Source organism: Theobroma cacao, chromosome 10 (genome assembly GCF_053813885.1).
Source record: "Theobroma cacao isolate CCN51 chromosome 10, ASM5381388v1, whole genome shotgun sequence".
NCBI lineage: Eukaryota > Viridiplantae > Streptophyta > Magnoliopsida > Malvales > Malvaceae > Theobroma > Theobroma cacao.
In genome coordinates this window covers 627,333-897,804 of record NC_142648.1, presented here as the reverse complement: position 1 = coordinate 897,804, position 270,472 = coordinate 627,333, and the positions used below count along the sequence as shown (strand labels likewise).

The 270,472-nt window shown below is 35.6% G+C and overlaps 47 protein-coding genes, 1 long non-coding RNA gene, 2 other non-coding genes and 1 pseudogene across 74 annotated transcripts; 25 read left to right on the top strand and 26 right to left on the bottom strand.

Moving 5' to 3' along the window:
- Positions 1-10,162: 10,162 nt before the first annotated feature.
- On the top strand, positions 10,163-10,570 carry LOC148760214 (B3 domain-containing transcription factor NGA4-like). Its single transcript, XM_088802492.1, has one exon. It carries the CDS (start codon positions 10,163-10,165, stop codon positions 10,568-10,570), a length of 408 nt encoding a protein of 135 aa, XP_088658618.1.
- A 2,261-nt stretch (positions 10,571-12,831) lies between these two features.
- Positions 12,832-14,181, top strand: LOC148760213 (uncharacterized). Of its 2 annotated transcripts, none has more exons than XM_088802686.1 (3): positions 12,832-12,873; positions 12,958-13,407; positions 13,552-14,181. In XM_088802686.1, the coding sequence occupies exons 1-3, from the start codon at positions 12,845-12,847 to the stop codon at positions 13,994-13,996; spliced, it is 924 nt and encodes a 307-aa protein (XP_088658812.1). In that variant the 5' UTR covers positions 12,832-12,844; the 3' UTR covers positions 13,997-14,181. The 2 variants fall into 2 exon arrangements, with proteins under 2 accessions (XP_088658812.1, XP_088658811.1); XM_088802685.1 differs by having other exon boundaries at positions 13,549-14,181.
- An 8,181-nt stretch (positions 14,182-22,362) lies between these two features.
- Positions 22,363-24,365, bottom strand: LOC148760212 (RPB1a). The gene is made up of 3 exons (XM_088810586.1): positions 24,328-24,365; positions 24,045-24,242; positions 22,363-22,981 (listed from the first exon to the last, which is right to left on the bottom strand). Exons 1-3 carry the CDS (start codon positions 24,354-24,356, stop codon positions 22,495-22,497), a joined length of 714 nt encoding a protein of 237 aa, XP_088666712.1. The 5' UTR covers positions 24,357-24,365; the 3' UTR covers positions 22,363-22,494.
- A 2,987-nt stretch (positions 24,366-27,352) lies between these two features.
- On the bottom strand, positions 27,353-29,992 carry LOC18585860 (DNA replication complex GINS protein PSF3-like). Its single transcript, XM_007008915.3, has 6 exons — positions 29,877-29,992; positions 29,722-29,790; positions 29,506-29,606; positions 28,855-28,947; positions 27,893-28,032; positions 27,353-27,811 (listed from the first exon to the last, which is right to left on the bottom strand). The coding sequence occupies exons 1-6, from the start codon at positions 29,919-29,921 to the stop codon at positions 27,702-27,704; spliced, it is 558 nt and encodes a 185-aa protein (XP_007008977.3). The 5' UTR covers positions 29,922-29,992; the 3' UTR covers positions 27,353-27,701.
- Positions 29,993-32,778: 2,786 nt separating this feature from the next.
- ELF4 (EARLY FLOWERING-like protein (DUF1313)) lies at positions 32,779-33,596 on the top strand. Its single transcript, XM_007008914.3, has one exon. It carries the CDS (start codon positions 32,978-32,980, stop codon positions 33,320-33,322), a length of 345 nt encoding a protein of 114 aa, XP_007008976.2. The 5' UTR covers positions 32,779-32,977; the 3' UTR covers positions 33,323-33,596.
- Positions 33,597-34,270: 674 nt separating this feature from the next.
- Positions 34,271-37,190, bottom strand: LOC18585858 (peptidyl-prolyl cis-trans isomerase CYP20-1). The gene is made up of 8 exons (XM_007008913.3): positions 36,915-37,190; positions 36,783-36,827; positions 36,609-36,681; positions 35,957-36,004; positions 35,831-35,854; positions 35,132-35,314; positions 34,895-34,970; positions 34,271-34,585 (listed from the first exon to the last, which is right to left on the bottom strand). The coding sequence occupies exons 1-8, from the start codon at positions 36,990-36,992 to the stop codon at positions 34,447-34,449; spliced, it is 666 nt and encodes a 221-aa protein (XP_007008975.3). The 5' UTR covers positions 36,993-37,190; the 3' UTR covers positions 34,271-34,446.
- A 672-nt stretch (positions 37,191-37,862) lies between these two features.
- Positions 37,863-39,227, bottom strand: LOC18585857 (calcium-dependent protein kinase 5-like). Its single transcript, XM_088802491.1, has 5 exons — positions 39,183-39,227; positions 38,636-39,149; positions 38,390-38,533; positions 38,079-38,231; positions 37,863-37,897 (listed from the first exon to the last, which is right to left on the bottom strand). The coding sequence occupies exons 1-5, from the start codon at positions 39,225-39,227 to the stop codon at positions 37,863-37,865; spliced, it is 891 nt and encodes a 296-aa protein (XP_088658617.1).
- An 846-nt stretch (positions 39,228-40,073) lies between these two features.
- LOC18585856 (calcium-dependent protein kinase 6-like) lies at positions 40,074-41,882 on the bottom strand. The gene is made up of 4 exons (XM_018128744.2): positions 41,222-41,882; positions 40,622-40,771; positions 40,329-40,484; positions 40,074-40,177 (listed from the first exon to the last, which is right to left on the bottom strand). The coding sequence occupies exons 1-4, from the start codon at positions 41,880-41,882 to the stop codon at positions 40,074-40,076; spliced, it is 1,071 nt and encodes a 356-aa protein (XP_017984233.2).
- An 811-nt stretch (positions 41,883-42,693) lies between these two features.
- Positions 42,694-47,285, bottom strand: LOC148760211 (protein MID1-COMPLEMENTING ACTIVITY 2-like; annotated as a pseudogene).
- A 1,233-nt stretch (positions 47,286-48,518) lies between these two features.
- LOC18585852 (phosphoinositide phospholipase C 6) lies at positions 48,519-52,369 on the top strand. Of its 3 annotated transcripts, none has more exons than XM_088802582.1 (9): positions 48,519-49,081; positions 49,310-49,506; positions 49,981-50,116; positions 50,202-50,438; positions 50,513-50,736; positions 50,827-50,944; positions 51,088-51,240; positions 51,318-51,404; positions 51,818-52,369. In XM_088802582.1, the coding sequence occupies exons 1-9, from the start codon at positions 48,731-48,733 to the stop codon at positions 52,109-52,111; spliced, it is 1,797 nt and encodes a 598-aa protein (XP_088658708.1). In that variant the 5' UTR covers positions 48,519-48,730; the 3' UTR covers positions 52,112-52,369. The 3 variants fall into 3 exon arrangements, with proteins under 3 accessions (XP_088658708.1, XP_007008969.3, XP_088658709.1); XM_007008907.3 differs by having other exon boundaries at positions 48,520-49,081; positions 50,516-50,736; XM_088802583.1 differs by having other exon boundaries at positions 48,941-49,081; positions 49,396-49,506.
- A 1,145-nt stretch (positions 52,370-53,514) lies between these two features.
- LOC18585851 (phosphoinositide phospholipase C 2) lies at positions 53,515-58,029 on the top strand. The gene is made up of 9 exons (XM_007008906.3): positions 53,515-53,935; positions 54,645-54,841; positions 55,355-55,490; positions 55,567-55,812; positions 55,913-56,133; positions 56,483-56,600; positions 57,011-57,163; positions 57,294-57,380; positions 57,486-58,029. The coding sequence occupies exons 1-9, from the start codon at positions 53,639-53,641 to the stop codon at positions 57,789-57,791; spliced, it is 1,761 nt and encodes a 586-aa protein (XP_007008968.3). The 5' UTR covers positions 53,515-53,638; the 3' UTR covers positions 57,792-58,029.
- A 1,065-nt stretch (positions 58,030-59,094) lies between these two features.
- TRNAF-GAA (transfer RNA phenylalanine (anticodon GAA)) lies at positions 59,095-59,167 on the bottom strand. Its single transcript has one exon. It is a non-coding gene; the product is annotated as a tRNA-Phe (tRNA).
- An 84-nt stretch (positions 59,168-59,251) lies between these two features.
- NFXL2 (NF-X1-type zinc finger protein NFXL2) lies at positions 59,252-64,012 on the top strand. The gene is made up of 13 exons (XM_007008903.3): positions 59,252-60,431; positions 60,508-60,621; positions 60,705-60,760; positions 61,057-61,123; positions 61,348-61,440; positions 61,727-61,812; positions 61,918-62,080; positions 62,170-62,343; positions 62,539-62,729; positions 62,898-62,979; positions 63,131-63,337; positions 63,421-63,510; positions 63,596-64,012. Exons 1-13 carry the CDS (start codon positions 59,274-59,276, stop codon positions 63,752-63,754), a joined length of 2,640 nt encoding a protein of 879 aa, XP_007008965.3. The 5' UTR covers positions 59,252-59,273; the 3' UTR covers positions 63,755-64,012.
- Positions 64,013-65,638: 1,626 nt separating this feature from the next.
- CCR3 (CRINKLY4 related 3) lies at positions 65,639-68,365 on the bottom strand. The gene has a single exon (XM_018129639.2). The coding sequence runs from the start codon at positions 68,239-68,241 to the stop codon at positions 65,821-65,823; it is 2,421 nt and encodes an 806-aa protein (XP_017985128.2). The 5' UTR covers positions 68,242-68,365; the 3' UTR covers positions 65,639-65,820.
- A 5,942-nt stretch (positions 68,366-74,307) lies between these two features.
- On the bottom strand, positions 74,308-77,711 carry LOC18585848 (Haloacid dehalogenase-like hydrolase (HAD) superfamily protein). Its single transcript, XM_007008900.3, has 6 exons — positions 77,111-77,711; positions 76,184-76,312; positions 75,974-76,094; positions 75,765-75,846; positions 74,874-75,027; positions 74,308-74,774 (listed from the first exon to the last, which is right to left on the bottom strand). The coding sequence occupies exons 1-6, from the start codon at positions 77,423-77,425 to the stop codon at positions 74,640-74,642; spliced, it is 936 nt and encodes a 311-aa protein (XP_007008962.2). The 5' UTR covers positions 77,426-77,711; the 3' UTR covers positions 74,308-74,639.
- Positions 77,712-79,693: 1,982 nt separating this feature from the next.
- Positions 79,694-84,639, bottom strand: LOC18585847 (Protein kinase superfamily protein). 4 transcript variants are annotated; one of them, XM_018129595.2, is made up of 7 exons: positions 84,129-84,639; positions 81,994-82,873; positions 81,443-81,770; positions 81,103-81,210; positions 80,657-80,935; positions 80,304-80,447; positions 79,694-80,154 (listed from the first exon to the last, which is right to left on the bottom strand). In XM_018129595.2, the coding sequence occupies exons 1-7, from the start codon at positions 84,415-84,417 to the stop codon at positions 79,981-79,983; spliced, it is 2,202 nt and encodes a 733-aa protein (XP_017985084.2). In that variant the 5' UTR covers positions 84,418-84,639; the 3' UTR covers positions 79,694-79,980. The 4 variants fall into 4 exon arrangements, with proteins under 4 accessions (XP_017985084.2, XP_017985086.2, XP_007008956.3 ...); XM_018129597.2 differs by having other exon boundaries at positions 79,694-80,062; XM_007008894.3 differs by having other exon boundaries at positions 81,443-81,767.
- Positions 84,640-95,146: 10,507 nt separating this feature from the next.
- Positions 95,147-100,798, top strand: LOC18585846 (protein SMAX1-LIKE 8-like). Its single transcript, XM_007008893.3, has 3 exons — positions 95,147-96,531; positions 97,665-97,908; positions 98,492-100,798. Exons 1-3 carry the CDS (start codon positions 95,288-95,290, stop codon positions 100,409-100,411), a joined length of 3,408 nt encoding a protein of 1,135 aa, XP_007008955.3. The 5' UTR covers positions 95,147-95,287; the 3' UTR covers positions 100,412-100,798.
- An 825-nt stretch (positions 100,799-101,623) lies between these two features.
- On the top strand, positions 101,624-106,102 carry LOC18585845 (PHD finger protein ALFIN-LIKE 2-like). Of its 2 annotated transcripts, XR_016023085.1 has the most exons (6): positions 101,624-101,972; positions 102,063-102,095; positions 102,784-103,006; positions 105,154-105,274; positions 105,404-105,734; positions 105,880-106,102. XR_016023085.1 is itself a non-coding variant. In XM_007008892.3 (5 exons), exons 1-5 carry the CDS (start codon positions 101,885-101,887, stop codon positions 105,650-105,652), a joined length of 714 nt encoding a protein of 237 aa, XP_007008954.3. In that variant the 5' UTR covers positions 101,624-101,884; the 3' UTR covers positions 105,653-106,102. The 2 variants fall into 2 exon arrangements, 1 of the variants encoding a protein (XP_007008954.3); XM_007008892.3 differs by having other exon boundaries at positions 105,404-106,102.
- A 2,778-nt stretch (positions 106,103-108,880) lies between these two features.
- On the bottom strand, positions 108,881-111,731 carry LOC18585844 (jasmonate-induced oxygenase 2-like). Its single transcript, XM_018128646.2, has 3 exons — positions 110,967-111,731; positions 110,337-110,667; positions 108,881-109,401 (listed from the first exon to the last, which is right to left on the bottom strand). Exons 1-3 carry the CDS (start codon positions 111,464-111,466, stop codon positions 109,153-109,155), a joined length of 1,080 nt encoding a protein of 359 aa, XP_017984135.2. The 5' UTR covers positions 111,467-111,731; the 3' UTR covers positions 108,881-109,152.
- Positions 111,732-121,071: 9,340 nt separating this feature from the next.
- On the top strand, positions 121,072-124,225 carry LOC18585843 (zinc finger CCCH domain-containing protein 29). Its single transcript, XM_018129311.2, has 2 exons — positions 121,072-121,268; positions 121,710-124,225. Exon 2 carries the CDS (start codon positions 121,723-121,725, stop codon positions 123,790-123,792), a length of 2,070 nt encoding a protein of 689 aa, XP_017984800.2. The 5' UTR covers positions 121,072-121,268; positions 121,710-121,722; the 3' UTR covers positions 123,793-124,225.
- A 1,470-nt stretch (positions 124,226-125,695) lies between these two features.
- On the top strand, positions 125,696-128,428 carry LOC18585842 (N-(5'-phosphoribosyl)anthranilate isomerase 1, chloroplastic). 2 transcript variants are annotated; one of them, XM_007008888.3, is made up of 5 exons: positions 125,696-126,076; positions 126,583-126,645; positions 126,719-127,083; positions 127,164-127,327; positions 127,942-128,428. In XM_007008888.3, the coding sequence occupies exons 1-5, from the start codon at positions 126,067-126,069 to the stop codon at positions 128,165-128,167; spliced, it is 828 nt and encodes a 275-aa protein (XP_007008950.3). In that variant the 5' UTR covers positions 125,696-126,066; the 3' UTR covers positions 128,168-128,428. The 2 variants fall into 2 exon arrangements, with proteins under 2 accessions (XP_007008950.3, XP_007008949.3); XM_007008887.3 differs by having other exon boundaries at positions 126,716-127,083.
- Positions 128,429-128,872: 444 nt separating this feature from the next.
- Positions 128,873-131,709, bottom strand: LOC18585841 (omega-3 fatty acid desaturase, chloroplastic-like). 3 transcript variants are annotated; one of them, XM_007008884.3, is made up of 9 exons: positions 130,881-131,701; positions 130,568-130,657; positions 130,331-130,397; positions 130,140-130,232; positions 129,858-130,043; positions 129,679-129,759; positions 129,420-129,557; positions 129,100-129,314; positions 128,873-128,948 (listed from the first exon to the last, which is right to left on the bottom strand). In XM_007008884.3, exons 1-8 carry the CDS (start codon positions 131,408-131,410, stop codon positions 129,129-129,131), a joined length of 1,371 nt encoding a protein of 456 aa, XP_007008946.3. In that variant the 5' UTR covers positions 131,411-131,701; the 3' UTR covers positions 128,873-128,948; positions 129,100-129,128. The 3 variants fall into 3 exon arrangements, with proteins under 3 accessions (XP_007008946.3, XP_017984872.2, XP_007008947.3); XM_018129383.2 differs by having other exon boundaries at positions 128,873-129,314; positions 129,471-129,557; positions 130,881-131,709; XM_007008885.3 differs by having other exon boundaries at positions 128,873-129,314; positions 130,881-131,702.
- A 1,422-nt stretch (positions 131,710-133,131) lies between these two features.
- On the bottom strand, positions 133,132-142,028 carry LOC18585840 (transducin family protein / WD-40 repeat family protein). Of its 3 annotated transcripts, none has more exons than XM_018129434.2 (24): positions 141,733-142,007; positions 141,466-141,596; positions 141,152-141,236; positions 140,821-140,874; positions 140,564-140,655; positions 140,346-140,449; positions 139,951-140,026; positions 139,054-139,510; positions 138,073-138,408; positions 137,744-137,953; positions 137,526-137,636; positions 137,354-137,426; positions 136,321-136,448; positions 135,919-136,213; positions 135,624-135,838; positions 135,416-135,540; positions 135,149-135,266; positions 134,550-134,605; positions 134,326-134,419; positions 134,053-134,242; positions 133,904-133,972; positions 133,721-133,824; positions 133,578-133,640; positions 133,132-133,427 (listed from the first exon to the last, which is right to left on the bottom strand). In XM_018129434.2, exons 1-24 carry the CDS (start codon positions 141,781-141,783, stop codon positions 133,320-133,322), a joined length of 3,345 nt encoding a protein of 1,114 aa, XP_017984923.2. In that variant the 5' UTR covers positions 141,784-142,007; the 3' UTR covers positions 133,132-133,319. The 3 variants fall into 3 exon arrangements, 2 of the variants coding, with proteins under 2 accessions (XP_017984923.2, XP_007008941.3); XM_007008879.3 differs by having other exon boundaries at positions 137,526-137,624; positions 141,733-142,006; XR_016023159.1 differs by lacking the exons at positions 133,132-133,427; positions 133,578-133,640; positions 133,721-133,824; positions 133,904-133,972; positions 134,550-134,605 and having other exon boundaries at positions 141,733-142,028.
- Positions 142,029-144,419: 2,391 nt separating this feature from the next.
- On the top strand, positions 144,420-146,014 carry LOC18585839 (2-oxoglutarate (2OG) and Fe(II)-dependent oxygenase superfamily protein). The gene is made up of 2 exons (XM_007008878.3): positions 144,420-145,245; positions 145,613-146,014. The coding sequence occupies exons 1-2, from the start codon at positions 144,448-144,450 to the stop codon at positions 145,928-145,930; spliced, it is 1,116 nt and encodes a 371-aa protein (XP_007008940.3). The 5' UTR covers positions 144,420-144,447; the 3' UTR covers positions 145,931-146,014.
- A 2,713-nt stretch (positions 146,015-148,727) lies between these two features.
- LOC18585838 (xylan O-acetyltransferase 1-like) lies at positions 148,728-152,149 on the top strand. The gene is made up of 5 exons (XM_007008876.3): positions 148,728-149,651; positions 149,739-149,910; positions 150,310-150,509; positions 150,623-150,781; positions 151,421-152,149. Exons 1-5 carry the CDS (start codon positions 148,984-148,986, stop codon positions 151,767-151,769), a joined length of 1,548 nt encoding a protein of 515 aa, XP_007008938.1. The 5' UTR covers positions 148,728-148,983; the 3' UTR covers positions 151,770-152,149.
- Positions 152,150-152,834: 685 nt separating this feature from the next.
- TRNAA-AGC (transfer RNA alanine (anticodon AGC)) lies at positions 152,835-152,907 on the top strand. The gene has a single exon. It is a non-coding gene; the product is annotated as a tRNA-Ala (tRNA).
- Positions 152,908-153,364: 457 nt separating this feature from the next.
- LOC18585837 (xylan O-acetyltransferase 1-like) lies at positions 153,365-155,987 on the top strand. 4 transcript variants are annotated; one of them, XM_018129246.2, is made up of 7 exons: positions 153,365-153,515; positions 153,676-153,782; positions 153,878-154,253; positions 154,358-154,529; positions 154,899-155,098; positions 155,216-155,374; positions 155,456-155,987. In XM_018129246.2, exons 3-7 carry the CDS (start codon positions 153,880-153,882, stop codon positions 155,802-155,804), a joined length of 1,254 nt encoding a protein of 417 aa, XP_017984735.2. In that variant the 5' UTR covers positions 153,365-153,515; positions 153,676-153,782; positions 153,878-153,879; the 3' UTR covers positions 155,805-155,987. The 4 variants fall into 4 exon arrangements, with proteins under 4 accessions (XP_017984735.2, XP_007008937.3, XP_088658584.1 ...); XM_007008875.3 differs by having other exon boundaries at positions 153,870-154,253; XM_088802458.1 differs by having other exon boundaries at positions 153,406-153,536; positions 153,870-154,253.
- A 127-nt stretch (positions 155,988-156,114) lies between these two features.
- On the top strand, positions 156,115-158,647 carry LOC18585836 (protein trichome birefringence-like 30). Its single transcript, XM_007008874.3, has 5 exons — positions 156,115-157,252; positions 157,335-157,506; positions 157,677-157,876; positions 157,993-158,151; positions 158,256-158,647. The coding sequence occupies exons 1-5, from the start codon at positions 156,747-156,749 to the stop codon at positions 158,602-158,604; spliced, it is 1,386 nt and encodes a 461-aa protein (XP_007008936.3). The 5' UTR covers positions 156,115-156,746; the 3' UTR covers positions 158,605-158,647.
- An 831-nt stretch (positions 158,648-159,478) lies between these two features.
- EMB2771 (E3 ubiquitin ligase) lies at positions 159,479-175,575 on the bottom strand. Of its 2 annotated transcripts, XR_001929869.2 has the most exons (38): positions 175,250-175,575; positions 175,064-175,127; positions 174,848-174,932; positions 173,921-174,207; positions 173,690-173,795; positions 173,398-173,558; positions 172,962-173,149; positions 172,808-172,877; positions 172,411-172,584; positions 171,618-172,096; positions 170,650-171,109; positions 169,717-170,055; positions 169,344-169,427; positions 168,826-168,918; positions 168,662-168,721; positions 168,186-168,284; positions 167,733-167,873; positions 167,271-167,351; positions 167,026-167,097; positions 166,710-166,781; positions 165,998-166,091; positions 165,838-165,920; positions 165,314-165,370; positions 165,116-165,193; positions 164,864-164,985; positions 164,602-164,762; positions 164,384-164,460; positions 164,192-164,305; positions 163,998-164,099; positions 163,288-163,428; positions 162,893-163,066; positions 162,518-162,581; positions 162,293-162,432; positions 162,048-162,205; positions 161,545-161,623; positions 161,168-161,266; positions 160,028-160,528; positions 159,479-159,904 (listed from the first exon to the last, which is right to left on the bottom strand). XR_001929869.2 is itself a non-coding variant. In XM_018129241.2 (37 exons), the coding sequence occupies exons 1-37, from the start codon at positions 175,474-175,476 to the stop codon at positions 160,142-160,144; spliced, it is 5,472 nt and encodes a 1,823-aa protein (XP_017984730.2). In that variant the 5' UTR covers positions 175,477-175,575; the 3' UTR covers positions 159,479-160,141. The 2 variants fall into 2 exon arrangements, 1 of the variants encoding a protein (XP_017984730.2); XM_018129241.2 differs by having other exon boundaries at positions 159,479-160,528.
- A 1,183-nt stretch (positions 175,576-176,758) lies between these two features.
- Positions 176,759-177,498, bottom strand: LOC18585834 (em-like protein). Its single transcript, XM_007008870.3, has 2 exons — positions 177,282-177,498; positions 176,759-177,192 (listed from the first exon to the last, which is right to left on the bottom strand). Exons 1-2 carry the CDS (start codon positions 177,415-177,417, stop codon positions 177,029-177,031), a joined length of 300 nt encoding a protein of 99 aa, XP_007008932.1. The 5' UTR covers positions 177,418-177,498; the 3' UTR covers positions 176,759-177,028.
- A 1,339-nt stretch (positions 177,499-178,837) lies between these two features.
- On the bottom strand, positions 178,838-179,683 carry LOC18585833 (em-like protein GEA6). The gene is made up of 3 exons (XM_007008869.3): positions 179,522-179,683; positions 179,278-179,416; positions 178,838-179,180 (listed from the first exon to the last, which is right to left on the bottom strand). The coding sequence occupies exons 1-3, from the start codon at positions 179,681-179,683 to the stop codon at positions 179,011-179,013; spliced, it is 471 nt and encodes a 156-aa protein (XP_007008931.3). The 3' UTR covers positions 178,838-179,010.
- A 2,789-nt stretch (positions 179,684-182,472) lies between these two features.
- On the top strand, positions 182,473-185,194 carry PP2C5 (phosphatase 2C5). Its single transcript, XM_007008868.3, has 4 exons — positions 182,473-183,008; positions 183,220-183,561; positions 183,684-183,863; positions 183,971-185,194. The coding sequence occupies exons 1-4, from the start codon at positions 182,526-182,528 to the stop codon at positions 184,142-184,144; spliced, it is 1,179 nt and encodes a 392-aa protein (XP_007008930.3). The 5' UTR covers positions 182,473-182,525; the 3' UTR covers positions 184,145-185,194.
- A 1,068-nt stretch (positions 185,195-186,262) lies between these two features.
- LOC18585831 (Clathrin, heavy chain) lies at positions 186,263-197,640 on the top strand. Its single transcript, XM_018129240.2, has 30 exons — positions 186,263-186,633; positions 186,868-187,072; positions 187,829-187,917; positions 188,011-188,089; positions 188,233-188,360; positions 188,857-188,955; positions 189,051-189,159; positions 189,786-189,865; positions 189,947-190,174; positions 190,266-190,331; positions 190,800-190,916; positions 191,006-191,203; positions 191,311-191,427; positions 191,586-191,645; positions 191,937-192,023; positions 192,123-192,206; positions 192,302-192,436; positions 192,536-192,598; positions 192,687-192,791; positions 192,864-192,976; positions 193,080-193,332; positions 193,428-193,564; positions 193,646-193,924; positions 194,008-195,010; positions 195,172-195,657; positions 195,766-195,936; positions 196,012-196,197; positions 196,533-196,655; positions 196,835-196,945; positions 197,050-197,640. Exons 1-30 carry the CDS (start codon positions 186,589-186,591, stop codon positions 197,209-197,211), a joined length of 5,118 nt encoding a protein of 1,705 aa, XP_017984729.2. The 5' UTR covers positions 186,263-186,588; the 3' UTR covers positions 197,212-197,640.
- Positions 197,641-198,374: 734 nt separating this feature from the next.
- LEW3 (UDP-Glycosyltransferase superfamily protein) lies at positions 198,375-201,381 on the top strand. Its single transcript, XM_007008860.3, has 7 exons — positions 198,375-198,761; positions 198,836-199,122; positions 199,777-199,963; positions 200,064-200,132; positions 200,244-200,437; positions 200,701-200,810; positions 200,906-201,381. The coding sequence occupies exons 1-7, from the start codon at positions 198,462-198,464 to the stop codon at positions 201,145-201,147; spliced, it is 1,389 nt and encodes a 462-aa protein (XP_007008922.3). The 5' UTR covers positions 198,375-198,461; the 3' UTR covers positions 201,148-201,381.
- Positions 201,382-201,665: 284 nt separating this feature from the next.
- On the top strand, positions 201,666-203,608 carry LOC18585829 (uncharacterized). Of its 2 annotated transcripts, none has more exons than XM_007008858.3 (2): positions 201,666-201,826; positions 202,597-203,608. In XM_007008858.3, the coding sequence occupies exons 1-2, from the start codon at positions 201,785-201,787 to the stop codon at positions 203,323-203,325; spliced, it is 771 nt and encodes a 256-aa protein (XP_007008920.2). In that variant the 5' UTR covers positions 201,666-201,784; the 3' UTR covers positions 203,326-203,608. The 2 variants fall into 2 exon arrangements, with proteins under 2 accessions (XP_007008920.2, XP_007008921.2); XM_007008859.3 differs by having other exon boundaries at positions 201,690-201,826; positions 202,603-203,608.
- Positions 203,609-204,560: 952 nt separating this feature from the next.
- Positions 204,561-207,109, top strand: LOC18585828 (basic helix-loop-helix (bHLH) DNA-binding superfamily protein). Its single transcript, XM_007008857.3, has 2 exons — positions 204,561-206,408; positions 206,591-207,109. Exons 1-2 carry the CDS (start codon positions 206,115-206,117, stop codon positions 207,071-207,073), a joined length of 777 nt encoding a protein of 258 aa, XP_007008919.2. The 5' UTR covers positions 204,561-206,114; the 3' UTR covers positions 207,074-207,109.
- Positions 207,110-208,464: 1,355 nt separating this feature from the next.
- Positions 208,465-209,693, top strand: LOC18585827 (uncharacterized). Of its 2 annotated transcripts, XM_007008856.3 has the most exons (2): positions 208,465-209,308; positions 209,429-209,693. In XM_007008856.3, exons 1-2 carry the CDS (start codon positions 208,619-208,621, stop codon positions 209,447-209,449), a joined length of 711 nt encoding a protein of 236 aa, XP_007008918.2. In that variant the 5' UTR covers positions 208,465-208,618; the 3' UTR covers positions 209,450-209,693. The 2 variants fall into 2 exon arrangements, with proteins under 2 accessions (XP_007008918.2, XP_017984093.2); XM_018128604.2 differs by having other exon boundaries at positions 208,465-209,693.
- A 502-nt stretch (positions 209,694-210,195) lies between these two features.
- Positions 210,196-211,172, bottom strand: LOC148760210 (uncharacterized). Of its 2 annotated transcripts, XR_016023234.1 has the most exons (3): positions 211,010-211,158; positions 210,625-210,910; positions 210,196-210,537 (listed from the first exon to the last, which is right to left on the bottom strand). It is a non-coding gene; the product is annotated as an uncharacterized LOC148760210 (long non-coding RNA). The 2 variants fall into 2 exon arrangements; XR_016023233.1 differs by having other exon boundaries at positions 210,196-210,910; positions 211,010-211,172.
- Positions 211,173-213,177: 2,005 nt separating this feature from the next.
- LOC18585825 (RING/U-box superfamily protein) lies at positions 213,178-213,891 on the bottom strand. Its single transcript, XM_018128991.2, has one exon. The coding sequence runs from the start codon at positions 213,804-213,806 to the stop codon at positions 213,291-213,293; it is 516 nt and encodes a 171-aa protein (XP_017984480.2). The 5' UTR covers positions 213,807-213,891; the 3' UTR covers positions 213,178-213,290.
- A 2,830-nt stretch (positions 213,892-216,721) lies between these two features.
- On the bottom strand, positions 216,722-218,345 carry ABI4 (Integrase-type DNA-binding superfamily protein). The gene has a single exon (XM_007008853.3). The coding sequence runs from the start codon at positions 218,232-218,234 to the stop codon at positions 217,248-217,250; it is 987 nt and encodes a 328-aa protein (XP_007008915.1). The 5' UTR covers positions 218,235-218,345; the 3' UTR covers positions 216,722-217,247.
- A 3,902-nt stretch (positions 218,346-222,247) lies between these two features.
- On the bottom strand, positions 222,248-224,019 carry LOC18585823 (HXXXD-type acyl-transferase family protein). The gene has a single exon (XM_007008852.3). It carries the CDS (start codon positions 223,933-223,935, stop codon positions 222,355-222,357), a length of 1,581 nt encoding a protein of 526 aa, XP_007008914.3. The 5' UTR covers positions 223,936-224,019; the 3' UTR covers positions 222,248-222,354.
- A 7,096-nt stretch (positions 224,020-231,115) lies between these two features.
- On the top strand, positions 231,116-232,204 carry LOC18585821 (Tetratricopeptide repeat (TPR)-like superfamily protein). The gene has a single exon (XM_018129204.2). The coding sequence runs from the start codon at positions 231,139-231,141 to the stop codon at positions 232,174-232,176; it is 1,038 nt and encodes a 345-aa protein (XP_017984693.2). The 5' UTR covers positions 231,116-231,138; the 3' UTR covers positions 232,177-232,204.
- Positions 232,205-232,560: 356 nt separating this feature from the next.
- Positions 232,561-234,960, top strand: LOC18585820 (sequence-specific DNA binding transcription factor). The gene is made up of 2 exons (XM_007008849.3): positions 232,561-233,496; positions 234,573-234,960. Exons 1-2 carry the CDS (start codon positions 232,785-232,787, stop codon positions 234,584-234,586), a joined length of 726 nt encoding a protein of 241 aa, XP_007008911.2. The 5' UTR covers positions 232,561-232,784; the 3' UTR covers positions 234,587-234,960.
- Positions 234,961-235,840: 880 nt separating this feature from the next.
- On the bottom strand, positions 235,841-236,546 carry LBD21 (LOB domain-containing protein 21). Its single transcript, XM_007008848.3, has one exon. The coding sequence runs from the start codon at positions 236,480-236,482 to the stop codon at positions 235,964-235,966; it is 519 nt and encodes a 172-aa protein (XP_007008910.1). The 5' UTR covers positions 236,483-236,546; the 3' UTR covers positions 235,841-235,963.
- Positions 236,547-240,985: 4,439 nt separating this feature from the next.
- LOC18585818 (U-box domain-containing protein 1-like) lies at positions 240,986-243,216 on the top strand. Its single transcript, XM_018129203.2, has one exon. The coding sequence runs from the start codon at positions 241,043-241,045 to the stop codon at positions 243,110-243,112; it is 2,070 nt and encodes a 689-aa protein (XP_017984692.2). The 5' UTR covers positions 240,986-241,042; the 3' UTR covers positions 243,113-243,216.
- A 111-nt stretch (positions 243,217-243,327) lies between these two features.
- UGP3 (UDP-glucose pyrophosphorylase 3) lies at positions 243,328-249,901 on the bottom strand. Of its 2 annotated transcripts, XM_018129202.2 has the most exons (17): positions 249,039-249,897; positions 247,971-248,151; positions 247,737-247,886; positions 247,428-247,589; positions 247,157-247,329; positions 246,999-247,065; positions 246,556-246,722; positions 246,207-246,365; positions 245,900-245,991; positions 245,718-245,812; positions 245,369-245,446; positions 245,035-245,130; positions 244,737-244,811; positions 244,570-244,661; positions 244,323-244,485; positions 244,076-244,136; positions 243,328-243,727 (listed from the first exon to the last, which is right to left on the bottom strand). In XM_018129202.2, the coding sequence occupies exons 1-17, from the start codon at positions 249,749-249,751 to the stop codon at positions 243,615-243,617; spliced, it is 2,637 nt and encodes an 878-aa protein (XP_017984691.2). In that variant the 5' UTR covers positions 249,752-249,897; the 3' UTR covers positions 243,328-243,614. The 2 variants fall into 2 exon arrangements, 1 of the variants encoding a protein (XP_017984691.2); XR_016028839.1 differs by lacking the exons at positions 243,328-243,727; positions 244,076-244,136 and having other exon boundaries at positions 244,440-244,485; positions 244,737-244,806; positions 249,039-249,901.
- Positions 249,902-250,943: 1,042 nt separating this feature from the next.
- On the bottom strand, positions 250,944-253,909 carry LOC18585816 (Homeodomain-like superfamily protein). Of its 4 annotated transcripts, none has more exons than XR_001929673.2 (6): positions 253,124-253,906; positions 252,877-252,953; positions 252,727-252,763; positions 252,492-252,603; positions 251,615-252,346; positions 250,944-251,243 (listed from the first exon to the last, which is right to left on the bottom strand). XR_001929673.2 is itself a non-coding variant. In XM_088810614.1 (6 exons), the coding sequence occupies exons 2-6, from the start codon at positions 253,398-253,400 to the stop codon at positions 251,701-251,703; spliced, it is 1,149 nt and encodes a 382-aa protein (XP_088666740.1). In that variant the 5' UTR covers positions 253,401-253,426; positions 253,540-253,909; the 3' UTR covers positions 251,475-251,700. The 4 variants fall into 4 exon arrangements, 1 of the variants encoding a protein (XP_088666740.1); XR_001929674.2 differs by having other exon boundaries at positions 250,944-251,226; XR_016028826.1 differs by having other exon boundaries at positions 250,944-251,211.
- A 2,856-nt stretch (positions 253,910-256,765) lies between these two features.
- On the bottom strand, positions 256,766-260,189 carry LOC18585815 (Outer membrane OMP85 family protein). Its single transcript, XM_007008839.3, has 4 exons — positions 259,578-260,189; positions 258,419-258,904; positions 257,721-258,221; positions 256,766-257,233 (listed from the first exon to the last, which is right to left on the bottom strand). The coding sequence occupies exons 1-4, from the start codon at positions 260,121-260,123 to the stop codon at positions 257,150-257,152; spliced, it is 1,617 nt and encodes a 538-aa protein (XP_007008901.3). The 5' UTR covers positions 260,124-260,189; the 3' UTR covers positions 256,766-257,149.
- A 1,315-nt stretch (positions 260,190-261,504) lies between these two features.
- Positions 261,505-263,902, top strand: LOC18585814 (Mad3/BUB1 homology region 1). Of its 2 annotated transcripts, none has more exons than XM_007008836.3 (5): positions 261,505-261,637; positions 261,720-261,864; positions 261,959-262,116; positions 262,490-262,574; positions 262,653-263,902. In XM_007008836.3, exons 1-5 carry the CDS (start codon positions 261,537-261,539, stop codon positions 263,736-263,738), a joined length of 1,575 nt encoding a protein of 524 aa, XP_007008898.3. In that variant the 5' UTR covers positions 261,505-261,536; the 3' UTR covers positions 263,739-263,902. The 2 variants fall into 2 exon arrangements, with proteins under 2 accessions (XP_007008898.3, XP_007008897.3); XM_007008835.3 differs by having other exon boundaries at positions 262,647-263,902.
- Positions 263,903-263,976: 74 nt separating this feature from the next.
- Positions 263,977-264,740, bottom strand: MOP10 (Pollen Ole e 1 allergen and extensin family protein). The gene has a single exon (XM_007008834.3). It carries the CDS (start codon positions 264,655-264,657, stop codon positions 264,127-264,129), a length of 531 nt encoding a protein of 176 aa, XP_007008896.3. The 5' UTR covers positions 264,658-264,740; the 3' UTR covers positions 263,977-264,126.
- Positions 264,741-265,245: 505 nt separating this feature from the next.
- On the bottom strand, positions 265,246-269,424 carry LOC18585812 (putative inactive receptor-like protein kinase At3g56050). The gene is made up of 9 exons (XM_007008833.3): positions 269,102-269,424; positions 268,869-269,007; positions 268,522-268,593; positions 268,231-268,374; positions 267,990-268,130; positions 267,290-267,750; positions 266,944-267,134; positions 266,725-266,857; positions 265,246-266,106 (listed from the first exon to the last, which is right to left on the bottom strand). Exons 1-9 carry the CDS (start codon positions 269,208-269,210, stop codon positions 265,508-265,510), a joined length of 1,989 nt encoding a protein of 662 aa, XP_007008895.2. The 5' UTR covers positions 269,211-269,424; the 3' UTR covers positions 265,246-265,507.
- Positions 269,425-270,472: the final 1,048 nt, after the last annotated feature.

Here is a 270,472-nt window from a genome sequence, read left to right as displayed (position 1 = left end):
ACAGCCAGCAACCATAAGCATGTCATTTTGGGCTTCGTAATAGCTGCATTTCTCGCTCCCTCGTCACTGAAGTTTCAATCCATGAATATTGCAGCTCCATTTGAGACCCACAGTGCGATCCTGACGATGTTTGTCATCACTACGCTTGTGTACGCCGTAGCTTGGGCAATCGAAACTAAACTTGAAACCAGCAGCAACTCATATCACCATGTTATCCTAAGCAATATCAGTCTCCTACTCGGAAGTCTTGCCACGGTTTTACTAGTACTGATCCTTGTCCCTGGTCTTGGCTACTTGATTCTTCTCATTTGGGCCATTTACTTTGTCGGGGTAACATATCGTGCATGGCGAAAGCTTCATCAGCTTTACAGCACAATTTCATCTGTCTCTGATTTCTTGAACAAGCTGCTTGGTCTGCATAATGAAGAAAGCATTCGATGTTCTACTTCAAGGTTGCTAGCACTGTGACCTCTTCTTCTTCTTCTTTTTCTATAGATTTATAAAATTTATACTTTTTAGCTCTTTCATTAACCTATGAAAGAAAAGATGCTAAGGTAAGAATTTGACCTTAACTTCAGGCGCCAGGCTTCCCCCAGCATACATTCATTAGTGAATTTACAACATGAAACAATGGACACACACTTAAAAGCCCGTAGAACTGTCCCCACCCTGTTCCAGCAAAACTCGCTAAATCAACAAGGCAATAAAATGTCTCCTTCCGGGAATCTTTCCTTAAGGCACTTGGCATCTCTCAATGTTTGTATCCTTTAATGCATGTTTCTTAGACCTAAAAAATAATGCCTTTTTTTTTTCCCTTTGCAGCAGCAGCAGCTCAGCCAAGTATACGCTTGCTATTTGCATCTTTCTGGTAACTGTATTCCTCACTCTCATGAACCTGAAATTCCTTCCCGTTGACATTCCCTCTCCATTTGAGACCCACTGTGATATCATGACCATGTTTATCATCACCATACTTGTATACGCCAGCACTTCATATTGCCATGAAATCATCAGTAAATATATCACTCTCCTATCCGGAAGTCTAGCTCCGGTTTTACTTGCGTTGATCCTTTTCCCCGGTTATCTGGGGCGGCTCATGCTTCTCGTTTGGACCATTTACTTTGTTAAGCTAACATATGACGCATGGCGAAAGCTCTATCAGCTGTTCAACACAATTTCATCTGTGTCCGACTTCTTGAACCAACTCCTTGGTCGCCGTGGTCTCCATAATGAAGAAACCATTCCATATATTACTTCAAGGTTAGCACTGTGTGACCTCTTCTCCTTCTTCTTTTGCTGTAGATTTATAAAACTTAGACTTATCCAGTGAGATTTGATCTTTTAATGGATGTTTTGTGGACTCAAATAATGCCTTTTTCGCCTTATTGCAGCAACATTAGCACAGCCACCCACCAAAAGCATGTTATTTTGGGCTTCCCAATAGCTGTTTTCCTCGCTCTCCTGCCACTCAGATTTCCTTCCATGAATACTACTGCGGCTCCATTCGAGACCCACTGTGCGATCCTGTCGAAATTTGTCATCACCACGCTTTTGTACGCCGTAGCTTGGGCAATGGAAACTAAACTTGAAACCTGCGCCCACTCATATCACCATGTTATCATAAGCAATATCAGTCTCCTACTCGGGAGTCTTGCTACGATTTTACTCACACTGATACTTGTCCCTGGTCTTGGGTACTTCACTCTTCTCATTTGGACCCTCTTCCTTGTGAAGCTCATATATGAGGCATGCCAAAAGCTCCATCAGCTCTACAGGGCAATTTCATTTGCTTCCCATTTATTCAATGAACTGCTTGGTCGTGGTTGTAGTGTGTGATAATCCCAGAGAGGAGTCATATATCTTATATCAGCTACGCAGTAAAGTGAGACTAAATATTTGAAGATTCACATTATCTTCGACCTATGAAGTCTTTGTATCTAAATTTAGAAAGAAGAAGGAAGAATTAAATTATAAGTTTAGAGTAAGGGGTGCTTATATAGACCCTTATTAAGCTTAAATGACTTTTTATTATCAAAAACATTATTATTTTAATAAATACATTATTCTTAAAATTTGTTATTAGGATCGTTATTGTTAGCGGTGAGTAGAAATGGATTGAACTGAGCTAAATATTGTTTAGTGTTCACAAAAACACTAAATATTGTTTTATTTGCGGGAAAGAGAAGAAGAAATGTAGGAGCTAAACTAAGCCACTACCTCCAAAATGTTCTGGTTGTCCTTCCTCTCACTCTTTCTTTGTTTGTCAGTAGCAGGAATGCAATTTTGGCACTTGAAAACCTTCTTTGAGAAAAAGAAGCTCATTTAAGATTGTAGGACAACAATTTCATTTTTTCCTCTGTACTCTAGTAAAATATTGTGGCAAAAATGTACTTTGACAAAAATAATTTCTCAGATTAATTGGAATTTTCAAAAAAAAAAAAAAAGAATGGATCAAATCGAATGATCCGAACCGACCAAATGACTCAACCAATTAAATGAAATTTGGATAAAACGGTTGAGTTTCCTATCTAGTTTCATTATGATGGTGCTTTTTACTACCAAAACAAGGCTGGAAATCCAAGCTGATGCAGCATGTGTGGATCTTAAATCTTAGTCTCCATTTTTCTATGAATTTGGATGCAAGATAGCGCTACTGTAAGTCAGTTTCCTATCTAGTTTCTTGAGTTTTCAGATCTCTAATTGAAGTTATTTTTAATAGGTTACTTTGGAATAGTGATAGTAAATTTATTTTCCATTTGAATGGTGATAGGAAGGCTGGCTACTCTTTTTGACTTCACAAGTTCGTATTTTGTGGCTTTTCTCTAAATTATGAACCTTAAGATGCTAGTTGTTGTTGATTGTGATTGAGAACCTGTAAGCATAAACTTTACTAAATTTGAGAGTAGATAGCCCGGTGGTCAGTTGCTTCTTGAAAGTTTTGTTAATTATCTTTGTGCTAGAATTTAGCATGTTAATAACCATGTATTGTCAATATTAGATGCATAACCAGTCTTCACGCAAAAATGGAAACTCACTAACGTTTTCTTCAATGGGACAGGTACAAGAAGATTTTGTCCAAGACATACGCTGCTGCTCACACTTCAACTTCAAAGTTCTTGACATTGACCAAGACATACACCGCAAAGTTAATAAAAGAAGAAACCAATTGTGAGTCGTTTGCTTGTTTGACCTTACTTCGTCTACTTGTATCCTTTTTACGTGTATAAAGATTGGAATTATATTTACTGTATACTGTAGTTTAAAAAAAATTATATTTTGGATAGATGTCAGTTAAAATTCTACTACACAAGTATACATATCGAATAGATAGTATATTAATAAGCAGACTATCGAACTCATAGAAAATTGATTTAAAATTTTACTATGTACTAAAATTAGAACAATTTAATATTATCTAAACACTCAAAATTAATTGATCAACTAAACTAATTAATTAAAATTTAAACCAACAAGAAAAATAAAAAATAATAATAACTAAAGAAAATGTCAAATCAAACAAGCCTAGGATTATAGTATTCCTCACACTTCATCTAAATCTTGCCTCTCTTCCTTAACTTATCTCAATGGGGTAAATTGCTAACCTAGAGTCTTAAATTATTTATAAGGGTCTCTCGACTCATCTTATAAAAATATCTATTTTAACTAAAACACTATATCCCTATGTGAATTGAAATTAAAACACACTCCTTAAGTTCGAGCGATAATCTGGCTACATATGACCTATAGGTATATCCCTATCCTATACGCAAATTAATTAATATGGTCATATGCTATCCCAATTTTAGTCTATTCTAAACTCTTTTTCCCAAGTTTATTTAGGTTCCTAGATCAATTTAATTGATGGCCAAGCAATTAAAAACATTAAGAACAAATTGAAATAAACAATTTAAATCTCACTAAAAATAAGTAAGAAAGAGATTAAAAACTTAGATTACATGTGAGTTCAATTGCAATCTTAAAAAAAGAAAATTAGCTACTCATAATTGCAAAACAAAATAACATTGTATGAAATTCAATCATTGAAAGTAACAATAAAATTAAAAGCCAAGAAAGAAAACAAAACAATAATTGTCGTCTTGATCTCTAAGTTTCAGCCTCAACTTCTAACTTCTTGAATATCTCAAAAGTTGTTCCCTAATGCCGTTAAATATATCCTATTTATACTAATAGACTTAACCTAAAGTTCCTTAAGTTGACCTAGGATTTAATTGGGCTTAAAAGTGTAATAAGAGGCCCCAAAAATCAATTATCAATTTTTACAAATTTTCATTCCCGGCACAGTACGTTCAACAATTTTCAACACGATTTTTTCTATTTTCGAGGTAGAACTGGGTAAAGTGATCTCCATAAAAATTGTAGCTCTGTCTCTCAGCTTTCCAATGGTCTAAGAATTGTATCATTTTGAGTTCTGTATCTCAAGATATAGCCAAAATACTGAAGTATATGTAAACAGATTCTAAGACTTTCAACACCTTACTTTCCAAAATTAAGCCTAATCACTTTTAATCCTATAAAAATATAAAAACTAATAAATAATAACCCAATTGAAAGGAATAACATAAAATTAAAATAACTCACTAAAAAAAACTAATTATAAAAACAACTAAAAATAATTAAATTATAATTAAAAATTAAGAACTTAGTTAATATTTATATCTTAATATATGCGAATGTTGATATAATCATATTTTGTTAATTGCATGATTCTAATAGCGAAATAAAATTTATATTGAGAAGATATAATATTTTAAAAGTAATTATTAATAAATTACATAATTTATATTGTAAAATTATTAAAACAAAATGAATATTTTTTGAAAGTCCAAATAAAATAAATATTAATTACACTTGGAATAATACATATATATATGGCGGGGCTTTCATTAACCCTCCGCGTTAAAAGATGTCTCCAAGTCAAGAAATCAAAAGAATGTCTCCTCCCGGTAATCTTTTCTCAAGGTTGGCATCTCACCCTTGTTTTCTTTGAAAAGGGCATCTCTCCTTTGTTTTTACATATGAAAGTCTCTCCTTTCCTTTTTTACATTGTTGATATTTTTATGGTATCATGATAGACAGTTGTTGAAGATGTAAAGATTTTTAAAGATGGGTTAGATATGGGAAAAATATTTTCTACCCTAAACCCATTCTGCTCTGTCTTTCTAGTTGTAAGCTTTTTAACTGTTTCTTGAAACAAAATAATTCCTTTTTCGCCTTATTGCAGCAACAATGGCACAGCCAGCAACCCTTAGCATGCCATTGCGGGCTTCCTAATAGCTGCATTGCTCGCTCTCTTGCCACCGAAGTTTCAATCCACGAACACTGCAGCTCCATTTGAGACCGACAGTGCGATCCTGACGATGTTTGTCATCACTACGCTTGTGTACGCCGTAGCTTGGGCAATCGAAGCTAAGCTTGAAGCCCGCAGCAATTCATATCACCATGTTATCCTAAGCAATATCAGTCTCCTACTCGAAAGTCTTGCCACGGTTTTTCTTGTACTGATCCTTGTCCCTGGTCTTGGCTACTTCATTCTTCTCATTTGGGCCATTTACTTTGTCGGGCTAACATATGGTGCATGGCGAAAACTTTATCTGCTGTACAACGCAATTTCATCTGTCTCTGATCTCTTGAACGAGCTGCTTGGTCGTCGTGGTCTGCATAATGAAGAAATCATTCAATGTTCGACTTCAAGGTTGTTAGCACTGTGACCTCTTCTTCTTCTTCTTTTGCTATAGATTTATAAAATTTATACTTTTTAGCTCTTTCACTAAAATATGAAAGAAAAGATGCTAAGGTAAGAAATTGGCCTCAACTTCAGACGTCGGGCTTCCCCCAACATACATTCATCAGTGAATTCACATCCTGAAACAACAGACACATACTTGGGATCGCTCCTACATCTACAGAGAAGCCCAGCAATGAGAAGAATCGCCTGCCTCATCCCCTTGTATTGTATAGGCATCCAAAATCAACTTTTGGGTCCTTCATGGTAACAAAAACTAACAGTAGGGCCTTCAGTGCAAAAACATCCTGCAATACTGTAGCTGCAGTGCAATAACAGACAGAGCCATATATCCGTCCCAGCACAGCCAACACTTGCACAAACAGATAAGAACTTTGAAAGAATAGCATATCCATCATAGGCACAATCTTCAGTCACCAGACACCATCAAGATTTGTAAATAGGCAAACAGCAGCAAGAAACCCAGCAGAACTTACCATAGGAATAAACCACAATCTTCATTGTTTTTGATATCTCTCCCTTGTTCGCATTTGTATTCTTTAATGAATGTTTCTTAGACCAAAATAATGCCTTTTTTTTCCCTTGTTGCAGCGGCAGTTCAGCCAACTATACGCATGCTTTTTGCATCTTTCTGGTAGCTGTATTTCTGGCTCTCATGAACCTGAAATTCCTTTCCGTGGATATCCCCTCTCCATTTGAGACCCATAGTCTGATCATGCCCATGTTTGTCATCACCATACTTGTACACGCCACAAATTTTCACCCTTCATTTTTCCATGAAGTTATCCGTACATATATCAGTCTCCTAACCGGAAGTCTCACCCCGGTTTTAATTGCATTGATCCTTTTCCCGAGTGACCTGGGATGTAGGGAGAATTTGAAATTTCTCAAAGTCTGACCCAATTTTGTGTGCACGTGAACCTACTTCGTTTTCCTTACTTGCAATAAGCTCATAGTGAGTTTTTATACATAAAACATTCATTTTTTTGTATCTTGGCAATGTGGGATGTTTGAACCTTATGAAATACACTATTTTTCAACAATTCGAACCCTAATCTTTAAACAAGGAGATTATGCACTAACTAATAAATCAAATAGTCAAGTGCGTATATGTTTTTTGGTTTATTTCGAAGAAAAGAAATTATAAGTTCACATCAGAAGAGTCACTTAACTTTTTTCTTCTATGCTTATGTGCGTTTGAAAGCAATGGTGTGGGTTTTTTTTTTGGCACAAATATGGCATTATCATGATCTTGCCTTCTGCAAATTTGGAAGTGCAAAAAATATGTGGCTTGGGGATATCAAGGTTGTGCGAGATTGAATGCAAACTCAATCATTTGGTTTTAGTGCCACATTTCATCATATTCTCCAACCAAAGTGGATCTGGACCATAGTTGAACAGCTGTAATCTTTGTACTCATGCTATCATTTTGGTTCCATAGTTTCTACATGTTTTTCTGACCCTAATAGTTGTTTCATATTCCTATCAAGTTTCTTGAGTTTTCAGATCTCTAATTGAAGCTACTTAATAGACTGCTTTGGAATAGTGATAGGAAATTGGCTACTCGTTCTGAATTCAGAAGTTTGTATTTTGTGGCTTTCCTCTATGTTTTGAAACAACTTGATGGTTACTGTGAGTCACTGCTTCAAATGGGTTCAAAAACAAAATTGCGAACATTAGATGGTCGTTGTTGGTTTTGATTAAGAAATTGTAAGCATAAACCTTACTGAATTTGAGATAGTTAGCCTGGTAGTTGCTTCTTGAAAGTTTTGTTAATTATCTTTGTGGTAAAATTTAGCATGTTATAACCTTGTATTGTCCTTGGATGCATAACCTGCATTCACATGGAAAGTAAAATAGATTCTCACAAACGTTTACTTGAACAGGACAGGGTTGGCGATAAAACCGTTGAAGTCTTGCTCTTATCTGCATTTAAGATCACGTACAAGGGGATCTTGACCAAGGCATACACAGCAACGTCCAAGTTCTTGACACTTTTAACAAAAGAAGAAACCAATTGTGAGTCCTTTTCTTGTTTGAACTTACTTCTTCTAGTTGTATCCCTTTACCTGTATAAATATTAGTATTATTTTCTTGTATCTTGTAGTGTATGAGGCAGCTCAGTCTTCAATGGCGGCCTTTAACAAGTGCCGGATGGGTGGCCTCTGGCATAAAAGAGCTTCGGTTCTTGGAAAGAAGAGGAAGCCAATTGAGTAGAAGCTATTCTAACCTGAAGATGCCCTCTCATAGTCAACTTGCACAATAGTACGTAAGTGTTCTTTGTCAGTTAACTATGAGTCTCATAATGTGTTACCATAAACAAAGATCTGGAATATTTCTCTTCCATCAGGTTCTGCTGTTAAGTATTCCTTAGATTCAGTCCTGGGATTTGCCTTGTCCAAGCTAGGCCCAATTTAAAACAAATATGTCTTTATATACATTTGGACGACTCTATGGATTCAATCCATTGAATTTTTAAATTTCATAATGATTAAAGTTTTAATAATGCAATGTTAGTATTAATTTAATTGATAAATTTGTTAATCTTGACGATGAATAATGTTAGATACTTCATGAATGTTAATTTAGCCTTAGAGATCCAAAATTGACATATATTTATTAAATTAAAACTCTTACACTCGAGAATTTATTTCAAATTTTTAAATTTCATAACGATTAAAGTTTAATAACTTAATATCAAGATTGGTTTAATCGAGTTAATTATATGGATATCTCATGAATATTATATGGAATATATAATTTTTATAAACCAAGTCAACAAGAGGATCAAATTAATTTCATAAAAGAACCAAAGAAGCTACATATATTTGACATGACTATATGCAGGAATTAAGGTGCTTTTTATTTCTAACAAAACCCTTTTTGTTCCAAAGACTTTTGCAGCAAACAATGAAGCAACTGTTCTCCAAGGTTCTGTCTCCGACAGACATCGAACACAGGCTGGCGGTTCCTTCTGAGATTTTGTGGGCGTTCGAGTTCGATGACAAAGCTCGTGCTGCTGATTTCCATGTCGAGGACGTAGCTGGGCAGAAGTGGCACTTCCGTTGCTCCACCAGGAAGAAAGATTTCCACCCGAAGCCTGTCGTTTCCAAAGGGTGGCGTCGGTTCGTTAAGGACAAGAGACTTCGAGTCGGAGATAAGGTTGTTTTGTACAAGGATGGTGAAGGCGGTTCCTCGCACAAAATCAAAACCATGAAGAGAGTCTTCAAGTTGTTTGGTGAAGAAGTCTGGCTTGAGTCTTAGCCAAAGAATTAATTTGCAATTCCCATTGTTCTTTCTTCCTCTTCTTGTAGTAAAGATGAATAAACAACTAGTTTCTTGTATGTTAATACAATTAATTGAGTGGGAATTTTGTTATAATTTTCCCTTTATTAACTGATGATTCTTTTGTTTTTTTCTTTATCTTTCTGTTTTCTTTAGTTCTTCAACTGGAAAAGAAGCAGGTGGCCCATGTCCTTAGACTACTCATAGTAACACTTTTTTTTGTCTAATTTTCAGGTTTCTTTCACTTCTTTGGATAAGATTTTGTGGTAACAATGGATTAATTTCAATCTAGAAAATGCATGCAAGAGATTAACATATCCGTGTGGAAATAACTATACTTACTATTTCGAAAGTGATTCAAAATGTACTAAATTTCGAAATAGTATATATCAAGAATAACGTTCCTAAAAGGAAAGTTATTTTAATGAACTAAATATGATAAAGGAGAAATGATAGTTATTATCTATACAAACTAAAACTCGAGTGATAAGGATGTAATGCAAGATTGGAAAAGCAGAAATTAATTATAATTTTTTTCAATAAAATTATTAATTTAACATCCTGATTATGAAATTTGAAAACATATATAGGAAGCTGCCTAAATATCCAAGTCCATATGCCATAAATTCAAACATAAAGAAAGAACATTTCATAAACATGTTAATATCACATTATAATTATAAGATAATTGTATTTAAATAATTTAAATATTTCATTTATGCATCTATGTACGTGTAAATACTAAATAAATATATGGTTTATAAATAGAAATATAATTTTATTGATCAAGGTACAGCAATGTGTAATTTGCTTTTATATTGGGCTAGGTTGGGCTTTTCCACTTAATTAGCAGATGGGCTTCTGAACTTGGGGAGAGCTCGAGTTCAAACGGACGTGGGTGGCTGGTTTTCAACTCTGCAAGTGTTTTATTAACCCGTCAAAGTTTGTTGTATTGGAAATATTTTATCCAATAAAATATTTTTTATTAGAATATAGCGGCAGTCGTAATACATTGAAAAAGTCTTCTCTGAAACAGCAGTACGACCAAATATCATTTTCCAAAAGAAGAAAAGAAAATTGCATTCGTCTTCTTAATCCTCGAGCTACGAAGATATGGAGACGATGTTCTCAAAACAGCTCACGGACACTGACTTGAAGAAGAGGTTGTCGATTCCAACTCAATGTTTGAACCATTTCAGGTTCGATAAAGGTCATTCTACGTCTGTTCAAGTTGAGGATGAAAATGGAAAAGCATGGCAATTTAAATGCCGCGTTCGCAGGGAGGGCTACCAGAAACCAGTTTTCTGTGAAGGTTGGCTTAAATTTGTTCGGTATACAAATCTTCGCCCAGGTGATAGAGTCGAGTTCTATAAGGATACTGAAGCGGAAGGTTTGTATAGAATCCAAGTGCAGAGACGCGTCAAGCTATTGGGCAAGGAATTCTGGGCAAATCTGCGGCCAGATGAACAACGGATTAATTTCGAGGAAAGAACAGAAGCAGCAGCAAAAGAAGAAAAGTAGAAAAAGAATACTTAGTATTTAAAGTGTATGTGTGTATGTATGCATATATGTATTTGCAGCGCATCATCTGTTCTTCGTTCTTTCGAATGTATTACTTCAATAGTACCTTTTAGCTATCTCAGATGTATGATAGTCACATTTCCTGCAAGGAAGTGTCTTCAACGAAATTGACTACCTCTCCCGTTCTTTGGTAATGTTTCGTATGTCCATGTCTTAAGAGACGGTAAATTCCTAAGCTGACTCCCTAGCCAAACTTGGGGCTGACCCAAGCTCTATGTTCACTGCGCTGTGGTAACGATTGGTCTTTGAGGATTCATGCTTGCTTTTACCTTTACAGTGATCTCTGAAATGCCTATGCTCTCATCCCCTTCGTGGTTCTTTACGGTGACTGATGATTGTGAGATCCCTTCATATATGCTGCCCCTGCTTTTATGATTCCCTGTTTTGGTTTCCATCGCATTTATGGTGCCATCTATGCAGCAAGTCCTGTCCGGTTTTGGCAGCCAACTCCTTTTCTTTTGCTTCAGCAGTAATCCGTTATCCCAGCCTTCTGTGCTTATGTGTTTGTGCTGTTCTTTTTTCCGCCCAGCTTTTGGCAGCTTTGTTATTTATCAGTTTTTCAGTTGTAAGCTCTGAGAGTTTTGCTCAACCATCTACTCCTAACTTTTATTAATATATTTTCCATTTTCTTGGTTGAACCAAAAACAAAAATGCCCGTTTGCTAAAATTGAGTGCTAGTTTTGGCCAAAAAGATTAGTGGAAATTGCTTTTCAAAAAAAAAAAAAAGATTAGTGGAAATTTGATTTGAAAAACCTACGGGAGATAACAGATATGTTAAGAATATTAACAGCAGACACAACTTATTCCTTCCTTATTATGCATATGGCTAACCTACAGCTGAAGCTTTGTTTTCGTATAGTGGCAGTATATGGACATAAAAGTAATTTTGTACTATAATAAATATATGATTAAACAATATTGTCCGCGTGGAAAACAAATGACATTAGTCCTACATTTCTTTCGATAATTTCAAGGAAGCTTCCATTTGATTAAAATATATTTCATCCGTAGAAAAAAGTCACTTTAAATCTTGTCTTCATATCCATCTACATTTTTCTTACACCTTTTGATTATAAAATTATTTCCTCCCTTAGAAAAAAGTCGGTCCAAATTTGCGTCAGTCTATCTTACATTTTTTCTTGGTCATTTGATTATAAAAATATTTACTCCTTTGGAAAATTAAGCCAGTTGTTTTTGTCTCTATCCACATTTTTCTTTGTCCACTTGATTAAAAAAAATATTTCCTCCCTTAGGAAGGATCCCTCTAAATTTCGTGTCCAGCTACATACATTTCCCGTAGGCCATCTGGTTAAAAAAATATTTCCTTCTGTAGAAAAAGCATCAAGCCACGACATTTACTTTTAGACTTCAAACCCAAACCAGATAACTTTTGACTTTTTTGTTGCTTATTTTGTGCTGAGCCCATGATTTCATTAAAGAGCTCTGATTTAAAACAAGTCATACATATATTATGCTTTCTTTGTTCCCTTCCTGACTTCCTTTACTTTCTTTCTTAATTATTATTGAGATATACATATATAATTAATGCTTGTCCCTTATTCAGATTTATCTTAGGTAATTGATGAAACAACATATTTCCTCCGTCTCCAGCCATTGAATTATAACATATATATAGCTCCTCCATGTTTTAATTAATCAAAGACAATTTTACCGTTTCATTTTTTGGCTATAACCCATTTTTATGCTTTTGGTACAATGTGAAACGAGAGAAGTAGGAGTCTCCTTCATTTGGTTAGCTCACCTACCTTACCTTAGCAGTCAATTTTCACTGGCCCCAGTAATGCAGAATGGTGGGCTTGATTACTTTGACATTCTGCGGGAGGAAATTTTTTTTAACGCAACGATGGTTGAGAAGAAGGTGCCAAGAACCGTATGTTTACAATCGTTGTAGGGTTGCATTCTTCAGAAGCAAATATTTTAATGCAATGTTTGAAAGATGGTATGGATAGGCACCCCTATGTTTCAAGAATGAAAAGAATTGAATTCATTAGAATCTAATACATTGGGGTGGGTATGACTAGTAGTGTTTTGGTTGACTAGGTACATACTACACAAAACTTGAATACAATATTTCAATTATTTGCTTGTAGGGTAAGAAAATGTAAGCTGGGTGAAAATTTACCTTTAAAAGAGGCCCGTAGAACGCCCCCCACTTTGTTCCAGCAAAACTCGCTAAATAAACAAGGCAAAAGAATGTCTCCTCCCGGTAATCTTTCCTTAAGGTTGGCATCTCTCCATGTTTGTATCCTTTAATGCATGTTTCTTAGACCCAAAAAATAATGCCTTTTTTTTTTCCTTTGCAACAGCAACAGCAGCAGCTCAGCCAACTATACGCTTGCTATTTGCATCTTTCTGATAACTACATTCCTCGCTCTCATGAACCTGAAATTCCTTCCCGTTAACATTCCCTCTCCATTTGAGACCCACTGTGATATCATGACCATGTTTATCATCACCATACTTGTATACGGCACAAATTTCCACACTTCATTTTCCCATGAAATCATCAGTAAATATATCAGTCTCCTATCTGGAAGCCTAGCCCCGGCTTTACTTGCATTGATCCTTTTCCCCGGTTATCTGGGGCGGCTCATTCTTCTCGTTTGGACTATTTACTTTGTTAAGCTAACATATGACGCATGGCGAAAGCTCTATCAGTTGTACAACACAATTTCATCTGTCTCTGACTTCTTGAACCAACTGCTTGGTCGCCGTGGTCTCCATAATGAAGAAAGCATTCCATATATTACTTCAAGGTTAGCACTGTGACCTCTTCTTCTTCTTCTTCTGCTTCTTCTTCTTTTGCTGTAGGTTTATAAAACTTAAACTTATCCAGTGGGATTTGATCTTTTAATGGATGTTTTGTGGACTAAAATAAGGCCTTTTTCTCCCTATAGCAGCAGCATTAGCACCGCCACCCACCAAAAGCATGCTATTTTGGGCTTACTAATAGCTGTATTCCTCGCTCTCTTGCCACTCAAATTTGCTTCCATGAATACTACAGCGGCTCCATTCGAGACCCACAGTGCGATCCTGTCGAAGTTTGTCATCACCACGCTTGTGTACGCCGTAGCTTGGGCAATCGAAACTAAACTTGAAACCCGCGCTAACTCATATCACCATGCTATCATAAGCAATATCAGTCTCCTAGTCGGGAGTCTTGCTACGGTTTTACTCGTACTGATACTTGTCCCTGGTCTTGGGTACTTCACTCTTCTCATTTGGACCCTCTTCCTTGTCAAGCTCGTATATGACGCATGCCAAAGGCTCCATCAGCTGTACAGGGCAATTTCATTTGCTTCCCATTTATTCAATGAACTGCTTGGTCGTGGTTGTAGTATGTGATAATCCCAGAGAGGAGTCATATATCTTGTATCAGCTATGTAGTAAAGTGAGACTAAATATTTAAAGATTCAAATTATCTTTAACTTATGAAGTCCTTGTATCTAAATAAAGAAGAAGGAAGAAATAGGCTACAAGTTTAGAGTAAGGGGTGCTTGTATAGACACTTATAATTAAGCTTAATTGAATTTTTACTGTCAAAAACATTATTATTTTAATTAATTCATTTTTCTTTAAAATTGTAATTAGGATTGTTATTGCTAGTGGTGAGTAAAAATGGATTGAATCGAATGACCCGACCAACTGAATAAACTCAACCAACAAAATGAAATTGGATAAAACAGTTGAGTTTTCTATCTAGTTTCATTATGATGATGCTTTTTAATACCAGAAGAAGGCTGGAAATCCAAGCTGATGCAGCATGTGTGGATCTTAAATCTCAGTCTCCATTTTTATATGAATTTGGAGGTAAGATAGCACAATTTTAAGTTCAGTTTCCCATCTAATTTCTTGAGTTTTTCGATCTCTAATTGAAGCTATTTTTAATAGATTACTATTGAATAGTGATAGGAATTTTTTTTTCTTTGAATGGCAATATAGTGATTGGAAAGTTGGCTACTCATTTGAGTTCACAAGTTTGTATTTTGTGGCTTTCCTCTATCTTTAGGAACAACTTGATGTTGTTGTGATCTTCTCATTACTTGAATTTACCTAATTAATCACACAGTTATTCAAATTTTACATTTAAAATAATTTCAAATGAACCGTCTATGTAATCTTCAAAAGTTTAAGTTGGAATTATTAATAGTGATAAACTTAAATAATTATATTCATTGTGATTACGTGTGATAAGAGCTTATGACGTAGGAAATATTTTATTATTAAAAAGAAAAAAAGTTGAAGTTGATTTGTCTCGGTATTGAAAAAATATTTTTATTAAAATAGGGGGCACAGTAATATATTGAAAAAGTCTTCTTTGGAGCAGTAGTGGGACCCAGTATTATTTTTCTCGTATATTATTAAAAAGATTAAAAAAAACTCTTCAAGTCGGAGCTCTCACTGGAGTTTTGAGAAGCGATATGGAGTTGTTGTTCTCAAAAACTCTAACGGCGACTGACGTCCAGAAAAGGCTGTCGATTCCTTTTACGTGCTTGAAGGATTTCGAATTTCATGGTAGCAATAGTGCGCATCTTCGGGTTGAGGATCAAAATGGAAGCATATGGCCCTTTGCTTTATCCACTCGCAAGAAGGGCTACCCGAAACCAATCTTCAGCAAAGGTTGGCTTCAATTTGTTAGGTGTAGCCACCTTTGCGAAGGTGATAGAGTCGAGTTCTACAAGGATACTAAAGCAAATGGTTTGTATAGAATCCAAGTGCAGAGATGCATCAAGTTATTTGGCAAGAAGTGCTGGGTCACTCCGCCGTTAGATCAACGACGGGTTAATTTCGAGGAAGGAACAGAAGCAGCAGCAGAAGCAGAAGCAAAAGAAGAAGAGTCGAAAAAGAATATTTAGTATTTAAAGTGTGTATGTATGTATACTAGCAACCCATCATCTGTTCTTTGTTCTGTCCAATGAATTACTTGAATAGTAATCTCAGATGTACGATAATCACATTTCCTGGTATGGAAGTGCCCGTTTGTTAAAATTTAGTGCTAATTTCGACCCAAAAGATTAGTGCAAATTTGATTTGACAAACCTACGGGAAATAACAGAGATGTTAAGAATATTAACAGCAGACTCAACTTATGCCTTCGTTATTTATTTATTTTGATAAGTATTCCATCTTTATTGCGAATCTTAATTTCTCCTCCCAGTCCTTCAATGGAGGAGGGCGTTGTCTAATCAGAATAACGAGACTTCTTCCCACCAGTTACATCGACTTCCAGCTTTCTAATTATCTCTACATCTTAATTTCCTCTTTAACATATTTAAGCAAGGTTATTGGTCGAGACCCTGACACTTTCAGGCTAAGTTTCCACTGTGTGTTCGGTGGGAGAAAAAGAGGAAGAAAGGCAAGAAAGTAGACGGAAAATAGTTGTTTGTTTATCTATCTTTCATACAATTTTTACCAAGTCAATCCAAATCTTCTTCCCTTCATTTATGTGTCTTGTTCTCGAAACATACATATATAAAATTGGTGCCTACCTGCCTCTTCAGACTTGAATTGCCCATTCTATTAAAAAATATTGGCGTATGAACCTGTGTTAATAATATTTTAAATGAATATTATCGTTATCTATGTTGTTTATTCATTCTTATTGAATAAGATTTCCTTTCAATAATAAGAAAAAAGAGGTTAGTGGAAACAGGGAGAGGCATTTAGACTGACTTTTTGTACCGGAGGAATATTATTTTAATCAATGGCCTAAGAAAACCGTTGATAGACATAGAAACAAGATTAATTGGACTGACTTTTCTAGGGAGGAATACTTTATTAATCAATTCGAAGCTTCCCTTACGAATTAAATAGAGAATATAGGATTTGCCTTCCATATTCTTTAATCAGATAATTATATATTATTATTATTATTATATAGTATGAAAGTTACATGAGGCGGTGAAATCTTTGACATATAGGGATAAGAAGTTGATTATATGAGTTTAAATCTTATGTTTATCTCTATACGCGTTTATCTTTGACAATTTGATTAAAAAAATATTACAATTCTTTATATATATATATATTTTTAATTGAGAAAAGATATTGAAACTTTACTCTTAAAACAGAGGGATTATGCATCAATCACTGAACAAAATACTCAAGTGCAATTCTTTGTATATATATATGTGTGAAGAATTACAAAAAAAACAGAAGTACGTTAAGAGAAGTAAAATGTATTTAATTTTGGTACATGTACTATTAGATTACATAATAAAAGGTGAACTATTGCCCATTAACCACATTAGAGTCACTTTAATTAGTAAGGTAGCCTCTTTTATCACGAAGAAGAAGAGAACGAATGCACAACGAATTGTTATTAACTTATTATTTTAGTAAAATTGTACAAAGAGATAAAAACTTAATTACATATGTCACATTTATTAAAATAAAAAAACTTAGTTAAGCTTAAAAAGTATCTATAAACACACGTTGCTCTAAACAGGTAGCATAATTCTTCCTTCATTCTGATAATCACCGCCATGGCCACCGCGACCACGACCCCGCAGTTCATTCCATAAATTAGAAGCAAGTGAAATTGCCCCGTACAGCTGATGGAGCTTTTGGCATGCTTCATATATGAACTTGACAAGAAAGAGGGTCCAAATGACAAGAGCAAAATACCCAACACCCGGGACAAGGATCAATACAAGTAGAACTGTGGCAAGACCTCCCAATAAGAAACTGATGTTGCTCATGAGAAGTCGATATGAACTATTGTTGGTTCCAAGTTTAGTTTCGATTGCCCAAGCTACAGCGTATAAAACCATAATGATGAGAAATGTCGACAGGATCGCACTGTAGGTCTCAAATGGAGCTGCAGAAGGATTCATGGAACCGAACTTCAGTGGCAACAGAGCGAGCAATACAGCTATTAGGAAGCCAAAAATGGCATGCTTAGGGTTGCTTGCTGTGCTACTGTTGCTGCAATAAGGCGAAAAAGGCAGTATTTTGGTTCAAGAAAACATTCATTAAAAGATCAAATCAGTATAAAAGCTTACAGGTAGAAAGAGATAGCAAAATGAGTTTATTTGAAATTAGATGTATTTTAAGGTTCTATTTGATAATCAGAAAATAATTTAAAATATCAATATTCATAAATTATGCAAGATTAGGTTCATTATGCACGAAAATATTATTTTTAAAGAAAAATGCACGGTGACCCTGACGATGAGAATTATTCGTTAAATTTACGAAGACGAATTTATCGGATAATTCCCTAAGTAAGAGAATACCCCAAATCCCACCAGTATGATGGGCAGATCCGGGAGAATATCCTCATAAAAGGTTATTCGTCTGACATATTTTTATCTCACGCCATGCATTTCATCTACCATCACATTTGCATTTCATTTTAGGTTAAATAAGAGATAAAATAAGAGAATAATAACAAAAAAAATATAGTAAAATTAAAAATTAAAGCCTAATAGCATAATATAAACCCGTTCATAAAACGGGCGTCCGGGGTACTAATCTTTCATCGAACGTAACCGTACTCCCGAGCCTAGATCTAGAAAATCGTAGACCAGTTTAAAGTTCTCTTTGGCGAACTTAAAATTAATTTAAGGTCTTATCGATTAGAATCGAATTAATAGATAACCAATCGCACTTAGTAAAAAAAGATTGGTGACGACTCTTAAATTTTTAGAGTTTTCATCACGTCTGACGGTTGAGTTTCCGAACCCGCACGTTACGACACCTATTATGCATGGATAGCCAACAGCTGAAGCTTTGTTTTTGTTTAGTGGCTGTATTTGTACATAAAGTAATTTTTATACCACAATAAATATATGATTAAACAATATTTCCCTCGTGGATAACAAATGACATTACTCCTACATTTCTTTAGATAATTTCAAGGAAGCTTCCACTTGATTAAAAAATATTTCCTCCGTAGAAAAAAGTCACTTTAAATCTTGTCTTTATATGATCCATCTACATTTTCTTACGCCTTCTGATTATAAAACTATTTCCTCCCTTAGAAAAAAGTCGGTCCAAATTTGCGTCAGTCTATCTTACATTTTTTCTTAGTCATTTGATTGTAAAATATTTCCCCCTTAGGAAGATTAAGCCAGTCTAAATCTCGTGTTTTTGCCTCTATCCGCATTTTTCTTTGTCCACTTGATTAAAAAAATATTTCCTCCGTTGGGAAGGATCCCTCTAAATTTCGTGTCCAGCTACCTACATTTCCCGTAGGCCATTTGGTTAAAAAAATATTTCCGTCCTTTGAAAAAGCATCAAGCCACCACATGCCCTTTTAGACTTCAAACCCAAACCAGATAACTTTTGACATTTTTTTTTTGCGTATTTTGTGCTAAGCCTATGATTTCATCAAAGAGTTCTGATTTAAAGCAAGTCATGCATATATAATGCTTTCTTTGTTCCCTTCCTGACTTGCTTTACTTTCTTTCTTAATTATTACTGAGATATACATATATAATTAATGCTTGTCCTGTAATTGATGAAACAATATATTTGCTCCTTCTCCAGCCATTGAATTATAACATATATACAGCTCCTGCATGTTTTAATTAATCAAAGATAATTTTACCATTTCTTTTTTTTTGTTTTGTGCGTTGGCTATAACCCAATTTTTATGCTTTTGATACATTGTGAAACGAGAAAAGTAGGAGTCTCCTTCATTTGGTTAGCTCGCCTACCTTACCTTAGTAGACAGTTTTCACTAGCCCCAGTAATGCAGAATGGTGGGCTTGATTACTTTGACATTCGACGGGAGGAAATATTTTGAACGCGACGATGGTTGAAAAAAAGGTGCCAAGAACCGCGTGTTTACAATCCTTGTAGGGTTGCATTCTACGGAAGGAAATATTTTTTAATGCAATGTTTGAAAGATGGTATGGATAGGCAGCCGTATGTTTCAAGAATGAAAAGAATTTAATTCATTGGAGTCTAATACATTGGGGTTGGAATGACTGGAGTGGATAGTATTTTGGTTGACTGGGTACATACTACACAAAACTTGAATACAATATTTCAATTATTTGCTTGTAGGGTAAGAAAATATAAGCTGGGTGAGAATTTACCTTTAAAAGAGGCCCGTAGAACTCCCCCCACTTTGTTCCAGCAAAACTCGCTAAATCAACAAGGCAAAAGAATGTCATAGTTGATTTTTTTTTATTAGATATGAGAAATTATGTGTTATTTTTTTTAATTTTTACAACAAAATTAGTAATTTAACATCCTAATTACGAAATCTGAAAACCTATGAGCTGCCTATCCAAGCCCATATGCTATAACTTCAAACGTCAAAAGAACATGTCATAATTATATTAATATTAAATTACACCATAAGATGATGTTGTCGTTGAATCATTTAAATATTTCATTTATGCATCTATATACGTGTAAATACTGAATAAATATATGGCTATACATAGAAAATATAATTTTTTTTGAGCAACATGGCAATGTGTAATTTATTTTTACATTGGGCTAGGTTGGGCTTTTCCACTTAATCATCAAATGGGCTTGTGAACTTGGGTAGACAGATAGATAGACTGCACAGTTTCTTTCTCATTGCTTGAATTTACCTAATTAATCACACAGTTATTCAAATTTTGCGTTTATGGCGTCAGAAATATTTTATTATTAACAAAAAATGTCAAAGTTGATTTGTGTCGGTATTGAAAAAATTATTTTTATTAAAATAGTGGGTGTCGTAATATATTGAAAAAGTCTTCCTTGGAACAGTAGTGGGACCCAGTATTATTTTTCTCCTATATTATTAAAAAGACCAAAAAAAACTCTTCAAGTCGGAGCTTTCACTCGAGTTTTGAGAAGCGATATGGAGATGTTGTTCGCAAAAACTCTAACGGAGACTGACGTCCAGAAAAGGCTGTCGATTCCTTTTACGTGTTTGAAGGATTTCGAATTTCATGGTAGCAATAGCGCGCAACTTCGGGTTGAGGATCAAAATGGAAGTATATGGTCCTTTGCTTTATCCACTCGCAAGAATGGCCACCCGAAACCAATCTTCAGCGGAGGTTGGCGTCAATTTGTTAGGTGTGGCCACCTTTGCGAAGGTGATAGAGTCGAGTTCTACAAGGATACTAAAGAAAATGGTTTCTATAGAATCCAAGTGCAGAGATGCATCAAGTTATTTGGCAAGAAGTGCTGGGTCGCTCCGCCGTTAGATCAACGACGGGTTAATTTCGAGGAAGGAACAGAAGCAGCAGCAGCAGCAGAAGCAGAAGCAAAAGAAGAAGAGTCGAAAAAGAATACTTAGTATTTAAAGTGCATGTATGTATGTTTGTGTATTAGCAACCCATCATCTGTTCTTTGCTCTTTTCCATGAATTGCTTGAATAGTACCTTTCAGCAATCTCAGATGTATGATAATCAAATTTCCTGGTATGGAAGTGCCCGTTTGTTAAAATTTAGTGCTAATTTCGACCCAAAAGATTAGTGCAAATTTGATTTGACAAACCTACGGGAAATAACAGAGATGTTAAGAATATTAACAGCAGACTCAACTTATGCCTTCTTTATTTATTTATTTTGATAAGTATTCCATCTTTATTGCGAATCTTAATTTCTCCTCCCAGTCCTTCAATGGAGGAGGGCGTTGTCTAATCAGAATAACGAGACTTCTTCCCACCAGTTACATCGACTTCCAGCTTTCTAATTATCTCTACATCTTAATTTCCTTTTTAACATATTTAAGCAAGGTTATTGGTCGAGACCCTGATACTTTCAGGCTAAGTTTCCACTGTGTGTTCGGTGGGAGAAAAAGAGGAAGAAAGGAAAGAAAGTAGACGGAAAATAGTTGTTTGTTTATCTATCTTTCATACAATTTTTACCAAGTCAATCCAAATCTTCTTCCCTTCATTTATGTGTCTTGTTCTCGAAACATACATATATAAAATTGGTGCCTACCTGCCTCTTCAGACTTGAATGGCCCATTCTATTAAAAAATATTGGCGTATGAACCTGTGTTAATAATATTTTAAATGAATATTATCTATGTTGTTTATTCATTCTTATTGAATAAGATTTCCTTTCAATAATTAGAAAAAAGAGGTTAGTGGAAACAGGGAGAGGCATTTAGACTGACTTTTTGTACCGGAGGAATATTATTTTAATCAATAGCGTAAGAAAACCGTTGATAGACATAGAAACAAGATTAATTGGACTGACTTTTCTAGGGAGGAATGCTTTATTAATCAATCGGAAGCTTCCCTTACGAATTAAATAGAGAATATAGGATTTGTCTTCCATATTCTTTAATCAAATAATTATATATAATTATTATTATATAGTATAAAAGTTACATAAGGCAGTGGAATCTTTGACATATAGGGATAGGAAGTTGATTATATGAGTTTAAATCTTATGTTTATCTCTATACGCGTTTATCTTTGACAATTTGATTAAAAAAATATTACAATTCTTTGTATATATATATATATTTTTAATTGAGAAAGGATATTGAAACTTTACTCTTAAGACAGGGGGATTATGCACCAACCGCTAAACTAAATACTCAAGTGCAGTTCTTTGTATATATATGTGTGTGAAGAATTACAAAAAAAACAGAAGTACGTTAAGAGAAAGTAAAATGTATTTAATTTTGGTACATGTACTATTAGATTGCATAATAAAAGGTGAACTATTGCCCATTAACCACATTAGAGTCACTTTAATTAGTAAGGTAGCCTCTTTTATCACGAAGAAGAAGAGAACGAATGCACAACGAATTGTTATTAACTTATTATTTTAGTAAAATTGTACAAAGAGATAAAAACTTAATTACATATGTCACATTTATTAAAATAAAGAAACTTAATTAAGCTTAAAAAGTATCTATAAACACACGTTACTCTAAACAGGTAGCATAATTCTTCCTTCATTCTGATAATCACCGCCATGGCCACCGCGACCACGACCCCGCAGTTCATTCCATAAATTAGAAGCAAGTGAAATTGCCCCGTACAGCTGATGGAGCTTTTGGCATGCTTCATATATGAACTTGACAAGAAAGAGGGTCCAAATGACAAGAGCAAAATACCCAAGACCCGGGACAAGGATCAATACAAGTAGAACTGTGGCAAGACCTCCCAATAAGAAACTGATGTTGCTCATGAGAAGTCGATATGAATTGTTGTTGGTTCCAAGTTTAGTTTCGATTGCCCAAGCTACAGCGTATAAAACCGTAATGATGAGAAATGTGGACAGGATCGCACTGTAGGTCTCAAACGGAGGTACAGGAGGATTCATGGAACCGAACTTCAGTGGCAACAGAGCGAGCAATACAGCTATTAGGAAGCCAAAAATGGCATGCTTAGGGTTGCTGGCCGTGCTACTGTTGCTGCAATAAGGCGAAAAGGCAGTATTTTGGTTCAAGAAAACATTCACTAAAAGATCAAATCAGTATAAAAGCTTACAGGTAGAAAGAGATAGCAAAATGGGTTTTTTTGAAAGTAGATGCATTTTAAGGTTCTATTTGATAATCAGAAAATAATTTAAAATATCAATATTCATAAATTATGCAACATATTTAAAATATTTTTGCAATATATTAAAAATATTATATAATACTTTTTAATTACTTATTTATTTCTCATTATATTCTTATATTAATTAGTTTGTTAAGTGAATAAATCATAAATTAAAAATTTAAAAAGAAGAGAGATTTTCATATATGAAAATTTTGTTTTCTATTTTAAATTAATGTTTTCTTTAATTGATCTTAATTTTTTGTATTATATATATATATATATTAACGATTTTAGTATTTTAATAAAAATAATTATAGGTCAAAATGATCGTTATAAAATAGTTCAATAAAAATAAATAAATATGCTTTGTTGATTTAAAAAGAAAAATAATTGAAAAATAGTTGTATAAAATGATGATGCTTCATTGCTTTGTGTGATCAATCTTAGGGGAAAGGAAAAAATAATATTTTCCAAGTGGGATGCCTTTGGAATAATTTATGTAGTTGAATTTTTCAACCGAAATATCCAAATATCCATTACAACGTTTCAATTCTTTGTCTAACAAAACTTTTGTTGGCCCCTCAAACGTCTCTAAACCAAAATATCATTATTAATTATAATAAATTAACATTTTATATTATGATCACGTAATATTAAATAATAAATGACATTTTGATTAAATGAATCATTAGTTACAAGAGTTTATTTGATTAAAAATAAAAATATAATAATTTATTTAATTTAAAATAAAAATATGAAGATTTGAATGTAATAAAAATATAAGGATTTATTTAAATTTTTTTTGAATAATTTAGAAGATTTTTCAGATATCATGCATGTAAAGTAAAATCTTATTGTAAAGTATAGGTTTTGTAAATTCAACAGCAAAAGAAAAGAAGAAGAAGAAGAAGAAGAGGTGTTAGTGCTACTAACCTTGAAGTAAGACAACGAAATCTTTCTTGATTATGGTGACCACCGCGACCAAGCAGTTGGTTTAAAAAATTGGAGACAGATGAAATAGCATGGAGCTTTCCGCATGCATCATGCCCCACCAGAAAGACGAGAGCCAGGAATACAGTTACCAGAAAGACGCAAATAGCAAACATATAGTTGTCCGAGCTACTGCTGTTGCTGCAACAAGAGGGGGGGGAAGGCATTATCTTCGGTCTAAGAAACATGCATTAATAAACAATACAAACAAGGGAGAGATGCCAACCTTAAGGGAGGACTTCCGGCAGGAGACATACTTTTTCCTTTTTGTTTTGGTGAGTTATGCTGGGACACTTCCACAGATTGGTTTTTAAAGGAAATTATAAGGTGACAAGGTAACCTATATACCTAGTCAAACTAAGTACTGTATATCGAATCATGCATGCCAACCAATATTGGACTTTTTTTTTTTTCTCAGCTCCAATATAGTGGATTCTAATGAATTTAATTCTTGAAACGGACAGGGTGCCTACCTACCCATACCAGATATCAATTGTTACATTAAAATAGTATTCCTCCGGTTGACCGCGACCCTAAAATGCATATCGTATCTTTGCAAGCAACCCCTTGAGCCATTGTAAAACGCGACTTTTGGCACGCGATGTAAAAAAATAAAAAAGCCAATTTTCAATCTAAAAGAAAGTGATGTGAAGTACTGAAGGCCCACCATTGCGCAATAATTACTGGGCCAGAGGAGATTCCTTCTTAATTTTCCACGAGGAAAATTTTCATTATCGTTTGGCAATGTATGATCAAAAGCATAAAAATGGGTTATGGCCAAAATGATAATAATGCTAATAATGTAGTGGCAAAATTGCCTTTGACTAATTAAAACATTCAATTACCTAAGAAAAATCTGGATAATGGACAAGCATTTTATATATATATGTACGTATCAATAATAATTAAGAAAAAGAGGAAAGAAAGTGAAAAAGAAAAAAAGAAAAAATATAGGACATTAATGAATCATGAATCATTAGTCATGTAGAACCTTCGAAAGGAAATTTTAGCCAGGAAGAATATTAAAATATTTGATTTTAAGGTAAGCAACTAATTTGGATTATTTGTGTTGGAGTCAAAGTATAGTTGAGATATATCTGATCTAAATATTAGATTGAAAATTGGGTGACTTAAATGGTTCAAAAAGAAAATGGGTAATTGTCAAATTTATATTTTTTTTAAAAGCAAATTGTCATAAATGGATTAATGACATAATACAATATATATATATATATATATATATATATATATATATATATATATATATATATATATATATGCTGGTTAGAAGATGATTACCTTATACATAAGCATGAAAAAGATAAGGTGCCAAGAGTCCTGCTCTACAATGGCAGTAAGGTTCTTACAATGGACCATGCAATGCAGTAAGATGCCTCAGCAAGTTCACTAGTTCAGCTACAACAAATACTTACTGAAGTTCAATAAACAAATTTAAATATATTAAATGATGAAACATATATTTTCCTCTTTTTTAAACAGGACATTTTTAAAGGTTCAATTGTAAAAAAAATTAAAAATTAATAATAAAATTTATCTTAAATATTTATCATAAAGATGAAATAATAAAATTTCATTTATTAGATTTTTTCTAATTTTTGTTTTATTTTAAACATTTTTATAATATGAATTAATTTTTCATAAATAATAAAACTTAATTTTTTTCTATTTTGTACTATCATTATTTCATTTTAAATATTTATATTATGAATTAATTATAAAAATTACCAAAAATATTTATCATAAATAATAAATTGTCATTTATTATATTTTCTACAGTTTTTATTTTGTTTTAAATATTTATAATATGAATTGATATTCATTTTATATATGAATTAATATTCATAAATAATAAATTTTCATTTATTATATTTTCTATAATTATTGTTTTACTTTAAATATTTATAATATGAATTAATATTTCAAAAATAATAAATTTTAATTTATTCTATTTTCTATAATTTTTATTTTACTTTAAATATTTATAATATGAATTAATAGTTCATAAATAATAAAACTTAATTTATTCTATTTTGTATAGTCATTATTTTATTTTAAATATTTATAATATGAATTAATAATAAAATTTGTCATAAACAATAAAATATCATTTATTAGATTTTTTCTAATTTTTTATTTAAATATTTATAATATTTCATAAATAATAAATTTTTTGTTTATTCTATAGAGGAGACATAAATAGTTATACAAATATTAAATACCAAATAGTCAGATGGGTTCAATTAAACCATAACATATTGACATGTAATCATGAACATGTAATCTTTTCAATCAATACTAATTGGTTAAATTAAACCAACCAATACTTATCAAACTTCAGTTTAAAAAATTTAAAGAAATTAAATGATGAAGCAAATATTTTCTACTTTGCCAAACAAGTCCTTTTTCAAAGTTCAATTATAACAAAAAAATCATCGAAACAAATAAATAATACATAATAAACAATGAACAAAAACTTTTTATAATAAATAAGACTAGGTGATCAAAAACACACCTTTAGTCATATTAATAATCAAAATATAATATTTGAAAATATGTATGAAAAGTTTGATAAGTAGTTAGGTAATCAGTCAGCTATAACCTTTCATCAATTAGGACTATCAATGCCATGGGACAATCAAAAAACAAAAAGTTAGGCCATTTTGTTCTTTTGCTTTAGTTAAGATCACCATTGTCGATTGAAACTAGCAATTTTCTATCATGAATAAATAACATAAAAAATTCTAAAGACTCGATCACATGATAACATGATCTACTTTTCAAATGACTCAACATCAAACACTCAATATATAGTTGCTTTTGTCCTTATTCTATTATAGATGACAATTAAAATTTCAATTCATCTTATCTTATAGGGTCTAGGGTTTAGAATTGAAGGTAATTTGAACATGATAAAAAAGAGATAATTAATCAAGCTTAGAATGCATAAAATACAGACATTAAGTAAACATGTATGTTCACAAAAGAGAAAATTCCCATATTGCATAATAATTTACATAAGCGATATCTATAAACATTGATTTCAAAAAAGCAAATCAATTTAGTATCAAAACATTCAAGAAAATAATACGTTGCAGTTGAAAAGAAAGGTCACAGAAAAAGCTTTACAATATCTGCTGATCATAGCTTGGCTCAACGTCGAATCATAAATCAATGCAGCCGTCGCAAACAATAAACAAAGACACAATTATACTAACGCGAACATAGAAGCATTTGGCTTAAAAAACAAAAGTCTCATTTGGCAGAACAAATACATCATAATGTTTTAGAAATAGAGCAAATGTAATTAATGTATGTCACACAATGTTGAATTGAAAATTCGTGCTACAGATGTTATTTGTGTTACCGGAACATCAAATCAGAACAAGAATCCAAACAACACTGAACAGCAGAACCCAATAGAAAAGTAACATGTCTAGGTCTTTGTCTATGGTAAAACAAATCAATTTCCAGTTCTGAGCCTCAGGTTAAGTTACTGAAACATTGGGAGACTCATAATTAACTAACAAATGTCATTGTGCAAGTGACTATGAGAGAGGCATCTTCAGGTTAAAATGGCATCTACTCAATTGGCTTCCTCTTCCTTCCAAGAACTGAAGCTCTTTGAAGCCTGGGGCCACCCATCCGCCACTTCTTAAAGGCTGCCATTGAAGACTGAGCTGCCTCATACACTACAACGTACAATAAAATAACACCAATATTTATACATGTAAAAGGCATACAAGTATAGAATAAACAAGAAAATGACTCACAATTGGTTTCTTCTTTTGTTAAAAGTGTCAAGAACTTGGAAGCTGCTGTGTATGCAGCAGTGTATGCCTTGGTCAAGATCTCTTTGTACCTGATCTTAAATGCAGATAAGAGCAAGACTTCAACGGTTTTATCACCAACCCTGTCCCGTTCAAGTAAACGTTAGTGAGATTCCATTTTACTTTCCATATGCAATACATGGTTATTAACATGCTAAATTTTAGCACAACGATAATTAACAAAACTATCTGGTAGCAGATTAAATATCAAGAAGCAACCGACTACTAGCCTAACTACCTCAAATTCAGTAAGGTTTACGCTTACAGTTTCTTAATCACAATCAACAGCGAGCATCTAATGTTCACAATTTAGTTTTAGAACCCATTTGAAGCAGTGACTCATAATAACCATCAAGTTGTTCCAACAAATAGAGATAAGCCACAAAACACAAACTTCTGAACTCAAAATGAGGAGCAAACTTACCTATCATTATTTTAAAGTAATCTATTAAACAACTTCAATTAGAGATCTGAAAAATCAAGAAACTTGATAGGAAACTGAAGCAACTATTAAGGTCAGAAAGCATGTAGAAACTATGGAACCAGAATGATAACATGAGTACAAAGATTACAGCTATTCAACTATGGTCCAGATCCACTTTGGTTGGAGAATATGATAAACTGTGGCAATAAAACCAAATGATTGAGTGTGCATGCAATCTCAGAGAACCTTGATATCCCCAAGGCACATATTTTTTGCACTTGCAAATTTGCAGAAGGCTAGATTATGACAATGCCAAATTTGTGCCAAAAAAAAAAAAAACACTCACCATTGCTTTCAAACTCACATAAGCATAGAAGAAAGAAGTTAAGTGACTCTTCTGATGTGAACTTAAAATTTCTTTTCTTTGGAATGAACCAAACAACATGTACTATGAACTAAAAGGCTCAGAGGAGAGACTCACAGCGGCGCTATCTTGCATCCAAATTCATAGAAAAATGGAGACCGAGATTTAAGATCCACACATGCTGCATCAGCTTGGATTTCCAGCCTTGTTCTGGTATGAAAAAGCACCAGCAGCCACACAAAGAGAAGTAGAAAAACAAATAAATTATTTAGTCTTTAAAACTAGATGCCGAACAACCAAATGCGTAAGTCAATCACCATGCTTGCACTGCAAATAGGACAGTTATGTAAAGAGTAATAACCATTCTGCTCAATAAAGGAACACCCAATTCAAAAACCACACATAGCTTATGGAAAGGCAAACAATGGAGGCAAAAATTGCACATCTGACAGAACTACGACAGCTTGCAAAATAGAGCTTTGGAACAAAAATCCTAGATGCTATTATTCATCATTAATCATCCAACATTTCCAGTTTTTTCAGGTTGAACAGTTAACTAAAATTTGTTTACATGAGCAAGACAAAAAAATAATGTCAAAGAAAATACTCAGTACCCTTTATTGAGAGATAATCCCGAACACATAGCAAATGAAAATTCAACACGAGAAACACAAATTCGATTCAATTTTGGAAAGGAACTCCCACACATTAAACACAAATTAATTGCCTAATACTATATCTCGAGAACAAAATTAAAAAGTAAATTACTTTTGGTTAAAACAGGCGGGAACGCTTATCGATACAGCTTGCCTTAAGTATAATTCCTGAGCCAGCCATAAAGGTAGCTCCACCTTTGCACCTTGTTCAACCTGATAACCAAACAGGAAAAAAACCAAAAAAACAACAAAAAAAAAACCTTTGAAAATTTGATCAATTAAGCGTCGATTCGAACTAAAAATTCAATAACTTCGAAAGAAAAATTACAGAGTTTGTTTCAGAGCTCGGATCGATTATCACTCCGTTTGCTGCTTTATGAAATACAACTGGAACAAACTTAAAGAAAAAAAAGAAAAATCATCAAAATAAGGAATTCAAGAATGAAAAAGCAAGGAAGATCAAGAGAAAAAGACATTCATCACCTCTTCCTCAGTAAGAATATCATCAATGTTATAGTAATTTGCCATTTTTGTTCTTAATTTATCTCTCAGTTTCTCTTTCGGTTCTGAAAACCAAAAGAGGAGGAAGAACTTGTCAATGGTGAATTTGGGGATCGTTATTTGGGAGGGAAAATTAAATGGAAAGGCGGGAATGGTAATGGGCTTTTGCCCGCTGGATCTCATGGGCTTCTCATCCAAGCCCGATAGTTTTCAAAAGCCCAACCTGGCCCAATATTAAAAAGCAAATTACACACTGTATGTTGCTCAATAAAATTATATTTATTTAATATTTACACACATATAAATTGCATAAATGAAATATTTAAATTATATAATATAATTATATTTATAATCAATTTTTTAAAAGAAAACGATTGAAAAACGTTACCGTTTGAATTCATAATTTCTTTCTATCCCAATTGAAGTACATAATATAGAGATTATTATCAACAAGATTTTATTTTTCCATCAAAATAAGCAAGAATTTTTCATTTTGGATAATTTTGATTTCACCTTCATGGATTCAGTCTTTTACTTTAGAGATATTCCTATACTATTTTTATTATTTTTACATTAATATTTGTTTAAAACAATAATAAATATATTTAAAATTTTAATAAAAAAAATCTCGATAAAAAAAATAAACTCACTATAATATGTGGACAACATTTACTAAAATTTAAACTCTTTTAAGAGATAGAACTAATATTTAGTACTAAGCCTATAAATTAAACTTGTTTAGGTTTATTTTTTGAGAGGTTAAAGGTTCCAGATATACTTTCTATTAGCTCTCAACTGTTCTCTTCCACTCTCTGTAAGTTTTTTTTTTTTTTTTTGTTGATGTTCTTTGATTTTTTTTATGAAATATATATATATATGTTTATTTATATTCTTTTACAGCTCATAATCATGAATAAATTTTACAAGACTTGTAACCCTGAAAGGGATCTGGAAAATCACGATGAGTGGGAGAATAAGGACGATGAAGAGCGGGAAGACCATTACCATGAGTTGGAAGATGATGAGCCAGTGAAGGAGCAGGAGAAAAAGAATAGACTTACTATTCTCGTCATAGTTATATATTTGTTGTTATTCGGTTTAACACTAATTACAATTCGAAAGGTCAAATCTTGTGATATTAATCCAAGATCAGAGGTTTGGTAAAAAAATCGAACAACATTCAATTATGATCGTTTATAAGTTCTTACGAAAATGAGAGATCATAGTAATTTTATGTGAATGAGATTGAAAATTTAAATGAGACCCTATCAGCTCGACTTATAAGAATGTTTTTATTGTTATTAATATAATTTAGAGGTTGAATTTAAATTGAGTTGCCTTGGTAATTTTATTTTTTTTTATTATTATTATTTATACGTTCAAAAATTTCTCAAATTATCGAATGTTTAGTCATGGGCTTTTGCCTGCTGGGTTCCATGGGCTGCCTCATATCAAGCCAGATAGTTTTCAAAAGCCCAACCTGGCCCAATATAAAAGGCCAATTACACAGTGTCTGTTTGCTCAATAAAATTATATTTCTATTTATAACCATATATTTATTTAGTGTTTACACATACATAAATGCATAAATGAAATATTTAAATCACATTTATAATCAATTTCTTAAAAAGAAAACAATTTTTTTATATAAAAATTTGTCAATATCTGTGATTGGTTCTTATTCTATTTATATATTCAAAATTTTTCCAAATTATATCTCTTCACTCATTTTTTTCCTTACATTATCCTCAAATTTTTTTATCTTTTTCAATTATTTTTTATAAAAAAAGAAAAATAATTTAACATTTGCCTTGATATGGTTGAGACTGTGACACGTGATTTCATCTAAAAATGATGGGACAGAATTATATTGAAATAGACAAAACAAATTTTTCTTTTCCTCGTCTTATTTAGAAAAAGTACTATGAAATAAAAATAATTAATAAAAAGAGAAAGAGGGACCCGCCGTTGACGTGTACAGCCTAGAAGAATAAAGCTAAAAAGAAAGTGCACTTTTTCCCCCCCGATATTTATTTTTTGGGAAGATATTTTCTGCCCAAGAAAAAATAAAAGAACTTTTTCCCTTTTTTGCCCCTTTCGATTGGAGTACAGCGTAAGATATTTCTTGTTTGCCTTTATTACCACTCTCACACCATGGCGCGTGGGTTCATCTGCCAACACTTTTGGGACCTAAAGATCTTCTTTGACTTTTTCGCGTTGCATTTTAAGAAAGTTTATTATTATTATTATAAATTATACATAAATAATCAGATTTTTATCATTAAAAAATAAAATAAAATAAATAAAATAATCTAAACTTATTTTTAAAATATTTAGTCCATTTGACTTTTTTTTTCGTTTATTTTTTACATGTACTGAAATAAAGTTCTCGTTTTTTTTGCATTAATATATAAATTTATTTTTTATGATTTTTTTATTTTATATTAAAAAATTGAATATTTGTATGATTAAAGGTATTCAAATTTTTAATGGAAGATAAAGGAAAAGGCTGATGTTGCTAATCGAATAAAAATTGATTATATATTTATCAAATCAAACAGAAAATAATTTTTATAATTATAATGATTTTATGATGTTTAATATAGTAATTTTAACGAGTATTATTAAGATATTTATTAGAAATTTTTTTATTAAATAACAATTAAATCATTTTTTTCAAATAAAATGTTTAAAATATAAAAGCTTTTAAAGTCTAAAAGAATCAAATTTACTTTTAAAAAAACATTTTTATTGGTTTTTATTGGTAATTCCCCAAAGATATTTAACGCACGTGAGAGACATGGCAGTTTACCTCGTTTTCCGTAGAAGTAAAACAATTTGGCACTCGCTTTGGTCGCGCGTTAAGTGGAGCTTCCTTCCAAGTTCCACCTCTTCCCATGGTGACCCCGCCTCCTTCAATAATTTATACCCCAAACTTCCCCTCCCCCCTTTCTCTCTGTGCAGAGACTCATAACCAAAACCTCAAAACCAAGCAAAAATGGTCTGATCACCGTACTCTTCTTTCCATGCACATGACCAAACTCAATTCCTCCTATTGAAAGAAGAAAGAAGAATCGAAAGACATGGCCAACAAGCCGACAAGCAACAGGAAGCTGAAACACCACCGGGACCAAGATTTGGAGGAAGTGGAAGGAGACCCTGAAGTTTGGGCAACGTTCGACAAGAGTTTCAAGCAGGTCCAGTCGGTTTTGGACAGGAACCGTGCCTTGATTCAGCAGGTCAACGAGAATCACCAGTCCAAGATTCCTGACAACATGGTGAAAAACGTTGCACTCATCCAAGAAATCAACGGGAACATCTCCAAGGTCGTGTCGCTTTACTCTGATTTGTCTTCCAATTTCTCCACCGTGTTCCACAACAGGAATGATGACCACAAGAATGGTGCTGGTGGTGGCAGGATTGACTAGTAGAAGTGGGAAAGGCTGAATTTTGATTGAGCAAAACACAAAAAGTGTGAACTTTTATCATGTCCCTAGTTATCATTACTGATTTTATTTTGTTGCTGTGGTTCTTTAGTTATCTTTTCTATAATAAAAAAAAAAAATGAAGGGTTTTTAGGTATTTAATGTGTCTTGTTGGTCTATCCAAGAATAATTGCTTGTGTCCTGTTTCATGTTTGTGATTTGTGTTCCAAGAACATTGTTGAGATAATGTGGGGATTTATTTTTTGTTTTGTTATTATGAGTTGATTTCTAATATTCGTGTGATTTTAGTTGATTTTCTGTGGCGGATTTGGAGTTAAAAGGTTTCAAAAATTGATGCTTCAAATAGGAATATTTATCATTTGCAGATATACGTATAAGTGAATTTGGTGGTCATGGGAATTTAGACTCTTGTTATATTTAAGTTCACAAGATATCCCTGCTGATTCATAGGGTTATGTGTAGAATCTTGTAAGATGAGCTTGTATGGTTTGGTTGGAGATGAAGATTCAGTGTGTTATGAACCCTGGAACAAAGGCCTAGTTTTTCCAGAACATTTTTCCAGCAAGTATAGGAATCTTAACATGATTCGTTAAGGAAGCAAAATGGCATGGCAGGTGATGCTTAGTAATGAAACTTTGACCTCTTTTCATCATTTGTTGATGGAAAGTTTCTTCTAAATCCTAACAAGCTATCACTCCCGTTGTTCACCATGGCAATGGGGTTGATTCATTTTTCGCTGTTTCCTTCCATAACACATAGAAAGAAGCAATCAGTGGTGAACTAAAAGTGGTCAGACTGAAGACTTCCGATCCAGTATAAACCTGTTTGCAGTGATCTTATTTTGTTGGCTATGACAATGTATTTGTAGTTCTGAGGAAACCAAATAGGTGACTTCATCAACTTGGCATGCCTTTTCGGGTTGGAGGAAGATAAAGAATCAGCATATTGTTTCTATCAGGAAGAATATTGTAAACAGAGTGATCCCATGGAAATTCAACCGATTACAGTAAAGCACAAAAGTAAAGATATGAAGGAAATATCTTCAAATCAAGATAGGAGTCTGGGAATCTTAGGTTTTTACATTTGCTTGAAAACAACGTGTGTTATTATATAGGCATCTCACCACTGTCTACAATGACAACTTTACTTTTCGGCACCCCACTCTGTCTTCCTTCGCCTTCAATCTTGTAGACAACATCCATTCCAGCAAGCACCTTGCCAAATACAACATGACGTCCATCCAACCTTTCAAGGAAATCAATGGCATGTGTTGTGAGTTCGAGAAAATCTCAAAAGACGCCTTAGAAATGCAGGTTTAATAAAAGGCAATGCTCAATGTGAACTGGCCTTTATGCAAATTTATGATTTCACAGCCACAATATGGAACTGCGAAAAGCTCATGAGTAAAATGGAAACAGGATTGACACAAACAACAGTCACAAGATAAGAAAACTGATGTTGCTCATTTCAGAATCTTTCACAAGGAAGAAAAATAGACAAAAAGTCACACAATGCTATAAACTTAAATACGTGGTATGGAGCCAAATAAAATACCAGCTGGTTGTTACGGTTGTAATGAAGAATTGTGATCCATTGGTGTCTGGCCCAGCATTGGCCATTGAAAGCAGTCCTGTTCAACAATGAAGAAAATTTTGAAATGTAAAAGAACATACTTACTACAGGCCTTGCCATTTGCAGCATTCAAGTACAATGTAAGACCAATTACTAATACCTCTTTCAGAAAGATAGCAATGAAGGAAATTTATAAGGTACACAAGGATCACAACTTACCAGGTCCATCATGCTTTAGTTTGAAATTCTCATCAGCAAACTTTTCACCATAGATTGACTCTCCACCACGACCATCGCCGTGAGTAAAATCACCACCCTGGATCATAAAGCTGGGAATAATTCTATGAAAGGTGCTCCCTTTGTAATGGAGATGCTTCCCACTGTTTCCAGTTCCTTTCTCCCCTGTGATACAAGGGATGAATATAAGTAGGCAGTTATAAGTAGTAAGTTTCTCCTAGATGACTAATCAGAGCAAAGAAAAAGTCAGGCATCAATACTTAAGCAAAGATCAACTTTTAAATTAATTAAGGCAATCACGTTCCTTCACAAACTAAACTTTCGAATCCCACATGTTACATATGTCTTGATTTTATAATCCCATGCATCTAGATTCCATATAGCATTGCCAATGACTGCCAGGATCAGACAGGTATTTTTGCATTAACTTTACAGTGCTGAATTATTCAAAGATATGTTGCTTTTATGATCAAATATCCGCAACTGATGAAAAGATCATCCCTTCATTACGCCATACTTTACTAAACCACAGGTATCCTATCAAGACATTATTCTGAGTGCTTCATATTTGTGAGAATTAAGTCATGTTACTTGGAGCACATACTTTATGAAATTGTAGTAGCAGCACATACAAAGCCATAAAGTTATAACATATGAAGGGAGCAAAAGTTACTTGGCTACCCGTGCAAAGGGCTCGGAAGTTCTCTGCAAAAAGAAATAAAAAAAAAACAAATTATGATTAGTAAGTGCATTATCTTTTCAGGAAAAAGAAAATCAAAGGACTGCAAAGGTTCTTGAGCAATGTACCTGCAGTTTTAGGAACAGTTTTCCCAAACAGGCCCATGACTATTCGACCTGAAAGAAAAGAACCATGAACATATGATAATTCTGTGAGTGTATCTATTGGACCTTCCAAGAAATAACTGTGAAGAAGCATAATGTGAACATTTTCTTACTAGTTGAAAAGGTTTAGAATAAAAAGAAGGAAAAAGACATCAAAAGGAAATAGAAAGTAAATTTGAATAACTATTAATCAAAGCGCGCATGCAAAGGAATACAATCAGTTAACCATTTCCATATAAAATTTCAACTAACTTGTCCTAATCTGCTTGGACAAAGATTTAACTCAACTCATACTGCAGCAAAAGAAAATCTTTATGTTGTTAGATGAATGCTTTGTTTCATCAACTAATCCTCCTATCATTCTAACTGATGATTGCATGTTTCATTTCAAGAATCCAAATTTATAATTCGACAATAAAGAGTCTACTGCAGAAAGACTAATGCAGCAATACAGCTAAAAAGCCTACTACTACATACAAAGAGATGGTGGGAAAATTAATTAAGGAATAAAAATGGAAACTTTGCAATAAGAGCTAGAAAAATTCAGCTATTTAACCTATAATTCAGCTATTTAACCCTAATCCCATTTTTACAGAAAACAAAAACAAAAGCATACCAGCAGATTTTCCATCGATCTGGACATCAAAGTAAACTTTATGTGTAACTTCTTCTGAATCATCCTCAACTACCTGAAAATACATTAAAAAAAAGACCAAATCCAATTCAAATAAATATACCCAATGAATTGAAAAAGATAAAAAAACCAAATTACATGAATGAATTAGCAAACCTGATTGAGCTTGGGTTCCGAAATTCCAGCATCGCTTAACCGATTCTGAAAAAACCAGCAAAATAAAGGGAAAAGAAATCATTTTTGCACTTTCTTTCTTGGAGAAGAAATAAAGAGGAGGAAAAAGGGTACCTGAATCAAAGCCAAGGTTCCAAAAAGAACTAGAATCCACAACACAGCTACCGAAACCACTCTTGTTTTGGTCGCCATCTCTGCTTCTGTTTCTCAGCAGCTTCAATGGGGGAAAAAGATTGGGGCTTTTTGACTTCTGCAGTGAGTTGATTCTTCTAGCAGGGAATCTTGGATTTCATTCCTCGGGAAGTTCAGTTGAAAACTGGCTGTTGGGTAACTTCGCTTGTCATGCCATGTTTCTTTGTCTGAACGAAAACCATAAAGATATCGTAGCAGGTACTATATTTTTATTAAGTACTATGAACACTATATCTAATAATAAATTAATTTATATCATAGTCGTAAAAACAAATTTTTGCAAAGAAAAAGTTTGTTTCTGATAATTATTCATTTTTGTATTGACTTAATTTACTTTTCAAAAAATTTAAAGATGTCTTTTTCATATCGATTCGATGCATTTAAGATTTTATTCTTGAAATATTTCGTGCAAATATCGAACTTTGATTAAAAAAATTATTTAAAGAAATTATAAAAGTGGAACCCTTTTAGAGCAAAGACTATGCTGCAGCCTACAACAAATACAAGGGACATACCAAGGAGTAGCACCAAAGTACAAGAAAGAAAAAAAAAAAAAAACTGTGGTCTAAATCAGCAGCATCAAGGTAAAATTACAGGCAAGAGAAATCTAAGCAGACAATCTTTCAATCAAACCCCAACTTGTGGCAAAGGATCTTGTTTACAGGTTTATTATTTGGTACATTTGAGAATGAGAGGCAAATCAAGCAGTGAAAACAGTAGAAACAGATGGGGTCTTGCTCTTGCAATGCCAAGGATCATAAAGCTTCAAAAGATTTGCTCTATGAGCCCAAGAAAACTTTTGGCTTCCTCTCTTCAGCTCCCTCTCCACCTTGGAGCTTTATCTGTGATGTCTTGCTGCATTCTTCAGGGTCATGTTTTTACGTTTTGGCAAATCCAAGGATGATCTAAACAAAGATAGCAAAAGAAAAGATACTATGAAATTTTGGGCTTCATCAGTTCACTTTAAAGCAGCAAAGCATACTCACTTTAAGCTGAATGCCAGGTCCTCAATTTGCCAAGCAGCTAAATTAATTCAAATTATTTGTTTATATTCAGCTGCAGAATCTATAGAAAGTTCATACTTACTTAACACTGCTCCAGCAGTCAAGCGTTCTGAAGGTCGAAGGCATAACATTTTTCGGATTAAGTCCTTTGCACTGTCAGATATTTTAGGCCATGGCTCTGATTCAAAGTCAATGTGCCCTTTCAATGTTGCATCAAATTGTGCTTGAGTTGTTTCTGAAAGGTTAAGCAGAATGAATTTCCAGCATTTGGAAGACATTTTAGAATAGAAAGAAAAAGCTTTGTTTTTTTGCCATGACTTTCATGCTTTTTAACAGTAATTTTTTGTGGAGTGATTGTTGCAGCATAGCATACCATGGTTCATAAGCAAATACCTGCCCAGAATGGTGGCACACCACTTAGCAATATGTAGAGTATAACCCCTGCAGACCACACATCTGCCTCTGGTCCATAATGCTTGTTGATTACCTCAGGAGCCACATAATATGGACTTCCGACCCTGTCAGTAAACACTTGGCCTAAAGCAGCCATGCAGCACCAATCCACAGACAATGTTAAAGGAACTTGATTCTCTTGTTACTAATTCATTGTTAAATTAAGAATATATGTATATTCCTGACCTGGTTCAAAGAAGATAGAGTATCCAAAATCAATGGCTTTGAGAGAGAAATCATCGTCTTTGTTTACCGACACGAAATTCTCTGGCTTTAGATCTCTATGCATAACCCCAAGTGCATTGCAGGCCTCAATCACCCCAACAATGATCTTTATCAATTTAGCTGCCTCTCTTTCACTGTAACATTGGCTCCTCTTTTTTATTCGATCAAACAAGTCACCTCCAGAACAAAGCTCCATTACAATATGCACATACAAAGGATCCTCATAGGCACCTTTGATCTCCACAATGTTTTTCTGACCTGCCAAATGCTGCATTATCTGGACCTCTCTTCTAACATCCTCCGCAGCATCCTTGGAAATCAAATTTGCTTTCAGTATAGATTTACATGCATATTTAATCCCAGTTGCAATCTCAGTACAAACAAAAGTAGCCCCGGATTGTCCTTGTCCTAGCTTCCGCCTGAACATGTAAAGGTCATGAATATTAGGAGTCTTATGGCCTAAAATATGATGAGCCTGCAGGCTGTCAATGTTGTAACTGATCTTGACAGGGTTCTTGTTGAGCTTGGAACTGGAAAGTTTCTCCTTTTTCATATCGTAGCCCTGATAAAATTCTGACCTGAAAGATCTAATGCATGTGTTTCCCATGAAACTGATGACAGAATCACGTTTGATACTGCAGCAAGGGCAGAACTACTGGCCTTGGATCAACTCTCTGGCTTCAATGTGAAGGCTGATGATAATTAATGGGCAAGATATTTATAGTATTACCTTCACTCGCTCAAATATCACAACATGCAAAGCATTTGAAGTGGATAACTTAATGTAGTACAGTTCCATGTACCGTGAAAAAGGAAAAAAGGTCGTACAGGTCAATGCTCTTAAAATTAATTATCAGAACCAAATACTTTAGCTGTTGGCAGCACTTTCTCTTCTCGGCCAATTTTGGAGGTTTTGGGAAAACTTTCCTTCCACTGATTGGGAAATCCTGGGTTCTGATGTTGCTTTTATCTGGTTGTTTTCTTTGTAAAAAAGTTAAGGAGTTCATTGGAAGGACTTAACAAAGTCTTTAGTTGTCGATGATAACGGTGCTCTTCTTTTAGTTCTAATTATTCTTTGTCATCTTGGGAGTTTCACAAACAAAAGCGGGTGTTCCTAAGATTAGAAAGGAATGTTTCTTGTCTTTTCAAGGGCCCTAAAGGTTTCAAAAACTTCTTTTTACAAGGCTGCAGTGACTCTCAATTGACTTTAAATGTTGAAGGGGACTAATCAACTCTATCTGTTCCTATAACTGATTCATCAACTAGCCGAATGAACTCCGGTGTTTGCATCGTCTTACAAGTCATAGGTATGCTTTCATCTGGATTTTTCGATTGTTATCTGATATCTGTCCTTGCTTTTTCATTGCTGATACTTGGCAAGTTGGGGTGTTTCATAGTTTCAGTCCCGGTGTAGCTTCATAGCAGGAAACTTTTCTTCATCAGGAAGTAGAGCTGAATCCAGTTCCTCATCCAGGAATCCATTATGGCAAATCCAAGGATGACCTAAAACAAATCAAAAACCAAAAAGATACCGTAAAGCATTTTGATCTGGATCCGAAATATCTTGAGAATGAAAGTTGCAGAAGTTTCAAAAAAGAGTAACACAATCATTGATTAACATCAGCTATGAAAATCAGAGATAGAAAATGCGTACTTAGCACTTCCTTAGCAGTCAAGCGTTCTGATGGTTGAGAGCATAACATCTTCCGGACTAGGTCTTTTGCACTGTCAGATCTTTGAGGCCATGGCTCTGATTCAAAATCCAATACTTGTCCTTCCAGCACCATATCTAACATATCCTTTTCTGTTTCTAAAGTGCATAAAGAAAACAAAAAAAGAAAGAATTTAATGCAATCCTAGTAGTCAACAAAGAAAAAACTCGTTACTGTTCTTGCTGTGGTATGATCTTAACAGAATAACAGCAGCAGCAAATCATTGTCACTGTACCTGCTTCAAACGGCAGCATACCACCACTCAGCAATACGAACAGTATAACCCCTGCAGACCATATATCGGCTTCTGGCCCGTAATTCTCATTAAGAAGTATCTCTGGAGCTGCATAATACAGGCTTCCTGCACTATCACTGAAAACTTGACCTGTGACAGAAAACCACAAAATATCAGCCTATTATCTGTGAATATCAGTTAATGAGGCAAATTGCTTGTCATGCAAGCAACGAAGTAGACCCTATACTTACAGCAACACATAATTATGCAAAAGTTTTAATGTTTTGCTCTTTACATGAGAAATCATTCATCTCGTGATCACCAAAAGACTACTTCAAAGTCTTTTGACGTTCAAACAAAGATTTATAATGTCAAAATTGATAAACAGACAGCTACTTGTCAACTATATATCAAGGACATGAGAAAGCTGTAACATGTTTCATAACAATATGATGTTAATATGCTTTAGATACATTGGTTCTAGACCTAAATATATATATATATATACATACATACTGCAATATCCATGGTTGCAGCTACTTAAACTGCCCCTAATTCATTCAAAACGTTGCAAAACTAAGTTTTTCACTCCCTAACTACCTGGTTTAAAGAACACAGAGAATCCAAAATCAACGGCTTTAAGCGAAAAAACATCATCCTTGTTAACCAACACAAAGTTCTCAGGCTTCAAATCTCTGTGCATAACCCCAAGAGAATGGCAAGTCTCCACAACCCCAACAACAATCTTTATCAGCTCAGCCGCCTCTCTCTCACTAAAATACGCCCTCTCCTTGATTAGGTCATACAACTCACCTCCACAACAAAGCTCCATGACAATATGAATACACAAGGAATCCTCATAGGCACCTTTGATTGTCACGACATGTTTCTGACCAGACAGATGTTGCAGTACCCTAATCTCCCTCCTGACATCCTCAACCTGCTGATCGAACTTCAGATTGCTTTTGGGTATCGATTTACATGCATACCGAATGCCAGTGGCAATCTCAGTGCACGAATAAGTAGTCCCAGTACTTCCCGTACCTAATTCACGACCAAAAGTGTAGAGTTTATGAACATTAGGAGTTTCATGGTCCAAGATGGTACAAGCCTTGTCACCTATGGTTTCTTTCTTGCTGGGAAAAACAAGATCAGGGTAAACAAGAATCTGAGGAAAGTTGCAGTTGGAATTGGAAGAACAGTCCTGTATCTGATCATCAAATTTGTCTCCCAGGAGGGAACCTATGCATGTGTTGCCCATAAAGCTGACAAATATAATAAAATTTCAGTATGGGACCAATTTATATATTTAATACAATTGAAAACATGCAAAGAGAGGAGAAGCTTCAGATCAATTAGATCATTCAACCGATAAAAGAGCAAGATCCCAGTATAATTTTACAGTGAATTTATATGCCTATCATGATAGACTTTATTCTTTTCTCCTTTATTAAGTAGAACTAGGAGTTTCCCTACTATAAAACCCTAGATAGTACCTAACTTGAAAAGAAAAAATCCAATCAACTTAGAATTCTTTTTTATTTTTTATTTTTTAAAATAAAATCACATTAAATAATGTTGTTCAGACGTAGTAGTCATATACTAAATTATTGTTGAGAAAATAAACATTAAATATGTATTTAAATAATTAAATATGGTCTTTATGCCAACAACTATATATATACACACAACTTGATGATTTCTTATTTTTTAAGAAATTAAAAGTTGAAATTTGAGTTAAAATTCTTGACATGCAAAATTGTAAATTGATACAAATTTGTTTGCTTTTGAAAAGGAAATTTAACAAATTTTAATTAATTAGAATCTTTATATATATATATATATATATAAAATAAAACCATGGTACTAGGATACTGTCTGTCCTGGTTTACTACAAGAAGAGAACGTTGAGTTCCAACGATCCAGCATCAAAAGCTCCACATTTCAAGGACCTTGAAAAACTCTCAATCTCTCTCTCCGTTGAATCCCAAAAGAATCCAAAGCAACCAAACCCGAAGAGCAGGAAAGAAGAAGAAGAAGAAGAGGGAAAGAGAAAGCAGCAAATTAAGAAACTAATAATGGGGAAGGAGAAGATGAACGAGAACGTTGACAATGGCAGCTACAACTACAAGATGTTCAACTTCTTCAACAGGAAGTTCAAGATCAACGAGGTGGAGCCTCCCGCTGATGTCTAGAAGGCTTTTGCCGAGTTCAAAGATGGTGAAGCAGCCGCCGCCCTCCACATGACCGCGGAGCAGCTCAAACGATTCCTGATGGTGCACCAGGGTGAGGTTGACCGGAACCTGGAATTAAGATGCAGAGCGTATCATTCAACAGGTTGTTAGCAGGAGACACCATGTGACCAATATGCTAGGCACTCGCTTAACCTTGATGATTTCTTTCACTTTCTCTTCTTTGATGATCTCAATGGCCCCATTAAAACTCAGGTTACATTTCTGATTTCTCCCCTTCTCTATCCCCTTGAACAAACGTCCATGCTTGAATACAATCTTATCGCTAATTAAATAGGATCATTTTTTGATTATTATGTTGCCTTGTTGATGTTCCATTTATGGTTTTTGTGCTTGATGATGATCTTATTGAACTTTTCTTTCTTTTCTGATATATCAAAAGAATGTTTATAGTGTGAATTTTACTGCTTCAGGTTTGACAGATGATATGTTATTCCAGGTACACCATGATATGACTGCTCCATTGTCACATTATTTCATATATACAGGCCACAATTCCTATCTAACTGGGAATCAACTGAGCTGTGATTGCAGTGAGGTCCCAATTATCAACGCTTTGCAAAGAGGTGTCAGAGTTATCGAACTTGATCTATGGCCACGTTCCACAAAAGATGAAGTTCTTGTTCTACATGGAAGGTAATAATGATTACCAAATTCAGAAATTTCCATGCCAAATAGTGATCGAATAATGGGGGCAGATGTGGTGCAGCAAATGTCATTACTCTTATGATAACAATGCTATGACAGGCTGTGACTTGTTTAAGAAAGGAAGGAAGGGAGTTGAATCCATAATCTAAGGCCTAGTTTGGCAACATCTATGGCTTGAAAAGCTGCACATTGCAAACACTAGTTTGAACCAAAAATTTCGAACCTTTTTGACATTATTGCATTTGCAAATTAAACCTGCTTTTAAGGACTCAGGTGCAGTGCCAAACTGTCCATTAATCAATTGTAGTTTATGTACAATCTTTATAGAATCAGCTTACTTGATTTCGGTAGTTGTAAATTGAAATTTCTCTCACAGCATCATCAATGAATAAATTGTAAGACCCTAACTTCTCCTGTGTCACTTATCAAGTGTTTGATGTCCATAAAGGAGTATGCTTTTGCTACTTCTCCTTACCCAGTTATTACAACATTAGAAGACCACCTTACACCAGAATCGCAGGCTAAAGTTGCTGAGGTTAGTCATCACTTGTTTTTGCTTTCAATTTTTCTCTTTGATGTTGTTTTTTCTATATGATGACCTCAAACATTTTCTCATGTCGATGCATTTGCCCAACAAAGTAGACCATTTCCAAGTTTTGAAATGAAAAATGGGTCACAAATGGATCATTTCTTCAAAAGGAACACAGGAAGATTATATGGGCCATGTTTGGCCCAACTAGAAAAATGGCCAAACTATATTCCTCACTTATATAATAGTCAATTACTAATGAATTTGATCCTAACTTATTAATAGCATCATTTTAAGACCAAAATAAATCTAAGACTTGCATGCCAACCTTGTAGTGAATTAAATATATATTTTTCTATCATATTATAGTATTCCCTTGGTCTCTTTCTCTTTCTTCTTTTTTTCTTTTAGAATATTAAAAAATATTGAACATCTATATTATAAAAAAAATTCAAATTTTAATATAAAATACATCAAAATCAAAATTTTTATCTTAATTTCCGTAAAATTTTAAGAAAGACAAACGTATAAACCCGAAAAGAGTAATAATGTTGGAACTAGTTAAAACTCATGTGCACCAACACAAGCATGTGTATTTCCAGCTTGTCATACATTAAACTTTCTTATTTTCTTAGTGCGATCATGGGTTTTAAGACATTGTGCTGTGATTTAATAGGTTTGTGTTTTCATTTGCTTATATTTCATCTGGATATATAAATGCAGGACTTCAGGAGACACCATGGACCTGCTGTTGATAAGCTGAAAGAACCAATCCTCACTGAAATTATACCTCTGCATTAGCAAGGCGATATGAGTTAAATTTCTCAAGACAGGATATATCATCTCTCTGGTTTCTGTGTAAGCAGGTAGTCATCTTCTTTTCATGCAAATTTTATAGTTCGTATCTTGTTAGAAATCAGAAATTGCTTTCACAGTTCAATTTTTTACTTATATTTTTGGTTCCTTCGGATTTCAAATATGGAAGGAAACATCCTTGTTGGATCTAACCGATCAAGCTTGCGGTATTATTTTCATACTTCATTACTCTTTATGAAGATTTCAAGGTACTATAACCCTCCATCGTCTATGTTTATGAAAATAATGGCTTTACTCTAATTCGTAAAACTTTCATGACATTCTCAGGAGAGAACTGTGCCGCCTCATTCAAAGCATGATTACAATACCCTTTGCAATGTGAATCGTAATCAGCCCAAGCCGAAGCCTGAAACCAGTAAGTTATCGCAACTACTGTTTCGTTGGCTCTTTGGGTTGGGGAACGATGATACACCGTCCCACAGAGTTGAATTGTAGTTTGCTTCTCAAGATACGGAAAAGAAGGTATAATTCCTACTCATTTTCCTTGTTGCCACTCCTTTCTTGGTGTGATTTTCGGCCACGGGCACCACTACATTCTAGCGGAGTTTCAATCTGGATTGACTCCAATGCTAACACAAAATGAAATTTTGCTACAACAAGAATTCTTGGTACGATAGGTTTTTCTGATTGAAGGGTTCATTGCGGAGTCAGATTCTCAACATTACAGTATCTTTTCTTTTCCTTCTTCGTTTTACTAGTTTTTTGGAAAAAAACAAATATTAGAGACGAGCATATGGGAATCTACTGTTAATTTGCAACAAAGGAAACTGCATCAAACAGGCTGATCAAACTGTTAAAATAATGGGAATTACATAGCTATGTAGCATGTTGCTAATGAAGTGTATTTTGTATATTTCATGCGTATGTGGTCGTTATATGAGAGATTATCTAAGCGTCAGACCTTGATTTGCTTTTTTATTGTCCTTATGTGATACTACTGCTCAGGAATTTTTGGTTCTTAACACTGAAATAAATGCAGAGCAGGAACTTGTTTTAATACCATTATCAGTCATTTTTAACAAGGTTTCATGATTATGTACTTTTACCTTCAAAGCCTCTGGCTTCCAGTTCGCGCCACACCTAAACCATTGCGCAGCAGCAGCAAATGAGATGGGTTAGATAGTCATCGCATGAACCTCTCTAGAAAAATGAAATCAGGATCACAATCAAACCCCAAAGCTTTTAAAGCAAAATTTATGGTGAAAATTCTTTCATCTGATCGTCCAACCATTGAATACCTCTAAGTTGAAAAGTTCTCTCAATTTCTTCCTCATGCAACAAGAGTAACAACAGCAGCCACAGATCAGGGAGTATACCATTAGATCACTGGTCGCTTGTTCTCGAGCTGTGTAACAATCATCAGACTTGGGATCTGTATCAGCTGTTTTTTATGTAACAAATTAACCAGGTTTAAGCAGAAGAAATCTCACATGTTTTTCCCTTGGAGACAACATTTGTTATGCTTGAGAAAACTCCACAAGGATATATGCAGTGCAGGTACTTAAGCCTGGAAAATGAAGCAAAAATATTTAGAATTATGGTAAAAAACAGAAGTTTTCCATATCAAATAAGCCAAAGTTTATGAAGACTTTTGTTGCAACTCACTTAAACAAGTTTCACTGCAACAATCGAAAAGATCAACCTGCCACTCGGATTGACATCGTTCTTCAGTCTTCAACCCAAGTTCTCCACCTCTAGGTTTTTCATTGGTCACGTACCTGTTCCGGGTAATTGCAACAATGGATTAATTCAATGATAGATGTATATATCTCGATATTCAAAAAATTGGGTTCGAATCTCTTTTTTGAGAAAATTTAGGATTTTCTCAGCTGAATGAGTTCTCTTACATTAGAGACAAGACAAAGCTACGAGTCACGTCGAAAGTTTTTACCCCGCTATGAAATAAGCTGGCTAATTGACAAGAAGCTTATGAACCTTCTTCCCAGGAAGCACATTAACAACATTTTCAGTGACATCGATGAGATATTCAATCACTCGGCACTGCTTAGAATCATCAATGGTTCGTGATCGCTGAAGCTTAACGTGCAGTTTCTCTTTTTCTTCTTGCAAAGCTTCCTGGAATCTCAGGTACATTATGTTTGCATCTTTCTTTGTTCTGTCAGGTTTAGTATAACACTCTGGGCTTCTACATCCTCTTCGTCCAGACTGTATTCCCTCTGACCCTGTTCGATTGCCTGCAAGCATTCCTCCAAGTTCTGGTTTAATCATTCCCAAGACAAAACTTCTTTTAGTTGTTCTGTTCATGTATCCATGGAAACTTGCATTGAACAGTGAAGTAAAATTGCACCGACAAACAGTTGATGAAGTCAAGGTTTTTTACAGAATCGGAGGTGTTCATGTCATCTGGGGCCCCAGCTCTGACAATTGGGACCCGAATATGAGTGCTACATCTAGGGCTAGGGGGGTGCCCTGGCTATCTTGGAATCGGAGGGGTCTTACGGGATGATAACGGGACCATCAAGTTGATCTTCTCCATGAAAGCTGGTTGGGGGAAGCGAATCTCGCGGAAGTTCTGGCAATGCGAGAAGTCATGGTCCTCTTTGCAGCATCATCCTGGGCCAAATCCGGAGGTATCAACATTGAGTCTGATTCCAAGAATGCAGTATCTTGGATTTCTAAGCCCATTAATGCCCCATGGAGACTAGGGCAACTTATTCATCAGATCACGGCACTCAAAGGTAAAGTCCTTGACAGGCAAATCCATTATATCCCTCGGTCCGGTGACGAAGTGGCAGACAACCTCGCCAAAACAGGGATTGAGAGGCCTAATGATCTTATTCGAATCCACCCTTAGCTCTTTCAGTGTTTTTGCCGTGTTTTCTGTTCTTTGGTTACTGCTTTGATATGTTTGCAGGACACTGATTCAGGGCGGTTCTTCTTGGTTGAGTTTGCTTTGTCCATCTCAAGTTTGTCCCTCCCTCTGCTTGGACAATGATTTCTGGTTGGATGCCACGTTCGTTGTGTTCAAAGTTTGGTGCCAGTAAGAAATAGAAACAAATCCGTGCAGGGGTTCCCACTTCTTACTGTAACCTTCCTGTGATCTCGCTGTGGCACTTTTGTATATTGGCTATGTATAGATGAGTCTACACTTTTTGTTTGACTTTTCTGGCACATTTGTAAGCCAATGAACTCTTGAAGTCTGTCTATTTCTCAAAGTGAGATCTCCCTTTTGTAGCTACTGGGATTTCCCTGGTTAAATAAATACAGATAATTTTTAAAAAAATCCAATCAACTTCGAATTCTTTTTTATTTTTTATATTTAAATAAAATCACATTAAATAATGTTGTTCAGATGTAGTAGTCATATACTAAATAATTGTTGAGAAAATAAACATTAAATATGTATTTAAATAATTAAATATATGGTCTTTATGCCAACAACTATGATTTCTTATTTTTAAGAAAATTAAAAATTTAAATTTGAGTTAAATTTCTTTACATGCAAATTGTAAATTGATTACAAATTTGTTTGCTATTGAACAGGAAATTTTAACAAATCTTAATTGATTAGAACCTTTTTTATAAGGTTTTTTTTTGCAAAACATATATATACATATATATATATATATATAATAAAACCATGGTGTTAGGATGGTGCCTGTCCTGGAACGTTGACTTCCAACGATCAAGCATCAAAAGCTCCTCATTTCAAGGGCCTGGAAAAACTCTCAATCTCTCTCTCCGTTGAATCCCAAAAGAACCCAAAGCAACCAAACCCGAAGAACAGGAAAGAAGAAGAAGGAAAACAAAGCAGCCAAGAAACTAATAAAGGGGAAGGACAAGATGAACGAGAACGTTGACAGTGGCAGCTACAACTACAAGATGTTCAACTTCTTCAACAGGAAGTTCAAGATCAACGAGGTGGAGCCTCCCGCTGATGTCAAGAAGGCCTTTGCCGAGTTCACAGATGGTGGAGCAGCCGCCGCCCTCAACATGACCGCGGAGCAGCTCAAACGATTCCTGGTGGTGCACCAGGGTGAAGTTGACCGGACCCTGGAAGATGCAGAGCGAATAATTCAACAGGTTGTTAGCAGGAGACACCATGTGACCAAATATGCTAGTCACTCGCTTAACCTTGATGATTTCTTTCACTTTCTCTTCTTCGATGATCTCAATGGCCCCATTAAAACTCAGGTTACATTTCTGATTTCTCCCCCTCTCTATCCCCTTGAACAAACATCCATGCTTGAATACAATCTTATGGCTAATTAAATAGGATCATGTTTTGGTTATTATGTTACCTTGTTGATGTTCCATTTATGGTTTTTGTGCTTGATGATGATTTTATTGAACTTTTCCTTCTTTGCTGATATATCAGAAGAATTTACTGCTTTAGGTTTGACAGATTATATGTTGTTCCAGGTACACCACGATATGACTGCTCCATTGTCACATTATTTCATATATACAGGCCACAATTCCTATCTAACTGGGAATCAACTGAGCAGTGATTGTAGTGAGGTCCCAATTATCAAGGCTTTGCAAAGAGGTGTCAGAGTTATCGAACTCGATCTATGGCCAAGTTCCTCGAAAGATGAAGTTCTTGTTCTACATGGAAGGTAAGAATGGTTACCGAATTCAGCAATTTCCACACAATTATGGGTAGTTTGAACTATAGATCTTATCCTCAATATTATTCGACACTTGTTTACTACACCAAGTAGTGATCGAATAATAGGGGCAGATGTGGTGCAGCATATGGCATTATTCTTATGATGTTGCTACAGCTATGAGAGGGTGTGACTTGTTTAAGAAAGGTAGGAAGTTGAATCCATAATATAAGGCCTAGTTTGGCAACATGTTTGGCTTGAAAAGCTGCACATTGCAAACACTAGTTTGAACCGAAGATTTCGAACCTTTTTGACATTATTGCATTTGCAATTTAAACCATCTTTGAAGGACTCAGGTGCAGTGCCAAACTGTCCATTAATCAACTGCAGTTTAGTGTAAAACCTTTATAGAATCAGCTTACTCGATTTCATTAGTTGTACATTGAAATTTCTCTCACAGCATCATCAATGAATAAATTGTAGGACCCTGACTTCTCCTGTGTCACTTATCAAGTGTTTGATATCCATAAAGGAGTATGCTTTTGCTACTTCTCCTTACCCAGTTATTATAACATTGGAAGACCACCTTACACCAGAATTGCAGGCTAAAGTTGCTGAGGTTAGTCATCACTTGTTTTTGCTTTCAATTTTTCTCTTTAATATTGTTTTTTCTATATGATGACCTCAAATATTTTCTCATGTAGATGGTCATTCAAACATTTGGAACTATGCTGTACTACCCTGAGTCAGATTGCTTAAGTGAGTTCCCTTCACCGGAATCATTGAAACATCGAATAATTATTTCAACCAAGCCACCGAAAGAATATCTAGAGTCTAGGTCCAAAGACAATTCGTCACCAGGTGAAATGGGATTTTCTGAAGAGGAATCATCCTCGAAGGAGATGCAGGACAACAAACCTGAGTCAGAAGCTGATGATAGGGTAAGACAGCAATTAATTTTGTCATAGCTTGACTTCTAAGTTAGCTAATATGGGAAAACTTTGCTCATGGGTAGCAGAGTGATAGTGATCATGATGATGAAGACTTCAACGAATGTACTGGCAAATCAGGCCAAACTGGGGTGTCTGCATACGAGCGCCTAATTACCATTCATGCTGGAAAGCCAAAGGGTGCCTTAAAGGATGCATTAAAAGTTGCAGCTAATAAGGTTAGACGTCTTAGTATGAGTGAACAAGAACTTGAGAAAGCAGCAGCATCTCACGGATCTGATGTTGTGAGGTACCTGTCAAATGCTCAAAGAAGTTTTTCCTTTCTTTTCCTCTACGTTCTTCTGTGCATGACCAATGCCGATTCATGCTAACTTTTCAGCTTTACTCGGAAGAATATCCTGAGAATCTATCCAAAGGGTACACGTTTTACTTCATCAAATTACAAGCCAACTATTGGATGGATGCATGGAGCTCAGATGATTGCATTTAACATGCAGGTTAACCCCAGCATTGCAGTTTTAGAATGTGTTTTAATCAAAGAAACACCTCTTCTTAAGCAGACAATGGGGTTTATTTGGACTATCACAGTGTTATCAACTGTAAAACTTTCTACTAATAACATTTGTATGTCCTTTATCAGGGATATGGAAAGTCACTCTGGTTGATGCACGGCATGTTTAGGGCCAATGGAGGGTGTGGTTATGTGAGAAAACCTGATTTTCTGATGCAGAAAGGATCACATGATGTGGTGCTTGATCCAAAAATAACGTTGCCAGTGCAGAAAATGTTAAAGGTGAGCATATTAGTTTGGCTCAAAGTTAAAGTGGTCTACATTATGACTTTTTCTTAGAGCGCTTTTACTACTTACAGGTGAAAATATACATGGGGGATGGATGGCGGTTGGACTTTAGCCACACACACTTCGACACATACTCTCCTCCGGACTTCTACACAAAGGTTTGAGAAAAATTCTGGCTATCTGATGAACTTAAAACTGGTTGATCCTATTTCATTAGTTACTATAACAGTTAGCAATATTGCTGTATATGCTTCTCATCGCAATATATGGGAAATTCTCATTTAGATGGAGCTTCTTTAGACAAGATCTGCTTTATTATGGTTTGTAAAAGCTACCATCCAACTGCTTCATTTTAGTGATCAAAATGAATGAACAAGGCTCTCCTAACCACTCATAAGCGTAAACTATTAGGAACAAAAGACTTGCATTAAATTTTGTGGTAATGTTATTAAAGAACTCGAAAGATAAGCCTGTGGCCCGGGATATGTTGGTAAAAGTAATTGATTGAGATGTGGCTCCTTCATATTTATGATATATGATGATCATAGCCAATCTACCAACCAAATGGCAGGTTTACATTGTTGGGGTGCCAGCAGATGAAGCTAAAAGGAAAACCAGGATAATTGGAGATGATTGGTCTCCTGTATGGGATGAAGAATTCACATATCCCCTGACTGTACCTGACCTGGCTCTGCTTAGGATTGAAGTACGCGAGTATGACATGTCAGAGAAAGATGACTTTGGTGGCCAAACATGTTTGCCTGTCTCAGACCTGAGGCCTGGGATCCGGTCAGTTCCTTTGCATGACAAAAAGGGAAAGAAACTCCCAAATGTAAGGCTTCTGATGAAGTTTGAGTTTGTATAACTAGAGTGTAGAATTATCCATCCAGGATTCTAGGCGGATTGCCCCTTTGCACCCCATGAGGTGTATGCAGGGATAAGTCATTGTAATTAGGTGAGAGAATTTCTGATATGCTAAAATGTCTAATGTTTGTTTTTTGCTCTATTCTGAAGCAATGATAGGAAATTTTGCACGCCACTCTTTTACCCTGTAGCCCAGAATTATTCCTTACTATTTCTTCTGGAAGATTTGATTGATGATCACAGATGATCTTAACGCTTTTACCATGTCTTTCTGGAGCATATGAAAATATCTCTGTTGGCTTTGGGCTGGCAAATTAGTGTCATTGACAGGCCATTGTCTGATACATAAGATCTCTTCCATCTCATTGTTTATATACCAAATCCCAAGTTGCTTTTCGTCTTTCGAGAGCCAAATCTGTAGTGCATTTGCTCCAAGAACACTCTCAATGGAAATTGAGGATTGTTCTTGTAATTATCCTCTGCAGTCTAATTACAAATTTGGGTTTCCAAATGCAATGCCAGGATGTGGTTTCAGTGACTAAATTTGAGAGTAACAAATGAAAGTATGACAAATGGCATATGCTAGACATATCCTATCCAGGAAGTACTTCATTTTTTCTAATGAAATTGTACAAAAAAAGTTGAGAAGCTTTGACTAATCTCTCCAGCGTTTGAAAGATGTAACACATGGGGAAAAAGACCTACCGACAAAGAAGTTAATGTGGTAACTGTGAACTGGCCCAACATAATCAATGCTAATTTAGCTTCATTTTTTACAGCTCTTTCTCATATTTTAACCAGCAATTTGCAGTAATCTATCCCCCCAATCTTCTGCAGGTAGTCCACTTCATGAAAAATCTAAATATTCTCTGACAAAAGAAGAAGAAAGAAAGAACCAGATAAAGGGGTATCAAATCAAATATACTAATTAAAAAAAAAAAACTTCTTTACACTCGGGAAAGGCAAAAGGATAACTCAGCCAGCAATGACATAGCAGCCAAGGGGAATAGCTCCCCACCATCAAAAGGACAAACAAAAGATTTTTCTATGAACAAGACTTCAATGGATTAATAACAACCTTTCATTCTTTACTTATCCAAGAGACAAAAGTGTAATAAGTTAACCATAGATTAATATAATCTAGGTGTACTTCACCATTTCCCCTATAACGTTCAATGATTGTGAAAAAAAGGCTGAAACTTGTCACAGTGACTTTTGGGCAGGTCATCGAGGCGATAAGATAAAGATGACCAATGCCGAATCCAACCGACATAACTATTCAATAGCCATCTGTCAGTTGGGGTCCACATCCAAAGGTTGTAAATGGGACCCACATTCAGGAATGGGTCCCACAACCTATCCCCACCCAACTATTCTGGAAAAACGGACAGAAAACATATCATTCATCAAAGCGCTGAAGCGACAGCCTCAGTAGTTAAAGCTGAACAATTTCAGGCAGTGCGGATTTGCAGATTGTCTTCTGGGTTTTTTCTTTTGATCAGATATTTGGGGATTCCTGGAAAAACCAATGTCCAAACAAACTTACAGGGTCTGCTTCTGCTTCCGGAGGCGGTTTAGGCTGACAGTTTCGGAGGCACCAGAGGGGATCAAGAAGTTGTTTGAACAGTACTCTGAGAATGGGATCATGAGCCTTGATAGGCTGCAGAGGTTCTTGGTTGAGGTCCAGAAAGAAGAGAAGGCCACCATAGAAGATGCTCAGAAGATTATTGATAGTGTTAAGCATTTTCACAGAAAGGGTCTAAATCTTGAAGCTTTTTTTAAGTACCTTTTTGGTGATATTAACCCTCCACTTGCTTCTCTTGGGGTAATAAATTTTACTCTCTTTTTTTTTTTGTTTTCCAATTTGGATATTGATTTATTAGGATTAGCTTTTCCTTTTCATTTATTTCTTAGGGATTGAGTGGTTTATTTCCAAAATTTGGATTTTGATTGTGACATAGAGGATTCTTGTTTTTTTGTTTGGTTGATGGGAAATTTAGGAGAAAAATTAAAATTTTGAAAATATGATCTTTGTTGTTTTCTGTTTGAATTTTCAGCAATAAACTCCAACCGAATTAAAAATGGATACTTTTCTTCTGACCCTTCTGTTTTTAGTAGGAAAATTTGGTGTTTTGGATTGTATGGGATTTAGATGGAAACAAATACTTATTTTCTGCTCAGCAAGTAATGTGTATTGACTGGGTTGGTTTGTTACTTTCTTAGCTTTGGAGGATGATCTTGTGATGATGCTGATTTGTTTGATGGCACATGTTCACCTATTTAACTTCTAGCTAAAATATGCCAATGTGTCTTTACCTTTGAACTGGTTTTGCTTTTGTTGTTCACTCATATGCTATACTGTTAATGTTGAGATTGGTGAAGGAAAAAGATTAGGATTAATCTTTTCATCTGAGCTTTTGTGATACCCCTTATCTGCAATTTACTTTTCAGTTTGATTGCTGAAAACAAACTTATACAATTTTCTACGGTTTGTGCTGATGTTGTTTATGTTATGTTCATTTCTTTGGTTTCAGGTGCACCATGATATGAGTGCTCCTTTGTCTCATTATTTCATATATACTGGTCACAATTCCTATCTAACTGGGAATCAACTAAGTAGTGACTGCAGCGACGTCCCCATCATAAATGCACTTAAGAGAGGTGTGAGAGTGATAGAATTGGACATATGGCCAAATTCAGCAAAAGATAATGTTGATGTTCTTCATGGAAGGTATGTTCTTGAAGTGCAAATTGTTCCCATTCGAAGCCTTTAACGTGGATGGAATTTCCATTTTGTGAAATGATGATAAATAATTTACTGAAAATGCCATACTCTCACTACAATCAGCTCATTTATTTCTGCTGATATCTTGAACATATATACATCTACTTGCCACCATAAGGGAAAACTGAAGGGAGAAGAAAATATGACTTGTACGGGAAATGGTTGCATTTATTTATTTTAACATGGCAATAAATTAAAGACAACAGTTGCGTGTTTATGTAACAGGCACCTTGCACATAGGCATGTGGTTGCCATTGTATGAGGAAACATCTGTAGGAAGAAAAAACATTACTCTTTATCAAAGCTGTAACTTTGCATGTCTATCACCTGCTTGAGATACAACTGATTCCACTACTATGTGACCTCCCTCTAACTAATCTCTCTAAGTTTTAAGATAACAGTCCGTCCCAGGTCAGTCATTTTGCTTTTAAGAGAATAACAAATAATTTCTTCATGTAGGACTCTGACTACTCCTGTGGAACTCATCCAGTGTTTGAAGTCTATTAGGGAGCATGCGTTTGTTGCCTCAGAATATCCAGTTGTTATAACTCTAGAAGACCATCTTGCCCCAGATCTTCAGGCTAAAGTTGCCGAGGTGAGTCTTGGTGCTTTTGATGGGAATTCAAACATCTGATGTTCCCGTAATTTATTCTTCTGTGGCTAATTTTTAGATGGTCACTCAAACATTTGGAGACGTCCTGTTTTCTCCCGGCCCAGAATGCTTAAAAGAATTCCCCTCTCCAGAGTCATTGAAGAAACGCATAATCATATCTACAAAACCACCGAAAGAATACCTTGAGGCCAAAGAGGCCAAGGACAAGGAGAATGATGCAGAGAAGGGTAAGGCTGCCAGTGACGAAGAAGCTTGGGGAAAAGAAGTTCCAGACCTTAAAGGCAGTCATGTAGCTGATGATAAGGTGTCTGCTGATGCTGAGTGTGATTTTTTACTTCAAATATGTTTTACTAGCTGTTTATTTAAAATTTACATTTTACTTCCTGGTTATTGTCTTATGGCAGAATGACTTGGATGAAGAAGATGAGGAAGATCCTGAGGATGGAGATAAGTCACAGCATAATCTAGCCCCAGAATATAAACGTTTAATTGCTATTCATGCTGGGAAGCCAAAGGGAGGATTAGATGAGTGGCTAAGGGTGGATCCTGATAAAGTGAGACGTCTTAGCATGAGTGAGCAAGAACTTGAAAAGGCGGCATTAACTCATGGAAAACAAATTGTCAGGTATTAAGTAAAAACTTTGGCAAATTCTGTTTATTAGAGATCATCTCTTGTTACTATTAAGTTGGTAGCTTCTTTTTCTCTATTGTGAGCATGCACCTCATTTGGTTATATTTATGCAAAGAGTATACATTTGTCCCGGCTTCTTGAGCTTTTGCTTCCACACTGCTTTGATGAATCTACTTCTAGATGATCTTAAAGTAGTGCACGATACATGTTACTATTGAGCTGGCTGTTTTATTTGAAGGGCTATCAGTGGCTTGGCTGGTTTGATATTAGTAGTTATTTAGAACTTTCTGTATCATCATACATGGGTCTTGCTTTCCTCATTCTGATGTTTGTCCTGCTACAGGTTTACCCAGCGGAATATTCTTAGGGTATATCCGAAGGGTATACGTGTTGACTCTTCAAATTACAACCCATTAATTGGGTGGATGCATGGAGCTCAAATGGTTGCATTTAATATGCAGGTTTACGGTGCCCACCCCCACTCTCCCCTTTTTTTTTTTTTTTGCTTTTTTTCCTCCCTTTAGCTATATTTTCTCAACATTCATTCTAGACTAGAGAGGGTTTCCCTTCTAATATTTATTTATTTAATATTTAGATGAAATAATGAGTAAAAAGGTAGAAGTATCAGGTATGGTAATATATCTTACTTCAACTGGTTATGGAGAAGGCATAATGGTTTAGCATAGCTCAAGGATATAGAGATGAAATTTGGAAAGACTATCCTAACCTAGATGTTCGATCATCATTTAAGAGATAATAGTTTAATAGATATAAGAGAGGAAAATGGATGAAGCCTTTCTTGAGTGAACTTTTGCTAGTTGCTTCGCCAAATGCTAAGATTATTTTATTTTGTTGTTGGTGTGTGTGACAGGGTTATGGAAGATCATTGTGGTTGATGCATGGAATGTTCAAAGCTAATGGGGGATGTGGTTATGTGAAAAAACCAGATTTCCTATTGAAGTCCGGTCCACATGATGATGTCTTTGATCCCAGCGTTAGGTTACCAGTGAAAACAGTTTTGAAGGTGAGTGTTTACTGTTTCCCACCATGGGATATGAAAAATTGTTTATTCCTGAAGTACTTGTTGTACTCATCGATGTCTTTTTCCCTTTATTAGCTCAATCATTATAATTTCTTGTTCTTGTTTCGGAAAGGTAACCGTGTATATGGGTGAAGGATGGTATCATGATTTCCATCACACACATTTTGATGCATATTCGCCTCCAGACTTCTACGCAAGGGTAAGTTAATATAAAGTAATACCAGTTCAATGCAAGCAACCTTTTGCATCTTGCAATACCTCCCATAAAGATCTTTACCTCGGAATTTGGTTAATCTGTGTCCAGGTGGGGATTGCTGGAGTCCCAGCAGATAATGTGATGAAGAAAACAAAGACATTAGAAGACAATTGGGTGCCTTCTTGGAATGAGGAATTCGAGTTCCCTCTAACTGTTCCAGAATTGGCTCTACTTCGGATTGAAGTACACGAATATGACATGTCCGAAAAGGATGACTTCGGAGGCCAAACATGCCTACCAGTTTCAGAGCTAAGAAGTGGGATCCGAGCAGTTCCCCTCAACAGCCGCAAGGGCGACAAGTACAACTCTGTAAAGCTCCTTATGCGCTTTGAATTGTCTGATATAAGAGTTTAAGATTTCCTTGAAACCAACCCTCAAATTCTTTGATGGTATTGTGAGCTTGTGTGCAGTTGTCTACTAGTGTTTGCTGTGTGACATACCATGAATAATATCTGCTACGTATTGCTGCTACCATTGCGGCGTGTAATTAGCAATATTTGTAGTCTGCTATACATAAGTATGTGACAAAGAATCTTACACTAGTTGTGTAATTAGTAAGTTTGATATTAGTTTATCTGTTATTGTTGCTTTACTTTCCATTGCAGAACTTTGTATTGTTTTATCATCTTCGCTTGCTGGTTTCATCAATCTGCAAGGTCTGAAAAGTTTTTGATCCTTTTCGAAAATACATTTTCACAACTTCTGGTCCAGTGATTTCATTCCGAGATATAAGCCTTTGCAGTGTATTTCAAGATAATGTTAAAAAACCTGGGTTTATATTTGATGCATTAATAATGTATAGTTTTTATATACCATTAGTTCACTAGAAAACATCACGTTGTTAATAAGCAAAAATAAAAGTTTAAATCTTGAGTTTATATATATTCGATGCATTAATAAAAGTTTAAATCCCGAGTTTATATATATTTGATGCTTTAACGTCACGTTATTAATAAGTAAAAATAAAAAATTAAATTTCAGATTTATATATATTTGATGTTTTGACATACGTGGTTAATGAATTTTATACAATATTAATAAACAAAAAAATTAAAACCATAAGATATTAATAAAGAAACGATCTTAACAAAAAGAATTATGATAAAAAAGTATGGTATCAATAAACAACAAAATTAATATTGGATGTTATTAATAAAAACAATGTATAATAAAAAAGTATGATATTAATAAACAAAAATTAAAACGGTGCAATATTAATAAAAAAGTATGATTAAAAAAGTACGATATTAATAAACAAAAAAATTAAAACTGCACAATAGTAATAAACAAACGATATTAATAAAAAAAGTTCAATATCAATAAAAAAATTAAAATGGTAGGAGATATTCATAAACAAAAAAATTAAAACTATACAATATTAATAAAGAAATGATATTAATAAAAAAAAGTACGATAAAAAGTACAACGTTAATAAATAAAAAATTAATACTGTAGGATAATGATAAAAAAATATGATATTAATAAATAAAAAAATTAAAATAATACAATATTAATAAAAAAAGTATGATTGAAAAGTACGATATTAATAAACAAAAAAAATTAAAACAGTACCGTGTTAATAAAAAAATAAAACAAAAAATACATGATATTAATTAATAAATAAATAAATTATACAATATTAATAAAATTAAAAACTTGCGGTGAGCGTGGATCGAACACGCGACCTTCAGATCTTCAGTCTGACGCTCTCCCAACTGAGCTATCCCCGCCTTTTTAATTTTTTAAGAAAATAACGGCTATCGGCTGATCACACATGATTTTCTACCCGGTAAAAACCCGGCAAAACCCACACTGCCAGAAAACTCAATCTCCAAAATGAGCGCAACTGCAAACTATCACCCGCCACCTCCATCGCAGCCGCCGTTCTCGGATTCGGACTCCGATTCCGATACTGACAACTTTCACATTGGATCCGACCTCTCGAATTCCATTTTCAAAGCCTACCTCGAATTTTCGTCGTCTTCATCGTCATCATCATCATCTTCTATCACAGCCGTTGATCTCTCCAAGATCCAATCTTTTCTGACTTCCTCCTCCTCCGGCGCTCTATCATGCCTTATATGTCTCGAAAGAATCCGCCCCTCGGATCCTACCTGGTCCTGCTCTTCCCTCTGCTTCGCGCTCTTCCACCTCTTCTGCATCCAATCCTGGGCCCGCCAATCTTCCGAGCTCTCTGCCGCACGCGCCTCCGCACGTCTCCCAATCACCGCCGAAGTCGCGGCTAAACAAGCCACCTGGAACTGCCCCAAATGCCGCTTCTCCTACTCCAAATCTCAAATCCCAAAATCTTACCTTTGCTTCTGCGGCAAACTCCAAGATCCTCCTTCTGACAACCCTTGGATTCTCCCTCATTCTTGCGGTGAAATCTGTAACCGCCAGTTGCCCAACAATTGCGGTCACTTTTGCCTCCTTTTATGCCACCCTGGACCCTGCCCTTCCTGCCCGAAATCCATCAAAACTCGTTGCTTTTGCGGTTCCGTCGAAGATTTCCGCCGTTGTGGTTTCAAGAACTTTTCTTGCAATCAACCTTGCAACAAACTCTTAGATTGTAACAAACATCGCTGTTCTGAAATCTGTCATCCAGGCACGTGCCCTCCTTGCCGTGCACGTGACATTTACTGTTGCCGGTGCGGTAAAAAGGAAGAAGAAAAAGATTGCTGTGACCGGGATTTTCGCTGCGAAAATGAGTGTAAAAAGTTACTTAATTGCGAAAAACATCTTTGTGAAAGAGGATGCCATGCAGGAGATTGCGGGGAATGCCCGTTGCAAGGGAAACAGTCGTGTCCCTGTGGGAAAAGAGTTTATGAAGGGATGCCGTGTGATGTGGCGGCGCCCGTTTGCGGTGCAACTTGTAACAAGTTGTTAAATTGTGGTTTCCATAGGTGTCCGGAGAGGTGTCATAAGGGACCTTGTGTGGAGACTTGTAGGATCATGGTTAAGAAATCATGCCGGTGTGGAGGATTGAAGAAAGAGGTAGAATATGATTGATTGATTTTCAGTTGCGGTTTTCGAGTTTCTCCCATGAATGTTTTAACTGAATTTAGTGTAGGTTCCTTGCTATCAAGATTTGTCATGTGAGAGGAAGTGTTTGAGAACTAGGGATTGCGGACGCCATGCTTGTAAGCGTCGTTGTTGTGATGGAAACTGCCCACCATGTCCAGAGGTGTTGTGCTTTATCCTACCGTTTTTATTTTTGTTGAAATTGTTTTGTGTGTGTGCAATGCTATATAATTATGGATGTTTCAGGTTTGTAATAAAAGGCTTCGGTGCAAAAACCACAAATGCCCTGCACCTTGCCATCGGTATGCTTCACATTCATGTTTCATTACTTGCATTTCTTATGAGTATTATGTTGTGCAATAAATCTGTTAGATTAGAAAATGCTAAATAAAGTCAGCTGCTTACCATCTTTATCATGCCTGTTGTAGATGGAGTAAATATTCATCATCTAAACTTTTCAAAATGAAGTCCTAGTCGGCTTCATTATATAATTATCTTGGTAACTATAGGAGAAAAGAATGGCTCAGATGCTATACATTCTTTACTATTAGTACTTTCTAGATGGCAAATGTGCTAATTGTGAGTTTCATTATTGTAGAGGTGCCTGTGCTCCATGTCCAGTTATAGTGACAATTTCATGTGCATGTGGTGAGACACACTTTGAGGTGAGAGCTTGGTTATTAAGGATTGTCTATTCATTTATAGATAGATATAATCACTGCATTCAACTGGTAAGATCTCATATGCTGGCTAGAAAGTGGTATGATCGCCATGATGGGTTTGTGGTGTTTTGCCAAATTGCTCCTATATGTTACTTTATATGCATAAAGTTAATAATATGAGCCATTTTTGGTAAACATTTTGTGATGGTCTCTATAATTTGTTCTAGGTTCCTTGTGGTACTGAGATGGATCAAAAGCCTCCTAAATGTCGTAAATTATGCAAGATAACTCCCTTGTGCAGGCATGCATCAAACTTGAAGGTACTATTGATTTTTTATTTCTTTTATATTTCCAGCTGGAGCTTAATATACTAATTTTCTTGAGACTCTGTTGTGCTATTTTGTTGATGGTAATGTGACAGTGCCTGAGTTGATGATGCCATCCATAAATTTGATTTTCTTTATCATGTTTGAAAGCTTCTATATTTATGCACATATCTCTCATGAAAGTGGATATATCTGTTTCACAATTTACTTACCATAAAGGAAGTATAGCATATCTTGCTGAAGTTCTCCTAGCTAGTAATTCTCATCCATATTTTACCAGCCACACAGATGCCATTATGGAGCTTGCCCCCAATGTCGGTTACTTTGTGAAGAAGAATATCCATGCGGTCATAAGTGCAACTTAAGGTTTGCCAAATATTTTGTTGATATTTACTTTAAATTGTGACTTCAAACTTTTCTCTACAATACATTTCTGTTAGCTGAGTTTTTCTTCTCCTTTTCATATTCCAGGTGTCATGGGCCAAGACCTCCTCCTAATCCAGAATTCATGTTGAAACCCAAGAAAAAGAAATTAAATCATCAGAATGAGTGCACTCCTGGCACTCCTTGCCCTCCTTGCCCAGAACTTGTTTGGAAACCATGTGTTGGCCAACACATTGGTGCAGAGAGGATGGTTAGTTTTGCAAATAGCTTCTAATCAATATATTTGATTGTCCAAGACTGTCTACTTGACTTTGAACTCATTCTTCTTCCTTCTTTCAGATGGTTTGCTCAGATAGAGCACGATTTTCTTGTGATAATTTATGTGGAAATCTTCTTCCTTGTGGCAATCACTATTGTACGAAAACTTGCCATTCCCTGGAGATTCAGTCATTATCATCAGGATATCACAAAAGAAGTGAGTCTTGTGAAGAATGTAATCTCCCTTGCCAGAAGGTGCTTCTCATCCCCCTCATTTATTATGATATTGACTCCTGTTAATCTTTTTGTTCACTCGTTTTGCTCTCTTTGTCTCTTGGGTGGTTTAAAAGCATGAGGCTGCTGTCAGCAACTTATTGATACCATAGTATATCTAGTTACGAGAGACATTGTTTTGTTTTCAATTGCCTTATCTCCTAAATATTTGCGCAGGAGAGGATGCCCAAATGTTCTCATCCCTGCCCCCTACCATGTCATCCTGGAGAATGCCCTCCTTGCAAAGTGCTCGTGAAACGGTCATGTCACTGTGGTGCAATGGTCCATGCATTTGAGTGCATCTATTATAACAGCTTATCTGAAAAGGATCAAGTGGCTGTTCGCTCATGCGGAGGGCCTTGCCATAGGTAGTTTATTAATATACTCCTCTCTCTCCCCTGCTGCGACTTTTTAAGTTATTGGAATGTTTTCACTGTCCTAATATCAATGAGATACATTTCAATGTATCAGAACTGGTAAATAATGTTTCACTGCCATGCATTTCTATACTAAAACTTTTGAAACTTGGGTTGCAGAAAGTTGCCCAACTGTACGCATCTATGCCCTGAAACATGCCATGTTGGTCAATGCCCAGCACCTGACAAGTGCAGCAAAAGGGTAATAATTTTAGTTAATTCAATATATCTGTTTATTTAACAGAACTACTCAGATGCAGTCTCTGGAACTTTAGCAATATTGTAGCAGAGTTTATGATTAAAATTTGTGGTGTTATTAATTTCCTACTTAATCTCTATCTTGTATGTGCAAGGTTACTGTTCGTTGTAAATGCCAAACCTTGAAGAAGGAATGGGTATGCCAAGATGTGCAGGCAGCATATCGTGATACTGGTCGTGATCCTAACGATATATCAAAGAACCAGTTTGGACTTGGACTTCTGCCCTGCAATTCCAATTGTAAGAGCAAAAAACAGGAGGTTGATTCATCTCTACAATTGCGCAACCCTAAGGTTTTGGAGGTAAGATCTTTTAAATTGAGGTTGCATTGTTTAACTTCTGTTTCATCATTGATTTGTTTATACCATTGCATTCTTTATTGAAGAAAAAGGACCCAGAAATTGAAAAGCATGGGCCAAAGCGAAGAAAAAGGCGTGATCGGATTCAAGAGGACAAGCAAGTCTCAAGACTTCAGGTATGTTGTTCTCTTCACACACTTAAGTGAGCATTTCCAATTCACTTCTCTTTCTCAACAACATTTAACTTTGTCTTTCCAACAGAAATTTGTTGCCACCATGAAGCGGCTGCTTCTGTTCATCATCATTGTAGTAGCTCTGATGGCAGTAACCTATTATGGCTACAAAGGTCTCTTGAGACTCTCCGATTGGATGAATGACATTGAAGCACAACGAGAAAGAAGAAGACATCCGCGAATCTGAATCAGAACTTCCTATCATTCCAATTTTTGTTACATAAACTGAACTTACAATTGATTTTTTGCTCACTCACCATATTCATTCTCTATAAACTTTGGGGAGTGATCGAAATTTTGGAAAAAAAAAATTTCTTTTAATTTTCCATAGACGATACAGTCCTTTTATACGTGCTAGTACATGCTGAGCAAATGTTCAAGCTCATTACCGCAATAAAAAAAGGTACCCCGTAAACATCGGGAAAGTCTGTCTGTTCACGTGGCATATGACATGGCAAGCTGACATACTAATACCCACTCGTCTACTAGAGTGGCTATTTAGCGATGAGATTAACCTGATGTATGGCTCTGAGTTTGATAAGAACTTTCCCAGGAAATTGGCTTTTGCCATCAGCATCCATTTGACTTGGTCTCCTACATTGCCCTTCTCTGTTCTTTCTCTTTTCCCGCCCGAATCACAAGGGTCTACGACAATAAAAAGGTGGGCTTGAATGTGAGACAAATTGGGGTCAATATGTCAATAATTTCAGCCTAGAGATTCTGTATTAGTTACAATGTTGAATATTCTAGATATGTTTAACTTTTGCCTTAACATGGAAAAACTGACCGGTAGAATTCATGAGCATTAAATTACATACCATATGGCAAAAACAAAATTAAAAAATGCATTGAGTGATGACTGATGAACCAAATTCTTGGCACCAAGTCCATGCCCAAAGCTTCTCCTTTTTCTGATTTTCAATTTCAGTCCATTGAAGATAAATCAAAAGTCCAAAAATTTCAGGAGATGTCAGATGTTGGTAATGATGACATCACATCTTATCAATAATGGGGAATCTGAAATTTTTTAATTTTTTGAAAAAGAAAAACCCTTTATTCAAACTAAAAATTTAGTATCGAAATTTATTAGGAATTTGAGAGAGTACCATTAATAATATATCATTGACAGTACTGTAACTTAATTGTACTATCATCTGTATAACTAGTATAATTACATTAACAATGCAGAGTGGGGAGTGTGAAAAGGTATAATAAGATATAGTTTCACACTTCGACCATACCAGTCTTGATTTTGCGAACACTTTCCACAACACCCTTTTTATCATTCCACAAATTTAACCAAGCAAATGAATAAATAAGGCCGACAGGAAAGAGGCGGGTCACCGGCCAATCGAGCCACTACCCATGAGTCCTTGAACCGCCTTATCTGGCTCACCAAGGACCACCGACATTTAATTTCATTTAAATGTGTACTTTAATTCTTCCGCTTTCACATTAATTATGAGTCACCGCTCCAATTCAGAATCATTCCATAAGGAATCAATGGCACTAAGAGAATCCAATTTACCAATTAATGAATTTTGAGAATTTACTGTACCTCAGTACAGTCATGCCAACTCGGAATCTCGATGGTACACGTGTCGAATGATTAGGATAACCACTAGGCCTTATTGTACTGACCAAACCCATGGTTCAAAGTCAATCTCCTTTATCTAGATTTGCCCATACGTGTGAATTTGTATAAAAAATGTGTTCCAAGCTATGGACCCATTTGTTTTGCCTTTGTGTTTGTTGGACCATTTCAGTGCATGGGTGTTTGACAAAATCTGAGGCTCGTGCCCCTGGTGGGCTGTAGAGTTCCAGAGTGAAACACGCGACCAAACCTGATGCAAGTTTCAAAGCACATGACAAAAGCTAAAAGTCCCTGTCCACACGCCTTTTTGGTTCCTTCTGGTTGGCTACTAGGCTTTGTCAGGTTGGCCCCCAACAGTGTGAGTACTTTTTCTTTTTGGCTTCTTAGTTTGAAATGAACCCCAAATGGTCAAATTAGAAAAGAAAGAAGAAGAGAGTAATCAAGCTAAGCTCTGCCATGGCAGAAAAGAGCAACAAGAAAATAAAATCATGTAATCATTTCTGGTTGCTGTCAGTGTTCACAAAATCCTACACTACAGCTCAATGTTAGAGGATGTGAAAAAATAAAAATAAAAGTCCTAAAAATCTTTACACTCCAAAATTAATGAGAGAAAAAGAAAAAAAAAATTTACTTTTTCCTTTAGGGAGAGTTGAAATTTTTCACTCTGAAACAATTGAGAATGTACCACTAGAGATGCTGCCATGGCTGCCATCACAAACATTCACTGCCCTCTCCAAGTTAGAAACAATGTCACCAATCGTAGGCCTCTCTTTCCCTTCCAAATTCACACAGTGCATCGCAGTGTATGCCATCAGCTCCACTGCTTCAGCTTCATTCAGCTCTGGTGGTCCAACCCTTGTGTCCAGAACCTTAACCAGTTCCCCTGCCATGATTGCAGGCACTGCAAAATCCACCAGGCTCACTGGGGTCCCTCCATTTTCATCGTTCTTGAATATAGCCCTCTTCCCTGTTAGAAGTTCTAGCATTACAACCCCGAGACCATAGACATCACTCTTTGCTGTTAACACATTTAAGCCATAGTACTCAGGATCAATGTAACCAACTGTTCCGGCTGCCTTCATTGGCCTGTAATCTCTGTCAGATTCCGGACCCATCAAGGAAAGTCCGAAATCTGAAACTCTTGCTGTCCAACTCACATCGAGTAATATGTTAGAGGACTTGATATCTCTATGAATTATAGGTGGAACTGCATAATTGTGAAGATACTCAATCCCTCGGGCTGCATCCAAAGCAATTTTGATCCTCATTTTCCAGGAATTAAGCAGGCTACTACTTTTCTCAACGTTGTTCTTATCATGTAAATGATCATAAAGTGCACCGTTCTTCATGTACTCATAAACCAGAAGCCTTTCATCCTTCTCTTCACAGTACCCAACAAGCCTAACCAAATGCTTATGATGAAGCCTAGACAAGAATGCCAATTCTGATTCAAATGCACTCTCTTTCTCTTGAAACTTCTTGGCTTTTGAACCTGTTTCACCTCTTTTGATTGCCACCTCACGGCCATCCAGCAGTTTCCCTCTGTAAACAACCCCAAAGCTCCCAGCACCAATCTTGTTTTCGAATGAAAAATCATTGGTGGCAGCAGCAAGCTCAGCCAAGCTAAATTCCTCAGCTCTATCAGCATGTTTCGATGATGTTCCACTTCTTTGACGCCTCATTGCTCTTGAACTCTGGCGTCTGATTGTAGATGACCTTGAAGGAGGACTGTTATTCGATCCTGGACCGCCATTAGAACCAGCTCTAGTGATTGTTGGCTGAACTGAATTATGCACTTTCTTTTTCCCAAAACAAACCCCGGTCCATAAACAATAAACAATACTACAAATCCCCACGAAACATCCAACTGATCCAACTATTGCAAAAGCTAATAACCCTCTCCTCAACTCTTTAGATGGCGACGACCGCGTGGTACCCAGAGGTGGAGCTGCCAGCAACGGCGGCGGTGGGGCGGTGAAATTGAAACAAGGGGAAGGTTTACAAATGTTACCAGAGCCAAAACAAAGCCTGCTTGAGTCAGGATATAACCCACACTCATTACAAGAGGACTGAACACAAGGCCATGGTAAAATATCAGCTCCCAAAGGTAACTCATTCACTGTAGAATTTGAATTCGACCCATTGGTTCCAGGCCACCCTGGACCCCAACAAACTACTGAAAGGTTCTTGGTAGTTAATCCACAAGCAAAATTTGAGCCTGAAACGATGGATTCGAACCCGATTCCTCCAACCGCAGTCTCACCCATCGAACCCCAACAAACAACTGTACCGCTCGACCTCCTGATTGCGCAACTGAACCCTTCCCCGAGCGCTAACCCCGAAGCAAAGTTCAAACCTTTGTTTGATGGAACATTGAGTTGACCTGTCGAGTTATCTCCTTTGCAAACCAAATCCCCAGCTGAGCTCACTCCACAAACATGGGAAAACCCGGCTTCGATATTCGACATTGACATGTTCCCGAATTGCCTTTCTATTTGTTTCCCGACTGGGTTATCTCCCCAACAAGTCACCCGGTTGTTTTCACTCAACACAATCCCACAAGAAAACTCGACCCCGGATGTGATTTTTCCCATGCTGTAATTACCATTCGGTAACTCCTCGCTGTTGTTTCTATTACTACCATCGGTTCTCCAGCAGAATACTGGCGTGGACGTGTTCGTCGTCGTCGCGCAAATCCTTTCCTCACCGATGGAGAGAGATTGCAGGGTCACGGTGTAGTTAATGTAGAGGCGTTTGACGGGGAAAGTCAGGTTGTCTGTTTTCCAGCACAGGAGGCTGTAACCGCCGGAACGGAGGGCGCAAACGTCGGTTTCCCCACCGACGACGGTGGAGTAGGAGACGTTCGGGAGGATGGGGACGACGGCGGAGGAAGATGTGTCGCCGGGGCGGTAGCAGATAATCCGTTGATTCGGCTCCGCGGCTACGATGGCGCAGACTGTGACGGTGCCATAGGCGACGGCGAGCGTTGAGCCCGAGCCCAAGGCATGAGTTAACCGTGGGAAGGAGATAGCTGCAAGGAAACCAACGGCCACAAGGAGAGCAAAAGCTAGCTTTGTCATTTAAAACAGTCGAGCTTAACGGCGGAAGAGGTGGCGTCTCCGTCCGTCAGCTTCATTTGGCGAGAGAGAGAGAGAAGAAAGAAAAGGTAAGAGCTTGAGAGAATCCAAGTTTTAGAGAGAGACGAATGAATATGTGAGTTTCAGTTTAAAGAGCATTTCAAGAAGAATGTGAAAGAGGCTGTGTTTGGGACAAAGGATATTAAATTAATGAATTGTAACCGCCAATATTTTTTTTTACTTGCCAAAAATTAAATGTAATAATAATTTTTCTTTTTCTTTTTTAAATAAATAGATAATAATAAATCCAAAGATTAGGAAGTTTTTAATTTAATTTTCTTTAGGTCCACATGAAAATAGAAGATTCTTTGACTAAAAGTATGAGATTGTGGAAATCTAAAATTTATTTTGAGATTTGGATTCTCAATCTTCTTTTTAAATAAAGAAATTATTATTCAAATATTTTAATGATGACAAAGGATGATCACAAGAATTTAAGTTATAGATTTTTATTTCAAATATCAATAATATTTTCAAATCTCAATTTTCTATTCCATTAAAATAAAATTATTTTATTGACAAATAAATATTGTTAAAAAATGAATACCTTATTGATTTCCGGAATAATTTTTTTCGAATACTTATTATTGTTGTCTTAAATTTGAAATGATTATAATAAATATGAATAATAAATATTTTTCAAATCTAAATGCTAATTTTTTGTTATACATTTTCTAGTTAAATTTGTAAAAATAATCTCCGTAAATTTTCGTATTGTTTTCTTTAATTACCTATCGTGTTAATTGACACCTAAATCCAATTTTAACAAGCAAAATTATCCAAAAAAAGTATATAAAAAGATTCTTTTAATTTAAATTTGGAATCTTCAGCTTTTTTGCAAATCAAAAACTTTATATTTTTTCTAATTTTATCTTTTTGTAAACTATATATCTTTTTTTCAAATAGCCAGAAATCATTATTTAATTTTCCCTCCTATTCAAAATAAATTTTAAATTTAAATATATAGATATATATCTTTAATTTTAAATTTGAAATTCAAAATAACATCTTTTCCTTTTTATATAAATATATATATACTCCTTTAAATCTATCTTTTTTTTTCTTTTTGGATATTCAAAACTAAAAAGCCCTTTCATTTTGAACCAGCCAAACGAGTCATGCTATGGAAGTGGGAGTCAAATATAATCATACTCGCTACGCTGGCTTACTCGCACATATAAGTCTACCACCTGTACAAAAAGACATTGTTTACGCGCCTCCGACACACGCTTGTCGTAAACAGAATCAAATGTAAGAAAGAAACACGTAGTCGACATGTATTAATAAAACAGGTACCTAATTTTGACCCGATTTAGACTTTTTCTTAAAGCATTAAATTTCCTTTTTTTTTAAAAAAATGTGATTTTTATTTGAGGGTTAAAAAGAATTAAATACAATATTCATTTGATTATCTTTAATAATTTTGAATAATTTATATATTTATGTGATATTAATTGTTTATAAAAATAAGTTTTTTATTTTAAAAAATTTGAACTTTGATTTTTGATCAATTTTTGAACGACCGGATCATACAATATAAAACATGTGATTTAAATTTCAAATAAAATAATCAAAATGATGTTAGCAAATTTATTCAAAATTTGAACTATTCATGTAGCATATATTTGGTGTAGTTTGGTATATTAATAAAACAAATACCTAATTTTGATAAAATTTAGACTTTTTCCTAAAGTATGAATTTTTTTAAAAGAGAATTGTGACTTTTATATGGTGGGAAAAAGAAGTTTAATACAAGTTTCATTTGACCATTCTCGGAAATTTGAATATAAAAAAAAAAAATTCAAACTTTATCTTATGAATAGAAAGATCGAATTATTACGAAAATAAATTTTAAACGAGGTTGTCGAATTTAATCAAATCAAGATGTTGATATAATTAGGTATCTTTTATCTGCTAGAGTCAATTATCTTTGTATTTTCTATCAATTCAAGAAGCAAAATTCAAATAGAAATGTAAATTACTCAGTCAAACACCATGAATAAAGGGTTGATTGTGTTTCTTCTTACAATGTTCATTTGTTGCTTTCATGGGTCAAGTCCACTCTTGAGAAAGACCCCCCAAAAATAGAAAGCTTTGGTTTTTTGTTTTTTGATGTGAAGTTCTATGTGATGTTCCCATGGTTTTATTTTGGGAAAATAAAAAATATATATATTAACAAATTTGGGTTTTGCCCCATGTTTTTGTATTCTTTGTATATATATATATATATATATATATATATATATATATATATTCATGCTTTTTATATAAAATAAAGAACACCGAAAGTCAATTTCCACATGATAATAATTTATTTTGATTTTTTAGAGGAAGCAATAGGATAAAGATTTAAAATAATGTTGCTTATAAATCTAAATTATATTCAAAGCAAACATATGTTGTATACTTATAAAATTTTAAATTAGGGATTTCAAAACATATATTGTGACGTCCGAACAATCTTTTAACATTCATTTGTTTCTCTTTTTTTATCCTTTTTTGATGTATTTTATATTAATATAATTTTATAATATAAATAAAAGTAAAAATATTAAGTACCGAAAAAAAATTCACATTAAGATATTTCGAAAAAGAAAGATGGATCGATAAAAAGGAATGAGGGAAGGTTCTTAATATATTTGTTTTATATAATATATAAAAAGGTTAGTTGTAGTTGTTGGTAGGTGCCAATTACAGCATGCAAACATTGATCATGATACATATAAATTATGTCATCTTTTAGAAAAATTGGATGGTCAAATTAATTTATAAAGAGAAATTCAAGAATTTTCTTTCTTTCTTCTTCCTTTTAAGGAGGACTTGTCCACATACATTACACGAGGTAATCAAGTTCTAGTTTATTGACTAAGACTGCTTTACCATTGAAAGTTAAGTAGTAGCAGTAGTTGCAAAACATTGAAAAAAAAAAAGATTTCTTTATTTATTAAACTAATTATTAATATAATAATTAATTTAATCCATTTACTTTTCCACATGGAAATGATGGCATGATTCTCACACACAAAATAAAAAAAAAATGAAACCTTATGATGACTTGATGTGAAACTTAGGAAGAATGATAACGAGGACCATTTCATTATTTTCAGCATAGTGCTTTTATTTATTAAATCAATGAATTTCTTTTATTAAAAATTTATCCTTTCTTCGTTTTTAAATATTTATTTCTTTTCGAGTTTAACGGAATTACGATAAAGATTTTACAACATTCTATTAAAAAAGATGGATAAAAAAAAATGAATGGACACAGATGAAATTATTATTATTTTACTTAATTTTAGCACATATATTTCCAAGGAATCAAAGAATGTTTCAAACCTTTGTTAGGGGAAGGTATACATCAATTTATTTTGCCATCCCAAGTGTCAAATCATTTGTTCCTTTTGTATTTAAAAGGTTGTGATCCTAAAATGGTACATATTGATGGTGAAATTTAGGGTTCTTCCAAGCAAAAAAAAAACCCCAAAGTTCTACTACTTTGATGAATCTAAATAAAGAAACAGCTCAGACCCTGAATTTTTTTTTTTTTTTTTTTTTTTGCCAGTTCATTCATTAGGAATGGGAAAAGAGAGGTAGAAATTGAGGAGTTGAAGCCCATATCATCATCATGATAATGAATCAAGTTGACTAGAAAAGGCATAGTTTTAAGAGTACAAAGGAAGGTAGCCAACAGGAGGAATTAGAAAATTAATTGATCTCCATGGGCCCTAAACCTCTTAAAAGGGTAATCATAGCTGTTTCACAAAGGATTACAAATACTAACATTGGTCTTTTGAGGTAATAAAATTCCCAAAAAATGCATTTATTTATGTACAATCTGTGGCAAACCCTGTTGCATACTTTTAGCATCAAATCTTAATTGAAATCAAGTGTAATCATCTGTTAGAGATTGGAATTCTCAGTTTCCTTTTTGGGGGAGTAAAAAATGGCTGAAATGTTCTTCTATGTTCCTCAAACTGATGTCTTCTCCATGTGAGATGTTTTCCCAAATCCAATTTCATTATATTCCATGCTGTCCTGTTGGAAAGAGGGAGCTTCAGGTCTCAGAAAATATGAACAAAGTTAAATAAACTAGTACTTGAACTTTGTCTTTACAGGCTTTAACTATTCTATAACCACGGGGAAAGTGTATCAGGAAAAGAAGATGCTGCTGCTGATGCCGCTTCTTGTCACTGTGTGTATGTATGTTTGGGGCCTTTTAGGCTGCTTTTGGGGACAGGGAAAGCTGTAAAATTCCAATTTGATGGCTTAAGTTGCTAACATGCTGTCTGGCTGCTAACTAATTGTATACAATTTCCCAAAGAATTATCAAGCAAAAAATCTGAAACTAAACAAAAGCCAAACCATCCCTCCTTCATGTGGCCATGCTCAGGTGTCTGGTACACTATTTCCAGATTGCACCAATCCTGGTTTCAGACTATTTACTTAAATTTGAACATAGGCCTTTGCTTCATATCAGGGAAGACAGGAAAATGTGAACTTTTGCAGATAAAGGCTACAAGGGTAGGTTTTGTGCTAACCTACTCCTCTGGAAAATTGATCAAGCTTTGGTCCATGCAATGTTCATAGGCAGTCACCATACCTGCTACTTTGACTCGACGTTATGCTGGCACATTTTTCTTTTGGTTCAAAAGGGAACTTCATTGAAAAAATTAAAAGCCATGCATAGTTCTGGGAGTAGATACTGCTAACATATCAGCAAACAACACAGAATTCAGTTCGGGGAAAACATTAAGAACAGAAACTGAAGTACAATCAGACTTGTTCCCTTTCCTATCTAGAAGATTAGCAGCCATTTTGCTTTCTCCAAAGCAGTGGTTGACGGTCACCTTCTGAAACTTCTTCATCATGGATATGCAACCATCAATCAAAGTTCCTAAAGGGTGACCAGCGGTGTATGCATTGTTAACGAGATCCAGTTACAATTTAGCATCCACTTCAACTTCCAATCAACCGATCGCACAACTATTAGCCAAATACCGATCTTCTCTAAGACCCCATAACTCTGCTTGAACACTGGAAGCCTTAGCTAGCCTCCTGTGTTACGTCTAGCGCTTCAAAAAAAGTAGACAAGTGTTTCAATCTTACATCTAACAAGTAAGAGAATTCTACGAAGCTTATAAACATGGCCAATGCACATTCAAATAAAAGTAATAACTCCGTGTTAAAGTAATATTGGAAAGCGGACTCATTTTAGACTTGACCAACACCAGGCACTCAAAAAGAAGGTGGGCAGGGTAGTTGCCAAGCACTTCATCGAGCTGGTAAGAGCTTATAAACCTAGGTGATGCACATCTTAATAAATTAACTTTTTAGGGAGAGGGTAATGATCTCATGGCACGGATAAAAGCCCCTGATCATGTTCCCACAATTGTTTCTAACAATTCCTCCTGCTCCTGCAGCTGCTGGGTTGCCTAAGGAAGACCCATCTGAATTAAGTTTACTCCACCAAGGACATTTGAGTGTTAAACAAACAGGACCATGTTCAGTCATCAGTTGCAAATGCAGTTAGACGAGGGTGATAAAACTTGTAAGAGAGGGTATCTAAAAATGACCTTCGGGCTTCAAAAAGAAATGTCATCTGTGTCTGAACCTGCCTTGCTCACAAGGATTTTGAGAAGGTTTTACCCCTCACAAGGCCCCTGTTTTTTGCAGCTTGTCCGTGTTGGAGGCACTTGCAGAAGAATAAGGAGCTTAATCGAATAATTTTTTATCTCCAAGGGAGTTTAAAGATCGGTTCCTTTCCTACCAGAGGTAGCATCAGCTATAAAAATTGATGGTGCTTGCATTCGAAACCATAACAGGGTAATGTTGGAGATCAAAGTAACCTTATAACCATGCTTGCAGGTGCTGTATCTTCCTCCCTGCCCCATTGATCCGTTAGGAGAAACAACTTAAAGTTGGGTCATCTGGCCAAACTTCCTAGCCAATCACAACAACACAGCCATGGCTTCTTGCACATAGTAGAATATAAAAACAACATGGTGAAAGGATGTGTAAACTACAAAATAATCATTGATTGAGAAGAAATTTACAAAATTCTGAAAGATACATAAACATCCAACAGGATTGCAAGCTTATAAACAAAGTTACACTAAGAATCAAGAATTTTCAGTGGATCTAAATACATTAATGGTTTACCTAATCGAATGAGAGATAGCATCACATAAATCCTTTCGCAAGTCTCTAATGGCTATCATTGACTCCTCCAGAAGTCAAATGCTATATAAAAGGTCATTAATCCTATAATAAGCCTTTTGGAAAATAGAGCTTGGCAGGAAAAGTACATGGAAGAACCAAAGGCCTTGTCTATGGTCTTCTTCCTACACTGACCAACCTGAGGCAGGGATACCCTGTTTTTGAAACCATTCAGGCATGCGGAACCTCTCATAGAGAACAGATCTCACGTCCTTCTGCTGAGAAAGGTGCTTGAGAAGTGGAAGAAGGACATCCAGAAGCTTTTTGACATAAAACCAGATGTAGAGGTGGAAAGTAAACAATCAGACATGTTATACAAAATGAGGATAATGAGATTTTGATAATGGACATCCTGGTACCTGTGTATCATGTGGCTGCCCTGCAGAAAATGGAATGCATGGAATCCCATTCAGTGGTTGCAACAAGAAACTGAAAGGATTGTTGTCAACAATAACAGTTCGGCATAAATCCTTTGATAGGCAGGAGAGATCTTTCACGTGCTCCCGATACTCCCTATTTATGTCAGAAGAAAAACTTTACCAATTGTAACAATAAAACATTCAGTGGAACTAGACAAATAATCACCAAAAACTTGATTGCTTACACATGCAACACAAGGAAGGCACAAATTCGCCCTAAACCATCTAAGCCTGGCACAAAGCATGTTGGGAGTCTTTGGACACCTAAACTAATCCCTTTATATTTTAAATAGGAAATGAAAGAACTTAATAATGTTTTCCAAAACCTTTAATACAAAAATTCTCACCATAATTATCAAACAAACCAATCAAAAACATCTCAACACCAGCACCAATGCATCCCTTCTATACAAACATTAGGCAAACACACCTTAGCACTGCTTAAAACAAATTCATGAAATTTTACATAGAACTAATTTGTCGTTCATCTTATATCAAGATAAACTGGAAAAAAAATGAACTTATTCATGTAACCCAAGAACCAGGCGTTGGATTCAAGGCATCATTCAATATAAGTAGATTTTGGCCATTATGCATGATTTCCTGGGGAGAGGAATCCCCCAAAAGTATCATTACCAAGGTCCATTTAGCACAGGATAGAAGACCAAGCATATATAATAGGCAATGAAATATAAAGAAATCAGTATCGGTATAATTTCCCAGACAACAAATGCTAACACAAAATACGAAAAGGTTTCATCTTTTCCATCTACAAATCAGTGAGTAGGCTAGAAGATTATTAAAGGTGCATACACAGGAAGCAGTACTTACGTACTAATTGTAGAAGGCCTATAAAGTCGAAGACTAAATCGATTTTCTGCATCAATTCTGTCAACAAGTGGTCTAGCATAGCCTGTGAGCAGCCAATAATATAATTCATGAGAAAATGCATGAAGGGGGTAGTGAGAGGAAGAAAAATAAGGAGAAAAATGAGTAATGAAGTAATAAGTTAAAAATTAAAACATAATAAATAAGCAAACCTTCAAGGCCAGCAGTAAATAGTACAAGCTCAGCAAATTCACTTAGTTGATTTAAAAATTCTTGCAACCCCGGGCGCTCAAACACCGTAACATAATTGATCTTAGGCTTTCCTTCAAATTCCTTCAAAGATCAAAGCACCCAAATGACAAAGTGCCTCTCTCATATAAATGCCATCATTTAAAATATAGAATCAATTATTCGTAAGAAACCTTGTCTGAAGATACACATTCCAGCTCAAACCACTTCAATCCAGCATCTGTTGCCTGGTTACGAAGAGCAGGTGGCAGACTAGATGTCTCGTAAGCGCATACTAGAGTTTCATCCAAGTCAAGAACTACCTGCAGAAGCATGAATCAGACCCCATAACTTTGGCAAACAATGATACACCAAAACAAATAATAAAAACATATACAACACATGGCGTTTTCGAGTTTACACTTTCACCTGCTTTGAACACCTTACCTTAAAGTAATCAAAGACGGTATGTTTATCCCCTCATGGTTTTATGCTTCTTAACACAACTTCGACATCCGAAAATTAGGCACAAGAGACAGTTAAATATATTGTAGACCCACACCTGATATGTATTTGTTGTTAACTTTCCAATACATTAATTCAATTCCCAAAATGGCTGATATACACAAATCAAAAACTTAAACTTACAAGTTATCAACCCCAAAATTATACTACTAATAACAGTAAAATACTAAATGAGGTCAAGTTATTTTCATGTTTTCTACATCTCCCAAAGCAATAACCAAAGAGCTTAATTGCTTAAATTCCCTATTTATTTTCATGCTTAAATTGAATAAAGCTATAAGTCTATAAGCAAATGTTTTAATTTCTTGATGAAATGCTTAACCGCTGCTTCAAAGAACTTAACAAAGCTAAATTTTAGCTTAAATTAAAGCAAAACCAGTTCAACAAAGCTAATTACTTTTCTAACATAATTAAAAGATCCCTTTTTTATTGTAAAAAAAAAAAACAATTTGTTTTGGAGTAATTAAAATTCAATAATGCTCCAATTCCTCAGGGAAAAAAACACTTTTATTGCTTAATTTAAAGAAAAATAGAATCTAAAATAGTATAAAATTTCTATATTTCAAGAAAAAAATTATTTTTTTTTCAATTCCTACCGTGAGTTTTTCGACGCTGTCTTCATCAGCGAGAACAGATGAGTCCAAAACGGCAGCGATCTCGACCGTAGCGGGAGACTCGATCTCGGTCGAGTCATCGACAGGCAAGGGCTTGAAACGGTGCGGGGAAGACGAAGTCGTCGACGACGAAGACGAAGAAGAAGAAGAAGAAGAAGAAGACAGCAAAGGATATTGACCGACGGCTCTGATGATCTGAGCGAAGATCTGAAAGAAAAAAGCCAGCCAGTTCAACAACGCCCTCCATACTTGCATCGACCGAGGCGAGTACACCTCGGCCTGAGTCAACTCAGCCATCGAAACTCGAACGATTTTAATGAAAAGATAGAGAAAGATATGGTTGCTCGCGCTTTTACCGGAACCGGACGGAACGGTTCGTTAAATATGGTTAGCACTTAACCGGATAAAATCTTCCCTTCTTTCCTTTCGTTAAGAGGCATTTCTCTCTCTTTCTCTCTCTTCGTTAAGCAGTTTTATCAGAGCTATGGTCATGGTGGTGGTGGTGGTGACTCGAGCAAAAGTCTAGAGAGAGAGTCGGAAAGTGATGCTGACCACGCACTGAGTTCGGCGAGTGATAAGTTCCTTTCCTTTTCCTTCTTTATTTTTTCAAACTTTTTTTAGGATTAATTATTTTGGAATTTGGAGTGTACCCATTAAGATAATTTAATTTTTTAATTTTTAATTAAACTACCTAGGTCATGGAAAAATAATTTCTTCCTTATTCAATATTTTATCCATTAACCAATAAAATAAATAGGCATATAGTATAATCTTTTAATTTTCCTTAAATGTTTTATATTACCAAATAATAAAAGATCTCATTTAATTAAAAATTTAATATTATTGTACAATGAAACCAACTACCCAATCTTAAATGAAACTTTTGAAAACCATAAGCAATAAATTGAAATAAATTGCAATTCTCCTATTTATTTAAAACCTTATCATGATATTTAATTTATACGCATCAAATAGTCATCAAAGATTTATTATTTTTAATAATTTTTTAATTAAATTTTTTAAATATCTCAAAATAATTTTTTATTTTTTAGAAAATTAATACTTTTTAAATTATAATTTTATTTTTCATGATTTATTTATTTTTCAAATCAAAATATAATTTTAATATTTGTGAAAATTAATGTAGAAATGAAGTGGACAAATTCATTTTGGACATCAAACTAAGGAATGGATTACACGCGCTAAAAGAGAAAGTGGTGGTGTAAAAGATTTTGAAGACCAAAGATAAAGCGAAAACGAGGGAAATTTCCAGTGGATCGAATCAGCCAATCAGAAGAGACAATCTTCGGTTCTTTTATGACACTGTCCCTGCCAATTATTACTTGCAGGCAAGGAATCTACTGTGCTTAAGCCTAATCAGCTTACGTGTTCTTATTTTCCACGTCACCTATGTTTCTTTTTTTAAAAAATAAAAAATAAAAATTAACCTTTCCAAATATTATATATTTAATAATATCGAATAATTGTTAATACTCCCAATGGTTTTTCTTAATCTATCTTTCCCTTTTCGGATGTCTGGAAACAACTTGTTATTATACCTTTGATTATCTCGTAAATTATTATAATAATTTACGTCATTATAATTCCAATAATTAATTTAAAAAACAGAAAAATGTCAAGCAGACATTAAGAATTTGGAATGATATAAAGAAATGGAATATGCTGCAAATAAATGTTAGATTATGACCAATTTGTCAGCATTGCTGTTGGACTTGATGTTGATTTCTTTGTGGAAATGCTTTGTTCTTTATAATTTTGATAAAACAAAAACAAAATTCATCAACTTTATCTCCTAATTGACAAGCTTTTGCTTGTTACAAGGTATTAATCAAACGCTTTGTCAAATCCCAACCATTGATTTGGATATGATCAAATCCCTTTTAAGCAAATCTAGTTCTTGGAACTGATGCTTTGCTTAGTTTTCTCCAATAAGATTCATTCAAGGACAGGACGGGGGACAGACTTAAGTTTTGGGCTGACAAAACTAAGGCTTGTCTGAACCTTGTTGTCCACAAATGGATGATGGGGTGGGGGGGGGATGGAAGGGAAGTCAGGTTTCACATGTGGCCCATGTAGGAGAAACTGAAATTTTCTCCACATGCAGCTAGCTAGGCTGGCCAGTTCTCCTTTGTTTGCTCTGAGAATGTGACAATCCCAACTTCACAAGGCCTTTTTCTGACAGCTTTCGGAGATGTTTCCGATGGATATCGGACCACGTGCACCTCGGAACAGTCACCGCGAGGCACCTGGGATGGCATTCATCATAGAAAACAAAAGCCAACAGTACATGAAAAGGATAGGCAGTGATGCATTTCTGGTATTTGTAGGCAACAACTCATGTTTCGGCTATGGTTGAACCATACTATCACAAAGCTCTACCGTGGAGGAGAAACAGAACTCTGGTTTTTAGATTTAGCGATTGAAGTTGCGAAGAGCATAAACGGTTACTGGAGCAAGTATTAGTTCTGATGCAGATGAATGAAACGGAAAAATGAGTTGATTATGATGCATAACAAGAGAGAGAGAGTCACTGACATAAAAGAATTCCAATCAATGCACTAAATGATTTATTGTATCGTTCTTGTCACTCAAATCAAAGGGCTTGTGGTTTCACAATCCTAACAAAGTAGAGGGGGGAAAACTGGGGGGGATGAGGTTTTTACAGAAAAAAATGTGAATAAATATGAAGTATGATCAGTGGTATAGCTATACATAAACCAAAATTGAAATTGGAGATTTTACTCGGACTTGCACCCGTACAATCCATTCTGCTCGATGAATGTTAATACTCACAGGAAAAGTCATTCCTCCAGCAATTCAGGAGTTCTGCTTTAGTACGAGTACAAAAGCCATGGGTGTTGCAATGCCTCCCTCGCAGTTGGGCGCCTTTGAGGGTTCATCTGAAGCAAATGTCTAACAAAATCGAGAAACCCAACATCAGAAACTTGCAGATGATGCTCCAGTAGAGACTCCTCAGAAATAATGTATTCTAATTGGTTTGTCTCCTGGATAGAGAAAAAACAGTATGAGTTCATCATGGAGTTGGATGAACTAACCAGTAAATTTTCATAATTCACTATAAAATTGAATGCTGTCAAACATGGAATTGAAATTTCACAAAGTAAACAAATGAAATAGTTAACCATAAACAAACCTCGTTTATATGGTACAGATCATATTCTTTTGTGAAATACTTGTATGTCTCTTGTCCATTCTCCAACATCTCCAGATCAAAAGGACCTAGCATTCCGACCATCCGGGCAAGGATCATTACAACCGCATCATTTGGAAACAGCACCTGTAAAAACATAGATACTTAAAATGAGTCATAGATTAAATTGCTCCCAAGGACAATTTACTTAAAGTTGGTTACAAACATCAGAATCAAACATTACGAAATGAACAAGATGTTTGTAAGAAACTTTAAGTAACACATCAGATGGAATGAGTATTAATATATGAACTTTAATTCAAGACATTGACAAGCTATGACAAACTAAGACATACTTCCCCAGAGGATAGCTCAGCAAGGATACATCCGAGAGACCACAGGTCAATCTTCTTGTCATATGGGAGGCCAAGGATGACTTCAGGGGCTCTATAGGAACGAGATTGAACATATAGGCACAGATTGTCAGTCTGAAAGCAACTGCTTCCAAGATCAATAATTTTTATCTCACATCTTCTATAACTTTTGATAAGAATATTCTCAGGCTTTAGATCACAGTGAATAATTCCCAAGCCATGTAAGTAATCAAGTGCCTCCAAACACTGACGAGTTATGACCTGTGTGAGAGGATATCGACAGCCAATTATTATGTGTCATGCTGGATGTGTTATCTGAATTAAACCTAGAAGATTATCACTTATAAACAATCCCAGGTAAGAGTTGTAGTTTAGAAACAATGAACTAAAAGATGAGTGCAGCCAAGCTAATAGCTGTTTAAACAAACCTGCAACCTGCTGAGGTTAAAATAAGCTACTCCGCCAGATTCTTGATTGAATTTCTGAAATTCATACAAGTTTGCTCGAAGGAGTTCACAGACGATGAACAGATGCTCCTGGATAGATTTTGCATAAAGAAATCACTGTATTTGATACAAACAAAATAGGGCTTGACAAAATAAACACTAATGAAGTGGTTTTTCTAGATAATCAGAATCGAGAGTAACAAGAAAGTATGATTTCCTTTAGTGGCAATAGCCATTTTACTAATCCATTAATTGTTTCAAGCACAATCTGCATTTTTTACAAGGGAGTGGAAAGAATTACTAATTTACTCTTTAAACATACCTGGTGATAAAAGTAGTCATAGAGACGCAAAATGTGGTGCTCATCTCCAGGGTCATGCTTGTTAACAAGCTTTAGAAGTTTAATTTCATCCAAACTCTGGTCGAAAAAATCTTTATCATTTTTAATGATCTTCAGGCAAACATCTATTCCCATGAGAAGATCATGTGCTTGAACAACCTTACTAAAAGCAGCTGAACCTAGGTATTCTGTTACATAATATCTGCCAGCAATTACAGTATTTAGCACAATAGGCAGGTCCTTGTTTTCTTCAAATCCAGTCCTGTAGATGGCATAACACGAGTTATACTGATTTCTGCATATTAACCTGCTGTGCAACATCATCAAATATTCATAAAGAAAAAACTTTTAGCATGACGAGTTTAGTGGCAGCATGAGCTAGATAATATGACAAAAGGTTCCAGCGGGTAAGTCTGCCCCTGCATCTTATCAATTTTAAACAAGATTACTCACCAATTTGCTTAAGTCTTATATATAAATTCTGTATTAATTCACATAACAGTGACGATATGAGAAATTGAATAGCAGCTAACCTGTTTTTCCTGTGAACGATTCGCAAATTGAATACTTCATATTCTTCCTCATTAGAGTACATCAGAAGTTCATCCCCAGTGTTATCCTCTCCATCTGCGGCAGCCTTAGGTTCACTAAGTTCTCCATTGTCTTCATCATCTTCAACTCCATAACTATCAATTGTATTGGGAAATAAATCTTTCTCAGCAATCTTGTGCACTAGGTCGGAAGCATCTTCAAACCCATCAATCCAGTCGTTTGAACCCCTTTTGGCAGAGTAAACATTCTTGTCAGATTTATGTTTAGAAGCTCTATTATAATCTGTGTCAATGTCTCCAGCAGCCTTTAACTGAAGATCACCCAAATCAGTTTCTTTGGAGCTCAAGTAGCTGAAGTTCACAGGATTTTCATCATAAAGACCTGGTGCCCCACAACATTTGCAAAGAGGAAGTGAACAACCATAAGCACAGTTCTTCAACTCCGGTTCAATGTCCCCTTCAAGCCTATTACATTTATCAAAATGATAATAATCCATTGCTTGAACCTCATTTTCCCCATTTATGCAGGCCATATTATAAAGGCATGGCTTGTCCAAGTAATCAATGCTTGCCTCTGTTTGAAATCCTTCAGATTTGTCAAGTACACTCAGTGTATTATGTTGTTGCTTCTCTGTCTCTGAAGTTGTGACAAACTTATCCTCACTTGGACAGCCATAGAAGTCTGACCCAGCAAAGCATGGAGTCATGAGGTAGCCTTCATCTTTGTCATCATACCAATACAAGTCATTTTGCATGTCAAAATCAGGATAATCACGTGCTGTTCCAAATTGAGATAATCTATCTGATGAAGTATCGGAATCAGCCTGAGATGCAGAATGAAGTCCATATGGATTCACAAAGTCTGCAAAATGAAAAACAGTTGGACCTCTCTCATGCACTATTAACTAACACATCTCCCCAGCAGCCACCTAGATATTGAAAACAGGGCAAAAAAAAAAAAAACAATAATAATTTCAATGTTACAAATTATCTTAGAGAAAATTGGACCATGTAAGGTTTTTCTTTTCTCGGTATTCTTTAACAGCACAAAAGGATCTATCAGTACTTGGTAGTGACTTAGAAATGTCAGTGTCAAAAGACAGAAGTAGCAAACAAAAATGATGAAATTTCTTGGAGAACCTCCACAGCATAACTAAATGGTAATGTATCGTGAATGTCTCAAACAAACAAAAAAAGGTGATCCTTACATAGCTGTGACTAAAAAAGCACTAATAGAATAAAGATAGTGGTGAAAAGAGATTCCATGCATTGGGAGAAGTTCAAGTGCACACTATATTAAAGCAACGGCTAAATCCTAGATCAGAGTAGGGAGATTTATAATGCATAAGCAGCATAAATTGAAGTCTACTCCTGGAAAAGAGAAAAAGTTCTTTCTCTGATGACTAAAGATGAATTCATTGGCCAAAAGAAAAGAAAGCACTAAAGATGCATAACTCATCTGGTTTCAAGACGTTCACACGAATACACATTTGGTCTATGAGAATTCACGGGAAATTAAATTAAGTTTCATGATCTTATGGCATTATTAAGATAAATGTATCAGTTCTAAGGTTCATTAGAGTTAAAACCGTAACTTCACTTACTAAAAACATGATGAACAAGTAAACAATCCATTCAAATTTAAACGCACTCCAGAGAAAGTGAAAAGAGAATAAAAGGGAAAAAGAGAAAGGCCTTCACTCAATCTTTATTTATAGCAATTGGCCTGTTGCTTACATCACCTAAAACTAAAAGTGACTAGAGAACAGCAATAAAAGTTCATGATCAAGCAAGAATCTTTTGAACAAACTCAATTCGATCAAACACCCATTCAGTTAAACCAACCAAATTTAAACTCCAAACAATAACTAAAATAGCAAAAGAAATAAAAAGATGTGTTCTTTAGAAAAAAACGAATACCAGATGTTAAAACCAACAAAATTCCAACTCAAAACCATCACTAAAAATGTAAAAGAATTGGGAAAGAAGTGATTTTTTTATACAAAAAGGCACAACTTTAGCTAAGTATGATTAAAAACAACTTAATTCCAATTAAAACCAATCATTAGAAGATCAAATAATAGTTCCAAAGTTTTTTTTTTTCTTTTCCTTTATACCTGAAGAGCAAACATCACTTGTAGAAGACCTCAAGCTGACAAATTCATCACCATCTGAATCCGACCCATCACTGGACTTGACTTTCTCATCCACCTCCGATCTCCGGATGGTCGCCGGAATCCTTACCGGTGGCGGCATGGGGAACAAGAATTTCTCGAAATCAAAAGCACCCACTTCTTCTTCTTCATTTTTCTCCATCATATCTTCCTCAAGAGCTTTCTCAGCTTCTCTCAATCCATTCTTCCTCAGAAACTGTATCACAGCTTCCACCTCAGAGCTCACCTCCATGAAAAAGAACAACAACAATCCTCTCTCCCTCAAGTGTTTTTGGAACTTTGGGTTTTGTAAGCGGGTAAATTAAGTAAGTTTGGAGGGTCAAAAGTGGAACACAACATAAACAAAATACCATGTTTCAACTTCTGCATGTTCTGTTCTCTCTCTCTCTCTCTCTCTCTCTCTCTCTCTCTGTTGTGAAACTTAAGCCAAGGAAGAGATGTCCCTTCCTACCAACTTTGAAAAGTGAGAGACCAAGAGCCCGAGAGCCCGATGAGGGGGTTTATGTGGGGTTTTTGGTTCTGTTTGTGGGTCCCATTTCACGTAGGACACGTGGAGGTATCCAAATCTTACACGTGGAGGATGAGATTTTCCCTTTTAATTTTTTTTTTTTATGTTTTGTGTTTTTTCTTGGTAGCATGTCCAGTGGTCCTTTTAAGGGACCATTTTCATTGCCTACTTTTTTTTTTTTACTTTTTTCTTTTAACTTTTTACCTTCAAGAGTTTGTCTTCTTTTCTTTTTTTTTTTTTTTGTTTTGATTGATTTTTACAGAATAAGAACGAATAAATTAAAAAATTTTCATATTTCAATTTTATAGTAGTAATGATTGACAAAGACAAAAAATCTTCCCTACAAAAACAAATTAATTGATTTTTAAAACATCAGGTCGTATGCAATGTTTGAATTTTGAATGTGTCAGTTTTTCCACTTATGTTGACGTAGAGCTTTCATTGATTTTTAAATTTTTTATATGTTGATTTTAATATTGCTATTCCCCATTTTTTTAACAATATAATTGATATTTTATTTCTATATTAAGAACAAAAAAAAGAATTAAAAATTTAAAGAAAAATAAATAACATTGTGAAGATATGAACAATAAAGTAGCAAAATGTGATAGATTGCTTATTCAAAGAAGAGGACAAGTACTTCTTTTAAAAATGAATCAAGCACTTATTGTCATCTTTCTATGACACCACTTTATAAAGGTAAAAAAAAAAAAAAATTGGGCAATTTGAGAATTTGGATCAAAGATCATCCCATTCCTTCATCAACCATTTCTTTTTAGCATAATGTAAGATCAAATGTAGTGAAAGATTGTGCTTCGATGCAAGCAATTGGACCCACTTTGGGTGTTGGGGTACATTGGGTTATTTATTTTATTGCTGGAACCTACTTTTCATGGGGTCATTGGCTCATGAATAAGCAAAAAATAAAGAGGAAGAAGAAGACCCAACTTCAACACCATAATGGAATGATGTTGTTTCTCCATGAATAGTGGTTCAAACTCAGCTTTTGTTTTTCACTTTCTAGCTTCTTTTCCATGTGACCACAGCAAAAAGGTATGTTTTTTTAGTTCATTTTCCCCACTTCTTACTTTCCTTTTATAATTATTGCCACCTTTCACTTTTTTCCCCCTTTATTTGTTGATTTGTTGTAACATTTGATTTGGTTTTAGATTTTGAAATATGACCCAAGTAGCTGTTTGTTTGAATAAAACTATTCTTTTCACCGTAAAAATGAGACATAATACTTGAAAAAAACCCTTGAATTATTCGATGTTTTGAAGGAAATCCGGTGCATGGATTTGATTGACCATCGATGTAAAAATGGTAGCCAAAATATAAACCTTTTGAACAAATGTGGGCTTGAATTTTCATCTGTCACCAAATGAGACTAGGTGGCCAATATTCCCATTATAAAAAGAAGTTTTGAATTAGATAGTAGGTGAGTTGGTCCAAAATAGGACCATATTCTAGCCTTAAATATAACCAATTTAATGTCAATCCGTAACTCCCTACCCTATCTAGCTAGGAGGTTGGTCAAATTTCTTTTCTAAATGATTAAAATGCTAAGATCTAGTACATAATAAAGTAACATTAAAAGGATAACTTAAAAAAGAATGAATCATATAAATGCCCTTCATCATATAGTTTCGTAAATTAGACTCAATTTGAGTTAATCGAATTATTTTAATCATTTAATGTGTATTGTCTAAGAGTTAAATTCAAAATCAATCTTATGTATCAATCATTTTCATACTATTTTGATGATGAATTTTAAAATTTAATTCTTTTAAGAACAAAAACAATAATTAAGTCAAATTTGGATCGTTAAGCATTTTTGGATTCTTTTATATTAATGGAAAGGAAATAAAAAAATATTTTCTTTCATCAAATTCGAATGTTGCTCATAAATGATCGATATTTACATTTCAAGATAAAGATGTTAATTTTTCTTTGTTATAAAGCATATTCTTGGTCAACATTGTCACTAGTATTATTCCATATGCGAACAACAAATCACGATACAAGAATAAGGGTATATTTTTACGACTTTTTTCAAAGATGGAGTGGGTAAATAACGATGCAACATATGAAAATGACAAAACAAAAAAAGAAAAGGAAACCAACTAGCTTTTGCACATGAATTAGGTAGTGATGGTCACTACTCTCCCAATAAAAAAAAGTTGATAACTAAACCATCATTAAATAATAAATCAAATTTACAAACATGTTTTTGGAGACAATTCAAGAAAAAGACATTAGGGTCAAAATTGTTGGTTTCTGTTACCTATTGAGGATGTAAATAATTTAATGTAATCAAACATATAGAATTAAATACAACCTACCAAAAAGAATATTGATGTCTATGCAATACATTATGGTAAGGTATAAGAGAAGAAAAGTTGACGAAGCAAAGCATATATCATAAATGGATGCTATAATTAACCGACATGACCCTAAATTTCATGTGAAGTTTTCCCAAATCTTCATTATTTTATTCATCTTATCCATTGTTTTTAATTTAAAATTTGGTTTCCGAATGCGATATTACATAAATTGGATGTACCAAGAATCTCCATTTTCGCTTAATAAAAGATATTTGTCTTTTTATTTTGTTGGAAGAGACAAATAGAATAATTGCATATCCTTCATTTTATTTACTTATCAATACTTAATTTTTTTTTAATAATTTAGTCAATCAAATAGATATCACTTAACTTGTAACACCAAATTCGAAACGAACATCGATAATTAGGTATTTTTAAGCTTTGGGTTTCATTTAAAATTAAGATATTGTGATTTGGGCTATGACCTATTCATTGATTGATGTATGTCACTTTGGGTTAAACAATTATTCAAAAGATTCATAAACTTGACCTTGAATGAGGACCCAAAGGCAGCCATGAACAAAAATCATTGACTTCATCAAAATGAAAATCTCTTTGGGTTGTTTGTGATTTGGGCTGACAACAAACCCCAATGAATGAATGAATGATTCTTTGGTTTTAATTGGGTGATGGCCCAATCTTGATCTTGAACATGGACTTGGTTATGGGCTAGAAGGTCACAAAGCAACAAAAACATGAATGTTACTAATTTCAATTAATGCATGTTTTTGAAAGGTAAGGCCTAATTTGTCGGTAATAATATCAGAACCAACGACTAAGTCCTTTCGTGGAAATGAGGAACTTAGTATCTTTTATGCGACAAAATATTCGAAAAAAACTGAATAATAACAGGTTTACTAATAAAATTTGTCAACTTATGATCATAATTGTATAGAGCAAAACTAGCATGAGAAATTTTAATTTTTTATTTTATTTAAGAGAATATAGATTCGAATCTTATTTTTTGAGTAAGGGAATAACGTACCGGTTACTAAATCAAATATTCGGGTGTCATTTTTCTTTTTTATTTTTAAATTGTTAAATTATGAAAAGAAGTTAATTTGAAGGAAGGAATTTCAATTTGAATGTAAGAATGTTACTATTACTAAATTATTACAAGCAATCGACAAGCCTTCGTGGCTTTGGATGTAAGTGTTGCCTTCTTTTATTTGTCTCAACACTAGCTCTTGGAACATAATCTTTGGTACAGTTCAATTATGAAGCCAAATGTCCTTATCCTATAAGATATTGTCTATAATCTTTTACACAACGTTTTGGACAAATTATCTACTTCCAAACTAGAAATGATGGCCTAGTTCCATAAGTGTTGTTGGCCTAAGGTTCATATATCTAATATTTCTAGTCCCAAGGGTTGTGAACTCCAAAAATTCGTTTTTCTCGACAGACATACATACATACATATGTATATATATCGTAAAGAACTTTTATATTTTTTCACCTCAAAGATGAAAATAGGAAAGAATCTTTTCATATACCTTGTAACTTTAAAGAGTAAATATCAATAATTGTAAAGAGTATTCGATTATACAAGGGACCCTTGAATTTTTTTAAAGGATGGATTTTTGTAACCTAGACTTATGAATTAAAATTTTTTATCTTTTCTGAAAAAACCTTATTTTCAAATGAAATTACAGATTCTTGATCGATTTTAAAATCAGTAAATTCTTTCTCCTTTTTTTGCAAAAATCAATTATGCAACATTAAGATTTGCTTCATGCAAAGCAAAAAAAATAAAAAGAAGAATTATCTAGTTGAAGAAAACCCAAAGGATCAATTAGGAACTCATCAAAATGGAGATCAATTGATTTGATTTGAATTTTCCAATAGCTAGTGGACTTTCCCTATTTGTAATGCTAGTATTAAAATATCAATAAAAGTTGAAAAGAGAGAAAAAGGTGGGAAAATTTGTCAAAATCATGAAGCCATATGAAAGGGTAATGGGAAAGGAAAAGAACAAGGTTCCCCCACTTGCACAAAACAGAACTTCCTATTTAGGGTAAAATCCAAGGCAAACATCCTCAAGCAAGTAGCCCACTTCCCCCTCCCCCACCACCATCACCACCACCACCACCACCACCTCTCCCCCACCTCCTTTTCATTGTTTTGTTAATGTTTCCACCTTTCCCCCCCTCTTTCTCCATCTTTATAATTGCTTCTTTATGTGGAGAAAAAAAAACCTTTTTCCACAGTTCAAGGGGATGATCAACTTTCCCTTACCATGGATACAAAACCTACACGTATCTCTTACTAATAAACAGGCACTACAAAAATTATGATTTTTATCGACGAAAACTTTCTATCGATATTATATATCTTATTGTTTTTGTCGACAATCAATCAATATTATATCAATAAAAAACTCGTATTTTGATAATAAAAATCTCGAAAAAGAATATGTTATTTTCATCATGATTAATTATATTTATATTTAAAAAAATTCACCTTAACAATTAGTAACATAAAAAATAAATAATTATGGTATTTGATTGGAGTTTGGTGCTTGACTTTAATGATTTTTAACAGGATTGTTTTTTTTTTAGGTGGGGGCAAAAGAACACTATAAGACCGGTGTGTACCAAATATGGAAAAGAAGAAATGGGCAGTGGGGGGAGGGGGGGCTTGTGGTTGTAGGGTGGGGATTGGTTGGTTTCCTAGGGTTGAATTATTTTTAGGCTGCTTTGATTTGATTTTATTGCTTTGGAAGGGGGTTGATTTCGTTTTTGGCAAGTGGGGCTGCGGGAGGGGGTGCCCTTCCCCGTCATGGAGAGGGGTTTGAGAGATTTGATGAGATCTTATTGGTGTCTTGTCTTTGGGCCCCCCTTCCCTTCCCTTTGGTGTTTACTCTCTTACCTTTTCAATGCCTAAATTAAAAAAGAAAATTGAAGAAAAAATAAAATAAAATTAGGGTCATGTCATCAATTCAGGATCCATATATGGGAAAAATGGATATTGCCCCGCTCACCTTTGTTAAGTATCTTCCAATGTATGTAAATAATTTATATTAATTTTTTTTTAAAAAGTCAAAGGAGTTAAATTTTTTAAGAGTTAACAAAAAATCAACATGATATCGTAGATTTTTGTATCTTCGATTTTGATTAAATCATTGATTATTTCATTCAAAGTTTGAGGTATTTGTTGAATTTTGTTTTTACTTTGTTATTTGTTGAATTTCGTTATAATTAGAGAAGGTTATCAATCGTCCTTCCTTCTTTAATCACTTGAGCTAGAATGATTTATTAACATCATTAACATCTCTAAGCATGTAATTGAATCACAAGTAACAACTAGAAAAGCAACTTCATACTTGATTTCACTTCAAAAAAAAAAAAAACCCTCCCACCATCAAATGAAAGAATCAAAACACTGTTTTTTTTAATATATATATTTTTTATATATATTCTACATCATTAGGTGACAAAAATGAGGTCATAGATATTTTTATCTCTTTAATATTTTTCATGTTTTTCGACACATAAATACTATCTTTTCCGAGAACGTTAAATCTTAAAATCTCTATCCAATTCCGATGACGTGAGCTAAATCCATATAATTAGATTCCACTTTTTTTATTTCCATATAAAATGGTTACGAAATGTCAAATGCATTATTGTGACATTGTGCGACTAAGTTATCATTACTCCATCGACTCTTATCGTGCATGATGATACTACAAGGAATTGGTCAATTTTGCTTGGTTGCTCATGAGAATTAAGCTCCTTGCTGTCATCTTCATATTGAGAAATTGGCAAGAAACCTTCGAAATATACAATAATGCTCAAAACCCATCACTCAATATATACATATATAGATATAAAGTTTTGAGCTTCCATGATTGATAGAAGTACGACCAGAGGTCTTAAATATTATTATGAATTATATACATATATATACAATATGTATAATTTTTAATAAATTAATGATTTTTGGTCGAAATTTTTCGTCGTAAAAATGAAAAGGGTTAAGGAGGAAAGAAAGAAGAGAGAGAACCAAGAAGAAGAAAGAGTGATGAAGTCTTATCTGATGGCCCTTTATGCGACAATTAATTGGGTGCTAAAGCACAAAATTTTCAACCATGGAATTGATAGAAACGTTGAACATATTCGAGGCCACTTCCATCAAAAAAGAGGAGAAAAAACCCTAATCAAGCCGCAAACTTTCATTTCATATGATGAATATCTTAGGCTGATGTTGGTCCCCAAATGGACCGACCCTTCTCCCTTACGAATGCTTTCCTTTATACTTTATTTGTTCTTCCTTTCCTTCCTAAGTTTTTGATTAATCCCACAAAGTTATATATAAATCTATATACCAATACCCTTGAATTGGCATCAATCCCCTTTGCATATTGGCAACTCTATTTTTTTTATTTATTTTGGCTTCTTACTTTTTAGTTTTGGTGAGTATTTGGCCATGAAAAGGCTAAACTAGAGAATCACAAAGTATATATAAAAAAGTCTCACATATAGGTCAATTTTTATATGTAAAAAGGAATAACACTACTGCTCTCGACTATGAATTGATCTTTATATGTTAAATTCCTTTTTATTATACTATCTTTTTATCATATCTTGCTTTTAGAATGAAATGCGATAAGTACGAGTAGTCATGCGTTCCATTTTTCGCATTTAATAACAATAACATACTGTAGTCTTTATTAGTGTATATAATTTATATAATTATATTTTTTTACTGCAATCAAATCTAAAAAACTATTATAAAATACATATAGTACTGAACCCTAGATTCGGGTGAGCCGAAATTATATCATAGTACAAAATTACAACCATAAGTAAGATTAGTAGCATGTATAATTTCATTTGCTTCTGCCCTAGCTTTAGTAACATCATCCTTGATGCAAAACTCCCTACATTTTTTTTGTTAGAACAAATGTAAAAAAAAAAAGAGGTATATAATTGAAGAATGGACCCAATCTAATCATCACAAACCACTAGAAAAGTAGAAAAATTGAGAAGAAAATGTATATACATGAATGAATGAACAGAAGGGATGAGCAAAAGGGAATAGAATTCATGCGCAATAGAGGCAGCTGATGATGGGGGGCCATGAGGGAAATTTCAAGTCAAATCCCATCACTCTTTTTAGGAATAGCTTGTTCACTTGATGGTGCTAAAGCAGATTTTTCAACTGTAAAAAAGTAAAGAGGAATGTTGAATTTCTTTCTTTCTTTCTTTCCTTTCCTTCTCAATACATATATTTTTTTCCCAGCAAACAGGTTTTTGGTATAGTATTTGGTCCCCTGAGGAACCAGCCACCAGGATTTTGGTATGATTCTTTTCTTTCTTCCTGTTTCTCCCACCCCCTTTACTGCCTATATTTGTTTTCTTTGTCTGTCACAAAAAAAATACCGATTATCGGTAATTTTTTTTAAATTCATATTTGATGTACTGTTAGTGTATATATATTATCATTTAATTATAAAATATCATCTCGTAAAATAACTTAAAGGAATTTATTTTTTTTTCTCGAAAATAGAAAAGAGCAAGAATTCTGCCTATTCTTTGGTAAAAGACATAGTTTGATAGTTATGTGTCTTGCTTTAGAGAAACACTTTAAGGATTCAAAAAAACATTATGTTATTGGGCTGTTGAGGGGTTGTTTGTTATTTTGCCCACCTCAAAAATATTGAAAAAGCTTACAATGACAGCATTTGTGCATCACATTCACCATCATCAAGGGTCATCCTTCCTTTCTTTTTTTTTTTTTTCTTTTTTCTAATTCTTTTATTTTACCATCATATAAAATTAACGATAAATGCCATCTACATATTTCGTGATTTCAATTTTTTTTACATATTTTTTAATTAATTTTTTATGAATCAGTTCAGAATTACCCTGTCAATTTTTTTTAATAAAATTATCGAAATAGGAGCAAGAAAATGCCTAGAATTAGTGTATTATTGAAGAAAGAAAGTGAAGATTCCAAAACCAAAAGAGAGAGATCTTAAAAAATTTTGGTACTGTGAGATTCTTCTTCCCTTTCCTTTTCCTTTTCCTTTCCCCTCTTTCACTATCAAAGATTTCTTTTTCTGTTCCTTTTTCAGTATTTCTTCATTATTAATAATGGTGGGACAAGAATGTGTGTCTCTCTTGCCTTTTGGAGAGGGTGGCAAAAATATATGCGAAAATGACAGAGCCATAGGCCCATTTCATAATAAAATAACAAAGCTTTTTCTAATTTTAGCTCCTTTGCCATGTCAAAATTTCCTTCTACCTTTTCTTCTCTTTCACATGCTTTTGGCTTAATTTGGCCCTATCTTAACCAAATTCATAATTTCTAATTTGTGAATTTAAACTAGAATAACGAAATTTGTATTATATTTCTTTTGAAATTAAGATATCATTTCGAAAAAACCCGTTATGCAATTAAACTTGTACGATTATTTTTTAAACTAATGTTTTTTGTTTGGGTTTTTGATTATTTAATCATTCGTGAATAATACGAGTATTTACTTTTTACGAATAATCAAATATTGTAGCGTTTTTCCTACGTAGAGAAAGAATTAAATAAGGTATTTGGAGATTAAAGATAACAAGAAGTCAATACGGACGAATTTATTAACTGAATCAACTTTTTATATGTATAAAAAGTTTATATGAAGAGTTTGAACCTATGGTGGTACATAAAATAATGTAGATTTTGACTCATTGAGTCAACTGTTATGGGGAAAGATTTTGAGGGGGTTTAGGGGTCATATCTAGGGGAGGAGACTATCTTTTGGTTTTTAGGGAAAAAGAAACTGAAAAGGGTTTTGCAAAAGTGGACAAAGAAGGTAACAACAAAACCACATATCAAATCAAACACCTTTTCACCTCTTTCCTTGAGTGTGCTACATAGTTTCTGGGGGGAGAGAAGGAAAGAACAAAGAAAAACCTTTGATGGGTGTGGAGGGGTATGTAATAGAGACCCCACTCTTTTATTTTTTATTTTATTTTCCTCTTTTTTCTTATGAGAAAGATGACTACTCACTCACCAAAGTTTTGGTCTCTCTCTCTCTCATATTCCAAGGTTATAATGACGATGATGAATGGTATGTTTGTGGTGGTGGGTGTGGGGTTATTCTCCCCTCCCATCACTTTCAACCTTTTTACAACTTGATCAATTGACCCATCTCTTTTGTGTGAACTCCTTTAACAATAGGGACATTTCAAATTATTACGCACGAATATAAAAATGCAATTCAATTCGATTTAATTTTTACTTATTATTGTTCCAATGGTCGAAAAAAATTAAAATTAAAACATGTTAAGAGACGATAATTGAGATCTATTTTATTTTTTTCTTTTTCAAAATTCAGATTCAAATTATCTAATTAAGACGTATTTAGGATAAAAAGAGAGAGAGAGAGATTGGACCCTAAACTCAAAATATGATATTGCTATGAGGTTAAAATGTTTTGGTTGATTTGATTTCGAGTTGAGTTAGGTTTCGGGTTACAACTGAGTCAACTCATATGTGTAGACCGATTCCCACACATGCAGTAAAGAGGAAAAAAAAAAAAAGAATTACAACTAAGTAGCGGGTGACGCTGACTTTGATTAGTTGGCCCACTCCAACTGAGTGAGACACAGCATCTCCACCCTTTCTCTCTCAATTTTCAAAACATCATTCCCTCGTAATAATACTTCACATTGCACTCTCAATCCCTTCATCCTATCATCATAAATTACAAAAAATTTAGCAATTTCGATTCATTAATTTTCAATACATTTATTCTTATTATCAACAGACATGAAAATTTTTTAAAATGAGTTTACTTTTATTTTTATTTATTCTTAAAAACAAATAATATAAATTAATAAAATTTATTAATATATATTAATTAACTTTTTATGCACGCACGCGCGAAGACACAAGCATATAACCACAACAATAGAAAGATCTTACATATATTACAGAATCTATACTCACCACCCGTTCTTCCAAATGATCTTCTGTGAAGTGGGCCCCACAAAGCTCAACTTAAACGGACAACAGTTCGCTCTTCCCTTTCCCTCCCTCCCCCAACATTAATAAATAAATCACCTTTCTTCCATTTCCTATATCCTTAGATTTTTTTTGTCTTCCAAAAAAATTCAAATCTTTAATTAAGAAATAATATAATTTATTTTGAGTTTTAGCTTTTGTTTTTTTTAATATATTTGTGTGTGATTGTTTTATGATAGCCGGCGATGCCTACGCCGGTTTGTGTAGCGCGGCAATGCTTGACGCCGGAGGCAGCTCACGCGCTAGACGAGGCGGTGAGCGTTGCGCGACGGAGGGGACACGCACAGACGACGTCGCTCCACGCCGTATCGGCTCTACTGTCTCTCCCTTCCTCTGCCCTGCGCGACGCCTGCGCTCGTGCACGTAACGCGGCGTACTCCCCGAGACTGCAATTCAAAGCGCTGGAGCTTTGCTTGAGCGTGTCACTGGACCGAGTCCCGTCGAGTCAACTTAGCAGCGACCCGCCCGTGTCGAACTCGCTCATGGCCGCGATAAAGCGGTCCCAAGCGAACCAGCGGAGGCAGCCTGAAAATTTCCACCTTTACCGCGAAATCTCGCAGCAGAATCCTTCCAATATCTCGTGCGTCAAAGTCGAGCTCCAACACTTGATTTTGTCGATCCTCGATGACCCGGTCGTGAGTAGGGTGTTCGGCGAAGCGGGTTTCCGGAGCTCCGAAATCAAGCTGGCAATCATCCGCCCCCTCCCTAATCTCTTAAGGTACTCTCGACCACGTGGCCCGCCGATTTTCCTTTGTAATTTAGAAAATTCGGATCCGGGTTGTGAAACCGCCCGGGTTTCTGGTCGACGGGGCTTCAGTTTCCCGTTCCCGGGTTTCGCGTCTTTTTTTGAAGGAGAAGAAAACTGTAGGAGAATAGGAGAAGTTTTGGCGCGAAGGAGGAATCCTCTACTTGTCGGTGTAAGCGCTTACGATGCACTCGCGAGTTTCACGGAAAGTTTGGAGAAAAAAAAAGATGGTTTCTTGGTCAAAGAAATCTCGGGTTTAAACATAATTTGCGTCAAAAATTTTATCTTAAAGTGTATGAACGAGGGTTTTAACAAACGGGAGGTGGATTTACAGTTCGAAGAAATGGGTCTGGTCATGGAGCGGGAAATGGGAGGAACCGGACTGGTGGTGAACTATGGGGATTTGAACATTCTCGTCAGTGACAAGAGTGAAAAAAATGGTGACGACTACGACGACGATGACGACAAGGTTGATGAAGATGGAGTTGGTTATGTGGTTGCACAGCTAACGAGGCTATTACAAGTTTATGGGGGGAAAGTTTGGCTGTTGGGGGCTGCAGCGAGCTACCAGACTTATTTGAAGTTCTTAAGTAGGTTTCCTTCGGTTGAAAAAGATTGGGATTTGCAGATTTTGCCTATTACTTCTCTTAGAAATCCATTGGCTGAGCCTTATCCAAAGTCCAGGTATAAAACTTAATAAATATTTTATCTATTTGTTTTGTTTTGTTGGGGAATTGAATAATTAGTCGAGTAGAGTGAGCTACGGCTTGTAGTTTCTTGCTGGGTTATTTGTTGAAGAAAGATTTTGGAAGTGTTGAGGTTCTTGGCTTCTGTCTTAGTTGAACCAGTGGCAGAATAGAAAAAAAGAAGTTGAATAATAAGGAATTACTTAGGGATCATAAATGGAATACGATCCTTGCTACTTTTTTAATAGGGACTTATGTCGAAAATTCTGAGAGTTAGGAAAAGAGAATGGTAGAATAAAGTACTATATTTTTCGGTTTACTTGAACTCTTAGTTGCTTAACTTTTTTTTAATTTTTTCAAATTTTAACTATTTAAAGTTAATCTAGGACATTATTTAATGTAAGTCGGAGTGAATTTGCTCATTCTTGTCCTTCATCTGAGGTGCACTAGTTAGTTGGATCAAGAAAACAGGATGTTTATGGCATAATGAGCTGAGGTAAGCTCATTACAGGGTTCTAATTTAATTATAATCTTGATTTCTAATATTTTGTGTGATTTAAAGATTTTGCCTTGGTCATAACTCATAACCTTTTGCCAGAGTTGGGTTATAATCTTCACCATGGTGACTTTCAAAAAGAAAAAAATATCTTCACCATGGTGAAAACTAGGATTTAGAGGTGTTGTGATTTGTGATTTACGGTGAGTTTGCAACTACAAATACTGGTACCATGTTGCCCGCATTAACATTTATTAATTAGAAAATAATAATAATAATACAATAAGAGTTTAAAGTATTTAATAGATATTAAGTTGTTTGCAGTGGGTAATTATGTGTTTATAATGGGTGGTTATTTGGTTAGTGCATGTTTATTGAATGAAACAACTTATATAGGTCTAATAGGTACTTTTATATTTTTAATTTATCTAAGGTGATGAATGGTATATTAGTTAGTTTTTTATGACCTCCACTTATATGTGTTTTCATTCTCCTTTTGTTGTTATGCAGCATTACCTTTTTCCTCCTTCCCTATTATTGGGAGCTGTGTTTGAGAGTGCTTACAATGTGTTCTTACTGTCTTTGTATTAGCCCCAACCATTTCTTATAGTTCTATTGCCACAATATTACTACAGCTTGATGGAGTCATTTGTTCCGTTTGGTGGGTTCTTTTCTACACCTTCTGAGTCAAAGGGGTCTTTAAGCAGCTCATATCAGCATGTCCCCCGCTGTCATCAATGCAATGAGAGGTGTGAACAAGAAGTAATTGCAATTTCCAAGGGAGGATTCAATGTTTCAGTGGCAGATCAGTACCAATCTACTTTGCCTTCCTGGTTGCAGATGACCGAGCTTGGAGCAAACAAGGGATTAGATGTAAAGGTGTGTGTCCATTAAACTCATGCTTCAAGTGCTAAGCTGTGCTTCTATTCTTTAGTTTCAAATATTGGCAGTGGGGCCCCAGAGTTTTAATGGAATTATTGGTTTTAACTTATCATTAATTTAAAAGATGGAACATACACCAGGTATAGTGCTAACAAGATTCATCCTACTGCCATCTTAAAAGATGGACATCATGCACATGCACCCACAGCCATTGAAGGTAAGATTCAGGGCCACCCTCACTTATATGTATGATAAGTAGCCCCAGATTGAAGTTGGTTCCTCTAAAAACATTGATTGGTCTAGTGTAGAAATTATCACATAATTTGGATGACCTTAATTTCAAGAACATCCACGGGAAGCATATTTATACTGGTTATTAATATCAGTAGTTCACCAGATCTGTTGCTTTTCTGTTTTTGATGAAGACCTTGTGGCAATATTCATTTGAGGGAATAATGAAGGGTTTACATGTTCTGATCGCTGAATCTAACCACCCCTGCCCTGCCCCCAAATCTCAATCAGTTTTTATTGGATATTTATGAAGTTTATGTGAAAACCAGTTTGTCTTTCTTCAGTGCAGACCAAAGATGATGGACTGTTATTAAACACTAAGGTAGCAGGACTGCAAAAGAAGTGGGACAATATATGCCAGCGCCTTCATCACACTCATCCCGTCCCTGAGTCAAACACTTATCAAGCAAATCCTCCATTCCCAAGTGTTCTAGGCTTTCACATCATCCAAGACAAGAAGGAAAATGCTCATGGTCATGGTGGCAACATCGCAAATACACTGCCCAATGAAAATAATTGCATAAATGTAAATTCATCCTTGCCTGTTAATTTCCAAAAGATGTCAACATCACAATCAGACATTCCTTTCTCTGTGGTTTCCATGACTAAAAATGGAAGTTTCCTGTCCAAACTGCGGGAAAAACCTTCCAAAGAAGGTTATTTCGAGGCAATTGAACCCATATCTCCTTGCAGCTTGTCCAATTCAAGTGTGGGTGATGTTAGTCAAGCATCTCCTACATCTGTGACTTCTGTGACAACAGATTTAGGGTTGGGTATATGCTCAGTTTCTTCATGTAACAAATTGAAGAAACCTACAAATCAAAACCACACAGGGCTTGCACAGGAATTCTTAGGTTGCCTTCCTGCAAATGTTGATGTTATCAATGGGAGTGTCTCTAGCCATCAAGCTCAGTCGTCATCTTCTTCATCTCCTGAGTGTGGTGGACAGCTTGATCCAAGCAACTTCAAGAAGCTTTTTACAGCTGTCACTGAAAGAGTCGATTGGCAGGATGAAGCTGTGAGTGTTATTTGCCAAACAGTAGCCAACAGCCGAGCAAGAAATGAGAGATGTCATGGAGCCAGTCGAAGAGGTGATATATGGTTGAATTTCAGTGGACCTGATAGGTGTGGCAAAATGAAAATTGCTGTTGCACTTGCTGACATAATATATGGAAGCAGAGAGAATTTTATCTGCATAGATCTAAGTTCCCAAGATGGGGTTCTCCATACACAGTTGCTCTTCAATTGCCAGGAAGTGAATTATGATCTAAGATTTCGAGGGAAGACTGTGGTTGATTATGTTGCTGAGGAGTTGAGCAAAAAGCCCCTGTCTGTTGTGTACCTTGAAAATGTAGATAAAGCTGATATTCAGGTTCAGAGCAGCTTGTCTCAGGCTATCCGGACTGGTAAGTTTTTAGACTCACATGGAAGAGAAGTCAGCACTAACAATGCAATATTTGTGACTACTTCAACATTAGCAAAGGAAAATCAAGTTGTTTGTCATAAAACAGAAACATCTAACTATTCTGAAGATAAAGTATTGAGAGCCAAGGGCTGGCCACTGCAGATATTGATCAAGCATGACGACAACACAATTGGCCAAGACTTGATGGCACCTGTTACAGCAAGAAAAAGTGTCTCTAAGCTGGGCTTTTTGAATAAAAGAAAGCTAATTGGCTCCCATGAAACTCTGGAGCAGCATGAGATCATGGAAATGGCCAAACGGCCTAATAGGACATCATCTTGGAATCTAGATTTGAACATCCCTGCTGAAGAAAGCGAAGTGCAGGAAGCTGATGATGGAACTGTTGACAATGACTCTGTTGCTGAGAACCCAACACCTTGGTTGCAAGATTTCTTTGGTCAGCCTGTCAAGAATGTGGTTTTCAAGCCATTTGATTTTGATGCACTTGCAGAGAGACTACTGAATGATATAAACCAGAGTTTCTGCAAGTTCATTGGCTCAGACTGCTTGTTAGATATTGACTCAAAAGTTATGGAACAACTACTAGCAGCTTCATATTTATCTGATGAGACTATGGTGGTGACCGATTGGGTGGGACAAGTTCTTAGCAGGGGATTTGCACAAGTTGAGGAAAGGTATAACCTTAACACTCACTCTGTTGTGAAACTCGTTGCCTACGAGGGTCTTCCTTCCGAGGACAAAACACTAGGAGTTCGCCTTCCCCCCAAAATTATTCTGAACTAATGTCCTTTCAAAAGCCTAATCCTGTAGCTAGGTGTATAAGCATTTAGTGTCTAGCGAATTATGTCTAGCTTGTTAGTCCCATAAATTTTTTGGGCTTTCTTCTCTTCTTCCAGGTTGCTAGGTTGTGTATTGCACCATGTATAATCTGTAGTTAAGTGCTAGTGTGGTATATCCTCACCATGAAAAAAAACACACTTGTTAGTTGCTCAAATTTTTTCCTTGGTTTGATTTGCTTATGGCTGTAAATGCTTTACAACTTTTTGCCAAGGTCTCTGTTATCTCAATGGGTAGTGTTCAGCAATGGAGGCAGTCAGCAACTAGATTGTGCTGTTTATTTCGTCTTAATCTCCTGGAAATGAAATAATTTACGACAGATTCAAGTGTTTAGACTTGCTGGTTCTGTCATGTCATGTCCCCCTTCACATCTTTCTTTGTTCATGTCTTTCTAAGATAATAAGCTTCTTCTTTGTCTGCCATTAGTTCTGTCTTCCAGCCAATTGTCACTCAAACTGTAAACAGGTGATATACTCAACAGCAGTCTGCCCCAAACGTTGGAAGAATAAAAATAAGAAAAAAAAAGGAGATAAAAAAAGAATAAAAAATGGGAAATCCAAATCCAGAGGAATTGTTCATGTAGCTTGGGTTTGCCATTATCAATGAACATAAGCATAGTTACCAAAGATGTAGGATTTATGTACTTTTGGTTTTATTCTAGATTTGGAGAAAAAGAAGGGATTTGCGGAAAACTATTTCGATTAAAAGAAAGAGGAGAGAAATCGAAATTTCTTTTCTATGATTTTGATGAGAGATTGATGATTTGACATTTGTTATTTGAGAATTTCATCATAATCGAATATGTCAATTTGTCACGTAAGCAAAAAATGATAATTATAATGATAATTGTCATTACAAGTAAGGATAGTTATATTTTTTGATTGTTGATTTTAAGAATTTATTAGAAATAGAAGTATAAATATTTATAAAAATCGAAATAAAAGGTTAGAGATTTATTTGGACAATGGTGTACAGGTTAAAGATTTTTTTTATGTAATAAACTAACAATAAAGCGAAAATTCCGAAATGGCCCAAATTTATTGTCTTAATGTCCAAACAGACCCTGTTACTTTTGTTTGGGCCAAATCAAAACCAGACAGGATCTCGTTGTCTTCGCTTAGGCCCGGTTTAAGTTCCATGAAAATCCGCTAAGTCCACGCTTCGGATTTCTGTTTCCCTGACAACCAAACCGACAAATCTCCTTTCCCTTCTTCCTTTTATCGTCTGTGTTTTGTCTGTTTCGGGACACCCTGAGCTTCATAAACTCTTAGTTTTGTATTTGGAAACCATCGATTTCTCCCCAAAAAAAAAAAAAAAAAACCTCTCTGTAAATAGCAAAACCGATCCATTTCCGAAGCAAAAACACTCTCTTTACATTTACAATTATACATATTTATTTGGAAAAAAAAAAGGAAAGAAATGGCTTCTTCTAGTCCTTGCACTGTCGAAGAGATCTTCAAAGACTATAGCGCGCGACGCTCCGCTCTCGTTCGAGCACTCACTTACGGTAATTTTCTCTTTCTGTAAACCCTAGTTTCCATTCTTTCAATTCGTTGTTGTATTCGGTTTGTTTATGTTTTGTTGTGGTTTGGATCAGATGTAGATGATTTCTACTCGCAATGCGATCCAGGTCAGTTTCGGGTTCTTTTTTTTTTCTTGTTATTTCTATTTATGTTTGTTTGCTGAGAAAGTTGACGGGAAAATGGAGATGGAGATGGAAATTCTGTTTGCGTGTGATGCATTTAATTTGGAGTGAGCTTAAGTAGTCTCGTGGTGATTGAATCGATCCGGATTGATTTTGAAAATTGGAGCTGAGTTTCTGTTTTTGCTTAGATTCTTTTCTTGCTTTGCATGCAAATTTCCTTAATCGTTTCAAAGGTTTCTGCTTTCTTATTGGCCATTGGATTTGTGATCTTTAATTTGACTTTTTTTTTAAGGAAAATGCAAATGAGTTGCATTTTAGGAGTGTAAAAAAGGAGGTTATTTGTGTGGTTGCTTGAGGAAGTTGATGGAAATGAGAGAGGAAAATGTTATTTGAGTATTGTATTTACTTTGTTGTAGGCCTTTGAATTGTCGTTTTTGTGTCGGCCGTTCAATTTAGATTGGAATGTATTGTTGTATTTGAGGTCACTTATGTTTGGATACAGAGAAGAGAGGGAAATTTTATTCATATGTAATACAATTTTCTTTTCTTTTCATTTTTTCCTGCATTTTCTCAGATACCAAATTGAGGATTATGTGCTAGTTCCGCTTTTTATAGGCTGAAGTTGATTACAGCTTTTAGTTTTTATTAAGTATTTGATTTTGTTGTCGCTCAGATAAGGAGAATTTGTGTTTGTATGGACACCCAAATGAGTCATGGGAGGTAGCTTTACCAGCAGAGGAAGTTCCACCGGAGCTCCCTGAGCCTGCCTTGGGTATAAATTTTGCAAGAGATGGGATGAATCGTAAAGACTGGCTTTCACTGGTTGCTGTGCATAGTGATTGTTGGTTGCTCTCCATAGCTTTCTATTTTGGAGCTCGACTTAATCGCAACGAGAGGTACATTGTTCTTGCATCTATCTTTTCTCAACTTGAATTGCAAATTGTTTTTTATGTTATTTTTTGTGTTGATATTGTGCTTGTGAACTGTGCTCCTGTTCTCTTGCACTGAAGAATTATTTATCTTGTTCATAGTGGTATATGAATGTCAATGACTTGACATAAAAGAATTATGAAAAGGAAGCTGGTGTGGGGTTGAAATTTGAAAAATTAACCATTAGTATACTGATGTTGATGTTGAATACTTGCTATGTATTGGCCACTCTTAGAAGCAATGTTCCCATAGTTGGTGGAATTTATTCTATCAAGGTCATTACTTTTGATTATTTTGTTACGTTGCTTATAATGATTTTGTCTTTAACTAGGCAAATGAAGTGGGGCTACAATGATGAAGCATGTAAACTGGAATATTAGAATTTATCAGCTTCTTTTTTATTGGATATAAATCTATGAATTTGTGGTTTCTGTGTGCTTTCTTATGCCCTATTACCTGCCTGTATGGACTTCGTATTTTAGTTTTTAAATTGGTAGATCTGTTGATTCTCTTTTGTTACCTTGATATTTTGAATTTGTAAAATCCTATACTGTATAACTGCATGAAGACATGAATATTGTTTTTAGGTGGTTTATGTTAAATGAAATTTAGATTGTTGATATTCCGGGTTTTTTAATGTTCTGTTAGGATTGAGGGAGAGTGCAATACTGATTTGTACTTGAGGTGAGAGCGAAACAATCCAGAACAAATTTCAGTTGGATGGGGAGTGAATGGATGATCTCAGCTTGGGATTGAGAGGTTTATGACCTTTTACAGTAACCTATGCATTTCCAAATTCCACCACCAAAGTAATGCTAAATACCTTACTCCTACCTTTTGCCTGTTCTCTTTACTTCAATCTGGAGTCATCCACTCCTCCGTTAATGGATTATAAGGTGCGAATCTGGAGACTAATACCTTTTATCCTCAAACTCAAGGATCCTTTAGGGAAAGACCAGTGTCTCCTTTGTAGATCTGATACTAGTATCATTTTTTGGGAGGCCACTTTGAACATCCTTTCCTAATTAAGCTCTGAATGCTTCCCCACTTCAATAATTGCCACATGCTATAAGTAGTAATTTAATGGAATTTAGAAGCTTAGCACTTAAATGCTTGATGTTACTTAACATTCACTGTGCCATATTTGTAGTTTGTGGCAGGATAGGCGTTCTAGCTTTGAATTGGGTCAAGATACCTATACTAAGAATGTCTTGGTGCCTTTTTTTCTCGGTTCTCCCCTTTGCTAGTTTTGGCTTATTGAGTTCAAGATTGTAGGCATTGCTTGGCTACCAAATTTAATACTCCTCCCAATGATAAAAGAAAAAAGCAAGAGAGATTTTTTTCTTAACTAGAACTTGAAATTCATAATGAGCCTCTTCTAACATCCCTGCCCCTCCTCCCTCTTTCTTTTTCTCCATTCTATTTGTGGCCAAGGCAACAGCATAATGGAATTCACAAGTTAACAAACTTAAAGCTAACTCCAAATGGGCTATTAAGCTGACCCAAAGATTTTTACTAATACAGGATCACCCCTGCCCCTTCTTCCCGCACAGTTTCATAAATATCACAAAAGGCCTGGTGGCATAGAATATTGATCGAAGAGACATGCAGCAACTCTTTCAATCGTAGCTGTTGTATTATATATTGCAGTAAATGATATAAATGCTAATGTAGATAAAGGCCAGGTTCAACCAGTGCTTTGCATCTTTAATGATTCATACTTGAGAATCCTGTTTTACCCTTTGGGCCTTAATAAATTGGTAATCCTGTGTTTCTGCTTGTGCTGGACAACCTTGACATGCGCAATATTTTAACAAGCATGCATATTTTTACCTGGAGGATTGCTTTCTTGTGCACATGCGCATTTTGGTTGTAGAATACAAGTTGATGCCCCTTTTCCAATGTTATTTTATTTTCACTTTTTCCTTTTGGAAAAGTGGTCACATAGGTCAGATCTTAAGGGACCCAGCACCAGCTACTGCACTGTTAGTTACTATGATGTCAAACTTCTGCATTATCTCACTGTCTCTCTCTCTCTTATTCTTCTCTTGTTTTCCTGAATTTTTTTGTGATAGGACTATAAATCATGAGTTTTGTGCCTTTCACTCAACAGGAAGCGCTTATTTAGCATGATAAATGATCTTCCCACCATCTTTGAAGTTGTAACTGGAAGGAAGCCTGTGAAAGACAAGCCTACGGTGGAGAGCGCCAGCAAATCACGAAACAGCACAAAGGTGAATTTACTAGCCCTCCATCCATGAGAATGACAAAAGCAATTCAAACTGTTAAAATTTGAACCTTGTATCATCATTGCCCTTTTACTTTTTTGGTTTCGTATTTATAATCGTTCTTTTGCCTTTCAGAGGTCAATTGATGGACAGCCAAGGAGCAATCCTAAGTTAGCTGATGAAAGTTACGAGGATGATGAAGAAGAGCAGGGTGATACCTTTTGTGGGAGCTGTGGGGGAGGTTACAATTCTGATGAGTTTTGGATTGGTTGTGACATGTGTGAACGGTGGTACCATGGAAAGTGTGTGAAAATTACACCAGCCAAAGCAGAAACGATTAAGTTTTACAAATGTCCTTCATGCCAAAAAAAGGCAAGGCAGTAGCAGCCAACGGAGAGACTAACCTGATCGGTTTTGTTCACTGATGTTGTTGTAAAGCAGCTATAGTGAATGCATAATTCTGTTGGTACTGCAAAAACTTTCTTATATTGCAAGCCAATTACTTTGGTTCTTTTAGGTACATGAAAATGACATGTAGTGGCATACCAATGGACACTTGCATAGGCTTTGTGTAGATTAATACTTTCTTAACTTACTTTCATGTTCGGCAGCGGTGAATGCAGTCTTCCGAGTTTTCAAATTTCAGAATCGAGAGGATACTTAGTCGCTCTTTTAAGTCCTTATGGCTGATCAGGTACCTCGATGGATTCAGTTTTTTATGTTCGAGAAACATCTATCCTGTTCAGTTAATACCTTTTCTGTATCACTTATCGAAAATTTGCAAGGGACATTGAGTATTTCCCTTAAGATCATGTGATTTATGCTTTTCTGTCATGGCATCGAATTCACAGGTTGTTCTTCTCTTATTTTTCGACTGCCCTTGTTATTTGAAGGTTGAAACCAAATTCCTTGGATGAAGAATACCATCATCCACTATATGGTGGATTCTTGTTTTACTTTACTAGTATTTGTCTTCAAGTCCTTTAACATGATTTTCAAATGCCTCAGGTGGGAGAGCTGCCAAAGCAATAGTAGTAGCTGTTTTGACATTGTTAAAAGATGCCCATAGAATCACCTGATGTCAGCAATGATGCAATAATTTGTTATTATATTCACAACCCAAAATTTAAAGCTAAGGAGCCATATCCATGGTCGGTTTCCCTAGTGGTCCTATTGCAGCGAATAAAAGATGTGCTGAGTAAGAACCCACACGTTCTTAGCCAAACACAAAAGTACATCCAAACATTTTATCACGTGAGGGGCAGATCCGAGACATCACATTTGAACATTTAATTTAATAATAAATAAACGTATATATCTTTATATTTAAAAAAATGTCGAAATTGGAATTACATTTATGTCGATATTTATTTTTAAAATTTATATTATTCATACGTAATATTATAATTTCTATTATTCACTTGAAATTCAAACATTTGAAATAAAGAATATTAGTTGCGTAAATGCTAAGTGAATTTTTTTATTTTAAAAATAAATAAATAAAATAAAATAAAAGAAGAGAACGAGCTGAATTGTTTATGCACGTGGGTGTTGACTAGGGTCCGTTTGTGCTGGCTGACATAAACTTGTTTCCAAACAGAGAGCATTTGGCCCACCTAGAGCCTAAAGGCTAAGAAACCTTCATTATTACGACAACGAAAGCTTTTCTCCTCCAACCGGCCACTGCCTTTGTCTTCCTTGCTTATTATGCTCTTCAATTTCAACTACAAACTCAGTGTTCCATGGTCAATATGTCAAAAGATTTTTTTTCCCTTTTGGGAGATCCTTATTTTACCAAAATCTTGATTTATTTTCATTATTTTATTTTTTCATCTGTTTTAATTATGAATTTGATTTTATTTCAGTTTTAACTGTGAATGTTTAAGCGTACAAAAATTTCAGATTTGAATTCAAATTTTAAAATGTAAAAATTAAAAAATATTATATTTTTTAATATAACTCAATTTAAAAATTACGTCCGAAATCGAATTATTTTAATTTTTAAACCAAATTAAGTTATAGAATCTTGGATCGTGAGGGAAATCTTTTTCTTGTCTACACGAGTCCCTGTCTGAAAACTGAAACCCCCCAAACATTATTAACATCTGGTCTCAAAGCCTTGGAAGTTATATATATATATATGCAGTTACGATTTTCAATTGACATGGACATGGACATTGGCAAATGGAAGCAATCATGCTACTTTCCTTGTCTGTTTTCCATTTGATCGTAAATTCAGAAAATTCAGACATTGAAACAACAGTTCCCAACCCTTGATTCAAAACCAGTGGTCTGGTTTTTGAAGCAAAGATTGACATGTCTTTTTCCCTCTCCTTATTGCGGTGACAAGTCCAATGTATGTCACCAACTCTTCATGTCCACCGAATGTTGCCTTCATCAAATCAATTATTAATTAAACAACCATTCAAACCAGCTAAGCTATATCCAGATGATGTAAACCCCAAACTATTTTTCAACTTAAAATACCCAAAAAAATTAATTAAAAAATTCGAACTTACTACGAACTCCCTTCGACTATGGGGAATATTATACCTTTTTTTTTCTTATTAATAAGCATGTGATTTTTTGTAGAATTAAATTAATATGACTATGAGGGGGAAAACCTTATTGTATAGTTGACATTGTTGACTTCTAATCAATAGTTGTTAAATCGATTAATAGAAAATTAACATCTAATCCATCATGATTTGGACTAAAACAAAGATGACTAGTTTGTTTAATTAATGTACTATATATTTTTTTTAATTTTAGTGGGAGATAAAGTTATACCTTATGCTATGAATAGGAAATGAGTGAAAAGTGGCTTTAAAACCTTAATTACATTTGAACAAAAGGCAAAACCTTTTTAGAGTCCAAGGTTACTAAACAACTATGACCAACGGTGTGGTTATAATCATATAATGCACTTTATATTATATTGTAATAATTTTTTTTTGAAAGAATTTGTCATATTTTTAACTAAATAGATGTTGGGTTTCTTTTTTTTTTAAGATGAAGAGACAAGTAATTGGTAGCTAGTAAGTAGCTCTCCATTGAAAAAGAAAAAATCCAATTTCCTTTTTTTGTTGAGACAAATCGTGCTTATCCGAAATATTTCACATATATAATTCATACTTAATTTAATGATTATTATCATTCAAATGAAAAGTCGAAAAACTTAAATCAACACTTTCGTTTTTATCTAGACTTGTTAATATCGACATATTTAAAGCGTGATAATCACGTGTTTTTAGATTATTTTAAGCATATTATCAATGATGACATTATAATGAAAAAAACTTTGATACTATATAATATCAGATAAGAATATAGGAAGAATTTTTGTTGTATCTTCAACAAAAATTTTTACCTATTTGATTTTGAAAATCTTACACATTCATTTTTCAATATTAATCAAAATTAAACAGGTATGTATATAGATTGAAATGATAATCGTTTTTTATAAAACAGATATTTGTAATAGTTGAAGATATTATATAGTATTACGTTGATTTCAATGAAAAGGAAAGAAATCGGTAAATGAGAATACTAGGCCTTTAATTATTTTATAGGTTTAACTTTCAATTGAAAACGTGCAATACTGTTAAGGAATGTGACAATTTCTTTTTCCTTAATCAACGGGGAAAGTAATTCCAAATTCCTAATCAATTTCAGGTCCCTGGAAAAAGTTTTCCCAACACCCCCATCAAATAAACAGTGCCATAAGAGAAAATCATTCTATTTTTACTTTTCCTATTCTTTCTTTTCCATTTTTTTTTTTTGGTTTTTCTTTTCCTCCTTGTATTATAAGATTTACAGCTTAAGAAGAAAGGAATTGTTTTCCCATGTGATTTTAATTACAGTGAATGAGAATATAGTCTCAATCATCTTGGAGACTTTAGAGATTCCACTTGGGATTTGCCTTTGGGACCCCTTAATCTGATGAAGAGTCTGTATTCATCAAATGTCATGGGGGAATACAATGCAGGATTGTCTGCTGAAACCAGCTCTTCCACCGGTTTGATGGGTATGTCACTCTTTGGATTGTAAAAGAAGGCCAATGATACCCTTTCCATGGCTGAATTCACTATCACTCTATGCTCAACACTCTTGTAATTTGCATTGCTTAGAACCTGAATCAAATATAAAACCAAAACCAATCAACAATATATCAAGCAAATTCATTGTATAAACAAAAGCAAAGCCGACCAAAAATTTCATATTTTTACGTTTCGTGATGTTAAAGTAACGTTGTGAAGTTGTTTTTGGATAATATTATGTTTGAAAATCATATAATCAATGAATTTTATTTACACAATAAATTGAAATCGATATTTTAGGATTTTTCAACTTTTTATCATGTGATATACGCGAGTACAAAAGTAGAAACCACCCTATGATGAAAGGTCAAAAAAGATTTTTTAAGTGTTTATATAAAAAAAAAAAAAAGGGTAAGAAAGTGAAAAAAACAAAGGTGCCAATGTATATCAATGTGGCTTAGTTTATTACTAATGACAAAAGCTTGATCATACAGATAGAGCAAAAGGTGGAAAACTCCTGTTGGGTGCCAAGACCAATGTCATTGTCAATCTAAGCTTAGTTTTTCCATTTTGAATTGTCCATAACATTATTCATTGCTTAAACAATTGGGCGTTGTGGAAAGTGACAAGAGGAAAATGGCTAAAGAAACAATAGTGAGATCTAATAGTTCTCTAACACGTAGACATAGGGAGATCGAACATCTTTCCAACACTGAATTGAAACAACATTATGTGATGATTCAAAGTGTTGTCATCCCAAATACCCTTATCTTCATAACCTTAAAATCATCATGTTTATCCACTTTGACTGTCTTTAATAAGAGAAAAAAATCAAAGGAAATCTGAAAAGAAATTTTGGGTTTTATGAGGAAGGAATAATAACATGCTTCTTGATATGTTTTTTGACCAAAGTTGAATGGTGTATGTGTGTGGCTCATTAGTCCATCAAAGCATGACCCCTCCACGTGCCAATGGTTTTATCATGAATAATCCAGAGAGAGAGAGAGAGAGAGAGAGAAAAGTGTCACCTGAATTTGATCGCCGATGTTTACTATGAAGGCATGCTTGGCAGGCTTGACGGTGATCCACTTGCCATCTTTCCGGACCTGAAGGCCGGGGACTTCAGGGTCCGGTAAGAGAAGGGTCAAGCCACCAGGGTCCGAGTGGGATGATAAACCAAGGGCCAGATCAGGCTGTGGACACTTTGGATAAAAGTTCACCCTTAGGCATGCCCCAAAATTTTCCCCACCAAATTCATTCTGTAGATGGTCCTCTCTCAACCCAAGGTTCATCGACAGAACCTTCATTATTCTCCCACATAACTTCACCACTTCCTTCCCATACTCATCAATTACTTCTCTACATTATTATTCAATCTAATTAGGCTACAGTAGAGTCCAAATTTATGGTTGATGGAATAAGAATATATAAATAAATAATAATAATTTTGAGAAAGCGGGCAAATTAAGGTATGGGACATTGTAGACAGTTGACTAAAGAAGTGACAAATCAACATGCTGACATGCATGACAAATTAGCATAGTACAACCGTTGAATAAGCCAAATCAAAAACTCGTACAGCATCCAAAATCTAACCAGATGCTACAGTGAAGAAAACAGTCAAAAAGAATCTAAGAGAACTTTCATTGTAATTTTACCTGCAGGAATCAGGAGAGGCAGGCCATTTTTTATAGTCCTTGAGAGTTAATGGAAGATAGTGAAGAAAGTAGTAATCACTCCAATCAAGAATGGCTCCTTTCTCGATTCCTAACCTGCTACCATAACCTTCGTAAGTCTTGGGGGAGTTGGCATAAGCTTGCTTAATCTCCATAGGCAAATGGAAAAAGCTACGCCAGGTTTCTCTTGCTTGGTCCATTAACACAGGGCTAACCCCATGGTTCACGACCTGGAAGAATCCCCACTCTCGACAGGCCAAAGAAATTAGGTCCAGAGTGGTGGCAGGGAGGTTGCAGGCTTCGTCCCCTGATAAGCCTGTGAGGTCAATTATCGGAATATTAGCATCACAGTCTTCAGGGTCTATGAAGGAAGGCCTATCGGGGGCTGGCTTGATGTATCTTTCTGGAATGATTGGTAGGCCACTTTCGGATAAAGATTGGACTCGGATGATTGGTTCAGGCCAGTCTTGTACAGTGTTCATGATGAGGGAAAAAAAAAAAAAACTTTGAAGTCTGTCCAGTAGGTGTAGCTTCTCCCAGGTTGATCCTGTATGATTAAAAAACAGGGAAGGAGAGAAACCAAAAGCAAAAGTACTATGAAACAAGGCAAAGTCTCTAAAGACTTTCAAAACAACGAATTGAGAGAGAGGGAGAGAGAGAGAGAGAGAGAGATGAGCTTGAGAGGGGGGGATTGAGGGAGTGGTAGTTAAAAGGGGGTATGGGGAGAAGAGTCGGGAAAGTGGAACAGAATTGAAATTGACATGGAAGAGAGAACGTGAAAGAAATGGGGTTTTATCTTTTCTTTTCTTTTTTTTTTATAAAGGGTGATGACTTTGATAAGTGAAAGAGAACATGGCCTTTTCCTACTTCAAATCATAGAGTTTTAGAGTCATTAATGTCCTTTTTCCATTGTTAAGTGTTATAAGTTTGAGGGTTTGATGAAATCCATAGGTGGGATTTTCTTCGTCCATGTGCTTCATTGTCTTTCTCTTCTAGGCCTATTCTTATTGAAATTGACAGGCAAATATAGAAGAGAACACACAATTTCCATCTCCAAATATCAATTTTCTTTTCAATCCACTGATTATACAAATTCCCAAGAGCCATGACCCCATGAGAACGACTGTGCTCCCATTTCGGCGCCGTGATCAACTTGAATCTGCCCCCACATGCACATTTGTTTTTCCCTTTTCATCATATCCCTATCTAAATTATTCAGCAAAAAATGTGGCTAAAGACCCTAAAGGCTAGTAATAGCTGATTAATCACACCATTAATGCTCTAATTAATCTTTCAAATCCGGGTTCCTGTCTTGTAAAATTGATCGAATAATAGAATCTGAATACTTCACAAGATATTTTCTCAATGCAATCCACAAATTTTCGTCAAGTTTATTATTTATTGAAGTTGAAATACAATAACATAATTTAACATTATAACTCATGCTATATAACGACAAATTTGACCATAGTTATCCCACTCATTAATCACAATTACTTTGAACTTTTGTAGATAGTGCTGATATGCATCATGGTTTTTGTTATGGAAGGTTGAATCCCTCCAATTATTGATATTGCGGCTGATAACTTGGCCTCACATTTGAAAGAAACGAGTTGTACGATCCCTATAAATAATATGTGAAAATCACTGCATCTGGAAGCCTGGCTATCAAGGCTTCCATGAGAGAGAGAGAGCAAGAGAGACCTCATGTTTCACAAAAGTCACTCAAAATCGTCTGCAACTTGAGGCACATGCTGTTGCTAGCTGGCTAAACAGGGGACCCCGAAAGAAAAAGGTGAATGCAACGAAAGATGCTGTGGGGAAACGTTTTTGATTTCCTTTTTGAACATTTTTAGTTGGACTCAGAATCCTGTACTTAGCATAGGATCACCTGATCGGATTCCGACTTCAATTTAAACCATTTAAGTTAAGACATAAACAGACAATAAATAGATAGATAAATAATACATATATTTCTTTCAGAAAGATAAAGATTGACTGGTGAATGCAGGCTACTGAAGAGAGTTTGCAATTGATCAAATAATTGTTCCCCCCTCACTTTCATTGAAGGAGAGAGCTCCACATCACCAAATTTTAATTAATTTATTAATTGAAAATGTGCGTAATCGATTATATATCATATTATTAATTATTAATTAACAAAAGATAACTACCTATACTTTTAATTTAATGCAAAAAAAAATATTTCTTAGCTTAAAAGTGATCCAAAACAAGGTAGTAGTTAGGTTATTTAATACTGTATAAGTTTGAATTAATTCCCAGCTTATTTCTATGCAATTTCTTTATAAGAAGCATTGGATACTCCCTAGGCTCACACAGAAGAAAACAAGCCCCAAAGTGGCCACAAAAGGATGGGAATATTTAGAAATTTAGACAAATATTCCAAGGTTTTCATTCATGTGAATAGCATTGTCTTAATTTAATTGGTTTATGATTGATTCTTTAATTTAATTTTATTTTTTTGGTGTAGAAAAGACCCTAGTCTTAAATTTTGCCTTAAAAAAGAAAAGGGTATAGAAACATATTTAGAAAAAAAATATCTTGTCGGTTTTGCAATAACTCAAGTGATTGAGATGAGTGGAGTGAAGATTTACGTAGACATATCATATGTTCAAATCTTTAATTAGCAATGGCACTATCCTCTTTTCTATTTGAACTTAATCTTTTTTCATAATTGAGTCTATATATATATATATATATATATATATTATAATGAAGATACGATCAGATTTTAATGATGTAAAAGAGATCAAAATGAGAGGATTATTTTTTATTTTGTAATTAACGTAGCACATATAACTTCTATACGATCACTTGTGAAAAGGAGAAAATAAGATATCGAACTAATCTATTTCTTATAATCTTAAAATGCTATTAATTTAAAAAAAAAAAGAGAAAGAAAAAGAACCTCATATTTTCAACTTGTTTGCTGTTTAAAGCTGCAAAGATCATGACATCTTGCTTTGGTTAATTAATTTCTATTGTCTCCATACCTAGAAAAGAGAAAGAAAGGGTCTTTTCCAGTTCAATTGCAAGAGTACAAGCTTCATAATCTTATAGAAATTTGCTAGTCTAATAGTAGACATGGGGGATATTCTCAAACAACTGGCTTTTCACCCTCTTAAACACTTTCTTCAATAAGATATGGCAAAGCCAAAAGCATCATGGTATTTTCTATATATAGCATGTTTCTATAATCAGAAAGGATCTCCTTTCCTTATCCTAATTTATATTTAACCTTTGAAAGAGATCACTAGCTACCTCACCATCTTGCATTCTTGCTTAATTATGATTTATGAAAGAGTACATATGGAGAAGCTGATGGTGGGACCATGGTTTAGCTCATCCACTTCTTGTTCTCACACATGTACGAATAGTAAAAGATGATCATCTGTTTGGGTGCAGACAGATCTTTTTATCGATCAAAAAATTAATATAATTAATAAATTTAAAACAAATTAGAAGAGCAAATCATATGTATAATTACATAACAAACAATTGACAAAGCACTTCTTGTTGAATAAAACAGTTGTGCTTATTTTTGTTTCCCACTCAAGACAGAACTTTCTCATCACATCTAACATGCATTGTTTCAAAGCTTACCTTTGCATGCAAAGAGAACAGCTTGGGCTCATTCAAGGGTGGTAGTGTGGTTAGCTTTCTAATGTCAAAAAAAACCCTGAAGGATTCGATGAACCTATGCCTTGTTCAAAGCTTTACTCATCAAACCACACACCACATGTGAAAGTTGACAACACTTTCCAATTAAATTCAAGCCACCACCCTCCATATCTAACGAAACAGCAGTGGTAATTCATCACCACATCATAAAATCTTTAATTCTGTGCTATAGTCAATGAGGCTGTGATCCAATGATATATAAAAGCTCTGCTTTCAATTATCCAAAAAGGAAAAAGTTCGGGTTTTTTTCCGGGAGAGACGCCTTAACTTTTAGAATTTAAGATATTAATTTAAAGATTTTATATTTAAATACTAAAATGGACAGATTTATCATTTACGAAATAAGAGAAAACCACTCCTCCCGTGTAGTCTATATCACACATCTACCCCAACATATATAAAAGCTTAAACGTTTTATATGTTTTGGTTAATTAAACAAATAATTACTCAATATCAAGTGTGACTGTCTCCAAATTTCATCATGAATGAAATATATTTTGATACCAATATATATATATACATACATACATACATATATATATATATATATATATATAATGCACCAACCAACCACATTAATTAACTAGCTAGGAATTGGATATTAGTAGTTATATATCATTGTCAATTGTCATGCAGGGTATATAATTGAAATAATTTTGGCACGTGAAGTCAGCTTTGCAGGTTACTTAAAAGATTATTCTCAGAAGCAGAGAGGCCAAATGCATTGCACTTAATTTGTTTCGCCTGCCTCAGCCACTCAAAGCCACGCAACGTGCAAAAGAAAAATTTTTAATATCCCATCTAATCAAATAGCATTGACAAAGGATGCTGTCTCTACACATAGTTCAAGTGGAATTAGTAAAGAAAGAATAAAGGTGTTCTAAAAAAAATATACTAATAATTCGATTTTGAAACTCAAATTTGAAAATTTCGTATGTTAATTTATAAGATAAGATGAAAGGGTTTACATTTTCGTTATACATATAGTCGCCAAGCAAGTTGAAATGGTCGGATTCTTAGATTTACACGTTACAACACATATATTTTTAAATTAAGTAGATTTTTATATTAAAAAAAACTATTTGAGTTCAAATTTAATGCTATTACACACCCACATTAATTTTAATTGTAATATGTCTAACCCTTGCTTTATTATATCTATGAAAATAATAAAAAAGAAAAGAAAAATAGTTGATTTTAGTTAAAGAATGCATGGGTTAATAATAATACATTTTCCTTTTTCCTTAAACATTATCAAATTATCATATCATATCATTGAACTTGACATATATAAAGTGATAATAATACTCTAATTAAAGGATCTAATCGTTTGTTTGATATAATTAAATTTTGATTAGATATAAATTTGGTTAGTTTAAGATTCTCCTCCATAGAGATCTTCAAAGATGCCAACTTGAAATTGTTCAAGCCAATCAATCTAGTCATGGGGTCATGGCTCTATTCTGAAAGTGTAACTTCAACTAGCTCATCCATGATTTCATAGCTACATCATTCTTCTTTTCCCTTCTAAAATTTACAAGCAATATAGCCATAGCTAGTTTTATCCTGGAAAGAACATAAAAATTAAGTTGCCAATATGGGTTTTCCATGAGTAAAACTTCTAGAAATATTGACTTGTGATTGACAAATGGGGACTAATCTTACCTCGTGAACAATTAAATTATTGGAAACACAATCATGGGAATTCATGATGAATTCAAGGACTTCATCTTCATCTCATGAATAGATGATAAGTTCAAGACTAACAATGTTATTGTTCTTAACTTACATATCTTATATTCAAAAATGTCGGTAAACGTAATTGATATCTCTAATTTCTTAAGTTTAATTTATTATTTTAAGTCATGTCGAAGTCAAATGCATGCAGCATCATAAAAATCTATATATAATAATACAAAATTTGACTCTTACTCGTTTAATATGTATAATTCAAATAATATCTCACGATATTCAAAACACACGCATCTTTTCGTGCATGATATATATATTAATTTTTTTTTAATAATACACATTATAATGAAATTAATTATTTATTTATATGATTCAAATGTCACACGTACGATTTGGTACAAAATGTGTATGATATCATTTTCTCTTGTGACAATGACAAATGTGTGTGGGGTTTTTGTTTATTATTATTATTATTATTTTCTTTTCATTTTTTGTGAGTGTAGATGACAACTTGATGAACTTAACCTAACAAATACAGACAAGTTGCTCTTTGGTTTTCATTATAGTTATCGTTGTCGACACCGTTTGACAAATACATTAGCTTGAGAATGAAATTTGTTCCTGCTGGACGACAGACACAAAAATTTTCTTCAAGTGGAAATTTAACCAAGACGAAATCCAGTTGGATACGTCTTATTGCACGTGTTAAAACTGTTTACAATTATTGGACAATTTTGTTTGATGAAAAGACTAAATCAAATCAAATGATAGGCAATTTTAGTCTAAATATTAGGATAAGATGGACAAGCTCTCGTGCTTTGCCTGCCACTTTGCAATTATGATATACGAAAAAGAGTATTTGGGCAACATAGATGATGGATTTAGACCTAGTGAGCTCAGTCTGTACACTTATACAGATTTGATTCAATGATAAATATATATATATATAAAGTTGAGTTCAAATATCTTTTCTTGTAAAATCATAAATCAAATATATCGAAATAGTGTAAGTCGGTAACATTTTTATCTAAGAGAGATTGAAGAGGGTACCTTTTAGTTATCGAACTAGATGATCCAACTTCAATTGACAATGAATTGAAACCTAAGACAACCTCATATTTGATTGATCCTGAATAACCGAAACACATGAACAGAAAATATAAATTATTAACAAGTGACAAGTTGAAAGTGCAGCAATACAGCTTGATTCATGATAATATGATGATTAATCGATATACCTAAAAGTTTAAGTTGATAGATCAAATTCAAAATAAAATAAAAATGTCTTAATAATGTAATCTTTGTAAACTTACTATCCGAACTCATATCAAATCTGAATATAGAGTATTCATACTTTATATAATCTGGTCAGATATGTGGTTAAAAGCCATCCCTACACCTTTGTTTTCAAGAGTAATTATGTGATGTGATTGATTATTTTTCTCCTAGTATTGCAAGAGTGACAATGGGTTGGAGGCCCGAACACGAAATGGACTGAACCAAATCAGGCTCAGGGTGGGTTTACCAGAAGTTGAAGGTCAGGATCAGCCCAAAGATCTTAGTCCAGGCTAGGCCCAATCTCAGCCTGGAATTATGCTTAAGAATTCTAGTGAATTTTTCTCTATTTTTTTCTACAAAAAGGGTTCCCTTTTGGATTTGGGAATTTTCTATATGAAAAAGGAGAAATTAATCATTTCACATGTAATGCCATCACATTGAAAAAAAATCAAAACTAAATTTATTAGACAAAAAGACTCAATGATGAGTTGTACCCTTAAAAGAATTGAACCAATTTTTCCAAGCCTTATTTTCCAAGCTGTCCCACGTAATTAAATTCTATATATTGACTAGACCTTTGATTTTGTGCAAAACTATTAACCCATTTTTAATATATATTTGTTTGTTTTAAAATATATAATCCGATATAGACGTTCGGATCGAACATTTTAAATATTCACATGTATCAATCATATATAAATCGATACAAACATTCGAATTGAAACATTTCAAACTCTAATAACAAAGCATCTAATTTCTCTTTCGAAGACATGAAATTTAATTGAGCAAACAAATTCTTATGATAATCCAATGATTCTATGCAATTAAAGAATGCTGGGTACAGTATTTAATTTGAGATAACAGAAAAAGATAGGGAAGGCAACCTAAAAAATCATTCTAGACGGCTATAATCAAATCTTGTTTTGCTTTAGGTACAGCTTAGACTGCTCCATGACCTGTCTTTCAATGACAACTAATTGTTTTAAAATTGGATTAGGATACCAAACACCCCCTAATTCATGCTTGACTGCTATCATCTGTCGTCTTCTTCTTTTCATTCTTTCTAAAAGGAAGCCTCTATAAACCATGTAAACCTAATTTAAGGTTCATTATGAATCTCAATCTTTTGACCCATAATTCAATATCTTTTTAATCGATAATTCAAAATTACTCGTTATAATATCGTAACGACTCATATTTGATTTAGAAGTTATTATTTTCTTTTGAAAATATTGTAATTTATGATTTTCGATTTTATTTTCGAAACGTCGATATATCTAAAAATATATAGTTTTTCAGTATTATCAATGGAAAACATTAGGAATTAGAGTCAAACAATCAATCTCCCATGGCTGCCCCAAAAATATTTGATCTCAATCATCATATCTACCATATGATAATAATAATAATAATAATAATTTTTGCAAGCTCATGCTTTGGAATCTAAACAGTAACATGATCCAAGAAAACCTGAAAACCTGTGTAGTCACATGAAAGAAAAATTCTTTTAAAGTCAAAGCCCTTTGGCCAAAGAGTCAGCATTTTAGTTGTGCCATAGAAGAAAAATCAAACATCAATAAATTATTAAATTAACAACCCAATTGTAATAAAAAAAATACGATAACTGGATGCTTATAAGTTAAAGTAATATTAATAAGTATTAATTTATATTTGATATATTGTCAGTATAAAATATTTAAATAATGTCACATTAAGTGCTTAAAAAGAAATAAATAAAATATTTTAATTTCACGTGAAACAATTAAAAGATCTCAAAAAACTTATATAAGTGTTGGAAATTATATACTTTATTAGTAAATATGAGATCATGTCTTATCAAGTTAATTTTTTTTAATTAAAAAATAATTTTAAAATAAAATAATATTAAAATAAATCTTATTTAAATTAAGCAATGACCTCATAATAAAGTGATATCAGAACGAATTTGATTTAAACTCTATGATAATATTTATTAACAAGACTATGATATTTGATTAGATAATAATTTAAAAAATAAATAAATACTGGTTAATGGTGAGAGAGAAGAAAAAAGGTGGGTGTGTCCAAACAGTGGAAGTGGAAGGCTGAGTCAGGGGCATATCCTGTCACCCACCTAAATGGAAGGGAAACGCGTAAAAGGGAGGCTCACACTGACTTGGTTACAGCTTGGAGTCTCTCTCTCACTCGTCCTAGCCTTTTGGTCCACCACCCCAACCCACTTGTGCGGATATATTCCATTTCTGACCTACTCGCACCCCCCGGCGAGTGCTTCTCACTTCTCTTTGAATTATTGCTATTATTATTATTTTGACATTTTTATTGTCCTTTTTAGCTTTATGATTTTATTTTCTATGTATTAAAGTGAGCTAATTTAATGGTTTCAATGGGTTCCTTTGTCAATTTATTCTAGAAGAATATGAAAGGAGGGTGAAGCTTGACTAAATTGTTTCTTAATTTGTTTTTATATATCATCATTATTCGGGTTTAGAAAAGCAAGAAAATTGTCTAAATTATTTGCTTTTTGCTTTTATCAAAGGGATACGAAGCTTACTTATTAATATTTTATAAAAAATAATCAAAAATTCTTTTATCCTTAAAACACGAAAAGTCTTTGATTTTTTTATTAATATAATAAACTAATGCTTATAAATCTTATATACCCGGAATTTAAAAATTTTTCTTATCTAAGCTACATACATAGAGTTAATTTTTTTTACATCGAATTATATAATTATAACTTTTTATTAAAAAAAATAATCTTTATAATCTTATGATCAAAATTCCTTATTCAATGTTTGATGATAAAATTGGATTTTAATTTGTCGTTCTTTCTCTTATTGTTTTAAAAGATTATCAAGAAAGTGAAACTTATCGTTATTTTAAAAAATTAATTTTTTTTATTATTAAAATCCAACGAGCCTTGATTTCTTGATTATATCGTAAGATTTTGTCTTTACAATCTTAGGATGAAATTTCATTATTCAAGTTAAGTAGATTCTTTAAAATTCGAAAATTAAAAAATATATAATGATTAAAATCAAATGGTGTATAATATTACTAATTTGTTTTCTTTATATCTATATATTTTGTGTGTCAAAGAGCATGACAAGCAACAACACGACAGTAGAAAAAAAAAAAAGAGAGAGAGAGAGATATGGGAGAGATAGTTTAAAGCGCGTGAGCTAAAAGCCAAAGCCTCTGACGCACACGTGATGGCCGACCAGTATGGAGTTTCAAACTTGATGATATGGCTTCCATTTGCATTTGCATTTCATTACAAATTTCAGTTTCATTTGTTCTTACTTGTTAGTAAGCAAGAACCAAGAAAGGGACCCTCTCTCCCTCCTCTCTCTTTCTCTGATCAGAGAGGAGTTAAAGCCTTGCCTTTGAAGTTTTGACTTTGACCAAAACAGAAAGAGAGGGGAAGAAAAGTCACACTTTCCTCCCTTCTTCCTCTCCAAAACCGGAACGCCCATACTTAAAAAGCCATCAACTTGCTCCCCTTTCACCTCAAACAATTGCTCTCCATACCCAAACTCTCCTCCCCAGGTTTCAAAGAACAACCTTTTATCTTCTTTTCTCTCTGTTTTCTTCATCAGAGACTGCTTATAGGTAAAAGGACTTGAACTTGGTGTTTGCTTGCTCTAGTTTTCATTTTTTATTTTCTTTTTCTTTTTGTTGGGTTTCTGGTTTTTGGGTCAAAAGTTGTGAAATTTTGGGTCTTTGGGTTTTACTTCCTGCTTAGAAATTTTGAGAGGAAGAAGTCTTAATAAAGACCAAGTCTTTGGTTTAGAACATAGCTTCTGTTTCTGTATGTTATATTTAAATTTATGCACTTTTTTGGAATTGAGGTGTATGTAACAGAATTTTCTAAATTTAGTTTTTAGTGTAATTAGTTTTTGTTTAGATTTTCAGTTTTGGAGTTGGGTTGTTTTGCTATCAGCTCCTAGGAAATGAATCTTTGTTTCTTTTTCCTTTGAATGTTTTGTTCTTAATTGAATTTTTTATATGGAGTGAGAAAACTGAATTCTTGTTGCTGTGTTGATTATGCAGGGCTTGTTGGGGGATGTGCAGTGGTTCAAAGAGTGAACTTGTTCCCTCAAGTATCATCATGGAAGGTGAATTGCATGAGCCTAAAGCTGGTGCTGCTTTGTGTAAATGTTCTGTTTTGCTTGAATTGGCTGCCTCTGATGATCTGGTAGCTTTCAAAAGTGAAGTAGAAGAGAAAGGTTTGGATCTTGGCGAGGCAAGCTTCTGGTATGGTAGAAGAATAGGGTCAAGAAAGATGGGGTTTGAGGAGAGGACACCCCTGACAATCGCTGCCATGTTTGGTAGCGTTGACGTTTTGAAATACATCATCGGGAGTGGCAAGATTGATGTGAATAGAGCTTGTGGTACTGATGGGGTCACTGCCCTTCATTGTGCTATTGCTGGTGGTGCAAATTCTTCCGCAAAGATTGTCAAGCTCTTGCTTGATGCATCTGCTGATGCTAATTGTGTCGATGCTAATGGGAACAAACCTGTTGATCTGATTGTGCCAGCTTTGAAGTCTTTGAGTACTTCCAGAAGGAAGGTGATTGAGTTGTTACTGAAAGGTGATAATATCGTTGGTGTTAGTGATCATGTTCTTAACCCGGAAGAAGAAGAGTCTGAACAGATAGTTCTGCCTCAGTTGTTGAAAGAAGGGCCTGAGAAGAAAGAATATCCTGTTGATGTATCACTGCCTGATATAAACAACGGGGTATATGGAACTGATGAGTTCAGGATGTATACCTTTAAGGTGAAGCCTTGCTCTAGGGCATACTCCCATGATTGGACTGAGTGCCCTTTTGTTCATCCTGGTGAGAATGCAAGGAGGAGAGACCCAAGGAAGTACCCTTATAGCTGTGTGCCCTGCCCAGAGTTCCGAAAGGGGGCATGCCCTAAGGGTGATGCTTGTGAATATGCCCATGGTGTGTTTGAATCCTGGCTTCATCCTGCCCAGTACCGGACTAGGCTGTGCAAAGATGAGATCGGCTGCACGCGCAAAGTCTGTTTCTTTGCTCACAAACCTGAAGAATTGCGCCCTGTGTATGCTTCCACAGGTTCAGCCATGCCATCACCAAGGTCTGCCGCGGTCAATGCAGTGGACATGGCAACTTTGAGCCCTCTAGCACTTGGTTCATCATCCTTGCCATTGCCTTCCACTTCGACACCGCCCATGTCTCCTTTGGCTGCCTCCTCCTCTCCAAAGGCTGGAGGCTTGTGGCAGAACAAAATCAACCTCACCCCACCTGTCTTGCAGCTACCAGGTAGCCGCTTGAAGACTGCTTTCAGTGCCAGAGATTTGGATTTGGAAATGGAATTACTTGGGCTAGAAAACCATGCTAGCCAATTGCAGCAGCAACAGTTGATGGATGAGATATCTAGCCTCTCCTCCCCATCATGCTGGAGTAAGGAATACAGTCGGCTTGGGGATTTGAAGCCTACTAACCTTGATGATGCTTTTGGATCCCTCGATCCTTCCCTGCTGTCTCCATTGAAGGGACTGTCAGTAAATTCTGCTACACCATCCCAGTTGCAATCTCCAACCGGGCTTCAAATTCGCCAAAACTTGCACCAACTCCGTGCAAGCTACCCAACAAACGTTTCATCCTCTCCGGTGAGGAAGCCCTCAGCCTTTGGGTTTGACTCAGCTGCTGCGGTGGCAGCGGCAGTAATGAATTCGAGGTCTTCTGCGTTTGCAAAACGGAGCCAGAGTTTTGTAGACCGTGGAGCATTGACCACTCGTGCTGGACTTACTGCACCTGCTAATTCCGCAACTATGATGTCTTCAAATATTTCTGATTGGAGCTCCCCTGATGGGAAATTGGATTGGGGCATTCAAGGAGATGAGCTGAACAAGCTTAGGAAGTCTGCTTCCTTTGGGTTCCGGAACAACAACCCTGCTACAACAGCATCAATAGACATGATGCCGTCCAACTTTGATGAGCCAGATGTTTCTTGGGTTAATACCCTTGTGAAAGATGTTACTCCTGTGGGAGGTGGGTTGCAGCAGCGGCAGCAGCGATACAGTGGTCTTGGTAAAGGTGTTCGAGAAACACTTCCACCATGGGTGGAGCAAATGTACATAGAACAGGAGCAGATGGTGGCATAAGAAAAGATCCGTTTGCTCATGGCTTTATTCTAACTTATTGGATATTCTTCGATTCTTAATAGTAGCTAATAGAGCTGTAGTTGGTGGTAGAAGGTGAAAGGTAATATATCTTCAGACCAATCAAGAAAGAAGCAAAACGTATTTGGGCAGGAAGATTTTAAGTCACTGCTCATGTTAGAATTAGGAGAAAAGAAGGTCCAAGCAACAAAGAGAGATTTATTGATTTATTTCATATTCTTAATTCTTTTTCTTTTCCCTTCTGGGATTGTTTTCTATGTTTCTAGTAAAGAGAAGCTGTGGGGATCAATGACAGAGAAAAGTATCAAGTTTCCTATTTTCTCTGATCTTCCAACATGTACTGCATTCAATGACTCGTTGTAATTTGTCTTTGATGTGATACATTTATTGTGTATTGATACTTAAATTTTTCTTCTGTTAAATCTCCAGCATGTGATTATGTGTTTCCCTTTTAGGAAACAATCTTTGCAAGCTCTCAAAGATTGAACATGGCAGCTTGTTTCGAATTTCCTTTTAAAGCCGAACCAGAGCTCAAACCTTCCATTGTTGGTTCATGGAAACCAAATCCACTCCAACACCATTACTAGACTACATCAAGCAAGGGGATTAGTATCTGATCATCCATACTTTTAAGAGTAATACAACTAGAACATTTGGCCAATTATTTCAAGTCCTAGTGGGTAGTGTTGATACTTGAAACTATCCACTAACATGGTTATTACCAGTATCTTTTTCAAGAACAATGCTAAATCCAATTCAAAGTTTCATTGTGTTATTCATTTGTTTCATTTCCATTGGTTTATCATTTTAGGTTCATCACTTTTCATCGTTTTAGTACCCAATCAAATTCTTAACTTTACAAAAAATAAATCATCGTCATTCCATTATATCAATTACGTCATGTCACGTGATAAATAAAAAAATATTAATTAATATTAAATTTTACAGAGATTAATTATTCATTTAAGGTTAAGAATTTATGCAAAAACAAATCATAGATAAAAGGGTGCTTAGAGATGAGAAAGTGAGATAAATCAAATAGGACAAAAGGGTATTTAAAATAATCTCTTTGTTGAATTCATCAAACTACTAAAATGCTAGTTATCAAGTTCAAGCTGACCATGCCATTGTCCCAATGCCCATATCAACCAAGTTGCCCCTTCTTTATCCCCAAGGGAGGCCCAAACCCTTTTCTGTTTTGCCAGGGATAAGATTAAATTCAGCCTCCCAATATTAAAAAAAGAACAAAACAGATGCCTGTTGGAGGGGTCCCACCCTTGTTCTTCTTTTGGCTTGTTTTGGAGTCAATGGAGAGCCGCCCATGAGCTGAATTCTCAACCAATCGTTTACAATACGTTGGATATGGAACAAGTTCCTCTCATTTGCTCAAGTTTTCTTTGTTTAGTACAAGCACGAAGGGGAGGGGAAGTGTCCCTGCATTTTCTTTCCTCTTTCTTGTCTGCAAATATCTGCTATTGTGGTGGGTTTGGGGAGGTGAGATTCCCACTTCCACGTTGCAAAGCAAAAAGGAAGGGGAATTAAGGCAATGATGCTTTTGATTATTGGTGGTTATACTTGTTCATACCCACTTTGTAATATTATCTTTTTGAGGGAATAAAACTTGATAACTTAATTCTTTTTGTAAAGAATTGTTCATACCCCGTTAATCTTTCTTTTATTATTTCGGAAATTTAAGATAAAAGTTTTGATTTTAACGTATTTTATATTGAAATTTACCATTTTTTTATAATATAGATATTTGATGCTTTTTAAACTGAAAAAATAAAAGAATTATGAAAAATAAATTTATAATATAGAAAAAAAATAAGAATATTATATGTGGGCAAAAAGAAAAAGGAGTTCATTTCGGGATATCTCGAAAAGAAAAGATAAACAACAAAAATAAGAAATAACATTTATAAGCTTGTTCTGTCCCATTAGCCCATTTAACCCAAAGTTTTTTCTTATTAGATCCTTTGAATGTGGGCTTTTAATGGGTCTGAATCAGGCTTACTGGGCCAAACAGATGGGCTTTCATGGGTCTGCTCGAGGCCCAATTAGCCCATTTTAACATCTTTCGTTCTTCCTGTTAAACTCGAGTTTTCTACCAACAGGAACAGAACGGCAACTCTGATTTTCTCCGATTTTCTCTGATATTTGTTTCCTTTTAAATCGTCTTTTACAGTCTTGCTTGTATCTCTCACCTACCCAGAAAGCAGTTTCAGACAAAGAAGAGAAAACAGCAGGGAAAAGAAGATGCTTTCAGGTTCTCGTTTTGCACCTTGTTTCTCTGTATTAAGGTTAATGCAGAAAACAGATATGTCAATATTCCCCAGAGAAAATCTCTTCTGGGTTTGATGGATTTTAATAAATCTTTTCACTTTTGATATAAAGTTCTCCTTTTTATTCTTTTATGGTAGGTTTGGCACTCTGTGTTGCAATGACTACTGTGTTTTGATTCTGCCATAAGAGTTATAAGTTGGTGTATTTGGATTAGAAAGTGGTTAATTTTTGCATGAGTATGAATGTTTAAGTGGTCCTGAGGGATTGTAAAACAATGTCAGTTTTGCAAATTTTATTTTCCAATGTATTCCGTAAGTTTCTTTTTGATATCATTGATTGCAATGCAATGTACTTTGTGTTGTATCTTAGCTTGATTTTTAGTTAAACACCAACTGAAATTGTGATCCTTTTGTCTCTTTTATTATTCATTTCTGTTGGAATGAAATGTTTTTGACTACATTTTGACAGTTATGTTCACTGTTGACACAGGTTTAACTACTGGAAGTCAATTTCGGCCTAAAGTTTTGAACTTGCATAGAATGCAAATTGATGGTAACTTCTAATTTCGGATGATTCTTTGAATGCTTAGTGTCTTTTTTCCTCAAGGGTGTTTGTATTTTAGCAGGGTCAAGGGGAGGAACATTGCCGTTCGTAAGAATTAGGTCATTCCCAAAGAATAAAATTAGGTGCAACATTGTGCAATTGAACCAAGTCTTCTCTACTGATGGGGAGCATGAAAAGAATCACGCTTTGGTCAAAATGTGTGGTATTACATCAGCCAGAGATGCTGCAATGGCAGCGGAAGCTGGTGCCAAACTTATTGGGATGATTCTTTGGCCCAAGTCAAAACGTTCAGTTTCACTTTCAGTCGCAAAGGAAATATCAAAAGTTGCAAGGGAATTTGGGGCAAAGCCTGTTGGAGTCTTTGTGGATGATGATGTAGACACAATTCTAAGAGCTTCGGATGCAGCGGACCTTGAATTTGTGCAGGTATTTATATTTGTTCAGTATTGATTACCTTCCTTGTACCATAATAAATTGCTTGATCTTGTTGTTTCAATCTTATGTAGCTTCATGGAGATGTGTCTCGGGCAGCTTTTCCAAAGTTAGTGCAAGAAAACAAAATTATATATGTTCTTCATGCAAATCAAGATGGAGACCTTCAAAACCAAATTTCTGATGAAGACTGTTCTTTAGTGGACTGGATTCTTGTGGATAGTGCTGCGGGTGGCAGGTGAATAACTTATTATTCATTTAGTTTAATTAGTGTGGCATTTGAATGCTTGTGCACTTTTATGTCGTGCTAATTTAATCTTAAGCATTAAATCTATTGATTTTGTGAATTGAATAACATATGTAATTACTCAAGTTCCTCTTTCCTTCGGCTTTGTTTTATAAGCTTACTGCATAGCAAGAAAGAAGGCACCACCTTGTAGAGTTGTTAAATGCTTTTGCCAGACTGATTTTTTCCAAGCTTTGGCCCAAAACTTGATTTGGCATTCACATGTACAATATGGAAAAACTTTGTATTCTCTCCAATATGGAAAAACCGAATCAAATACTATCTGTTTTCCTGCCACACAACCTATTCCGGGCCCTGACTTTTCTTTGTTTGCTTATATTTTACTTCTTGACGTATGACCAGCTGGTGCATTCAGTTCAACTATTAGCAATGATCTTAAGGAACAAAATAAGGTTTAATTTAGTCTGGCTGCTGTACTGTTGTCATTAAATTCAGCATGTAGCTCATCTGTTTTCCTTTTTATTTTTTTATTAAAATTTATATTTATTGCTTCTCATGTTAACATTAACCGTTATAAAATTCAACATTCTGACATATACTTGCAGTGGCAAAGGATTTAATTGGACTCAGTTTAAGTTACCCCCAATCAAAAGCAAACATGGCTGGCTTTTAGCTGGGGGGATCAACCCTGATAATGTTTGTGAGGCCATTAATACTCTCAGACCTCATGGAGTTGATGTAAGCAGTGGTATTTGCACCTCAGATGGTATTCAGAAAGATCAATCACGAATTTTTTCTTTCATGAGTGCAGTACGTGCTATACCATATTGATTGATCTGTGGAAGGGGAGAGATTATCCATCCATCGATAGCAATTGAACAGCCAAGATGTGGATTAGTTACATTAATGTACATTCACTGCATAATTTATCGATTATGTACCTTGAACTACAAGGTGAAATTGTAAGTAATTGTAGACATCTTGTCAATTCAACAGACAAGCAATTGTGACAAGCCACCCTCAAAGAGTATGACTGGTTTTACTAGCATTTATAATGATGAATAAAAATGTGATGGATGTGGACAATCGAAATTCTACTTTCTGTCCATATTTGTTGTACCTTTCGTTAATGATCATCCTCCTGCCTTGAACATGCACATGGTCATTGTGTGGTTGTATGTGTTGTCATGCACATGGGCATTTTGTGGTTATATTTGTTGTTTAAATTGATGGAGAGCAACATATTTCTCACCACCTGATTGCACTTGTACTGGTCATGTAGGACCATAACTCTGATACAGTTCAACTTGTGTGGCTATAATTTTTATCTATCATCTTCTCTGCTTCATCCACCAGTTAATGAGCTAATCATTCTATGGTTAAGTGATAGTATGTAAATATTATAAACCTAAAGTGCCTCAAATATATACTTTAAATTTTTATAGATAGTCTCGAAAGAGACTTACTAGTCTCGAAAGAGACTTACATGTATTGTCTTCTCTACTTTGCCCAGACGATATATGTTGCTCATAGAGAGATTCCCAATTGAATTTGTGCATTTCTTTTGTATTATCACATCATACACAGAAGAGCCTGAATGAAACCTCACAGCCTGAAAAAAAAACATCACGGGCTCTTCTCAATTGGGAAAGAGAGAATAAAACGAGGGGCTGGTTGACTATGAAATGCTGCATTACATATTGGAATCATGGTCGGAACGCAGGAGTTAAATACTTGGTCAGAGAGAATCTGTAGGATTTCACCTTGGTAAAGCTTGAAATACTTCAGGACTTCAGTCTGATTTGCTAGTTCCATATAGTTGAGGGTCTGTTTGATAGTATACAACATCGCCAGTGTCACTCACATAGTGATCCTGTTTCATGCTTCTTACAAGGATCCCGAATAAATGAAACGGGATGGGGCCGGATTTCGTTGGCTTCCGGTAGTGTTCCCTGAGAACTGGCCTTGCTGCCTCAGTCTGCAAATCAAGTTTACGAATCATCTTTTAGCAGATAAGAAATGTAGGGGAAACTAGAATGTTTTGTGTCAGTAAACTGATGCAGGAAAGAGTGATGATAGTCACAGCTTCAATCAAGTGGTAGTGTGGGATTTGGGGGAAGAGATGATGTATAACATGGGTTCCGATATCATGGTGAATGTTGTTGATCCATCCGTAGTCACGATCAAGTGTTGTAAGCCCTCCTCTCAAATAACTCCATTCCTGTTCAACAAACACAGTGCCTGGTAAAAATTTCAACAGGATTTTCCAACTAGATAGATTCGCTACGCTGTAGCTCGAATGGACTATGAAGCAATAAGTCTAGCAGAAACATTCTTCATACCTTTCCACGGTACCATGGAAGTTTCTCCTCATGGCCATGGTGATGTAGGTAAGTCACTAAGTCCAACCACATGACAAAAATCTGCAGTTTATATGTGAATTAAGGGAATAAATTAGGACCAGAAAAGAAAGACTGGAAGAAACTCTGCAACTTTGAGATTGAAAAGGAACTGAACATACCCAATAAGGAATCCCATAGAGCTTAAGCAATTGGATTGGTCCCATTGCAAAAGATAAATAGGCAAGCAGCCCAACCATTGCTGTCCAACAAACCGTGGAGGTAATTACATCTTTTCTTTCATTTGGGACAAACAAATCACTGTCTGGATGGAAATGAGAACCCTTTTTTCCAGGACTTCGACCCCACTGTGATTGAAAGACACATTACAGAACAAATTAATGTAAATGCAAAAATCATAGGTTCATGAAAGAATTCAGTCTGTGAAGCATCGCATGGCTTACCAGGTAGAAAGGATAAGCAAGCATAGGGAAAGGCAAGGTGAACCTCAGTAATCTGGTTGCATTATCTATACTCTTGTAAATTTTCTCCGACAACTGCAAAAGCAAATGGTGTATATATAAGCAACTGCTATCATTGAAATGAAAAAATACTAATAATTCACTCCCCTGGAGTAAGAATTAAAAGACTTTACCGGATGCCATGATTCATCGTTTTCAACATGTCCATGATTCTGATGATGAGTTCTATGGCTAATTCTCCTGCATACACCATCAAAATTGTTACTCAAAAATTGGCAACAGGATCTGCATATGGCAAAAATGTCTTCAAATACATGGGAATATAATCTTTTTTTTTTTGGAATAATTGATGATTTGATACATGGGAAAGAAATCAGTTTGGTCCAAATGGGAGTTTGCCAGGAACTAACCATCCATGGTATGGAACAAGGATTGAAGAATGAAGAAGATGACCCACCACACTGTTCAACGCTGGATTGTTTGAGAAACTACCATGACCACTGTAGAAACAAAACCAAACAAACATTAAAAACATAGATGTGAATGTCCAAATGCAATATGAAATCTCATGGAAAAGCTTCAAAATAAAAGCAAAACAGTAAGAAATCCTGACACAGATGAAAACCAGAGAAAACCGGAAATGAAAACGAAAGGAACCAATTAGAAGTTTGCTTTGAGCCAAACCGCAACTAAGTTCTGGAAATTAGAGGGCAACTGACTCACCAGTCATGACCGAGAACAAAAACAGCCCAGAACATTGTTCCCTGAGCAATCCAATAAAGAGGCCAAACGAGCCAATTGTTGAAGTAAGCAGCAACAGCCGCCAATCCAAAAACCACAACAACATCTCTTACAACATAGCTTATAGATCTCCATGGATCCTTAACCCAACAATGCTTTGGTATAGCAGCTCTAATATCAGCCAACTTAAAAGGAGGTTGTGCACCTGGGTTAAACTCACCATCATCCTCCATCCCAGTAACCCCAATAATTGTCTCTTTATCCTTGTCATCTTCACTAGTAGTGGCCACCTTCAATGGAGCACTCACATTCAGCACCCTCCGGGTTTCATCTCTAGAGCAAGTCGAGACCTTGAATGAAGAACCAAAACTGTTACTAGCTTTAGAACCTGGTAAAGTTCTAAGCTTGAAAAAATTATTGTTATTTAAAGCTAATGCATTTCTGGGTTTAGGATAGACTTCAATTCTAGGGAGGGGCCTCAGGCCACATTCTGATAAAACCCAACTGGCCATTGAAGCCCCCAGAGCCAGATGCAAGTACTTGCACAAGTTTGAGGCTTCAAAGCTTCTTCTTCTATATAAAATGAAAGTCCTAGATAAGAAGAGAGATATAAAATAAAACTATAGCCAATAAACTAGATAACATAAAGGCTAAGGGCTTCTCTCCTCCACTTCCAAACATGTGCTGCTTGTTGCCTGTCCTTTGCACAGTAATCTAGTTGCAAACAATTCCCCTTTTGGTTTCGGATACATTTCCATTCCCCTGGTCCTAACCTCTTTAGGGTAAAACTGTAGCAAGATGGGCTAGACCAAGAAACACAAAAAAAAACAAAAAACAAAAAAGCTTGTTGGTGTATTATCAAAATAAAGATATCTTTTCATATAAAAAGTTATATTAGTTCAAAATTATAACAAATAATTTTCACATACAAAAAATAAGACTTGTTATCAATCATTTTCACGTATCAAAAATAAATAAAATAATAACAAAAAAAATCAAGAATAAGAAAATTATTATATTTTGAAAATTAAAATAAATATTTTAATTTTCATTTTACTACAAAAAGAGTCTAAATTCTTTATAACTTACTTGATGCAGAAAATATATTCTAAAGTCGAATAATTTTATAAATTTTCAGGTGTATTTATCTGTTTACAATCATAAAGTATAAGATAAAATTAAACGTTAATTTTATTATATTTTTAAAAATATTTGCATAATTTTTTTTTACATATGGAATGATGTGATGGAGACAGCATTTATTTTAAAAATAACATTTATTAAAAAATTCACTTAAAATTAATTTTTTGGATACATTGAATTTCATCTCGAATCCTTAAATTCCAAGAAACCTCGTCTCTACAAACAAAATCAATGTGTGGCAGAGTGCTGTTATTGAGCTGTGTCTGGTTGGGTTCTTTCGACTAGTTTGGTGGGTGAAATTGACCCACATGGTTTTAATGTAGAAATGATTGAGGGTTCCAAATTTGTGGAGCAGAGGAAAAGTGACTTATGTGGGCAAATCAGGCTCCTTTGTGTAGTTCCATACGGGAATCCAAAACTACGCTTAATATTTGATTGTGGGTGGATTTGGTATTGTCAAAAGTGCTATCATTCCAAGGTCAATTCTTTTTTCTTTCCTCGTTTTGGAATGGAGGGAAAGCATCGACAAGGTTAGATATGAAAGGGCAAATTGCATACGTAACCCCATTTTATCGTTTTATATTCTGTCACATGATTCAGGCCCAGCGCAAACTAACTGCTTGATTTAACTTTCTGGTTTCTTTTTTCTTATTTGTATTTTTGTATTTTATTTGATTAGTGTGTCGTATGGACAAATGAAAAGTGCCCACTCACCAGTCACCACTCTAATTATAAAAAAAAAAAAATACTAATTATGTCTGTTTCACGTGAGTCAAATCTCAAGGAACCTCAGCATGCCTCGTGACGAGAGTGGGACCTCTGAAAGCGAAGATTTTTCAAGTGAGGGTAGGTTTCAGTATCAAATATAGACTAAACAAAGGCCAAAAACATGATTCCATGAATTCACCACCGTCCATTACGATCAAACCCTTTTCCTTTTTGTTTTTGTTTGACCAATGGAAAGTAACTTGTGACTGAAACTCGAAATGCAGCCATACCAATTAATTAAAGAAGGAAAACGTGGAAATGATTTTTATTCTTTGAAAAACGATTAAATTGGTAATGAAGGAAAAAAAAAACGTGAGAATGATTGGGGTAGAGGAGATTCGAACTTTATTTTTTGAGTAAAAAATATACGTTTCTTCGTATTATTGACTGAATGCTCGGGTGCATGGATTGTAACAAATAATTTTAATTTCACACCAAAGAAACTTGATTATGACAATGGCAGCTACCTTAGCTGAATGCTCAATAGGTTGGTTTGGCAGCCATCCGAGTTCATAGATTCCACCACTTTTTCTTTTCCATTCTCTTGGCAAGTTCATTTGCCATGGAGGCAAAGTTCTCAGCCCCGCTTTGTAGCTCTTGAGTACGTTCGTTGATCCTCTGGTAGAAATGACCATATACGTTAGAGCCTCCGATGAATTAAAAAGCTTAGGGAGAGAGAATCTCTTGCTAGGAAGAGCTCATCCATAATAATAAAAGAAAAATGAAAGAAATTGTATCCAAGTATTTAACATGAAGTAGTAGTGTTACCTCGAGTTTTTCCTGCCGCTCTACAAGCCTGTCCCGGGCACTTGCAGCTGCAGCTGCAGCATCCTGGAAGCATATTTTTTTTGTGTTAGAAAGACGATTGATTCGATGCTATGCATTTACTTGATTATTCCCAGTAAATTTACCTCAGCTCCTCTATACTTAGCCCTGATTTCCTCGGCTGTTCTGAGCCTTGGTTTTGCATCAGTACCAGCACCCTCAAATAATCTTTCTCTCTCTGTTCTTTGCTCTGCAAGATAGCAATATGAATGTTAAGAAGTCAGAAATAAGAAGAAATGTACAAGAGTGTTAAGGAACCATTGACATACCTTTACTGTCATTCTTGATCTTCTCGGAAGAAGATGAGATGGTTACAGGTTCGTCAATTTGGATGTCATCTGCATGAGAAAAGGTGGTCAAGTGAGGAAAAAGAAAGTAGCAAGGGGACAGTAGAGAAATGTCAGCGAAAGGATAGAACCTATGTTAAGATCCAGTACTTCTTGCCAATCTGTGCTGGCCATGGAAGGCTTTAAGAATGGGGGACTAGAAAATATGCTCTCCAAATGCGAGAAATCATTCTTACAAGCTTCCTGAATTTGCACATTTTGATCCAGCTTACCTACTCTTAAGCCCTTAATAAGACCACCTAAAATCCCAGGAGCAGTATCCTGTTGCCAGAGAATTTAAGCTGTTATGGATGGAAAAAAAAAAAAAACTGATGTTAAAGAAAACAGAGAATGAGGTACACGACCTGGCTTTTTTTCTGACTTGGAGATAAACTAACAGTTGCATCAAAAGCAGCTGCAAGGACTGTATCATGAATGCATGGCAAAGAATCCGGAATCCTACAACACAAAAGACATTTTAGAAAGTAACAAGTGCTCGACTTTAGAGTTACAGACTACTAATGGAATGAATATAACATGCATACAGGAACATACAAAGAGAGAGAGAGAGAGAGAGAGAGAGAGAGACCTGAACTCATTCTCAAGGGCCAGAATAGATATAGCAGCAAATTCACACCCATGTATCTATAACTCCAAATGTAGTTAACTTGCATCAGATATTGTAGTATGAAACTACATCAATAAGATTTATGCTTATAGACAGACCTAAAATGAGTTAGACGTCATATACAATTATGTGCTATTACCGAGATTTCAAAATCAAATGCAAGTACAGTAACAGAAAAATTATTATATGCAGCTCAAAGGAGAAAGAGCATCTAAGTTATAAACACTTATGCCGCAAAGAGCATCTACATAGGTTGTGGAGCACTTTAGTTTTGACCTATGCATAAAATAATGAAGAATGTACGACTGAAAGATCATGGACAATTTGATGCGATTGGTGCAGCTGTACAAGTAAGTCTAAATTTGATAATTTTGAGAATCTTTTACTAGTATCGTGCAGAAACCAGACAAAAGGCAAAAAGCTCCAACTAATTTAAGAAGAATATTAAAGGCTGTAGATGTTTTACTTGGGTGAGACGTCACATGGCTAAAAAATAACTTGTCCATCTCAAAAATTAAAAAAATTATCAAAAGAATTGAAAAAGGGGAAAAGATACTAACCAGTATAATTTGCCCTCTATTTGAAGAACATATAATCTTTTCCATGTTAGTTTTGAAGTTCCATCTAAGAATAGTCATCAAAGAACTTTCTCCCATCACCTCAAGAGTTTTCATAGACCTGTCCAGGGAAATCAATTTCCACTTAACATATTATACCTATGAAACACTACTTTAGATAAATATACCATTTTGGATATAAGATTAACGCGAACAGTTGACATGATCAGGTTATACAATATGAGAATCTGCAGTATCAAAGTAAGTGACCTTATTTCAAGGACTCCAGTCCGGTAAAGCAGAACCAACCCACACTCTTTGTCATCTATCTTGAAGGCTGAAGTCCAAGAACATTGCTTCGGAAGATTGACTGCCCATATGGAGTCAGCGGTCCCCTATTACAAGGCAGTTACACTAATTGCTAAAAGAATTTGCAGATATACTGAACTTGAAAAAGAAAAAGCATAAGGTAAGACACCTGAATCACTGACTTCATAGAACATAAATGCAGTGCGTCCTCAAAACAAAGTAAAATGAGTAAACTCTTTAATCTCTGCCCAAAGTATGCCACTTGAGCGGAAATCTCAGATTTAGCTTCTACTGGAGTAATTCCATGGTCAGGACTAGAATGTGCAGGTTCAAATTTAGTTTCACTGATCTCTGATGGCACTGTAGAGACTATATTGCCACCCTCTGCATGTAGTCAATATTCAGAAAAATAAGTGAAAAACAGAATGGAAATCTTTGTTTTCTCCCCAGCTGAAAATACTTGCCTAAAATGTACATAGAGATGGCACTTGACTCCGCTTTCAGAGGTATTGACAGAGAGCTAACCACATTGCCAGTTGTGCCATCTAAAACTGTTAGGTATGCATCCTTGGTCATTACGAATGCTAACCACTTTTCGTTATCATTCAGACTTGTGGATACAGAATCCCTTGGGCTGTTTACCAAGGTATCGTTGTCTGTAAATGATATCATAGCAGACAAACCAACAGGGCAATTTGAGGGTGATAAACTGTCTGTAATGAACAACACTGAAAATGTACTAACATCAACCATTGCAACCTGAGACAAGAAACTGAAAAATATGAACCTGAAAGTCATTTAGTTGACACTGCCAATCAGCTAGTGAGCATGGTTTTAATCATCAAGACTGCACAGATGATTCTCACCCTGCCACAATTAAATCCCACTGCAAGTCTGGTACCAAATTTTGCAAATTGTAGCACACATACAGGAGAATTGAGGAGTGAAAACACAGCCAAGCATTGAGGGCCATCTGTTTGGTGCAAGGTATGGACTGCAAGCCACTTATGAATTAACAAAAATCCAATTGGAGAAAACTTGAAACTGTAGCATAATCAATCCTTAAAGCTTCAATTTAGTAATACATCAAAAAAGATAACGACCAGCTTTCACTAGTATAATTTTCTACACTTATTTCTAAAAGACAGCTTCACAAAGAGAACCAACTTAAATTCAAATCTTTTTAAAAAATTTGGAATTCCCCAAACCAACCGGCCTAATTTCCGAAGAATGAACCATAAGTATTGGTTCCATGAAAGCGGGGGTAATTTTGGACCTTTCAAGTCATCTTAGAGAATGAGTAGATACTCAAAGAGGATAATTCCTTTAATTTCTTTCAAAGAACTGCCATTGTGAGCCTCAGGATCTTAGCCAAGACAAATAAATGGCTAGCAGGCATGCAACTGTTATGTAAAGTTAAAATTTGACAATGTTTCTTGTTTTACAAAGTTTTAGTCCATGAAAATCTGGAATTTTAGGGGCTCTGACAGGGATTGCACATCATTGACACGAGTGAATTATATCAACAACCTGGCTTGTGGTCTGCCCTTGAGAGTTGAGTCTTATCAGTTTTCTCCATTATTTTTCTTCTTTGCAATACAAGACTTGAACAACGTATGTAAAAAGGACAGTGCACACCGTTCAACTACTGTACACAACCAAAGCTTTAATCACAACCATTTAAGGTTTAACTGCATAAACCAATCAAGACCATAAAACTTTGAATGCCAGTTATCTGATAGTATTAAATCCTTAACCTCATTTTGAAACCTACAGCTCATTTACTCATTATGCAAATTGAAACCAATTTTAAAGAAATATGTGTTGGAAAACTGGTCTGCTAGTCAAAAGAGACATACAAGTGCATCTGCATGAGGTAAATAAGTCCCAACCACGCACCTTCTTTCTCTGTTTCCTTCACAATGTTCAAACTCATTTCATCAGAAGTTACTGTTAGTTTGTAGAGACGAACCTACATTTTGTCAAAAGCAAGAGATATAAATCAAGATAAGCATTTATTTTGATTGTCTTAGAAGGAAAAAATACACCCATAGAAACAATCAACTCTTACCATACCACATTCATTGCCAATGGCTACACTTTGAGTTAAGGAGCAAATTTCCAATGCTGACACTGATGCACTTGCAACAGCAACGTCAAAACCTGGCACCTGTCCATTTATCTGTCTTAGAATGACTTTGTCAATTAAACTAAAACAGGGGGTTATGAATCAGAAGTGCTAATGTTAAAGAGGAAAAAATCACCTTAAACACTTAAAGATGAACTGACCTCAGTTCCTAGAACAAAGATAAGTGAAAGAGCTGGATAGGTGGCATCCCATATTCGAACAGATCCGTCCTGGTAACCTGCCACATATACTCTTTCAACTTGATAATCTGCAGTTTCAGAAAGAAGGCTGGGAAAACCCCCAGTCAAAGGCCACCTTCTACTCCCTGTAGCTGGAGTATGTGGTGCTTTAAGCTTTGTGGCTGATACTATCTAATCAAACATAGATAACCTAAATTAGTGAGTTAAAATGAGTGCAAAATATGTAAAACAATCTGTCATAAAAGGTCAAAAACCACATAACATTCTTTACACACTGTCACATACAATACCTTGGAAAGAGCCTTCGAAAATTCCCCATCTCTGTAAACTAAAGCAAGCTTACTCACAGTCATGCATGGATCAACAGTGGGTATGGGCATAACATACTGTCCTGAAGAAACACAAGTTGTTTTCTCTTGCTGAGACAGTAAGGCGGCCAAGCATGCATCGTCATAAACATGCAACTGCCCTGGGTTTGTCAACATAAATAGCAAATTGCCACCACTCTCTGTTACCCCCACAGTTGGTAACAAAACCATATCCGCAAAAGAGCCATTGGGTGTAAGGTCCATACGGCTGACACATTTCAGACTTTCTATTCCAGAAGTCCATTCAAGGCTTAAGATCTGTAAAGGACAGATATTATTCATGGAAAAGTTTAAGGGATTAAAGCTTGAATACTTGCAGTAAACAGAATGAGGGTTCTAGTTTTGATTTGCAGCACTCCTGATTCACATCTCCTCTTGGTAAATTAAGAATAACACTAAAACTTTTGTAAAAGCCGCAAGAGGGTGCAAGGTCGTAAATAAGAGGTGTACAGATAAGAGACAAGAATGCTAAAGTCGAAACTCCACCTTTGAGACAAAGTATCAAGTTCTCAGGGAGAAAAATAATATGCACCATGGTTCACTTACAAACATTAGGATTATATAGCTAGCTAAAAATGGATTTCATCCTGCAGCGTTAACTGAAGATGTGTTGATGGAAATATCAATATGATAGCATGGTCCAAAATCGGAATTTTTGTTATCAATACAAAGGATTTTTCCTTGCCAATCATGCCATATATTTGCATCATATTTATAAGTTGAGATATCATGGCTGTTGAATACACCTTCTCTAAGGCCTTTTAGCCAGGTTTTATTCTTCGTCTATTAAGAATTTATTTATATTACTGTCTAGCTGAGCCAAAAAAAAGTGAAACAAGACACCTTCCATCATTATAACAAGCATGAACAAACTTATAGAAATAACTTGAGTTAGAAGCACACCGTTAGAACTTCTTCCGATCCTACGTTATCACCACCATAGACAAAGAGCTTGCAGCCATGATCACCACAGGATTGGTTTGCAGACCAATGTAAAACAATAACAGGAAGTCTTTTCTCTCCCGATGATAATTGTAATTTAACAACATTGTTGGGTGATTTTTCAGCTTGCTGAATCCTTTTAGGGTTAGCAGTTGATAAGTTCCAAAACATGATATCCCCATCTACATAACCAACTGCAAGAATTGACCCATCATTCGATGCCCAACAAAGAGAGCTTATCTCTTTCACTTCATCACCGTCTGATGTGCAGTCAGAAACTTCAAGTTTTTTTTCTTCTGGAGAATCAGATGTCGTTCTGCCTTTCAATTGGAGATCCTTATTGCCTCTAACTAGAACAACTCGATCTTCAGAAATATCCCAGATGGCAAGCAACCCATTCTCGTAAGCAATCAGTACCCTACAAAATAATGCAATTTTTTAATGCAACAGACAGCAAAAATTGAACCAGAAAGTATATGATGCACATTATTAACCACTAACTTTTGTCCTGTTTTACTGAAGACTGCAACCTTAAACTTTTAAGAGGTAAGGCACCCACACAAGCACAACCCTGCTTCTCCGCACCCCACATACATGCACAGAGATGGTGTGGAGAGAGTAGTGACAGATTGACACACATAGAGATTAGCGTATAGACTGCTCAATATAACAGATTTATAGAAGACATAACAATGCAACTAGTTCTTGTTTTAGCTCAATCAGTATAAAAAGAAACTATTTGGCCTTGCAATAACCATCATATTGGATTCTTAGTAGAGATATCATTATACATTAAATTTACAGTCTTGTATTGCAAAACCAGAATAACCAAGAGGAACTTCCGGTAAGTAGTCTTGCCTGTTTCCCTGAGAACAAGGTTGGGGAAGAACTCCAACAACAGAAGGATGATTAGGTGATGAAATCCCAGCCTCTTCTGCATAGTTGAGAAAATGTAATTTTAAGTAGACATAACACATTATAGAGCTAAATAATGACTCAGACATTGATACCAAAATAGATAGCCAAAGACACAGGCACCCAAAAATCGATTTGCATTCTACATTCTTAAGTTCAGAGTATAGGACCAGAAAAGTTAAAGTGCGCAACCATACTGATTACAAAATTCTACATTTTCAGCTAGGAATAACAGGGTTATGGGCAAAACAAGGGGGCAAGGGCAACAAGAGCAAATTGAAGCCAGACAACTTTCACTCCAAAAGACTACATAACCAGTAAAATGATGAATGCACTACCAGCTATAACATTTGTGGGAACATAATAAGGAAGGTGGGCAAGCTTGTGTTCTTCAGCATCATACTTTATAACATACACCATCCCGTGCTCATCTCCGAGATACCTAAAGGTAATGACAGGGTAACGACGTTAATAATCAACTATGTCACTTACATTTGCAGGAAAGAAATGTTAAATTGATGATGTTATTGTAACAAGGTTTCAACGTGATTTGTACATGTAGCTAGTGCCATGAATGACTTTGAAAGCAGTTATATTGGACTCCCACTGTATATGGGAAGCTATTTGCCTTTGTTCCAAATCCCAGACCTGCCAGCATCAATAACCTATTATTAAGGCAATCATATAAGGCAGCATACAGATAGAGAGGATAGAAGGAAAAAAGAATATATCCGTTCTGAACATCAAAGGCATGCAGCTAGAAATGCACCTCTCCATAAGAAACACAAGTAAGGTGTATGAACAATCAAATACCTGAATCTCATTTTCATTTGACACGCTAACAAGAAAACCTTGATTTTGTAGAAACTGTAAAGAATAAAGAAATGTATCACAATGAAAGAAAATCATTTGTAAAAGTATACAAAATAAAGCCACCATAATAAAACAGATGACAAGAAAGGAAAGACAACACATAGAAAATGCACAAACGATGGAACGCCTAGAGCTAGAATTATTTAAGCATCTGAAATGGAAACAAAAACACCATATAATTGCTGAAAGACAGAACAAATTTAACCAAATACAGCAACATGAACACCAGCAATCCAACAAAAAATCAGTCTCCATGTTTGAACTTACAAACCTCCAAGTTTTTGATAGGTAACTGCTTAGGAGACACTAGAAGCGCTTCTATGTTTTCACCACCGATCACTTTTATCCTCCCATCCCTAACACCAAGTAAAGATCATACAATTCGTTAAGAAAGCAAAAATTTCACCAAAACAGAATCAAAGGAATTAATACTTTGCAATTTTTCATCTAAGTAAACATCCCTACTTAACTAAATTAGAGAAACGGAAATAACTAACTTTGCAATGAATTAAACAACGTTTGATGTCGATGAATGCTAAAAATTCAAGACGAATAAATGGAAACAGAAATACTATAACTACTAACAACGTTCCAACTGCAACGAGTCGTTGGATGAGATCACAAGCCAGAACCGAAGCAGTTGCCGGAATTCCATAGTGTACGGTCACACGGGGATTTAAATCTGCCGACGTCAAACTTCCTTTTGCAACATCACTCTGCCAAATTATTTCCATTTCAGTTCACAAAAAAACTAGATATTATAGCATTTCATTGAAATTTCTAGCTGAATCACGTTCCATTAAATATTTTACACTTAACGACCAAAACAAGAAAGGAGAATTTCGATCAAACCTTTGGAGATTGAGGTGAGGCGCCGTGGTTATGGAAGAATTTGGTGAACATCGGCTAATCGATTGAGCTGATTCTCTGTTTTTACGATGGATTCCTTGTTGGAGTTTGTTTGTCTTGAAATAGAGTAAATGACGACGATAATGAGATACGGAGGGGGAATCTTCGTCGGGACTTGTCGATTCAAAAAATCGACGGTGATGCGAGAGGGGGATTGGATTTCAGGGACCGTAGGATGCTCCGGCTAACTTTGAGTGGACAGTAGGGACCCACTAAGAAAATGGGCAAGTGTTCCGCTCAGATTATTTGGATTTGTTACACCTAATCATCACTTTCACTCTCACCTCCTGTGTCTTCTTTCTTTTTAAATATCTTAAAATACTCTTATTTCTATTATATTTATATATATAAATTGTTGAATATCTACATTATAAAAAAAATAAAGAATTTTATCTTAATTTCCTTAAAAATAAACAAGAGAAAAGTATTTACAGGTGAAATAAGTATTTATTTAAATGTGTATAAGTTCATTAATTTGTATTATTTTCGTAATTATATTAAAACACATATATTCAACTAACATATCATAAACAATTTTGAAAAAACTTTGAAAATGTCATATTCTATATATATAGGAGTATATGATATGGTATAATGCACAGGAGTATTGAATAATAATAATAAATAAATCATTCTTGTCATACATAATGAAATGAATAATAATTTTCAAAGAAGGGACGAGGGAGGTAGCTCGTCCAAACACGGCATGATTCAACTAATTTTTTTAATTAAAATCTCATGAATAATTTTTATTTTCATTGAAAATCATACTGTTAATTTTCTTCGGTAATTGATTTGAATGATTTATTGCGCAAATCAAGTTGATCACAAACTTGTGTTCATGACCTTGACCATGAAAGCAAGTGGGCCTTTATGCCTAATCCTCGTAACATAACCAAATATTCAAACTCAAATTGGCACAAAAAATATGTTAAAACTTGGCCTTTTCTTCATAAAAATTATTGCTTTTTGTTAAGTCATTGCCCCCCATGACTCCCTCGCCTCTCTGCCTCAGAAGTCAGACCACCTCAGATTTAAAAAGACAAGATCAATAGTGGAATCGAATTTCGTGTTTGGAAATAAAAATAATATTTATAAAACGATCATATTAAAATTTTAATATTTATAAAAATAAAAATATATTATAAAAATTTTAAACTTTTGAGAGGCGGGTCCTTACTGGACAAGACCAATTTCAATGTCTCTGGTTTCTACCATCGATGCTTATGGCGTGACAATAGTCTATGATTCGGTCCAAAATATGCAAAAGATTATATTCCAAACATTTATAAAGCAAACACCCAAATAATACAGGGCAGACCCCTGCAATCAGAACCTGTTACCATTCAAGACGCAACTTCCCCCACGACAAGGCAGCAGACTGCCACTTCCCTGCAAAAAGTTGAGCATTTCTTGGATTGGTAATAGAAAAACCAAAATATCTCAGTGGCATGGGCATGGCTGTCCATTATTATTGAGAATCATTACTATATTGGCTTTAGAGACTAAAAAACTAATTGAGTTATTTTTTATTTGCATGCATATAAATTTTAATTTTAATGAAAAAATTTAATATCAATTAATATTTTTATACACATAACATATGACATGACAATTGACGTAATTATGTAACAATTGACATGAACATGTGACATTTGATTTGAAATGCTTATGTAAATACATTATATATCATATGGACGAAAAAATACTCGTTGACATTTAATTTGACTATTATTAATTTTTCGTTAACATTGAGGGCTTGTAGGAATATAAGAAAAGAATATGGGCTTAATTGCATAATGAGCATAGTTTAAGGGTTTAAGTGTATTTTTATTATCTAAGCTTATTATGTTCATGTATAATTTAAGCATAAAATTTTAAAAAAAGTATTTGAACTAATAAAGAAAATGTAAATAAATCCTTATTATTTTATCTCATTGAATCAAGCCCTTGTAATTTTATTTTAGACCAAATAATACTACTTATCATACTATACCATAGGGTGTTAATGTGATATGCAGACATGACAGAGTAGATAATGATGTAACGTAATAGTATAACCATGTGATATTTTTTACCTTTTACATCAACGTCATGCGGATATAAAATGACAAGTGTCATTTTTTACTAATGATTACTAATCAACCATTAATCATAAGACGTATTTAGTTCAAGATAAAATTATAATAATTTGATTAAAAGTAATAAAAAATAAGAATTTATATGAATTTTTTTAATGATTCAGTGATTTTTTTTAAGTATTATACCTATAATTTAATAAAAACACAAATTCTTTATCAAATTTCCATGAAAAGGGATTATTAAAACTAATAATTGGGAAAATTTCATCTTTGAAAGTCTAAGTTGTCATGGTCAATTCCATGCTATTATAAATAGTGTTACATTATTTGATATTTAATGTATTACCTATTTAATTTAAATTAAAGTGCCAAATAAAAACGCACCTTTCATTGATATTATGGTCCCATGCAACATAACTTTTGGTAACATTTGCTTTTGCTAACTCATACTTAAATAATTAACATTTTGGCCCCCACACGTGTGAAGCACCCAACTTCTCTATATATTTCAATACTTATATCATTAGATTAGCCAAGAGTGCTCTGTTTTTTTTTTTGAACTTTTTTTTTTCATGCCATGGCATCTTCTACTCACAAACAACAGCAACACTTACCAAACTTGTACGGCGCCACCGCGGCCCCACCGCCAACCCCATCCGGGCAACCCAATCACCACCTCGTCACGTCATCCGCCACCGCGGATGCGCTTTCCAAGCTCCTCCACCGCCTCCCTCCTACTCTATCCCTTCCTACTCACCGCTCGGCCCCATCCACCGCGTCTCCTCGTACCGTCTCTTTCTCTGACCCTAACCTTAAGGATCTTCTCCTCTCCTCTGGTTCTAAAGTCGGGTTCTTCCAACTCACAAGCCACGACGTATCTTCCCAACTAGCTAACTCGGCTGAGACCGAGTCACTCTCTCTCTTTGAACTCCCTAAAGAGCAAAAAGAATCATGTTTCCCCAAGAACTGGCCTCTAGGCTTCGATGCCGATGAAGAAGAAGGCGGGGACGAAAAGGGTGAGTCATTTTGCTTGGATGCTACGTGTTCAACCGAGTTAACAAACCTGTCATTGAGTTCTCTACGTGAGTTCACTCGGGCTTTAGAGAAACTGGGGTTGAAGATCATCGATACGTTGGCAAATGCAGTGGGGTTTGAGAACCCGATAGGAGAGGATCCGACCCGGTTTTGTTCTTTGATGTGGATATTAGAGGGTTTGCATGGGGACGATAAACCCTCGGGCGGGTTTTACCCGTATGTAATTGGGCTACAATATCAAATCAGGTGCCAACAATATTCCTTGTTGTCGGAATCGGGATGGGTTTCGGTTTCACCCGAAGTGGACTCCATCATGGTCACTCTCGGTGACATTGCTCAAGTAAGTTTTATCTCATGGTAATTATTTAGTGTTTGCCTAGCATTTGTCTAAACTTGCTACCCTATCCCATCCCAAATCTGAATATACTTGTATTTTATATAATCATATTGAATAATCTGTAATTTTTGAAATTAAGAAATGATTGTTTCACGAATTATTATATTTACGTTAACTATTTCAATATTAACCGTGAAATTTTAAATTAGCATGTATCCATTTAAGATTTATTTAATTATTAAATAGATATATATATATATATATAATTTCATTTGAAAAATGAAAAATCTGTGATTTTTCATATGCAGAATAAGTTAATAATTAAGTCTAACTTTTCTCCTGATTAATGTTACTAAAAAATGTTTGATAGGTTTGGAGCAATGGGAAACTAAGGAAAGTGAGGGGAAGACCGGTGGCGGCGTGTTTAGATGACGGAAACAACTCTCGTCATGTATCAATGTCACTGTTATTGACACTTCCGATGGATAGTCAAGTTGCTCCTCTCCTTACCAAGGTCATTGCTGACGATGAAAATGCCAGCGATGATGAAATTCGCGACGATGAAATTGGCACCGAGGGAAAGAAAGAAGAGAGATTGTTTAGGTCATTTTCCTTTGAAGACTATGCATGGAGAGTTTATCATGAATGCCTCCTCTTCAAAGATCCACTTGATCGATACCGCATCTAAAGTTTCTATACATTGAATGATTTTCAATCTTTCTAAGCAAATGGAAATTTGACAATTAAATAGTACAATTTTGTTTTCGACTACCTTCTTTGTTTACTTTATATTTGCTCTTATCAATTTATTTTGTCAGATTTTACGACAAAAAATAATTTCATCGCAAAAAATTTAAATATTGTTAGTAAAAGAATTAGCAACAAGATTGTGGTAAATGTGAGAAGAAGAATTTGTTTTTCTTTTTGCTTTAAAATGAAATTTTAATCTTAATTTTCCTGAAAATCAAAGAGAGAAATATTTGGAGACAGAACAAGCATACAACTATATTAGATTTAACAAGTTTCAAGTTCTTGGGAAGTAAAGGGGCTTAAACTAAGTCATATGAGAGAGCCCAAAAGCAGTCCTATTATCAAACCAAGCTCCCAAATAATGAGTTGCACATGTTTATTCAAAGCTTTGGGCCTTTTTCCCTTCAAAAACAGATTGGGCCTTCAACAAAGCCCATTAATTCTAAATCCAAAACAGGATAAAACCCATTGGGTTTTGAATTATTTAACCGAAGGAATTTATTTTAATTTCTTTTGGCATTATTGGTATGAGGGGAACACCCATACATGGACATGATTGTATTTCAAGGCATATGTCAAGGTGAGCCTTGTCTCCATGGGAATTGGTTGAGTACGAAAATATTTGTCCTTGAAAAGGGGCTATAGGAGTGGAGTAAATCACAGTCCATAGACAGAAAAAGTAATGTAAATTGATGGTGATAGTTACAATAACAAAAACTATAAGAAAACTTAAACCGAGTTGAAAAATCTCTCTCATTTCTTTAAAGATCATAATAGATACTTTATAATAAAGTATTCTACTTGATTAAGTAAGATTAAAGTATTATATAATCATATTTGAATATAGTTCAAGTAATAAAATTATTACGATCACAAATTCAGATAGAATTTAGATAATGGTTATAAAATATCTATTGCTCAAACTCATTATAAATAGTCGAATTCAAATAAAATATAAATAATCAAATTTTAATCGAGTTTAGATTTACAGTCAAATATCTCAACATTAATGAATATCTCATGTATCGTGATTTCGAATTTCTTTGATAGGGTGAAGTATATTATACTCAGTATGGCTGCCTTGGCTTGGAATAAAAGCGATGGGTCACCCATCAAACTATTACCAAAAGGGAGTGAAGTGAGTTGCTACACAAACCCAAAGTTTGATTTCTCCATCCTGATGTACTTTCAATGCACAAGGAAAATCAAAAAAGGTTCCTTAGCCTTTACTTTTCTCAAACATAAAGTTACTAATAATTAAGAATTCTGATTCTTTCTTCTTTTTTTTTTTAACTTTTTTTTGAGACTTCAAACCAAATAGAATCATCATTATTATCAAGAGCCTTGGTAATGCATCAACAGCCCATTGCCTATAGTTGTTGTGGACAAAGAAAGATCACATGACATTTAATCATTTATTATGAATTTAAATATATATGTTTACACAATTTTTTGGTTTGGATGAAGTCAATAATTATGATCAGAAGTTTTGTTAAACATTGCACCAACTAAAAACATTGACATTTGAAAGGATGATTAGGTGATTTTTTGACTAATTGACCATAATCACTTTTACAAACAAATACCCTTTGAAAAAATGAGGATACTATTAGTAGGATTTTGTTTTTTTTTTTAATTTTTTTTATAAATCGAGAAGGATGAATATGACACCTCAAAACCCATGTTTATCACTAGATTACTATGATTTTTTATTCTCTCCCATATGAAAGAGACGAGATAATAAAAAAGAAAAGATTACGTTATGAGTGCTGTAAATACACCCGTTAAAATTATTACTATTATGTATCGAATTAATTGAGATATGAGGTGAAAAACAAGTGAAGAATTTCATAATTATTCACTAGTGTAATTTTGGTAATCATATTAAGCTTGTAGCAGTTAACAAACAGACTTCTTTCTCTCTTTTTTATTTGTTTAAATTTGGGTACCATAACAACATTTGTATGGTTATGGCATCAAGATTATCTTGTTTGACTTGTTGTGACCAAGATTGCTGGCAACTTCGATTTGTTTATAGAACTCACTGTTGTTTTCTGATATTCTTTTTGCTCTCTTGACCTCTGCTCTGCTGTGGTCCAAATGTTAGGGGGGGCTGCCTACCATCCTTCAATTTTTATTTATGGAGTAAACCCCACAAATAACAAACATGATTAGACATTTTTAATTTGTTCCCCTAAGTCTCCATGGATAAATAGGAAAAGCTGGAAATTACTGCAGGGAAATGAACTTTTCTGCATCTTACAATCTATAATGTCATTGATCTGGTCTTAAGTTTTCTGAAAGAAAATGATAGAATGGGTTCTTAGAGGGTAAACAGTTGATGAAAATAGCATCAGAGCCCTTGATTTTATCTGACCCCCACGTACAGGAACAGTCTCAACCATCCGATGAGCATACATTGTCATGCTCCAGGCGGTTGACCCAAAAGGTTTTTTTGACTTTCCAATGGGGGAGTCTGACATAGGGTTATAGCCAACAAAAGTTTCCATGTCTGATGAAGCTTCCATGTCAGAATCTAATTTATGACATTGGGGTCTACCAGATAGTTTACAGCACCACACCTAAAACGTCCAATGTACAAGTCCCAATCTTAGGTAGATTAAGACCAACTTGCCAAAGCTTTGAACTCACTCCTCTCAGGTTTGTTTTTCTGGCACAGAACTTAAACAGGAGGGTGAAAAGGAAGTAGTTAGCAATGGAATTGTAAAGAAATAAATATAGAAAAAAAAAAAACTGAGAAAGACAACTCTCCCTCCACCAGAAAGCCTAACAAGTTTCTTGAAGAAAAACCCTTCTCACCAAACCTGAATTAAACAAAAATAATCAACCTAATACATATTGTAATAAGTCTCACTCTCTCTCTATCTATCTATCTTTCTCTCCAACATAGTGTATTTGTTCATCATTTCTTTCCCTCTATATTTTCCATCCCTCTTCCCTTCTTTCTGCTCAAAGCATTCTTCAGTTCTCATGCAGCCAGGTCGTCGTAAAACTCTCTTCACGGAAACAGGAGTCATGAAGCACCGCAAGAACAATAACCTTTCCATATTTGTTGTAGTGTTCTCCATATTTTTGTTTGGGGTGTTCATGTATAATGAGGACGTGAAGTCCATAGCGGAGTTCCCATTTTCAAGGCCTAAAGGTAGTGATATCCAAGAGGAGCGATCCAAACAAGGCAACCCAGTTCAAGAAGGTATCAAGAACGAGAAGGAAAACGCGGTGTCATTGAATTCAAGAACTTCAGTAGAAGAAGAAGAAGAAGACAACACCAAAAGAAAGATTCCTGATGAAAAAACAAAGGAACCTGATGACTTGAAATCCATGGTGGTGAAAGATGATGAGCAAAGGCTTCCAGTTGAAGAAGATAAAGAAGATGAAGAGGAGAAGATAGAAGAGAAAGTAGAAGAACAAAAGACAGAGCTACCAGTCATCGAAGAAGATGATGAGGATGTCGAATTGCCTCCGGAAGACTGTGATCTCTTCACAGGACAGTGGGTTTTTGACAATGAAACACATCCTTTGTACCAAGAAGATGAGTGCGAGTTTCTTACAGCACAAGTTACTTGCATGAGGAATGGAAGAAAGGATTCTTTGTATCAGAATTGGAGATGGCAGCCTAGAGATTGTAATTTACCCAAGTAAGAGCATTTATATACTGTTTTCTTGTTTCTTTGTTAAATTCTGTAAGATGCTGATGATTTTGATATGCCTTTTTACCTGTTAAGGTACAAACCAAGATTGTTGCTTGAGAAGCTGAGGAATAAGAGGCTTATGTTTGTTGGAGACTCATTGAACAGAAATCAATGGGAATCCATGGTTTGTCTGGTTCAATCTGTTGTCCCCTCTGGAAGGAAGAGCTTGAACAAGTCAGGGTCTCTCTCTGTGTTCAGAATTGAGGTAAAATTCCCCACTTGGCAAGATTTGATTGGATGTCATTTTCTTCTGGTATTCATTAATCTTTCTGACAAAAATTTGTTTCGTATAATTGAAGCTAATGCTTTTTGTCTTTCGTGAATGATTCATAACCATAATGACATCACACGGGTGCTTTATTTTATAGCAGACAATGTGATCATCCAAGTTTTTGCTGAATATTTAAACAACACTAGGCATTTTCTTAGTATTTTGTGGAAGCAAAAAGACAAGCTTCATATTTGGACCTCCCCTTTTCTTCCTATCCCATCATCCCCAAGAAAAGCAGAAAAAAAAAAATGAAAGAAGACTAAGTTCATGGACTTTGCTTAGGAACTGTCCCAAAGGAACAATTGTGATTCTGAAACCATCTGTCTTTTGCAGGACTACAATGCCACAGTGGAGTTCTATTGGGCCCCTTTTCTGGTGCAATCAAATTCAGACGACCCCAACATGCACAGCATCTTGAATCGTATAATCATGCCTGAATCAATCAAGAAACATGGCAAGAACTGGAAGGATGTGGACTATTTGGTCTTCAACACATACATCTGGTGGATGAACACTTTCACCATGAAAGTCTTGTAAGTAAAAACGCATCAATGTTTTCATTTGATTTGATTAAATTATGTTTCTTTTTGGAAGTGGTAATCTGATATGGGGGGGTGGATATCTGTTCTTTTGATTGGTGTAACAGACGAGGGTCGTTTGATAAAGGGGACACTGAATATGATGAGATCGAACGGCCAGTAGCATACAACAGGGTCTTGACCACATGGTCTAAATGGGTTGATAAGAATGTGAATCCAAATCGAACCACTGTCTTCTTCAGCAGCATGTCTCCTCTTCATATCAAGTAATTAATCACTTGCCATCCTTCTAAGTTTCTTCCTATAGCTCCTGTAGAAACATAGGACATCAATGGAGTATTTTGCAATAATTTGTGAGTAGCTATAACTAACTTCACCAGATCACCTAACCCTTTTAAGTTTTTAACTCGCTGTCTCTTTGAAGAAGATAACTGCTTCAAAAGCAACCTAATCATTTGACAGATTCCCCTTGTGCAATGCGCTTAACCATGATTACAGTTCAAAGACTGAGGTTAACCCAAAGTTTTAAATCTTCTTCTGATTGTCTTTAACTCCCATTGTTGTTGGAATAAAGTATCTCATTTAGGACAGTCCTAGTGGTTGACAGTTGGCCTATGACCTCTCAACCAATAATAATTAGACCAAAACTGTTATCCTAATCTTTTGGTTGGTAAATAAAACGATCATATCTGTGTGTTTTTCCGACTAATAAGAAAGATATGCACTCAAATATTTAGTTCAAATGTTTAAAGATCGGTGTATAATTCTTCTGCTCAAAGAACAAGATTCGAACCTTCAAAATAAAAAAAGATTAGTAGTATATGTTTGAACTGAAATGATTTCTTTAATTTGAGGCTTTCATTCAAACCTGACATAATGTGCAACCAACCTACCAATGTCTGCAGGAGCTTGGACTGGAACAACCCGGATGGGATCAAGTGTGCCCTGGAGACTACCCCAATTCTGAACCAGTCCATGTACCTAAACGTGGGCACTGACCGCAGGCTGTATGTAGTTGCCACCAACATCACTCAAAACATGAAAGTTCCTGTTCATTTCATTGACATCACAAGCCTTTCCGAGTACAGAAAAGATGCACACACCTCAGTCTACACCATCCGCCAAGGCAAAATGCTAAGCCCGGAACAGAAGGCAGACCCGGCCACATATGCTGATTGTATCCATTGGTGCCTTCCAGGGTTACCCGACACGTGGAATGAGTTCATCTACACACGTATCATCTCTCACTCGTGACACGTGGCACAAACATAAATTCACATTATCCATTTACTTTATTTTTTTTCTGTTTTTTTTCTTTTTTGGTATGGCTCCATTGCCTCAGTCATGGTTTTCCTTGTAAGCATCTGTAAGTTTTACTTCCAACATTTGATCGGATGTTAGCTTCATATAGGGTGGAAAAGTGTAGGGGATGGACCATCAAAAATTTTTTGGTTTTTTCCTTTTGTTGATTTACTGGGGACTGAGGTGGGAGCCAAGAATGCCAAATTTCCATCACTCACTGATCAAAAAAGCTGGCCTAAGCCAATGCACAGAGCACTTGTACAATGCAATATGTTGGAAAACTTGGAAAAAAGAAATAAAGGGTTCATACAAACAAAAAATTTCTTTTCATATATCATCATTTCTTCTTCATTTTTGTTGTTTTATATACTAAGAGCTGCTTGATCTAGTCGGTTGTGCTTCAACATAGTCTATGTTCAATTCAGAGAAAAATAGCTTCAAGAACCATAGAGATAAGTCCCAGTGTGTCCAATCTTTCAATGGGCAAAAAACTGCCTCATCAGCCCTGATACAGACAAGAAAACAGGTCTTGTAGGTAAAAAACATTAGCAAAGGCAAGCCGGTGCCATTAACTAAATCATGTCAAGATCATGTCAAGAGTATTAAACAGCTGTCTATAAGCAAAAGGCAAGGCTTTAACAAAGGTCAACTAGACTGACCCTCTTGGATTCTAGATGTTTAGGGCCTTTTTACATAGGCAAGTTCCATCAAGGTGCCAAAAGTCTCATCATAAAAGGGGGGAAAAAAAAAGACTGTTCTGCTTCCTACTTACAAGATAGAACATGTCAGTCAGCAAGAGTTCCCTAATTTACCTAGAGGTATATATGACTTCATTGACAATTAACAGCACCCTTTGGTAATCAAGAGGTCCAATAATCTGTTTTACCCTTAGCTTAATTTTGGATTTGCCAGTTACTTCAGTTGATTGAGATACTAAAGCATTTTCCATACCAGAAATGCTCTCCATAATGTTCGTATCTTCTTACAAAAAAGCAATGGTTCCCGCTAATAACATATGGGGATGTAGCTCAGATGGTAGAGCGCTCGCTTAGCATGCGAGAGGTACGGGGATCGATACCCCGCATCTCCATCTGCTGTTTTTATATTTTCCCAAAAGTTTTGCCTGTATAAGCCTTGTTATTTCCCTCACAGTATAAGGTTTCTCACATCCTTTCTAAACTTGAGCCATGAACACTGGCAAAAGGAAAACAGGCTGCAGAGAGTGCAGACTTCAAAAACAAAAGCTTCTCTGCTTGCAGTTACAGCAATGGCTTGAAGCAGTAACTTACACCTCATGCAACATTGATTCTTAAGAAGGAAATTGTAATGAAAGCAGGCGGGCACGTGGTCCTACTGCATGTGCATATGAGAGTAGGGACAGCTGCTTAACTTTGTGGTATGGGAAGCAAGGGATATAAATGTAAATCCAAGAATAAAGAAAGACAGCTAGAGAAAGACGGGTAAAATTATATCCTTTTGAAAACTAGAACTTAGATCTCATTGGTAAGCCATGCTAAAAGCAGAACCCCATATTTTAAGAGGTATGGAATAAAAAAGTGGCTAGTGATTACTATCTCAAGAAAAAGGAAAGAAAAAGCATAAAAGATTGTCTTGGCAGGTGGTCAGTGAAGAGTGAAGACCTTACTTTTATAGCATTAGTCTATAATTTACAGGCTTTCTTAGCCTTGGACGACCCAGGTGCCCATAAGAAATTATATAGTAATGAGTAATCTATCCACTGTGTAGTTTTCTAGTCTAAAGTGGTCTAATAGTATCAATGAGATGCTGAACTCTGAATTCTTTCTCCAACATTGTAGATGTCAACATATCCTGAATGGGTTCAGTTTTCTTTTGTCAGATATGAAGATTGTGGTCAGAAACTGATAAAAAATAAAAGGTGGGGAAAGAGAAATCTTATTTCTGCAGATAGCTAAACCAGCGGCTAATTGAAGTTAACCACTCCAGGTTAGTTGTTTTCCTTTTCTTCTTCTCTGATCTTTTTCTTGAATTCCTTCTCATTCTTAACCTTTGCTGTTTCATCTTTCACCCAAGCTGTGAAGCTATGAAGCACAGCTGCTGCAGCATCAGCCATAAAAGTAAAAGCTACTATCAAGTACTTGTTCTGGTTTCCCTGATATTGATACTTCTATTCAAATGGTTTATCTACAAAGGAGATTTTAGACAGGTGGCGAGGTCAATTTTCTTGTCAAGATTTAGACCTCTAGGAATCCTGGAGGAAGATGGGGAGGTTAAGCTGCCACCAAAGGACTGTGATGTGTTCACAGGGAACTGGGTTTTTGATAATATAACTCATCCTTTGTATAAAGAAGAGGAATGTGAGTTTCTATCAGAACAAGTGACTTGCATCAGGAATGGCAGACAGGATTCACTTTACCAGAACTGGAGATGGCAACCTAGGGATTGTTCTTTGCCCAAGTAAGTATATCAGTTAACATTTCCTAATTGTTTCTTGAGGAATAAAAAGGCTTTAGTTAATTAGTTATTGAGTTAATTTCCTTCCTTATTTTTGGTATGGTAAGATTCAAAGCAAGATTATTGCTTGAAAAACTTCGTGGAAAGAGGCTCATGTTCGTGGGGGACTCATTAAATCGGAACCAATGGGAATCCATGGTTTGTCTGCTTCAATCTGCTGTTCCTCCAGGCAAGAAGAGCCTCAGAAAGTCAGGTTCTCTAGTTATCTTCAGCATTGAGGTATATCTCTTCCTTTACTCTTTAATCAGTCTATAAGATGGTAGGATTCAGATCTGTTAAAGAATTAAGCATAGTTTTCACTCAAAACTCTTCATGCTTAACCAATGAAAAATTCAAACTTGTTAAAGAATACTTAAGAGTTATTGTCTTGCCGACAAACTGTCTCATTGCTTCCATCCATGATAGGGGCAAGTTGAAAAGGAAATGCCTTTTTCTTTTTATGTAATTTCATGAAAAGATGTGCACATGAAAGAATGGGGTAATGGAATTGAAATTTTTATGCTTATCGCCATCTCCATTTTTAATTTCCCTTAACTCTAGTTTCTGGGGCCAGTTGGATGTGACATTATGTCTTAAATGCTAGCATAGGAGTACAACACCACGGTGGAGTTCTATTGGGCACCGTTTCTGGTTGAATCTAACTCAGACAATCCATGGAGGCACAGCGTAAAAGACCGTATAATCATGCCTGAATCAATCAAGAACCGTGGAGATGATTGGAAGGGTGTAGATTACTTGGTTTTCAACACATATATATGGTGGATGAACACTGGATACATGAAAGTCTTGTAAGTGTAAAAAGGGTTTTTGATTCTGCCATGAGCTATATCTGCAGAAAAGCAAAGCAGGAAAGCTTATTCATTGAGGTTGATACATTTTTCATCTTTTGATGTTTGTTTGGAAAGACGAGGATCGTTTGATGCAGACCCCATTGAGTATGATGAAATCAAGCGGCCTATAGCTTATGGGAGAGTTCTGAAGACATGGGCTAATTGGGTTGAAGCAAATGTTGATTCCAAGTTTACTTCAGTCTACTTCATGAGCATGTCCCCTCTTCATATCAAGTATTCATTGTTTTAGATCACTTAATTCTGTCCATTTTCTTGTTCATTTCCATTGATTTTAACCTCGTGGATGTGGAACAGGAGTTTGGATTGGAACAACCCGGATGGAATCAGGTGTGCTAAGGAGGCTCTTCCAGTGTTGAACATGTCCACACCGCCAAATGTTGGCACAGACCACAGGCTGTTCCTGGCAGTAGCAAATGTGACTCGATCCATGAAAGTACCGGTCTACTTCCTGAATATCACCACCCTCTCCGAGTATCGAAAAGATGCTCATACATCCGTTTATACCACCCGGCAAGGCCAGCTGATAACGCCGGAGCAGCAGGCTGATCCAGACACATATGCAGACTGCATACATTGGTGCCTACCAGGTTTACCTGATACATGGAATGAGCTCCTCTATACACACATCATTTCACACTCTTGACCACCTATGATTTCTTTTTGTCTTTCACAGATTGATGAACTACAAATTGGAATTGAATATGATTTGTTAAAGAATTCTTGAGTCAGTTGTGTAGCTGCATAGAAAATTCCCAAGAACATGCTGCTACCTTACATGCTTTTATCATTTTCTTCTTAAATTCAATCAGAAATTTTTTTTCCCAAACCCATGCTTGCTTTTCCTGATGACATTGAATTCAAGTTACGACAATCTTTTTAAGGATGAAATTTGAAAGCATTTGCTTTGCAAGATTCTCTGCCCCCACAACAGTGGAGGAGTTTGGTTTGGTTCTAGCTCATCATTGAGTGATTAGTTTCTTAAAGTCAATACCTAATTATTTATTTATACATATAGAGTTGTCCTGCTTCAACTTTCAATGACAAAATAAATAGCAAGACCAAAAGCAAATAAGAGACAGTAGATTAAGGATTCCAGAAATGGCATAGATCAGCAAGATATCTGCTTCATCATTGTAGAGAAAACTCTATAGCAAGTCCAGGCAATTTTCAAGGTTGCTAATTCCTTCTGACAAAGGAAGCTATACTCAGCTTTGCTCTCAATCTCTTTCCGCTGTTTGTAAGCATTTTTAGCATTTCTAAATCTGATAAGACTCTGACAAGGCAACTTAACAGTTGTTATAAACATGGAATATTTCAAAAGAGGACAACAGCTTTTACCAACTAAAATACGTTAAACAATTGTAATTGGGTGCATACACATATAAAATTATAAAATATACATGTATAATACAATAAGAAATGGCAGGTTGACCTACAGCTACCAAAACAAGAAGTTTTCTATTTAGATTTCAAGACAGAGAAGAAGGAAAAGAATAGAAGAGAAGATTATCCCAACATCCATCCATAGCCATAAATTTGTTATTTGATCAAGCTGATCTTGACTCTCTGATAGAAATAAGTAACAATGAAGAAAGTCGGTATGACCCAGAGATGCAATTACTCCCCAATATTAACCATAGTAGTTTTTTCAACTTTATTCTTTGGATTCTTTTCGTACAAGGAATACAGGAAAATGATTCCAGTCCCAGATTTCAAACACCAAAAGCCCTTCCCGGAATCCTCCAACACAAGTAATGTTGGAATTCAAGAAACAGACAAGGAACACAATGATGGAAAAGCTAAGGTAGAGACAAAAGGAGGTATTGAAGAAAAGTTTCAAGATAGCAATGATTCGAACTTAATCACAGTAGAAGAAGAAGAGGATGATGGTGCCAATAAAAGGATTGTTTTTCCCCTAGAAGAGTGTGATATCTTCAAAGGAGAGTGGGTTTTTGATAATGGCACACACCCTTTATACAAAGAAGAAGAGTGTGAGTTTCTCACCGAGATGGGGACATGCCAGAAGAATGGAAGGCCAGATTCCTTATACCAGAAATGGAGGTGGCAGCCCAGGGATTGCTCTTTGCCCAAGTAAATATTTCTTTTCTTTCTTTCTCAGAAGTGGGTCAATTCATCCCTTTTAGTTTAATGATTTTCTCCTGTCTGGGTTAAGGTTTGATGCAAAATTGTTGCTGGGGAAACTTCAAGGAAAGAGGCTTATGTTTGTTGGAGACTCCATACATTTTAGCCAGATGCTATCCCTGGTTTGCATGGTTCAATCTGTCATCCCACCAGAGAAGAAGAGCTTCAGTTATGGAAGGTATACCACTGTCTTTAAAATGGAGGTAATTGAGTTGCTGTTTCTCTTTTCTTTTTTTTTCTTTTCTCATGGATTGATTCAAAATTCAGATAACATGAGACAGAGAAACAGTTTTTTCTGCCTTAAAATCAAGTAAACAAAGAGAGGAAGGTGAAGAAAATTTTGTTGAAAAAGTTATAGCTACTTGAACTGTAGGAATATAATGCTACCATGGAATTCTACTGGGCACCATTTTTGGTTGAGTCCAATGTAGACCCTCCAACAAGGAGGGATGGCACAGTGGATCCTGTAATCAAGCTTGAATCAATCTCAAAGCATGGAGATAACTGGAAAAATGTTGACTACCTCATCTTCAACACATATATTTGGTGGAGGTACCCTACCATGAAAGTATTGTAAGCACTCTGCTCGAGTTTCTTTAACTTCGAATTTATATTCAATGCACGATCAATGTACATTATCACTAAATCACAGAACATTTACTCTTGTTGCTTCGAAACTGATTGAAAAGACGAGGATCTTTCGATGATGGGGTGACAGATTATGTCGAAATCAATCAGAATATAGCATATGAGAGCGTTTTGAGGTCATGGGGCAAGTGGCTGGAAGAGAATGTTGATTCGAATCACACTTCAGTTTTCTTCAGCAGTCCAGCACCTTCACATATAAAGTATGAACAAAGCAAAACTTTCAATCTCATCTTCTCATTCTAGACGAAGTGTTGCTTAAGATAGCTCTTTATGTAAACATCTTGTGTATGCAAAATTGCAACAGGAGCTCTGCCTGGAATAACACAAGCGGGATCAAGTGTTCAAACGAGACAACTCCGATTCTAAACATATCTACATCACTGGATGTGGGAACAAATCGTTGGCTTTTTGCGATTGCGGTGAATGTCAGTCGATCCCTGGAAATACCTGTTCACTTCCTCGACATCACCACCCTTTCTGAATACCGGAAAGATGCACATACATCTATTTATGCAGCACCCGGAGGCAAGTTGCTGACTCAAGAACAAAAGTCTGATCCAGCAACATATGCAGATTGTGTGCACTGGTGTCTCCCTGGCTTACCTGATACATGGAACGAGTTGCTATATACGCTCATCATATCCCAGACTTGACTGAACCACTATGATTTCTCGTTGTCCCACCCCCCCCCCCCCCCCCCCCCCCCCCCAGCCCGTTTGTCGGATGACATGATTGATTGAATCCCGGGGGAGAATCCATCAACCTGGTGTCTCAACACAAAGTATAGAGGAATTGAACTTGAATTGCTGTTGTTTGGTCCGAACTTGAACCATGCTATGTATGTAATGTTCATTGAAGAAACACTACATGTTAATGGTACAAAACCAATAGAGAGAGAGAGAGAGAATACCACCTAATTCTTTTAAGTTTAAATGTTAAGGGGGTTTTTTGTTTGTCCCTAAATTGATTGAGAACTTAAAGGATTATGCATGACTCCGGCAAGAAATTTTTTTTTTTTTAAATTTATTTTGCCACTACATTCTTGATATGATGCCTAGGATTTTTTTTTTTTAAATTGAATTCTTGATTATCTTGATTAGCTTTCTTGTCTATGTTATTGTTTTCGTTCAATTGAGAAGTGGTCAGGGTAAGTGAAGGAATAAGAAAGGTTGAGAAAAGGGGTTCTTCTGTTTATAAGAAAAATTGAGAAAAGGGGTTTTTATTTGTCCCTAATTTGATTGAGAATTTAAAGAATTACGCATGACTCAACAAAGAAAAGAAAAAATTGGCCGGACACCACGCCGGCCATGGCTCGTGTTAACCACTCAATGGCCCATTTTTATGAGGAATTGATGAGGCACAGGTAAGACCCACGATGACTTTCGGTTCTCATATTGAATTAACGGGCATTCACAAAGACCAAGCCTGTCTATGCAGACCTTGACCATGTGACTGAAGTGCTCAGCCGGATCAATACTTCAACCAAGTACCCCCGGTGTCAGTGCTTAAACAGAGGTCTAAGCCATATGTCTATAGGAGCTCACAAAGCAGTTCAATATATTTTATATTTCATGCTTAGGTCAACACTCGCCAATGTGGACAAGTGTACAAGTTTTGCTTTACTTAAGTTTTTTGCCTGGTTTTTTAATAAGAATCATGGTAAATTTTCATTAAATTAACTTTACCTTTCTCTTGAAGGAGACAAACTGCAAAACTCAGGCTACATTTACATCTATTTTACATCATAAAAACTACACTATATCAAGCAGAGATGCAGCAAACCTACTTGGTTTGCACCACCCAAGCAGCATGTTCCTTGCATATGCCGTTTTCAAAATCTGTTTAATAGCTTATCTTAATCTATCCATGGCTCACCACCTTTCTGCTCTTTGAGAAACATAGCTCCCGCCATTTACTACTCATCGTGCAGTCTCTTTGCATTACTTTTCTTCTCTGCATCAGATCAAGTATCGTGTCAGTATTAAGTCATAGACCCGAAGGTATTGAAATAAGGAGGGCAGGAAGCAAGAACTTTTCTTCTTATTGTAAATCTGTTTGCAGTGCTTCGATTCTTGCCTCTTTGCTATGTACAATTTAAAAACGATTTCAAATGAGCTCTATCTTGGAAGAGCCTGGGATAGATGGTAAACACAAGACAGGAAAAATGCTCTCAGGCCTTCATCTGTCCACTCAGGAAGAAAACAAAATCCGATCTATCTCTTCGATTGCATTTACGTGAGTGCCTGGTAATAACAAACGTAACAAAGGTGCGGCAGATGATGAGATGTTCTTGGGCTTAATTTTGTCCACTGCTGTCTTGATTATAGGAGGAGCTGGTACACCAAACCATTGAAGATACCAAGAAAGAAGTGCTGGACTTTTCACTCCGAAGGATGGATCGCTAGGCCAACGTCCCAAGTTCAAATAATTACGCAAATCATCTTTTAATGCCTCCGAACAATTTAGGAGTTCTTCGACCCGTTTCCTAAGAGACCCTAAAAAGATGGACTGAACAATGCCACCTCTTGATGTGGTCAACCTTCCACTCAACACAGCCTCATTGTAAGACAGGGCAAGCTGCAAAAAAAGGATAATCATAATTCTTACTTTCTACCAGAGATATTATACTCGTACCATGATAACTGCAAAAACTAATAAACGGAATCCTCTTCTACTCATCAGTTAACACCAACCAGGCTGCTATACATTGAAAAATAGAGCAAGGCGGAGCATAAGGCAACTCATCCCACAGATCCTATGTTGAAGATAATATAAATATAACATTATAATGGAGTCCAGAAGATAAAACAGATAATCAACTTTCTTTAGTAATAAATTAGGACCATACAAATTCCTAAAGGCCATAAAACAATAAAGTAGGCAGATGGACACAGGTGCACCTGATTACCCAAAAGCCAAAATGAGCCCCTATCTCAATTTTGTTCATAACTTTCTAAAGTACATCCAGCATACCTTCCTATATGTCACATTCAACACAACTTGGAAGCATTATAAAGAAGATTTTAATTCCTATATTTCTGAAATTAAAACAAGAATAGTTTTTCAACAAACAAGAACAAGTTCATATGCAATTTGTAATCATTACAACATAAGTATTTTAGTTGTTTACATGACCACAAAACAAATATCCCACAACTTAAACAAAATAATTGTACCATGAAACAAGCATACAACAGAGCAACTATGGAAAAGTACCTTTAAACTAGAGACGGATAGTGAGTTACTGACAACAACAGTACTACTGGAAACCTGCTCTGCCAAGGAGCCAATCGTGGCGTACAAGGACAAATAGACCTAAAAGGTAGAAACCCATAAACACTTAAAGATTATTATGAGGACAGTCACATATTTAGGAATAGACAACAAGAGTAAAGTAAGCATAGACCAAAATATTTAAACATTTACAAAAATGTGAAAAAGATTTTTCACTCGATAGTGATGAGAGTTGATCTGATTAACATTCTATTGGTATGGCAACCAATTAATTCATTTTCCAGTTGACATTACATTGCAATTGAGTAAGTCCTATACGATAAAGCAGAAATTCTCAAAGGACTAAATCAGACTATTACCTGCAAAAGAGCTGGTCTGTCCTTGCTTATGCACTCAAATAATACTTGCAAGCAAAACTCCTGGAAATCAGCATCATACCTACAAGCATCTTAATGGCAGGTTATTGCTAGTAAACAACAATTTGAGAATCAAAAAACATAATTTCTTTGCATAGAGAAAAAAGATGCATAGCAGATATGTCCATTTTCATTTTTCACCATCGCTGCACCTAAATTTCAAAATAGATGATAACATAGACACCTCAAACATGCAGAATAAACAATTTTCAACACTTCCTACGAATTACAATTGCCATCCAAAATAAATCCTCAAAGTTCACGAGCAAACCATTCAAAAGACCATGAACAGAGCACCCAAATCTACAAACGAGCAAAAGGGAGGAGAGGGGGGAGGTTGGAAGCACAAATAAAATCCAGCCCCATGCAATAGGATACCGCATTGCCAGTTCTAGGAGTGGAGGCCTGTATCTGTCAAGATATAAAATGGAGATTTCTGGACTTGCCTGCTATTCCAGGAGAGGTCACAGCAAAGTTGTGCAAAAGCTATTAAGCTTGGATCAGATGAGAATGTGCTGACCAGCTGGTCAACAGTAACAGCAGCAGGTCCATTGTTGCTATTATTACTTGGATTGCTTGCTGTTAGAGTTGTCAAACCAAACACCTAAGTAATAGACAAATCGACATCCTTGTTAAGACTACAATATATCAGAGGAAGGGCTGGTTAGTTACAAAGTTCTGTCCACAAAACCTTGTGCATTGCTCGCGAGAGCAGTGATTGACACCCTATGGGATCATCCACATAGGAACAAGCTCCAACCTTCCGTTTCACATGGAGGATACCAGAGTTAAATGGGTCATTCCTGTCTGTAAAACTCCACCAAGGCTTGTCTGTAGGGAAACAACTTCTTAAATTATCAGAAATATAGCAAATTGACATAAAGCAAGAACATTGCAGCAACAAACTTCACCCCACCTTCAGGAACAAGCTCAATCACTTGAGGCCAGTATCGAGGGCCACAGACACGAACTGTCTTTAACTGCAACAGCATATTAAATAAAGCATTAACCACAAGATAATTTTTCTAATTAACAGAGATAATTAGCAGACAGGTGAATTTTGTGATAGTTGACACACAAGCCGTCTGTAACTTGGATGATTTCACAAGATTAATTACAATAGCAAAAGAAAATCAGTTCATCCATGCCACAAACACTACTAGAAACTATCGCATGCAAAGCTAACAGATTTTTTATGCTAATTAACCTCCAAAATTATCAACAGAATTTTAAAGTAAGTCCAGAAATGATGACAATCCTAGTAAGTTTGTTAACAGATCTTGAAACTTACTACAGAACGCTCAGGCAGAATGCAAGGAGTAACCTCACAAAAACTTGTTTCTGAATAATGCTCAGTTTCCCTGATTGTAACTTCAAGAGGAGCATAAACAGGGAGGCCAGTGTCGACATCAACAGTTTGAAGCCAGCGGGCCTCCGTTGCAAGGACATACATATGTCTGAATGCCTGGAAAATGCACTTACTTATAGTAAGGAGGTAAAAGTAAAACATTGATCCCGTAAAGGAAAAAGACATCTGGTCTCTTTAAGCACAAATAGGATCCACTGGAGTGTACTGTCCAAAACCAATAGTAAAAAAATTCTTGCAATGCTTGTGACAAACCATATACTTTTCCCAATCAAATTTAACCTACCTTAAAAACACCGTAATACTCAATCTTAACATACCTGAAGGTGGCAACGGTTATCATTTGGTCCAGTAGGCAACCGTGGATAAAGAGTTATAAGCAATGCAGCAACAGAACTGTTGCTGGTAGAAAATGTCCTCATGCCTCCACCAAGAAACAGGAACCCAATTGCTAAGCTCACCTAAAATCAGTGCATACTTATAAATAAATTAAGATGACCTAGTAAGAAGCAAACTGATCAAATTTATGTTAGTCAACCTAATCCATTTTAGATTAACACAAGTAAACATGATTTATTTCATCTCATTGAAGAAGCCCATCTTGGGCTACACCGCAATCACGACCCAGAAGCCATCTCATGCTAACGTATTCTGCATTGTTTTCAGATGAAGGGTTCGCCATATAGACACTCTTAATGAGAGACAAATAAAATGGGAAAAAAAAATCATTCAGCCCTTTATGCTTCAATAGGTTTATAAGACCTCAATCATGCAGATTCAACAATGCTTAAGGCATTTAGCATGTCAGTGCCTGATAAATTAACAGCTTGAAATATCTGATGATCAACAACAGGTGAATTGTAGAATCCACATGCGTAAACCAATTTATTCTTCTTTATCTTATACACTTTCAGAATACAATACACACTTTCCCACATAAATTTAAAGCTTATGACATGCACGAGGAGATCATAAAATAAGCACATAATAATGGCTTATATCTTAAAATCTGCATGTGTAGAAATCTTACCGCCATCTGGATACCATAATTAGCATGCCCATCTATAGAGCTCCGGTTACGGAGAAACCTTAAAAGCCGGAAGGTTTGTAGATGTCCAGAACCAGCCATAACCTGTTTCCAAAATGCCTCAGAAGTCACCACTGTTACTCGGCAAAAATTGGCAAAAGGAAGAAAAATGATGATCATAAAGTCAATTTCTTTACCACAGACAGGGAGAGAACAACAAGATGAAGGCATATCTCCAAGGTGCCTCGATCAACGTACTGAGATAAACCCTTGGGGAAGGTATTCCCACTTGTAGTGGAAATGGGCTTGATCTGCAGCCATTAAAATAACTGATTTATCTCTCAAAAATGAATTGCAAACATTTAGCAGTATCACATTGTCTGTCAGACCTCATTCAGAAAGTAGACAGCATATTCATAAAGCAACTCCTGTGCATTTGCATCCTTTGTGCCAGCAAATTTCAACCCTGCCAACAATTAACCATTACAGATTTAAGATACACTCTTTTCTTTTTTTGGTGTGTGTGTGTCTATGTATGTGTCGTGTGGTTGAGAATAGGAAAGTGTAAACATAGTCAATATTAAATAAATCAGCAGGAAAACCATACCAAGAGAAATACATGCCCCAGCGACTATATTGACATATGCCTGGACAAAAGTTTCTGCATCCATTTCATCAATATCCATGGTATCATCTCTAAGGCCTTTGACACCATTTTTGACAATTTCAGGAATCTGGGATTGAATCCAATCTTTAGAGGGATGAATCCTGAAGAGGATAACCTTAAACTCAGGTCTAAAGACTAGAAGCTCACATGGAATTTCACACTGGATGATTTATTGTTAAGACATATTTAGTAAGTAAATTACCTGGCCCACATTATCAAATTCCGAGCAATGACGCGAAGCATTATAAAATCAGGTCTCACATATTGCAAATCAAAATGTGTTTGAGGGATTGTAAGCCTAGATACAATCACCTCTGATTCACTCTGTCATAAAAATTGGGAAAGGTGAGTAAATTGGATTTGTCATTTGCAAACATGTGATATTCCAAACATTAAAAAGTATACAAGCTGATACACTTTTGTGGAAAGTATATATGTCTGCGTTGAACATTACCTTCAAAAACATTAGAGCAAGAGCTATTATAGCCCCAGGTGCAGTGACATCAACATTGACAGTGGTTCCATCCATCATCTAATACACCAAAGCAACAGATATCAGTTGCCTTGAGATAACATATTAAGTATATTAACACATTTTTCACACACAAAGTGAAATTAGGGAACTTAATTAAGTCAAAGATAGGTAACAAACCTGCCCAGCGCCCCGGTTGTTTTCATCCATTGACGGTGCAAGCAGGAGGGATCTTTCCTGATTGAAAATAGTTTGCAAAAGAAAGGGAGAGTAGAGAGAGAGAGAGGAGTTGTACTTCAGAATATGTATAGAAATTCAAGAAAAAAGAACATGTGCAAATACATCTTCCTCCCAAGATAGTCATCCATATTGTTTTCATTAGCTGTCCAATATATTTGTCTCCTCCAAAACATAAAGAAGCACTAATTATTGTTTCAGCTGCTATGTCCTTTATCATAACTAACTGGTAGAAAATAGGAAAGAATCAATGAGGGTGAAGAATTTTACAAAAATAAAATGCATCTATTAGACCTTGTGCCAATTGAAAGGGGACAAATTTATTTGGAAGGAGAAGCAGATCAAGTGGTATAGTTCTTATTGTATAGGACTAAGAAATATGCTGCAAAAGCATTGATTTTAAATCCATATCATCTGCCAGGAAGAAAATGCAAAAGAACAACGCAAGTTTGAACTGGAAAGCATACATTACGAATTTCCTTTCCACCAATATAGTGGAATAGTCGATCAACCACCGTATCCATAAATCCCAACGCATCTTCCCCTCGGCCTTCAGTTAAGATTGTAGTTAGCTAGGACCAAAATTTAAAGGCATTCATTAATATAAACTCCCTAAATGGTCCATACCCAATGCAACAAGTCCCAATGAAAAGCCTGCAGAAACGGCATAACCCTCCCTTTCAAGGACGTTGTCACCTCCACTTCTTCGGCCTATTTCACCCTGTGAGAAGTAGCACACAAGTTTAATTGCAAGACATCCGCTAAATAATTAAAAATTTAGAGAACAACGTAGAAGCAGTCCAACAGTGCTGTATATGTTTACAATAAAGGGGCAAGCAATTTGCACCATTGTGACAAAATATCAAGGAAAAATGCATAAGAAATCAAACAGTCAGAACTCATGGGTATAAATAAAATTGTTTTTTAAGTGGAAGCTTTATCATTAACCAAGGAAGTACAGAATTGCCCAAATAGCTACAGTTAACATGTACGAAGGAAGTGGAATGTAAAAGTAAATATATCATGCACACCCAAAAAGTGCTAACAGACTTGAGGAGTAACATTCCAGAAATATGTGTACATGCATACATACATACATACATACATACATGCATATGTGTGTGTGTGTGTGTGTGTGCATAAACATTCACACACATACATTATGTATCTATATGTATACCTACATATATGTATGAAAGTATGCATGCATGCATTTCAAATATAGTTTGGAATTTTCTCATGACTAGTATAGAGCAGATGACTGTTGTTGACCTACATGTATAAGAAAAACACCATTATCTTTAGTTGATAAAAAGAACCATAAGGAAAAACAACATACCAATAATGTTTGCATTGTTTGGGGGTGCGCTGATCCTTCAAAAAGAAGCCCAACTGACATTAGTGCTGCAGTCTGTAAAGTCCAAAAAAGTTGTAGTAATTATTATTCTAAAGAATAGGGAAATAGAACAGATGAGGTAACTTTAATGTTCATGTAAAGACGCCCACACAACAACATTCCACTACTTGCTACCTTTGCATATGCAAGGTTTATTTCAGTTCAAATGTCAACATTGGAAACCTGATGATAAGAAAGTATGTATCTGCATATAAATTCCTAAATGATATAGGTGAGAGCAATGCAATGGTCTTCTTACCTGCAGCAGTGTTGGTAACTCCAACTCTGGAAAGGAAGATGGATGTTGAGCAGGTATATGAACATAAAGGCACTGTATAGGGTAGAGCCATCATTCAGGTCAAGTAATTGGTAGCAGACATATGTTGATAGGCATTGATGGAAGGATGCTAACATTATCAGCAAAACTTAGGTACTTCTGCTTATAAACAACAAGAGATCAAGGTAGAAGCAAAAGTTAAACCTCAAACAAGCAGATATTATTACCTTAGATATTGCAGGTTGCATAGTCCCTCTGTATGAAGCTGCCAGGCCAAGCATTAAACCTACAGTTGTGCTTTCATGTTCCTATTGGTGAAAAGCATTTTAAGTATATTAAACCCTAATAGGAAACAAAAATTGAAAAATAATAGAACTAAAGAAGTAAAAATCTATTTGACTATTCAATGTATTTTATCAGAAGGTAATGAGCATAAAGTTATTTAGATACCAGAAATCACAAAGCGAATGCAACTACATTCAGGTCATTGTAGAATTAAAGACTCTAAAATATGATTTATTTTCATTTTAAAATTCTTTCTTTCCTTCAGAAAATGCATTTAATTAAATACTGATTTCTCCCCCTTCTTTTATCTTGAGAGTTCCAGAACCAGACACGGGGATCATCACACAACTAATGATATCGCAACCAATCAATTGCAAGAAGAAAGTGTAAATGAATAAGGAAACCTGTGAAAAATACTGGTATATGTCCGTAATAGTTAAAACATGCAGAAATCCGTGTAATCCCAGAGCAAGGAGAAGTCCGGCATGAATTACGTTTGGTTCCTCAGGCTTGTTATATACTATCCATGTTCTTGACACTTTGCCCTGCAGAAGTTTAAAATGCAACACATAATAATTTAGGACAGATAAGCGGGCATGTATGTACTACAAAATATATTAGCACAAAGACAACCGTAGCAAGAGAAAATGAACTTAAATAGAGCAGAGGCTTTGAAAACATAAATGAGAGCACACAGTCTCAAATTTCAGGATGTACTTTTAACTATATTTTTGGGAAATACAAAAATCATACCAACCAAGATAAGCAATTATTAATAGAATTTGTCCATGAAAAACATGAAATTTTGGCAAATCATAAAAAAGTACTACTATACTATCTTGAGATATCATATAAACCTGAAGTGGGGCCAGCCTTAACCCAGCAGCAACAGCATTGTGGAACTCTGGCAAAGATTTAAGTTCTTGTATGTTCCTTATGCTTGGATCAAGATTAACCTATCAATGTAGCAGATGTAGAAAATAAATACCGTGCAAATAACACGAAGGATAGAAATGGGATAAAGTTCAAAAGAGTAAAGATGCAAACATGACTATACAAAGTTTCTGTGGCTAAACAAAAAAATTCTTAACCCAAGCTTCCTACAGTAAAAACAAAATAGGCAATGAATCTTGAAAACATAGAGCAAAAATTATATTCCAAATACAATAATATTTTGCAGAAACTATTCTAGTTCAAAATGTCGTAATTGATATTAGAGTAGCTGATTCAAAGCAGAACTTGATAACAAACATGATATCGCCCAAAGAATGAATGGATGTGAAAAAGAAATGAAATAGCAATGAACTGAAACAGGAATCTTGATTGAACCTACAGTAGCATTTTGTTGGGCTGGCAACCGACCTGCTAAAACAAGCTTTGGGACAGTAAAGGCCTACATAAAGTTGCAAAAGATTCCATCAGAAAAAGTAGCATATATCTTCAAGTACTCAATTTCATAAAGATCATATAGATGTACAAACACAAAAGCATGGATACCTCTGTTAAAAGAGTATATATGGTCGCAAGAGTAAACGCCCCACGGCCAAGAGGAAGAGCCGTAGTCCTTTGTGCAAGTTGCCAGAGCTGAGCCTGTGCCAACAAACAAGAAAGCAACATAATACTACACAACCTGCATTGAGCTATATGTGTCCAGAGCAAACTGTTGTCATCATATTATTACTCTTCTAAATGACTGGTAACATGTCAGAGAGAAGAGAATACCAAACCAGATAAAGTTCATTCTGTGAACTGATTATGTATTATTATGCAAGCCTTCTTAAAAACTATTACCATCCCCTTACAAAGAAATTATCAACGGTGTTATCTAAAGGAAGGAGGACAATGTTGACTAATGCATCAGCATGTTTAAGGATGGTAATCTAAGAACATATAGAGATGCATGTGGTAACATATCAGATCAATTTATCAGCTGACAATTAAAACTGAAGCTACATGTGCTGGAGGGAAAAGAACTAACCATAGAATGTTCAAACCAAGCGACAAAAGAAGCATACCTGTTGGAGGTCCTGATCAGAGGCACTAGGGTTGACAGATGTTTGAATAGCCACAGGTCTTGCTGAGCATAGAAGGCGCCTAACCTATTATCAGTGATAGTGGCAAGTATGAAAAAAGTAAGGAATTTCAAGGACCATATTTCCATAATTAAATATAACAAGACCCAATAATATGCAACAAGAACTATGAATAACAATGGAAGGAACACTAAAGATGAATGTGCAATCCCATTTTAGTCTGTACAAAGGAAAAGCACTTCCTAATTTCATTCAAGACCTAAAGATGTATCTGTGAAGATCATAGACTGGTTACTTCTGAACTCAGTACACAGCACTTTGCAATTGTTCTTCAAAATAATGGACCAAAACAAACCTCATTTAATCGAAGATCCCGACCATAGCGCAACTGGGTGCAACAGCTGAATATGTGCTCCATGCCATCTGCCATGGATCCATCAATGGAATCTGTATCCTCAAACTTGGTGCTTTCCGGTATAATGGTATCCGATACAGTTGAAGGAATGGTCACGGGATGCAAATGTAGCATGTAAGGTGTAGACATAGAGACCAAATTCACATTTGTTTGCGTTTCAAGTTCCTTAAATTTGCATGAATGTGCCAAACAAGACAAGGCCAAGTCCTCTCGACCAAGAAGAACATATGCAGCTGCAGGCCAGCCAGCAGGAGGAGATTCCCGACATTTGTCCAAAGCCTACAAAGCGCATACACAAAACAATCATGCATAAAGGAAAGGAATAAAAAGAAGACGACAGTTATCAATAAAGAAGCAAATAATTAATTACCAGCTCCTACAGTGACATGGACTTTAAGAAGTTTCACTCTTTTAAGTTCTTGTTAAAAATCACCCTTTTAGTGAGTGAATGTAAAAGGTACACAAATTCTGATAAGATCCTTTCAGGGGCAAATAGGAAAGTGAAATCATTAAAGTTCCTTAAGTAACAGGACAATAAGACATCCAGGAAGAATGATGTTCCCTAATGGATGGAGCGGAATGTTGAAAAAGTTGAAGTAGAAGTTCAACAATGAAAATTGGAGAAGCATCATCATGACTGAGAATGAATATCAAATCTAATTAATATGAAAATCATATTAACATACAAAGACGAGAACAAATAATGGTAGTGTCCAGCCTTAATCATTGGTAATTTTATGTTTAACATTGCAAACCTAATCGTCCTTATCTGTTACTGTCACCAAAGACTAGCACCAAATTAATTATATCTTCAAGCCTTGTCAGAAGTCTATGATTAAAAGATTCCAAGCATTATGGGTTAATGGAGCTTACATGTCGAAGAGGAAGAGATACACCAGAGGGCAAAGAATCCAACTCTTTCAATCCAAATTTCTCCCCAACCATTGCCAACACTGTGAGCTCCTCATTAGAGCAAAATGATCCAGAGGCAATGTTGCAGCTAACACCAGACGAAAGCTTCTTTCCTATGAGTTTAGCACCACATAATAAACTGTAAAAAGAGACAATCTTTCGTGCCCAGCTCACCACAGAACTTCCGTCTTTACAAATTACAAGTGGAAGATAGTTAGAATTAGCAGGAGTACATCCATGTTGCAAACAATTTTCCAGCCATCTGAATAAACTGAAAGGAGTTTTCCTGGACAAAGAATTTGTGCCCATTCTGACTGTCTTGGAAAGTGCAGGAAAATCACGGACATAATGATCCAAATAGCATTCTTCACCCAAGAATTTAGCAATATTACACAACAGAATTGCCAGAAGCTCCAAATCCCTTTACGGAAATTTACACCCAAAAACACAAAATCAGAAAGATATTTTCCAAACTGCTCAACTAAATCCTCAAAGAAACAAATTAAGGGTAGTAAATATGAAGAGCCATTATACTATAGCCAACTGTCAAGTTCTCAGAGTAATTCAATCCTGATAAAGATCCTGCATCACATAACCTCAAAATCATGCCATAACAGGAATCTTGCCATTCCAAATGTGAAAAAAGTTCCAAACTCTTTAGAACTAAATTATGATCTCTCTCATTTGAAGTTGCATATCATCTGGCTACCAGGACAACATTAATTGTCATTTTATATTGTAGTATTTTAAATTTTTTTTCAAGGAACAGACATAGTCGTGAAACAATTGTCAACGGAAGCAACTGGATTGAAAAAAGTTTGGCAAGAAAGAAAAAAAGAGAACAAACAACAGACACAAAGATAGTTGGAAAAGGTCTTTTAGAAACTAAAGCACATGAAGACAGAAACATGGTTAAGACTTAGATTTACCTTCTCCGGAGATTATCCATTTTCAGACTTTCATAAACTGCATGCAGAGAATCCAAACTCTCCATTAATAGATCAAAGTAAAATGATTTTTCTGAATTTTTTGAACCATCTATATTTGATCTTATGGAATCCAATCCTGGCCTATCAAGTGCTATTCTAGAAGACAATCCAATGATGGAGTTAATCTTGAGGTAGTTCTCGTGAAATTTGCTATTAAGAAGAAACTCCCAAGATGACTTTGGAATCTCTTGAGAAACTACAGATGACTTCTTGCACATTTGCATTATAATGTCACAAAAAGCATTCCATTCTGAACCAACAGTAGAATTAGCCTCTGACAAGTAGCCAGAATCACCATCTCCCCAAAGAAGAACAAGAAAATGGTTATAGAAACTCGGACTCAGACCCTCAGCCATTGCTGTGATGCAATCATTTGCCAACGATGATGAAGGGCTCCTTCGTAGTGCACATCGAAACATCTGCAAATACATGGCAAATAAAGGTTGTTAAAGCTCATAACGAAGATATAAAAGCAAGAAACTTTTATAGATAGAAATGTGGTACAACTAATTCAAGGGCTACTAAAATTCCACTCTTATAAAATTTTAAGTGCTTTAAAGCAGCAGCAACATTGGTGGAAACAGAAAGTGAAAGCTTCACTTATAGGGGCCAAAAAACCTATGCAATAGAAAAATAAATACCACAGACTTCTCAAAAGAAATCATGACAAATTGAAAAGTGACAAGAGTAGAGCACTTGAACTAATAAACTACAAGCATAGAAGTTATAATACCTGCCGATTGTTTACTTTCACATTGATATGTGCCTCAACAGCATCAGCCAGTCCTACGATCTTCAAGTCATGGGGGGGAACGGATGCTGCTCCTGAGAATCCTATATTATGGGAGAGATTGCCTCTGCCCAAACATGTAGGCAGCAGATACCTGCAGAGGCATAGCTTCCCTGACTGCATTTACAGCACACATAAATTATGAACCACCGGAAAAACAATACCAAGAAAACACACAAAGTACATAGCAGCATCATAAACTATCAGCAAAAGGAAGGTGCAAGAGACAAAATCAATTTTGGTAGTAAATGTATAAAAAAAAAAGTAATAAAGCACTGGCCACACCATTAAAAACCAAAGCAGAAGTTAATTTCAAAAGCATGAAAGGGGGGGAACTTACATAAAGGAGTAATATGTTTTCTGGTGCCAGAACAATGATGTCTGTATACAGAAGTGGTCCCACCTTCACACTGGAAAAAAATCAGAGGAAATTATAACAAAGAATCTTAGAAGATCAGCTGGGTCAAATAAAACAAAAGCAAATGTAGCAATACCCGGGTCGTGTCACAATGACAGGAGCAGCAGCAATTGCAGGTATGCTCCAGCTCATATCAGGTTTAACATCAAATAGAATCTCATTATTTATTTCAACAGTCTGAAGCCTTAAAGACAGTAATTTTTTTTGCTCTAGGAGAAGAAAACAAATTACGGGAGCTGCATCATCATCAGTTGCAAGAAAAACCTGGATATGAGACCATTAGTTAAATACAGATAGGTAAATAAGAAAATGTCCAAAAGGAAACAACACTATAAAAATAAATATAAATTTCAGAGAATGTGGTTGACAAATCAGTGAATTGGGAAGCACAAAAAAAAAAGCATAAAAGAACAACAAACTAAGCCTTGTCATACAATATGGGATCAGCTATATGGATCATATTGCAACATTAATAAAGAGAAATGCCAAAAAAACAGAGAGGGATCAAGCACCTTAGAAGCAGCTGTGTGAGCACCCTTCCCCTGCCATATTCTACGGAAGCAGAAGCGCTTCGGTAATACACCAGTAGGAACTATAGCAGACACGCTAGCATTTTCTACTTCAAGGCTAGAATTAATTACTTCAGCGACCCAAACTGAATGCTGCATTTTTACTGCATACATAGTCACAAAGGCATAACTAAATTATATACATGGCACATACCCACTACTGATTTTTTTCTAAAAAAGAAAGGAAAAGTAATAGAAGGGAAAAGCATTAATTACACAAAGTTAAATGCAAAACCTTTGTTATACGATGCCATTAGAGGGATTAGATCACTAGTCCAAATCGTTCTTTCATCAAAATCCCTCATTATGTTCAGTTTTCCTCTTTCTTCAATGTAAATTGACTGCAAAATTCAAGGCATGTACTATTTTCAGCTCTAAACATAAAATCAACTATCAAACGGCTCCAAATGAAGAATCAATGTTAATGTATGTAAAATCTCCAAATAAGATGCATTCTATTACTCACCTGTGGTTCTTCCAGTAGATCCTTCAGAATCAGATGTGAGGACATTGAGCTTGATTCTCCCTTAATAAGATGATCATATGCAGTCAGAAAACTAAAACTATGTTGTGGGCTGTACCCACTTTCTCTTCTATTACGAATTATATCACGTGAACCTAATGAAGGGCTTGAAAATTTAAAAGGGCCATGTGTTAATGAATTTCCATCTGCCACCTGCTGGAGTAACAGGCCAAATGGAAGAGACCATATGGATATGATGGAATAAGGAAGCGGAATGGATACTACTTCACCTGTTATACAAAACAAAAGTGGTGGAAAATCAGTTTTGTTCTGCAATAAGAAATCAGGTTTGAACTAATCCACTGAGTTTAATGAGCCAAAACGAACTCAATGAAACAGGTAAATCCTAGAAAAGAGTAAACCACTACACTAATTAGATAGTGGCTCCTCTCTAATAGAAATAAGCATATTGCGATTCTGACCCTAATGCTTCAACCTTAAAGAGAAGGAAAAAAAAGAGTGCATGAACCACACTTTAATCCTTTTTTGCTTTTTGTTCAGACACTTTAATCCATACTTAAGAACAAGGAATGCACAACTTGACAAAAACACACTGTTCTAAAACTATTCATATCACCTATAATAGTTATCTATAGTTATCAAATGCCAACCATCCATAAATACAAGGTCCATGCCGGATCCATATCAGAACTACACGAACCATGAACCCAAACATTGTGAGTGATTCGGAATGATATAGTGAACATAATTCTAGCTCTCCTTCAAAAAATCCAAAATCATGAAACATCCCAATCTCCTGATAATAAGGATACTTCCTCGGATTAATATAGTATGGCAAGAGTTTGAGATATACTATGTAAGTACTACGGCAAGATTTTTAGAGAATCAATTTTCATCTATAATGCTTACCTGATATATTGTAAATTGTTAAAGAATCAATCTGTAAGACACAAAGAAGAGCTTCCGACATGTCACCCATACGGCACCAGCATGCCTAAAATTAAGGTAAAATTGTTGTCAAAACAAATTCCATTCAGTACAAAAGGAGGAAAATGGAGCAATAATATGATTCTTGTCTAGCTAAAACATCAATTTCACGATCAATTAATTACTTAACAGACTTACCTTGATGACTGGAGAAGGTAAGGTAAATCTCTTAAACACTCTTGAACCAACGCTCCAAATTATACTGTTACAGGCAAGTAAAACGCTCAAATCGAGCTCAATAAAAAAAAGTAACAATTAATTACTTTAAACCGAAACTTTAACGCTTCAATCTTGTTAAAACAAATGCAAGGTGAAATTATTTACCGGTTGCCTCGAATGAAAAGCTCGTGATCGCGGCGGTCACTGAGAGCTGAAGCCGAGGCGTCATTGTCCAAGTTCTCGTCTCGTTGCCTCGCGATTTCTGGATCGAAGAGGAGATAATCGTAATTATCGGCCGAATTATCCGGCGGTTTTCCATCGAGTGCCTCGGCGATTAATCCAAACGGCTTGAACTCGCCGAGTACGGTGAGTTGGCGAACGCCAACGGGCATATTTTTGAGGATGAGTCGACTCGGTGAGACGATTGCTAGTTGGTTGAGTAAGTGAAAGAGTGGGAGAAAAAAAAAATCAAATGAACTAATGATGCTTCTCTGAATATCTCCCGCTCTTTTTTTCCCTTGAATTTTTAATTTTCTACCGAGGCTAAACCCTAAAGAGTTTTCTGTTTGGATCCTTGGAATGGTGTGTCCGCAATAGGGATAAGAACAAACCTGCGCTGACTCAGGAAACGTTATTCCAATTCTTCAAATAAATATTTTTACACGTATTTTTTAATGAATATAAAAATGTTTCTTTTTTATAGTAAAATTAATTAAATTTTGAAGGTAAATACGTAGGATTCAACTTACTACTAAACTATCAAATTATCATTTATAATAGAATTAAGATGTTTAACTATATTTGTAAATAATTACCTTTACAAAACACCATTAAATTACATCAAATTAATATTCAAATATTTAATTTATTGATTAGTACATGATCTCTCTCAAGCTAAACCCATGGGGTATGATATGATGGTAAGATAGTAGTATATTAAGAGGAATTTGACCTTATTGAAACATTCAGGAACATGCATGAAGCATATTCGAGCCTGTTGAAACATTCAGTATTAACGTCTATGGTGCATTCGACCCTATTGAATCATTCAAGAATATGCATGGTATAAGGAAAACTATTTTTATATTATGAAGCATACATATTTACAATGTTATACAAATTTGTATATGTGATGATCAGTTTTTGCAGAAAATTATGATGAAAATTTAAGAAGCAGATTTCATAGAGACAACATGAAAGACTAACATTAAAGATATTGATCTGTGATTTGCATTGATGCTGAAAATCTAGTGAGTTCATGTTGTGTTGCTACTTCTTATCTTTCACTGTCCTTTATACATGGGGCAATCGACCATGTTGAAACGTTCAGGAACACGCATGGGGCATTTGACCCTGTTGAAACATTCAGGATTAGCGTGCATGGGGCATTTGACCCTGTTGAAACATTCAGGATTAGCGTGCATGGGGCATTCGACCCTGTTGAAACATTCAGGAATATGCATGGGGCAATCGACCCTGTTGAAACATTCAGGAGCTTGTGCATGGGGCATGCATGCTGCTATTGCCATATAGCTCGACGTTAGTCATTGGTTTTTTGTTGGTAAGCTTTTAATGAAATCCATCGCGGCAAGAAAACCATTTGTTGGAAACATGCACGCAAGTGACTCAACTAAACGAGCAATTAACAAAACAAAACAAAGGTAGCAGTACGTATACTACTTAAAACCACACATTCATTAAACAAAACAACTCACACAACAGCAAACAAACTACCAGAGAACACACTAGGAAATCAAAAGCTTAGCTAGCTTAGATACACCAGCCAGTGTTTTTACATGATCGGCTGGTTTAGTTTTTACTCGAAACCTAAAACAAGATAAAAAAACAACAATAGTCACAAAAGAGTTTCTTAAATGAAGATCAGTGCTAGGCGGCCTTCATGGGGGAAAATGAAAACCACATTTTTTTCTGAACAAAAGCAGATTAACTGTTGTTCCTGTACTTGGATTCATCGATGGGCATGCCTTCTTCTGCAGCACGTTCCCCTCCAGGCTTATCAGTAGTGCTGCGACCTCCTTTGCGCCCCATTTCCTGGTACCCTTCTCTCCCTATCTGCTGCTTTCTCGTCTCCCCTCCTCGGTGCCTCCCTTCACACAGCAAAAACAAGACGATCAAAAACTGCAACTTTCAAAGCAAAACTGATTAAAAACTCAAGAAGAAGAATCTGTTTATTTACCTTCAGCAAGTCGCTCCTGGGCTTCCAAGCTTTTCCCACGAGTTCCACCGGGAACCACGACCTCTCCTAGCCTGGCCCTCGCATCAAGCTCAGCTCTTTCCTCGTCGGAGGCGTTTTTCACTTGCTCTGAGGCCATTCTTGTTCCTTCTTGTCTTTGTTTTTCGACAGACGAACACTTTTTGCTAGTTGTGATGCGGTCGGGGAACGGTGCTTTTAGCGGTGCGATGGAGCGAGAGAGACTTATAGGTAGAGTAGGGAGTGACGTGCTGTCACCTTATGCGACGCGTGCTGGATTACGTGGCAGAAAGGGTAATGGATTGTATGCCACGTTGCTGCATTGGGACAAATATAATGACACGTGTCCTCTGCATGTCTTCATTAATTTTTCTAAATCCCTTTTAGGAAAAATAATGAAAATTACGGAAAGCAAATTGACAATTGGGCTAACCTAATCGAAACCTTCCCATTTGTCTCCTTTTTTCCATACAATTATTATCATTAAGCCTCTTATATTTAATTCATTCACAAAGGTAAATTCAAATTTTGTATTAAATAATATTTTTTAATTTATTTTAATAATTAAAGAATAAGAGATTTAAAGCTTACTCTTTAGATAGGGATTATGCATCAATCAATGAGCCAAATGCTCAGATGTAAATAATATCTTTTCAATTTTTTAACTTTTTATGAGTAAAAAATATAATTAAAACTAAATTGTACTGCTTTCTGTTGATTAAAAATAAAGTATATACATAATGTTTGATTAAATATGTAAAAAATATATTACAATAAATCTAAAAATATATTAAAATTTACATATAATTTAATTAAAAAAATATTGATTAATAAAGAGACATTGATAATAATAAAATAACTTGCTTACTAGTGCAACAAAATATTTACATCTAATTTGCACAATAATTATAGGCATTTTTAATAAATAAAATACATAAAAAGTATATTTAGAAAAAAATATATGAAATTTAAATCACCTATTTATCCTTTAATTTAGTTCGAATGTGATTAAAAGTTATAATATATTTTTGAAATAGTTCTCTATTTTTCATGTAATATTTCCTATCATTAAATTTTAATAACTTTTAAATCAAATTAAAAAGTACAACGTTCCCATTTATCAATAAATAAATAAATAAATAAATTTAGACATGTACATTTGACCCTCGTTTATTTGACACCTCGACCCTCTTGTCTTACACGTTGTTGCACTCTTTTCTATAGTAATGTCTTACTCTTTTAATTTTAATCACAATTTTTTGCTTTGCTATAGTAATGTCATTAATTTTCTCCAAAACGACTATACTTCGTGCCATTCTTGACCATTTTTTTCTATTTCTTTTTTCCATTGAATTTCACAACTATAATAAAAGAGAATATTCTATTTTTCACAATTTATTTTTTATATATTAACATCACTTTATTTGCATAGTTTTCCATAAATTAAATTATTTAAGTAAAAATTTAATAATAATTAAGCAAAAATAATTTGATTCTAATGGTGTTATATTCAATCTTAACAAATATCTAAAATAACAAACAAAACCTTCGTATAAAAAGAAACTATTACTTCATTTGATACATGGATCAAACACAAACTAAGAGGAAACAAAGGAGTTTCACTACTTTGATACAGACAAAAGAAACTCCTTTTCCCACTAACTCAAAAGCTAAGCAAAGAGCTGTCTATCAGGAAGAGGTTGGCTGGTTGGGTTTAGCCCCTCTGGCTTGTCCTGTACTTGTTCTCGTCAATCTGAACCCCTTCTTCGGCTGCACGTTCCTCGCCGGACTTGTCACCGGTGCTGAGTCCGCCTTTGCGGCCCATTTCTTGGTACCCTTCCGTTCCTATCTGTTCATTCCTCGTCTGTCCTTCCCGGCTGCTCCCTTACAAAAAAAGCCTCATAAAATCACAAAATTTCTTCGAAAACATGAGAATATAAGGCTCTCAATAAAAGGGTTTTTAGATTATTTAATTAATTACCTTCAGCCAGGTGTTCTTGAGCTTCGAGGCTCTTGCAGCCGGTTCCGCCAGGGACTACGGTCTCTCCTTCCCTTGCCCTGCGATAGAGCTCCTCTCTTTGCTGTTGGGAACTTATGACTTCTTCTAAAGTGTTGCTGACCTAGGAGTTAAACTGTGGGCTTCTTAAGCAGCGCGAGACGAACAAACGGAGTTTCGTTTTCTTAATAAGCATATGATGGGGATGGTGCGATGGTGATGCTGGTACCACGGATGGGGAAATATATAAGGCGGGGGAGTAAGCGGTGGCAGGGTTATGTTTTCCGATGCCATTGCCACGTAGTGGGTTGGGTGGCGGAGTCTGGTTGTGATACACGTAAGTCAGAGTCGGGAAATAGGATGACGCCAGTACTTTCTTTTTCTCAAGCATGGCTGTGGGAAACTCTTTCGCTCGAAGACACGTGTTGTTTTCGTTAATGTTTATATTTATATGCATTATTAGAGTTCGCGCATTATATTTATACATTATAGAAAATTTTCCAATATATATAATTTTATTAATAAAATATTTTTAAAATTTAAAAATTCCCACAATTTAATACTCCTAATTTTAAAAATATTTATCTAATTTTGTTAAAATTTTTATTTTTATATATTTATGTGATAATATTATGTAATTCAATGATAATGTAATATGTGATATATACTAATAATACATTGTACATAATCTCTTAATCGCATCCTAATACGTTGAGTCATTCAAAATAGAATTTTGTCAAACCACAAATTAGTGTATATATATATTAATCTTTATCAAAATCGAATTAAATTTTAATCTAATATAATCTACATCCATATCTATATATACATAATTAAATATAAGAGTTCAAAGTATATTACAAACTTGTTGAGCTATTTGACCCGTTTTAACTATCTGGTCTAGTAATAGTTCATTTTCCTTTGCCCTATTTCAATTATCTGATCTAACAATAGTCCTTTTGACCTAATTTAAACTCTTGAATCGCATAATTAACATTCAAATATTTATTTATATTAAAAATATGCAAGTAAACAAGTCAAAAAAAAAATTTACGAGTCAACAATAGGTGGAATAGGTGGGATAGTTGATCTAATCAAAGAAAAAGGATAAATATGAGGTGACCTGTATATATAACTCTCTCAAATTATGGAATGCTTCTCGAAAGGTGCCCATCAAGGTACTAAAAACTAAAACTTTTTTCCATTTGTGTCAATGTTCGATTTTCTTTAATTTTTTAAAAAATGAAATAAAAATTTAAGTGAATATATTTTATATTAAATTTAGAAAATTTACATATTCAATAATTTTTAATATGAAAAATATTAAAAAATAAATTTATAACATTGAAAAAGTAAAAAGTCTAATTTTGGGTGGTTGGAATATGAGAAGATGTACCCACTTTACAAAGACATTGCTGTAAAATGCTCTTGCTCACATGTATACATTTATATTCAACGTTCACAACTTACATTAGAATGCCCACTTTGTTTGACCAAATTTTTATAATAATCCCCTTTTATATATGTATCTACATGTCAACGAGATTACTTAGTGTTTAATTTTCGTGCGTCAGGCATCGATGAGAACGAGAATCGAATTTGGCAAAGCTCAAGTTTAATTTGGGAAGTTCCAAGTTTCCTTTTTTGGTCAAGAAAAAACGAAGAAGTCGGTCGGTTTACTAAATCAAATTTAATATTCAAATAATGAACAGAAGAAGCTTTTGTCATTAGTGGAACAGTTCAGATTTAGGGTAGCTGAGCTATGCTTGCTTGGACCTGATCAAACTCTAGAGCATAGAATTTGATACTGTCCCCTGCTCTAGGCCGGTTTTACCTTCTTTCATGTAAGGTTTTCACACTCTATATATATATATATATATATATGTTTATTTATTTATTTATATAAAACGATAATGATTGTGTAAATCAAATCACTCGTGATAATTACATATTAAATGACTTTTAATTATGCTTGATATAGTAACAAAAATATAATAGTAAATCAAAATTTTTACTTGTACAAAAGGTTCTATCATAGATATACATGTATAATTAATATGATTCATGTAAAATAGTGATAATCTTGTAAACCCGATTATACGGGGTAATTAATTGTAAAATCTTCACAGAATAAAGATATTACAATTTCAAAAAATTTTCATATTAAATGACTTAAATTACAAGTAACATCTTAATAAAAAATCATAATAAATCAAAAAATTTTATGGTTTTATTAAATAGCACCAGTCAATTATATCTTCTCACTAAAACCCAACAAAAATATATTGTTCAAATTGAATAAGATAAAACCATATAGATAAGTTAATGTGGTTGGAAATTATGTTCGAACATTAAATATTAATTTTTAATGAGATTCAAATAAAATAATAATATAATTAAATTTTAATCGAATTTAAATTCAAGTGACTTACTTAGAAAAATGACAAGGAAAATGTAAGGTATAATAATGAGAGAAACACCGTCTCTAACTAAGCTCCGGGCTAATTAATTAAACCTAGTTTGACCGCAAAGTTATTCTCTCTTTTAGCTTTTATTGGCCAGTCTCTTGTTCTATGTTGATTGGACAGATTTGTTTATTATTATCCTTTAACTTACGTGACAAAAACTTGAACGGCAAACGGAGGAGAATTAGACAAAGTCCACTCTTTGGTATAGCGCGTGCACTGTCAGAAAATCATAGGGCTCATCTAAAATAAAACCTCAAAACTTTGGAAAGAATATATATTATTATTATTATTATTAAATAAATATATTAAAAAATATTTTTAAAATAGTATAAGGATAAAATATATATATAAAGTAATTTGAGTATTTAGTTTATTGATTGATGCATAATTTTTTTATCTAAAAAATAAAATTTAAATTTTTTTTCTCAATTATAAAAATATATATATAGGGAATAATGAAATAAATTAGAAAAAGATAAGCATATGCAAAACGAGTCAACCCGGCGATTCCTAACAAAGCGGAAACTTAACATCACGCGCCCAAGTGAAAAGGGCGCTTCAATTGCCTCCCTCAAATCAAGAAATTCAAACCGAGTCAAACTGGGAACTCAAAATCCTGAAAGCAAACAAGAAAACGCCACGTCATGTACCGTCTTCTTCACGTATATAAACAGAAGAGGAAACCAACTCCCTCTCTCAATGTTCACATCTCGTAGCTGGGCCTTCGTTTCTACGTTTTCTCCCTTCTTTCGCTACCGAAGAATAATGCCTTGGGCTCTGGTGGTTCCAACCTCTCCGATGTTCTCACCCAAAAAACTACCTTCGATTTTCTGCAAATCGGACGGCTCAGCTTTCCCCTTATCTCCTCGCGTCAACGCCTCTCAGGCGCCTCAGTCTCCGTCATCTCTTCCGTTATCCTCTCCCAAATCACCTCGTCCTTTCTCATCCGCCTCCGTTGCGGCACCGCAGTCGCCGTCGGTGTCATCGTCATCATCATCGTTAAAATCTTCGTTGTCTTTGGGAGCCGACACTGCGTCGCCTTCGGTGGTGAAGAGGAAGAGGCCAGCGATGATAGAGATTCCTACGCCAATGGCTGTGAAGCTGGGGTTCGCGGCGGAGACGCCGAGAGGGGAGGAGGAGGTGCAGGTGGAAAGGGAGGGGTATTCTGTTTATTGTAAGAGAGGAAGAAGAGGGAAAATGGAAGACCGTTACTCTGCTGTTGTTAATCTTACCGGAGATTCTAAACAGGTCAATTTCCCCTCTAATTTTCTTCTTTTAATCATTTTAAATGCATAGAAATTTTAGGACTATTTTGTTTCTTTTATTTGCTATGTCATTGTTGGATTGATTTGTTGAATTGAAAAGTAAGAAAAGCAAAGATTAAACCCTTATTACCATCAACAGTTACCAAAACAAGGCTTTGACTTTTGCATGACCTGAATTGATTATGAATATGCAGGCCTTCTTTGGTGTTTTTGACGGGCATGGGGGTTCAAAGGCTGCTGAATTCGCGGCGAAGAACTTAGATAAGAAGGTAATGGAGGCGGTATCAAACAGATCATGTGGAGAGGGAATCGAAGATGCAATTAGAGAGGCATACTTAACCACGGACATAGATTTTCTAAAGGAAGATGTAGTTGGTGGTACTTGCTGTGTCACGGCAATGGTACATGAAGGTGATATTGTTGTATCGAATGCAGGCGATTGTCGCGCTGTTATGAGCCGAAGTGGTGTAGCAGAGGCTTTGACTTCTGATCATAAACCTTCAAGGCAAGATGAGAGAGACAGAGTTGAAGCTTTGGTATGTAATCAGCTATTTCTCTTGGTGCATCTTTAGTTCAAATTTCAATATATAATGAAAATTTAAAGACAAGATTGATGATGTGAAATTAAAGTTTTCTGTTTTGATGTTTGATCTTGTAGGCTGGCTATGTGGATTGTTGCCATGGTGCTTGGAGAATACAAGGTTCTCTTGCTGTATCGAGAGCAATTGGGGATAAACATCTTAAACAATGGGTAATTGCGGAACCAGAGACGAAATTGTTAAAAATTCAGCCTGAGTGCGAGTTCTTAATCCTGGCCTCAGATGGTCTCTGGGATAAGGTAAATGTTAGACCGAATTTGTTCATATAATCGCTTTTGAACCTCCTTTTATGATCCTTGTTGAGTTGTTAATGATGTTGTATTGAATTTTTTGACTTGCCTTTCAGGTTACCAATCAAGAGGCAGTAGATTTAGTTCGGCCTTTCTGTGTAGGCGTTGACAAGCCTGAGCCATTTTCTGCTTGCAAAAAGCTTGCTGAATTATCATCATGGAGAGGCTCGTTTGATGATATTAGTGTTATGATAGTTCAACTACAACATTTTGTTTCTGGACTTGTTTAGATGAGGCTGGTTAAAGTTTTTACTCCACCTGCAAGTCTTCCATTTTAAATCAGAAACTTGCAGCTATTAAGCTAGAAGAGCTGTGATGCTTTTCAAATTGCTTCATCCATTATCCTGGAGAAAATGGCAGTGTTTATGGTAATGGCAGTAAGCAGTGGTTGCAATGTTGACGACGATAATAGTTTAACCTGGACATCACTATGATTTAAAGATGGCGTTATGGTATACCAAAATGTCTTGCAGATCATCAGGCTGTGATCACTTTCCCATGCCAGTGTGTTATCTCATGATCTTAAGTTGCTCATATTTGAGGTTCAATGGGTTCCGTACCACCATGATAGCAGGAAGACAGTTTCAATTGCCTTATCAGAACAAAAACAAAGGCGGTATCGACTGATCAGGGATCCTCACATAGTTTGTCATTATCACCCCCTGATTACATGATAATAGTTCTTAAAAGGTAGATAAACAGGGAGAATTTTCTGGAAGTGGAGCACTTGTAGCAAAGTAGCAGCTGCCCATGGTCATCCCTACAAGTTACCATCTTGACCAGCTGTTTTTTCTCTTTCTTTTTGGGGATTGTTCCAGGTCAAGAAACGGTTTCTGGATTGTTGTTTAGACCAGATGGGTCACGTTTGGCAGCTGGCTTGGCACTTTTCCAATGATGGATGAATGGTTTCTCAGTCCACTTTATATTAGCAATGATGCAATCAAATTAGTTCATGTTGCCTCCTCTTTTGTCTGTTACAAATGCAATATTTTAGCTTTACTTTTAGAATGAATTTGTAGTATTTTCTTCTTGTAAGCATGGGATGCTGCTCTTGTGAGTCCCACTCGACATCTTGACTCCACAGCAACAACTGGGTATTTTTTTAAACAATTCTACCAAACCCAACTGCTGGCTGGTCCGAGGTAGACAACAAGAAGACAACAACCTCAAACCCAGAATTCCAGCCCAAATAAGAGTCCATTTGGGCTGGTTTCCCAAACCTGTATTTTGTGGGCTTTTATTTTTTTATAAAATATCTATACGTGTAATTTCTCAAATCATTCAAATTTAATTCAAATACAAAAATAGAATAAAATTTAGATAGAAATTTTAAGTTCGAGTCGTGGTACTTTATCGATCTTTGTTTTGGCTTGATACACTTGGGTCAAAGTATTCATCGAGGGCGGTGAGAGTGAAGAAAAAGAGAGAAAATTAAGCATAAAAAATTAAAAAAAAAAAAAACAAAGAAAGTTCTCTTTAGCATGTCAATTTGTCAAGGAGTTTGGCTAAGAATGCAGGAGATTCCCTTTTGCTTAAATCCGAATAAATGAAAATGACAAAAGATTGTTAATTAGTGCATATGAAAAGTAAAACTTCCCTCCCAACTTCTGATATTTTTTCCAGGAAGAGGCCCATCTAATTGACAATCAAGTAAATTATAAGCCTTTTCTTGGAATTACAGTGAGTTTTCCATGTCAGCCTGAGCTATGGATTGATCCTCCCTAGTATTTGTTCAAACATCACTCATAATCAAGTAGAAAGTATACATTACCCCATTGCTTTTCCTTTTTCTTCGTTTTGGAAGCATTAAAGGGAGCTGGGGCCTGGGTGGGCTTGCTTGCATGTACTAGCTTGATGTAATCCCATACCCCCAAGTCAACCCCAACAGAGAATCCCAGAAACAAAAATATCTGCCATTTTCTTTTTTCAACAGTTCTTTTTCATATACTAAAAATATATTTTCTTAACTCTATAAAATCAAGAAAATTTTAACCATGATGCAAACTTTGATATTGTTATTGAATAAGATAATGTTTCATTTGATCTATATTTGATATGACTAAATTTTATAATTATCAGTTAATCAAATATTATCATTTTCTTAATACATAAATTTAAAATATAAATACTTCAATTTTTATTTTTACATATTTATTGACAGTGTATTAAATATAAACTGGTGAATTTAAAGTGTTTTTTTTTTTTTTTTTGTTAGTTTACCATATTCAGCCGTTTATTCCCTTTTTTCTTGTAGCATCTTTTAAAATTCAAAAATAAAAATAAAATTTCGGGTCGGGTAATTACCCGAATCTGGCGGCTATATAAAAACTAAGAGCCAGCAAATGCGCATAGCACTCTAAGGCACACATTTTGCACGTCCTTTCCTCTTTCTTCTTTATTTTTCTGGAGTGCCTTAGATTGGATCTCTCTCTCTCTCTCTCTCTCTCTCTGCTTCTCTGTTCTTCAATTCTTCACCAAATTCGATCTTCCCTTTTTTCTTTTCTCCGTGGATTTTTCGTACTGTTTTAAATCCCTGCTTCAGATCTCGTGGCAGAGTGTTTGCTTTTTCGTCTCTTTTCTCAGTGTTTCGTTTTGACTCCGCAATTGAAAGATTGAATCTCAGCAGTAGATCTGCTCCTGATTCGTGAATCGTCAACCGTTGATCTGAGCCACCATGGCGGCCGCGAACGCTCCCATCGCCATGAAGGAGGTTTTAACTGTAAGTCTTATGGTTTCACTCTCTTTCTTCTCACTCCTCGTTTCGGTTCAATCGATTTATAGAAAATTCAGCTGAATTATAGCAATTAATCGGTTATTAAGCTTAATCTAATACTTCCTAAACCTTTTCAGATCTAATATCTGTAATACTTGTTTAGATCTGTTTGGAACTTCCCCTATACGTTTCAAAATAGTGAAAATTTTGAGTGATCTGAACGGTGTCGTTTGTTTGCAGTTGCCGAGCATTGGCATTAATCCTCAATTTATCACTTTCACGAACGTAACTATGGAATCTGATAAATATATTTGTGTGAGGGAAACGGCGCCACAAAATAGTGTTGTGATCATAGACATGAACATGCCGATGCAGCCGTTGAGACGGCCTATTACAGCGGACTCCGCTCTTATGAATCCGAATTCTAGAATCCTTGCTTTGAAAGGTCAGTTACCATATCAACTAGCAGTTAGTTTATTTTAACTCATTTTGTTAATTGTGTATAATAATTGACTGTGATTATTTAGCATTTTTGTCATTGATTCGAGTATTGTATATTCAATTTGACTGTTTCGTATAGTCAACAGAGCTTACATTTGGTCGATAAGGTTGAACTCTTTTCTTATTTGATAGCTTAGACTCTGTCTTATCAACAACCTAGTCATGTAGGAGAGTGTTTTTTTTTTGCTTTTTGTGTTTCAATGGAATTCTTTTGCAGAAGAATCTTATCTGAATCAGCACATAGGCTCCTTTTGGTTGTTGGTTTGCTACTTGCATTTTGCTTTCTGAAAATGAACAAATGGATGAATTGTGATACCAGTCAACTGCAACGCCCTGCTTAAGGCATCAAAGTGTGTGTGAACGACAGTGTTTGTAGCCGTTAATGCTTTTCTGCTCTACTGTTTTATCGTGATATTGATTAGGTTTTGCATTTGCATATCTGTTTGTTTAGTTTGCCAGGATCAGTTTGACAGCACTGCTGAGTGCTTGTTAACTTCTTCCTATAGCAGAATTTGCTTCAATTTATGCCCAACTAGACATGAAAAATATGCTTGAGATGCATTCTAGTGCTTGGCATTCTTGTAATGAAAGTATTTACTGGAGAAGGAAATTCAATATCTTTAATATTGATATTACTTCTTGTTTAATATTTTTTATTTATCTATGCCTTATGCTCATGGACTTTGACATCGCCTTGTAGCTCAACTACCTGGAACAACTCAAGATCACTTGCAAATATTTAACATAGAGATGAAAGCAAAAATGAAATCACATCAGATGCCTGAACAGGTGAATAGCTATCTGTGTCTCAACATTTATCGTTTTTCCACGATAGTTACTTGATTGCATGAGCTTTGCAAACTTTCCTTGGTTCATGTCCAGGTTGTATTTTGGAAATGGATTAGCCCAAAAATGCTTGGCCTGGTCACTCAGACTACTGTGTATCATTGGTCAATTGAAGGTAAGATGTTATTCTGTTACCTTATCTAGTATCACATACTGCTGTGATTTGGTCAGCTCTAAAAAATATTCTTTGAATGTACTTTTATCTATTGTATAGATTTCTTTGGTGTTATGTGTCTCATTGCATCTCACTTCTGGCAGGTGATTCCGAACCAACTAAGATGTTTGAGAGAACAGCTAATTTAGTGAACAATCAGATAATAAACTATAAATGTGACCCTTCGGAGAAGTGGTTGGTTTTGATTGGAATTGCCCCTGGTGCACCTGAGGTATGTAGTTGCCCTGTAATGCTTTCTAAAGGTGAATAATTTTTTGTTGTAATGAAGAGGTTGTTGCTTCATTTGCATTATGTTTTTGGGAATTTGATAACTGCTGCATGTTAAGTAAGTTTTGTTGCATACCAAAAAAAAGTGAATTTTCAAAGTAATATATTTAAATTTACCTAAAGCTGAGCCTAAGAATTTCTTCAAGCTAGTGTGGTTGTTGTGTGGTCCATGTTTCAAACTGCTAAAGTGAACTTGGTGAATTAATTTAGTAACTCCTTATAGGTGATTTATTTTATCTCTTGGGGTGTCATATTGGATTTGCATCCCTCTAACTCCTATTTTAGTTTTCTTTGCCATCCTCTTTTGGCCCCATTTTACCTCTCTACTGTTAGATGGTTCCTTGCATAACTTTTAGTAGTTATGAAATTCTCTCTTCAGAAAATCATTCTTGCTGCCACGATATGTTCTGATTTTGATCTATATGTCTTGTCTCTTCTAGAGGCCACAATTGGTTAAGGGGAACATGCAACTTTTTTCTGTTGATCAGCAGCGTAGTCAAGCTCTTGAAGCACATGCTGCTTCATTTGCTCAATTTAAGGTCAGGAGATTTCTTATACTTTGTTCTATTTCACTAGATAAATAAATTCTAATCTAAGAAGCAGGTTATCAAATATGCTTGTTTGTGTTGAGCAGGTTCCAGGAAATGAGAATCCTTCTACTCTTATTTCCTTTGCCACCAAGACTTTTAATGCTGGCCAGATTACATCAAAGCTGCATGTAATTGAGCTTGGTGCTCAGCCAGGTTAGTGTGCTATGCTGTCTTTGATACCTTTGCTATCTCCTTGTTTTTTACTTGGGGGTGGGTGGGCGTGGAACTGAAGGTCTTTCTTAATAAATACAAAAACTGAAAACATAAAATCGAGTAAACAAAACAGTATGCCTTTGCCACTTCCAGTGGTGGAATAATCAAAAGTAATACTTTATTATCTTGTTATGATGTAGACATCAGAAATTGGTGATAGATGACAAAATTGGTTCTGTAAGCTATGATCCTTTTGTGAAGTTGAATGCTTTTTTTTTTTTATAAGTAGCAAGTTAATTGTTATTATGGCTGTGGCTCTAATAAACTATTGTTGCCTGTGCTAAAAATCAGGACGTATTTTTATTTCTTTTGAGTTTTGGCAAGTTCAGTTGGGACACTATTTTGGAATATTTGTGGGGCTTTAACTCAGAATTCTAGGATTCTATCTATTGCAAGCTCTAAATCATGACCAAGACTATTATGAGTCAAAAATTTTGTTGGGCATTGTTTTTAAGCATTGGCTTCAACGATTCTTCTTCAAATAAACTTTTCAGCTATAATCTTGTGTTGTGTGTTGTTCAGTCTATTATTTTTCCAATCTTCTAACACAACATACTTGTTGGCAGGTAAGCCATCGTTTTCAAAGAAACAGGCAGATCTATTCTTTCCACCAGATTTTCAAGATGATTTTCCAGTCGCAATGCAGGTAACATAATATCCTAAATTTTCCATCTCTTTCTGGTAAATTGTTGTGCCAATAAATTGACATGCCTCTTTTACTTGGCAGATATCCCACAAATACAGTTTAATCTATGTAATCACCAAGCTTGGGCTGCTTTTTGTGTACGATCTAGAGACAGCAACTGCTGTATACAGAAATAGAATCAGTCCAGACCCAATATTTTTAACCTCTGAAGCTTCATCAGTTGGAGGGTTTTATTCCATCAACAGGCGAGGTCAGGTGTTACTGGCTACTGTAAATGACGCAACAATAGTGCCATTTGTTAGCGGTCAAGTATGTTTTTGTGGCTTTTCTGTTTGCATCTGGTATCACAAAGGTTAAACATGCTGGCTTACAACTTTTTTCTGGTTGTTTTCTGTTACAGTTGAACAATTTGGAGCTTGCTGTCAATCTTGCCAAAAGAGGGAACCTTCCTGGTGCGGAGAACCTGGTAAGTGGATTGATTTGTATATTTGCTGGTCTGTTGTTCCTGTATTTTAGATTGGGAAGATAATGTAGGAGTAAGAGACTGATATTATCCACTGTAAATTTTGATTTTCAGACAATAATACCTAAAGGAAAAAACTATTTTAACTGAGGGGATTGAAGGGGAGGGATACTTTTGTGGTAACTTTCTTCTTGGGTTGTGGGATTTCTTCAATCTTGCTGCCATGCTGAGATTGAAGACATGCTGTACTTGTTTCTGGATTTACTTAAATACTAATTTTATGTGTGTGTTCTTTCAATTGGTATTGCATGATTAGATTTAGTGTTTGATATATCTGATGCTACATGTTACCAGTAATGTCTTATATAAGTTATTCAACTTTATATGGTATTTTATTTGGATTTTGTTCTGGGTGACTTTATTCTTTCTGTATTCGAGGAAGTTGACCGTTTGTGATTTTGAATATCTCAGGTTGTCCAACGTTTTCAAGAATTGTTTGCTCAGACAAAGTACAAAGAAGCTGCTGAGCTTGCTGCAGAGTCTCCACAAGGGATCCTTCGCACACCCGATACAGTTGCCAAGTTTCAGGTCTCATTTTGCTTTCTTTATTGTGTAGATAGTTGTTTGTGTTTGTTTTGTTTTTATCTGAAACATAATCCTTCGTCCAAATGCTGCAGAGTGTTCCTGTGCAAGCTGGGCAGACTCCACCGCTGTTGCAGTACTTTGGTACACTTTTAACAAGAGGGAAGCTCAATGCATTCGAGTCTTTGGAATTGTCTCGACTTGTTGTAAACCAAAACAAGAAGAATCTTTTGGAAAATTGGTTGGCTGAAGATAAATTGGAGTGTAGTGAGGAACTTGGAGATCTTGTGAAGGTTTGATTTGTACCCACTGGAATAGAAGTCTATCAGTATCTCATTCAAATGTATCTAAATTTCTACTTCAAAAAATTGGGCTGATTTGACTTGTGCTTTTGTTGTAGACTGTGGATAATGATCTTGCATTGAAAATATATATTAAAGCTAGGGCAACTCCAAAAGTTGTTGCAGCTTTTGCAGAAAGGAGGGAGTTTGACAAAATCTTGATTTACTCGAAGCAGGTGAGTGCCACATTTTCTTTATATTGGTATTTTCTGGTGTTATTGATGTGAGATCTCCTTTTTAGCAGCCTGTCAAATTTTGGGGGTTTTATTTCTCCCTCTTGTTCTTTGTATTTTGATGAATGCATCAAATATTCACAACTAAGTTGTTTCCTCAGGTTGGGTACACACCTGACTACTTGTTCCTTCTGCAAACAATTCTTCGTACAGATCCACAGGTTTGTTTTTATTTTCTGTAGTCTTTAGTGTTTGAGGTGTCGAAGCATGTTGAATCATACATACATACATACAATGAATAATTATGTTCAATTGTATTATTCTCTTCATTAAAGCCTTCTAAGTCAATTTTTATGAATATTTTGATTAAATTAAAAGCTTTTTTATCGTTTGCTGATAAATAGATTGCAAGTGTTATGGATTTTTTTGATGGGATTGGATCTGTGTAATTTTCTTGGATGAAATACTTTCTTGTATGGGAAATAAGTTATCACTTGATGTTTTACTTGCAGGGAGCTGTTAATTTTGCATTGATGATGTCTCAAATGGAGGGAGGTTCTCCAGTTGATTACAATACCATTACTGATCTTTTTCTTCAGGTCTGCTGCTTATTGAATAGGTTGTGAAAATAATGTGATTTTCCTACTCAAAATATGTGAGATTGTTTTCTTTGATGGATGTCTTCTTTCTGTTTTCAGAGGAACTTGATCCGGGAGGCCACTGCATTTCTATTAGATGTTTTGAAGCCAAATCTGCCAGAGCATGCCTTTCTACAAACAAAGGTTATTTCTTTGATGTGCTGGTTAAGCTAATCTAAATTTGGTTTCTTTTTTTTGAAAAGTACATGCTTTGTTCCATAACATTCTACTCTGTGCAGGTCCTGGAAATCAATCTAGTAACATTTCCAAATGTTGCTGATGCCATTTTAGCAAATGGAATGTTCAGTCACTATGATCGTCCACGAATTGCACAACTTTGTGAGAAAGCTGGTCTCTATGTGCGAGCTCTGCAGGTAATTATCTTAGTGAAATTAGTATTTATCGCATTATGTGTGATTTTCTACACTGAATTAATTGTATCTCCTTGACTAAATGTAACACCTTTTCTGCAGCATTACACGGAGTTGCCAGATGTTAAACGTGTCATTGTGAATACACATGCTATTGAGCCACAGGTACATGTTGTCTATTATCTATATTTCTCGGTAAACTTGGAGACTTCAAAACCTACTGTCATTTTTCTGATAATATTTTGATTTTCAGGCGCTTGTTGAGTTTTTTGGTACTCTTTCACGAGAATGGGCTTTGGAGTGCATGAAGGACCTTTTGCTGGTTAATCTAAGAGCCAACCTTCAAATAATTGTTCAGGTAAATAATGTTGTACTTTGTTATGCTAATAATGTTTAGTAAATCACCGAAGGCTAAGTTGTGTCGTTGCAGGTTGCCAAGGAGTATTGTGAGCAGTTGGGTGTTGATGCTTGCATAAAACTTTTTGAGCAATTTAAGTCATATGAAGGGTTGTACTTTTTCCTGGGTTCTTATTTGAGCTCAAGGTAAGTTACTTAGCAAACAAGAAATTTCCTTTGAATGATTGCTCACTGTGCAGCCATTCTAGTATGGTACTTATTATGGTGTTCACTACCGATTATGGGACAGTGAGGACCCTGATATACACTTCAAGTACATCGAGGCAGCTGCTAAAACTGGACAGATAAAGGAGGTTGAGCGTGTGACCAGGGAATCGAATTTTTATGATGCTGAAAAGACAAAGAACTTCCTGATGGAGGCCAAGCTTCCTGATGCTAGGCCCCTGATTAATGTTTGTGATCGATTTGGGTTCGTTCCTGATCTCACTCACTACCTTTACACAAACAACATGCTCCGGTACATTGAAGGTTATGTTCAGAAGGTATGTGATATTTTCGGCTAGATATTTATATTGGCATACTGCATGAATTTGATTTAATCTCAAGTACTTGAGAACTTGTTTGCTTCTTTTTATAGGTGAACCCTGGGAATGCTCCTTTGGTAGTGGGCCAGTTGCTAGATGATGAATGCCCAGAAGATTTTATTAAGGGTCTCATTCTCTCAGTCCGTTCTTTGCTTCCAGTTGAGCCCCTTGTGGAGGAATGTGAGAAGAGGTGATTTTCTTACTGCATCTTCTGTCCTTGTTTCCTCCTATCATTACCATGTGATTCTCATTTTCCTTGTGTGGTTTCCAGAAATCGACTTCGTTTACTTACACAGTTCTTGGAGCATCTTGTAAGTGAAGGAAGCCAAGATGTGCATGTCCACAATGCTCTGGGTAAAATCATCATTGATAGCAATAACAATCCAGAGCACTTCCTCACAACTAACCCTTACTATGATTCCCGGGTTGTGGGTAAGTACTGTGAGAAGCGTGATCCCACCCTGGCAGTTGTGGCTTACCGAAGAGGACAATGTGACGATGAACTTATCAATGTCACAAATAAAAACTCATTGTTCAAATTGCAGGCCAGGTATGTAATTATTTAGCTTATTAATGATAATGTATTGGATCTTTGTGTTTTTTGTGGCTTATGTGTTTATACTTTGAAAACAGGTATGTTGTTGAGAGGATGGATGCTGATCTTTGGGAGAAGGTCCTAAATCCTGAAAATGAATATAGAAGACAGCTAATTGATCAGGTTGTGTCGACTGCTTTGCCAGAAAGCAAGAGTCCAGAACAAGTTTCTGCAGCTGTTAAAGCTTTCATGACTGCTGACCTGCCCCATGAACTGATTGAGCTTCTTGAGAAGATTGTGCTCCAAAACTCTGCATTCAGTGGGAACTTCAATCTGCAAAATCTACTTATTTTGACAGCTATTAAGGCAGATCCATCTAGAGTTATGGATTATATCAATAGGCTAGATAATTTTGATGGACCTGCTGTTGGAGAAGTGGCTGTGGAAGCACAACTATACGAAGAAGCTTTTGCAATTTTCAAAAAATTCAACTTAAATGTTCAGGCTGTCAATGTTTTATTGGATAACATTAGAAGCATTGATCGGGCTGTGGAATTTGCATTCCGAGTTGAAGAAGATGCTGTTTGGAGTCAGGTGGCCAAGGCACAACTGAGGGAGGGGCTGGTGAGCGATGCAATTGAATCGTTTATTCGTGCAGATGACGCTACTCAATTCCTTGACGTTATCCAAGCTGCTGAGGATGGTGATGTCTACCCTGATCTGGTGAGGTACCTTCTGATGGTTAGGCAGAAGGTCAAGGAGCCCAAGGTGGACAGTGAGCTTATTTATGCCTATGCAAAGATTGATAGATTGGGTGAAATTGAAGAATTCATTCTCATGCCAAATGTGGCTAATCTTCAAAATGTTGGTGATCGCTTGTTTGACGAAGACCTATATGAAGCTGCAAAAATAATATTTGCATTTATATCTAACTGGGCCAAGTTGGCTGTTACACTGGTGAGGCTTAAACAATTCCAGGGTGCTGTTGATGCAGCACGAAAGGCAAACAGTGCCAAGACATGGAAGGAGGTTTGCTTTGCTTGTGTTGATGCAGAGGAATTCCGATTGGCACAGATCTGTGGTCTTAACATTATTGTACAAGTGAGTTTCCTTTCATGTTGAATTTTTGGGTTACATTTTTTTTGGAACAATGAAGTTGTAGACAAGTGTGCTCATTCAGTTCCCTTTTTCTTCTCATTTTGTTTGTTTGTTGAGACCATTTGTGCATGATGATTTTGACCTTTGTGTTGTCAATTTTGTAGGTGGATGACTTGGAAGAAGTCAGTGAATACTATCAGAATAGAGGATGCTTCAATGAGTTGATCTCTCTCATGGAGAGTGGTTTAGGATTGGAACGTGCACACATGGGGATCTTTACTGAATTGGGAGTGCTGTATGCCAGATATCGTCCAGAGAAGCTTATGGAGCACATTAAATTATTCTCTACTCGTCTCAATATTCCCAAGCTAATAAGAGCTTGTGATGAGCAGCAGCACTGGAAGGAACTTACCTATTTGTATATCCAATATGATGAGTTTGATAATGCTGCTACTACTGTGATGAACCACTCTCCTGAAGCATGGGACCATATGCAGTTCAAAGATATTGCAGTCAAAGTTGCGAATGTTGAGCTATATTACAAGGCTGTCCATTTCTACTTGCAAGAACATCCTGATCTAATCAATGACATGCTGAACGTGCTTGCACTTCGTGTGGACCACACACGTGTTGTTGACATTATGAGAAAGGTTAAATTTTGGCAGAAAATGATCTAATATGGAAATGAATACTACTGATTTGCTTTGGTATCATTTAATTCATTTTGGGTTGCCAATTATTTCTTTTTGGAATTTCAGGCTGGTCATCTGCGTCTTGTGAAGCCATACATGGTTGCTGTTCTGAGCAACAATGTCTCAGCAGTAAATGAGGCATTGAATGAGATTTATGTGGAGGAAGAAGATTATGATAGATTGAGAGAATCAATTGACTTTCACGATAATTTTGATCAGATTGGCCTTGCACAAAAGGTGAGGTACCGTTGTTTGTACATTTTTGTTTGCTGCTAGGTTGGCTTCTGATAACGTTTCAAATTGCTGGAATAGATTGAGAAACATGAGCTGCTTGAGATGAGGCGTGTTGCCGCATACATTTACAAAAAGGCAGGCAGATGGAAGCAGTCCATTGCATTGTCGAAGAAAGACAACCTTTACAAAGATGCAATGGAAACAGCTTCACAGTCTGGTGACCGCGAACTTGCCGAGGAGTTGCTTGTATACTTCATTGAACAGGTACTCAACTCATTCCTAAACATATAAATAAAAATATGGTGACTGATAATGGTTCGTACCGAGATGGTTATTTTTTCGAAGTATAAAGCATTAGACCTTCTTGGTCAATGAGTACACCTCATTACCTTAGTTTGCTTTCTCTCACTTATTCTTTTAGGGTGCAAGTATTAGCATAAAATCATAGTAGTCAATAACCAGACTGTAGGATATAGAAAGTGAAGTTTTTAATGTGTGCTTGTTTTTGCACTATGGTGGTTTTTCTTCAGGTATTGTCACAGTAGTGTTGGTTATTATTTTGGATTGGATATAATTTTGTGTTGGTTTTCTTTGTTCAGGGCAAGAAGGAATGTTTTGCATCATGCCTCTTTGTTTGTTATGACTTAATCCGACCAGATGTTACCCTTGAGCTAGCGTGGATGAACAATATGATTGACTTTGCATTCCCATATCTGTTACAGGTGATTTCTTTGCTGATTCTTTAATTGTCATCATTTGATTCGGGTTTTATTAGCTACGTTTTTCTGGCTCATATTGTTGCCTTGCTGCAAGGCTTAGGTGATTGATTTTAGCGTGCCTTCCCATTTTACCATGATTTTTTCGGTTTTCAACATCTTTCTTAATTTCTGTATTTTTCCAGTTTATCCGTGAATATACTGGCAAAGTTGACGAACTTATCAAGTACAAGATTGAGGCTCAAATTGAAGAAAAGGCTAAAGAGCAGGAAGAGAAGGAGGTGATCGCACAACAGGTATAACAGCTTCGGAAGTCGAAACCACAACTCTGTTTTCTTCAAAACATATTCTTGATGAATCCATCGATCTTCTAACTGATTAAAATTGCCTTCTCTTGCAGAACATGTACGCTCAGTTACTACCTCTTGCCTTGCCTGCACCACCAATGCCAGGTATGGGAGGATCGACAATGGGAGGAGTGGGGATGCCACCACCACCCATGGGAGGAATGGGGATGCCTCCAATGCCACCTTTCGGCATGCCACCAATGGGCAGCTATTAAGTCTTTAACAGCTTTGTTTGATTGAAGAAGTTACTTAGCTGTGGATCCATGTTGTTGCTCAAGAGAGAAAAATGACGACAGCGTAGTTTCGATTAGTGGCATTTCAGCAGGGCTCCGATGCCTTCCATATATTTTTTTTCACTTTCTTTGCGTTCCTTCATCTGATGGGGGTGAAGATGAAGATCAAGTTGGAATAATGCCATTTTTGTGCTTTAGGTGTGTGAGATATTGTCTTTGTAATATTCTTTTTTGTAGAAGAGGCATTTTTTTTGGGGCTGCTGGCACAGAGGGCAAGCACAGGATTTCATGCATTTGTATTTTGTAGTATTATTATTTCCTTCTCGGTCTTCGGAATCGACCGAAAGTATATACAAAATCACTTCACACTGAATCATAACTCCGGAATTTGATATTTTCCTTTAAACTTTATTTCCCTCATTGTTTGTTTATTTGCCTTTTCATTCAAGTGGAAACAAAATTTCCTTTCTGATTTATATTTCATTTTACAGAAATTTTAGACTTCTAAATGTTTATTTTAAAATTCCGTTTGATCAGGCAGTTCGATCATTTCGTGCAGAATGGGGAAAGAACGGGATAGAAAGGCAATTAACATAGTTTTATCATATATATATATATATATATATATATTTATGAAGTGTGAAATTCTATAATTTGGGAAGTAAAACTAAATAATATGTTATTAATATGTTTAAAGTAATTACAGGAAAAAATAAATTAATATTTAATGTATTGATATTGTACTGTTTTTATACACAATTCAATCATTAAATTTTGACATTTCATTAATGAGGTATTATTTTTTAAAAAATAAAAAGTTGATAAGGTCTAACATTAAATTGTATATAATTTGATTCTTAAATAGATAAAAACACAAAAATTGTATTCAAAATTTTTTTCCCTTATATTTGTTTCTATGTCAGAAAATAAATTAAAATAATTTTAATTTTCTTACTTTTTACTAGTTTATTGCCAGGAAAGCAAATATAATTTTTTTAATTAGAATTTTCTTTATTTTTAAAATTTTGTCCTTTTTCATGGACTTGGACTTGTTGCCACAGCTCTAGACCGAATGATACTCTCCCAATCTCCCTTCACTGACACGACGTCGTTTCTATTGTTGGTTTATATTTTTAGCCTTTCGCCTGTTTCCTTTCTCCTTCGTTTGGTCGACTCCGAAGACCTTCTCTCCATCTCTGTTCGAGAAAAGAAGAAGAAAAAATCTTCAGATCATGATAACTTGGATTCTTTCTTGGTCTCTAATCTCTCTTCCACTCGCTACGATCCTTTTGTTCGCTTCAAAGATTCTCAACCGCCGAAGAAACAAGAAAAGAGCAGTCGGATACTTCCATCCTTACACCAACGATGGCGGCGGCGGAGAGAGAGTCCTTTGGTGCGCCGTCAAAGCCATCCAGGAACAAAACCCAGACCTCGATTCCGTTATCTTCACCGGCGACCACGACGCCTCCTCTCAATCCTTAATGTCACGCGCCACCGATCGCTTCGGCGTCCACCTCCTTTATCCCCCAAAAGTATTTTCCTTTCAAATTAAAAAAAAAACCTCCTTTTATCTCTTTTTTTTCCCCTAATTATGCTAATTTTTCAGGTGGTGCATTTGAATAAAAGGAAATGGATTGAAGAAACAACGTACCCACACTTTACAATGATTGGGCAAAGCTTGGGCTCAGTTTATTTGTCCTGGGAAGCTTTGAGCAAGTTTACACCTTTGTATTATTTTGATACGAGTGGTTATGCTTTTACATACCCAATTGCTCGTTTATTCGGATGCAAAGTTATTTGCTATACTCATTATCCTACTATCAGTTTAGACATGGTTTCTCGTGTTCGTCAACGAAGCTCCATGTACAATAACGATGCCTTAATTGCTGGAAGGTTTGCTTCTACTTTCGTTTTACCAATCTTTAGTGATTGGAATTTGTATGTCGTAGATTGTTAGATTGAACTATTGAACTGTCACTGGTTGCATTGGAAGTTTACGGGTGTTGTCTTGTTTCAAACTAATTTTCAGCTCGTTTTGGTAATGATCACATGTTGAAAAACTTTAACAGTTTTGCGTGTATCATCTACATCAGAGGTTTGCTTCTACTTGCTGAATTTTTGCGTTTGTTAGATTGCATTCTTCACTATTAATTGCCATATTCAAAGTTGTGGATATGTGTATCATCTACATCAGAGGTTTTCTTCTACTTGTCGAATTTATGCTTTTTGCAATGAATCAGTGATTGTTAGATTGCATTCTTGACTATTAATTGCCATATTCGAAGTTGTGGATATGTGTATTGTCTGTCTAAAACTATATTGGATTTATTCTGTCATTTATTTTCTGTTAACTTTAAATATCTTTTGTATTTCCTGGTTCAACACTAGTATTACTACCATTCTTCTTGAATTGGCAGAAAATGGATCTGCATAAATGGCGGTAATGTAGTTTGTTAATAGAGTAGCCTAATGGTCTGACTAGGCCTTGGCAATATATCTGGCTTCTCATCTTGTTATCTAGATCCTGACATAATCCTTTTGTGGCAGCACGTGGTTATCCCAGTGCAAAATTATCTATTATACGGTTTTTAGCAGGATATATGGAATGGTGGGCTCTTGTGCACATCTTGTAATGGTAAACTCTTCATGGACTCAGTCTCACATTGAGAAGCTTTGGAGAACTCCTGAGCGTACTAAGCGAGTTTATCCACCTTGTGATACTTCAGGACTTCAGGTTCTGTTTCTCATTCTTCATCACAATCTGAGTACATTTTGTATTTTTGTCATATATTATGCCAATATTTATAATTTCTTACCAATTTACATCTGAACAGGCACTTCCTTTGGAAAGAGCCATGGAAACTCCAAAAATTATATCTGTTTCTCAATTTCGTCCAGAGAAGGTGCGCATACTTACATAAACTTCAAGCTAAAGGTACAACAGTTCTTGTGTCTCAAGTTTGGGACCTTGATTAATTGTAGCAACTCTTTACAGTTTGATTCTTTTAACTCAGGCACATGGTCTTCAACTTGAGGCCTTTTCAGTTGCCATCAGAAAATTAGATAAAGACTTGCCAAGACCTACGCTCCAGTTTGTGGGTAGTTGTCGAAATAAATCAGATGAGGAAAGACTTCAGAACTTGAAAGATAAAGCAGTGCAATTGAACATTACTGAGGATGTGGAATTCCATAAAAATTTGATGTATAGGTACTGGCAAATGAGCTGAGTCATCTAATTTGGTTTGATATTCTGTCAGAATGAAATCATCCAAAAATTTATGGTCAGCAGAGAATCTACTATATATGCAGCTACATAGCTGCAATATATCACATTGCGGAAGTCTTGATCAAGCATTGTGCTTTTATGAGATGTCAAAAGCTTATCTGTGCCTAGATATGTTTTAAAGCAATTATTAGCATGTATGTTTTTTTAGTTGACTCTTAGCTTCATTAATTTCGTATGTTATGCAGGGACTTGGTAAGACTTTTAGGTGGTGCTGTTGCAGGAATTCACTCAATGATAGATGAGCACTTCGGAATCTGTGTTGTAGAGTACATGGCTGCAGGAGCCATTCCTATCGGTGAGTATTCCAAATGATATTTCACTTTCAGATCGGATTTTTCTGTTTGTAAAATGTTTTTACATGGCACTGAATTTTCTTGCTCCCTTCTTCAGCTCATAATTCTGCTGGCCCCAAAATGGACATTGTTTTAGACGAAGATGGGCAAGAAACAGGATTTCTTGCTCTAAGTGTGGAAGAATATGCAGATGCAATCCTGAAAATCATAAGGATGCCCGAGTCTGAAAGGCTCAAGATAGCTGCAGCTGCAAGGAGAAGAGCCAACAGATTTTCCGAGCAAAGATTCTATGATGACTTCAAAGCCGCTATCCGACCAATCTTATGTCATTCTTCCTAGTGATAAGAGTTACACCAGAATCACACTGACAAAGAATAGAGAAGTTCTGGTTTAAATTCTTGTTGTTTATTGGGGGTTCTTCACCCTCCCAATCCTGCCATTATAGAAAGGTTGACCAAAACCTTTGTCAAACAAAATAGGTATACTGAAATTTTGATTCTAAGCAAAATTGAAGGATTACCAGTTTTGTTGAATGAGAATTTTCTTCCTTCTAGTGTAATAATTTTCCTTCAATTTTTTCCCCTCCATTTTCCTTGTGGTTGGCAAACTGGTGAGATGTTAACCATGTGTATACCTTCACCCAATGTCAAATGATTTATAGCTATAGCTACCTTTAAATCATACAGAATTAAAAAAATAATATTCTTACACATTATTATTATTTTTAAAAAATAATTTTTGTAATTTAATTGAAATAAAAAGAAGCAAGATAAATCATCAATGACAAATTTTAAAGCAAAAGGGCAAAAAAAAAAAAACAAGAAGAAGATAAGGGCGTGGCCTTCACGCGCATTTAAAGACGGTGGTGCTAAAATCAAACAGCTCGATCTCTTAGATTTCGTTACTTCATCGCCACAAAAAACCACAGGTCGCGCCTTTTAGATTCTCTTCTTTCCTCTATGGTTGCCACCAAAGCATGGCTATTTCTCTAAACTCAGTCTTGGGCTTCAATTTAAAGGTAAAAGAAAACTAAATTATTTTCTCTCTTTCACTTCCACTTTGCCTTTTCATTTCTCTCTGAATGCTTTTTACACAGTTTCTTGGGTTTATTTATTTTGTTTTTATAAAGCCCTTTTGTTGTTTTAATTCCATGGAAACATGGTTTTGATTGTGTATGGCAGCAGTTTTTGCGAACTGGGTTCTCTTGTTTTGAGCTTCTTAGCCTTTCTAGGAGCTAAAAACTTAAGTTGGCAGAAGCAGTAGATTACTTTTGGAGCATCTAAGCAAACAGAAAGAAATAAAGGAAGAAAAGTAGATTAATCCTAAAAGAATATGTTTTAGTCAATCTGTTTTTAGCCTGATTCATTTTCTTTGGTTGTAGTATACATTTATTTCGTTGGGTTGTATTTTCCTGGTGCTAACATTGATCCTGGCCTGTTTTAAGTAAAGTAATGTAGTTATAGAATGCGAAGTTATTGAGTTCATGCATCTGCAAACTTAGACAGTTTTTTCTTTGTGGAGAATTAGGATCTATGTATTATCAGTTCAGTGTAAATTTTGATTCCAATGTCAGAGATTGCATGTTTCTATGCTGGTAGTAGTTTTTTTCTTTTCATTCCAATCAAGCATTTTGTATATATTTATATTTTTATTGAGTATTTCGACTGAGCAGCATATCTGTTTGTGATTTTTTTTTCTTTATGTTTTGAATTTGTTGTAGTTTATTCTTTAGATATTTTGGTGACTGTATCCCCTTGATTATTTACAAAAGTGTTTCCCCAATTAAAGTTGCAGGCTAAATATCAGCATGCCTCGAGATCCTCTGCTGGAGCTTCGGCACTTAAGGCGAACCCCATCACATTTCCCTTGCAAATTTATGGCTCCAGGGGACATATACAGCAAAAAAGATGGGGATTGTGTCTTTCAGTTGCAGACAGTGATCGACTAGCTGCCAACAGCAGTGTTAAGGGTTCTGGAGATGCTGAGAGGCCAGTTTCTGATAATCAAGTTGCAGCTCTGAAACCCACATTATTGGATTCACCTAGAGGAAATGGCCTGTTGGAAACTAATGCTGATAATGAATCTCCGTCTCAGACCTCTGAGACTAGTAATGGTTCAATGGTTTCGTCAAATCTGAAGCAGGAGGCACCATTGTCTCCTGGCTTGCAATCCACAACAAAAAAGGCACCACTAACAGCAAAAGAGAGGTTAAGGGCAGCTCGGGTCCTCAGTCGTTATGCAGAGTCAAAGCCATCAAAATCAGAGATGGGCAGTAAAGTATTAGATGCTCTGAGGGAAAGTGATAAAGGGAAGAAAAGATCTCGCCTTCCAGAAGCACCTACAAATTTGTTTGATGACAGCAAGCGAGGTTTGCCGAAGCAAGGCCTCACGTTTCAGTTTCCAGGGGGTAGTGATCTCTTTCTCATCATCTTTTCATTTGTATTTATCAGCACAGTCATGTTCACGACAACTTACATAGTATGGAAAGTTGGGGCCATACATTTTAATGAGTACTAAGGTGGAGGGCAACCTGGTTCTGCATCGTTGGATAACCTAGCTCCTTGACACATCATTGAAGATAACATGTATGATTTAGGTATTGCAGATGCCCAACTGTCTCGTAGCAAAAATTTTATTTTTGATGAGCCATCTATACACGAATGTACAAGGAATTGTGTGGATGATGTTTATTATCAATGCTAAACCTTTTCTGCCTGGTATACGTTTGTAATTCTTTTCCTTTGAATATTTTAACCCAAGTAGTTAAATTAATATGACAAGAGCCAGGTAATTCCTAGAACTTCTGAGCTTAGTTCATTTTGGCAATAAATGCTGCCTCTGAATCTCCTTTTGTCTGTACTTTCTCATTAACTGTTAATAACTTTAGGAAGAGTTTTGTTTCTGATGTTTTTATTACTAGAATATTAGCTAGCATGTTTGTGTGTCACCTGCAGCAATGAAATTTCCTTAAGTGTTGCTAAACAGCCAATAAAGATGGCATTAACCCATTCAATTGAACTGAGATGCTGTTTCCTTGGAATAGAGGACTGGGTACACAGCTCCTTTTTCCTGAACCAAGTATTGTAATTGCCCCAATTTCCGGTTGTTATATCCTGTTGATTCTTGGATTTTCAATAATTTATTGTACTTCAACTGCAGTTCTATGATGTAATTATGAATGAACTGAATTACCTTGAGATATTACCAGGAGCTGTTGAATGTCCTGCTGGATTGAGTGACTTTACTGCCAGTTAGCCTTATGGTAGGATTTAGAGCCATGGTGCTCGGTCTAGTGTGGCCATTTTGGATTTGAAAATGAAATATGGTATATGCTTTGTTTGGATATGGATTTGGTGTTGAAGTCACCCTTTTTCCCGGAAGCCTCTCTGTACCTAACAAATCCAATTTGAAGTGTCTATAACCAATGAAGCATGTTTTAGAGAACGTGTCGAATTTGATCTTTGCTTGCTATCAAACTGCCCAACTTATGGTGCAATGGCCCCATTTGTCTCCTCACTGATTGATTCATATCCCGTAAGGGCCCTATATTTCATATTTCGTTGGTCTGCTTAGTGCATATTTTACATGTTAAACCACTCTGTCCAACATAATGGACTCATTTTACATGAGATTTGCAGATGCAAGTACACATCTTTTTCCGGTTTGAGCAGTTTGCTAGTCTTTTCGAATTCATCAGCTTAACCTGTAATTGTCCTTCTTGTTGGAATGAACAAAAGCTTGATAAACATGTGATTCTAGCACTATTTTAGCAGCTCAGAAGTAGTTACTCATAAACAATGGTCTTTGCTTATTGGTAATACTGCTTTGATACATTAAATTGCTTGACAACCCTTTGCAGCTAAGTACATTTTGGAACATGCGCCTACATTTTTTGCACATTTTTCTCATGATGCTTGCTGACGAAAAAAAAAAAAAAAACCTTGAGCTCTCGAAGCAGTGGGATGGAGGTAACAGGAAGGGGAAGCAAAATTATTGGCACCACACAATCCTGGGGAGAACTTGCAAAGAGGAGTGGTTGATCAGAGGTCCTGTCAATCTTTAAAAGTCTTTTATGATGAGATGCAATTTGAGTGTGATTGAGGTCCTACATTGTGACTAGCTGGTGATGGTAATTTAAGCCACCTTGTTTGCTTGTGCAGGACGCCAGGACTATCTTACAAACACAGAGAATCGAGTGAGAGAGGACAAGGAAGGTGACCAAAAAAGATACCTTACTTGGAGAGAAACTTAGGTAAAGAAGGTAGAACAAACTAGGTAAACACCAAAGACAATTATCTATGGGGCATAACTCCCTTGTCCCTAAACACTTGAAACAATTCTCATGATAAGAATCCAGGATTACTCAGATCAAACAGGTTCTGATATCAATGCGCAATCAAAGATTAATTTTGGGTTAACAAATTAAAAGAAGAAAAAGGGAGCCACCACCATGGATAGAATGATGGATAGCAGTTCATTTGTGGGTTCAATGGCACCTTTTGTTTTCAGTGTTGGGAGGAAAGAAAAAGGGGGAACAGTTGAATAGATAAGAATCAGGGATAAGTACCAGGATTACTCAGTCTAAACAGGTAACAAATTAGAAGAACAAAAAGAGAGCCACCACCATGGATAAGTAGATGGATGGATGAAAATAACACAAAGTAGGAAAGCCATCACCATAGCAGTTCATTTGTGGGTTCAACGGCACCTTTTTTTACACTCTAAGGAGAAAGAAAAAGGAGGAACAGTTCAATAGATAAGTATGAGGGAGCAAAAGGCTAAACAGGGACAAGTTCCACCAATCCAAACTTGTTATGATTTCTCACAGATAAGTGTAAAGACTTTATAGATCAAAGAAGATGCTCTTTTCTAGATATCTAGCACTGTTAAACAGTCAATCCATGATTGAACAGCGGCTCCAACAATCATCTTTCTGCCCCCATTTATTTCCGCACAATTCTCTCTGTTGTCCATTTTTGACAAGCATTGCAGTTAATGCTCTGCCAGAGCACAACCCTTTTTTTCTCCTCTCTCTCTCCATGCTTCATGATCTATAAAGGTTCGGATTGCTTGATAAAGTTTATCGAAAATCCATCCTTGTTGGAGGTGACAGCCGCATAACGCCAAACAGGATTTTCCATTTGACCAATCAAAAGTTACAAGATATCACACCAATCACCATCGGAATATGAAGATCACACATTATTAGCTCAAGAAACAGTATCTCTAGATGCCTAATAAAAGCAGGGGGGTGGCGGGTTTTCCAGATTGTTGGATTTTTAGAACTCTTTTCCGTTTAGTTTCCCATGGAGAATTGTTACCTTTCTAGCTGGCCTGAAGGTGAAAATTGGGCTGAGTTCAATGCTACACCAAGCAATGAGTCTTCCTTTACAGTCCCACTGCCGATCGAGCCTCGTTTTTCAGCCTCTAGTTCAGTTCAATGTCAAGGTTTCCCTTCATGGGTAGTACCAATTGAAGGAGTTGCAGAGGATAGAGCTACAGTTGTTTCCAAGAGCCATAGCCAAGCTGAGAAACGCCGCAGGGACAGAATCAATGCTCAGCTTGCAGCTCTCAGGAAACTGATTCCCAAGTCTGACAAGGTACTCTCTGCAGGCACACAGTTTTTTCCTTTGTGTTGGTTTACTTTGCTCAAAAACTATACCATGAGTATGCCTTTACTCTTTGGACCTGTAAACTAAAAAACAATCCAGATTTACAAGCAAATTTAGCAAGTGGAAGACTTGGACAGGTCAAATCTTTTTTTTTTTTTTTTGTGGTACAGATGGATAAGGCAGCTCTGCTAGGAAGTGCAATAGAGCATGTGAAGGATCTCAAGAGAAAAGCAACAGAAGTCAGCAAGGCCTTCACTATACCGACAGAAGTTGATGAAGTTACTGTAGATTGTGATCTTCCTGAAAACATAAGCCCCCCCACCAATCCTAGACAAACCAAGGACAACAAGATCTTCATCAGGGCTTCTGTTTGCTGCGACGATCGGCCGGAAGTGTTTGCGGAGCTCATCCGAGTCCTCAAAGGCCTGAGACTAAGCACGGTTAAAGCTGACATTTCTAGTGTAGGTGGAAGAATGAAAAGCAACTTGATCCTTTGCAACGATGACAGTGAAGATCAGGGTGTTTCACCCAGCACTCTGAAACAGTCCCTGAATGTAGTTTTAAGCAGGATTGCTTCATCATCCGCTGGATCAAATTGTCGCATCAGAAGCAAAAGGCAAAGGCTGTTCTTGCCTTCTCAGTTTACACAATAAATTGATATACCCAAATAACATTCCAAGTTTGCAACAGTTTCTCTTTTCCTGTTCATTTTTCCCCTTCCCCTATGCTTTATCCTTGCATTTAGGATGTCATTTTAGCATTTGACTAAATGATTGGTACACGATTTATTACTCAAAAAGCAAAATTCGAATACTTCCTTTACTCAAATTAAGGAAAAAAAATCAAAATAAACCACAAAAAACACGCAAAAATCATCATTTGTTTTCCAATAAAGATTTAAGTGGATTTCCTGGCTGTGACCACTTTTAGCTTCCTGACAAGCAACACTACTTTTACCTCATCAAGCACAACATCAAATCCTGATGTTGGTTTTTCAATGGTTTTCCCTTTCCATCCCCCACCATTTTTGAAAGCTATAATAGACAACCATGAAGGAATATGAGCATTCTTTGCAGTAGACTTGATGATGACAGATCAATTCAGCTATTCTGCTTAACCCCCAATCTCCATTTCTTGGACCAACCTGGTATATCTCTGTACCTTTCTTTCTCAATGCATTAAATGGACAAAGGAAAGGAAAACCCACACTTGCAAATTTGGTATATGTAGTCTAGTAATGCCATTGCCAATCATCTTGTTCACTTTGTGCATTCTTTTTGTCCGAAGTTGACATTTCAAAGCACTCTTCCCTTACCCTTTCATAGCACTCAAATTGGGTAATTATCATAATCATAATTTTTAATTACAGTTACCAACTTATCTCGATTGTTTAATTACAGTTACATACTTCTCTTCCATTAATTTTATTCAAATAATAAAAAAAAGAAATCTAACTTCCATTATTTCATTTTCATAACTGTATTTATTTTTAAATATTTTTCAAAAGGGAAAGTTATAACTTCCTTTCCACTTCAAACCAACTCCACACATGCAAACAACAAACTGAACTAAAATAAAAATAAAATAAAATTTTATCTATTCATTTATGTATTAATATCTCGAGAGAGAAAAAGAGAAATTAACGCACTTACACTTAATTAATTCAAATTTGTAACCTCTCCTTCTCTAAATTACACTCGTTACTCCTTTCTTTACTTGAATTTGCATTCAAAAAATCAAAAATTAAAAAAAATCCATTAATTTTAATAAAATAAAACAAAAAAAAGAACTTAATTAACTTTCATTATTTCATTTTTCATAATTGTAATTTTCTCATAAATATATTTCAAAAACGGAAGTTATAACTTCCGTTCCACTTCAAACCAACCCTACCTAATATAAATAACAATCTCAACTGAAATAAAAAAAATTAAAATTCTTTATAAAAAATTTATTTATTTATTTAATATCTCGAATGAAACAGAAACTAACTGCTAATACGTAGCTCAAAGTCGTTAGTTCAACAAAGCGATTTTACGGTTCATGCCAACAACCCTTTCCAAAACCGTTTTAACTTATAAACCCTATTTTCTCTACAAAAATCTCATCCCTTTCTCTTCTTGAAATAAAGAAGGGTAGAACATTTTCGATTTAATTTTAGTTTTTTTTTTTTTGGCTTTTGTTTTGGTTTTTCAGTTATGATCAAAGGTGGTGATCGTGTGAAGGGTTCATGGAGCCCACAGGAAGATGCTAACTTGATCAGGCTAGTGGAGCAACATGGTCCGAGGAACTGGTCAATGATAAGCTCCGGGATTCCTGGACGATCCGGCAAGTCTTGCCGCCTACGGTGGTGCAACCAACTCAGCCCCGACGTGCAACACCGTCCGTTTACGCCCGCGGAGGATGCTGTTATAATCCGAGCGCACGCCGCTCATGGGAACAAATGGGCCACCATTGCTAGGCAACTGCCCGGACGTACGGATAACGCTGTGAAAAATCATTGGAACTCGACTTTACGTCGGAAACGAGCAGCTGACTTGTCGTCAGGGTCGTCGGAGTCGAACAACTCAGCGGTGAAACGGTGGAGCAGTCAGGACGCGTCCGAGTCTGACTCGGGGAATAAGAGGCAGTGCTTACGAGTGGAGGTGCATGAGAATGTAGAGTTCGTGGGGCCCAAGACGTTGCTGACGTTATCTCCGCCGGGGGAGAGCGTGGTCTCGGGACACATGGAGGAGAAGGTGGAAGACGAGGAGGAGGAAGAGGTGGTGAAAAGAGATGAGGAAGGCGGTGGCAGAGGAGGTGGTGGTGGTGGAGAGGAGGAGAAACGTAGGGTGGAGATGAAGGAGACTTGCTTGTTGACCATCATGCAACGTATGATAAAAGAGGAGGTTAGGAGTTACATAGACAGATTAAGAATTGATCAAAATCCATAGAACTATTTAGTTTCTTATATTACTAAATAAATCTCTAAAACTTTTCTCTTTTTCATTGTTTTTCCATTGCTTTAGTTTGTAGCTTTCAATGGGTAACCCAGGACTTGCAACTAATGATCATGGAAGATGATCATTTTCCCATTGGAGCAGATATCACTGAAGCATGCAGTTGCTAACCTTTAGTATTCGGGTTTTTTAAAGTATAATTTAAACAATGCAAAAGCTGCAGTTACATTGAGTTTATGCAGTCCAGACATTGAGTTAAGGTTTGGTTGGATATGTCTGACAAATCCGACAATTCACGACAAGAGTTTGCAGAACTACGAAGAGCTCAGATTCATTTTCAGTGAACATCTCTTGTTCCTCCCTTTCAGACTTTCCATGGCGGAATTGATACGTTTTCCAACGATGTAATGAAACAAGGTTTAGTTTTATGCAACCATGAGAAACGCTGGAAACGATCCTGGTCAGCTCCCATAGCTGATACAGAGCATGTATCGTGCGCTTGGCGTTAGATTGATGCCATCTTTTAACTTTGAAGCAAATTATGCCAGTGGCTGGAGCTAGGCGTAGATACAGAATCCCTGCCATACATTAATAATTTCACAAACTACGGCTGAAAAGAACCTTAATTGTTTCTCATTTCAAACCTTGGACTGCTTACTTTCTCATATAACCCAAACTACAAATGATAAACCAGACATAAACCATGGATTGTAACCTTGGTTATCAGCAGCATATGACCTTCCCAAAGACTGAAAGTAGGAGTGTAAAAAGATTTGATTCATTCCATTCAAGCAACAACTTTCAATTGTTTCAAAGTTAACATCACCACAAACAAATAAAGGAATCAGGCAGATAGTTTATTAAAAGATTGATTCTCATGAAAACCAAGCTTACAAATGACAAACCAGACACCAGCGGCATACAACCTTTTCTTGTAGCCTACACTGCACAAAGACCCAGCTTTGAATAGGTTCAAGATCAAGAGTGTTTGAGCCATTCATGTCCTGCTCGGTCCCAAGCAATGATTCTCACCATGGAAGGTACATGCAACAAAACAATGGATTGGTTCCAATTTGAGCACAAACTGCCCTCTATATTCATGGCAAACATAATCATCGATTACCCATTTCACAGCTCCAAGTATCTTTCCTAAGACAGCAAAGACCAATCTCATCCACCTAGACATTACATGCTCACTACAATCAATCTCTTATCACAATCTTCAATTTTTGTAGATATAAAAATTAGCTAAAAGACTACTTTACCTTTAGCATAACACCCATCAAGTAATTGAAATCCAAAAGCATAGACCTTTAAGCAGAAACTCAATAACATTTTTCCAGTAGATGAAAATGGTTCAACAAAAATACAAGACTAAACCATAGAAATAAAAAAGGAAACAACTTTAATCCTTTAACAAAAAGGTTCCCATAAAACAACTGAAATCTAAAAGACAGAAGACTCAATTACTAGCTCTAAAGAAGACTACTTAGATCTTTGTCTCATCTTTCTTCTCTTCCTCTTCAACCTCCTCATACGCTTCTTCTTCCACTGAAATTACAACAACAGAAACACCATATCCATATTTCAATCAGAAAAAAAATTTAAAAGATCAAAAGCAAATGATGCTTCAAAGACTGATCTTCTCACCTTAGCTCTCATGGTGAAAGGGGCTTCGAAATTGGTCTTTTCAAAGTCTCTGGCTTGATGTTCTTCAAACAGAGGCTGCGGCTAGATATCATCAGGACAGAAGCCAGCCTTTGATATTATATATATATAGAGATACTTAAGTATAAAACCCTAAAGGCTTTTCCAAGCCCGTTCGCTAAGGCCTGAGCCTTAGACTTTAAGATTTTATATTGGGTTCAGGTTAGCCCAAAAACAAGTTTTCTTTTATCTCAAGTCCAGTTGTGGCCCTGGTCGCCCCGTTTTCTTTGTTTATTAAAAAAAACCTCACGTACTTTCTCCATCTTATTTTCTTTGTTATTTTTTTAAATGTCACAAAATAAGTTTTTTTTTTCATTTTTAAAAACCTAATATTATTATTTTTTATTTTATTTATAATTTTTTAAAATTTTTTCATATATATTATATTATCAAATTTCAAATTTAATATAAAATATATCAAAATTAAAAAAAATTTGATCTTTGTAAAAGTTAAAAGAGAAACAAATATTTAGAAACGATGAGTAATATATTATTTTCTTTTCATAGTTTTACCGAAGTGCTCCTATTTTTGATGTGATAGTCTCTCTCATGCACTTTCTTTAATTAAACTTTATCCATTCAACAACACAAATTTTTTAATAGATCTCCACATGCAAATAATGGGTAACATCAATCATTAGTGTGTGATTAACGGCACATAAGATTGAAAACAACTTCATAACCACTAAAGCATAGTTAAGGGAAAAAGCTAACACCTTAGAAGGTATCAAACTAAATCTCCACCATGCATCCTAACTAGAGTAGAGTTCTTTATTTGCTGCTTACTTTCACAAATTATAAGCTTTTTATATGAGCATGTCATTCTATTTTCTAGCCAGATGAGAAAAAAAAAAAAAAAGAGCTGTTTTGATGAACAAATACATGAATACTGCCATCCCCCATTTCCATATTCATGCTTTGACAACCCTCAATGGACTTTACATATAATGGGAAAAATCTTACATCAAATGCATCAATGGAGTTGCCTATTCACCCACCGCTTGTCCCCACAAACTAGAAACACCCATCACTCTCTGGAGACGTGAGAGTGCAGACAGCACCCAGCAGCCAGCAGCCAGCAGCCAGCAGCCCGCAGCCAGTTTCATTGACACCCAAACCATCCAAGCTAGCAATTCTGATTTGGGGGGTTTTGCTCATGCAAAGGCATAAAGAAAAAGAATCTTATGATCTCAAGGGGTTAAAATACATCATCTGGTTGAAAGTGGAAACGAAACACAAACTTATTAAAAAAACCCAACATCACAATCCTAGCTAGTTTCAGCCAGATGCTTGAACTACCCAACAGTGATAATATTGGTTTAATGTCCAATGCAACAACAATGGCACAATGTGTCTACTTCCTGATGTTTGTTTTCCTTGATGGAAAGTTTGGATCCGGTGGGAAACATTTCTGGACAATTGGTAATCACTCTGCCCCTTTGCAGTTGATCTGTCAGCTTCATATCTTAGTTCATGTCTAAGTTTAGATGCCCCTTTTTAAATGCAGTCCATCAGAAGCATTTCTCTTAAAAGTAGCATTTGAGAGGGAAATATCATAGCCTCCATCTTGTTCACAAAATTTTTGTCAATGAAGGGGATTTCATTTCATAAATCATACCAAATTATTCGTTTTATAAATAAATACCGCGTCTGAAATTCTTAACGAATGTCTATAAGCATGGATTAATATATTTTCGATACTAAAATAACAATAATAAGCATATGTAGACAGGGATTAGTGTTCTTAACAAGCGTCTATAAACACAGATTAATGATCTTAAACTAAAATAACAATAATAAGTGTATGTAAACATGGATTAATGGTCTTGTTAACAAGTGTCTATAGACAGGGATTAATATTTTCGATATTATTATAACAATATCATAGATTTTTAACTCAAATTAATTACCTAAATTGTTTAATGATGGTATTGAATGTGAGAGAAGGGAAGAGCATAACTTTGATTTCTCCACTCACAACAACAACCACCTGAAAAGGCCAAAAAGGCAACAAACGAACAAACTAATTCGTCCGTTACTAAATAATTCATTGAGCAAATTCATCAAGCACATGGAATTTCCATTCAAAGAAAAAAAACTAGAACAGATAATAAAATTAAAAAGAAAAACTTTGCACAAATTAGTGGAAACAGATTATATAAAACAAATATAATTTACAGAGAAAAAAATCTTTTTTCCTTTTTTGTCGTTGTTGTTGATGATGTTATTGAGTTACAATGACAGGAATCTGATGAAGCTCTGATTCAGCTCGGAGAGAAGCTCTACAAAGTGGGCAACTCGACTCAGCACTGAGCCACCTATCAACGCATTCGGAGTGATAGGAATGCTGACAAGCAGGCAAAACCTTAACTTTCTCGCCATCTTCAAAGACTCCGAGGCAGATGCAGCACTCACTCTCAAGCGCCACCGCCGCCGCCGCCGCCGACTTCCTCCCGCGCGTGACCATGGTTATCGGCAAGGCATTGATGGTGACAGGGTCGAGGCCTCGAGGCTCCGGGCGAGGCTGTGGAGGCGCGTGGGAGGTCGGGGACCGGGTACTACTGTTGTCTCGATGGAAACTGCATATCCACCGGGAGTAAACGAAGATGAGGGTGAAGACGAGGACGAAGGAGAAGAGGACGATGATGAAGAAGAGGGTTCGGCCTCGGATTTGGAAGTCGCGGTCTTCGAGCTCGGCGTAGTGCCAGTGGAAAGGCTGAGAGTCTTGGGATGAAGCCATTTAGGAAGAAGAAAGAGGAAGGTTTCACGCCAGTGGAGGGTAAGGCATGTTTGGCAGTTAATATGGACAGTTGGGGAAGTGGGGAGATTAGGATTTTGTCCCAAAAGGTTGTTTTTATACTGCTATTTAGTTGGTAGTTTTTACTTTTACAGTTGATGTAGTGTTGATGCTTACATTTCACTAAAAGTTAAATACCTCAATAATTCATTTTTTTTTTGAAATTATATTTGACTTATAATCAATACAATCTATATATATATATATTATCACTTAATTATAAAATATCGTATTATAAATAAATAATAGTAAAAATTAAAAAAATTCAAATTAAATAGTTTTAAAATTATAAATATTTATTTTTAAGTGTTTTCCATTTTAAGTTCATTTATTAATTAATAAGGTATAAACACTATACTTTGATAGTATAACAAATACAAATTTTTTTATCATGAATTTGTTTGTTTTCATTTGAAAGAAAAATTAAAAACAATACAAACTTCGAAAGGCATGATAATAATTAATTTAGTAATAATGTAGTTATTTTAATAATAAAATAATACTCTATCGAAATTAATTTGCCACATTTTGATTTTTTTCATCAAAACTTATTAAAATAAAATGTTATACCAAAATTATTATTTAATAAAATGTTTAAAATAATAATGATCAAAGATAAAAAAAAATGTTTTGATAAAAACTATAAGGTAGTGATGTTAAAATGTAAAGCAAAAGTAAACTTTTCTTTGTTGATAAACCCAAAGCCAATCAATTAAAAGAAAAGTTGGGAGTATATCTAAATTGAATCCAAACTCTACTAAATTATGATAAAAAAAATGGTATCTTTTTTGGGAAACCTTGGGGTCCAATTCTTTCAACAAATTTGACTTTCTTCCTCAAGGAAAGGGGAAAATTGGCAAATCCAAAGAAGGGATTGTGAAGAATTTCCTTTACAGGTGAAGTTTATCTTGGCGGCCATGAAGTTAGTGGGAAGGAAGTAAGAAAATAGTAAAAATAGTAGTATTTATGGACTTGCATGAGTTTATCCATGGATGAATTCAATCCTTAAAAAGAACCATCCAGGAAATGAAGGGCCAACCTTTTGCTTTCAAGGTTGCTTTAGAGTGGGAAAAGTCGGATTATTCTTCAAGGGACAGAAATTGGGTCAGCAAACAACATATTCTAATATTGACCATATACAAGTCATTTTGCACCGATTATTTGACTCATATACAAGTTATTTGCACCAAGCATGCATTTGACTTGACTCATATACAAATCATTTATACCGAACATTTGACTCATTAATTAGTGTATAATTTTCCTTTCCCCAATAAAAAACCATATACAAACCATTAATAGGATAAACTCCGCTTAGTAGTCTTAATTTTTTTTTTGAATTTTCTTTTTTCTCATGAATAATAAAAAATAAAATTTAATGGTTTAATCTTTTTCTAAAACAAATCTTATGAAAATACACAATATTATATGAAAAAGTTAAAATTACAAAAAGTTTAGATAAAGCTTAGATTTTTAAATATAACCCAAAATTTTGCTCAAAGTATTCCATATAGCAATTGATCATATGATTATTAAGGATACCAATCACAGTGACATTGCATTATATATATATATATATATATATATTTTCTTGAATGTGAAAAATACTAAAAGTAGAAAAGTAAAGTTAAGTGGAACATCTCATTTACATAAGTAATGTAAATTCCATTTTCACTTCCATTAAATCCAAACACATCCACAACCATGACTTGCATTTGGATATTTCAGGTCTTCCCCACCTCACATCTTTGGGCTTGAATCGATAAAATACTTAAATAGCAATCCTTTGGGCTTTCTACCTATTAAGAAACAATAGACCATGTTTGTCTACTAATTTAAAACTACTACTACTACTACTACTATACTGATATTCAACAAAACTAAAATGGTTATTATTTGTTTAAATTTTCAATATATATCTCAATATTATTTAATATATTATTGGAATCAAATAATTGAACTATAATTTATAAGCATAAGAAAAGAAAAACATGCACTTCAAAAATTGGTAAGAACTTGAGTGCCAAGAGAAACACCTACTACAATTTTATCCCCTGCAAGCATTTATGCAAAGTATATAAATGTTTAGCAAGAAAGCACAAATGCTGGACATGAATGTTTTTTCAGAGTGCAGCCATAGCTTTAAGGCAGCAAAACTTTTAGCTTACCTATACAGCTTTATACAAGACAATATAACATGCAATTTCTGACTAACAATTAATTCACCAACACAGAGAACACTACATGAATTCATGAAGATAAATTGCTCTTCTGCTATAAAACAAGGTTTCTGAGGTAAAAAGAATTAAAAGGGTGGTCGATTCTACCTTCAGATCAGCTCAACCAAAATAATGAAGTTCACTAAAAATTGGAATTTAAAGAAATTTACTGCATATACTTATAGCTAACCAAGAAAGGTAACAAACTCTTCTCCTTAATTCTCAGCATTAGAAGGCCTAAAGATATGTACCTTCAAAGCAATCATGCTGACACCTTAATTTCACCCAATAAAATTAAAATTCTAAACTGTGAAGCAATATCAAAGACACAATTAATGAATGATCATGAGGAAAAAAACATTTTATGTCAGATATTATGTCTTAATTAGGTTTAATTAATACAACATTTCAAAGAAAAAGGGAAAAAATGATGAGAATTGTTCCAAGGCCTACAAGCAGTGTGTTTATAAATTGTATCTTTTTATGATATTACAACTAATTAATGATAGTAACTGATGAGGAGAATTAAGAGATCAACACAAACTATATGAAGTGAAAATCATAAAATTTCTTTCATTGAATTGATGAGAAAAAGATATAATTCTCACTCAAATTTAATTTGTTTTTGTTCATCCTTACAACACAATCCAAGTAGCCTTAAACCCTAAAATGGAATTGGAAACCCTTCAAACTTCCTTTCAGCAAACTTCACAAAGGAAAAAAAAATTAATTATAAATACTGGCCTTGCCTCAGATCAAGTAGCCATACCTTGGAATCTCTCAAAGTTTTCATCTGATCTTATCAAGGAAGTGTAGAGACAAGACATGCAACTATTTATAGAAAACCATCTCTGTCTTGCTCTTTGATGACTGTAGATATATAGCCAGGAGCCCTAGGAATATCTGCTAAAAAACACTTCAATTCTCCTGTCTGTTCTTCGTCTTTCAAGGGTCTCTCAAATCTATATCTATAAATGGTATTTCCAGATTCAAGCTTAATATTGATTTCCTGAAGATCCCATCAAAATTCTCCACTGAAACTAAGGAAAATCAAACCCTGAAGCTCAGCAGCTAAGAGTCTCCAGGAAGAAAACCCTTGAAAAGCTTGCATGCAAAAGCTGCAGGACAGTGCAAGGGAAACCCGAAGAAACTTTGAATATGACCCTCAGAAATCAAAAAAGAAATTAGGATCCCCATAATCCCAAATACAAGCTGGGGGGTAATCATCATCGTTTGTCAAAGGCCAAACGGATGGAGAACCAGGGCCAACTGTTAAACCCGGATCCGGAACCGCTGGTGCAACCGAAGTCTGAGCTGACAAAGACAGACTCGAACCCACCGAGCCCACCAGGGAATTGATATCCTCGTACAAAGAACCTTGATGATGCTGCTGTGTTTGTTGAGGGTTAGGATTTGTATACGAGGTTAATGTTCCAGTGGGGTCACCAGGGTTAACAACAAGGCTAGGTTCGGTTTGTTGCACTATTTGCAAGGCTTGCTGGGGATTTTGTACTATGTTTGGGTAAAGTGCGGCCGGGCCTAAAAGGTTTGGATAAACCCCATATGGCATAAATTTTGATGAAGAACCCCCAGCGATCAAAGAAGCTGGATGAGTAACCGGATTTGAAGAAGAAGCAAAACTAAAAGCAAAGCCTGAAGGGCGAGGAAGCAAGGGCCTTAAAGTTTGAGTAGACGAGGAAGAAGATGAACCGCCACGAGAGGATGAGGCAGAAGAAGAAGACGATGAGGAGACCGAGGGTTGGAGATTGAGCTGAGCCTTGGAACCATAAAGAATAATAGCCGCTCGATCATAGGCCCGAGCTGCATCCTCTGCTGTGGCGAAAGTTCCAAGCCACTTCCTCGTACGTTTACGAGGTTCCCGGATCTCAGCAACCCATTTACCCCAGCTCCTTTGCCTCACGCCTCTATATCTAAACTTGTTGTTATCAGGGCCACCTTTGCCTTTACATTTCCTGCTTGTTGTTGTGGTGCAGCTGCTGCCTGGAGGGTTAGTATTGGGGCTAATAATTACGCTTTCAGATTCAGAGCTTTTGGTGTCCTGATCAGGAGAGGTGGTGGTGGTGGTGGTGGTTTTTGCGGTGGTTTCTTGGGGAGGGTGAGAGAGAGGAGACTGGTCCTGGTCCTGGTCCATAGAAAAAGCGATCGAGTGCTGCTTTAAAAGGGGGTTCGTTCAAAGAGAAGGCAAAAAAAAAACCCCACCTCGTTCTTTGTTCTCAATTCGTCCGAAAGCTGGAAAGAGGACTCGCTGTTTTGATTTGAATTGTCGTCCCTGTTAATGGTGGATGAGGGCGGTGCTCTTTATATACTATTTATATTCCAAGAGAGAGAGAGAGAGCTTGCTGAACAGTGAAGGAAGCAGGCGGAACTTTGGTTTGGGAATTCGGAATCATTCAATATTTTATTTGATTTTCTTTCCTTCCCCTTTTTTTTCTTTTCCCTGTTGTGTTTGTTTTAATGTGAAGATTTTGTAGCTTCCCTTTTAGGGAAATTCCTAGGAAAATTATTGAGCCAACTTTTCGTCTAGGCCACGGAAGTGTTCTTCATATAACTTCCCTTTTATTAAATTTTTAGGCTTTTGATTAATGATCCTATCTTGTCACATCGGTTGTCAACCTAGGTTTAAATGTAAAGACTATTTCATGCATTAAAAGTTTTATATTTTAATTTAAACTACATATTTATTAAGCAGAATTATATGTATTTTACACTAATTTTGATTGACTAAGATAAGAATTCAAAAGAAGTAAACTAGCTAGGAGCAGCCCGGCAGAGAGAGGGTGCTAATGGCTCTTCATCAAATGAAGGAATCCCTGCCACATCCAAAACTTCAATACCATGCTTTTAAGTTTATGGATTTTGCCAGGATTTGGTCAAGTTTGTGCCTCTCTCCATGCTGAGCAATTGAGCATCTAGCTACAAACCCAGTTGTCTCTCTGAGGGGCTCGGATTCTCTGGTTTCTCACCGCCCCCCCCCCCCCCCCCCCCCCCCTTCTTCTTTCTCTTTTAATACTTCTTACTTGATCAAGAATGTTTGATCCTGGAGAGTCCTTCTGAAGATCAAAGGATCTTGGTTTTGCTTCCATAGAAAGCAATGCTTGATCAGCTGATTCTATATAGAAGAGAAGATATCCAACAAATTATTCATCAATTGGTTCATCATCATCTGCATGCAAATATTTATAACCAGCTGAATCTTAATTAATACAAATCTGCTTAACTGCTACATGTGATACTGTGATATATAGCAGACTGAGTCTTAATTCTTAAAGGATCAAAGATATGACTTCCAAGAAGGGAGGAAAAGGGCTTGCAGATTAACTTGCAAAGGACACATATATAAGAGTGCCGTTAGTCGGGACACTTCTCCTCTGAAAATTTTTGGAAATAAGCGACCATCCCCACTGAAATCTGCCTGGTTTTTGACATTTGGTCCAGCTGCCAGTTTTCTTATTCACAGCATAAACTAAATATACCATGATCAAAGTCTTAATTTATTATCTTTGTTGTATGCTACTATATATTATCTATGCCAGAAGAAACAGACATGACAGGAAAAAGGCATTTCATGATGATCAGGCTCTGCAATTCTTTCCTTTTTGGACATTGTTGGGTATACTTTCAAAGGGTTAAAGGGTGAAAAATTAGTAGTAAATAGCTGTGGTTAGGTTAATGAGTTCATAATTAACATAGCTCAACCACCCGGCGCAATACAACTGTTGGAAACAATATATTTTTGCATGAAGAAGGATGAGGTGTCTTCACGTAAGAGGAGTGACTGGAAGCCAACAAGAAAATGTTTGTATGAAAAAGGGGGTTTGAAGAGAAAGGGAGAAAAAGCATGTGGTGGGGAGGGCCAGTGGGCAGTGCCTCGTAACTCACAAAACCCCGTAATCCCATTAAATCAAAGCAAAAGGAAAGAGAGAAGAGAGAGAGAGAGGTCTGAGATATGTATCAGATGTCTCTCCCAAAGGCTGAAAAATCTGAAATGGGGAAAGACTTTCTGCCTCTGTTCCTCGTCGTCCATTTGGGAATGAGAATCGTGTGGGGTTGAGAACGCCGCTGCTCCACTCACAGCCCCAACAAGCCTCTGAAATCTTTAATCAGATTAAACATAATCTTATTTGTTTCATATACCAGGGGGGATATATATACATTATTTATTAACTTAAATAATACAAAATATTATTAAATTATATCCATTTACATAATTGATTTCATATTTTTTTATTATAATTAAACAAATTCGTATCCATAGAAAATTAATATCAACTCACTTTTTTTTTATCAATGTGATCAATTTCATATCAATTGTTGTACGATTACATACGTTATTACATAATATATTACGTAAATAGAAAATATCAATAGATATTAAATTTAATGATAAATTTTGATTAAGATTAATTGTATGAATGAACTAAAACATTTTAATATTAATTAAGCCTTGTTTATTGAGATTTCATTTGTATTAATACTTTTTTATGTTCTTTATACAAAACGTAAATAAATAAAAAAAAGTAAAAAATTAAAAAATAATTGAAACCCATGGTTTTCATAAGGAGGATATGTATATATATGCATTACTTATTTATATACTATTCTCAATTATGGAGCATGGAAAATTATAATTCAGACACACATGCATCTGACCCCCCTCCCCCCCCCCCCAAAAAAAATTAAAGAATATTGAAGTATCTTTGATTTTTATGAGGAAAATATGGCTTTCTCCTTCTATTCTCTTGGGCTTTCACATTCCTTGAGATCATCCTAGTAAGCAGCCCAAATTTCTTCTTCAAGGGAAAACTTTCTATGGCCCAATTTTGCTTTCTTAATTGAGAGTGTAACGTTTAGATATTTTTTGGAGCTGAATTCTCTATATTCTCGACTCATAAATTAATAATATATTTAAACATTTGATTCAAAGATAAATTTATTTTATTTTGAGTTCGTTTCAAATTAAGAAATTGATAACCGTTGCGGACTATTAGGAATATCTTTTCTTTTAAGTCTTAAATTATTGTTAAGGGAGACATCATTGGCACTTAGTTCACAATAATTTATAATTAGATTAGAGGGGGCTCAAGCATGGAGGGCAGTTTCCTAGCCTACACCAAGGGGTGGGTTTTGGGTTAGGTGAGGTTGATGTCCCTAAGATTTCTCAAGCTTGCTTCCAAATCTCTCACAAAGATATTCCTAACAAAATATTTAGGTGAATCATGTTCAATGAACTTGTCGGAGCAAGTTCGGGAATAATTACAATTATTTATTATGTAACAAAAAAATAAAATCGATTTAATTATCCAACAAGCATATGACTTTATTTATTTGGTTGATTATGGCAGAGCACTCCACAACATGATTGAAGTTTATTCATAAAATAGAGACTCTCGATGTTCATTCATTCTTATGATTCCAAAAGATTGAAGATGGGAATTAACAATTACCCATGACTTGATATCTCATAATTAGTGTGTACGTGTGTGTGTGCACGATTTTCATTTTTTAAATTCAATGTGAAGACAATATAATTCAAATCTTAAATCTTATATATTTATTATCATTTGAATTTTAAACAGAATCATTCATTTCCTTAACCTATTTTATCTTGATGCCTTCCATAGGATATGCGGTGGAGGGGATTTTTTTTATCTTTTTTTTTTCTCAATTATTTGAATTCCCTAAACAAGTTAAAAGTTAATAATAATTGTCTTTTTTTAGTTTTTTTATTTGTATTTGCAATAAATGTCTAAAGCAAGATGAAAATAGGTAAAAATTTACGAAAATATTTAAACCATCAAGCCAAAAAGGTTGTATTGTCGTATTCATAATGCTAGAATTTTTGGATTTAAATATTTTTTTGACAAGTCTTTGCACATGGGCAAAACCCAAGGAGATGATTGTCCTCACAATTCAACTTGGTGTTTCTTCCAAAATTTTCCATTAAAAATGGAAGGGGACCTTGCCCTATGTGAAAGGGTAAGAAGAAGAGAAAAATCCCATTGAAAACACTAAAAATTTCCAAAAAACAAAAAGAAATTAATATGTATTATATAATATGTATATATATATATATATATATATATATATAATGGTTTTTGCCTTTGTTTTTGTTTTTTTTTTTTATACTGTTTTTTAGGATCAGAATTGAAATCAATCACTCAGAGTCAGTTAAAAAGGCTAGATAACAATGAATAAGGTCAAAAGTAATGGTGATACAAGAAGTCAACGAATGGGCCAAAGTCCAGTGGTCCTTATGAGCAGAAACTCCTGACTAGATGTTCATATCTCGGGTACGCAGATGTGGGGACCGCCACCGTCGCCTTCACCGCATCCGTCTGATTAAAAACCGGCAAAAGCAAACAATACCGATCGCAGCAAACGGGTCCCACTTGAACTGGCCTCCCCATCCCGAAGTCAACCTTCTCTAACCCCAGCCTTGACCATTGCGACAGTATCAGTACGCCTACCGAGTCGGGACTCGCCCTGCCCTGGCTCACTGATTCCACCACCGATTTCACGAACTCACCGTCCACTCGCTCTTTCGCTCTCTTCACCAGCATTGTCGCGTACCCTAAACCCTTCTCCGTCAGGTCCTTAACGCTCGTTTGCGCGCACCCTAACACGAAGGCGTTGCCGTAGTACCCGCTGGGGAGACTCGGCTTGACTCGTTCTCTAACGTTGATGCTGAAAAGAAGCTTTAATATTTGGTTTGAAGGTAAGTTTAAAGCTCTACCCCAGCTCCTCCATATATGAGCTGAGAGAACTTCAAAAGACGTGTAATTTGCCTCACTGAGTCTACTTGTGGAAAAAGCTACCTTTTTTAACTCGTTCAGGCTCGTTTTATTGAAAATGAATGAGGTGGGGACCAGTCTTTCGTTGGAGAAACGAGCCTGGAACCCGCAAAGGTCTGGAACTCGGTTGAACTCGGGGTGACTCAGCGAGTGGTTGTTATTATTATTATTATTTCTTGATGGCTTGCATGGTGCTGGGTTTAGAAGGTGGCGATCCCAAACGGGTTTGGGTTTAAACTTAAACTCGGAGAACTTGGTTTGACTCGTGGAAGCCAACTCAGCAAACGAGTTGAGAAACTCAGCGCTGCCGATACCGTCGCAAAGACAATGAGTAATGCCAACACCAAGCGCAGCATTGCCGTCTTTTAGCCACGTCAGCTGGACAACCAGAGGTGGGGCCCCTTTCAGGACATCCGCCACCTGGAAAGATAGGAACTTCCTCCACTGCGTAACGAACCGTGGAGCTCTCCCGAATTCGTTAACGCTATGATCCGAGCTAGCTTCGACGAACCAAACACCCTGCGCCCGACAGACAACCTCGAGGCCGGACCCGTCGGGCTTGGCCCTAACTCGACCCGCAAACGGGTAATAAGGAACCAAGGCTTTACCAAGAGCGGCCTTGACCCGAGCCACGGTGGCACGTTGGTCCAAACCAGGGTGACCCTCGTAAACCAAAAGGTACTCGATGGTGAAACGTAGGAAAAGCTGAGAGTCCAGAGCTGAGAGAGACAAAACTCGACTTGGGGTCGGCTCACATGGAGTTACGATCGTAGCTTCCTTGACATGAACCAACGATCCCATGCTTCTTCTTCTTTCCAGTTGGGTTTGAGTTTTTTTTTCTGTTGGGTTAAGGAAGAATGGGGAGCTTTCCCTCCCCCACCAGGATTTATATAAGGGGAGGAAGGGAGAAGAAACAACACTAGGTTTTTGGGTTCTGATGAATTGTTTTTCTTGTTGGGTATTGTGATTATTGTAAGTCAGGCCATGTGGATCTTTTCTCTGTCTAACTGTGAAAGATTTGTGCCAAGATTCTCCGGGCATCACTTTATAGAAAAATTAATATCAAAACAAATGTTAACAGCTTGGCTTTGCTTTCTGTCTGTTCGGCCAAGACTAATAGCCATCACTTTCCTTTTCTCTCTCTAGATTTTGGGCTCGGATAGTGTTCCTTTCACTCCCCCTGTTAAGCTCTTGTTAACATGCTGGGATGATATCAACAATAAAGACAAATTCAAGATTATTGCACAATCTCATTAGAAATGATCATATCTTGGACATGAATAATTTTCCCAAAAATTTTCATGTTACTTGTTGTGTGAATAGTCAAATCCGAAATGATTAACAGTTTGCTCAATTCATAAATGTTAGTCTGAATTGTAAATCTCAATGATAAATACAATTTTTAAACAGTTTAAACTCTTGTTTTAAAGTCAAATCAAAGGGTCTCATTATAATGCCATATTAAGTCCAAGTTCTATGGATATATAGTTTGGAGGAAATGGGGAATACACTAATTGTTTTAGGTTAAAAATTGATCAATATTCAAAATCGGTCTAACTCGGTTATTTCGGATTCAATCTTAGATCGATTAGGAATATTAATCTCTTCGATTTATTCAGTCAGTTTTTGGTATTAAAATTTATAATCAAATCATATATGTATTAATTCATGTCCCTGTAATTTTCGAAATTTTCAAACCGACTCGACCAAACTCGCTTGTCTTGTTAATGTCCATCAGCAGTATCTTATACGACAGGTTGAAATATTTTGGCCATATATTATGGAAGACCTGGTTTGTGTGGATCAAGATGGTGAGAACCTTTGGCTAGGTGGGGTCTCGGTTAATTTTGAGGAAATACTAACTTCATCTTGGGGTATTTATTTTATTTTTATTTTTCCTTTGTGTTGTTGCAGAGGACATTCGGTGGACCCCAAATATTATTATCAAAGATTTGGAACGGTATTTTAAGAAGATGCATTAAGCTTTGGTGCAAGATAAAACCATGTGAAAAGTGCCTGGATGTCTAACCAGTTTGGATATCCAGTTTTTAGGAACCAATGTTCTTGATGGACCTATATAGTATGTGTCCTTGTCCACCCATCAAACTTTGTTTTCTCCTGTTTTTTTTTTTTATTTTGGTACTATATTTGTTTGATTTTTAACATTTTAATAAGCAAGGATATACTCCATTAGGAATAAGATTCACATCAAGTCTAGAAAATAAAAACAAAAATTGAAAATTATCATAGGAAGCTTTGCTCGTGTTTAGTTTCACGTATAGAGTTAGAGATTTTTATATTATTTTATAATTGTTTAGTGTTTATTGTGCTTGGTTGTCTAATTTTATCTCTCCGACGTCGTCGTAAAATTACCTTACCAATTACATATATAAAAAAGAGATAGCCTTGCTCATTTTTTTCTTTTTTCTTTTTTTTTTTTGAAATTTTACTCTTTAACTTTTTATTGTGTTCGGTTATACAACATTTTATCTTTTTTGAAAAAATGAAAAAATTGGGTTTTGATATCAATCAAGGTTTAGATCTAATTCAATATTATCATTGACTTAAAACAAGATTAAGAAAAGTTGCTTAAAGTTTTTAAGAGCCGAAGGAGGAGAGGAGGGGGGCATCAACTAGCAACTAGCAACTAGTGCGTCAAGGCACACTCATCCCTGTCGGGACAATGGACCCCGATGTGTTTGGATGGTGATAGCTAAGTCAGATTATAGCATCTGTCTTGTAATAAACAAATGCACTTTCGTTTGTTGATTGATTCGTGTGTATAACCAACTGATGATCATTGGTACATCTCGATTACAACGACAAGAATATATATCAAACCTCTTGTGTTTTTTTTTTTATTATTATTACAAATCTGATCCTCTTGCAAATCTCTTTCTTTTCTTTCAATGGAAAGAATATCAGTCTAGTTTAAGTTGTGTTATCCAACCCCCTCTCATTCTCGTTATCATTCCTTGTCCATTTAGAGGAACATGAGCATAGAGTCATTCGAAAGGACATCCTTAATTACACCCACTTTGTCTATTCTACAAAGGTATTTATCAATATGAATATTTGATATTTAATAGTAAGTATTATGTATCTTTACTCAAAAAATTAAGGGTTTTTGAATCCCCTTCTTGTAAATGAAAAAAATAAATTATTAAATGTTAAAACGATTGACAATATATTTCTTTTTACGAGAAAAGAAATTCGATTAAAAATAATTGCACCTTATCTAATTTATCGAGAAATGAGATTTATTTCATTGTAATACATATCTTACTTAAAAAATTAGGTTCGAATCATTTTTCTCTCAAATAAAAAGAATAAATTATTAAATTGAGTGTTTAACATTGTATGTATCTCATACTCAGAGAATCGGATTCGAATCTTCTTTTCTCTTCAATGAAAAGGTAAACTATTATATGTTAAAATAACCAAGGATATATACTTTTTACGAGAAAGGAGAGTCATGGCTAAAAATAATTGAGCCTTTACCTAATTTTCCATTCCTAGCTATTTTCTTTAGCACATAGTTCACACTATATCGATGAGATTGGCACAAGCTTTTGCTGTACATTACTAGTAAAATAATATACAAGGAAGGTTTAGAAATCACTTCATTCTTTTGTCTTTTTGGTCTTAACCATGTAATGCAATGCATCATTATTCCCTCAAGCAGCTAAGGAACTTATAGGTTGATTCTTCCTAAACATGTGACGGGGGAATTGGCTTTTTAAAACAGATTTGACTCTCTTTCATGTCGGCCATGGAAAGAACGTATTGTCTGGGAGATTTGTGGCACACACACACACAGAGGCTAGAAAAAAAGTGTTGTGCCTAGCTAGTTTCGATTAATCTCTTTTGGTAGAGCTATGTGGCTATGGAGATATATTGTCACCGACGACAACAAGGAGGGCACCAGGCCCCTAGCTCGAACTTCCCTTTATTCCTCCTGCAGATACGGACTACATCTCAGGAATAAGCTGATGAATTCTCCTATGATTTGCTGTTTATATATATGATCAAATTTTTTCTACCCTCCATATTGATTGGACATGTTTACAGATTTGATTATGCGTTAGTCTGGTAGATGTATGCATCCTATATTATTGAAGGCTTAGCTCTTGCCTGGTAGATCACCCATTCTAGTATTATTTTCATACAAGTATACTTAATCGTAGAGCTTTGATGAAATTTCGTATTTTACTACGAATATGACTGCACTCATGTATCATGTATATGTAAGTATGTGTATAATAGAAAATTAATATATCGAATGCTTTTGAAATATAAATTATAATTAATGGGTGCAATTAATATATTGAAAATATTGCAGTTATTCATAGCTTTGCATGATCAAGCCATCCCTCTCTCTCTCTCTCTCTCTCTATATATATATATATATATATATATATATATATATCATATTCTTATCCAAAAGGGAAGCAGCCAAAACCGCAATTAAACAAAATAACAGATCAAGATGTTTTGTGCACTTTAAATGGATAATTTACGCATGCAAAGCATTCAAAAGGAAAGGGTTTTTGTAGGGCCTGCTTAGCAAAGGACAAGCAGCTGGCAATTGCATCGTGATCACTCACCAAAAATCCTAGTAGCATGCTGTATTATTTACGAGTATTAATGCACAAGAAAAATGCCTGTTTGACCATGCAAGAAAGAGAATCGTCGAAAGAATGGAGTGTTGGATGGTTCAAAGGCCTCTCTTAGCCCCATTATTGGACCTCAACCACTTTTTCTTGCCCCATGCATGGTTGATTAATGAAGTGAAAAATATGTATTACAGAAGCAAAGGGTTTCAACCCCCATTGTCTCAATCAGACACAATTTCCAATCAAGATTTCCCTTGATCTGTAAGGGATTATGATCAATTGGCAGGGTTCTGGCTCATTAAATTGCTTGCCATACATGTATATATATAGTCAAGAGGTTGCTTGTGTTGAAAATTCCAAACATGAGCATAACATGTAATAGAGAGAGAGCCTGTAGTGGCAATTGGGATTCAAATTGTCTAATCAAATAATAGTGTGATACCAATCGAAGTTAATCAAAAACAAAGAAAGAATTTTAGAAAATATACGAAGAATTGTTTATGTCCCCTATGCTACAAGCATAAGAATATTAAAAATTTAATGTGGGATAGCTAGCTAGCTGTCTTTTTGTAAATCGAAGGAAAGAGTTAGGTATTTATATATATATAAATATATATAGCTTAGCTTAGCTTAGCTGGGCATATTAACTGTATGTGCAAACATTTACTTTGGATGATAATGACCATGACATTACTAGGAAAAACATTTAGAGATGCCCTTGTCAAATCCTGACCCCATCACCGCCCTATTAACTACAAATCTATTATACATTTATACCATGGGAATGAAAACAGAATAACATAGAAAAAATTTGTCAAGGAATATACTTCCAATGAAAATTTTTGTCGATTGGACATCATTAGTGAAAAAAATTGATAATAAATCTTGTACGATGTCGATATTAATAACAGATTGATTCAATCAATTAATTTATAAATAATTTTAAATTTAAAATATTAACAACGTATTCATAAGCATAATCCTTTTCTCCATATACTAAAACTCGTGTCATTAATCATTGATTATTGCATTTAATACAATACTATTTTGATAAATAAAATTTTAACTACTCTTCAAAAAAAATAATATTTTAACTAATCTTAAAGAGTAACTTTAACTTAAATAAATAACAAATAAATTAAATAAGAAATCATGTCAATGTTTTTGGGTTACAATTTGCAAATCAGACTAAGAACTATGTTAAAATTTTTTTTAAAAAATTAGCATGGGAATGAGGGTAAGCAGGTCAAACTAGGCCCCAAGGAAGCCAAAGATGATGCAAATCTCTTGTAATATAATATAATATACATATATATTTATATTTATATTTCATTAAGATAAGAATAAGACAAAGAAGGAGAGAGTGCAATTTGTGATCCTTTATTTACTTTGTTGTTGATGGGATATGCATGATCTGCATGCTTAGCTTCTTTGGTTATTCCTAATTTTATCTTCTGTCTCCTTTTTCGCAGCTGGGGCTTACTGATTCAACACATCACGTCTTTTCACAGAGAAAAGCAGAACCTGCTCCCCTTTCCTTTTCCGCGAAGATAAATACCAAGTATCGCTAGTTTAAAAGATAATTTTCTTTTAGGTTCAAGGATGGGTTCTGATTCCGAATATTAGTTCTAATTTTAGCTTAATTTAATTTGTTTATTAAATGAAAAAGGAAAAAGGGTGGCTGCTTGATTTTGATTGATTCTTGTTCTCATCACCAATTAGAAGAGGGAAACTTTTGTTTATTCTTCTTCTTAATATGTGTCACGAGAATTTTGATTTTGATATATTTTGTATTAAAATTTTAATTTTTATAATATAAATATTCGATACTTATTAATATGAATAAATTTATGACACAAAAAGTAAAAATATTAACTATTTTAGAAAAAGAATTTCATTATGAAATCACTACAAAAGATAAACAAAAAGGGGTACTAGATAAAGTGATCATAGTCATCATCACTAATTTTCTATTTTTTTATTAATTGTTTACTTTTTAATATTCTTTCTATGCATAATTAATCTTGAATTCCTAATTTCAAATCAAAGCAATCACAAAAAATAAAACGCCCATACTAGATTGCAAGGTTATTTTATCTTATTATGAACTAATCCTAGGGTTAGGTAGTTTGTTCTCTATATTCATTTCCCATTTTACAAATTAATAATACTAACACAAGTTTAGACTTTTTTTTTGGTTATATATAATATAGAACGTACATAAATAAACCCTAACTCGTAAATCCTAAATCGTAAATCGGATGAGGAATAAAACAAGATAATTCATATCTTGGGCCAAAAAATTGGTAATTAATTACAAAAAAAACCATACTCTTTTGTCAATGAGGATGCAAATTTTTTTCTTAGCATAAGTTTGAATAAGGGAAGAATGGGATTTAAATTCATATGTGGGGGCAGGTAATCAATTCATATCCATGACATTGTCAAGCAAAAGGGAGTTGTGGGGTTTTTTATCATCTTCATCAACTTTCCTTTTTCCTTAAAAAAAGTTGAAGCTGATTTAAGATTATATATGTAGCTAAAATTGAGAGACAGGCTAATCTGTCCCAACAGTTATTGATCATCAGCATTGTTTTTCAAAAGGGTGAGATGAGTCCATATCGCATTATGATCCCCCCACCAGTTTTTTTCTCTTTGGATAAACAAACAGGATGATCATCAGCGATAGGGATAGTATAAAGACAACAAGCATGGCAAGGAACAGTCCTTTGACTGAGACAAAACATTTCATGACTACTCATCATCTTTCCCTTTCTTTTCTTTATGGTTTTTTTTTTTTCTTGGGGTATAGTCATTTGAGAATTAACCCTTTCGATATAGACGAAATCTTGATTCTTCCATCATATGTAAAACATGTAAATCTTTCACTTTTGAGAGATAATGGTTTAAGTGTTAGGGTTTTGATTTTGTACATGAAATATTTAAAGAGTTGTCGGTGTATAGAGTAGTAATCTTAAAAGTTAATTTTTAAATTAATATTAAAGTTTAATGATGTCCATGAATCTAACCAATCTCTTAAGGTCTCCATCGATAATTTTATATATTTTTTTAAAAAGATTGATCATACGTTTGATTCACATAATGAAATAATTATGAGTTTGGGACAATAGATCTTGACCGACTGTATGTTGACCAAGTGGGGTAATTCGGGACCGATAATCCATGGGCTCGTTTCAATGCTTTTGGGTAAAAACCTTTTAAAATCATGGATATCAAGAAATTTTTTAATTGATGAAAATTGTTAAATTATTTATATTATATTTTAAATTTTTTGAATACAAATATTAACAAGATTTATTCAATTTATAAATAAAAATTGAAGAACTCATAAATTAATATTCCAAAATTTCAATTTATACATAATTGAAACATTAATTATTTTTATTTTATTTATAAACACTTAATTTTTACATTTCAAAACTATTTTTATTTTATTGTCAGCCCAAATCTTTTTCTATTTTGGGCCCGAGTAAACATAGCTTCTATTACTGGTATTGTTATTTGGGCCTGAAGCCCAAATCTTCGAATTCCCCAATTAAACCCCTTAAACCCTAAACCAATGCCTCTATTTCTGCAACTCTCGTACCAGCTCTCTGTAACTGTAACCATGTCGATTCTCCGTAAACTCCATAACAAATCTCCTTATTCCCAATCTATCCTCAAAATTTTACCCGCTCGCTTCTTCTTCACCGGCCAGATCCCTGACCCCGGGCCAGTGCCCGACGAGCCATTCCCTGACGAGCCTACCTCAGCGTACTACGACGAGCAGGTCTACAAAGCAGGCCGAAGTGGGGACTTGGTAACTGTGGGGCACCTCCTAAATAAGCGCGTGAGAGACGGATGCTTCAACACCACCAAAACCTTCAAGTTCCTCACCGCCACGGAGTCATCTTTCTCCATCCTCGACGATTTGGTCCGAACCGTATCTCGTCTCGACAAAGGCGTCCCGCGCAAGAACGCGTTCGATTCACTCATCTCTCGTCTCTGCAAGCTGGGAAAAACCGACGAGTCCCTGCGCGTGATCGACACGATGGCCAAGGAAGGGTACGGATTAAACGCCGTTAGCTTTTATCCGATTTTGTGTGTGTTGACGAAGAAGAAGAAGATGGAGGAGGCGTGGCGGGTGGTGGATCTGATGAGAGACGCCGGGCTTTTACCGGACGTGACGACATATAATTATCTGCTGACGGCCTATTGTTTCGAAGGGAAGTTGGCGGAGGCGACCGCGGTGGTGAAGAAGATGGAGGAGGAAGGGTTGGGTGCGGACGGGCGTACGTTCGACGCTCTGATAATGGGCGCGTGTAAGGCGGGAAAGGTGGAGGGAGCTCTGTTGCTGCTGAGGAGCATGGTGGGTGACGGCTTTCACGTGATGCATTCGACGCATACGCACGTGATCAATGGGATGTTGAGGCTGGGCTATTGGGACCCGGCGGTGAGGTTTGTGATGGCTTGTCGAGGGAGGGATGAGAAGTTGGACCAAGAGAGTTTTGGGGTTTTGGCCAACAAATTGATTGGTTTGCGACGGAGAGATGAAGCAATGCTTGTTTTGTCTGAAATGAGGAAAATGGGATTGACTATGGGTAGAAAATTGACTGATTTTTATGAAATGAATGTAAACAAAAACCAAGGGACAGAAGGAAATTAATACACAATTTTGAGTATTCCAGAGATAAGTCGATTTTGATTACTTTTATTAAATATTTTAATTAGAGTCATTCTTGTTAATTGAGCTGATCAAAATAAGTCGAGATATAATTCAATCGATTTTAAAATTTAAAGAAAGAAAAAAATTAATACACAAATTTCGTATTATGATATATAAGTTTGAGATAAGTTGATTGTAATTATTTTGATTAAATATTATTAATAATTAGAAATAAGTCGATTTTGTTTATTTTGGATTTTAAGATATAATTAATCGGTTTCGATTATATGCTATCGATGGAAATAAGTTAATTTTAATTAATTAAAAATTTGAGTAAAATTTTGACTTGCAGAGGAGTGCCATTGGATATGGCAAAATTTGCACGGACGTATGATTGGTACAATAGTCCAAAGTCCATCCCGTCCCAACCCCAAATCCAAATACGGGAGAGCTGACGTCACCGCCGGTCACAAAAGAAATGCACGGCCAAGTCCCCCTTACTTCTCACCATTTTCCCCCATGTGCTCCTGGCAGTAGCCGATTCTTCTCCCGCTTCCTTTATCCTCGATCCTCCTTTCCTCCGGCGCACACGTTAGCAGCTTCCCTCCATGAACCTCCGTGGTCTTCCTCACATCACCCACTCCTCCGGAGGCGGCGGCGGCGGTCGCGAAGACTGTTGGAGCGAGGGGGCAACCGGTACGCTCATCGAGGCGTGGGGAGACCGTTATTTAAGGCTTAACAGAGGGAACCTCCGTCAGAAGGACTGGCAAGAAGTGGCTGACGCCGTTAACTCCCGTCAAAACGGCGCGAAGCCGAGGAAAACCGACGTCCAATGCAAGAATCGGATCGACACGTTGAAGAAGAAATACAAGCTGGAAAGAGCCAAGCCCCCGCCGTCAAAATGGCCGTTTTTCAAACGCATCGACTCCCTCATCGGCGCTAACGCCTCCGTCAATAAAAAGCATTCCGCCGTTACTTTCACAATCAAACCAAAAGCGACATCTTTTCTAAAGGGGCCGAGGTCGACGGAGAGCTCGTTTGGCGACGAGGACGGAGACGAGGACGAGGTGAGAAAAGAGCATCGAGTGGAGGACGTAGGATTATCCGATGGAGCTGCGTGTAGGGAATTAGCCAGAGCGATTTTGAAGTTCGGGGAGATCTATGAGAGGATCGAGAGCTCGAAGCAACAGCAGATGATGGAGCTTGAGAAACAGAGAATGGAGTTTACCAAGGATCTGGAGTTTCAAAGAATGAACATGCTTGTAGATGCTCAGTTGGAGATGGAGAAATCGAAGCGGCAAAAGCATTTGACTCGCTCAGGTAATCAGGAAAAAACTAGAATTCCTTGCTTTATCATGCCAAAGTTTGAATTTTTGCTTCAATTGGCTCTGTTTCAAGTAAAAAAGTTTGAATTTTGTGGAAAATTTTGTTGATTATCATAGATATTTGAACTAATGTTATTAGATTTGATGATTGATAAACGAGTTTGATGGCTTAGATTTGCCTTGATTCTTAAGTTAACAATTGTTATTATATTTCGTAAACACCTTTGATGGTTTATATTTGGCTTAAGGTGGTGCCAATGGTGGTAATTAGTGTTCAAGTTGGACTATTTCGAACTTAATCTTAATGTTTGCATGCTGACTGTCATTGTCTTTTAACACCAAAGTTCACCACTACTTACCACCATTAGCATTACCTCGAACCAAATCCGAACCTATCAAATGTGTCTGTTTGAATGTTGCCATGTTGCCAGTAATTACCACCATTAGCATTACCCTTATCATTTATCAAAAACTTTTAATATACCACCATTAGCATTACCTTGAACCCAACCTGAACCTATCATATGTGTCTATCTGAATGTTGCCATGTTGCCCAATAATTACCACGATTAGCATTACCCTTATCGTTTATCAAAAAACTTTTAATATTGGAATGTTGTTCGGTTAGCGTTGTTATATAGAGGCTGTGTGCCTGAAATGTAAATTTGGTATCTGAACTTTAGCCCTTGCTTCACATATAACGTGAGCTGTTCCAAAAGAAGTAAACGATGCATGTGAAAATAATTTTTACGGTGAACTAGTATTTTGTTTGGGTTTGGAGTAATTAGAGTCATTAAAGAAGGGGGAAACAGAGAGGTGTTCTTTTAACAAGACGCTGCCTCGTATTCTCTCTCTTTGATGCACTGCAGCGAGAACAACATCCCGCTGCCTCATATTATCTGATTAATTTTTGTTAATAGAATTTAGAACTGATAGGTATACGAAACTCCGGTTGCTATTAAGCTTGATTCATCATATGAAGTTCATATTAGTACTAAGCTTGGGCTTGGTTTCTGTTTACATTCTGATGTCTGATAAGCATCTTTGTGAACTGTTCATGCAATTGAACAGGGAAGAAGCACTAGGAGATTGTGCCATACCATCTGAAAATAGAAGCTGAGTCTGATTATCTTTGTGACTATGTCCTCTTTCGATCTCAATTAACTGAGACAGAAGTCTCTATCTGTAGATCCAATCGCATCGAAAATCAAGTGCATGTGGTGGTCGTAACATTTCTTGTACATAAGCAGTTGTTTGCTGCAGGTCCATCGTAACATTTCTACTTGTTATAATACAATAATCTTTATCAACTTGTTAAGTTTTTGTATTCTGTAGTTTTATTGTTATAATTGATAGTTTAATGTGGAAAATGGAAGAACTACCTTGTAAGAAGATAGCTAATCCTGACTTGATTAGAATTCTGTGGAAGTTTGAGCAATTGGAAAGTTTGTTTGAGCAATTGGAATATTTGAAGCTTCATTTTTCAGCTCCAAGAACTCAAATCGAAAAATGTGCTTTTCTTGGATTATGGTCAAAATCTCCCGGAGATGTTTTAATGGTATGGAATTCACGTCAAATAGATAAAAGAGGTGTCTTGGGTTTATAATTTTGGACGTTACGCACTTTATCAAGTTTGTTTTTTGGAGAGAAGATTAGAGTTAGCTCGGACTCGATTTCGGTGTCATACCAAGTGTTTTAACGGATGGCGTAGGCAAGGTGACCAATCTGTGACAAAAAAGTCACCAATTTGGGTGAGAGAGAATGCTATGAAATTTCACCTTAGATAAGTAAGGGAGAGTTCTTAAACTTATAAGTGTGAATGTTACCACGTCTCGTTAAATTAGTTTTTTGGAGTGAGAGTAAAAGTCCGGTGACATTAACATGTTGAAAAGCTAATGACATTGTTGTGTTTACTCATGCACCAAAGGACAAATGAAAGATAAGTTTGTGTCCATCGCCTCACTTACCCCAACCCTCGGATCCTAGAGACTTCAACCTCAGGGAAGGAAGCAGGACCACGTTATCGCAGTTAAAACTTGTTTCGGAAAAATAACAGAGAGAGAGAGAGAGAGAGGACAGGGTAACAATGGGCAATATCGGTCATAATTCATGCGGGGAAGAATTAGGCCAAGCTTGCGAACAAGAGCATGTGATACTTGCTTGGTTGGGCAGGAGAGTATCTGAAAATGAAGGCAGCACTCTGGCCTACACTTTGGAGATTGCCAATTGAGTTATAATTTCAACTGGTCCTTTGAAATGACTACTTTTGAGAACACTAAACAAAATTGCACACATATTTATCACTTTTATCTTACTTTTTAACTTATTTAGAGAATCCCTTTTGAATTCCCATTTAATTTCTTACTTGATCTTGATCTTGAAACATAGATTTAAGGCCAAAGATGCCAAGTTTTTTCAGAGCTAGTAACCAACAAGAGGGAGAGAGAGAGAGAGAGAGATCTTTATACATATGGAATTTGGCTAAAATCATACATATGTGCATCTTGGTTCACTTCAAATGAATTCAGGCTGAAACTGTCAATGAATCCTCCACAAGAAGCAGCCGGGACCTGAAACTCACCGAATGGACCCATGCTAACCCGGTCACTGCTGATGATAGCAGAGGAAGTGGTTGCAGCATACCGAGCCAGACGTTCTCTGGCAAGGGCCAAGTCATGTTGCAGCTCGATCATCTTCCTCTGCAACAAGGCTATGGCACCAATGCAACCATAGACAGGGTCCCTAAGCCTTGCTTCAGCCTCGTAAGCCAGGGAATTCACCGTCTCCTCTCGCTGCTCTTCGGGCACTTCGATCAGGATCTTGCTCACATTGCTGGCACCAAAAACCTTGTGGACCTTGGCGAATTTCTTCGGTTCATCGGATCGAAAATATGGTGCGAAAATACAGTTGGGAGTGCACCTCCTTTTCAATAGCTTGCAAGCTGCACAAGAAGCCCTTGAACGTGGCTCCTGGCTCCTCATGGCTTCACATCACACCGCCCCCCACTACAAATGGCTTTCAACTTCCAATGTCCTATCCTCTTGTCTAGCTTCCATTTAAATAGGCTCGACCTTTTTAAACAGTAGCAGGCTAGTAGAAATGTTACAATGTTACGAGATCTTTACTTCCTTTTAAAAAAAAATTAACTTGATAAAATGTATACAGTATTTATTTATATATGTTTATGAACATTCTCCTACTTATTTGATATGAAATTTTATCATATTTTTATTTATTTGAATTTATTATAATCTCGTTACAGACTAACATAAAAAATTTAAGAGGCACGTGATATAAAATTATAAAAAATATATATTTTTATTTGTAAAAACAATAGCAAAGAGTATGTAAAGTATAAAATATTATTTAAGCTTATATGCTAAATTGGTTAGAGCGTCATGCTAATAACACGAAGGTCGTAGGTTTGAGACCTGCACGGGCCATTACTCATTTTATTAAACACTTACTCGAACCTCATAACCATTTTATAAATATACTCTAATGAAATACTTGTCAAACTTTGATGAATTTAATTAAAAGCGTACCCATTTTATAAATTTACAAAACAATTATTGAACTTTTAATTGAAACTATCCATTTCATAAATATACTTTAATAGAACATTTGTCGAACCTCGGTGTATTTAATTGAAAATGTATCCATTTCATAAATATACTCTAACGAAAAACTTGTTGAACCTTTAATCTCGTTTACAAAATCTAAAAACCTCAGGTGTTAATGAATAAAATAATTCTCCATAAGTAAAACAAATGAAGAACTTGTTCCAACAATCTTGAAAAATATCTAAGACTAAAACATTGATTCAAAGTCTTGGAAAGAGAGAAAAAAAAAACACAAAAGAAAATGTATTTATTTTGTTTTATATCTTGGAAGTGGGGCTAGAAATAATTGTACATGGGGCAGCATTATGAATCAGTATTGGTGAGTTTGGTTGTGAAGTGGCAGTTCTTTGATAAAAGATGAGAGATCCCCATTTGATTGGACAGGAGAACTTTCACAAGAAAAGCATTGAGCCCTGGAGATTGCTTGGGGCTTTATCCCCATGAAAGGAAGACTAGAAAGGTTGAAAAAGATCAATAAGGAATCCCCACTTTGCATTTTGTGGAGCCAATATTGTCACCCCTTATTTTTTTTTCTAAAATGGGGAAATTACATAGTCCCTAGTGAAACATTATTGGTACTATGAGGGAAAAATAGATTTAAATTTTTTGATAGGTTCCCTTCGATCTCCGATCTCGATTTTATCTATCACCCAATTTTACAAAATTAAAAATAACAACGAATAAGGTACATATTAATCGAGTCAGATATTATAAAATTCCAATTATATTATCTTTATACAAATTTCAATTTGATCGAAAATTATTATATTCCCATTGGGTAAGAACTTTGTTCTTATGTTTATTAACAAAAAAATTATATAAAATAAAAGAAAAAGATAAATTTGAAGATTGAAAATCAGAATTTATTATTTTGTTTTCTATTACCAACCAAAGTTTCAAGAAATGAGTTAGCAAGGTGTCACTTCAAACAAATTGTGTGGTTGGGAAAGGAGAAAAGAGAGAGAGAGATGATAATGCTCCTCCCAAAGAGCCCACTTGTTTCAATGCTTGTCGTTTTCTCTCTAAAAACAATGAAACCTAGCTTAATAAAAAACCAAAGGCTAAAATGGGTTAAGACACGAGCCGTCCGATGGGTATGGGCCCGGATATCAAACGGACTGTGATCGACACGCGTAAAAGGCTTGCGTTTCCAACTGAAAGAAAGAAAAAAGAGGACGGGGGAACGGGCCGGCCCAAAAGAATTGTTGATTGATATGGAGAGGATAGAAGGAAAGCTCCACTATTGGTTCTGGTTGTAAAATGATTGTGTGTGGGGGACTGTAGATTGACTTTGGTGTTGCTCCACCTCCACTATTGATTCTTGCGATTGATTAAACCCACCATCACCATCTTTCCAAACGTTTGACTTGTGAGGGCCCACAACACTAATGAAGGAGGAGAAAGAAGCATAACTCTTTTACCTTCAAAAGTACTAGTATTGAAATCTCCTATGTTTTTATTGTCTAAATCTTGAGATGGGACTTGCAAATAATTTCATCCAATGAAGAATCCAAGAAAATTTTAGTATGTACTACTCTTAATCAATACTTTATGTCATTCTTCTAAATATAGTGAATAATTAAATAAGAATTTTGACATAAATAGTTAAAAAAATTCCTCTACTTAACTATTTTTTAACTAAAACGAACTTTTAAACTTTAATTTACATTTAAACAAATCCTTGAATTTATCAAAAAATTAACCATTATTAAATCCTACAGCTAGCATTTTATGTTTACATGACACATGAGTTAACGTAATCACGTAACAATTAACATGGTTGACGCGTTAGCTGCTCATGTCATATGTCATTTAGACAAAAAATACTAATTAATATTAAGTTTAACAAAAATTAATTTTTCAGTTTGTTTGGATACAATAAAAGATCATCTTATTACATGTTGTTTATTCATTTTTTTTGGGGGAAATTGATTTTTTTATTATTGACATTATTATTTATATTGCTTGGACTTAGCTAATAAAGAAAAAGGTGGTGGTTGTTGTTGCTTATAAGATTTTATGATTATGATGACATGATGTTCTCCATGTGGCAAAGCATAAAGTTAACAAAAATTTACAAACTTTCTAAGGCTTGCCAAAAATATCAAAGCATTAGAAAAAGGGCCATCTTGAAGCCTCACTTTTTTTTCCTTGTAAGGTCATGTCAATTCGTACACAAATTTTTCTTTTTTTTTTTTATAGTGGAGAGACTCTTTAAAATAATTGAGTAAAATAATTATTGATGTTTTTGGCATATTCTTTGCATATATGGACAGCCTCGTATGCTAATTTTAGCCAAAGAAAAAAAAGTCATACCTTGATAAATTTATAGAGTTTTTGGGTTATTTGTCTTTAATTATCTTTGAATATTTAAATTATATACGTATACATTTATATATATACATATAAATATATGCATATAGAATATAAAAAATTAGTAATAATATAATTAAATTAGTAAAATATTTTTCAAAAAAAGTTAACACGTCGTATTCTGATAACGAATGTATCTTTTTTAAACATTCATTATTCTTATTTTTTATATATTATAAATTGGTTTTTTATGATTTTTTTAAATTTTTTCATATTAAGGAGCATCGACAATTTTATATTATAATTTTTATATGAATTTCCATAAAATACAAAGAAAGACAAATATTTAAAAACGGAAAGAGTATTAATCAAATGCCTTGGAACATCAACGTTGAGTACATATGATTGTGTCGTTTTCAACGTTGATGTTGTAACACTTATGCAAATTGTCCTACATACTGTTGCTGGCCTATACCTTATATCAGATCTTGTGAAGTAGAATAAAACGAAGAGTTGAAAAGTACCAAGGGAGTTGATTAAAGAAATGTTTCCTCTGACGCAAGAAAGCCAAACAGAAGATTCCCAATACAGTTGGTGACCCAGTCTATTGTAAGAGAAAAAGCAAAAGGAGGGTTTGGCTTTAAGGCTGTTTCCCTATGGAGTTCAACTCTTTTCTCATCTGACTGCTGAATTCAAGGGAAGGCTTTGATCAAAAGGATTTGGCTTTGGCTTTTTGACTCGCAAGTTTTAATATTTCGAGTCGTATGAATTGAATTCAACTTTTCAACTGATGAAGAAACAATATATAATTGTTAACATTTTTTAATAATTTTTATCAGTAAAATGATATTTTCAAATGGAATATAAAAAATTTGAACGATAACAAGATTTTTGACATCTAATGCAATATTTTTAATCATGTTTTTTTATCTGTAAATTTTTGCTATTAGGCACACTTGAGATGCCAAATCTAAGGATGTTTCAGATTATTATCTACACCAATAAGAAACCAAATCAGTTTCAGAACACTACACAATCTGAATCAAGCAATGGAAATGGGGTGGTGATCAATGATTACTGAGATGAAAGTGTCTCTCATGGTGGTAAGTTTTTTTTTTTCAAGACTTACTCTTTATATAAAAAATTATACATCTTTTAATAAGATAAATGCTCGGATGTAAAAGTCAAAAAGTCAGATGAAAGCCTAAACATTTCTTTGGTAAAACAGTCTAAAAATGGGGAAAAAAATATATATATATGTAAGAAACTAGTCTAGGAAGCTACCAAACAGAAAAGTTGACAAGACTGGTTAAATAATTCAGTGTTTTTTGAATATAAAACTGGCGGGGAATGTATCTAGCGCTTTGAACCAGGGAAGTCCTCCAAGTGGCAGCAGCCTGGAAGTCCATGGTTCACCTGCTGGCATCCACCCTGTTGTCTTTTTCTGTTAAATGTACAAAGAGAAGCAGTCAAGATTTCCATGCAAAGAATGATAATAAAGAAGTTTGTTCAAAGTTACCTAACTTTGTAATAAAACCTTTGGCATGGAAAAAATGGTGGCAAACTGCTTCAGGAACTGACTCACTCTTGGAGAGAAATTCAGTCATGGAATTGGCTCTCCCTCCTGTGATGGCTTCCTCGGGGTTTTTGCCATCTGGGTCTTTGTTGCAGTCCTTGATTCATGTATCTAATGAAGTAGCTTCAATGGAAAAGCTTCCTTTTGTACAGGTTAGGAACATTTCAACCATGATGAGGAGGATCAAGCTCCTTTCATCTTTGTTTGAAGAGATTCAGGAAATAAACAGCCCGCTCCCTCCATCTTCAGTCTTGTGTCTCACTGAGCTTTTCTCTGTGATCCGGAGAGTGAAAGTTTTGACCGAAGGGTGCAGGGATGGTAGCTCTATTTGGGGCCTGATACAGACAGAGCTCATTTCCAACCAATTCTATGCGATAGTGAAGGAGATGGGGAGGGCACTCGACATTCTACCTCTGAGTTTGCTTGATGTAACGGTAGATATCAGAGAGCAAGTTGAGCTGCTTCACAAGCAGGCGAAAAGGGCTGAATTGTTTGTAGACCCCAGGGAGGTTCAAAGAAGGGAAGAGCTTCTCCAAGTAATGGCCTCTAACAATGGAAAGAACAGGAAGAACCAACGGTTCGTTGACATTGAAACAGTGAAAGAAGTTTTAAGCAGCATTGGGTTGAGAAGCCCACTGGATTATGAGGAAGAGATATCAAAGCTAGAGGCAGAAGCACTGAAGCAGGCAGGTACAGGAGGACTGTTTGTAGTTTCCAACATAAACAATCTCGTATCCTTTGTTTCGTATTCCAAATCCATGATTTTCTCCAGTAGTGAAGAATGTGAGAAGAACAAAGAAGACATCAAGCAGTCATGTGGTTCCATAAACAGAAATCTTGATCAGTCTTCAACTTCTCAGTCAATGTCTTTGAATATTCCTGATGAATTTCGTTGCCCGATTTCGCTTGACCTGATGAAAGATCCAGTGATCGTAGCATCTGGGCATACATACGAACGAAATTCAATAGCTCAATGGATCAACACAGGACGTCACACATGTCCGAAAAGTGGGCAGAGGTTAATTCACATGGCCTTGATACCCAACTATGCACTCAAGAGTCTAGTGCACCAATGGTGCCAAGAGAACAACATCCCATTAACAGAATGTTCATCTTCAAATACATCAGAGTTGGAGAGAAGTAATAGCAAGCAAAAAGCCTGTGAGAAAGCCATTGATCACATTTCTGCAACCAAAGTGGCAATAGATGCTGTCAAAATGACAGCTGAGTTTTTAGTAGGGAAGTTAGCAATGGGGTCCCCCGATATCCAAAGGCAGGCAGCTTATGAGCTGCGGTTGCTTGCGAAGACCGGCATGGATAATCGCAGGTTAATTGCAGAGGCAGGAGCTATACCATTTCTTGTGACATTGCTAAGTTCCAATGATCCGAGAATCCAGGAAAATGCTGTCACTGCCTTGCTCAATCTTTCCATTTTTGATAACAACAAGGTCTTAATAATGGCAGCTGGAGGAATCGACAATATAGTTGAAGTTTTGGAATCAGGAAAAACCATGGAGGCAAGAGGAAACGCAGCAGCAGCAATATTTAGCCTGTCAATGATAGATGACTTCAAGATGGCAATTGGAGCCCGACCGACAACAATTCTGGCCCTGGTTGGGCTCCTGAGAGAAGGAACAACAGTTGCCAAAAGGGATGCTGCAACTGCAATATTCAACCTTGCACTTTATAATGCTAACAAAGCAAGCATCATAGCTGCTGGGACAGTCCCTTTGCTCATTGAATTGTTGATGGATGACAAGGCAGGCGTAACTGATGATGCCTTGGGAGTGCTGGCGCTACTTCTGAGCTGCCCTCAAGGGCTTGAAGCTATAAAGAAGAGTAGAGTTTTGGTGCCTCTTCTCATTGATCTCTTGAGATTTGGATCAGCCAAAGGAAAGGAGAACTCAATAACGCTTTTGCTGGGGTTGTGCAAAGATGGAGGAGAGGAAGTTGCCAGACGCCTGTTGATCAATCCGCGAAGTATTCCTTCCCTTCAAAGCTTGGCTGCTGATGGCTCTTCGAAAGCTCGAAGAAAGGCTGATGCATTGCTTAGATTACTCAACAGGTGCTGCTCCCAATCTCACAATCCAGTCGGATAGCATGTCGCCAACATCTAGAGAGTGTAAATTTGTGGATTTGGACAAAAAAAAGAAAGAAAGTGTAAAAGTTGTTCTGTAAATGAATCTCATCATTCAGCTTTAAATCACCTTCATGATAGGCTTGTTTACAATAAAGGATAATTATCTGCTTCTGATCCTCATATTACTACTTTCAATGTCTTTCATTACTAGCAGATTGAATATGAATACAAGAATTTTAATGAATATAGATACAGATTTCATTGCCGGAACTTTTACACCGTTCTTTTACAGTCTAAGTTACATGAGCAATGTAACTACAACAAAAAAGAATTATATGCAAAGAACTATGGCCGGGACTTCATAACTTTCTAGATGACTCCAATTCAATTTACTTTAATGAAACATCCTAGTTGAGAAAAGGTTAAACTTATGTTCAACCAATCAGAATCAGAGAGGTCGAAGCTCAGTATTCGTGAACCATGATTCACATAAGAGCAAGGTTAAGCATCTGGGTATTATTTCACAACTCTATTAATTCCAACAAAATGTGACAGCCATTGATATTGTATTTCCAGAACCAGCTTCCTCTATCCATCAGACTCTGTGGTAAGGGGTCCAACTGAAGAGCTAGACCTGAAATAGATATTAATACTAAAGATGAATTAAGGATAAAAATTTGTATAAAATTTGAGATCATTCTAGAAGCATAACAGCAAACTTTTTTGTTTAGATGATAGAAAGTAATAAACTAAAACTATAACCAAGTTTCCGAAAATTTACAGATACTAAAAATAGAAGGTGATTGAATTATAATTATAGGAGACCAAATAAGTCCCCAATCCTGTAATTTCTACATCCCTTGAGGGGAAGATTGACAGGACAAATCTGAAACTTAAAAACTAATAACAACCATAAAAGTAAGTGAGCTCTAATTAGGCAATCTAGAAAGCAAAGAAGCAAGACATATTGAGGCATAAAAACCTGGATCTCCAGAAGTGATCTTCATTCTGTAGCCATCTGGGACTTCAAATAAATGATTTCCCTGTATAGAAGGAAAAATGATTCACTGCATGGATCCAAGAATGGCAGCTGCCTATATGTAAGTTTGTGCATGAGTCAATGTTTATGTTGCTTCAAACCATACAAAGAAAAAGAACTGATTGGATTTGTTATATCATTCCTGGAATGCAACAAAAAGCTAAATATTGAGATTGTTATCGCATATAACCTGTATGGTAACATTGCTGGCCTCAAACTCAGCATTTCCATGAAGTATGACCTTAAGTGCCTCAAAACGACGAACATCATGCTTCCAATATACATTATCTCCAGAACTCCAGTCAATTCCATCATTCAGCACCTTCACATTATGTAACTTACACCTTCCATACCTGCATAGATGAACTCACTTTTGAACCTGAGAAGTTGTTTGATATCCCCTTTGAAGATTCTCGGAAAAGCATGCAATATCAAACCTGTGCCCATATCGTAGTGTTGGTTCACCATTTTCATCAACCCTAGTTGAGCCCATAATGTTGTCAGCTGCAATAATCATGCTACCTTCAAGCTGAAAGAAACAAACCATATCAGCATATAATGATCTAGCATGCATTAGTTAAACCGTATGTCAAGAGATTATAACCTGAACATTTCTCCATAAGAACTCTGCAACCTCTATTTGTAGTTCTGAGCCCTTTGAAATGGAACCCCCACTAAACTAAGAAGGCAAAGAAAACATCATTATTACTTCAAAATATGATGGATTGATGATTAGCATTACAGCTTCAATTCTGGAACTTTTGAAAGTTAATAACAAGTTTTGGCTGAAATGGATTTATGATCTTTTATCTACAAAGTCCCAGAACAATTACACCAAAAGCGGAAAAAGAAGCATTAACAGCAAAAACTTTTGAGTCTACCAAAAGCCTGAATATACTTACTTTCTGTCTGGTGACCTCCCAAAGTGGGCCAAGTGCAGGATGAAGAAAGATGAGAAATGGTGGTCCAGAGTCTACATACTTATCATTACCTTCAACCTGCATAATATGAAAGAGAACACTATAGCTCAATACACTTGAATAGGATATTCACCAATTATAGCGTGGTTCGATTTTTATTTTTTACACAAAGACTGGAAAATTTTAACAATTTCTTACGCATCATAATGAAAATAAATACTAAATAATAAGCAGATCTACTACATGGTGACAATCCATGTCATTCAACTGAAACTGATTTGGGCAGTAATATTGCAAGAACTCTTATAGGAAATACCTCAGGAAGATCAATATCACAGTGCGAAAGAAGATCATAGGCATTCCGCATGATATCCAACAGTGAACCATCAGGAGTCTGCACAATAACTCATACTTATATTACTGTTGGAGAAAACAAAAGTAACTTACTTAACAGCATGCAGTGATTATGCTCAAATGAAGCAAAAGGAATTCAAATAATAATCCAGGAGGGTGAAAACAAGAAAGCCACTAATTAATATAGGAAGATATACAAAAAAAAAAAATGATATTGAGCATCTGATCTCCCAGAAAGCCATATTTGAATCTGAAGCAGTTTCATTTGATAATAGAACAAGGATGCACAAGAAGAATATCCAGAAAACTACCTGGTGAAGAGACATGTCTGCATGTTTTCTTTTCTTCTTAGCAGATGATGTAACCCTTCTCCTTTCATTATAAACAATAAAGGTATCCAATTTATCTGTAGACACATGTAGCTGTGATGTTAACCAGATGATAACGCATGATGGACGTGAGAAGTCACAGTTGAACCCAGCCAATACCATACCTTCCACACCCTTGTAACATCTAGATGAATATGTATTAAGAAAATTATCTGCAATGTTTTGCATAGTGCACTCCAGCCTGCCACCATGGACACTGCAAGTAGAAAGTTGTCAGCATTAGTGCCAGGGTCATCATCAGCAAAAACTGATAGTTATACTAGCATTGGTTATTAATTTCAAAAAAGTTGACGAGGAACATGATCCATACTTCAATTAATTGTGCAAACAAGGGCAGTGAAATATGAAATGCTAGATAAAATTTATCAAAAACAAACTAGCTAACCCTGCCAAAAGAAACAAGCTAACTACCTGTGCCAGCTTCCAAAATAATCCGTATATACAATTGACTTCTTTGTATTTAATACTAGGCCAGGTAAACTTCTTTCACTTCTTGTTGATCCAACTAGTTCAGCGGAAGGTAGATCCACATAAAGAATGTTGGTATTGGCAGGGAACTCTGCCTGCAAACTTGACACAAGGAAGAGAAATTTCTGACTTTATTGCTTGACGTAAGTTCTTGAAGAAAAAGACATACATGAAAAACAATATGTAATAAGCTGGAGAGTTATTATATTGATGTTAAAAAGCACAACGAAAACAAAAAGCAAAATTGAAACTGCATGCTTATAACCATATTATAGCGAAAATTACTGTGTACCTATTGGGTGAAGGAGGTCCACTTGTGATTCCAAACTTATCAAACTCAGTGTATTCAATGCATGACAAACCATATGCCCACTTCCCATCAAGGTTCTTCTTCTCAATTAGAACATTGACTCCTTCTGTAGCCCCTGAGTTCCGCTTGCAGGAAGCAAATCCCAGTTTCTGTTACAAATAGAATCAGCATGGCAATACAAGATAGCAAAAAACCTTGGTCCTGATGAACTCAGCATATGACCAGAGATGTGTATCTTCAAATGTGCAATAAACTTCCTAATCAAACTTATTAAAGAACTCCCAGAGATCTTATCCTTGATTGTAATATGCAAATTGAAGGAACAATGTTTGAAAACATTAGCGGACACATTCTACCTCAATCTGATTTTGTTAGGCCCACAAAAGAAAGAGCATATTATATCGGTGTTTCCAACATGAGCTTACCTTTCCATGATGTAAACCAATCCCTGCCAATGCCAAGAGGGTCACATCTGTAGCAGCCACAACATTACTGCAAACTCACCCATGGAAATCTTAAATTCAGCAACTGATACATGATAATGTTTGCAAATAATTTCTGATATATAGTGAATATGGCAAACCTGACTTGCCGAACAGTAGCACCTTTCCTTCCATGATCATAAAACCATTGAAAGATGCCTTTGTCATAAGCAAGTTTCCATATTACACCATGACCACCAGGCTTGCATACAGGCACAAATGGTTTCCTGACCAACCATTGCCCATCTTCTGCGCTTACAGTCGGAACTAGAGGCTGACAATTTAGAAGTCAAATTACTAAAATAACCACAATATTTATTTAATGGAATAGAAGAGACAGTAGAAGGCATTTTCATAGTTTCAACTCAAAACCTGTTCAAAGAGTTGGAAACTTGATCGTCCTCTTCCAAACCATCCAAGTCTTTCACAAAGTGATGTGATATGTTCATGGTTGTTCTTTGCTGAACTTGTCATGATTGCAACAGGAGTGATGCATTGTTTTCCATACAGCTTGAAGTACAGGAACTCTCTAGCCTTGCAATTATAAAATAAAACATGATGTCGAAATAAAGAGTGTACTTATAATTTGTTTTCTAGTAATGAATCACTTAACTGTTATCTTTTCGTAAAGCATCATAAACATAAACTAATGTTTCAGGCTTTACAACAGTGATCTCATACCTGAAGATCTCTGATAAGACCTTCTAATAATGTCCACCCACAATAACGAAGCATTGCAGCCGGAAGACATTCACCTGTGTCAGGATCAACCAAACCAAGCCTGTCTGCTGAACCTCCCAAAGGATATATTTCACCTAAGTCTGGCAAACCCTAAAAAGGATAAGATCTTATTATTCAAGCAAACTTGTGGCACATCCTTTTCATTTACAAGAACAGGACACGCTCGCCACTAACCTCAATTCCCCATAAAGCTGCTTGAGATGCATATTCTGTATTTTGAGAAAGGTCACATCCAGTAGGCACATGAATTTCCAAAAACTGGTATTCCATTGATTCATGTACATGCTGGGAGTGATTTGTAGTCTGCATTTCATGTGAGGATCGGGAAAGAAGCTCCAGCACCATTATCTGATATCTGCAGCAAGTATTTTATTTAAACTATTTAGTATATTCCAAAATTTTATGACATTGAACAATCTGAAAATATGTGAAAAGAAGAAATAAGGAGGAAAACAACCAAGCAATCATGAAATAAGTTCCGTATATGGTAAAGATATCTGGAAAGTTATGTCAAGAAAATGACTCAATCCTCTGCCCACCCAATTAGGATATGTAAAAGACATGGTAAAGATGGGAATTTTGATTTTGCATTTAATATTAATAAAGCCTTCCTTGGGAACTGAAAATAGAACAGTTCAAAGGAAAGTCATTTTGATCCAAGCCATTTATGGAGTAGAATAAAGCCAGGGGATAAAGACACAGAACTAAGAAGCCTTCTTCCAAGAGCATGAAGTGTGTAATTTTCTGTCAGAATCTTCAAGGTAATACCTCTGCCAGATTCTTCTGTTACGAATTGAGCCCTTTCTTTGTATTATCTCATGCTTTAGCTAGAATGCAGCCTATATGTTAGCTTATGTATACATTTCTTATCCTAGTGAGATGAATGAAAATCAATTATGCAAAACAGCTAAACTATGCTTACATCCTATTTAAGCAGTTTGCTACACAGCTATAAAAGGAAAGTTTGCATACAAGGTGAAAATGCTTTTAAACAGAGTCAGAACAAATGAAGCTGCAATTAACATAAGGAAACTGCTAAGGAAAACACTGATTATGAATAATGGCACCGTTCCATTCTCTCAAAATCCAATCCTTCCACCTACGAAAGGAAAACACTGATTTAACTAAACTTAATCATTTTACTTACATATTAGGCCGATACTATCCTTTTTTCCTCAACATTTTCCCCTTCCTACCAAACAAAATGCTAAAACATACATAAAGGAGCAGAGAAAAACTTACCCAATAATTCCTCCAATGCAACCATAAAACTCCTCAATCTCTCCCAAAATCTTCAGCAACTTTCTCAAGTCCTCACTATCCTCATCCTCCAAAACGCTACCGTTCTGACTCTTCACAAAACCTTCTCTCAAACCACCGTTATTCACATCCCATTTCTCAATCATTTCCACCAAAGCATAAAGCGCGGTCTTGACAGAACTCCTCACTCCATCCCCTCCTTTCTCTCCAAATCCAAAACCCATTTCGAGCACGTGCTCTTGACCAGCTGCAACCAAACATTTGACCAGAAACGACTCGTCTAATCCCAAACCGAGCGAACCTAAAACCTTTTCAAAACCTCGGGTATTTAAAAAATGCTTGACTTTCGAATCAGAGTTCAGAACTTTGAGTTTCTGCTTGAGAGTTTTCGAAGCTGAGAGTTTCAAACGCAGCGTTTTGAGGCGGGAGATTTCCTGCTGGAAATTGTTGGAGTCGGGTGCTGGTGGCGCGTACTCTAAAGCCGCTGTGGAGACGCGTGTGATGCTGCTGGAAGTGGAAGGTGATGGAGAAGAGGAGAGCGATAGAGAGAAAGAGACAGAGAAAAGAGGATTCTGGGAGGAAACAGAAGGAAAAGAGTGGAAAAGAGATGGTCTTTTTGAGTTTAAAGAGAGAGTAAAATGGTTGTTTTTATGATTAAGAAGAAGAAGAGAAGAAGCTCTTGTGCTGCTGGCCATGGTTCACAATGAAAGGAAATGACATAGAAACGAAAAGAAAAAAGAGGCGGGGAGGGAAAGGGAAGAGAGAACAGGAGGATAAGAACAGATGCTGGAAGCATATACCGAGGATTCTGCGGGGGGGAAACAAAGGGGAAGTGACTTGGAAATAACCGTCAAAAAACATACGTATGTGTCCGGTTGCGGGGTTTTGTCCTGAAAGGGTCTAAAAACCTCATCTTTTGCTCAATTTTCATTGGTTCTTGTGATTTTCTTGGCTTTTCTTAACCTTTTTATTTACTTGCATTGCACGTGGGGATCGAAGAGATAGAAAAATCTTTGTTCTGTTCATGTTTTTCAATTGTTGGGAAGTGAAATTGTGAACCCGGGAGCCCCTTTCCGGCTTGTTCTAGGCTTGATTCCTGGGCTGAACCTTGGTGCATATCCTAGCCTTGGTTCCTGGCTGAACCTTGGGGCATGTCCTTGGTTGCTAGCCTGAACCTTGGGCCATCGTCTTTCAGTCCAAAGACCAAGAAAGTTTTGGAGCTTAGCCTCATGTCTCAAGCCTGTTTTTAAGACAAATTTGGACTTTGGGTCGGTAATCGATTGGTATAGGGACTAAGGCTTGGGGAACCCAATCTTGACTTCAAATCTTAATCGAAATCAAGTATTTTAATGTTTTTAAGATCTTAATCCATGATTTGTGTGGCATAAAGATTTGTTTCAATCCTTTTTTGAACCGATAATTTACTCAAATTTTGGGCATATAATAAGAAAAATTGCAATAGGAATTGACAAAACCATTAAACATTGAAGTGAGATTGAAGAGAAGTCCAAAGAAAATTGCAACCAAAGTTAATTACATATGGAACTCATTTCCTACAAGCATAACTTAATCAACCCTTAATTTGTTTTTTTTTTCAATTTGTTTACGTATAAGCTTCCTTTTTTCTTTTTCCATTTTTTCCCTTTAGGATCTTCAGGATAGTTTCCATTATATATATAAGCTTTATGTTCTCTATTTAATTAGATTAATTTCTTCTTCATCATCAATGTAGAAATGAAATTTAAGAGCAATTAAGGCATAGGATACATACATGTAATAACCTTAGTAAGCAATTTAGAATCAATCCCGAGCTTAGACTATAACTTTTGCAAGAATATATATATATAAATATATATAAATATATGTATATATATATTTCAAAAGAAATTTTAAAATCAAATCGATCAAACTGAACAAATATTCATTTGACAAGTGCATGCAAGTACATAGGCAGGAGCAAATGCATTCACAGCTGGCTTTCTCACATCACATAAAGCAATAGAAACCCATTTGCATATGATGAACACAAGGAACCATGCATACACTAATTTCTGAATTAAGATGCTAAAGCCCTTCAGGAAAAAATCTTCTGCCCCCCAAGATGTCTACATGCATAGAATAATGTAGATTTTGATGGAACTCTCTTGTAAGATCACTGCATTATAATTTCCTGTCAAATACATCTGCCTGTAATGATTGCCAACAAGAATACAATAGAGGAAGAAGGGGTGAGAGAAAATTTGAGCATTGAGAAATACTATATTCTCTCTGAGACATGTCTTTTTTCAACATAATTTTAGAGATAATTACTATATATTAATTAGCAAAGTTCAAGACATGGTTCTTGATCAATCCTCAGTTATTTTCCTTTGGTTTATTTCTTCCTATAAGTAAATTCTAGTTAAGCAAAGAGAGTCCTTAAATCCCAAATTAATCCTAATGCTACAATTATAATTTCATCCAATATTTTCTCGAAAATCCATGCACTAACAACAAAAGAGGATCAAGTCGGTTACTGATATTTTTGCATTTTCAGGTTAACATTGGCAACGACTCACATTGAATACGAATTGTCTCATTCCACATTGATTATGAATTGTCTCATTGATCAAGTGCTTCAAGATCTGATCATTTAATGTCTCTTTCATAGAGTCAGATCCAGGGTACTTGCCATGGTCCTTGAATGCTTTCTGCCATCAGTATTTCCTTCCTTCAAGCTGCTAAGCTTCGAAGATGATGAAGGTGAAGATAAAGAAAGAGACAAACTACCAGCAAATCTTTCCAAACTATCCCTTTCAGATTCATCATCATCATTAATGTTTGGTGGTGTCATTTTCAGGGATAACTTTAAATCCAGGTCATGATTTGAAGCCGAAGTCTTCCTCTTCAGCCTGTCTTGGGCTTCTTGAGTCATTCTCCAGCTATTTTGCTTTGAATTGTTGATGCTGCTCAGACATCTAGTTTGATCTGTTCCTCTCTCCTGAAACTGGGCTGTGAAAGTAATGGGACCTAATCTGCTTGGCCTTGTTTGTGTTTGCCAGGATCCAGGAAGAGATTGAACTTCTTCCAGCGTTTGGTGAGTTCTTCTTCCTGAAGCAGCTTTTCCTCTGACACAAGAATCAGCCATTGGGGAACTAATGCCAAGTGAGTTATTGTGATAGCTTCCAAACAATCTCTCTGTGACCGAAGTGTAAAGCCCTTTTGTTGCTATATCCAACGCCAATGCACTGCCACCCCTATGAGAGCCATAGACCTTTTGATCATTCCCTCTCCACGAAACATCACCATACCTTCAAAAGATGAAAAAACATCTAATTTAATCACATTTCCTTTTCATCTTTTAATCCAAAAAAAAAAATCCATTTTTCAGTTCAAAAAACATAAACATGACACTGATTTCCTCGAAGTAGGGAAAAAGATAACAGCTCTTTATACCGAAAACTTGAAGAAGGCCTCTGATTATCAAAACTGTGCAGCATGGGAAGGTGGCTGAGTTTGTATGTAGGGTGATCTCCACCTTCAAACAGAAGCCCTTGCTCTGTCATGGCTGCCATGTATGTGGAAATATATATACTTTCATTAGAGAGAAAACTAGACCTAAGACACCTTGAAAACAAACCCTAAGGCCAAAATCTATGTACTGTTTGTTGATGGAATAAATTAAGCTTACCTTGATTGGGGTCATCAATCTTCTTGCTTCTGTACATCTACAAAAACAAATTCAGAAAAAGTCAATATATATATATCAAATTTGACAAAAGAAAATCATATATGATTAACTTTAATTTTTGTTCCAAGAAACTTTGGAAGATCAAAAAACCTGTAGATGACTCTTCACATGAGCTATGCTAAGGCCTTTGATGTTCATCAATTGAAGAACCAACTTGGGTGTTGCTCCTGCACCAACAAATTGGATTATATACTATATAATTAGTAGGATTTCCTTATACACATAACAATATGAAAAAAAATTTTGGGTTTTTTGAGAGGGTTATATATCATCATCGCAAGTACAAAAGAGAAAAAAAAGAATCCATAGTTTCATTGGCTTTTATACAAATACTTACTATCTTGTCCTCCTAGTCTTTCAACTGCATGAACAAAGCAAAGATGGAGATCAGGAGTCCACCGGAGTCTGGGTGTCTTGGAACGATTATACTGCCTAACAGATCCAGAAGCATGCTTCTTCCCATTTTCTTCAATTGAGCTATTGCTTGAGCTCTCTCCATTTGCTGCCTTGCTGTTACTCTTGTTCACCTCCTCCTCTTCATCTTCACTGCAGCCTTCCTTGTTGTTGTTGTCCTGGCTGGTCTCGGAATCTTCAATACTATCACTTGCCATCATGATCTTTAGCTAGTCTTTGTTTGCAACTCCAAGTATAAATGATCAAAGAACAGCAGTGTTTAGGGATTCAAGTCATCCAGAGAGATCATGCCTAGAAAATGACTTAAAAAATTTAATGTCTGCAACCAGCTTTCCTCACCTCAGATCAGGCAAGAGGGAGAATATGTTGAGGTTTTATGCTTTAGAATGCAACAGAAATGAACATTTGGTCGCAGCAACAGGTTCAACCCTAGCTCCTTCACAAATATAGGGAGAGATACCTCTCTCTTTGTCTGCTATTTTATAGTTGTATGACCCCCATGCATGATGCATATTAATTAAATAATGACATGTATTTATAAAATAATAATTGTGATGAGTAATATAATTAATAAATAGGCTATGATCACAAGGAAGTGAAGGGTAAAAGTCATGGATACCACAACAAACTAATAATAAGAACAAGAATTAAGATCCTGCCAAGTTACCAAAAGAAGACCATTGTCCTCACTTGAAATTAATTAACCAGTAATTGTATATATTATTCTAAGAGGTATATATCTATGGAAATACTACTAGAAATTGAAGGTTAGATTTGGCTAAGCCATACCCTACAAATTCACAGTAAACGAGTACCCTGTGGACTGTTGGCTCTATAAAAGAAATGGTTAGGCTTGACAGCTCGTGACTTTCTCTAATACAAGATGACATAAATAAGGCAGGCAAGTCGGAGAGATAGAGCTAGCCTTGCGTGCGTGTTGTTAAGGCATATAGTTTCTCATCAATCAATGGGAGTAATTAGTCCTATCAGGAAAAAAAAGAAAGGAAAGTGCTGGCCTGTCAGTCACTTCACTCACAAAAACTTTAGAAATATGCCAGTGTCTTTCCATCGAGAATCACGGATTTGTCTTCCTGTCCCCCTTTGGAAGACTCAGCTTGATTCAGCATTCTAGCTCATCAGAGTCAATGGTTTCTTTGGAAAAAAAAAATGGTTATCTCTTTTTTATGAGACTTTCACTTCGGTTTTCCTACTTTAGAGTCTGAATCAATGACCCTGACCCCACTTCACCGAACCATTAACGTATGAATACCCTACGTGTGGACCGTCATGGTGGGGTGTTGCTTCGGGTTGTGCCACCTAAACAAGGGAATGTTGGAGGAATGGGAATTTAAGCTAAGGTTTTTTTGATGTAAAAGATCAATTTGACTATATGTACGCAGTTTAGAATAAAGGCAACGAAGATTTTACCTGGAAGTGAAAGAAAAGTCATCTCCAAAATTAGAAGGGAGTGAGAAGAATAGAAGAGTCGATACCGCGTGGAAATTTAGTTTAATGAGTTAATTTTTTGTACAATGTGATTGAAAGATAAGTCGAAAATACTTATTAGAATGAATAGATTAGAATAATTCAAGATCTTGTCAGCTATGGGTATGTGGCTGGCTTTTCTTGCCATCATCTCTCTTTCAATTGGATCTCTCACTCTCTTTGGCTTGGGGTCATTGACATATTCTGAACTTGGGCTATGGGAAAGTTTGAGAGAGACAACTTTGGAAAATGATTGTGAAATGGGAAATTGGAGAGATAAGTGAAGGCAGAAAATCATGACCTTCATTGCATATATGCTGCTTACAGCTAGGCAAAAGTAACGGGTCAGCTTGGCCTTTCTGCCCTCTTGGCCATGGCATGGAGCCATCAGCCATGGACCACTCAATTTATGCCTGTTAAACTAGAATTCAGATCCCAAGTTCCCAACCCCCCTCCCCTCCCCCTCCCAAAAGCTAAAAGTTTGGACAAGACAGATTGTAAAAGAAGCAGATTAAGTCATGAAACTGGATCCTGTTAAAACTCTTCTAATCCGAATGAAACTGATCAACAATTCAACACATGACGCTACAGCCTACTGTTATTCACATGATCGTGAGTACTTTTGACAAAAGGCTGTTTAGGTGAGAATATCATTAATTGTTTGCCTGCATGAAAAACCTTATATTCCAATTCCATACTCGTGTGTGTTCTCTTTCTCCATGCATGAAAGGAAAGAGCCTTTTTTCCTGTATGAAAATGGCAGATAACCACAAAACTGAAAGGTTTTCGAACTTTCTTAGCTCAAAAGTTCTTGACAGTCACGGGCATCCTGGTGGGAGAAATCACAGCCGTCCAAGAAATGTTTTCCGCAGGTGAAACCGACTTGTATTAGTTGTGTCTTGGTAAGGCACGTAAGGGATAAGCGTGAAGGAAGTGCACGTAATTTATAGAATGTCTTTTGCTGCATAGTTGTATTAGAATTTCTCTCATCGACAGATTTTGAACGCAAGTTTGTTCTATTTGGTATTTGTTTTTTGGCCACTCAACAAGATTGGTGAACAAACGCAATTTGTTGCGCATTGGCTGGTGGGAATTTACCCTAAGCATTTTTTGTTGGGAAAATATGTGTATATTTTATAAGAAATAAAGACCGACCTTCATTCGATTTGTTAATAACTTTACAAATAATATTGTCAAATCTAATGTCTAAGAAATTCGTGATCTTTATGATAGAAAAAGAATTTTTAATTTTCGTTTTGTGTTCTGCATGTCTATGTTGTCCGGTCCAATGATTATCAATAAATTGAATTAAGTAGAATAAAAAAAATTAATATTTGTAATTCTTTCTCTTTAAATTAAGAGTAAGCTTCACGATAAACAAGCCAAAGGTTAAGCATGATTTTGAACAAAAGCTTGGCTGGCTTGGTTGGCTTGTGAAAGTTATTATAGAAAGGTTCTGGTATGACAGATTGTGCTTCAATTTCCCAATCTGTAAAGCCAACCCTAATGGTTTTTTTCTGTTCTTGATTTTTCTTTATGTAATTTTTATCATGCATGAGAATACATATTAAGGCGAATCATGGTCTTTTGAAAGGCATTGGCCATTGGGTTAGATTCAAAGTGGACCTAAATTAAGAAAAAGCCCAATTCTGGTAAATTAACCTAAACCCAAACACCAAAATACATTCAGCCAGGGCCCTAATCCTTTTTGTTGGACTTTGTGAGCAGCCCAAATAATTCCAAATATAGAAATCACATTCCCCGTTTCTTCCATTACTTTTCAATATGTTTTTAAATATTTTTTCTCATATCAAATAATAATTAAATCCAACTCCCCACCACTACATTTTAATTTATTATTTTTTAATATACTTTTAATCACCGTTCATAAATATGACTTTTACGATTTATTGATAAATCTACACATGTAACCGGCAAATAAAAATGTATTGACAAACATCAAACAAAAAGGTCATGAAAGTAAATCCCAATCTATAAATAATCTTGTAAGTTTCATGCATCATAGTATTGCACCAATTCAAAAGATTAGCCTTGCATTTTCAAGGGGCCATTGAAGCAATTATTTGGAGTAACAATATAGGCAGTCAAAATTTGTATTCCTGGAAAATATTTTCTCATAATCAATAAATAATCAGATGCTCAAAATAAACAATTTTTGAGATGCGAATAGAAAGTTCCCTGATTTTGTGGGACTCTATAAGTACACTGGTAACTGAAATGCCATTATTTTCTTGTACTCTTGAGCTGGAAAAGTGAGCCCACTGAACTTTGTCCAACTAAATGTGAAAACTACACTTGACAACAGAAAAAATCAACACTGTTCCGAAACAACAATACCGAGGAGTGAAGCAGGATTTCCGAGGGATGGGAAAACCCAGTTGCCTGAATGACAGGCTTTAAGTGTTGCCTCAATGCTGCCGGACGCCTATATCAAGTCCAAATTCTATGATGCACCAGAGAAGGTAAGCCAAAAGCCAGTTTTCGCCCGATCATGATCAAACTTCCTCAGTATATAGCAGTAGTTAAGCTGATCCAGAAAGGAGGAAAAATCATGTTAGCTACAAAATGCCAGTCCCAAGACTTGTCAAAACATAATGAACAAAATGGAAGGCAAGGAGCCAAAATTAAATGTAATTGGTCCCATTTGAACTGGAGTGTTAACATAGAAATCTACTCAATCCTACCATATCTTTTATCATCAAGAAACTTAACACATTCAAAACAGTTGAAAAAAGCAAAAGGATGAAAACGGCATTGACTCCCTTAACAACCACAGTCAGAGATCTATCACGGTTAGCTATCTTTGAGTAGTGTCTATATGAAGTGTAGAATTCAGGGAGAAACAAATCTTACCCAATAAGATTATCAAAAATCTTTGATCAATCAGGGAATACAAAAGTCCTAGTTAGATTATCAATAAGATTATACAAAAAAGAATAGAAAACCAACATCTTAAAAGCTCTCAATAGCTTAGATTGAAAATAATTGGAGAGAGAGAGAGAGAGAGAGCAAACCTCCATGCGGAATAAACTTGTAGGGACAACAAGTCCAACTCCTACAGAACTTCGAAGTGAATCTACAAACTTCTGAACAGAGAAATTTCGATACTCATTCTCCGTTAACTTGGCAACATTACCGGTACATGCAAAAACATGAGCATGAATCCCTTTTTCTCTAAACCACCTAAACGGAAGATCAAATGACAGGTCTGCCAAAGCAGTAACAGCAAGGTCTCCTCCAAGAAAATCTACTCCAGAAGGATCAGTGTTTTCATCATTAACCTGTCTTCTTGGCTCTGTTGGACCCAATCCCCTTGTCTTAAATCCCCATAATGCTGTTGGCCCCCCAACAGTGCAAACCGGAGACATGTTGCCACCTAAGAAGAATCTCTCTGGCAGGGATGATGGCCTACTCAAGAACCCATTTCCCAATGGAAAGACAACACCACCAGAAATCCCAAAATTAAGAGCTGCACGATAAAATCCAAGAGGAACAGCGTAACGAAGATCAAACTCCTGTCATATATGGAAAGAAAACTAAAGTGAATAAACAGGAAAAAAAATTGACAAAACAAAGAAAAAAACAGCAATTCTACCACACAAGTACAAATGCATGATTGTGAGACCAAAAAAAAAAAAGAAAGCTTCTAAAAACTTCAAAAAGAAATGCAGAAAAAAAGGTGGGGTAAAAGAAAAGCACACGTAATCCACACCTGCCGCAAAAATCTTAAGCTCCGACTATCAGGTGCAAGGCCACCAATTTGAGTAGTAGAAACAAAAGCATAGCCCCGAGTTGGCCTCAGAGTCGAATTTCTCCTATCAAATTTAAATGTATACTTCAAAGAAGAAAGTAAATTATGTCCAAGCTGCCTCCTTATGGACCTTGATGACATTTGTGATGGATCAGTCACCATACGCCATGCAAGGTTGTATGCCACATCATGATGTGTAGTAGAAAACAGGCCAAGAGAGAGGCCCAAAGATCGCTCTTTGTAAGAAGAAAACTTTAGCCAATCTTGGGATAGTAAGTATGCTCGTGCTGTGACAGGACTTACCAGTCCTTTGAATCTGGGCAAATACACGCCAGCACTTACCTCTGCAGAGTGATCACAGCCGTATGCCAATGAACCATCCCAAAGATCCCCATAACCAAACGGATTTTTGTACTTGAGAGATCCTTCCACCGTAGAAGATCTAGCCTATAATAACATTGTTCAATTTTAGAAAACAACATTTGAGCTAGTATGCTTATAAATTCACAAAAATGAGTGATCAAAGGGCATAAGCAACAGAACTTTCCATGTCAAAGTCAGTGTAAATATTACAATCACATATATATGTTTATAGTTTATTTCAGATACTCACACCTCGTAGGTTACATGTAATGACCAAATCATAACTAAACTAACTCTGTAAGCAGGCAGAGTGCCATGGAATATCCAAGCAAATCTGTGCATGAAGCATGGCACAAATTTTACTCTTACACAACAAAATTCTGCAAATCATACTTGACAGTTAAAAATATTTGGGAGGTAGAATTGCATATATGCAGCTTTATTCAATAGCTATCATAAAGATCAATTCTTGAGCCATGGAAATCCTCTAACTCGCGACATTCTACACATTAGAATACAGCTTTCAAGATACAAATTTTCAGCACAAAATCTAATAGCGCATTTTCATTTTAGCATATCAAATTCAAACTATTTACTCGCATTCCAACTTTTCGTAAACTCCATTTAACTCATGTCTACAAAAACCACATCGCAACAGTTTTCCGCTAAATTTCTCAGCAACCAAACATACAAAAATGGAACAATCAAATTACAGAGAAGCAAACATTCAAAAATCAGCTGAAATAAAATTGGTTACCTCTGCTTTCGTATAAGCTCCAATCTGTCCCGAAAGCGGGTTCGCTGTCTCGACAACCTCGATAATCACGTTAGCAGTTCCGGGCAGTTCCGGCGGGCCCGAATCGAGCGTGATTTTCACTGAATCGAAAACTTCAAGCGCTTGGAGCCGCAGATTCACCAATTGTGACGCTTTTAAGAGCTCTTGCATTGAGCCGACGCTCTTCAACTCCTCGGTCTCGGCTTCAATGATGTGGTCCTTGGTTTTCGTGTTCCCTTTGATGATCACGTCGTGGACTCGGAGGGAAACGGGACCGCTCTGCATTCGCTGTAGCAGCGAGTCCATTTTGAGTTTCTCCGCACGGTATCGAGCCTCCCGTGCTTGCGGTTTAGGGCTGTTCGGTTCTCCGAATACGTCGTCGTTTTGGTTCTCATCATCTTCGAGGTCGTTTCCGTCGTCTTCGTCTTCTTCTTCTTCGATGTCATTGGTTTTGAAAGGTTTTGGGCGTTCAGGGTCGGGTTTCGAATTAGGTGGAGTCGAGTCGGGTTTCGGTTCCCGGTTTGACATTGTAAACAGAAAAGAAGAAGAACCACCGTGCGACTTCGTAGAACTGTGAAGTGAGGAAGAGGGTGGCGGTGCTGAGGTTTTAGATGCTAAAGTACTCGAGGCATTTTTTTGGCTAAGATACCCCTTTACTCTTTTTTATTTCCTTTATGTTCACAAATGTTTGTTTTTTTGTTGATTGAGTCATTTTAAAGTTATGAACTATACACAATTGTAAACAATTGCAAGTTATCAGAATTTAATTGGAAATAAGAGATGCATTATTAGTTATTGGTAAATAATTGATGATTATTGCTGTTTGATAAATAATTGAAAATTTTCAAATTAATGATTTTATATTTTTGATTATTTAATTTTCTTTCAATATGTTTGATAATTTATTTCAAAAAACATTTAAATGAAAATTTTTCAATGAAAGTGTTGAGAATTTTAAGTAGTCATTCAATCATTCTTATTTAAAAAATTACTAATTTATTTTAATTTTTCAATTGAAATATCTCTAAATTTCATGGATTTTTTTTAATCTAATTTCAAGTATTGCAAGCCTTTTCTTATTAAATTTGTGAATTTCGATTTGTTTCCATATTTTTTAAGTTTATATTTGACATTTTATATCCCTTTTCAAAGAACTTGATTGGCATTGAGCAAATTGGTGTTATGTATCGAAATTGTTTGATTTAAACTAGATTTTAACAAATTCATTCAGAAATTGTTTAATTTTGATGTATTTCGATTTACAATTATAAAAAATAAAGATTTATTTGAATTTTTAAATAAATGAAGAGATTTGTTAAACTTTGCAATTACCTTTAGCTCATTTTTTATTATTTTTGCTTTCGATTAATTTTATATATGAAATTATTTATTACTTTTCATGATTTTGTAAAATCTAGGTGAATTACTAAATAAGTTTTTTCATTTTCTTATTTTCTTAAAAATAAGTTACTAGATAGATTTAATTCAAGTTTTAAAATTTTAAATTATTAAAATTTAAAAGAGTTTCATCTCGAAAGAACAAAGATCATACGATTAAAAAAACATAGGCACAATTGCACTAAACATGATAATATTTAACAATTATACATTTACTGATTATGCAAATAATAAAAAAACTGAATATTTTCTTTATTTGAAATTGGTTCAATGCTTCATTTAAAAAGAAAAAGAAAAGGGCTGTAATTATTTTTTAGCCTACTATATGATCAATAAGACAAAAGAAGTAACGGCAGTGATATCACCACGTGTCATTCTGTCATTACATCATTCCTCTTCAAATGGACCCATGATTGTAACCCGAGATCCAATACGGCACCGACCCGATTGGCGCCATAACATAAATTCAAAAGATTACAGGACAAAGCCTTTTTCCATTAGCAAGCTCCATTTTCCTCTCTCGATCCTTCCAAAGCCAAAAAAATGGCAGAAAAGAACGAGACAATGTACAGAAATCTCTTCTCTTCAGTAATATCCGAGATCAAATCTTACTCTGGCAAAGATCCTCTTCTCCCATGGCTTCGGTACTCTCTCTCTCGATTAGCTTCTTTTTCTTTTTCTTTTGATATTCAAATCATTTATATGAACTCAAACTTTTTTTCACAGAGGGATTAAGAAAATGAAAGAGTCACTTCCACCTGAGATTTTGAACGAGAAGCTACCTCGATTTTTGCAGAAATGCACCCAAACATTCGAATCCGATCGCCGTTACCGTAACGATTTACGGTACCTCCGCGTTTGGTTACAATTGGTAACTTACTGACTAAAGAATGCATTCTTCATTTTTCATTTTTTTGGAAATTTATAATTATTTGGTTTCTGGGTTGGTTTCTTTTGGTGAGCAGATGGATTTTGTGGATGAACCGAGGTTGCTGTTGAGAAGAATGGAGATGAATCACATAGGGACAAAACGGTCTTTGTACTACCAGGCATATGCTCTTTACTATGAGAAGATCAAGAAATTTGATGAGGCTGAGACAATGTACCATTTGGGTGTTCAAAAGTAGGCTTTTTCAGTTTGCTATCAGTTTTTGGTAATTAATACGAATAATCTGTAAATCCAATTGTTTTGCTAAGTGTGGAAGCTTAGTTCTACAAGTTTTTGAAACATGTAACTGATCATGGATATTAAGCTTAGTTTATGTACTTACTGATTTCACCTTCTTATTACTTGATTATACTTAAGGTCTAGGTGTTTTGGTGAGATCAATTGGTCATAAACAAGAGATTATACTTCATTCTGTGCAATTTTTTTAACTCAACTGCAACTAATGTTTCAATTCCAACATAGCATGAAATATGTAATTATTGATGTTGCATATGTGCTTTGGAAACTCAAACTAGTGCTTGATTTACTCCTATCATTTGTTGAAAAGCCTTGCAGAACCAGTTGATGAGTTGCAAAAATCATATGAGCAATTCCTGAATCGAATGGAGAGACATAAGAAGAAGAAAATCCAGGTAACCCTTTTATTTGCTTACCTAGTGTGCTTGTTTTCATTGTCTTTTTCCCACAATCTGACTGTGCTGCAGCGCCAGGAAGGGAGAACTGCTAGGAGGCCTCTCCAATGCAGCCAATCAAAAGAAAACAGTGAAGGCATATGCATAGTTGAGGATAAGCATAAGAGGTCTTCAGCATTACATGATGGTATATCGAAGAAGAGAGCTTTAACGGAAAGAGAGTTGGATGAACCAAGGAGAATTCGGAATGATGATACGGTTGGGGTGAAGTTTGTTGATACTGCTATTGTTGGTAAATCTGAAGCAGAAGATGCCTGCCATCATGGACTGGTGGATCCTACAATAAACATGAAGGAGGCAATGAATGCAATTAACAGCATGTTTCGAGAGCCTTTGGAGACAGCTCCTATTGGGAGGAGATCACACCGAAGGCAACAGAAAGAAGATTGTAGTTTGAACTCTGGATTTAGGGTGTTTGATGCAAATTTGGATAGTGGAATCAACTCATCAATTCAACCTGAAGAAAAGGGGCAAAAGGGTAAAGCTCGAACTTGTCAGGCTCAGGAGGATTCATTTAAAATATATGTTGACGATGAAGAAGATAGTGAGGCTGGGGAAGGAAATGATGAGAAAGATAACTTAGAACAGATTGAGGTTCAAAATTCGAAAGGGGATTCTATGTCATCTGCTTCACATCTAAATATGTTTGTGTTTCCCTGTCCTAATGATTCTCCTGAAAGTTCAGATGATGTTGATGCACAAAGTTCGCGACAACCAAAGCTTAGAGAGGATACAGTGGTTCACAGATTTGTTGGTTCGACCATTTCAGATGAGCCAGTGGTAGAAAACGTTTGCCACCATGGCTTAGTCGATCCCACCATTAACTTGAAGGAGGCTATGCAAGATATCAACAGCATGTTTGGGAAGCCAATAGATTTTGTAAGGGCAAAGAGAAAGAAGCAGGAAAAAGCACCAGTTAATAAGAATCAAGATGTTGGTGGGTTTTCTATACTTCCTGATGATGAATTGGAAAATCAAGAACGCCTGCCCCCTTCAAAATCATCTGCCAAGTTAAGTGATTGTGATTTATTTGAGCCAACTGTGTTTACAAAAGAAGCAATGGATGATATAAATAAGATGTTTGGAATGCCACTGGACTTCTAGAAGAGAGAACGTTTGGATATATTGCTATGGTGGATTTGCCCGAGTCTTTATCCTAACCTGGCACATGTATTTGAGATGTAACAACCTTGGATTAGATGGAATTTCCATCTTGTTTCTTTATGTGACAATTTTTTGAAATGTACACCTTTTCCCATTTACTTTGATTTCTGTTGGAGCTCAACCCTATTTAAATTCCGTCATGCTTGAGAATGAAAAATTGTGACAAAAAACTGAAAAATTGTGGCAGCAAAAACAGCATGCTGCATGGCAGCAGAGTTCAATTTATTCAAGAAATAGAACGATTTACCAACATAAACTGATCAGAAAAAACAAGAATCCAAATCAAAATGAAAACTTAATCCAGGTCCAAAGATGATCGGCAGTGACATTAATAGTTGGTTGGGGCAGGGCAATGAGCTGGTCGGAAAGCCAAGGGACCTGCAGCATAGACCACAACCTCGTAATCCTTTCGGTGCAGTCTCTTGTCTTCGTAACGAAGTGGAGAGCCATTAAGCCCGTAGTTAACGTTAGACAGGAGGTTGCAGTTCTCGAGAGGCGATGAAACGAGCTTGACTCGGCAAGATTGGAGGGGATGGTCCAAGAGAGAATGGCTCATTTGGAACCCTTCGAGCTCAGCAAAGAAGTAGCCGTTCCCGTCTGTTTCAAAAGCCTTGTAGAAGCTAACTTGGTCCATGTCGTTTCTGCAGATGACACTAACTTTAGCTGAAGCGATCGGTTCTGCTTTCGACAAGGACCATGATCCATAGTTATCACAGCTCTGGCAGTAGACCACTCCTTCCACAACTACCTCAGTTTTCTTCCCTTGCAGGGTGTCTCCATAAGCAGCAGCTATGGAGGGGAAGGCCAGGGGGAGCAGCAACAGCGATGAGATGAAAACCGCCAGGTGACTGCTAGCCATTTTGCAGGGATATCGGCCTGGAGCTTGGAGAGAAGATTAAGGTAAAAAAGCTATGCGAATTGCAGGATGGAGGGGCACTGCCATTGGGTGGTATATATAGGGAAAGTTTTGAAGGACGTGGAGGCTACTAAGTATAGTCAACTTTCTCTTATTGCATTCTCTATTTGTTTACGTGAAGGCCACTTTCCCATCAACAATGAAATACAATCACATCCAAAGCCTTAGAATTGGAAAATTGGGCTGTGCCTAAGCTAAGGCTTTCAAACTTCATATATAGTGGCTTATCTAAGGGGTTGGCTACATTTTGAAGTCTGTCTGGAAATCAATGGAATTGGTTCATTGTTGGGTAAGTTTTTAGAGTTCGAAATGTATGGATTCCTTTAAAACTCCCTTTTTCCGATTCAAATTTCAGGTAAATTCCACTTATAATCTTCGTGATTTTAACTTTTTTCACATAATATTTTGTAATTTTTGTTTCTACTCTTTCCTTTATACAATTCACGGTTGCAATGGATTAGTCTAAAATGCGCGGCAAAGAAAGAGTGCAAGATTGGGCAACAAATTGATTCTGCATTGCAACAGAGAAGGTAACAATGAACAAATAGAAATCAAGCAGCTTGCAATTATGCTTTTCTTCTTCTTCTTTTATGTATTTTCACACTGAAAACCAAAAACAAGGAAAATTTCCTGGATTTCCTCTCTATCTCAAATATATACAACAAACTTTCCATTTCTCTAGAAGTAAATACAACCAGTGCTGGTTTACGGGCAAACTTATTCTTTTCGCCTCTCCACCAGCAGCAGACAGAAAACATCCAAGTCCCATACTTACAACCTCAACTTCATCCCCCTAGCTTGTTTCGGCAGACATGATCTCGAGCTCTGCCCACCAAAGAGGAGAAAGTTTTGGGATTGCACTATCAGGTGTGATTGCAGTGATCTCTCTCAATCTTGCACTGACTTCTTTCATATCTGGTCTACATCTAGGTTCAGGGTGGACACAAGATTTTATGACCTTCCCGAGTTCCTCAAGTTGATCCCTGTCAAAAGAGTTTAGAGTTGGATCAACCATCTCTATGAGGGCTTGCTTCCTTCTCAAATAGTCTGATGCCCAGTCTTCAAGTGAACCGTTATCCACCAAGTAAGGCATCCTACCCGTTAATATTTCAAATAACAATACGCCCAAGGTATAAACATTGCTTTCCAGGCTTGATAGTGGTGGATCTTCAAGGTTTGTTCTGTCTGCTTCCCTCTCTGCTGCAGTTATCTCATTCCAGAAACAGGGGTCTGACATTTTTGCCGCATAGTCTTCTGTTAGATTGACAGCAGAGGAGGACAGGTTGTTGTGGGGAATGGGTGGGTTCAGCTGGTGCATATGCTCAAGGCAGTAAGCCATGCCCATTATGATTCTCAACCTCATTGGCCAGTCCAAGTGCTCGGATTCTTTAACTGCAATATCAGGTAAAAAGATAACAATGTTTAATTTCAATGCTGAACACCAATGGAAAAGGTAAATGACATTTGTTTACAAAGAATGAAAAAAACATAATGTTGCTTGTTCAAGTGAAGAAGCATATGACCTTCTAATGCCAGGTTATGTAGCAAACTAAGCTGTGCATAATTCAAAGTCAAAATTGCAAGATGAGTTTCCTTTCTCTATGAGAAAATCAACAACTTGGACAGACAAGAGGACTAACCAAGTCTTTTTGCCACTATTTTAAAATGGTCAAACTACAAAGATGATACAAGACATCAATGAAATTGGCAATAAATATCATATTGTGAACAAACTTTTTTTTTGAAAGGCAAATATTGTGATCAAATTAGTACAACTGACTCAGCTCCAGATGATATGCTCAAAGTAGCAGAATTTGGATCCCCAAAGGGAGAAAAACAGAAAATAATATGTTCGTAACAAGCAACATTATCCAGTTTCTGCACCATAGGACTTGCTTTAACAGAAGAGATGCAAAATTAAGTGACACTTACATTGACTAAGGTCATCGGGGTAAATGAATTGTTATAGAATATATATGAATATACCGAAAACAACAATTAGCCACTTACTGTGTAAATGCTCAAAGAGTGTCCCATTTGGAGCATATTCAAAAACCATCATCCTAGTAAAAGGCTCCTCTTCCTCACAATAACCGAGAAGGTTGACAAAATTTTTGTGGTTCACTTTTGATAATGTGTCGATCTGAAACCAGAAACTTAGAAACAGTTAAGAGAGACCATAACAACACATCAAGCACGTGTATCTAGATGGAAATTTCAGTATAATACCTTCTTCCTGAACTGTGTTTCTAAAGGCTTTGACCAATCTTTGGCAGATTTCACTGGGACAGAGGCCACGGCTATTTCGACCCCATTAGACAATGTCCCTTTGTACACAGTGCCAATTGTTGAAGAACCAATCACATTGCTGAAATCTTCACAGGCTCCTTCAAGCTCTGATCTCTTCAGCTTTGGTACACCTGAAACGCAAGTAATTAATCATCCATGATGAATATTCTAGACGATGAGTATTGCAACACAAACTGTCTTAAGTTGTATTGCAATCATTAGTATGTCTGAAATCAAGAAGGATTTTTAATTTTAATCTACTGTCGTAGTGGAGCGGAAGAATTACCAGTTACAAATGCTTTCTGAAGCTGTCCGCTTAGCCCTGTAGCCCAAGGTTTCACAGTAGATACCTTAGAAGCTTCAAAGAGATAGGTACCAACGATTAATATGAGAAGAAATATGGCACCCCCTATGGCTCCTGCTATTATTGTAGGCCGCTGATTTGAATTAGAATGAGAACTTGTAGGTTTGCTTCCTGAAGAGGATGGATCAGAAGCATTAGGTGATCCTGTATTATTTTCTGATGGAGCAGGAGCTTGAGCAGAAGAACGTCGTTTATGAGGATCATCTCTGTTATAAGTACTATTTGGGGAAGTTTCAGCAGATGCAGGATGAGGTCCAATTTGAGGTGCATGAGGCTGAGGAGGTATTTTTGAAAAGCTAAAAGATGGTGGTCCCTCTGGTGAAGGGGCAGCTGCTGCTAGCAGAAGTCTCCTCTGCACTGCATCTTCAGATTGGCCAATGTTCCTAGCAAAGATATAAAGAAAGATCAAATAAGAACAAATGGTCATAAAGAAACTGCCAATGGAAAATTATAGTAGAAAGAAAAAAACACAAAATAATAAGTAAAGGCTGAAAATTTTTCATGACAATTACATCTGAAAATATGATGCAACTAAACTTGTTCAGGATTGCTTATTTCTATTCTTTTGACATATTAGAACTAGCCATATGACAATGACTTGTAATCAAATATACTAACATACCATGTGTTGAATCTTTTCTTGCAGGATGATTTAGCCGTGATAGATAGTTGGTTTTCATCCACTTGAGTTTCCGAAAGCTTCTGAAGTTCAGCAATCTCGGGAGAGAAACTACTGATCAGAAGCTCATTATCGTCCAGTAAACTGCAACGTAGGCAGAAAATCAATTCATTATACCAGGTGAGAGAGACGGAAAAAACCTCCAGAAAATGAGAACCAAATTGTTTTGACACCATCGACTTACAGGATCATCAGTGAGAGATTGCTGCCAAGTTCAGGTGGAACTGGTCCACTGAAGTTATTGTATCCCAAGTCCAGCACCTCTAATTTCTTCAGTTCTCCAATCTCTTCAGGGATGATCCCAGTAAACAAGTTGTTCCGCAGAATACTGCAGGGAAACAATGGCATCAGAAGGATGGATCGAAGAAAGTAGATCCGGGTATAAACTTAAAAGAGATTATCAAGCAACCATCTAAGAAAGCATTTTAGCATTTTTTGATATCAACAAGCAGATAAAGAAGTTGCAGGCACTTACATAGACTTAATGTGAATTAGAGTTCCAAGCTCAGGTGCCAATGTTCCTTCAAGACAAAGATCTTTCAAGTTCCTGCATTTTAATTCATTCCATCCATCAAATTTTGGAACAAATTAAAGGAAATAAGCCATCAATTTGCCTGAATTCAAGTCTCAAAAATAACATTAAAATTCTTTTTAATATTCTCAAAAGGGGTAACAAAGATTTCTAAAGGCTCGAAAGTTGAATTATTTTTCCTTTATTTTCTCAGCAACCAAACAGTAGACACCAAAAAAGGGTAGAAAAAACATCATTAGAGCAAGAAAAAAATAAGAAAAAGAAAAGGGAAAGAAAAAGAAAAAACTTACAGAACAACAACTTTGCCATCAGAGCACTCGACACCAAACCAAGAACAATGGTCAAACAGTCCATCTTCTTCCTTCCAATCCGAAAAAGCACCAAACGGATCATTCACAACTCTTTCTTTCAATCTCAACAACGCCAATCCTGCATATCCATTACCAAACATCTATTTTCCTCCACTTTCCCAAGAAAAAAACAAAAACCAAAACTTGAAATTGAAAAAAAAAAAAAAACTTACCTTCTTCATTCAACGACCGACAAACCAAACTTTGACATAACAAAAACAACACAACACCAACTCCAAACTCTTGTCTTAATCTTACAAACTTCCAGTTCTTGTTCATCATGGTCTCCTTCTTCTGATCAAAAGCTTAATTTCTCTTTGAGAGAGCTTAAACTCAAAAAAAAAAAACCCGAAACTTTTCACTGATTTGGAAGAGAACACGCAGCTGAGTCAGAGCTGAATCCAACACGAAACCATCGAATTTAGACTTCAGATAAGTATTCCTCGTTTTCTTTAGTGCTTGTTGGCTTTGAAAACGCGTACACTCAAAAAGACTGAACTGGAACCTTTTTATCTCCCTCTACCTATTCAAATTTCGGTTTCGTTCATTTTTTCACCGCGGTAAAAAAAACCAAAAGAATTAATTGTTATATTTTCAATTTAAAAAATTAACTTAATTTATTCACCCTTGAACGTACTTTTTGTTGGCGAGCGAAGCCAACCCCCATGGATACGGCGGCGGTGAAAAAGTGACGTGAAGTAGAAGGCGATGCCGGCGAGGAAAATTAATAAAGAAACAAAGGAAAGACAAAAAAAGGTGGCAATTATAGACTGAGTCGTTTTCTTCTTTTTGGAAAGCGAGGGGGGCGGGGGGGTTGGCGTGGGGTCCAATGCTGACTTGGCATGTACTTCATTTCATATTAATGTTTGTTGTGAAAATTAATTATTAATTTGGTGAGCTTGAGTTACTTCCTTGATGCTTCCTACACGATGACTTAGATTGGATCAAAAATTAATTCCATAACCATTTGTATGTCGTAGTGTAATTAATTCATCTTTTCATTACAAAATTACTCAAAATTTAAAAATTTAAATTGAACTCAAATATATTTATCTATTTAGTAAATAATTAAATAACATTTCATTCAAATGACAAGTGACAGAGAGAAAGGGGTCTAGTAAAAGGTTTACAATTTAAAATTTTTAAATTTGTATAATATTTTTATTTTTATAAATATTAAACTTTTAATATAATTATTTTATAAATATTATTTTTTTCTCTAATTGCAAAATCTTGATTTCGTCATTACAATTTATTAACATAGTCGAATTGACACTGAAAAAATTTTCTTAATTTAACTTAGTATATGATTTTAATCCGAAAGGAGCAATAATATTGACAGTATTTTTCTTTTTCAAATAGCATCAAATATATTTATGATAATTAGATTTTGCTTGTGATAAAAAAAAAAATTAAAAAAAAAAAAAAGAAAAGGCAGACCCAAAAAGGAAGTTACGAAGGGCATTGAATAAATAACTGAATGCAGTAGGACAAAAACAGTTGCAGTCCACACGCTTGCTGTATCCAAAAAGTAAAGATACAAT

What these genes read in the sequence shown, in the direction of transcription:
- LOC148760214 (XM_088802492.1), top strand. Translation starts at nt 10,163, where the DNA reads ATGGAGACGATGTTCTCAAAACAGCTCACGGACACTGACTTGAAGAAG.
- LOC148760213 (XM_088802685.1), top strand. Translation starts at nt 12,845, where the DNA reads ATGTCTCCTCCCGGTAATCTTTCCTTAAG. An exon ending in CCCGGTAATCTTTCCTTAAG is followed by an intron (nt 12,874 to 12,957) that starts GTTGGCATCTCT and finishes CCTTTGCAACAG; the next exon opens with CAACAGCAGCAGCTCAGCCA. An exon ending in ATTCCATATATTACTTCAAG is followed by an intron (nt 13,408 to 13,548) that starts GTTAGCACTGTG and finishes TTCTCCCTATAG; the next exon opens with CAGCAGCATTAGCACCGCCA.
- LOC148760212 (XM_088810586.1), bottom strand. Translation starts at nt 24,356, where the DNA reads ATGTCTCCTGCCGGAAGTCCTCCCTTAAG. An exon ending in GCCGGAAGTCCTCCCTTAAG is followed by an intron (nt 24,243 to 24,327) that starts GTTGGCATCTCT and finishes CTCTTGTTGCAG; the next exon opens with CAACAGCAGTAGCTCGGACA. An exon ending in TTTCGTTGTCTTACTTCAAG is followed by an intron (nt 22,982 to 24,044) that starts GTTAGTAGCACT and finishes GCCTTATTGCAG; the next exon opens with CAACAGTAGCACGGCCAGCA.
- LOC18585860 (XM_007008915.3), bottom strand. Translation starts at nt 29,921, where the DNA reads ATGGCAAATTACTATAACATTGATGATATTCTTACTGAGGAAGAG. An exon ending in CGAGCTCTGAAACAAACTCT is followed by an intron (nt 29,607 to 29,721) that starts GTAATTTTTCTT and finishes TTTGGTTATCAG; the next exon opens with GTTGAACAAGGTGCAAAGGT. An exon ending in AACAAAAGAAGAAACCAATT is followed by an intron (nt 27,812 to 27,892) that starts GTGAGTCATTTT and finishes TGTACGTTGTAG; the next exon opens with TGTATGAGGCAGCTCAGTCT.
- ELF4 (XM_007008914.3), top strand. Translation starts at nt 32,978, where the DNA reads ATGGCCAACAAGCCGACAAGCAACAGGAAGCTGAAACACCACCGGGAC.
- LOC18585858 (XM_007008913.3), bottom strand. Translation starts at nt 36,992, where the DNA reads ATGGCGACCAAAACAAGAGTGGTTTCGGTAGCTGTGTTGTGGATTCTA. An exon ending in ACTAAAGCATGATGGACCTG is followed by an intron (nt 34,971 to 35,131) that starts GTAAGTTGTGAT and finishes ATTGTTGAACAG; the next exon opens with GACTGCTTTCAATGGCCAAT. An exon ending in ACAACCGTAACAACCAGCTG is followed by an intron (nt 34,586 to 34,894) that starts GTATTTTATTTG and finishes TTTCCTTGAAAG; the next exon opens with GTTGGATGGACGTCATGTTG.
- LOC18585857 (XM_088802491.1), bottom strand. Translation starts at nt 39,227, where the DNA reads ATGAAAAAGGAGAAACTTTCCAGTTCCAAGCTCAACAAGAACCCT. An exon ending in CTCTATCTTCTTTGAACCAG is followed by an intron (nt 38,534 to 38,635) that starts GTCAGGAATATA and finishes TGGCTGCTTTAG; the next exon opens with GCCAAGTGTTTACTGACAGG. An exon ending in GACTGCTGGAGCAGTGTTAA is followed by an intron (nt 37,898 to 38,078) that starts GTAAGTATGAAC and finishes ATCTTTGTTTAG; the next exon opens with ATCATCCTTGGATTTGCCAA.
- LOC18585856 (XM_018128744.2), bottom strand. Translation starts at nt 41,882, where the DNA reads ATGGGCAACACATGCATAGGTTCCCTCCTGGGAGACAAATTTGATGAT. An exon ending in CTCTGTGTTCTTTAAACCAG is followed by an intron (nt 40,772 to 41,221) that starts GTAGTTAGGGAG and finishes TTTCTGTCACAG; the next exon opens with GTCAAGTTTTCAGTGATAGT. An exon ending in GACTGCTAAGGAAGTGCTAA is followed by an intron (nt 40,178 to 40,328) that starts GTACGCATTTTC and finishes GATTTGTTTTAG; the next exon opens with GTCATCCTTGGATTTGCCAT.
- LOC18585852 (XM_088802582.1), top strand. Translation starts at nt 48,731, where the DNA reads ATGAACGAGAACGTTGACAGTGGCAGCTACAACTACAAGATGTTCAAC. An exon ending in ATGGCCCCATTAAAACTCAG is followed by an intron (nt 49,082 to 49,309) that starts GTTACATTTCTG and finishes ATGTTGTTCCAG; the next exon opens with GTACACCACGATATGACTGC. An exon ending in TGATTGCATTTAACATGCAG is followed by an intron (nt 50,945 to 51,087) that starts GTTAACCCCAGC and finishes GTCCTTTATCAG; the next exon opens with GGATATGGAAAGTCACTCTG.
- LOC18585851 (XM_007008906.3), top strand. Translation starts at nt 53,639, where the DNA reads ATGTCCAAACAAACTTACAGGGTCTGCTTCTGCTTCCGGAGGCGGTTT. An exon ending in GTCATGTAGCTGATGATAAG is followed by an intron (nt 55,813 to 55,912) that starts GTGTCTGCTGAT and finishes GTCTTATGGCAG; the next exon opens with AATGACTTGGATGAAGAAGA. An exon ending in TGGTTGCATTTAATATGCAG is followed by an intron (nt 56,601 to 57,010) that starts GTTTACGGTGCC and finishes TGTGTGTGACAG; the next exon opens with GGTTATGGAAGATCATTGTG.
- NFXL2 (XM_007008903.3), top strand. Translation starts at nt 59,274, where the DNA reads ATGAGCGCAACTGCAAACTATCACCCGCCACCTCCATCGCAGCCGCCG. An exon ending in TGCGGAGGGCCTTGCCATAG is followed by an intron (nt 62,730 to 62,897) that starts GTAGTTTATTAA and finishes CTTGGGTTGCAG; the next exon opens with AAAGTTGCCCAACTGTACGC. An exon ending in AGCAAGTCTCAAGACTTCAG is followed by an intron (nt 63,511 to 63,595) that starts GTATGTTGTTCT and finishes TCTTTCCAACAG; the next exon opens with AAATTTGTTGCCACCATGAA.
- CCR3 (XM_018129639.2), bottom strand. Translation starts at nt 68,241, where the DNA reads ATGACAAAGCTAGCTTTTGCTCTCCTTGTGGCCGTTGGTTTCCTTGCA.
- LOC18585848 (XM_007008900.3), bottom strand. Translation starts at nt 77,425, where the DNA reads ATGGCTGAGTTGACTCAGGCCGAGGTGTACTCGCCTCGGTCGATGCAA. An exon ending in ACAGCGTCGAAAAACTCACG is followed by an intron (nt 76,313 to 77,110) that starts GTAGGAATTGAA and finishes ATGCTTCTGCAG; the next exon opens with GTAGTTCTTGACTTGGATGA. An exon ending in ATTTACTGCTGGCCTTGAAG is followed by an intron (nt 75,847 to 75,973) that starts GTTTGCTTATTT and finishes GGCTGCTCACAG; the next exon opens with GCTATGCTAGACCACTTGTT.
- LOC18585847 (XM_018129595.2), bottom strand. Translation starts at nt 84,417, where the DNA reads ATGGAGGTGAGCTCTGAGGTGGAAGCTGTGATACAGTTTCTGAGGAAG. An exon ending in TTAACCTCAGCAGGTTGCAG is followed by an intron (nt 80,936 to 81,102) that starts GTTTGTTTAAAC and finishes CCTCTCACACAG; the next exon opens with GTCATAACTCGTCAGTGTTT. An exon ending in CTGAGCTATCCTCTGGGGAA is followed by an intron (nt 80,448 to 80,656) that starts GTATGTCTTAGT and finishes ATGTTTTTACAG; the next exon opens with GTGCTGTTTCCAAATGATGC.
- LOC18585846 (XM_007008893.3), top strand. Translation starts at nt 95,288, where the DNA reads ATGCCTACGCCGGTTTGTGTAGCGCGGCAATGCTTGACGCCGGAGGCA. An exon ending in GAGCCTTATCCAAAGTCCAG is followed by an intron (nt 96,532 to 97,664) that starts GTATAAAACTTA and finishes ATATTACTACAG; the next exon opens with CTTGATGGAGTCATTTGTTC. An exon ending in ACAAGGGATTAGATGTAAAG is followed by an intron (nt 97,909 to 98,491) that starts GTGTGTGTCCAT and finishes TCTTCAGTGCAG; the next exon opens with ACCAAAGATGATGGACTGTT.
- LOC18585845 (XM_007008892.3), top strand. Translation starts at nt 101,885, where the DNA reads ATGGCTTCTTCTAGTCCTTGCACTGTCGAAGAGATCTTCAAAGACTAT. An exon ending in CGTTCGAGCACTCACTTACG is followed by an intron (nt 101,973 to 102,062) that starts GTAATTTTCTCT and finishes GGTTTGGATCAG; the next exon opens with ATGTAGATGATTTCTACTCG. An exon ending in CGACTTAATCGCAACGAGAG is followed by an intron (nt 103,007 to 105,153) that starts GTACATTGTTCT and finishes TTCACTCAACAG; the next exon opens with GAAGCGCTTATTTAGCATGA.
- LOC18585844 (XM_018128646.2), bottom strand. Translation starts at nt 111,466, where the DNA reads ATGAACACTGTACAAGACTGGCCTGAACCAATCATCCGAGTCCAATCT. An exon ending in GCCTCTCCTGATTCCTGCAG is followed by an intron (nt 110,668 to 110,966) that starts GTAAAATTACAA and finishes ATAATAATGTAG; the next exon opens with AGAAGTAATTGATGAGTATG. An exon ending in ACATCGGCGATCAAATTCAG is followed by an intron (nt 109,402 to 110,336) that starts GTGACACTTTTC and finishes TATTTGATTCAG; the next exon opens with GTTCTAAGCAATGCAAATTA.
- LOC18585843 (XM_018129311.2), top strand. Translation starts at nt 121,723, where the DNA reads ATGTGCAGTGGTTCAAAGAGTGAACTTGTTCCCTCAAGTATCATCATG.
- LOC18585842 (XM_007008887.3), top strand. An exon ending in CGGACCTTGAATTTGTGCAG is followed by an intron (nt 127,084 to 127,163) that starts GTATTTATATTT and finishes AATCTTATGTAG; the next exon opens with CTTCATGGAGATGTGTCTCG. An exon ending in GATAGTGCTGCGGGTGGCAG is followed by an intron (nt 127,328 to 127,941) that starts GTGAATAACTTA and finishes ATATACTTGCAG; the next exon opens with TGGCAAAGGATTTAATTGGA.
- LOC18585841 (XM_007008885.3), bottom strand. Translation starts at nt 131,410, where the DNA reads ATGGCCAGTTGGGTTTTATCAGAATGTGGCCTGAGGCCCCTCCCTAGA. An exon ending in TTGCTTATCCTTTCTACCTG is followed by an intron (nt 130,044 to 130,139) that starts GTAAGCCATGCG and finishes TTTCAATCACAG; the next exon opens with TGGGGTCGAAGTCCTGGAAA. An exon ending in TCTATGGGATTCCTTATTGG is followed by an intron (nt 129,760 to 129,857) that starts GTATGTTCAGTT and finishes TATAAACTGCAG; the next exon opens with ATTTTTGTCATGTGGTTGGA.
- LOC18585840 (XM_018129434.2), bottom strand. Translation starts at nt 141,783, where the DNA reads ATGTTCACCAAATTCTTCCATAACCACGGCGCCTCACCTCAATCTCCA. An exon ending in TCCCACAAATGTTATAGCTG is followed by an intron (nt 140,027 to 140,345) that starts GTAGTGCATTCA and finishes TCAACTATGCAG; the next exon opens with AAGAGGCTGGGATTTCATCA. An exon ending in TGGGATTTAATTGTGGCAGG is followed by an intron (nt 136,214 to 136,320) that starts GTGAGAATCATC and finishes TTCTTGTCTCAG; the next exon opens with GTTGCAATGGTTGATGTTAG.
- LOC18585839 (XM_007008878.3), top strand. Translation starts at nt 144,448, where the DNA reads ATGGCATCTTCTACTCACAAACAACAGCAACACTTACCAAACTTGTAC. An exon ending in CTCTCGGTGACATTGCTCAA is followed by an intron (nt 145,246 to 145,612) that starts GTAAGTTTTATC and finishes AATGTTTGATAG; the next exon opens with GTTTGGAGCAATGGGAAACT.
- LOC18585838 (XM_007008876.3), top strand. Translation starts at nt 148,984, where the DNA reads ATGCAGCCAGGTCGTCGTAAAACTCTCTTCACGGAAACAGGAGTCATG. An exon ending in AGAGATTGTAATTTACCCAA is followed by an intron (nt 149,652 to 149,738) that starts GTAAGAGCATTT and finishes TTACCTGTTAAG; the next exon opens with GTACAAACCAAGATTGTTGC. An exon ending in TCTCTGTGTTCAGAATTGAG is followed by an intron (nt 149,911 to 150,309) that starts GTAAAATTCCCC and finishes TGTCTTTTGCAG; the next exon opens with GACTACAATGCCACAGTGGA.
- LOC18585837 (XM_018129246.2), top strand. Translation starts at nt 153,880, where the DNA reads ATGAAGCACAGCTGCTGCAGCATCAGCCATAAAAGTAAAAGCTACTAT. An exon ending in AGGGATTGTTCTTTGCCCAA is followed by an intron (nt 154,254 to 154,357) that starts GTAAGTATATCA and finishes TGGTATGGTAAG; the next exon opens with ATTCAAAGCAAGATTATTGC. An exon ending in TAGTTATCTTCAGCATTGAG is followed by an intron (nt 154,530 to 154,898) that starts GTATATCTCTTC and finishes ATGCTAGCATAG; the next exon opens with GAGTACAACACCACGGTGGA.
- LOC18585836 (XM_007008874.3), top strand. Translation starts at nt 156,747, where the DNA reads ATGAAGAAAGTCGGTATGACCCAGAGATGCAATTACTCCCCAATATTA. An exon ending in TACCCTACCATGAAAGTATT is followed by an intron (nt 157,877 to 157,992) that starts GTAAGCACTCTG and finishes CTGATTGAAAAG; the next exon opens with ACGAGGATCTTTCGATGATG. An exon ending in CCAGCACCTTCACATATAAA is followed by an intron (nt 158,152 to 158,255) that starts GTATGAACAAAG and finishes AAATTGCAACAG; the next exon opens with GAGCTCTGCCTGGAATAACA.
- EMB2771 (XM_018129241.2), bottom strand. Translation starts at nt 175,476, where the DNA reads ATGCCCGTTGGCGTTCGCCAACTCACCGTACTCGGCGAGTTCAAGCCG. An exon ending in AATGGCATCGTATAACAAAG is followed by an intron (nt 173,559 to 173,689) that starts GTTTTGCATTTA and finishes CTATGTATGCAG; the next exon opens with TAAAAATGCAGCATTCAGTT. An exon ending in TATCCGTCTCTAGTTTAAAG is followed by an intron (nt 160,529 to 161,167) that starts GTACTTTTCCAT and finishes CTTTTTTTGCAG; the next exon opens with CTTGCCCTGTCTTACAATGA.
- LOC18585834 (XM_007008870.3), bottom strand. Translation starts at nt 177,417, where the DNA reads ATGGCCTCAGAGCAAGTGAAAAACGCCTCCGACGAGGAAAGAGCTGAG. An exon ending in CCAGGAGCGACTTGCTGAAG is followed by an intron (nt 177,193 to 177,281) that starts GTAAATAAACAG and finishes TGCTGTGTGAAG; the next exon opens with GGAGGCACCGAGGAGGGGAG.
- LOC18585833 (XM_007008869.3), bottom strand. Translation starts at nt 179,683, where the DNA reads ATGCTTGAGAAAAAGAAAGTACTGGCGTCATCCTATTTCCCGACTCTG. An exon ending in TATATATTTCCCCATCCGTG is followed by an intron (nt 179,417 to 179,521) that starts GTACCAGCATCA and finishes TTTAACTCCTAG; the next exon opens with GTCAGCAACACTTTAGAAGA. An exon ending in TCAAGAACACCTGGCTGAAG is followed by an intron (nt 179,181 to 179,277) that starts GTAATTAATTAA and finishes TTTTTTTGTAAG; the next exon opens with GGAGCAGCCGGGAAGGACAG.
- PP2C5 (XM_007008868.3), top strand. Translation starts at nt 182,526, where the DNA reads ATGCCTTGGGCTCTGGTGGTTCCAACCTCTCCGATGTTCTCACCCAAA. An exon ending in TTACCGGAGATTCTAAACAG is followed by an intron (nt 183,009 to 183,219) that starts GTCAATTTCCCC and finishes ATGAATATGCAG; the next exon opens with GCCTTCTTTGGTGTTTTTGA. An exon ending in CAGATGGTCTCTGGGATAAG is followed by an intron (nt 183,864 to 183,970) that starts GTAAATGTTAGA and finishes CTTGCCTTTCAG; the next exon opens with GTTACCAATCAAGAGGCAGT.
- LOC18585831 (XM_018129240.2), top strand. Translation starts at nt 186,589, where the DNA reads ATGGCGGCCGCGAACGCTCCCATCGCCATGAAGGAGGTTTTAACT. An exon ending in ACCTTCAAATAATTGTTCAG is followed by an intron (nt 192,792 to 192,863) that starts GTAAATAATGTT and finishes GTGTCGTTGCAG; the next exon opens with GTTGCCAAGGAGTATTGTGA. An exon ending in TTGAAGGTTATGTTCAGAAG is followed by an intron (nt 193,333 to 193,427) that starts GTATGTGATATT and finishes TTCTTTTTATAG; the next exon opens with GTGAACCCTGGGAATGCTCC.
- LEW3 (XM_007008860.3), top strand. Translation starts at nt 198,462, where the DNA reads ATGATAACTTGGATTCTTTCTTGGTCTCTAATCTCTCTTCCACTCGCT. An exon ending in GATGCCTTAATTGCTGGAAG is followed by an intron (nt 199,123 to 199,776) that starts GTTTGCTTCTAC and finishes CTTTTGTGGCAG; the next exon opens with CACGTGGTTATCCCAGTGCA. An exon ending in CTCAATTTCGTCCAGAGAAG is followed by an intron (nt 200,133 to 200,243) that starts GTGCGCATACTT and finishes CTTTTAACTCAG; the next exon opens with GCACATGGTCTTCAACTTGA.
- LOC18585829 (XM_007008858.3), top strand. Translation starts at nt 201,785, where the DNA reads ATGGCTATTTCTCTAAACTCAGTCTTGGGCTTCAATTTAAAG. An exon ending in TCTTGGGCTTCAATTTAAAG is followed by an intron (nt 201,827 to 202,596) that starts GTAAAAGAAAAC and finishes CCCCAATTAAAG; the next exon opens with TTGCAGGCTAAATATCAGCA.
- LOC18585828 (XM_007008857.3), top strand. Translation starts at nt 206,115, where the DNA reads ATGGAGAATTGTTACCTTTCTAGCTGGCCTGAAGGTGAAAATTGGGCT. An exon ending in TGATTCCCAAGTCTGACAAG is followed by an intron (nt 206,409 to 206,590) that starts GTACTCTCTGCA and finishes TTTGTGGTACAG; the next exon opens with ATGGATAAGGCAGCTCTGCT.
- LOC18585827 (XM_018128604.2), top strand. Translation starts at nt 208,619, where the DNA reads ATGATCAAAGGTGGTGATCGTGTGAAGGGTTCATGGAGCCCACAGGAA.
- LOC18585825 (XM_018128991.2), bottom strand. Translation starts at nt 213,806, where the DNA reads ATGGCTTCATCCCAAGACTCTCAGCCTTTCCACTGGCACTACGCCGAG.
- ABI4 (XM_007008853.3), bottom strand. Translation starts at nt 218,234, where the DNA reads ATGGACCAGGACCAGGACCAGTCTCCTCTCTCTCACCCTCCCCAAGAA.
- LOC18585823 (XM_007008852.3), bottom strand. Translation starts at nt 223,935, where the DNA reads ATGCCCGGAGAATCTTGGCACAAATCTTTCACAGTTAGACAGAGAAAA.
- LOC18585821 (XM_018129204.2), top strand. Translation starts at nt 231,139, where the DNA reads ATGTCGATTCTCCGTAAACTCCATAACAAATCTCCTTATTCCCAATCT.
- LOC18585820 (XM_007008849.3), top strand. Translation starts at nt 232,785, where the DNA reads ATGAACCTCCGTGGTCTTCCTCACATCACCCACTCCTCCGGAGGCGGC.
- LBD21 (XM_007008848.3), bottom strand. Translation starts at nt 236,482, where the DNA reads ATGAGGAGCCAGGAGCCACGTTCAAGGGCTTCTTGTGCAGCTTGCAAG.
- LOC18585818 (XM_018129203.2), top strand. Translation starts at nt 241,043, where the DNA reads ATGGAATTGGCTCTCCCTCCTGTGATGGCTTCCTCGGGGTTTTTGCCA.
- UGP3 (XM_018129202.2), bottom strand. Translation starts at nt 249,751, where the DNA reads ATGGCCAGCAGCACAAGAGCTTCTTCTCTTCTTCTTCTTAATCATAAA. An exon ending in ATGTTACAAGGGTGTGGAAG is followed by an intron (nt 245,813 to 245,899) that starts GTATGGTATTGG and finishes ATGTGTCTACAG; the next exon opens with ATAAATTGGATACCTTTATT. An exon ending in CCAGCAATGTTACCATACAG is followed by an intron (nt 244,137 to 244,322) that starts GTTATATGCGAT and finishes CCTTCTATACAG; the next exon opens with GGAAATCATTTATTTGAAGT.
- LOC18585816 (XM_088810614.1), bottom strand. Translation starts at nt 253,400, where the DNA reads ATGATGGCAAGTGATAGTATTGAAGATTCCGAGACCAGCCAGGACAAC. An exon ending in ATGTGAAGAGTCATCTACAG is followed by an intron (nt 252,764 to 252,876) that starts GTTTTTTGATCT and finishes TTGTTTTTGTAG; the next exon opens with ATGTACAGAAGCAAGAAGAT. An exon ending in AGGCCTTCTTCAAGTTTTCG is followed by an intron (nt 252,347 to 252,491) that starts GTATAAAGAGCT and finishes CATCTTTTGAAG; the next exon opens with GTATGGTGATGTTTCGTGGA.
- LOC18585815 (XM_007008839.3), bottom strand. Translation starts at nt 260,123, where the DNA reads ATGTCAAACCGGGAACCGAAACCCGACTCGACTCCACCTAATTCGAAA. An exon ending in GAGCTTATACGAAAGCAGAG is followed by an intron (nt 258,905 to 259,577) that starts GTAACCAATTTT and finishes ATGTTATTATAG; the next exon opens with GCTAGATCTTCTACGGTGGA. An exon ending in GCTTAAGATTTTTGCGGCAG is followed by an intron (nt 258,222 to 258,418) that starts GTGTGGATTACG and finishes CATATATGACAG; the next exon opens with GAGTTTGATCTTCGTTACGC.
- LOC18585814 (XM_007008835.3), top strand. Translation starts at nt 261,537, where the DNA reads ATGGCAGAAAAGAACGAGACAATGTACAGAAATCTCTTCTCTTCAGTA. An exon ending in CCTCTTCTCCCATGGCTTCG is followed by an intron (nt 261,638 to 261,719) that starts GTACTCTCTCTC and finishes TTTTTTTCACAG; the next exon opens with AGGGATTAAGAAAATGAAAG. An exon ending in TCCGCGTTTGGTTACAATTG is followed by an intron (nt 261,865 to 261,958) that starts GTAACTTACTGA and finishes TTTGGTGAGCAG; the next exon opens with ATGGATTTTGTGGATGAACC.
- MOP10 (XM_007008834.3), bottom strand. Translation starts at nt 264,657, where the DNA reads ATGGCTAGCAGTCACCTGGCGGTTTTCATCTCATCGCTGTTGCTGCTC.
- LOC18585812 (XM_007008833.3), bottom strand. Translation starts at nt 269,210, where the DNA reads ATGATGAACAAGAACTGGAAGTTTGTAAGATTAAGACAAGAGTTTGGA. An exon ending in GATGGCAAAGTTGTTGTTCT is followed by an intron (nt 268,594 to 268,868) that starts GTAAGTTTTTTC and finishes ATTAAAATGCAG; the next exon opens with GAACTTGAAAGATCTTTGTC. An exon ending in TCAGAAAGCATTTGTAACTG is followed by an intron (nt 267,135 to 267,289) that starts GTAATTCTTCCG and finishes CTTGCGTTTCAG; the next exon opens with GTGTACCAAAGCTGAAGAGA.